Source organism: Lytechinus pictus, chromosome 8, assembly GCF_037042905.1.
Source record: "Lytechinus pictus isolate F3 Inbred chromosome 8, Lp3.0, whole genome shotgun sequence".
Taxonomy (NCBI): Eukaryota; Metazoa; Echinodermata; class Echinoidea; order Temnopleuroida; family Toxopneustidae; genus Lytechinus; species Lytechinus pictus.
This window is the reverse complement of record NC_087252.1, coordinates 18,994,026-19,278,972: the sequence shown is the minus strand read 5'-3', so window position 1 is coordinate 19,278,972 and position 284,947 is coordinate 18,994,026. Positions and strand designations below refer to the sequence as shown.

At 36.6% G+C, this 284,947-nt stretch overlaps 8 protein-coding genes and 3 long non-coding RNA genes across 11 annotated transcripts; 7 read left to right on the top strand and 4 right to left on the bottom strand.

The window, feature by feature from the left end:
* Window positions 1-8,007: 8,007 nt before the first annotated feature.
* LOC129266256 (uncharacterized) lies at window positions 8,008-28,533 on the top strand. Its single transcript, XM_064103711.1, has 4 exons — window positions 8,008-8,215; window positions 14,676-17,866; window positions 18,650-19,022; window positions 20,537-28,533. The coding sequence occupies exons 2-4, from the start codon at window positions 14,699-14,701 to the stop codon at window positions 22,435-22,437; spliced, it is 5,442 nt and encodes a 1,813-aa protein (XP_063959781.1). The 5' UTR covers window positions 8,008-8,215; window positions 14,676-14,698; the 3' UTR covers window positions 22,438-28,533.
* A 14,786-nt stretch (window positions 28,534-43,319) lies between these two features.
* LOC135154890 (uncharacterized) lies at window positions 43,320-53,436 on the top strand. Its single transcript, XR_010294302.1, has 3 exons — window positions 43,320-43,376; window positions 49,356-50,109; window positions 50,746-53,436. It is a non-coding gene; the product is annotated as an uncharacterized LOC135154890 (long non-coding RNA).
* An 18,063-nt stretch (window positions 53,437-71,499) lies between these two features.
* Window positions 71,500-101,513, top strand: LOC129267077 (proprotein convertase subtilisin/kexin type 7-like). Its single transcript, XM_064103710.1, has 12 exons — window positions 71,500-71,542; window positions 78,511-78,685; window positions 83,835-83,925; window positions 85,043-85,236; window positions 87,794-87,894; window positions 88,905-89,072; window positions 89,752-89,968; window positions 95,257-95,413; window positions 96,391-96,485; window positions 97,379-97,466; window positions 98,567-98,684; window positions 99,302-101,513. The coding sequence occupies exons 2-12, from the start codon at window positions 78,565-78,567 to the stop codon at window positions 100,559-100,561; spliced, it is 2,610 nt and encodes an 869-aa protein (XP_063959780.1). The 5' UTR covers window positions 71,500-71,542; window positions 78,511-78,564; the 3' UTR covers window positions 100,562-101,513.
* Window positions 101,514-110,234: 8,721 nt separating this feature from the next.
* Window positions 110,235-120,358, top strand: LOC135154889 (uncharacterized). Its single transcript, XR_010294301.1, has 3 exons — window positions 110,235-111,043; window positions 118,352-118,595; window positions 119,417-120,358. It is a non-coding gene; the product is annotated as an uncharacterized LOC135154889 (long non-coding RNA).
* A 5,123-nt stretch (window positions 120,359-125,481) lies between these two features.
* LOC129266258 (palmitoyltransferase ZDHHC7-like) lies at window positions 125,482-143,797 on the bottom strand. Its single transcript, XM_064103709.1, has 9 exons — window positions 143,561-143,797; window positions 135,699-135,787; window positions 133,768-133,847; window positions 131,765-131,880; window positions 130,477-130,538; window positions 129,408-129,501; window positions 128,816-128,888; window positions 128,220-128,334; window positions 125,482-126,509 (listed from the first exon to the last, which is right to left on the bottom strand). Exons 1-9 carry the CDS (start codon window positions 143,680-143,682, stop codon window positions 126,433-126,435), a joined length of 828 nt encoding a protein of 275 aa, XP_063959779.1. The 5' UTR covers window positions 143,683-143,797; the 3' UTR covers window positions 125,482-126,432.
* On the top strand, window positions 143,756-171,642 carry LOC129266740 (uncharacterized). The gene is made up of 12 exons (XM_064104149.1): window positions 143,756-143,774; window positions 154,190-154,267; window positions 158,144-158,355; window positions 159,065-159,334; window positions 160,156-160,386; window positions 160,787-160,941; window positions 161,843-162,078; window positions 166,890-166,951; window positions 167,667-167,873; window positions 168,793-168,937; window positions 169,599-169,741; window positions 170,198-171,642. Exons 1-12 carry the CDS (start codon window positions 143,756-143,758, stop codon window positions 170,534-170,536), a joined length of 2,097 nt encoding a protein of 698 aa, XP_063960219.1. The 3' UTR covers window positions 170,537-171,642.
* A 1,561-nt stretch (window positions 171,643-173,203) lies between these two features.
* Window positions 173,204-208,537, top strand: LOC129267080 (uncharacterized). The gene is made up of 12 exons (XM_064103708.1): window positions 173,204-173,345; window positions 181,715-181,792; window positions 186,413-186,624; window positions 189,147-189,416; window positions 192,924-193,154; window positions 196,260-196,414; window positions 197,175-197,410; window positions 198,288-198,349; window positions 200,513-200,719; window positions 201,330-201,474; window positions 203,035-203,177; window positions 204,295-208,537. The coding sequence occupies exons 1-12, from the start codon at window positions 173,279-173,281 to the stop codon at window positions 204,628-204,630; spliced, it is 2,142 nt and encodes a 713-aa protein (XP_063959778.1). The 5' UTR covers window positions 173,204-173,278; the 3' UTR covers window positions 204,631-208,537.
* A 21,830-nt stretch (window positions 208,538-230,367) lies between these two features.
* Window positions 230,368-241,783, bottom strand: LOC135154888 (uncharacterized). Its single transcript, XM_064103115.1, has 10 exons — window positions 241,396-241,783; window positions 240,707-240,760; window positions 240,026-240,046; window positions 238,981-239,235; window positions 238,137-238,418; window positions 235,633-235,953; window positions 234,664-234,891; window positions 234,050-234,337; window positions 233,015-233,680; window positions 230,368-232,548 (listed from the first exon to the last, which is right to left on the bottom strand). Exons 1-10 carry the CDS (start codon window positions 241,748-241,750, stop codon window positions 232,211-232,213), a joined length of 2,808 nt encoding a protein of 935 aa, XP_063959185.1. The 5' UTR covers window positions 241,751-241,783; the 3' UTR covers window positions 230,368-232,210.
* A 7,988-nt stretch (window positions 241,784-249,771) lies between these two features.
* On the bottom strand, window positions 249,772-250,251 carry LOC129263512 (uncharacterized). The gene has a single exon (XM_054901420.2). The coding sequence runs from the start codon at window positions 250,249-250,251 to the stop codon at window positions 249,772-249,774; it is 480 nt and encodes a 159-aa protein (XP_054757395.2).
* Window positions 250,252-260,486: 10,235 nt separating this feature from the next.
* On the bottom strand, window positions 260,487-265,233 carry LOC135154887 (leucine-rich repeats and immunoglobulin-like domains protein 2). Its single transcript, XM_064103113.1, has 3 exons — window positions 264,897-265,233; window positions 262,964-263,308; window positions 260,487-262,657 (listed from the first exon to the last, which is right to left on the bottom strand). Exons 1-3 carry the CDS (start codon window positions 264,955-264,957, stop codon window positions 262,287-262,289), a joined length of 777 nt encoding a protein of 258 aa, XP_063959183.1. The 5' UTR covers window positions 264,958-265,233; the 3' UTR covers window positions 260,487-262,286.
* A 3,838-nt stretch (window positions 265,234-269,071) lies between these two features.
* On the top strand, window positions 269,072-273,081 carry LOC135154886 (uncharacterized). Its single transcript, XR_010294300.1, has 3 exons — window positions 269,072-269,522; window positions 271,103-271,227; window positions 271,765-273,081. It is a non-coding gene; the product is annotated as an uncharacterized LOC135154886 (long non-coding RNA).
* The last annotated feature ends 11,866 nt before the right edge of the window (window positions 273,082-284,947 follow it).

The window sequence follows — 284,947 nt, the reverse complement described above, 5'->3', positions numbered from 1 at the left end:
GCATAATACGCCAAAATTCAGATTTAATTTTTTATCTCTTCATCCTTCGCTATATCTCAGAGAAGAATAATGCTTATTTTAACAATAGGCCCTTGATGAACTATTTCTTCTTCAATGGAAAAACTAAATATTTATTTACGAAGAAGGAACAAAGAAAAAAAGTATTTAACTTCATAACCAATATTGTAGTTCATTAATTTTGTTCTTAACTCTGGAAACTTGTTTGGTATTGCGCCCGATCAGGGATTCTGCAAGTATAATTATACATGTGTTTTAAATTAATTTTTCGATTGATGTAATTGTGTTAGATATCGAATCATATATGAAATAAAAGGAAAATAAAAATATCTACTCACTTTTTTGGGGGTTTCTTGAGAAATACATATATGTGGTCGATGAAAAATCTCATAATTTCAAAACACCACCACCACCATCACCATCGTCATTGCGATCATCATCATCTTCGTCGTCATCATCATAATCATAAACATAGGCCTCATCAGGTTTTTTTTTTTTTTTTTACCTAGAGGGTAAAAATACCCAAAATTGTCAGTGACACAGTATTAGCCAGTGCCCGTGTCTCCCCCTTTTGAGAGCCATACTCAAAATGTGTAATGTACCGTTTTACTCAAGTGTGCCCCCCCCCCCTTAAAAGTGAGGACCTTTTTTTTTTTGCTTATCAAATTTCATCGGGAAAATGTGCCCCCCTTTGGAAAATGCTGGATCCGCCCCTGGTATTAGCAATAGATCGACAATTTGCGTGCAGATGGGCGGCTTTGGGCCGTGGAGCCCGAACATTTTCACGACCACTAAGAGGGCGGTGGGGGGGGGGGGCGACAGAAAAAAAAGGGGGTGAAGTATGATATTATTTTCTGAATAATCATGTAAAATCAATCACAATTATAATAAGGTCAAAATTTTTGTTCCTTTGCTTCGCTCGCTCGAAGCTTTATATAATAGAAATTTTGCCCAATATGCCATGTCTGGCCCTTTGTTTTTGGTAATTGTAATTACGCTACTGACATCACCAAAACATCTGGGAAATAATAAGCATTGAACTTTCGGCACCAGCAAACAATATTCTTGTGATATATTAGGCTGAACAATTTTATCATCATTCTCTACAGAAGAAAGTGAAATATTTTGTGACTTTTTAATTGATTTTTTTTGTTATGTGGATGTTAAACAAGATATTTTACCCTTAATGAATCATGATTATTATAAGTAATATGGAAACTTGCATTTTCTTCTTAGAATCCGTTGTAAAATACAAAATGAAAATTTAAATTCTTAGAGAAGAAAACAACCCTGAAGTAATTAGGGTAGACTTCTACTCTGGTCAGTGATCACTGTCGATCTGCAATAATTTCAATCCTTGAAGTTTGGAGTGGATATTGTTACTTAGCTCCAAAATGTTTTAACTTTCGGAAAATAAAGGGTTGATTTTCATCAGAATGGAATTGAAAGAAAAAGAAACATGATGCATGATCTAAAAAGTTATTATTAAAAAGCTGTCTATTTCAAACTAATTTCTGCCCTTTTAAAGATAATCTTTGTGTTTTGTTTGTTCGGGTTTTTTTATGTTGTTTTCACTCATTTTGGTCATATGTATATAGTATAACGTGTTTTTATTACATAATAAAACGCATTTATATAAAACTAAAATGAAATCGGAATCGAAAATTGCTGCTTATCAGAGCAGCAATTTTATACAATAAAGACAATAACAAACAAGAAAGCTAAGTTGAATATTTTCTGCTTTTCACGCACTATAAGCCCTTTGGAGTCACAATTTTGAAAGGTTTTTCGTTTGATAGTGCATCTGAAAGTTACATTAAATGTATAGCGCATGCACTACATTACCAGTTCAATGCGCTTTACAATATATTTGCAAAAGATAAACCCTAATTCATCCATTATGATTGATATATAATATGTCTGAATGCAAATAAGGCAAAAAAAATTATTCGAGTCTTCGACAGAAACAAGACAACAACCTTATAAGCACCCCCCCCCCGAACAAAAAGATAAATAAAATAAAGTGAATGAAAATGGCTGATTATTATGCATCAAACTCGTATGGGTTGAGTATATTAGTTTTCACAATTTCCAAACATATTAGAAACATATTAGGCTTCACACAGCAGTTGCGTATGGTACCCTTGTGATAATTGTTTGAGAAAAATGAATATCTTATTACTTGTCTTTATCGCCAAGCAATTAATGATCCCTTTGATTTCCAAACATATTAGTTTAGAACTTTAAGAATTAACTTATGAGTATATCGAGTTTAAGTATATGTAAAACTCCGAACAGACCATTCAAAGAGGGCGATTATTCCGCACTGTTATCATATAAATTCTGACACGATGATAAAGAAGATGCCACTCGTTTTGAGAGTGAGTATATAACGAGAAAAATATATATATAAGAAAGGGAAAGGGGATAAAGAAATAGAGAGACAAAAAAACCCACTAAAAGTTTTTGTTTTTGAAAGGCATGCAAATCTAACGCACCCCGCCCCTGAGAACACTCCTTTTCCACATCCCTACTCCCCCACACAACATAATCACACGTCTCCCCTCCACTCCCGCCTAATTTGCATACAACCATTTTTAGGAGGAGCGTTCACACTGCGCGACGTATGATTCCCCCACACCGCACACAAATAAAGCTTCAGTCAAGGGAGGTGAATATTTCCCCTTATCTTTCCTCCCACTCCCAGATCCGGAATTTCCATATTTATTCAATTATCATAACAAATAAGCTGCAACAAATGCAATGGGACTTGATGGTTATGGAAACACACCATCAGTGTTCAAACGGATGCCAGATATTATATTCCATGTAGCCGGCACGCACGCACACGATGCGGTGTTCGTAAGCAAATGTAATGGGCAAGTCCATAGCAAATAAAAAGGGGTGAAAGAACGCGCGCGTATCCGGATATCCGACAATGTGGGAGAACACAACGCACACCCTCATCGAGAGATATCGAATTTTGGCTTTTCTTTAACTGGATTGAAACACTGGGAACATATCCGGGGCAAAACATCGTCGATAAGTACAAGGCATATTTCATCCTGAAATTTACAATAAAAATGATAATAAAGAATAATCAAAGAAGACATAAAGAAAATAAGCTGGGGAAGATTGATGGAAAATGCTGCAACTCCTAATTTCTTCGACGAGGTTCTATATGCTGGATAGTGATCCAATATCTTTATTTTTTCCATTTTTACTCGTTGTTCTTAAAAAGTTTTCTTCACCCCCTATATTGATATTGGATCAACCCCTTAGAACATTCTTTTAAAGAAAACTTTGATGAAATAATAAAGCAGCTGAGTGGGAGAAGGGAATAACATCTGAATTAAAGACACAAGACGTATATCACATCTTATTGAATATCATTCTTTCATTCAATAATCTTTCATCCTTTGTATCTGTTTGCACCTGCATGAAATTTTAAAAAAGAGAAAGATTTTGACAATTTAAAACTTTACTCTGCGATTTATCTGCAAGTCACTGTACTGAAAGGGTTCGCATTTTGTAGTACTGTTGTTTTGTTTTGGTTTGTTTTATCATATTCAGGCTTTATACATCATCATCATCGTCTTCATTATCAACTTCTTCCTCCTCCTTCTTTTATCCACTTCGTATCATCATCACAATTATCATCACTATTATTATTATTATTATTATTACTTATTATTTGTACTGCGCTTTTCCCATTAGGCCCAAAGCGCTTACAATGAATTAATTAAATGTAATATTTTAAAAACTACAAAGTACGAAAGAGATGAGTTTTTAATGACTTTTTGAAAATTGCTAATGTTGGAGACTGTCTAATTATTGGTGGCAGGTCGTTCCAGGATTTTGAAGCCGACACTGTAAAAGTTCTGTCACCAGCTAATGTACGAGTTAATGAATATGTGAGGCGAAGGTGATCACTGGCCGACCTAAGTGCTCTAGTTGGTGTATACAGATTCAAGCAGTTACTTAAATACTGTGGAGCCTGTTTATTCAGTGTTTTGTAGACAATCAAGAGTAATTTGAACGTAATTCTCTGTTTAAAAGGAAGCCAGTGAAGAGAATTAAAGAGTGGTTGGGAAGGATGATCTCGGGAAACCTGTAAAATTAATCGTGCTGCCCAATTTTGTAGTCGTTGAATACGAATTAATTGATTAGAGGGAATTGTAGAAAGGAGCCCATTGCAATAATCAATACGAGACAGAACCAATGAACGAACAGCATTGTGACAGGCAGACTGGTCAATGAACCTTCTGATTCTAGAAATGTTCCTTAAATAAAAAGTGACTGTGCTACAGATATGAGAGATATGGTACGACATTGACATGCGGGAATCAAATATGACACCAAGGTTTCTTATTTTTTCTGATGGTCTAAAAAGTGTACCATCAACATCAAGTTGAACATTTGGAAGATTGCGCAAGTTATAAGTAGAGGCCGCAACAAAAAATTCAGTTTTTTTTTGTCATTTAATTTTAGCTTATTCACTATCATCCACTGTCTTATATCTGATATACAATTCTGGAGTTTAACCAGTGCATTATTGAGAGCTCCAGGAGTCATCCTCATATTTATAATTCTTTTACCTACAGGGCAAAACTACTTAATGGTCAATGAGACAAAAGCAAATGAACGAAGTAACCTAGTTGATAAAAAGAGTGTCTTTATCCTGTATTCATTTTTAGAATTGAAAATGTAAAGATTTGCAAACTGAATTCTATAGGCGAGAGCGTCCCAGTCCCAGGGCCCTGGCAACGATTTTTTAAGTGGGGTGCTGATGTGAATTCGAAACGAAGAAAGAAAAAAGATTTTCGCTACGAATTGGAACTCAATTTGGTGCCGAGGCATTACAAAATGGGAGTCTAATTGGTCCCGTCAAATTTGAAAAGAAAAAAAAAAGGGGGGGGGGTCACAAAATCCTTTTTCAATTTTTCATTTTTTTTCACATCTTCCAGAAAACCTGAGGTGCTGTTTATGGAGAGTGATACACGCAGCACCCCCAAGAAAATATTTTGGGGTGAAGCATACGGCAATGAGAACTTTCAAACGAAACTCAAGTAAAATGAAGATGTGTTTCAGCATGTCCATGCTATATTATTGTTATTACACAACAATTTGTCTGATTTTAGTAAAGCAAATCCACACTATTAACTGGTTGAAGGGAGAAAAACGCCCTTCAATTTGCCCATTACACATTATTACATTGGACTGATTAACTCGTGTATGGAGTAAAGTTATTAACAAAGAATTTGAGCATTTTACTTATTACAAATAATCAAAGAATTAATCCTAGAAGTTAATCCCAACTTTTTTTTTTTTGGGGGGGGGGCAAGATAACTTCTAACCACCATCATGTATATCTGCCTGCTGCAAAAACCATGTATACTATCTGTTCATTCATTTCTATGTCTTATTGATTTACTTATTTTATTTGATGATTTATCAATGATTAACACATTGGGTATCTATTTATTCATCTACTTTTTATTCATCTCTTTATTAATTTGTATGAAAAATTAATGTCGACTATAGCATAACAAGCTTAAAGTTCAATGTACAAACAATTCAGCATATTCAATGAATTTACATTGCTCTTACTGCTACATAAGTTGACATTATTTTTAGAAAATTCTAAGCTTTTGAACACTCACACTAAGAGCGAGAAAGAAGAATTTAGATAAACAAACCGCTCAAAATTGCGACTTTTCTTCTCTTTATTTACTTTATTATTTTTATTCTATCTTTAAATTGGGGGGTCGCCGCCCTGACTAAATGAATAACTTACAGGGATTTTTAGTCTTCATTCATTTATGATCTATATACTGTCATCAGACTAGACGAGTGCTATATACTGTATATAATGTTTAGATGTTTGAGTTAATACCAATCGGTGAATATTGTTTTCTGAAGCATCAAAAATGGGAAAGTTTTCAAATCATATATCGTTCCTAAATATACGCCCCTGTCGAATCCATGTGTGCTGATTGACAACGAAAACTATATTAAAAACCCAATGCAAATCCATTTGAAATTAAAAAAAGGTTTTCGTATCTGGATATGATGTAGCATGAGAGAGAAAGAAAGAGAAACTTGGAGAAGGAGAGGGAGATGGTGACGATGTTGATGATGATCATGATGATGATGATGATGATGATGAGAAGAAGAAGAAGCGAAAAAGAGAATAAGGGTACGGTCCGGGGAGAAAGGAGGGAGTACTTGCATACAGTTTCAAGACCAAGACAAAAAAAAATAAAAAGAGTGGGAAGGAAACAAGTAGGGTGAATCATGATATTGACATTTTCTGAATAGAATAATGATATTGTATTAAAAAGTGAAAACGAATATTTGCTTCAGCTTTCTCACAGCTTTCACGATATTTGGTTTATTTATTAATTTATTTATCTTTTTTATTCCTTTATTTATATATTTATTCATTTATCTTTTTAATTGATTAATTAAGCAATCAATTAATTCATTTATTATTTATTTATTTTTCCTCATTACACCGCTGGAGAGGAGAGAGTGGCACGAGCGGTACCAATCCATTTTGTAGGGCGCAAAATAATTTTAATTGACGGTGGCTTTTCTTAAAAAAAAACAAAGGGTAATATGGACTTATATAGCCAATTTGGATCTTTCTTTTTCGTACATGTTTTCCTCTTTTTCTACCCCCCCCCCCCAAAAAAAAAAATGAATACAATCCCCTCTTACCCCTCCCTTTTCTCATTTTTCTCACTACCTAAAAAAAATCGAAGGGACGAGTGCCAATGCATGCTTCCTCCAGAAAGATGAAAACCCGGGGGGGGGGGGGCATAATTTTGTACACATTATCTTGATGAATAAACAGTGTTCAGAATACCCATCGTTTTATTTTGGTTTATGTCTTTTTGCAATCTCTCCAAAAAAATTGCTGGTATTAACTCCTTGGCCAAGTCAATCACGCATCTGAAATGTGCATTGCTTTAAAAGTAAAAATAATAGGAAAAAAATAAAAATAAAAACAAAGATTTGATGATGCTTTTTGGATGGTATATAGTGACTTCCTAAATTTTTCAATGGCCAAATGTGACTCAACAATATCCAATCTAACAGCTGATAGTAATAATGATAGTAGTAATATATATTTAATAACAAGCATAATTTATCATTATAGCCTTATTAGATAGCACAGTCGTAGTTTCTGCGCCCTATTGTACTTTATGCTATCACGAAACATTTTATTTCAAGAAGTTAGGATTAGCATTCTTTTCTACAATCTTCGGACTGTGTAGGCATAAATATACGTTGTAAAATGGGGTCAGAACTTCTTTAATTGTTCCTACCACATTTTTTCCCCTGTAAACTCCGGTATAAACTGTTTGCGTGTTTGTTCCGGCATTGCTCGATTCTCGTCATTATCATTATGTTTACTTATTGTTGTTTATGGAAATATTGAAAATAACCTTTGACCTTTAGAAGCAGATTGTACGTGATGAAACATTTCAATTGGCACAGGGAAAGGGCAAACTAGATTAGGTATTACTTTAAAATCATCATGAGCACCGATCTCAGCTAGGATACCATTTTCTTACAAATATGTTTTGGCCTATAAATATTGTAGTGTTAAAATCCAAACCACTCTTTGGGGGTTGACATCGGGCTTTTTGTAACTATTTTTCTCCATCAACGTTTATCCTTTCTAAGAAAATTAATGAAGTATCTCTTTTCTCATATTTTCCTCTTTAGGGAAGGGTATAGGGGCAACTAATAAAAAAAAAACCTCCAGCCTAATATGTAAAGTTATAAAAATAAAAGAAAAGTAATTGTCTACAAGGAAAATTACTTTTTATATTTTTGCATCAGCAAATTCCTATTTCTTCCAGTGAAAATTTATTTTGCCATGACAACTCTCATACTTGATGAGCATGTGTGCGCACTGTGCGAGAGGGTGTGTGTGTGTGTGTTCGAGAAACCGAATGCGATTCGGTTACTAGTAGTTAGTTTTGTTCTTCATGCGATATACGGCCATTTTGTGTTGTGAAGAGCAAGCGAGAGAGAGAGAAAAGGAGGAAAAACTGTATGCTGTTGTTGTATACCGCGCCATCCTGCGAAGGAAAGGAGTACAACCGGTCATATGTTAACTACCATTACATCGGAATAAACGTCTATTGCTGCAAATAAAATTCACGATGGTACTCGATAGAAGGTAAATATTCTCTCTGTCATCGAATATGTGTATTTATTTCTTCATACAGTGATATTTTGTCTTCATTTTGGGGGAGGTGCGTTAACACTTTTCGATGGGTCGTAGACGTAGTCTCCGTTTGTGCGCCTATTATACACGTTATACGTGGAAACGAATGGAGACTATGTTGCATGAATGAGTGTCTGTCGCCCGGCGCAATATTTGAACTTTGATACGATACTAGTTTAAATTTTGTAAAATTTGTTGAATTTCCAGTAAACAGACATATGATATATGCATTGTAGTTTGGTGATGGGATAAATTTGCACATAATCCTGCCAAAATTGGCCGTAATTTTGTGGAATAAGAGATTTAGTTTCAGTGAAGATAATTTGGACCATTCCATTGTTAAGCTGAAAATAGGGGTGAAGAGGGAAACTTTAGCTTTAAAGTTGTATTATTGTATGAATAAAATTTCGCTGTGTTATTTATAATCCATAAATTTCCTACAGATAGTCTTGCATTATTTAATTCTTCATAAAATAGAGAAATACAAATTGTGTTATGTTCTGTTCGATTTCATTTATTCACATTTTTATTCAATATTTTATTAATGAGGGGGATTCACCCCTGAAATGACAATGGTTGTGTCCAATCAATTAGATTTCCAACATGGCGTGAGGCTGAGGGGGGTACTGAGGTTCCTTTGTCCCACTTTATCCTGCTTACTTTTTCTCAAGTCAAGATTTAGATGTTCAGTTTAATTTTCAATTGTAATTTTCCAGACTAAAGTTGCAGGTAGACCCCCATACTGCCACAGATCTACATATATGAAAACCCATATGAGTTTGGTTGATTAGCGGGGATGGGGGGGGGGGGGGTGGCAGCTCTCTAGACTACATCATAGTACATGTACATGTAGTGTAGTAGTACTAGCCTCGGGCCTATTACTTTTACATAGTCATAGGAATTCAGTTGTCAATCGTATGCATGAATTACAATTATGGGTGTATTTGCACTAAATTAGTATAAAAAAAAGTTTATTGTCGTTCTTATGCATCAATTTTGATGTTGCAGTTTTTTGCTCAAGTTCAAGTTAGTTGTCGTACGTTTATGCATGAATTATATATTTGGGGATTTTTGATACCCTAAATTACTTAAATTTCAAGTGAGATTATTTTACTTTTGCACATGTGACTCAAGATATTTCTTACAGGTATGCTTGAACAATATTTGCTGTTTCAATGAATAATCAATTTTCTTTTATTTAGTTCCTCACTGTCTTGAAAAAAATCCATAGGGAATCCAAAATTCTATGTTTTCCTCTGTTCAATAAACTGACATGTTCAACGTATGTCAACCTTTTTCATTAAAGTGGATTTAATCGAGTGTTGATCATGAGTTTCAGTCCTCAAGATCCAGGCCAAAGGTTATGTAGAATCAATTAACTTTAAAGGAGAATGAAACCCTTGAAACCAGCTGAATCCGTATCAAAGAGAAAAATCAAAGAAACATATTGTTGAAAGTTTGAGGAAGATTGAATGAATAATTAGAAAGTTATGAGCATTTGAATATTGAGATCACTAATGCCATGTAGATCCTCCCATTGGCAATGTGACCAAGATCTGTGATGTCTCATTACTTTAGTACTTATTTCACTTATATTCTCACTTTTACAGAGTATATCACAAGGTGAGGTGTTCTCTTTATGAGAGGACAAGTACAGAGGTTTCACAACATTATATCATTGATGAATCGTCTGTCATGATTAGAATGAGCAAAAAGAAATGTTTTGGGGTATATTTTCAGTGTCCAAAAGGGGAGAGTTGTTCATCTGTGACATCATAGATGTTGGTCGCATTGCCAATGGGAGGATCTCCATAGCATTAGTGATCTCGACATTCAAATGCTCATAACTCTTCTATTGGTAGTCCTATTTTACTCAAACTTTTGTTGATCTTATTCTTTGATTTTTCTGCTTTCACAAAAGCTAACTTGCTCCAAGAGTTTCATTCTCCTTTAACCCTACTGAGATATAAATTACAGAGAAAGGTTTTGAATTTTCAAGAAACTGTAAGTTTCAAGTGTCAATGGGTGAATATAATTTCATGTCACTAGGCAAAACCAAGGGTCAGTTATTTTCTGTTTTTGAAAAAAAGACTTCTAATTTTAATAGTTAAAGGGGTAATCCAGGCTGAGAGTAACATGATTTGAAATTTTGAACAGATAAAGAAAAAAAAGACAAACAAAACATGAAAATTTCCAGTCTGGAGTACCACTTTAACATTAAATTTTCAAAAATCCTATTAAGCTTTGATGCACATGTATGTTGTGACATAATTATGTAAAATATTATTTTAAAAAGAGGTACCCATAATTTTGGATTTCATAGTGTATTTAAAAGAGAATGTCCCATACTTAAAGTTGAATTAAGAAGACGATTCCAAATATTGAGATATTTACATTAATAGCAACCTTACAACCCCCCAAAACACTAATAGGTGATTCGACCCCCCATTTTCTTTTTTCAAAATAGTGAATTTGAACGATTTATCCCTACCCATTTTCCCTGAGTTCGCTCCTGCAATGCCTACCGAGACGGGTGTTCTTTGAGTGTGACGTCACCGGGGGGTATTCGGTCCCGGTGTAGTAAACAAGGCAGTGCCGTTTTGTGTACTATGCACGTACTCCTTCATATGGAATAACTGCAGTTGAAGTTGTATCTGCGAGCCATAGAACTTGCAAAGAGGAAATGATTAAAATATTTGTGGCCGTACTATTATTCCAAATATGTGAATTCCCTCAGAATGATACCATAGACCCTAAAGGAATAATTTCAAGGTGAATAATATGAAATTTGATCGAGATCTTCTCACCAGTCGATAACGTAGCAGACGTGTTATTATGACATATTTATCCGCGTGTGACGCGGCTCTTGCAAAAAAACACAGTTGGTTGCGGAATTGCTTTGTGCCGACCGGCCGCCCGCTCCGGCGCAGCTAGCTGTCGAGCTACCGTACCGTTCTTGTTGTCTTCAACCATAGAGATGTATACTAATTACTATATATCTTTCTGTCTTCGACTCACTTCCGAATGCGTTTGTATGTGTGACGGTGACCCCTAGCGTAATTAAATATAGAAAACAACTCAGAAGGCCGAGAAAGAATACTATACGTTTGGTTCAAGATTGTTCTGTGGAATGAGCTATGAGTGGAAATGATCCAGAGGATATAAAAGTGGAGTCAAAGACAAAAGAAAAGAAGAAAAAACACCAGGGGATCGCTGCACGGCCATGAACTAGGTCGACATACCAGACCATAACAGTACACTCAATGCCTGGGTGTTGTGTGTACTAGTATTATGCGTTCAGCGCGCGCTGAGCTAGCCGCCGGAATTACTTTCCAGCTACTCACTTGATTGAACATCGTGATAAAATAAATGAGAAATTGTGAAAATATCATTCAATAACTCACTGTTTGCTATCTTACATCATGATTGAAGAGTTCATGGTGGTTATTCATACTGTTTTTTATACAGGGAAAGTAAAGATTTGTACATATCAGTCCTATTTGTTTGATTTGAGTTGCTTTGAAAAAAAATTGTAAAATATCTTTCTCTCTCTGCATAGCATTTCTGTATGACATTCAGGCACCTCTTATACTAAATTCCCCCCGGTGACGTCACACTCCGAGTGACTTTTCTGTACACTCGTCTCTCGGGCTCTGACAGGTGGCTAATTTCATAGACTTTCAAAGCAAAATATCGAGAAGGCAGAGGATTATTGTGACATGCTATGTGTTTGAACAACTTATATATACTATATATTGTATGTAGAACCTATATTTATGGAAACTCACCCCCTTCTTAATTCAACTTTAAAGATAAATACCAGTTGTGGTAACGATCTGGAAATGAGTTCGATCAGAATTCAATAACCACCAAAATGCTTGTACAGGTATGTGCCAAGTGGCTCTGGAAGAAAATGCATAATTGCTGAGAAATGAGCGAAATAGGCACAGAATTCCCCCAGCCCCCCCACTCAGTGTTATTTAAGGGTACGCGCGTATGCTTGATCCCTCCCTTTGAAAATGTCTGAACCCCCCTTTTGCGAGCTTTTGCTGCCTTTGAGACCCCCCTAAAACCGGAACGCTGCTCATACGTACCCCCAATCTCAGGTGAGCTCTCAGTCCAACCCCCTATCTCAGGACAGACAACCTCCCCCCCCCTCCCTTTCATCTCAGGGAAGCCTGTCATTACAATTGAGATTCCATGATGTCATGATGGAGGACAAAACAAAAGCAAAACCATGAAAACAATTACCTTTCTTTAATAGTGTGATGCACAGGCTAGGTTTTTATTGTTTGTCCTCTAATATGGCTGCTTGTGAGAACCCTCTAGATCTATACCTTAAGAAAGATTTTTTGATGTTCAAAACGAGATCTCAGGACTCAATGCAGTCATAAGAAACACAAAAAAAGTGAAAATCTCATGACATAAATCTTTGTTAATGTAAGTCCTGTGAATAGCAGTTTCAACTCTTGTCACTTTACGTGATCACTTGTAAACAGAATCCCAATTGGATCACATCAATACCCAGGGTTGTTATCTCTCTTGCAGATTTCGAGAAGTCCGTACTATCGAGTCGATCGTGGGGGACTATTTTTTTACTTTTCAAAATGAGATAATCCAGAATAAGCTTTCAAAAGTAGCAGAAATTTAAGGAATTTGATCAATTTTTCTATGATATTCAAGATATTTTATTTCATAGCCCCCTTTTTTAAATTTCTCAGGAATCCAAAGAGAGAGAAACCCCCCCCCCCCCCTTTTTTTGAAGAAATCTCCGGGTGAAAAGTCAAATACACCCCCTTTTTTTTTACAATTCACGGGCCGGACTTGTCCCGCGAAAAAGTACCCCTTTACCGGACATTTTCTTTTTGGGAACATGCATGCGGTCCCTCCCACCCCGAGTGGGGGGCCGGGAGAATTCCATAAAATGTCGCATATTTTTCCAAGCAATATTAATACACTGTCCCACATATGCTTTTCTGTGTTAGTGGTCATCAGAATTATCGGTTTTGATCTGAAATTTCACGATTTTACAAAGATCTTACATGAAAGGGATGGTTGGGCTGAAAGTATGTATAGCTTAATACTAAACAGAGTAGAATTCACTTGTTCTTTTGTATTTTATTATATATGAAATTAGGTTTATTCAAATTTTTTCCTCCAAGAACTAGAAAAATTGGATTGACAACTGATTTAGTGCATTAGATATCTATTGCTGCAACTTATTTCATTATAAGGGACACATATTATTCACACAAGTATTAAATAATGACAAAAATGTGATTTTATGTAATAACATAAGAAAACGGAATGTGGAGATGTGACATCATCAGCCCACCTAATGAATATTCATGACGACTGTTTTCACAAAATATTGCTAAACTTTAAACTTCAATAACTTTATTATTTGTTATCTGATTTTGATTAAATTTTCAGCATTTTGCTCAGTGAATTCTACTCTATGTATTAAGATATATTATAAATGTTTTCAGCCCGGACCATCCCTTTAAATGTACCAGTAGATATATATAGTATGGTGACAATTAACCTTGACTTTCTCATGAAATAATAGTTTGCTGTAACTACTATCTTTTACCTTTAAACAGGCAGGTTTGCTTTGACTTCTCCAAAAGCAGTTCTAAACAATAGAAAAATATTGAAGTTTTGATGAAAATCCATGAGAGAACGAGAATGAGAACGATTATTTTTAAAAGTTTTTTTAATTTGTGTTTTCATATGTCCTGATATGTGAGCAGCTTTCCCCATAATTATATTATTCCCAAAATTTTGGCATATAAATAATTTTTGTATGGTTCGGATTCTATACGCGTGTTTGAGGCTGATTACAGACTTGGCTGATTATGATACCCCTTTGTATTTATGAACTTCCATGTGATTTTTACTCGAAAATTGTGATCCAAATTTGAAATAGAGCCAATAAAAGATTTTGGAAAATATCCGCCTTTGCTGGAAAGCGCCCTTAAGGCGTATGCATAAACTTGCATAATTAATTCATTTTTCGAGGAATTGAACATCTATATAGATGAGGCCAAGAAAAAATTATTTGTACTTTGTTTCTGTAGGCTTCTTCAGACAATATGGTTCTTTCTTCAGCAATTACTTCCCTACCCTCATCTCTGTCCAAACAAGGCAACCCTTGTTAAAACCGAAAAAAAAATTATTATTAAGGACTGCTACACACATGTGCATAAAACTTCTTTTTTTTTGTAGCAGAATGTACAGAACTTAGACTATACAGACCTTTTCTTTTATGACCAAAAAATGCTAATAAAATTTGATAAGCAAAATTTTCCCTGAAAAAGAAAATTTAGATTAGAGCAGCAACGAAGTGCAAAAACTTGTAAGTCTTGAATACTTGTAAAACTAATTTTTGCTCTTTTATTTATCTTTTCAGGTGATAACACTAATCCAGCAAATATGAGTGAAAAAGAAGACAATGTAATGGAGGTAGACAACAAGGAAGAGGAGGAGAAAGAAAAGCCGAAAGATGAAAGTGGGGATGACGGTGAGGAGGAGGAAGAGGAGGAGGAAGAAACTCCCAAGCGACGGACACCGAAGACGTTAACGGAAAAGAGACTGAGCCGTCTGAGTTCTGGAATGGAAATGAGAGGCATGATGACAGAGTCGTACCCTTGCAAAGAGTGCAGTGCATCTTTCTCTCGTAAGAGCAAGCTCGACTATCATGTAGCCAATGTTCATCCGAAACAGCCCGTTATTCCAATCGAGGAAAAAAGTCCCGCTAGGAGAGGCCGCAAGCCCAAGACACCGAGGAAGAACGAAAAAGCAGAAAAGCCAGAAAAGGCACCAAAATCGTTGACCCCCGAAGTCAAGAAAGTTGGATCTGGACATCAGGCAGAAGTGCAGAGAGCAATACAGAAGCAGTTGCTGCAACAACAGCAGCAACATCAGCTACTGCAGCATCAGCAAATGCAACAGCTGCAGGAGCGGCAACTCCAGCAGCAGCAGCAGTCACAGGCTATTATTTTCCAGAACAAACAACAATCCAAACTGCCAAAGGTGACGAATATAAGTAATGAGAAGGTCAAGTATAATTGGGGCTACTATTGCACAGCCTGTGATATGTACTTTGCAAACATGTTTGCCCAGCAGTTCCACTGTCTCCACGGCCAGGCCAAGTTCCGTTGCGAGGCTTGCTGCATCTGCTTCAAGCTACGGAAGAACTTCATGAGCCACGTCCAGATGGTACATGGTGTTGACATTCCGGAGGAGGTTTTAGCGAGGATGAGGCCCCGCTCAGAGATTAGGGCGAAGCAGGAGGCAGATGCTGAAAAGAATGGACAAAAGAAAGAGGAATCAGAACCGGTTGACCTTACAAAAGATGGTAGTAACAGTTTAAATGAAAAGGCTGCAAAGTCAGAAGTGGAACCGGACAAAGTGAACAGTGATGAAAATGGCAGTAGTGAATCCAAACAACCATCATCTGAAAAACATGCGAAGGAAAATGGTGAAAATGAACTTGTTAAAAATGATGCAAATGAATCTGGGAAGAGTGATGCTAATGAAATCGTGAAAAGTGATGCTAATGAAACCGTGAAAAGTGATGCTAATGAAACTGCAAAAAGTGATGCTAATGAAACTGCGAAAAGTGATACTAATGAACATTCCACTGCTGAGCAGGCACAGGATGGGGAGAAAAAAGAAAAGATAGTCAAAGCAAAAGACAATACAAGTGAAGAACCAGAAATAATATGCATCTCTGATTCACCAGCCAAAAAGGGTAAGGTCCTTCAGTTGAAAGCAGTAACAGATGTTAAGCAAAGCGAAAGTGGTGGTAACAGCAGTGCCGATGAAAGTGACAAAAAGGATGAAGGGCGTGTCTATCTGACGACAGTTCGCATGGGTAATACCTATGTTACTCTGCCATCAGGAGAAAAGTGGATGATAGAATGCCTGAGATGCCACCAGGCTTTCTTTAAAATGGAAGATGCATCTGTTCATATGAAACAACGTCCCGGTTCCCATTTCAGCTGTCCACACTGTCATTACAGTTCCACTCTGTACAGCCAGTGCGATTATGAGATCCACAGGTTGCGGACGCATAGCTTCCCCTGTGCACAGTGCAGACAGTCCTTCATATTGGAGTGCCAGCGTGACATGCATGAGCAAAAGATCCACAACTACTTCCGGCAGCTGATGCGACGGAAGCATCCTCCTGGAGCATCTGGAAAGACGCCCCCATCTGGCGCCCAAGTTAAGTCGATAGCAGGAACAAACAGCGGAAACAGCACTCGCACGATTGTGGTCCAGAGTGAAGGAGGTACTTCTTCAAGTAAAGGTGTCACCAAATCTGCCCTCAGTCGTGATGGATACCCTGTTGTGAGGACACAAAGAACTCCTTATGTTTGTCTTATGTGTGATCGTGATTGCTATACAAGAGACGCCTTAGAGCATCACAAAAAGACATTTCATTCAGCAGTATACCGCCCCACCGGCAAAATCACACATCCAATCTCGAAGAGCTCCATAGCCTACAAGACAAACCGTTACCCTACCGGATCGATCAACCGGAATGCCCCTGTTAGCAAGATTTTGCAGGAGATGAGGCAAGGGTCTGACCTCAAATCTGCCAATCGCACAATAGCAGTAGCAGCCTTGCAGGACCCCTACCTTGAGCCCAATAAGATTCCCCATGCTTACATCTCAAGGATAAAGGTGGATCTACCTGATGCCAACAAACTCGTAGATACGATCAGGAATGAACTGTTGAAGGGTCCAACAAATTTTTCTATGCCTAACTATGCCAAACCGTCAAAGTTCAACAAGGACATGGTGACGAATCCAGCTGTTGTGAAGTTGTCCAGGGAAGTTGCTTACAAGCTCTATTTTGATCTCCAGGGCCCATGCAACGAGTCAGACAAGATGAACTACAAAGAACCAGAGAAGGTCCTCTATAAGATCCCGATGGGTTGTCATAGCCACAAGCTGAAAGATGTACCTCTATTCCCCACCCTTGAAGACCTCATATTCCGGACTAATAACTATACTGTCCCTCCTCTAAATACAATAGCTCCTGTAGAGTTATTTACTGGATTCCAAGGTGAATTGTCTATGAAGGATTCCGTCAGTTTCTCTCAGGAGCTGGACAACTGCATGTTTGGTTGCTTCACAAAAACGATGCGTGCCTTGACTATGATCTACAGCAGCCGAAGAGTCGCTGTCAGTGAAGGTTTTTGGCGTCTCCAGACAAAAGCCCTCATTGCCATTCTCAAGGAAGTGGAGGAACAACGCAAGAAGGAGATTGGGGAAAGGGCTAAGGCAGCATCTGTAGCTGCCAAAGCTGCTGCAGCTGCTGCGGCAAGTGCACGTCCTTTGAAGTTGAAAGACTATCCTCAGACAGTCAACCCAGGTTCACACGTGTTGCTTCCTAATGGTGGTACTCTTGAACAAACGTCAGAAGGTCAGCCCATGATTCAACTCATTGGAAACAAAGTCCCTGGGACATCAGATGAATCAGTTCCAGATGTAGTTGTTGTCTCAGCAGACTCCAAGGAGCGTTCACTCCCCTCTCCCGTTAGCACCAATGCATCAGGAATTAGTGATCAAAGCAAGGCAGAATCAAGCAAGGTGAGAACACATTACACTTCTCCTAAATATCACAGGTTGCAGTTTGAAAGGAAACAAAAATTTTATGGAATTTCTTGTTTCATGTTGGAAAGATGAAATCATTTTATTTTTCAAGATCAAGCCCATCATCATATTGTATGAAAATTTGTTAATTACATTTACAGGTGATATCATACCTGAACTTGGCAAATTTATGTTTGGAATATTTATAATTAAGAATTTTTGTATGATCTACACGTTATGTAGATCTCGTCTGATAATACTGAAATTGCATTTTATTTGAATACTTATAGTCTTAATAGGATTTGATTTGATTTTTTAATAGAGGACTGCTAATATTCTTATTATTTGAGGAATACATTAAAATCAGGAAAAATTTGGCAAGATTTGGGATGGAAAATAAAGGTGTAATTTGCTTCATCATCAGCAACCATGCTACAGAACATTCCAATACTTTTATGCAAGAACTTATAGTAGGGACTATAAACAATGTGCAATGTGAATCTCATTCCAGGAGTAAGATTGCTTGTATTTGCCTAGTTCCTTTCACAGATTCTTACAGGGATTTGATGTTTATTTATTAACATTTGAAAATAATCAAAATGCTTATTAAAACTATGCATAGTTTACATGCAATGTGCTCAACCAACTTCCACCACCAGCTGTCTTTCTGAGACTGAAGGTTTTGATGGAAAGGGCTACAATAATCGTCCATTTCTTTCCAGATTTTATCATATTTTTGTTGGTTTATTCTAAGTTTTTCATATTTTTTTCTATTCAAAGGCATCATCTACCTCAGTCGGCAAACCAGAAATACCCACTCTTCAATCTCTGGCCAAGAGGGCAGCAGACGACAAAGATGGGAAACAGGATGAAGGAGAGGAGTCGAAGGAAGAAGAGGAGGAGATGAAGGAAGAGGAGAAGGAGAAACCTACGGATGGGGAGACAAAGAAGGATGAGGGCAATGGAGAGGAGGATGATGAGCCAAAGAAGAAGAAGAGGAAGACAGAAAATGGTGACGATGATGATAAGAAAGAGGTCCTTGTCAATGGCAGCGCATCACCCCCTCCTGGTGAAGGGAATGGACCCGCCATGAATGGGATGCAGAATGGACCTACAGAGGGAGGGAATCCACCAAACAGCACATCTTCCTCTGGTAGGTTTCAATTCCCCACCAAACAGCACATCATTTTCTGGTATGTTTCGAGTCACTTTAGAGTTATATATACAACGTTTTTAATGAATTGTGAATAAGGTGAATTTGATTATGTGGGGGCGTGGTGGTCTAGTGGTTACGACTCTCGTCTTTCAATCTTAGGGACGTGGGTTCGAATCCCAGCCATGGCGTGTTTTCCTTCAGCAAGAAATTTACCCACATCGTGCAGATCTCAACCCAGGTGAGGTGAATGGGTACCCAGCAGGATTAATTCCTTGAAATGCACTGAGCGCTCGGAGGCTGTTTGAGCTAAAGCTGAGGTAATAATGATATTGTGCCTCGGAATAGATTATTTCTAGATAGATGGCGCAATATAGTTGCCTAAATATTAATGTTATTTATTTGACTTTGAATTTGGGGAGCGTTTCATGAAGATTGATGTCAGTTATAAGCTACTGAAATCCTTGCATCTGATTGGCTGAGAGCAAATAAATCAATAAATATCACTGGCAAAATTCTTCATGAAATGCTCCTCAGGATGATGTTATCGGGCTCACCAGTACACCATCACAGTCCACAGTATATTTATTATTATGTGCACAATGAAAGAATGTGGTCGATGACAGTTACAAAACATCTTATGGTACTGCCTCAAATTATGATTTTATCCATGTTCATGGTGTATTTTGAAAGTTCATGTTAATTACATGGATATAGCTGGTGCCCACTTTAGAAAGTAGCAGTATTTCCATACTTGATATTCTGTATTTCATTTCAGCTCAATGCTAAATGCACACAAAGGTGGTTTCACTTGTACCATCTAAAACCATGGACTATGCAGATTTTGTGTACGTAATTGTGCTTATTTCATCACATACACTTTTATAATCCAATAAAGAATGTGCACTTTTGGCGAAAGGCACTAAATTGTGCGCGATGTTACCAGAAATCTGCATGGTCTATAGATGGTTTTGTACCATGGTACAATTGAAACCACGTAACCTTTGTGAATATGGACCGAACTGTTTTCTTGCAAAGTTCATTTAATTCTTTTCAGTTTATTTGTGAACCCCATTTTTTAGGGGATCGGATCGAGCTTAGCTATGCTTCATCTCAAACTCTATCCCTCTTAATCATCTGTATCATTGTCATCATCATTGTCATCATCGTTATCATCATCATTATCATCATCGTCATTATCATCATCATCATCATTATTATCATCATTATCAATACCATGAACATTATCATTTTCAACATCATCATCGTTGTTGTCTTTATAATTATCATCAACATCATCATCATCGTCATCATCATAATCCATTTATTAACATAAAAGAATTCATGATTATTATCTCCACTACCACCTTCATCATTCTAATCATCATTTTGCCATCATTCGCCACCATTTGCAATGCCGGTAATTTTTTTATTTCCATCTGTGAAAGTAACCATGAATAAGCCTACAAAATAAACTATCGACTTTCAATTTTTTCATTATCTTTTTTATTTAGAATCCAAAGTGAGCCAGATATCTGTCACTGATGCTTCTCAGAAAGGTTCCAAGCTGAGCAGCACCGAGGGAACCACCACAGCACCGACTGAGCCAGCCAACAACTTGACCAATGGTACCTTGCATGCACAGCTCACTGGAGGCACCTTCCAACTACCCACCAATGGTACTACCTTTCAGGCTCACTTGAATGGAGGTTCTATTCACACTCCATTAAATGGCGGTACATTTCAGACACCACTCAATGGTGGCACCCTCAATGCTCAACTCAGTGGCGGTGCAACACCAGTTGTCGGTGGTAACAAGCTTTTTAATTTGAACCTGAGCAGCGGTCAGCTGAGTCTACTGAATGGCATACCCGTTCAGATCAAAGCTGCTGGAAATTTGGGCGGGAACACGCTTGGGAAGGGGGTCATTCGACTAGGCAGTGGCATTGGAGCGGGTGGTGCTGTAGGAACCGTTATTAGTGGTCTCAATGGCGTAGGTAATGGATTTTTAGGTGGTGGTGTGCAGGGGGGCGGTGGTGTACTACTCTCTGTTCCTCATAGCAATGTTCAATTGATGCCAGTGCCGAAGCTGGCTTATTCTGTAGGGGCTGTTTCGGCTGTGGCATCCGTTCAAAACATTCCTTCGCTGCAGGTACGTCAGAAGCCCATCACATTGGCTGTGAACAACAATTCCTATGCTTATCCTACATTGTCTAAAACAATTATCCATAATCCTACAACAACCTTCTCTCCAGTTAACAAAGCTGCTGCCACCAAACCTACTATTAAGCCAACCATTACTAAGCTGGGCAATGGATTTGTCCCTGAGAAGATCGCCCAGTTTATCAGTCAGAACTTCATCAGCATCAAACCCAAGCAACCTGGAGCAAACAATGTCCCCACGAAAGGAGAACCTCTGCCTACATTGCTCAAGGTCAATAATCTAGCAGCAAGTGTTAAAACCGATCCGAAGGTGGACGAACTGATCAAAGTCTGTAAACTGACATCAGCGAATGGGCAGTCGACCGCTGCTGCTGGAAACTCAATGGAGGAAGAGTTTGTCTTGACAAGAATTTTGGAGTCTATAGCCATCCTCAAGCAGCTGCAGACCAGCAAGTTCCTACCGGAAGCGCTTTGCAAGAAGATCACCCCACTGTGTGAGAAGATTGTTCAGGCATCAACGACCATGGAGGACAAGGAGGATCTGTCGAGGGAGGTAGATTCCATCCTAAAGACAGAGGCCAAGGAAGCTATGAAGCTTTTCAACCAGGAAACAGACCTCAATGACAACAAGAGTCAACAGGCCAGTGCTGCAGATGGAGCGAGTCAAGATGCCAGAGCGATCGACCAGTTCTTGCAGAGCCTTGCCAAGCGCATCAAATACATCCAGTTCCGGCTGACCGCGAGGAGCATCGACCCCATCAGCATGACTGAGATTGTTCCTTTGTGCCAAGACATCTGTGATCCTAAGCTCACCCTAACCAAGAAGGTCCATGTTATCAAGGAGATTGAAGACAAGATCAAGGCGTACGAGACAGAGGCTCGTAGCCAAGCAGCAACTCCTGTGGACATCGCTGCAGTGCCTGAGGAGATCGAGGTGGACGAGGATGCTTGCGTTTACTTCAAGCTACAGCTGGACGATGGAAGCAGTGCAATGGTCGGCATGAACGACCTGGAGGATGCCTACCAAGCTATATCACACCTTGCCCGACTAGAGGTCAGGGTCAAGCGTATGAACCAGAATGATGTCAACAGAGAGAAGAGGAAACTCAAACGAAAGAAGGTAGAGGTCGATGAGGACAAAGCTGGAAAAGGAGAAGCAGCATCAAGTGCAACACCAAAATCAAGCTCATCTGGTTCCAAGAAGAGGAAGTCTTTGAGTGGAGATGCACCCAGCAGCAAGAAAAAGAAATAGATATCCAATGGCAGGGATATTTTCTTCTAGCACCGTCAAGAGAGTGAACGGACATTCAGGAACTTGTGAAGGATGTATTGCAATGTACTTGGTGATGGTTGATTTAAGGGTTCGCCAACCAGTGTTGTGTTGATATTCGTGACGTCATAGATTTCATATATGGAGTCATGGTTCTTATGAAATTGTTTCATGGTTTGAGAGATTCATCCTGCAGTAATGACAGCATAATGCCCCTAAGTTGTTAATATTTGATGTGGACCCTGTGTAAAAAATAATTGTTATTGATCTGATCAATCTCAAATGCAGAAATCCATTAATGTTAATTCTTTATATAGGAAATATACACTCTTTGGAAAGTCAAGGTGCTCATTAAAGAGTTCCATGGTTTGTAAAATTCATCCTGCAGTAATGAGTGCATTATGCCCCTAAGTTGTTGATTTTTGATCTGGCCATGTCTTATGCAAAGAGTGGTTATTGATCTGAGCAATTGCAAATGTAGAAATCCATCAATGTCATAGTTCTTCATATAGGAAATTCACACATCACTTCTTTGAAAACAAAGAGGTGCATACTGATTTGAATATAAATCCTTTTGAGAGAGCACTATGAACAACCATGCATCCTAGATGTTGGTATTGCTGGCTTTCCATAGTTGCGAGGGATCGGATCAATTATAACAAGCCCTGGAAAAAATCTAGTCAAGCTTTGAATGAAGAGTTTAAACCAACTCAGAGAAGATACATTGTATGGAGTAGAGAAGGTTGGCCATATTTTAAATGGTATTTTTTAAATATATTATACACAGGATATACTTCAGGAGGGTGTTTCACAAAGAGCTAACTATGACTTAAGTCATGCTTAGTGCTGACGTGCGCATGATTATTTTACGTGCACTCATATTGATTAATACGCAGTTACTCGTGTACTCTTAGTATGATTTTTGACCAAAGCAGTGATGCCTTTTATTCAGCATGCAACTGGACATTTAAGTGTGACTCTAAGTCATACTTAAATCTTTGTGAAACACCCCCCAGGGGCTCCGTAACCCAAAGATTAGCGATCAATCGCTAAATCTACTGACCAATCAAGATCAATGTTACACGCGCATTTGGTTCAAAATATTGACCAGGAACCAATCAGAAGTGTTCTTCTTTCATATTTGCAATTCACCGCTAAGCTTTGTGTTACGAGCTCCTGTTCTTATTAGGATAGTCAGGAGGCATTTATTGATGGGAGCATAGGATTGTATCGGGAATACCCTTTACTCAGAAATTAGTAACCATTTCACACTGCATCTTTGTCTCCATGTATTACAATGCTTTGTGTGAAAGCGCTCTGGGTAAACTCTACATAAAGAAAACTGAAACTGGTACTTATGATGTCTGAGAACATTGCTTTTTAATTTGTGATGAAATGAGATGTGGTTCTATTTGTTTAATTTTCAAAGGAAAAGGGATGTATTAAAGACTAAAAGGTGCAAGTAAGTGACATAACTCTGGATTTTTTTTATCTTAAAGTTGAAATAATGTCAACTAAGTCAACTCTTAGCCAGTCATTTCAGGTTTTGACATTAAGTTGTTTGATGCTTACGTAAAACTTCTTTAAGATCTGTAAGTCGGTGATATCCTCTTGCTTTGCCCGGTCTGAAATCGCTAAAATCGGTGTTAAGAGATAAAAATCAGTTTGATTTGATTTGATTGGTCAAGAGCATCTTGGGATTGATTTTAGCTGCTTGTGAAACTCCCCTTGTGCTTGCATTCTGGTGCTTGATGATGTGAAGTGTTCTAATGGAAAGATATGTTTTTGTCACATAAGAGAGATTGTGGTTAATTTTTGTTTAGATCTTTGAGATAGAAATCCAGAATTGATGGCAAAGAATGCATGAGATTAATGGAAATGGATTGTAATTGTCTTTATGGAAGAGGATAATGTAAGATATTAACCAACTCGATACCTCTAATTTATACAAATTGATTTGATTGTCTCTGAAACGGCGTATCAATGAATTAATCATTGGCATTTATTATCTTATAATTAATTGTTATTGTAAGTTATTGCTGTACAAATGTTTAGTAATTATTGGACAACCGTTTTCTTCTCTATACCAGAGGCCAAGTGAGTGTTCCAAGTGTATAAAAATACTAGTATGTTAGTTAGACAAACATTGTATTTTAAGTTTGTGATATTTTGTGTACCTTACAAGGCCATTATTAAGACACACATTACAGATATAATGCACATTCATTTCTATCTATATACCTGTTGTCACTTATACTTGTACATCACATAACACCTAACGCATATCATTACGGGATGTGCGTGTGTGTTAGAATTTACATGAAACAATTTCTTTTTATATACATCTACATGTACACATTGATATTTCATGGCATAGGTTTGTAAATTATGTATATATACATCATCCATTTTCTCTCATATTCTAACAGTAGAATACTATTCATTTTTTTGTAGTTGACAATGCATACTCTTCATTGTAATTTTGATGTATAAGGAAATTTAAGTTATTGAAATTTTGTACATGTATCTAATATGTATGGAATCAGATGCTAGATTGCAATTACTTGTGCACATACGTGATTGTGTAAAATTTATGATATTGTGTAGCAAAGTTTGGACATTTTCTTGATGATTTTGATACAAAGCATTTTAATGAAGTAACGGAGAATGGCCTTGTCCAATTCTTGAATTTATAACTTTGCCAGCTCTGCAAGTATTTTGATATGGCTATTGGTTTTGGGTTCCCGGCTGTACTGCAATTGTGGGTTTTATTCAGCGGTATTTATTTTTCAATTTTCTTTTGAAAGGAGATGGGATGAAGACAAGAATATTTGGTTGTATGGATTGTTATTTCTTCATGGCCACATTGCATGAAGTTAAATACATGTTTTCCATTGTAAGTTATAAAAGCTTCTGAAATCCTTCAATTTGATTGGTCTATAGCAAATTCTGGGTTGAAACTAAGCTTTACGAATGCTTCATAAAGCATGTTTTCAATTGTAAGTTTTGAGAGCTACTGATATACTGCATTTCAATTGGTCTTTAGCAAATTTGGGTTGAAACTAAGCTTTGCGAATGCTTCATAAAACATGTTTTCATTTGTAAGTTTTGAGAGCTACTGATATACTGCATTTCAATTGGTCTTTAGCAAATTTGGGTTGAAACTAATCTTTATGATTGCTTCCTAAAGCATGTTTTCAATTGTAAGTTTTAAGAGCTACTGATGTACTGCATTTCAATTGGTCTATAGCAAATATGGGTTGAAACTAATCTTTATGGATTGCTTCATAAAGTATGTTTTCAATTGTAAGTTTTAAAAGCTATTGGTATCCTGCAACTCGATTGGTCTATAGCAAATTTGGGTTGAAACTAATCTTTATGTAGTACGAAACTAGTTCTGGTGTTCATCTTCTCAATACAAGTGATCATGGGAAGATATGCCCTTAGTGAAACAACACAGAAGTCAGGACAGGGAAGAGTGTTATTAAATCAAGAAAATTATATAAAATTATCCCTTCCGTGAGTTAGTTTTAGTTTTGTGGCAATGCAAATAAATAAAATGGTGATCCGCTACAAAATGTGTAAACAAAAAAATGCCATAATTGCGGCGGGAACCCTGATTTCTGCAGAAGAGCTGCAGAAGTAGATTAGAGATTGTTAAAAGTAACATACCACAATTGCTTACTTATAATTTGCTCTTCCATATTTTCTTTTTTCTTAAATTTATGTGAATCAATCTGGTTGTCATGGTATCTGCATTATTTAGTCGAATTTGTGAAGTACCAGAATACTTAGAAGCCTGTCGCAAGATTTATGTGTATTTCAAACAACTCTCATTGATTGGATGTGGTAGAAAGATGACCAGGGACCTGTAACATAAAAGGTTTGAATAAATTGCAAGTATGAAAGAACCCCTCTCATTGGGTCCTTGTCAGTGTTTTGAACAAAGGGCACATGTAACGATGATCTTGATTGGTCATTTACATTTGCTTGATTGTGAACCTTTGTTACTGGTCCCAGGGCCTGATTTCATAAAAGTTGTTATCATGGACAAGTTGATATTCAGTGGCAAATACATCGAATCCTTTATTTTTATTGGCCAAGAACAAGAATTAAGAAGTATTGTTAGTATGGCAACCGTCATTGTATGACAGAATGGAATGAAAATTGGGGATATCCAAATTATTGTGAGAACTTTACTATGTCTCATTCCTTCAGATTAGAGTACCACCTTTGAGGGGTGCAAGAAAATGTTTGCAATCAATTGCGAATTTCTGTTGTAAGAAGTAGTTCAGGGTCCCGTCTTAAAAGAGTTGCGATTGATCCGATCTTTCACAACTATGGAAAGCCAGCAAGATCATACATCTAAAAATGCATGTCCATTCAAAATATTTTCTAGATATGATGTATATTCATTCATTCATTTGAAAATTCTGTATGCTTCTCTTTGTTAACAAAGTACATTGTGCAAATTTACTGTAGAAAATATTATGACACTGATGGATTTCCATAGAGTTATGATTGATCCGATCAACCTCAATTCTATGGAAATCCATCATTGTCATAATATATTCTACAAGAAATTTGAACAATGTCCTTTAAGAACAAAGAGAAGCACACTGAATTTTCAAGAAAACAATGAATGTATGAATATACATCGTAGTTAGAAAATATTTGGAACAAACATGCATAATAGATGTTGATGTTGCTGGATTTACATAGTTGTGATTGATCGGATCAATCACAACTCTTTGTGAGACAGGGCCCAGCAATAAATCACAAATTTGAAATTAATGGCACGGTATGATTTTGGAACCCCAAATAGATTTTCAGTTGGTCAGATGTTCATGCAATGCCCCTTAACAGTTTATTGGTCCCCTGGTTGCTTGTTCACAGGCATTCGTGCTTTCTTAGCAGTCAGGTAAAAAACCTCGGTATAACTTTAGTTTCCTTGCAATTTCATTTTAATTGAACCAGTAGTACACATAGTGTATCACATATTGAATCTCATTTCCAGTTTTGGTAGCAGAAATCACTTTTTTTTCTAAACTCATTCATTTTATTCTCATTTTGCCTACCTTATAATGTAAATATACAGCCCTGTGATATCTGATGGGCCATACACGATTGTCTGTTAATTGTTGGTATTTTTATGGCAGATTTATACAGAGTCACTTATGATCTTCTCTTTGGCAATTGATCTGATGTTTTGTCATATGTGATAACTGCAGTTCATATACTAAAATAAAAACAATATTAGTAATGATAATGATATCTCATATTTACCCAAGTTAGTCACTTCAGGTATTTGCTCGTCATCCAGCGGGCCCTGCATACCACAATATGTTATTATTACTCTTCTCCATTTTTATATACCGAGCACCCCGCTAGATGGCAAAAGGTACCATTATTTTAAAAGAAAAGTCTTTGATATGACTCAGCCAGGGATTGAACCCATGGCCTGCTTAGGCATGGTCATGTGGTAGGCACTCCTCTACCACTGAGCCACTGTGCCTGGTTTCTTCAGGCTAACAAACTCCCTTTGGTTTTGTATGTGGAAGTTTAAATATTGTTTGAGACCACATCAAGGGTTAATGGTTTATGTCCCTTCACCAATGGACACAATCTATATTTTACCTCTTTGATGATAAATGTTTAACATGAGAGCAGAAACAATTCACAGCATCTTGATTTTGCTGATGTCATATTTGACTAACCATCTAAAAATGAATAATACTCTAACCACTTTTCATAGCACACCAAAACTGGAAATTGGGTCTATCATATAAGATTTTTCATTTTTAAAAGATCGCTATTGTTATCCTAATATTCTATTCTCATAAAGCCAAGCAAAGTTTGCATGCGTTTTGTATTTAGTTTGTAGACTTTTTTTTGTATTGTGTTTTATAAAACATTCATGTACCCTAAGCTTTTACACTTATGTGTCAGTTATCCCTGAAAGAAAAGGAATATTCTCTTTTAACTCACTTGTAAATATTTCACTAGATGTAGCTTAAGTGGTGGAGCAGATAACTTGTAGCAAGTACCATGTATAATAAATGATGATAGCGATTGAAATACTTTGTGATTTTTTTATTTTGGGTGATGTGATGTATGGTAGCAAAGCCTTATGTTTCCTTGTTTTGCCTTTGCTGATCGCAATGGTTGTAAATACAAGGCCTTGCAAGGCAGGCGTCGAAGGATGATATAATTGGTGGTGGTGATGATGATGATGACGACGACGATGTTGATGATTAAGATGATGATGATAAAGGTGGTGGTGATGGTGGTGGTGGTGATGATGATGAAGATGTTGATGGTGATGATGAAGATGTTGATGGTGATGGTGGTGATGATGATGATAAAAATTATGAAGATGGTGGTGGTGATGATGATGATGATGGTGATGATAATGTTGTTTATTATTATGATGACGGTGTTGAATGGTGATGATGTTGATGAAGATGAAGAGGTCGATGGTGATGACATCGATGATGGTAATGATGGCGGTGGTGATGCTGGTGAAGAACAGGAGGGTGATGATTCTGGTGGTGTGGTATTGATGATGATGATTGTGATGAGCAATGATAACTGATGGTAATCATGGCGAAAGAGGATGAAAGGAAGAGAGTGGGGAGTGCGAAGAACTGCAGGGATAAAACATGGTTCTGGGAAGCGGGGTTGCTGAATCTTTTTTTGGGGGGGTAAATTAACCAGCAACCCACTCCCTCTTTCGTCCTCGCGGGGGCCCCTTTAATCATGTTAATCATGGTAATAAGTTACATGTACTCGGAATGAAGTGCATGGGGTTGCGGATCACATCTTTCCCTGTATTTACCCTTGAAATATAATCGGCCTGGATTCAGAGAGCGCTGCCCCCATCCCCTTCCTACTTTACAGCCGTAGACCACTTTTACCCTTTTTACACAGGATTTTCTTAGCCCCGGACTATCGCTAACCCCGTACTATCCTTAACCCCGTACTATTTTTTTTCCTTTTTACACATGCCAAATTGTTATTGCTAACCCCGGATAAGGAATGCTTGCTTTTCACACACGAAACTCGCTAACCCCGGACTAGTGGTTTTTGTCGATCATTCGTAGTACAAGTACTTCACTCGTACCTTTTTACACACGCTACAATTTCCTTAACCCCGTACTATAGGTGGGGCCAAATTGCCATTTAGCCCCACCTATAGTACGGGGTTAAGCTTAGCCCACTTTCGTTTTACACTAGCGATCTTAACCCCGTACTATCGCTCTTAGCACCGCAATTGCTGGGATAACCCTGCTTTTTTGCAGGGCCAAATAATCCCGTACTAAAGGTGGGGTTAGCCCACTTTGCAAAAATGCTGTGTAAAAAGAAAGTGGGCTAAGCTTAACCCCGTACTATAGGTGGGGCTAAATGGCAATTTAGCCCCACCTATAGTACGGGGTTAAGGAAAATTTAGCGTGTGTAAAAAGGGTATTAAACATTTCTAGACTAAGGCCAACTAAATTCATTCTTATTCCGGTATTCGTGAGAACCATTAAAAAAAACCTTTTGTATAATCCTATAGCTAATCATTTCCAATTTTTTTTTATTAGATCGAAATAGAATTGGTAAGAAGACATTTTCTATACAAAGTTCATTTAGCATGGATCAGAAAAAGGCCACATTTATATCTCAAAACGTGAAATTAAAATGCCGAACTATTTGCTATTTAGTATTGCACTTCTCAACTTCCTTAAAGATATTCTATTCACATCGGGTACCTATAGTGCTTTATTTGTCTGCATTGATGAAGAAAAGTAATCGTTTCTCTAATATTTATTTCTCAGCACACTTACCTTAATAATGGAATAATGGTTTAATTTTTTTTTTAATATGGCTAATTAAATAGGGCCTAATACTATGCCTGCATCTTTGATGATCTGGTCGCATGCATCCCCGTTTGAGTATATGCAATAATCACTCTTCCCTATTTTTTTTTCTCCAGTCAGTTTTAGGCCTCCTATGTATAAAAGAAAAAGATCCTATATGATTACACAACCCCGAGCAGCGCCTTCAGCCCGCCCGCTAAAACTAAAAGAAAATTAGTATTAGACAAAGCAATAATGCCTCTTTGATCTGTCATTTTTTATTTTTTTGGACCGATGTTGACAAAAATCACCATGTACATACAAACATGATCTGGGAAGCGGGGGTGCTGAAGACCCCCTAAGACGTATGCGTATAGGCAACACTCCCTGGAAATCATGTTGGTATGCTAAGGAGTAGAAGTTTGACCAATGTCACCTCCATTTTGGGGCGAGAACCCCCTTTTTCTTGTCATGTACAGTATTTTCTGACCAAATTCGCTTTCATTTTGGAGCGTGCCCGCTTTTTTTTGTCATTTTCCCTAAACCAGCACCCCTCTCAGAAAATTGTTCCCAGGGCCATGCCTTTTGTATAAATGACTCTTATAGTAGCTATATATAATTATAGGACACAAAACATAGGCAAACGAGCCCGTTTATTGTCCATGGGATCATTGTGGAAAAAAGCGGGGTCGGCCTCACACGGGGTCTCGAAAGATCTCCTTTTACGCGCGCCGATCTCTTTTTTTTCAATGAGGGTTATTAACGGGACATCCTGGCCAATTCTGAACGATCACAAAGCAATGACCATGTGGGCTATCATAATGAAATATCCAAACAAAGCAAATGAATGGCCACTCAAGTGCTGACCATCATTCGATGGGGATTTCTTTATAAACTTGCCACATTAGCACCGACCGTTTCAATAACCACAAAGCATTTACAGCAGTACTATAGCTGGTACTTCTTTTGAATGTTGCTTATATTATGATTAAGTCGCGTGAGAACTTTTTCGTTCATATATAGTTTTGGAAACAAATTTGTAATTTCGTTACTGTCAGTTTGATACCCATTCGGACTATCATTTACTGGACTTTAAAGCACAGAGGCAACATCACCAGGTCCTATCGAGCAACAGAAATAGTAAGTTAGTTAAAACTTTGATTTCTTCTTAATCATGATTCCAGGCCAGTTATAGATTCTTCTGATCTTTTATTATTAATTTTTATTTGCACATCCACATGCACACTTTTCAGTGAAGAGCAGATCGGCAGGGCCACAATCGTAAATATCGCTTTGCCCTGAAACTTATTGGCTATCCAACAAGTTTAGCATTCACATAAATTAGTTGTCTTCCTTATTTTTTTATATCTCTATAAGTTCTGGCATTTTTCACGATATATATATTTTTTTAATGTTCATTTAGCGTACAAAAAGCTAAGCCCCCCATAAAAACAGAAATGGGCACCAACTTTAACAGCTACACTCCGTCATGATTTTTCATGTCTCAGTTTGATAAGTTTGAATTCGTTAGACAAAAAAAAAAACACGCACAAAAAGAAAAAGGCAATATTAAAATGTAACAGCTAACGCGCGTTGAGAATAGGATAATAAGACAAAATCCAACGAATAATATAATAAATAAGGAATATATAGCAATTTAGAATTGCCCACTTTTCTTTTTTTTTGCCTAGGGTTTGGGTTTTTGTTTCCATCATTATCTATTTCATGGCTGAAAATTGATGGTCTTAGTTTTACCGAATACGTCATACTTTTACATCGTGAGCTTCTCAAAACTTTTGATCAATCCGCATCCGACCCACTCAGAAGAGATCAGTGCATCCGACCCAATGAACTGATCCGACCGCCCCCAAATCATGTAAATCCCTTGTCGTAGAGGGCCACCTATCAATTATTGATTTGGTTTCTGAATTCTAGTTGGATCACGAGATTGGGAAAGATAAGGTAAAAATGTCCTTAATTATCATCGTTTTGTTGGTCCTTTGGGACTCTCGACACTAGATTATCAAGAAACAAAGGTAACTGAGTTATAATTTTAGTAGTTTTACTGTAGATTCACATATTTACTTGTGTTTTTTTAAACTTTTGAGTGAGTGATTGTAGTGGCAGTGCCTAGACTAGTGGAGATTGTTTTGTTTACAAACGCATGCATGCAAGCCAATGGACATGAATGAACGGTGCAGCTCATAGTCATACTCATAAACTGTATATAAGTTTTAACAACACACAGTGGAACGGGAGTAGAGTAGAGTTTTGGCCTGGCCAGAGTAGAGGCAGAGCGCTAGCGCCAGCCGCACCTGAGACTGGTGAACTGTGTTTGTATACAAAGGTTGATTATAAAATCCTGTAACTGTGTTCTGTGTAAGTACAAAGTCGAATCCAAAATATCACCTGAGCTAAGATGATTTTCATGAATTATTTTGATCTGTAACTTTAAATGTAATAATGTTATTGATCTTGGCCTTGCATGGATGGTGTGGTCATAATTTATAAATACTAAATAGACAATTCTTCCAAAGTTCCATTGTCCAGTCCTAACGTTTCATGTAGTAACAATTAAAATTTAAGTTAGATCTTGACTTAATAGAGTTGGTATCGTCTAACTTACTCCCTCTAACTTATTTTGTTCTTTACTTCCCACAACTGCAACCATCGTAACATTGAGTTGAGAAATGAAATTAGGCCCTATATTGAAACTTGAACTTGATTCACCCCAAAAAAAGAAAAAATTAGTGAGCGATTAATTCTTGTTTACAATGCACTATTTAACATGCTTATGTATAATCAAGATTCAAGGTCTTTTGATTGTTTTCCCTGTAGTCTGTACCCCTTTTTTTCTTGATCACCCTTTTGCTTGATTTTTTATTTTTTTTTTCTAAAAGTTTTCATTTAGAATAGACTACAGGAAAAGTTGCATCACATTTTACAAATTTTATTGTGTTTTTACAAGACCTACTAGCATTAGCTTTTGAAAAGAGAACTTGATATTTTGTTATTTATCAAAGGTGTCGATTAGAACTTGTGAAAAGTTGTCATTCATGTAACATTCTCTATCTTTTAGTTTAGATGTGCTTCTGTTTTGGTTGCTCTTGTTGTATTTGTATTTATCTTTCAACTATTGTTTTTTGTGTAGTAGATCTTGCTGGAATACATTGTATATATGAAATAACATGAGATTGTCATGATGATAGTTAAAAAAACAAAAAACAAGGCTGTGTCACAAAAGAGACTTAAAAATATACAAAACAGAACACTTTTGAAAAATGATGTATGAACTCTTATTATGTTATTGCTCAAAATGTACCTTCTACATCCATTTCTTCCTGTTCCAGGATTGTTTAAAATGTTTTTATTTTTGTACAGAACCCGGGTTATCATGTTTAATATTGGATTGAACTGCGCAGACTCATTTTGAAATAATTGCTAGCATACATGTACATGTTTATCTTCAAACAACTTTTTAACTTAAATTCTTCACACATATTTTTCAATCCTTTTGTTTAAAGCGAGATTTGAAAAAAAATAGTGCAAAATCCAATTCAATACAAATCTAATATTAATACCCTCTCTTTCCAATTTAAATCACAAGACCTTTTCTTTTAATAGTTCCTTTCACACCATCTCCTCATCCATATCCTGTTTTTCCCTAGTCTTTGGCTGCAGACCTTGGTTTTCGCAATTTGCATAGTGCATAATGCAGAGTCTGAAGCAATGAGACTACATTCAATTCAATTTTAATTCAATTTATTTCACATTTGCATAAAAAGACAATATGTCAGTGATAAAAGGCACATATACGTACATGAGATCACACCACATACAGAGAATACAAATGTGTGGAATTTAACAAAGGCCAACGGCCTATCAAAGGCATTAGATGCACTATGTACTGTGGCTGGCTTTGATGTGGATCCTACTAGGATACATGCTCCGATAAAGCCTTTGGCTTCTAGTCTTCACTCTAGACATGTATACATGTAGGGCTAATTTGTTAGTGTCAAATGAGTCTGCATGCAGACTAGTGTATCTCAATATATATGGGGCATGTATTTCCTTCTCAAATATCAATCACATCTTTTCAATTTCATTATCCCCAGCATCTTGACACCTTTTTGCTCTTCCCTGTTGATCTCCTTCATTTCCTGGGAATTGTTTCACGAAGTGTGATTGCAGTAATAAAGTTTTCAAGACTGTTATAAGCTGCTGAAATCCTATCGTCTGATTGGATGAGTACAAATTTGTGATTAAAGGTAGACTAGTGTATATCTCCATATGGGACAGTATGTATTTCCTTCCCAACATCAATCATATCTTTTCAATTTCATTATCACCTGCATCATCTTAACACCTTTTTGCTCATTGTTGATCTCCTTCACTTTCTGGGAATTGTTTCACGAAGTGCGATAGCAGCAAGATTAGTTTTCAGGACTGTTATAAGCTACTGAAATCCTATTGTCTGATTGGATGAGTACAAATTTGTCCAGTCCTAACGTTTCATGTAGTAACAATTAAAATTTAAGTTAGATCTTGACTTAATAGAGTTGGTATCGTCTAACTTACTCCCTCTAACTTATTTTGTTCTTTACTTCCCACAACTGCAACCATCGTAACATTGAGTTGAGAAATGAAATTAGGCCCTATATTGAAACTTGAACTTGATTCACCCCAAAAAAAGAAAAAATTAGTGAGCGATTAATTCTTGTTTACAATGCACTATTTAACATGCTTATGTATAATCAAGATTCAAGGTCTTTTGATTGTTTTCCCTGTAGTCTGTACCCCTTTTTTTCTTGATCACCCTTTTGCTTGATTTTTTATTTTTTTTTTCTAAAAGTTTTCATTTAGAATAGACTACAGGAAAAGTTGCATCACATTTTACAAATTTTATTGTGTTTTTACAAGACCTACTAGCATTAGCTTTTGAAAAGAGAACTTGATATTTTGTTATTTATCAAAGGTGTCGATTAGAACTTGTGAAAAGTTGTCATTCATGTAACATTCTCTATCTTTTAGTTTAGATGTGCTTCTGTTTTGGTTGCTCTTGTTGTATTTGTATTTATCTTTCAACTATTGTTTTTTGTGTAGTAGATCTTGCTGGAATACATTGTATATATGAAATAACATGAGATTGTCATGATGATAGTTAAAAAAACAAAAAACAAGGCTGTGTCACAAAAGAGACTTAAAAATATACAAAACAGAACACTTTTGAAAAATGATGTATGAACTCTTATTATGTTATTGCTCAAAATGTACCTTCTACATCCATTTCTTCCTGTTCCAGGATTGTTTAAAATGTTTTTATTTTTGTACAGAACCCGGGTTATCATGTTTAATATTGGATTGAACTGCGCAGACTCATTTTGAAATAATTGCTAGCATACATGTACATGTTTATCTTCAAACAACTTTTTAACTTAAATTCTTCACACATATTTTTCAATCCTTTTGTTTAAAGCGAGATTTGAAAAAAAATAGTGCAAAATCCAATTCAATACAAATCTAATATTAATACCCTCTCTTTCCAATTTAAATCACAAGACCTTTTCTTTTAATAGTTCCTTTCACACCATCTCCTCATCCATATCCTGTTTTTCCCTAGTCTTTGGCTGCAGACCTTGGTTTTCGCAATTTGCATAGTGCATAATGCAGAGTCTGAAGCAATGAGACTACATTCAATTCAATTTTAATTCAATTTATTTCACATTTGCATAAAAAGACAATATGTCAGTGATAAAAGGCACATATACGTACATGAGATCACACCACATACAGAGAATACAAATGTGTGGAATTTAACAAAGGCCAACGGCCTATCAAAGGCATTAGATGCACTATGTACTGTGGCTGGCTTTGATGTGGATCCTACTAGGATACATGCTCCGATAAAGCCTTTGGCTTCTAGTCTTCACTCTAGACATGTATACATGTAGGGCTAATTTGTTAGTGTCAAATGAGTCTGCATGCAGACTAGTGTATCTCAATATATATGGGGCATGTATTTCCTTCTCAAATATCAATCACATCTTTTCAATTTCATTATCCCCAGCATCTTGACACCTTTTTGCTCTTCCCTGTTGATCTCCTTCATTTCCTGGGAATTGTTTCACGAAGTGTGATTGCAGTAATAAAGTTTTCAAGACTGTTATAAGCTGCTGAAATCCTATCGTCTGATTGGATGAGTACAAATTTGTGATTAAAGGTAGACTAGTGTATATCTCCATATGGGACAGTATGTATTTCCTTCCCAACATCAATCATATCTTTTCAATTTCATTATCACCTGCATCATCTTAACACCTTTTTGCTCATTGTTGATCTCCTTCACTTTCTGGGAATTGTTTCACGAAGTGCGATAGCAGCAAGATTAGTTTTCAGGACTGTTATAAGCTACTGAAATCCTATTGTCTGATTGGATGAGTACAAATTTGTCCAGTCCTAACGTTTCATGTAGTAACAATTAAAATTTAAGTTAGATCTTGACTTAATAGAGTTGGTATCGTCTAACTTACTCCCTCTAACTTATTTTGTTCTTTACTTCCCACAACTGCAACCATCGTAACATTGAGTTGAGAAATGAAATTAGGCCCTATATTGAAACTTGAACTTGATTCACCCCCAAAAAAGAAAAAATTAGTGAGCGATTAATTCTTGTTTACAATGCACTATTTAACATGCTTATGTATAATCAAGATTCAAGGTCTTTTGATTGTTTTCCCTGTAGTCTGTACCCCTTTTTTTCTTGATCACCCTTTTGCTTGATTTTTTATTTTTTTTTTCTAAAAGTTTTCATTTAGAATAGACTACAGGAAAAGTTGCATCACATTTTACAAATTTTATTGTGTTTTTACAAGACCTACTAGCATTAGCTTTTGAAAAGAGAACTTGATATTTTGTTATTTATCAAAGGTGTCGATTAGAACTTGTGAAAAGTTGTCATTCATGTAACATTCTCTATCTTTTAGTTTAGATGTGCTTCTGTTTTGGTTGCTCTTGTTGTATTTGTATTTATCTTTCAACTATTGTTTTTTGTGTAGTAGATCTTGCTGGAATACATTGTATATATGAAATAACATGAGATTGTCATGATGATAGTTAAAAAAACAAAAAACAAGGCTGTGTCACAAAAGAGACTTAAAAATATACAAAACAGAACACTTTTGAAAAATGATGTATGAACTCTTATTATGTTATTGCTCAAAATGTACCTTCTACATCCATTTCTTCCTGTTCCAGGATTGTTTAAAATGTTTTTATTTTTGTACAGAACCCGGGTTATCATGTTTAATATTGGATTGAACTGCGCAGACTCATTTTGAAATAATTGCTAGCATACATGTACATGTTTATCTTCAAACAACTTTTTAACTTAAATTCTTCACACATATTTTTCAATCCTTTTGTTTAAAGCGAGATTTGAAAAAAAATAGTGCAAAATCCAATTCAATACAAATCTAATATTAATACCCTCTCTTTCCAATTTAAATCACAAGACCTTTTCTTTTAATAGTTCCTTTCACACCATCTCCTCATCCATATCCTGTTTTTCCCTAGTCTTTGGCTGCAGACCTTGGTTTTCGCAATTTGCATAGTGCATAATGCAGAGTCTGAAGCAATGAGACTACATTCAATTCAATTTTAATTCAATTTATTTCACATTTGCATAAAAAGACAATATGTCAGTGATAAAAGGCACATATACGTACATGAGATCACACCACATACAGAGAATACAAATGTGTGGAATTTAACAAAGGCCAACGGCCTATCAAAGGCATTAGATGCACTATGTACTGTGGCTGGCTTTGATGTGGATCCTACTAGGATACATGCTCCGATAAAGCCTTTGGCTTCTAGTCTTCACTCTAGACATGTATACATGTAGGGCTAATTTGTTAGTGTCAAATGAGTCTGCATGCAGACTAGTGTATCTCAATATATATGGGGCATGTATTTCCTTCTCAAATATCAATCACATCTTTTCAATTTCATTATCCCCAGCATCTTGACACCTTTTTGCTCTTCCCTGTTGATCTCCTTCATTTCCTGGGAATTGTTTCACGAAGTGTGATTGCAGTAATAAAGTTTTCAAGACTGTTATAAGCTGCTGAAATCCTATCGTCTGATTGGATGAGTACAAATTTGTGATTAAAGGTAGACTAGTGTATATCTCCATATGGGACAGTATGTATTTCCTTCCCAACATCAATCATATCTTTTTAATTTCATTATCACCTGCATCATCTTAACACCTTTTTGCTCATTGTTGATCTCCTTCACTTTCTGGGAATTGTTTCACGAAGTGCGATAGCAGCAAGATTAGTTTTCAGGACTGTTATAAGCTACTGAAATCCTATTGTCTGATTGGATGAGTACAAATTTGTGATTGAAGATAGACTAGTGTATCTCCATATGGGACAGTATGTATTTCCTTCCCAACATCAATCATATCTTTTCAATTTCATTATCACCATCATTTAACACCTTTTTGCTCTTCCCTGTTGATCTCCTTCACTTCCTGGACATTGTTTCATGAAGCGTGATAGCAGCAATAAAGTTTTCAGGACTGTTATAAGCTACTGAAAACCTATTGTCTGATTGGATGAGCACAAATTTGTGATAGAAGGTACCCGACATGGCACTGCATGAAATGCTTCCTGGATCCTGTGTTCTTTATAAAAGCTACATGTACTGTACTACAGACTACAGAAGGTTCATAGATACTTCCTCCAATTCATTTACCTGTGCACCCTTTCATGAATCTCATTTTCCTCACTTCACCTGTTCAAAATGTCATAACAAACAAATCTTTAATAAAATGCATAAACATTAGAAGAAAAAAATTCATTGTATCATATTTCATGAGTTCATATAGAGTATTCCACCATAATTTGCTTAAATTTTCTGATTTGCATGATTTCAGTGAGACAATTGATTTTTTTATAGTAAACTTATGATTAAAAAGATAGCTTTTTGACTGTGATTGTAACATCTTTCTTGAGTTTAATTATTTTCTGTAATTTTGCACCCTTTGGCATGAATTGAGCAGGTACCTATTTGCCTATTACTGTTGTCCCAATAATTGTTGCATTTTGGACTATGAGTTTAATCACACCATAATTTGTTTTTTTTTGTACTGATTGGCATGGTTTGAGCAGGGCAATTTTTCCCTCTATAGTACAGTACATACTACATGTACAAACTAATTAATTGCACAATAAAAATAGCATTGGACTATTATTATGTATCATCTTTGTTGAGTCTTGCTTCAAATTCTGATTGGCATGATTTGAGCAGGGTTTATAGTAGGCCTATAGTACTATAGCTATGTATAGCTCCACTGTACATGTATAACATACTAGTAGTATGTAGTTATTTCATAGAATGGAGATTGACTCAAAATGATCCAGACGACTGAGTAACAGAGTGTATTCTATATGATATCAACTTTACCAATACAAAACCTTGCCCCAATCTCTGGCCAAGGCTGAATGCTGAGCTGATACACTTTTGTTGCAGGTACAATGGCCTATTTCCAATATCCAGTGCTTTCCGGTCCACCTGATCGCAGAAAACAGAATACCTGGGTATTTGTTTACATTCTACAAAGTATTTAGATAAAACAATGTAAGTGATTTGGCTATTCAAAGTTAAAGGTCAAGTCCAGCCCAGGCAAATGCTGACTTGAATAAATAGAGAAAAATCAAACTAGCATAGTGCTGAAAATTCCATCAAAATCGGATGTAAAATAAGAAAGTTATGACATTTTAAAGTTTCGCTTATTTTTCACAAAACAGTGATATGCACAACTAGGTGAGTCACTATTTCTTTAGTTTTTTATTGTTTGAATTATACAATATTTCATTTTTTATAGATTGGACAATAAGGACCAACTTGACTGAACCATATAGTATTAAACAATGCTAATTCCACTTGTTTAAGGAGGAATTAATCGTTGTATCACTTGACAATGAGGAGAAAATGAGAATATTTCATGTAATAAAATACAAAAGAAATAGTGAGTGGATGACGTCATAGTCTCCTCATTTGCATACCAGCCAGGATGTGCATATTAAGGACGTTCCACAGTTAAAGTGAAATCCATGTCATTTTCACCAAACTTTGCACATAGATACTTTAGAACCTTAATATTCGAAATATGCAAGTATTAACATAGGTCCATGTGCTTGATTTTTTGCTATAGAGCTTCAAAGTTCACCCAAATTGATGTTCTTAAGAATTGCGCATTCAAAAGAATTTGGCATTTTTAGACCTCGCAAGAATACTACAATGAGTTTAAACCTCTATTACTCAGTCAAAATACATGAAAAAGTCTTCAAATATCGCAAGAGAGTTAATAATTGTATCGTTAGAATAGAGAATCTAATTATTGTGCTATTTGTTTGCAACTTTAAGTCTAACAGCACAGTCAGTTCTTAAAAATGGCGTAAAAGATAACAAAAACCCAATCTCAAAAATGTGAAATTTCAATAACAGACTACAAAAGTACAATAAATGCTGCACTTTATTCAAAATCCATGTCATTTTCACCAAAATTTGCAAAGTTGTAGAGGAAGCTATACTTAAGAGGTACAAACATTAAAAAATAGGGGTTCATGTGTTTGTTTTAAAACTATCAGCATTTTTATTAGAGCAAACGTGCTTTTTAAAACACCAAAAATGCGCCAAATGCTTTGTATCTATGTGAAGAAAAATTAAAAACCACGACTACCATTTATTCAAACTCGGGGTCATATTCGTGATTCTTGGCAGTACTGCAGAGTAAAGTATTTTGAAATTGTAGAGATATTTTTTTTAATGGTCCATGGAATAATTCCATTCTTTTAGCTTCATAAAATAACGCATCGGACCTGCAGTTAGGATGCAGAGGATGAGAAAAATCAGCTCATACCCACAGCTAATTAATCACCTGTTCATCCATTGTGACGTCAGCGCGCGGAGTGTTAAATATGCGCAGATCATAATGCGCACAAACATAACTGTGGAACGTCCTTAAGCGAAACTTTAAAATGTCATAACTTTCTTATTTTACATCCGATTTTGATGAAATTTTCAGTGTTATGCTTGTTGGATTTTTCTCTTTTTATTCAGATAAACTTTTTGTTGGGGTGGACTTGTCCATTAAGTACTCACAAGAAAATGTCTGCAAGATACTTCAAGTAGTTAGGCCTACATGAATTTATAATGATTTTTTTTAAAGGAGTTACATGCATGTACATGATGTACATGAAGTGGGATTCACCCCATACAAGCATATTTCATGAACTTCAGGTGTTGAGCAAGAAGAGTGCACCTGTATGATGTACGAGAATATAAGAGCCTTAATTGTTGTAGGCTCAAGAAAGTTGGAAGTGTGAATTCTGTGGGAGTTTATTAATTGGAACCAATAACCTTGTTCATGTCTGCCCCTTTTCAGATTAATGTAGATCAATTTCTTGAACTACATGTACATACAACCTACATGTATGTGTCCATGATCGACTTTACTAGGCCTTCATCTGTTTTAATGATGTGTAAATAGCCGACATGGTACACATAGACTTTTAGCCTCCATGTTATTTTGCATGCATGCATGTACTGGACATGTATGTACATGTATGTATCATGTTCAATGCGTGAATGATTTGTCAGCATGAGTCAATCTGGATACAATATAAATTTTCATTCTTTATCTTTTGCAATCACTCTTTTGTGTTTAATTGCACAGAAAGCTATTTAAAAGCAAATCTGATATATTTGCCTAATTCATTACTCACGTAGTGAGGATCAGGTTAATCGTGATCTCCATTGATCTACATGTATATGATTCAAGGAGTAGAAGTACAATTGTACAGACATTTGTATACATTTAGACTCTACATTACATGTACATGTATGTGCACCTACAGTATAGGGTATGCAAAAAGCATACAGGCCTATTCACGTACTGTATGGACTATGGAGAGTACACGTGTAGGTCTCTCCATGTACATGTACTTTATATATTAAAGGACAAGTCCACCCCAACAAAAAGCTGATTTGAATAGAAAGAGAGAAATCAAACAAGCATAACACTGAAAATTTCATCAAAATCGGATGTAAAATAAGAAAGTTATGACATTTTAAAGTTTCGCTTAATTTCACAAAACAGTTATATGCACACCCTGTTCGGTATGCAAATGAGAGAACCGATGACATCACCCACTCACTATTTCTTTTGTATTTTATTATATGAAATATTTTGATTTTCTTGTCACTGTCATGTGAAACAAAGTTTAATTCCTCCCTGAACACATGGAATTCCATTGTTTTAACATTTTGTGGTTCAAGCAAGGGGGTCCTAATTGTCAAATTCGTAAAAATTGAAATATTGTATAATTCAAACAATAAAAAACAAAAGAAATAGTGAGTGAGTGACATCATCGACTCTCTCATTTGGATGTAACTGGCTCGTTCATATAACTATTTTGTTAAAAATAAGCGAAACTTTAAAATGTCATAACTTTATTATTTTACATCCGATTTTGATGAAGTTTTCAGCATTATTCATGTTTGATTTTTCTCTTTCTATTCAAATCAGCTTTTTGTTGGGGTGGACTTGTCCTTTAATGTATGCTTTGAATGTACATTACATTACAGGGCATGCATTAGGCTGTTGTGATACTCACTTTGAGTCAAACTTTAGGGCCTACATGTACATAGTATTGTGTTATTGTGAAAAAAAAAATCAACAATCGTGTTTACTTTTACTGTGCCCTTGGCTTTATTGTGTTTGTGTTCCAAATTACAGCATTGTTTGGTACACATTGTCCTTTGAGTCTTCAGATCATATTGACAATGCACGCACACTGAGCCAGGAAATGCCAATAATGACAAACGACAAAAGCCCATCCCCTTCTCAAGTTCTTTGTCTAAAAATGGCAACTTTGGACCTTAAAAGGTGATCAATTATTCTCTAAACCTTAACCCTGTGTACATGTACATATTTTTTGTTCTTTGATTGCTTTAGATGTCCAGGAATACTCTGTATTATAACACGGGGCACCTTTGTGGACATGACATGTATGTAATCTGTAGTTTGTATGTTCTTGGAGGTGACATGCTCTTGAATTTAACCTCAAGTGTGCACTAATCTTCTGTTCAAACCCTTCACTCGTGTTCAAGTGTTACTACCTGTTCAATGACTATTGTACTGAAGGCCCTCTCACCTGAAATTGAAACAGCATATAATAATATGTTCTACTACATGTAGTCTTGTGTGAAGACCCACTTGTTGGTCAAAGTTTCAAGAAACAGCCAGTTTTATGTGAGCCCTAGTCTTGTGGGAAGACCCACTTGTTGATCATAGTTTCAAGAAACAGCCAGTTTTATGTGAGCCCTAGTCTTGTGGGAAGAACCACTTGTTGATCAAAGGTTCAAGGAGCAGCACGTTTTATGTGCTGGTCTTGTGTGAAGACTCACTTGTTGATCATAGTTTCAAGAAACAGCAATTTTTATGTGAGCACTAGTCTTGTGTGAAGACCCACCTGTTGATGTTTCAAGAAACAGCCAGTTTGAAATGAGCACTAGTCTTGTGTGGAGACCCACTTGTTGATTACCATAGTTTCAAGAAACAGCCAGTTTGAAATGAGCACTAGTCTTGTGTGGAGACCCACTTGTTGATTACCATAGTTTCAAGAAACGGCCAGTTTGAAATGAGCACTAGTCTTGTGTGGAGACCCACTTGTTGATTACCATAGTTTCAAGAAACAGCAAATTCTGTATGTTCTAGTCTTGTGTGAAGACCGACTTTTTGATCAAAGTTTCAAGTAGGGACTGTGCCTGTGCACAAAGTGGGTATGCAGGCTTGTACAATATAATGTACATAGATGTACACTTCCATGCAGTGTACATAAAATATTGGAGCGTGGGTAAGGGCCAGGTTATGAATTATCATTTTTTTCTTCCTCAATATAATTTGCAACTGTGCATTTTTGGCTATCTTTGTTTAATATTGTATGTGGATCCAATTTTTAGACAGTAAAATCAGTGGATTTTATTTATTTGTTTTTATTTATTTATTTATTTATTAATATATATATATATTTTTTTTTTTTGGGGGGGGTACATGTATGTAGTTTGCAGATTGTACAAAGGGAATTGGGTGTGTTGGATGAAACTAGGGAGTTGAAACTGTCAAATCACATTTGTTTTTAATACTTGTTCTAATATCATTTCAGGGTGCCTTTATTTTGCATGGTTTTGCAAGCTTTATTGTCCTTGGATACCCCCAATAAAATGGATTCAGTGTGGATATATCCAGTTATAATGCAAACTAGTATTACTACCCTCTTTCTTGTAGCCAGACACAGGATTCTGTTACATGTAACAAAAAAAAAACCCAAAACAACAAAAACTATTAACAAAGCAGGTCCTAAAGGACTAACACTCAGAAATAATTTTTAAAAACTTGAATAGAAAACACCGTGGAATAATGTAGTCTGCTGTGCAAACCCTTCACTCAAGTTAAGGGTCTGAATGTGCAGCCTATACCCTGGCCATGTGTACTGATAGTCCTCTCACTCAGGCAGTTTAATATGTGATAGTCTTTGCGTGGAGACCCACTTGTTGATCAAAGTTTCAATCAGGGTCTATATAATCATACTTTAAATACCCTTTTTGATATACATGTACATACATATGTACATTGTACTCCATTTTCTGATTTTTATGCCCCTTCCTGTTGCCTCTTTAATACCAGTGCCTGCTTGTAATAAACACAATTCATCTGTGTGATCACTATACACGCATTATATTGTAACCTTTCCGTTCCCATCTACTCAGTTTATCAAGATTGATCCTGGCACTCTGTTGATTAAAATGCGTTTGGTGGCATCAGGCATGAATAGAAATTGATTAATAATTTGCCATTGATGCTGTGGAGTAAAGAGCACAGTCAGACTTCATCTGGACTTTGTTTCCAATAAAGGATGAGCTCTGATGCATTTCCCTATCTGAATAGTTGTCTAGTGTTCCAATTGAAAGATGTCTACTCGATTGTCATTCAATCATGTCCAGGTCCTGTATCTATAAATCGGTTCCATGCCGTTTGCTCCGGCGACAATTGCTCTGCTGTAAATTCCACTCACTAATGGAATGGCCAACTTCAACACTGGATTTAACACTATGCCCTATCCTGAAAACCTAATCCTAAATAAAACCTAAGATAAAACCCTATTGCAACCAGGGCTAACCTATCTTATACAAAATAAAGCCTGGAGCAATTGTCGCCGGAGCAAATGTCGTGTGACCCCATAAATCAACCAAATCAGAATAATATCATCAAAATGAGCATGTTCTTTGTTTGTTCCGCTTGTAGATAGCAGTCACTTTTAATGTACATATCTACAGGTCATACATCATATTTAGGATGTTTGAATAGGTTTTTAATTATCTGAATAGTGTTGACCTGGATGTGCGTGAATAGGCTGATTTCAATTACACTCTAGCCTTTTGTGCACAATACCAATGCCATTCCATTATTAACAACTGTCATTTCAAAAGAATTCCTGCCTTTCTATTCTTGGCAGTTTTATTAAGCAGAAAAGAAAAAAACAATAGAAAGGTTGTTTGCTATATAAACCTGACCGACCCGAGTCAAACTTGCCGACTTTACATTTTTTACTCCAATTTGATATTGTAAAAATGTGCCGACTGACCCTTATATAGTCTTTTTCGCCTGCATCTTTTTTATGTTGAAGACATCGTGATCAGGGGACACAAGTGTATTGCCAGAAAACCCTTGATTTCCATTTGAAGTGTGTCATGTATCATTCAAGCGCGTACACGGCTGCGTACACAAATCATGCAATCCATCCCCGCCGCATGCACAACTATGTAAAAAAAAAGAGGGACTGACCCCGGGGGGGCCACTTACATTGACGAGTGGATACCATGCGCGACCAAAAAAACACGTAAAAAGGATGTCTTTTTCAAGATAGGGCACGTTACGTACGTAACGTGATAAGGGTGTCAAAAACACAAAAATATTGAAAAAAGGGTATCTATTTCGCTCAGAAAAATATACGTGTTTAGGGTCAAATATGCGGGGATGATAAAACAAAATCAAAATGTTTTATAAAGGATGTCCTTTTTGCCCCAACACTACGTGTTCAGAGTCCGATTTGCGCGAGGTGTGATAGGTGGGGCCGTACTAAACCAAAATAATGGTGTACATGTAAAGGTAAAACCGACGACCGACGGACCCGTGACATAACAATAAAATATCGCTGTACTTGTTTAGGGGTTCATTTCAGGAAATACTTGCCAAGAGTATCGCTTTGTTTCTAATACTTGTTAAGGGGTGCATTTTCAGAATATGGAAAATACATCGCTGTACTTGTTTAGGGGCTCAATTCTGGGAATACTTGCCAATAGTATTTGTTTCCAATACTTGTTAAGGGTAGGGTTTCGCACGCCAATACTTGTTAAGGGGTACATTTTCAGATTTTGGAAAATACGTGTTTAGGGTGCTTTTCAAGACCCCGTGGTCGCGCATGGTATCCACTCGTCAATGGAAGTGGCCCCCCCGGGGGACTGACCCATTTCCTCCCCCTTGTTTATAGCAAACAAATAAAAGGCCTTTTTTAATTTATGCAGTACACGGGCTGGTTTCATAAATGATCTGGAACTATATATAGGCCCTATATTCTTTTGGTAAATCCATGTCCTAATTTTTGTGTGTATGTTTTGAGAAATTGAATCAAATTTCTTTGAAACCCTTGATCGATTTTGATAAAGTTTGCATGGAAAAAAGCTTGTAAACAACATAAAAATGCAATACAAAACTTAAGTGCAAAGATCATCGTCTTTCTGTGATACAATATAATTGATTGAGAATCTGAACATAGCACGAGAACATGTTCCACTTCCAGTCATGTGCGTAAAGATATGATCTGCTTCGTGTATCTGGCCCCTCTGGATCCTTGTAGTACATTTTAATACCAGATCAATCTGATATCACATTTCAATTGATTAAAACATGTTTAATATTAAAAATAAGTTTTAAGTAATCTCACACTTGGCCGACAGCACCGATTTCAGCACTGTTACATGTACAATGCATCAGCTTTCTGTCAATAAAAGAAAATGAAACCAGTATTTATTTTGAAGTACCTGTACATACATAGATCTAATAAAACAACATTTAGCGCTTAATGTTTCTAGCACTGCATTTTATATTACCCCGGCTTTAGCACGGCTATCTTGATCAGATGCTCAAGCATTCAAGGAATTCCTTCCTACCGGGTACCGATATACATGTACTACACCTGGGTGGAGAATGGCAAATTTAGATAAATGCCTTGCCAAAGGATGCGAGTGCTGCGGTGGGATTTGAACCGCGGACCTTGTGGTTCAAAGTCCGGAGACTTATCCACTGAGCTACATGTACAACACATCTAGTAGATAGTTTGCTGGGCAAAACCCTTCACTCAAGTTAAGGGTATGAATGTGCAGCCTACTCATGCCTTGTGTACTGAAGGCTCTCTCGCTCAGGACAGCAAGTTTTGTATGTGCTAGTCTTTGCGTGGAGGCACACTTGTTGATCAAAGTTCCAATCAGGGTCTGTGCCAGCAGACTATCTAGTAGACCTATTTTGCAACAATGTCAACACTGAAACAGATTACTGGAGGAAGGAATGATGATGCAGCTTTACAGTTGTGTGTGGAAGTAAAATGTTCAGAGTGAAAGCAAGAATTCAGGGAAGAGGAAGAACAAAATAGAGAAAGGAGAGGGATTGGAAGTGTGAAAGGGAGATGGGTGAATGAGGAAGAATGAATATGGGAGTTCCAAAAGTGAAGAAAGGTTTTGGGAAGGGGAGGGGGGGAGTTATTTGAAGGCCTACATGTACATCCTATCCAGTACAATCACAGCTATTTATTTGAAGTTGATGCATGACCTCTTGACCATTTTTTGTGTAAAATTATGTTTGGATGGATAGGTTGAATGAGATTCCTAATTCATGGTGGCGTCATGGTCTAGTGGTTATACGGCTCTCGTCTTTTAATCAGAGGGATATAGGTTTGAATCCCAGCCGTTTCCTTCAGCAAGAACTTTACCCACATTGTACTGCACTCGATCAACCCAGGTGAGGTGAATGGGTACGCAGGATTAATTCCTTGAATACACCAACCACCAAGCGCCTTTAGCAGCTGGAGCTACATTAATAGCTGGGGTGATGGGTTGCCATTGAATAGACAACGACATTGTAGATAATCAATGCCTCATTATAATGCTATATTATTATTAAAGGACAAGTCCACCCCAGAAAAATGTTGATTTGAATAAATAGAGAAAAATCAAGCTAGCATAACACTGAAAATTTCATCGAAATCGGATGTAAAATGAGAAAGTTATGGTATTTTAAAGTTTTGCTATTTTTCACAAAACAGTGATATGCACAACTCAGTGATGATGTCCATCACTCACTATTTCTTTTGTCTTTTATTGTTTGAATTATACAATATTTCATTTTTTACAGATTTGACAATGAGGACAAACTTGACTAAACCATATAGTATTAAACAATGCTAATTCCACATGTTCAGGGAGGAATTAATCATTGTTTCATTTGACAATGAGGAGAAAATTAGAATATTTCATATATCACATAATAAAATACAAAAGGAATAGTGAGTGGATGACGTCATCAGTCTCCTCATTTGCATACCGACCACGATGTGCATATAACTGTTTTGTGACATTAAGTAAACTTTAAAATGTCATAACTTTCTTATTTTACATCCGATTTTGATGAAATTTTCAGTGTTATGCTTGTTGGATTTTTCTCTTTTTATTCAAACCAACTTTTTGTTGGGGTGGACTTGTCCTTTAATGTACATGCAAAATGTAAACATACATATACGAAGAAGCGTTGTTTATAATCAAGTGTCATGTCTATTTTTATCATCCTGGCATTCGTGCCGAAACAGTGTTTACGTTAATAAAAAGTTTTTATATTAAACCTTTTTTTTCTTGTCTACTTCCTCCTATTTTCTGCAGGATCTAAGAATTTGTTTTATCAAAACGCCATCTTATCTGGACTGCTCTATGTCATTGCCAAACATTGTGTGCCCACCCATAAACTTTTGTGCTGCTTGGTGCATTGAGGGGGCTGACTCCCCCATTCTGCCCTGGTCCATAGGAGCGGCAGCACCAACCCTTTCCAGTGCTCCAAACAACGGGGGTTCTTGACACCCTCAGGGACTTGAGACATTCCGTCATGGAGTCGACACAAACGCGCGAGCATGGTAGGTGCTCTTGCGTTCTCGTCCAGCTTCAAGTCCAACTCACCGTTTTTATATTCTGGATTATGTTGGCGCACCCGTCTGGCGCTATCTATCTGGACTTCCATTCTAGTGACCACGTGGAGCAGGGCACTTCGAACGCTCCTAAGGATGGGCTGGGAGACGAAACGCTATCTTGGGCGGTTAAAATACAGCATCAGACACACAGAAAAAGTGTGAACAGGACTCATGTCGATCTTCTAGCCGATGAAATCGCGGAGGATCTGGGTTTAAAAAGCTACGGACAGGTCGGCGAGCTGATGGGACATTATCTATTTGCCGCAGAAAGCTACCACGAAGCGTTGAATGGTAGCATGGAAAGAGACTTGGTGGGGAAGATTCGTAGTAAAGCGGAGAGCGCCCTCGCGAGGCATCCAAAGATTGAGTGGTTCAATCAACAAACTATACGAAGGAGATTCAAGAGGTCGCTAGTATTTACGGATCCATCCTATTCAAATCAATGGCATTTAGTAAGTATTGATTGCAATGATTTGCCAGATTTTACACAACCAACTTGTTATTTTTTTGTTGTTTCACATTACACACAAGCATGACTGGTGATGGGGGCGGGGGTTTCACAAAGAGTTCAGAGTAACTAAGAGTTGTCTTAAAAATGCAGATGCGCACTTGATATGTGACACGCAATCTTATTGATTGAAACGCAGCAGCACGCATCCTCTTAACCTAATTCAAACAATGCGATGGTGCCTTTAAAACCGCACGCAGCTTGGAATTTAAGTGTGACTTCAATCTTTGTGAAACAGCCCCCTGTTTTTTTATGCTAAATCATATTCTCAATCTTTTCTTATTCCCATCAGCTGAAATTAAAATATTATCTTTAAAACCGTTGTTGTTAGAAACGATTTGCATAGGGTTTATAGAAATTCGCTTCCCCTATTAAGAAAAACATAAAAATTGGGGGTATGCTTTGTTCTTGCTTGAGGACAAGTTACATGTACTGGAAGACGCTTTTTTCTTTCTTTCAAATGTTAAATATTCCCTTTCATTGTAGACTTTAGTATGACACACACCTCACAAAAATGTGCCTTTGAATTGTTTATTCTTGAATAATTATTCTCTTTATCTGTTTTCAATCTTTATTCCAGCACAACTCAAAGAATATAGGAATGGATATCAATGTAACAGGAATCTGGAAGCATAATATAACTGGAGAAGGAGTCACTGTAGCTGTCATTGATGATGGTATGTTCATAAAGTTGTTTTGTTTCATTATCTTTATAGTTTTCTGTTGATTTGTCTTTCCGTTAATGCCCACAATCATTATATTGATTATTATTGCATACGAATGTCAAGATTGACTTGACCTGAATTTTGCCGGGACCGGCAGGTGCAATACACCAGGTGAACACCCTACTCGTTGACGAATGGTTTTAACATGCATAGGTTGTGACTCTCCTATACACGGGACCAACATTTGCGTCCTTTCCGATGGACGGAGTGTTATCCAACTGCATTCACACCTGCACTGAATACAGTGGTGAGACACCCTAACACACTACGCTATAGCATCAGATTTTTTGGTTAGATGCGTTTCGGCATGAGCGGGACTCGAACCCCTCACGTTGAGATCTACGATCTCATCCGAAACATGCGCTCTAACCGACTGAGCTATGCTGCCTCCCAATTTTTACACTTAACATGCCAAAATTACGAATTGGAACCCTACAGTACTGCTGTATGACTAAAACAGTATTATCCCAAGAAGCACATTTTTCAAAGATGTTAATTCAAACCATGATTGCGTTCAATCTAATTTTTGTTGATCATAGAAATAAACGTCTTTCAAACGCAAGCATACGTGTAATAAAAAACTCAACAAGAGATTTTGACAGGCAATTTTGCAGAACAAGGGAGTGGATTTGTCGTCATACTTGCATAATTTATGAATTTTCTCACTGCAATATTTTAAGCCACTAATTTTATAGGTATTTGTACTATTTTTGAAAATAAAATGCAACATTGCCAATCACCTCTTGTATTGCTTGTTTTTCTCATGTTTTAAAATTTCTTCTACACATGAGCTAATGCTGATCTCAGAATTTCTGTTTTCAAGGCTGAATTGCGGGAATTGTTGTCATTTGGGCTAGTATAGTGGTCAAATGTGGTTTAATACTGATATTTTTGTTTACCAGTTGGCCTGGATTTGAGTCAATTCAATGAATGTCACAGGCCAGGGTCACCCTTTCTTTCATCAATGATAACGTGTCAAATTTGTCCCATATTTTCCTTAATATGAAGTGTAAAACAATACAAAACAAAAACAACAATAAACACCTAGCTCTGTGTTTATTATTAAATAACCTTGCAGTGTTTTTCTTTTTTTGTTGTGTATTAATACACTTGGCAGAGGTACAGGTAAAATGTTTTCTGTCATCAGATTTGTTTCAAGGTCTCTTTTGTTTTCCAGATGAATATCACAGAAATTTTAGAATAAGACCAGACAAATAAAACTTGTTTATTTTGACTGATTTGCATTGAGAAATAAGACTAGTTATTAAGAGTGAAACTTTTCATGACACTTGTAAAGCTGATATTGCTCTGCAAGTGTGATATTATTGGGGTATTAGTTTTCACACATGAGTCATTCATTAGCTGTAAATGTGCTTAGAATGCATTACGATTCGCATGATTGTACGGGCCAATGTACAATTTTGGAACACATGAAAAGTGCTTGTTCTAGTACAGTACATGTAGTAAAAAAGAGAAATAGTATTAAAGGAGGAGGGGGAGGGGTAAATAAGGGAGTAGGGATTAAGGTGAAGGGTAAGGGGAAGGCAGGGATGGGATGGAGGGGGATGGGGATGGGGGAGACAATGTAAAATACATTCACATACAAATTAACTTTCCTGACGGGTATGGTGTGAACCTTCCCATACATCCACATACAAATTAACTTTGCTGACGGGTATGGTGTGAACCTTCCCATACATCCACATACAAATTAACTTTGCTGACGGGTATGGTGTGAACCTTCCCATACATTCACATACAAATTAACTTTGCTGACGGGTATGGTGTGAACCTTCCCATACATCCACATACAAATTAACTTTGCTGACGGGTATGGTGTGAACCTTCCCATACATTCACATACAAATTAACTTTGCTGACGGGTATGGTGTGAATCATTCTACCAATTTGTGCCATTTTGCACATTTGTAGGCATTTACATACATGTAGAAATTATTGAACTCCTTTAGAACAGTACATTACATGTTCAGGCACATCTACATGTATTTTGCTTTTGGGGTACTCACTTTCATTGTCCTTTAATATCCCCAAATGGATTTAATGTGAATAAGTCTTGCGCTGACACTACCCCATTTCTTCTAGCCAGACGGTATGCCTACATAATGTACATACCTGCTTGTTCAACATGCAATGTGACTCACAGGATTCTGTTTACTGTATTATGCATGTAAACACATTGAGGTACAAAGAGAAAAGAATATGCCCTACAAGACTAAAATGCATCTCCACAAAAGGGTGCAGAAAAGCTAAATATACATGTATACATGTACTCTAAGAACTTGACAGACAATGACTCATGGATGGGGGGGGGGGGGGGGGAGCAGAAACTTACAAAGAAAATGCAAAGGACATCAGCTGCACAAGTAATTAGCTCAATATTATCATTGTCCCTATAAATAGTAGTGCATTCACAGGACATTTTTTTCTCAGTGACTGAAATTGAAAACAATACTTTATTTAATTTTAAAGGACAAAGAATTGTATTTTTTATGGCAGTATACAGTTCTACATTGTAGAAATACAGTAAAAAAAAGAAAAGAAAGATAAAAGATAATAATGCTGCATAGGATGAGCTTTAACATGGCAGTGAATGGGGAATTTGGGGGGCCATTAAAAAAATTTCCTTCGCTCGATCTTTTGAGCATTTGTGGGGGGGGGGGGGGGGGGGAGGAACCGTTCCAAGCCCCCTGCTATAGGTTTATCCCCTGATAATACAGATGCATTGCATTGTATTGTTCAGATCATGTAGTTGTAGGATACGTTACTGTAGAACCACAAATTTTGAAATGTACTTCCGCATAGATATGAACATGTACGTACACACATATACATGTATGTAGCGTATAATACTGTAAAAAGGCCATAGATACATGTAGACCTACAGTATGTATACAGAACGACCTGTTGCTCCAAGGGTCAGGGGTGTGTTTACACATGCCTGGGCCTATATTTGTGTGTGTGTGGGGGGGGGGGGGGGAGGGTACAGGCAGCTTGAAACACAAGTAGAACATACAGATCCATGTACATGTACATACACTGTTGCCCTACCTTTTATCAGGCCAATGCTGTGCCGTGTACATGTGTATGTACAGTAGTTTCACCAATGACACTGATTCCGAAGGGATTGGTCATACATGTATGTCATTGGTAATATTGAGCACTTTTAGATATGTATGTCGTCATAGATGACTGGTACGAGATGACATCATTTTTTGGCCTGCCATATGCCTCGGGTCCTCACTCACGTCAACTATCAGAATCGAGAACCTCACCACATCCATTCTGCGGTTCTCCTAAATCATAATGTAGTCGACGTGCACATGAGTGACGTCATTTTAACCGCCCAAGCTCAGCATGAAGATCAAGCTTTCCCTTTTAAAACAGTTCTCAGTGACTTTTCACAACTGTATGTTGTACGATGCATTATGTTTATCATATTTGAAAGTGCTTTCTGATCTCCAAAATATATATCAATGTATATATCCTAACTCGCGTAAAAAGGAATCAAAGCAAGTGAAAGGGCAAGTGTGCACAAGTTGCACCTTCGCATCACCCGACCGGGTCACCTGTTGATGGTACACCTGGGCCCCGTTGTACAAAGAGTTCAGATTGCTCCGATCAATCGTAACTCTATGGAAATCCATCAGTGTCATATTTTTTTCTACAGAAAATTTGCAAAATGTCCTTTGTAAACAAAGGAGAACACACCAAATTGTCAAGAAATCAATAAATTTATGGATATATACATTCATATCTAGAATTTTTTTTAGCAAACATGCATTTAATATGTTGACTTTCCTGGCTTTCCATAGTTGCGATTGATTGGATCAATCGCAACTCTTTGTAAGACGGGTCCCAGATCTTCAGGGTCGGGCAGCGCGTCATGACCCGCTGCTTATCATGCTGTTTCACGTGTTTTTAGTGAAATCTAAAATATTCGCATCTGTAGTGAATAAAGGCAGACGACGACGTTGACTCGAACGCTCAGACGACTGCGACGCCTTTCTCGTTCACTGCTCCTAAATCTCTCTATTATCATCAGACTGGGGCTGGTTTTGCCATGCAGTACTACATGTATGACTGTAACATAATGGAGGGGGCCATGTTTGTATCTGTACGATAATAACCCTGAATAGACGGTGTGTTAGATGAACAAAGACAGGTAAACACCTTGGAATAGAATAGAACTTTAATAGAAGAAGCTCTCTAGGGCCATGTAGGGGGCTGTTGACTAGTGGCTTGTGTACATACTACATGGTCCTTATATTCTCCTCAGGCTCTGTTGATTTCACGTGATACAGTAAACATTACACCAAGCACTGTTTCTACATGTGCATATGTATAAAACTTTTTTTTTGGGGGGGGGGAGGAGGTGAAAACTCGGCAAACTACTATAGGTGGTTTCAAACCGCCTTGATCACAAGAATCCCCGTTAAATTACAAGAACATTTTTAGGCTAAAAAATACCCATTAATTATTCCTGCATTCACACCGCCCCGAAACATATCCTTCGGGATAAATTCCTGAAGTTAGGAGCATGCGCAGTATGGTCTAATAAGAAGGCAAGGCGCGAGATTCAAAACCACTAGCCCAGCAGCCACCCACGGCGCCCGCGCCCAACGACACGCTGGGCTAATAGTTCCCGTAAATTGCTTTCACATTGCCAAAATACCTGCCACCTTGGAAAAATCCCCGCGAAAGTTCTCGTAATTTCGCCAAGTACCTACTATTTAGCGGGTATTTTCTTTCGGGGAAAATACGCGTAGTTTGCTTTCACATTACCAAAATACCTGGTATTTTCTGATCGGGGTAAATTTCCCGATCAGAGAATACCTGGAACTGACGAAATTCGAGGCGGTCTGAAACCACCTTATGTGACATATTTTATCATTTATAGAAGATGTGAAAACTGTGGTCCGCAACAAAGAATTACTGCAAGATTATATACCATTGGTCAGAGAATGCTTGTACAGCAGGCCTGGGGAAAAAAACGGGGGGGGGGTGTTGCACCCACTAATGTAATAACGCCCACAAATGTAATAACGCCCACAAATGTAATAACACTTTACCCACAAATGTAATAACGCCCACAAATGTAATAACACTTTACCCACAAATGTAATAATTTCACCCACAAATGTAATAATGCACTTTACCCACAAATGTAATAATTTTGGATCGCCCACAAATGTAATAATGACTTTACCCACAAATGTAATAAATTTGAAGGGATTTCTGGCGAATCCGTTCTAAACTAAGATCCTATGGTAATGCGTTTATATAGCCATGGACCTATTGTAATAGGTCCATGATATAGCACAAAAGTGCAAAGTCTTTTTTCCAGACCCGTTTAATTTGAAAATTATAATATAAGTCCAAAGTCTTTTTTCCAGACCCGGTTGTTAAAAAAATATGAAATACGTCCAAAGTCTTTTTTTCCAGACCCGGTTATTTCAAAAATTATAATATAATTCCAAAGTCTTTTTTTCCAGACCCGGTTATTAAAAAAATTATAATATAAGTCCAAACTAAGATACGATAATGATATTCCAGTGGAATAAAAATGAGAATCAAGCTTAGTCTTTGCTCCAGACCCAGTTGATTAAAACTTGTGGAATTAATGTCTTGTTGTTGTTTTAACTTATACGGCACGTATTGTGCATATATGCGCCAAGAGTAAATTGAGAATCAAGCGTAGTCTTTTCTCCAGACCCAGTTGCTTAAAATTAAAAACTAAAACCCTGTAGTAATGCGTTCATTTAGCACAAAAGTGCAGTCTTTTTTCCAGACCCGGTTATTTGAAAAATTATAACATAAGTCCAAAGTCTTTTTTCCAGACCCAATTGTTTCAAAAATTATAATATAAGTCCATAGTTTTTTTCCAGACACGGTTATTTCAAAAAACATAATATAAGTCCAAACCCAAACTAAGATACGATAATGATATTCCAGTGGAATGAAAATGAGAATCGAGCTTAGTCTTTTTTCCAGACCCACTTAATTAAAGCTGGTGGACTAAATGTCTTTGTTGTTGTTTCAAGTCATATGGCGCGTATTGTGAATATATGCGCTAAGAGTAAATTCAGAACCAAGCGTAGTCTCCTCCAGACCCGGTTACTTAAAACTAAAAACTAAAACCCTATAGTAATGCATTCATATAGCACAAAAGTGCAAAGTCTTTTTTCCAGACCTGGTTAATTCAAAAATCATAATATAAGTCAGTCTTTTTTCCAGACCCGGTTGATTAAAAAAAAAAATATAAGTCCAAGGCCTTTTTTCCAGACCCGGTTGTTTCAAAAATTATAATATAAGTCCAAAGTCTTTTTCCAGACCCGGTTGTTTCAAAAATTATAATATAAGTTCAAAGTCTTTTTTCCAGACCCGGTTATTTAAAAAATAAAATATAAGTCCAAACTAAGATACCATAATGATATTCCAGTGGAATAAAAATGAAAATCGAGCTTAGTCTCTTCTCCAAACCCTGTTATTCCAAAATTATAAATAACAATACAACAACAAAAACAGTATAAAGACCCCATTATCTTATTAATGCTGGATAACACGGACATAAAGCGTAGTCTTTCAGCCAGACCCAGTTATTTTTTCCAAATAACGCAAATAGTAATAATAAAAAACTAAAAATCTAAGACCAAGCAATCCTTCAACCTCAGGGGCCGCGGAACCGGGGGGGGGGGGGGGGCTGGGGGGGCTTCAGCCCCCCCCCCCCACTTTTTTCCAAAACTGTGTACAAAAACGTAAAAATGACCATAAGATTGTGATTTTTAGCATGGTCAGCCCCCCCCCCCACTTTTGGCTCAGCCCCCCCCCCCACTTTGAAAACCGTTCCACGGCCCCTGAACCTAAGAACCTGTTTTAAAGAGCGTTTAAGAGCGTTGTCTTTATTCCAGACCTAATCAGTAAAAAATCACCCAAAAAATATTTCTAACGTAAGACCCTATCATATTCTCATTCTTGTGGAATAACACGAGTTTTAAAACGTACTCTTTCCACTAGACCCGGTTATTTAAAAAATGAATTTAAAAAAACTTCAAATCTAAGACCAATCTTCAAAAGTTACACCCAGTAAAAAAATATGTCTTTACCCCACACCCAGTTTTTTTTTTTTTTAAATACTAAGACCCCTACAAAACATTGTAATAATGCATGGGTAAATCAAACATCTTTTCTCCAGACTTGGTTATTATTTGAAAAAAATAAAATAGTTTTTACAAATTTTCCAAAACGAATACCCAATAATCTAATTACTGTGGGTAACACGAAGATCGATTGTAGACTTTCCTCCAGACACAGTTATTTCAAGAATAAAAAAAGCAATAAACCCAAGCCCCAACAACGAATCTTAGAACCAACAATCCTCCAAATTGAGACCATGTAGAAATGCACATGTTTAGATCGTTGTCTTTATTTCAAACACAGTCATTTAAAAAAATAATTTCAACAATCTTAAAAACATAAAACTTTGTCATATTCTTATTCCTGTGGAATAACACGAGTATTATGCTTAGTCTTTCATCTAGACCCGGTTATTTAAAAGATAAACAAATATTGAAAAAAAATCAAGGCTAAGACCAATCTTCAAAATTAAACCCAGTTAAAATGCTTGGGTTTTGAGTGTTGTCTATACCCCACACCCAGTTCTCTTAAAATACAAATTAAGGGAAACATTAATCTTAAAACTTAGACCCCAACATCTTCCAAACTATAAAAACCATGTGATAACGCATACCACAAAGACAACAAATTAATCATAGGCGTAAATATTCATATGATACGCGCCTTATAATCCAAGATAACAACAACAACAACAACGTTATTCTACATCAGTGATATTGTGGGGTCTTTGCTGATACTGTTTGTTTTTATTGTTTCTTATATTTTCCTATTTTGAAATAACTGGGTCTGGAGCAAATACTACACCATATTTCCATGCTATTCAATGTTGATAAGATTGCAGGGCCTTTGTTTTGTTGTTGCTGTGTTTTTTATAATTGGGTCTGGAGAAAAGACCACGCTATATTTCCATGTTATTCAACATGAATAGGATCGTGGGTTTTTGTTCTTTTAATTATTATTATTAATTTATTATCATTATTCATCATTTGTTATTTGAAAGATCTGGGTCTGGATGAAAGACTACACTATATTTCCATGTTATTTTTTTACATTAATAAGATAGTGGGGGTCTTTGTTTCTTGTTGACTCTTTAAAAAATGATATGTAATTTTGAAATAAGTGGGTCTGGAGGAAAGACTACGCTATATTTCCTTGTTAGGATTTAAAGGCGTCTTGTCTCCGGGAAAGGTCGAGACTTCACTGACGTTGATGTTCACATCAACGGGACAGACGTATCCCCATACGTACGGGTGTAGGATTGGAGCTGTGATTTTCCTAATTTCTTTCTCGGTCATCTCCATCCTAGGTTTTACTTGCATACTTAGTAGGTCCATATAACATATATTCAGTAAAAGCCCTGATTTTAAATTGAGAGACACACCTACTCGACTTTAAATCCTAGTAGATATCCTATAAAAAAAGACATAGAAAAAAAAGGAAAATAAATAAATATTTGAATTTTACTTTACTCATGTATTTTTTATTTCTTCAAAGAAAACAAACGTTAATAATATAATATTTATGATGGCAAAAATTGTCAAATTTGACTGGTTGCCAAATAAAAATAAGAACCCCCCCCCCCCGTTATTCAACATGAATAAGACTGTGGGGCCTTTGTTTTATTATTTTTATATATCTTTTCTATGATTTGTTATTTTAAAATAACTGGGTCTTGAAGAAAGACTACGCTATATTTTCAGGTTATTCAGCATCAATGAGATAGTTGGGTCTTTGTTAATATTGTTCTTTATGATATGCTATTTTGAAATAACCGCGGCTGGAACAAAGACTTCACCATATTTCGATGCTAACTGGGCGTTGTGGCATGCGCCAGTAATCCAAGCTATGTGGGGAAGATACAAATTGATGCAGAGGTTCGAGGTTCGAGGTTCGAGCCTTGGTCACGTCTTTCGGATGGTGACGTTAAAGGTTGGTCCCAGACATGAATAATCATATCTGATTGATACTCGTCTGACAAAACTCAAATACACACACACATACGCTATTCATTGTTGAAAAGATTGCGGGTCTGTTTTTGGTTGTTGTTGTTTTATTTTTGAATGATTTTTTTTATAACTGTGTCTGGAGGAAAGACTTTGTTATATTTACATCTTGTTAAACATTGATAACATCGTGGGGTCTTTGTTTTTGTTTTTTTATTATTTATTATTTTTTATTTGCTATTTGAAATATTTGGGTCTGAAGGAAAGACTACGCTAAACTTCTATGTTATTAAACATTAAGAAGAATTAATTTTGGGATCTTTATATGGAAGATTGTTTAAATGTTTTATATAACAGGGTCTGGAGAAAAAAGACTGAGACTTTGCGCTATATGAACGCATTACTATAGGGTTTTAGTTTAGAACAGAATCGCCAAAAATCTCTTCAAATTTATAACATTTGTGAACAAAGTCATTATTACATTTGTGGGCGATCAAAAATTATTACATATGTGGGTAAAGTGCATTATTACATTCATGGGTGAAATTATTGCATTTGTGGGTAAAGGGTTTTAGTTTTTAGTTTTTAGTAACCGGGTCTGGAGAAAAGACTACGCTTGATTCTCAATTTACTCTTAGCGCATATATTCGCAATAGGTGCCGTATAAGTTAAAACAACAACAAAGACATTTATTCCACCAGTTTTAATTAACTGGGTCTGGAGAAAAGACTTAGCTCGATTCTTATTTTTATTTGCGCAAATATTCACCGCTGAATGATACGTGCCGTATAAGCTAAAACAACAACATTTTATTCCCCTGGAATATCATTATCGTATCTTCGTTTGGACTTATATTATAATTTTTGAAACAACCGGGTCTGGAAAAAAGACTTTGACTTATATTATCATTTTTGAATTAACCGGGTCTGGAAAAAAAACTTTGCACTTTGTGCTATATGAACGCATTACTATATGGTTTTAGTTTTTAGTTAACGGGTCTGGAAAAAAGACTATGCTTGATTCTCAATTTACTCTTAGCATATATATTCACAATATGTGCCGTATAAGTTAACACAACAACAAACACATTAATTCCACCAGTTTTAATTAACTGGGTCTGGAGAAAAGACTAAGCTCGAATCTCATTTCCATTCTACTACTAGTTTGGACTTAGATTATAATTATTAAAACGACCGGGTCTGGAAAAAATACTTTGGACTTATATTATAATTTTTGAAACAACTGGGTCTGGATAAAAGACTTTGGACTTTTATAATAATTTTCGAATTAACCGGGTCTGGAAAAAAGACATTGCACTTTTGTGCTATATCATGGACCTATTACAATAGGTCCATGGGTATATGAACGCATTACTATAGGATTTTAGTTGAGAACGGATTCGCCAAAAATCCCTTCAAATTTATTACATTTGTGGGTAAAGTCATTATTACATTTGTGGGCGATCCAAAATTATTACATTTGTGGGTAAAGTGCATTATTACATTTGTGGGTGAAATTATTACATTTGTGGGTAAAGTGTTATTACATTTGTGGGCGTTATTACATTTGTGGGTAAAGTGTTATTACATTTGTGGGCGTTATTACATTTGTGGGCGATTATTACATTTGTGGGTGTAACAGGGGGGGCGCAGAGTATTTTTGCCTGTGAAATGAAATGCTCAAAAGATCGAGCCATGGAAAATTGAAAAAGAGCCCCGAAAAATTAGTACTGCAGCGCTATTTTCATTTTTTTTTGCCAGATGAAAGCCTACACTGTATAGCCTGGAATATGAAATGAATAAAAGTAGAAGAAATAAAACTGCAAAGTCTCTTTATCAAGATGAATCGGTGAGGTACATGAACATGTACCCTTTCTGAATGAATCAGCTTGGGACTGATTATTACCTTTAATGTACATCTCACATGAACCCTGCATGAAAATGGTATTCGTTTAGGGACCGTATTTTTATTATCGATGGCGTTCTCCTCCATCCGCCTGCAGGATCCTGCGTCGGAACGGTGGACGATTTTAGCCCCACCTCCTTGGCAGAGTCGAAAAGTGGGAGGAGCCAAAAATCGGCGGAACGATGGAGAACTAATTTTGTCCGCTTCGTTCCGCAGATCTGCACGCACAGCATGCACTGAGCAGGTATCAGCGGGAGGCCAGCCCTGCTGCACTAGCGCCGCAGTAGCGATGGATTCCACGCTAGCTAGCTAGCTCGTAGTACGCTACTGCACTAATTTTTTTCCGCTTCGTTCCGGATCCGCCGATCTGCTCTGCATGCACTGCACTGAGCAGATATCAGCGGGAGGCCAGGCCTGCTGCACTAGCTAGCGCTGCAGTACCGATGGATTCGACGCTAGCTAGTTCGTAGTACTGCACTGTTATGTAGTCGCTCCCCAATCCATATCAATTCAAAGGCGATGACAATCGCTTGGCTCGAATACCAATAATAAAGCAATTGTAAGAAACTTGCCTACCATTCCCTGACTTTGTTAGCTCAGGCCAAGATGCAATCACTCCTCTATTAATTTCCGACTCTAAAATACCGGTATATCCTCGTTGGAATTTGGCATTTTATCTTTGAATTTTGAATATTACTCTTTTGCAGTCTACGTATCGTAATCACTAGCGTACCTACGGGGGTGGGGGGGGGGGGCAGGGGGGCACTCTGACGAGCCACAAGTTTCGGCCTGGGACGAATGTCAATTTTACTATTCGATTTATAGTTCCTGAAAAAACAATCGAACCATTCGATTGTTCGTCGGAAATCACGTCTTCTAAGCCAATAGTTAGTTGACCTACTTGTGAAGACCTCCCGAATAGGTTTTTTCAATTATTGAACATCTGATGTAGGGTAGAGTACATCTGTTCCTTATAAATTAAAGTAAGCCAAGTATTCCCCCTTCTCTTTGATTTCTATTTCAAAAGAAACTATATGGAATTAGATTAAAACTTTCACTTTATTGTTCCAATGAAAATCTATCCCAAATCAATCCTTGTATTATGCATCCCTCCAAGTGCAACACCCCTGCATATGAATGAATCAGCCTATAGTCTTGGGTCCAATTTACATCTCTGTAAACAACTCATTCATGAAGTATTCTTTGAGACAGACACGCATGTGGTGCTTTTTACTTATTGTAAAATTTCATTCATTGCCCATACCTCGCCCCAACCCTCACATGTGGTACTCTGCCCATGATGTTCAAAATATTTTGCAAAATATTTTTCAATTGAAATACCTCTCAGAATTACAATTTCTGATCATTTAAACCTATAACTGGGTCTGTTTTGGGAAACTAGTCGACATCTAGAATTAGGTGATGGCGCGTGTTGGAATGTTATTTTGATTGTGTGAGGGAGAGGCTAAAAGAGATTGCATTGTTTTGAAACGTGAAAGAATTCCCACCGCTATCCTTTCTCTCTCTCACTCACACCATGCTCACCCATACACAGAGATGGGGAGGGGTCAATTTTTTCTGGAGTCACGACCTCGATCCCAGAAGTTTCATTGGCCATTGAATGTCCAATCACATATTGGCTCAAGTCAGCTCCTTGTGTGTGTGTACTTTCTGTTTTAAGCACATAGACATGCAACCATAGAGTTATTATACACCTATGCATACAACATACATTGTGTATCGAGGGCATGGAAGGCCAGGTGGGATTAAATTCGATTACATTCGATTCGTGTAAATTTTGCTAATCGATTAGCGATTGGCGGCAAGCCATTCGAACCATTCGATCAATCGATGTTTACTCCCAGGCCTATCACTAGTACCTCACATTTTTTTGCCATTATTACGATTAATATCTCGGTCACATTTTTTTGGAATAGCTACATATGTGGTATGAATAAAAATGCCGTTCTCGACGGCCGCCGTGGAGCAAATGTGACCGAGGTATAAGATAGAATAAACTAAATGCCACGCTTCCATCAATTTTGCAAATGACGTCCTCTATTTACAATTTAGGCCTTCGTGATTGAAGGGATGCTCCAGGCTGGACATATTTCACTAAAAAGAATAAAATTCAAATGGCAAAATGCTGAAAATTTGATCAAAATCAGATAACAATTAAAGATTTGCATTATTCTGGTGAAACAGCTCTAGGCTCGTCTTCATGAATATTCATTAGCCTTGGGCTGATGATGCCATATCCCCACTGTCTTGTTCTTTTGTATTTTATTATATGAAAATTAGGTGTACTATAAATTCAAAAGTTTCCTACCAAGGACTTAAACAATTGGACTGATAACTGATTACGTGCATTATGTATTTCTTACTGCAACGTATTTCATAATAATTGAGACACATCATTTACATAATGAAAAATGAAACAATTATGATTTCATGTAATGACATAAGAAAAAGGAAAGTATGTGACATAATCAGCCCACCGAATGAATATTCATGAAGACATGCCAAGAATTGTTTCACCAGAGTACCCGGGGGATGCAAATCGTTGAAGTTCAATAACTTATCCGATTCTAATGAACTTTTCAGCATTTGGCCCTGAATTTTATTCTATTCATCTAGATCTAAATATTTTCAGCCCGGGGCTGTTTTCTCGTTCTTTGTGTTTTGGCTGAATTCGTGCACCCGCCTAACAACGATAAACAGCTATAAGCCTTGTTCATGATTTTTTTTTTCTCGCGGATGTTGTCCACTATCCAATTCTATCCTATCTACTTGGCTTGAACTCAGGCCCTACGATGGATCATTAATTTACATGTAACCGGGGACATGAAACCAGGGACTAACAGACGTCCCTGGTTCGACGACGGGGAAGGAACAGATTCCACTGGACATTCTAAGGTAAGAAACAACATGAAACAACATGAAGGCTTGTCATTTTCCTGTTCGGAATCATCAGCTGACAGGAACACTTTTTATTATTTCAACATCTTTTTGCCCTAGATGACAAATTCCATTGCAGGCACGGATCAAAGGAGGGGGAGGGGGGAGGCACACCCCGTAAATTTGAAGGAAAAAAATATACACCCATTCCCGGGCCCCCATTCGAGTGCAAAACTGCGATCACTTGGGACGGAAGACGTTGCCCCTCCCTTCTCTCTCTGATGAGCTTGACATTTTTAAAGGGAATTTTTCGGGAGACGAAATTAATAATGATCTTTATTCAAAGGAGAAGTCCACCACAACAAAAGTTGGTTTGAATAAAAAGAGAAAATTCAAACAAGCATAGCACTGAAAATTTCCTCGAAATCGGATGTAAAAAAAAAGTTGTGGCATTTTATAGTTACACTTAATTTTACGAAAAAAATATCCTGGTCGATATGCAAATGAGAAGACTGATGACGTCATCCACTCACTATTTTGTATTTCATTATATGAACTATTTTCCTCATTGTCAACTGAAACAGCAATCAATTCCTCTCTGAACATGTGGAGTTAGCATTGATTAATACTATATGGTTGGTCCTTATTGCCAAATCTGTTTAAAAAATAAATATTGTATAATTCAAACAATAAAAAAACAGTGATGGACACCATCGTCTGTCTCATTTGCATGTCACTTAATTGTGCATATCACTATATTTTGTGAAAATAAGCGAAACCTTAATATGTCATTACTTTCTTATTTAACATCTGATTTTGATGAAATTTCAGCGTTGTGCTCGTTCGATTTTTCTCTATTTATTCAAATCAACATTTTCTGGGGTGGACTTGACCTTTAATAATAATCAATGAAGAGGGTCACTGCTCATTATACTAAGAGGGGCGCTAAGTAGCTTTAGTCAAAAAAAAATTTCATTAAGTCAAATACTAGTTCGTCAAATTACCAACTCGTATAATAGAAGTTTGTCTACCATCAGTTGTCAAAATATACGCATGGTATAATTGCCATTTCGTCTAATAACCAGTTGGTCCAAAAGTCATTTCTTTATACAATTGGTCTAAAATGTTTATTCGGCAAAACAAATGGAAATCAACGAGTATTAATCCAACTGGTTAGACGAAATGGTCATAGACTAACTGGTGATTAGACTAAATGTTGATAGCACATTATGGTCATTGACCTATAATGATTGTTAGACGTAATGTTGATGGACGTGAGAAGATGTGTTGGCAATGGACGAATCGGCAATTTACCTTTTTTTTTACCTCCTTTGAAAACTCGATTTCATGACCGGACATTCTAAACACTTAGTTTTGTAACCATGATCTAATATGAGCGGAAAGTGTGTGCTATTTTTTAAGGTTTAGACCCCCAAACAGGACATTCTATGTACTTTTTGTAATGAAAAGGATTGATATCTTGATGCAAGTGATGGGAAGCCTATAAGACGATTTTTATGTGATATGAAAATTTGAGATTTTAAGCGCCTTTACATAAGGAACACACTGAGTAACCCCCTCCCCCCCCCCCCCGAAATACTAGGCTCAAATAAATGAATAATGCGAGCGCGAAGCACGAGCAGTTTTTGCCCCTTTCATATGATTTATCAGTGGACCAATTTTTTTTTTACTCTGATGGCGAGTCAAGATTTTTTTGCTCATTTAACAAGTTTTGTTTTTTAACTTCCAGCCCCCCTGGATATCTAATGGTGCATCCCTAATTATTCTTAATGCTCATATCAATGGCCAAGTTATTCTCTTCATAATGTCTTTAAGTCTATGAATAAGAATTTACGGCCAATTGCGTTGTTTCAAATTTTCAGGTCTGAATAAATGAAGTATCCAAAAAGAGCTCGCGCTTTGACCTTGCATTTGTAATTAACTTAGACCTTTTGAGATGTCTTATTGGGGAAAATATAGTTTAAGTCACCCCCATAAATATTGTGACTGGTGACCTCTGGCATTACTAATACTATTAATGACCTGCGATCCCCTTCTGCTTTAATGACTTGCGACCCTCTTCTGTTATGACTATATATTACGAGTCTATCGTGTCTATGTTTTACTACTGGCGACCCTTATGAATATTAAACCTAGCTAAGCTTTTCCATGTTATAACTGTATGCTAGCGATCCTCTTCTTTGATTATGAATAGCGACCCCCTTTAACATGATGATGACTATGTAACAGTCTTCTCGTACTTTATAGCGACACTCTTATGACCGGCGACCCTCTACTATTTGTTTAGCGACACTCCTTTCCTTATAATTGAAGGTGAAGTCCACCCCAGCAAAATGTTGATTTTAATAAATAGAGAAAAATCAAACTAGCCTAACACTGAAAATTTCATCAAAATTGGATGTAAAATAAGAAAGTTGTGGTATTTTAAAATTTCGCTTATTTTTCACAAAACGGTGATGTGCACAACTCGGTGACATGCAAATGGGTCAGTCCATGATGTCCATCACTCACTAAATGGTTTGAATAATTATACAATAATTTTTTTTTTTTTTACAGATTTGACCGACTTGACCGAACCATATTGTAATAAACAATGCAAATTCCACATGGGAGGAATTGATCACTGTTTCACTTGACAATGAGGAGAAATTTAGAATATTTCATATTTCGTATAATAAAATACAAAAGAAATAGTGAGTGGATGACGTCATCAGTCTCGTCGTTTGCATACCGACCAGGATGTGCATACAAGTGTTATGTGAAATTAAGCGAAACTTTGAAATTTCATAACTATTTTATATCCGATTTTGATGTCATTTTCAATGTTATGCTTTTAGATTTTTCTCTTTTTTCAAATATTTTTTTTAGTTGGGGTAGGCTTGTCCTTAAACGAACGATACGACCCTCTACTTTTACGACTAACGACCCTCCGATCTTATAGGGGCCGGGGAAAGGCCTGCGCTATCATACCCCCCCCCCCCCCCGGCCCCCCAATTATAATTTACTGTCGATCGTGAATCTCCATTTTGATGATGTTCATGAATTCTTATTACACAAATGTCACCCCCAGCCCCCCACCCTTTGGTACATGTACTTACTTTATCAATGGCAATCTGATCCTTCGTCAGGCCTTATAAAAGACCAATGATCCTTCGTCGGGCCTTTAGTTCATGATCCATCGACGGGCCTTAGTTAAGACCAATGATCCATCGTGTAATAATGGCAACAATGATAATGGTATGAAATGAGATCTCACAAGAATCGAAAATGAATTAAATCAATAAGAACAAGTATGCAAATAAAGATAGGGCCTAAGGCCCTGGGTTGTCCTTAATTTTAGTTTTACATCTTTTAAAATGACAACTGAACCATTTGACATATTTTCCAATTATACAGGAGTGACGATGAATGAAGGTTGAAATGTAGATGGACTGTTCGTGCAACATTCCTGATTAATGAAATATAAATTCTAAATCATTTTTATTCACATGCATTGAAAAACGGTAAACATGAATACGTTTGTGCATACAGTGCATTAATTAAAGAAAGTCTAAGAAAGTAAATTAATGATCAAGTGGGAAACTATAAGGCTTTTTGTTATGTCTTATGAAAATTTGAGATTTGAACTGCCCTCCCAAAAAATATAGCCTCAAATAAATAATGCGAGAGCGAAGCAAGAGCAGAATGCATAAATTAATGATCATGTTACAGGAACATTATTTAGTGTCAGTTTGTAGGGGTAATAAAACTTGCATTAAGCTAATTAATTCAATGAATGAATAAAGGGAAAATATACAAAGGTCTTATTTAGTGAAATGGCACGTCTTGGTTATTGCAAAACTAGGAAATGTAGTGTATGAGGGTAACACAAAATATAATAGATGATTAAATTTAGGGCGAATACATGCAGGCCATGCCCATATATACATGGGCACTAAAATCAAACCCCTGGCCCTAGCTAGCTCCATATAGAATATCTACGTGTATGCAATTATGTATGCAATCATAGCATGCACGTATACGGTGTACGCGCATACGATTTCACCTAATTAGTATTCATATTTTCTATTTATAGATAGAGCGCGTATACACAGCTTTGCATGCTGTATGCACACACACACGATACGTGTAATGCATACTATTAGTAATGCATGTGGAGCACACTCGCAGGGGTTAATTTCTCGTTGATACTCGATCTCACGTACCCCCCCCCCCACCTCTTCACCTCTCATTGTGATCACTCGGGTTTTGTCGCGTTTTGAATATATTATCTCGAAGTTTTAGATTCATTTGACAGAATATGATCAATTCTATAACTGACTTTTCGACGAATTTCGGACACAGCAGAATGGGTACCCCCCCGGCTGCTGCTGTCATAATAATTGAGTGACGCTTTGTCAATTTTTTTTTCATTTGCATGCATTTCTTGAATATGATTTAGTATTGTTAAATGTATGTTGCTATGCTTATCTATGGTCTGACCGATCGGCCGAATAATGTTTATTTTTGTTTTGTTCATTCGACACAAACCTGTATCATTGATTCTCTTTTTCATGACGGAGTGTGGAAGAGTTTTTGCGTCAATACACACCCCCAGCCGTACTCCAAGGGGCGAGCTGAAGATGTATTAAAGAGAGGGAGAGAGAGGGGGCCGGGGTGGAAATTCCCACTCGAGATGTCTTCATAAAACTACTTTTACTCCATGGTTATGCTGGAACTACTAGAAACGTTAAATTTGCTATCAAGGAATAAATAATTTTGTTTAATATCACGAAGGAATCTTTTCTTAAAGCTCCGTTCCCCTATTCTCGTTGGATTACATTCTGGCGATGTAAATTGATTTCTACATGTAAGACAAAATAAGCCTATGAACCCCAGCCCCCCCCCCCCCCCCCAGGTTGACAAAATTCTAGTCAACCTCCGATATCCCAGAGTAGTCTTTTGTGCAAATTCTAAGTCCCACTGGAGCGTAAGTTAGTAATGCAAAGGTGATTACAAGAGCCTCTCGATCTCCAAACCATGGAGGGATGGGAGAGAGAAAGAGAGTGGGGATGAGCAGATTATACTGGAAAATGGCTTGATATATGATATGCCGTCTTCATGCCTCGTTCATGGGTTGTGAGCGACATGTTCAACAGTTGAAAAAAATAAACACATTGTCATTTGATGGGATAATGTACGCTATCAGGAAATTAATAAATCTGTCAAATTGCCATTAAACCTTCTGTGAAATTACTTATTCTTTGGTGTTTTTTTCATTGTCGAGTTATACGTAGATAGCCTTTTTTTGCCTGCAGTTGTGTTGGACTACGTTTTAACGAAAATAGTACAAGGGTCTAATACTCGTTGGTCAACCTCAGTCACCCCCCCCCCCCAACACACACACACACAAAATATAATAAATCAGAAAAGTTCACTTTTTAATCAATAAATCACACCACTTCTAGTCGATTCCACCCGTCTCCCTCTTCTAATCTCTCTCCCTCCGTCAGGTCGCCCTGCATGACCTTGCCTCCTGCCGAACGGTTTGTTTGTTTTGGGTTTTTTTTTAATTAAAGGCTATTCTATTATGAGGTTGCTTAAAACATATAGGTGGACTTCAAAATAATTAACACCTTATGAAAATGACTTTATGACAGTTTACCAACTGGCACTCATTTGGAAGACGCGTGATGTGGCCCATTTCTAGGCATTGGAAGCCAGATATTCTTAGTACCGGTATGTTGGGTCAAATCTTTATGGAATTTCGCTATATTCCAATTCGTATTTTCATCTTACGGTAATTAATTCAATTCATACCCGTTGGAGTACAGTAAATCTAGAATTCATGAATTCATGTCAAAATAATAATTGAAGAAAGGCATACAATGATTCATCAAATGCAGAAAATAATTGTAACAAAATCATTTCATATCACAATGCAGGCAATGGGAGAAAAAAAATTAATGACCCCCCCCCCCCCCCCCCTCTGCAAAAAATAATATCAATCAACCAACCAAAATCACGTCCGACGCGACACAACTACCGGTAGTTACTTTGAACCATGGAGGTTGGATGTTCGAACACACTTCGCCTCCATACTAGTACTCGAATCCAAAACAAAATACGGGCCTCAGTCAAGTGTCACACATATCACATGCACGAGAAAGGGAATAAGGGAAGAAAGGATATTGATAATGGTGGTAAAGCATCAACTGATAATTTACTTCTAGATTAAATTAAAGCAAGCGCACTTGTACTCATGCCGCTGTTTTCTTGAGAGCTAAGCTGAGCGAGCATTCTATACCGGCCGGCGCCGAGATCCTCGGCGCACCAGTTTTGCTCGTGCGCTGTGACTAGGTCCTATTCCGCTTCGTTCCGCGATTCTCACATCTCTGACGCCAGGATGTGACTGGGTACCATTCTCCTGCATTCCGCCGATCACCATTCCGCTTCGTTCCGCCTGATAAGTTCATTGCCACACCCACAAGTTCATTGCCACGCCCACAAATCGTCGGAACCCGTTCTTGAAACTGTCCAGCGTTCTCCTGCATGCGAACGGACCTCAATAATAAAAATACGGTCCCTTAGATTTCAGAAGTATTACGGTGATTTGGATGAAGTTATGGCATTTCATGAGATTGAAGTTTATAATGTATTAAGTTACTGAATCACATAATTGAATTTTGATCGGTTTTCTTTTCTTGTATCAGGTCTGGAGTGGACAAACGAGGATATAGCTGAAAATTATGTAAGTATTCATGCATATTTTACTATGTTTTACAAATTATTATTATTATTAAATAACTCCTGAATAATAATGTAAGGGAGAGTAGGCCTATAACCAGGGAAGTGGGAGTTCCCTGGTATAACAATTTGGCCGGAATGTTTCCCCAGATGCCCACACTTGTTGACCAAATTCTATTTGAAAACATTGTCACTGTGAGCTTTCAAAACTAATTTCAAAACCCATCATTATCTCTCTTGCATTAACATTAACTTTGCAATCGCACAGGTTCCCTCATGTACATGTACATGTAGTTATATTACAAGTACAGTACATTACGGTTCAATGTTCATAATGGTTTATGCTGATTGAATATCTACATGTACTGTACCAGTACATGTATTAAGTAATTGAAATGCAGAAAGGGAGATACAGTGTATTAACAATTGAAATGCAGAAAGGGAGATACATGTATTAACAATTGAAATGCAGAAAGGGAGATACATGTATTAACAATTGAAATGCAGAAAGGGAGATACATGTATTAACAATTGAAATGCAGAAAGGGAGATACATGTATTAACAATTGAAATGCAGAAAGGGAGATACATGTATTAACAATTGAAATGCAGAAAGGGAGATACATGTATTAACAATTGAAATGCAGAAAGGGAGATACATGTATTAACAATTGAAATGCAGAAAGGGAGATACATGTATTAACAATTGAAATGCAGAAAGGGAGATACATGTATTAACAATTGAAATGCAGAAAGGGAGATACATGTATTAACAATTGAAATGCAGAAAGGGAGATATGTGCATGTTCCCAGTGCCTGAACTTATGTTCAAATCAGGTTCAGTCAATCACTGATACATGTAGTATGACGTACATTACGTCAATCTGTTGTTGGCAAAAGTTTTAATAATAATATGCTATATTTTTAATTATACATAGATAATTTAATAGTGCTTTTGCAAAAAATGAAGGGCTGCACACATACCCTGGCCTTAGCAAGGCATGTATGCACGCGGTATTAGAGCTATATTACCGCGTACATACATGGGTGGAGAGTGGTATGTAGATAATGATCCCTTGCAAAAGAACGCGAGTGGTGCGGTTGGATTTGCGACCTTTCAGTATTAACAAGGGGAATGATGCTCGTCAGACAGATTTAATTGTCCCTGTAAAGATATTAATAAGACTACATGTAGGCTGTGGTAAAGCAAAAATTCAATCGAGAGAAATGACTTCTCAAGTTCACACATAGTTGCATTATCTTCAATGCCTTGAAATGGCACCTACTTTGGCAGGAAAAGAAAAATCAGATGTCATGCCATATTATCAGACAAGATTAGGTGTAAAAAAATGTATATGCATTACAAATATGTAAATGTACCATTAGGGCCGTCTGCACCATCCCGAAGTTTCAAATTAGCGCGCTATTTCTGATCCGGCAAATTATCCCGATCTGAAAAATCTCGAGATAGTTGGCGGTGCAGACGCAATTATCGCGCTAGTTCGTAGGATTAATCTCGAGATTGCAATCCCAAGTCAACTCGGGTTTATTTGCAAAATAGCGCGCTATTTTACGAATTATCCCGCTAATTCGTCGGTGCAGACGCACTCGAGATTGGACTCGGGGTAATTTATTCATGACGTCAGTCCATAATGCAATTCGCGTTCCACTTCCGCCTTGGTCAAAACATAAACACGTGCGAAAGTCAACTTTATACATGCGAATAGCGTTCATAAGCAACGATGGTGTCCCCACCAGTGAATGGATTTTGGGAGAGACCCCGGGAGAGACCAGACCGAAGGGGGAGGCGCTCATCGCATCGACGATGGTCATATTCAATAACAACACTGCTGTCAGTGTTGTCTTATTCCTTCGCAAAATGTGAGCAAATAGCATTTCTTTCCTCCTTCTCCCTCTCTCTCTCTCTCTCTCTGTCGTTGCCTCCTACTCCGCCATCATATTTCACGAAGAATACATCACTTCTTCACTCGCTGAGCTGAAAGGATTGTTGCATAACACCGGTTGAATTCGGCGAAAGTACTAATGAAAGGAGTTCATTGCTTGCATATCGCGGGAAGTTATTCAAAAGCGCGGGCCGTTGAAACCCCAAGATCCGAAAGTGCGCATGCCCGGAATATCGGGCTTGTTGCCTCGCTCGAGCAGATATAGCTCCTCGTGGGATGGTGCAGACGGGGTTTCATGAATCTCGAGATTAATCGCGAAGAGGGCTGATCGGGCTAAAATCTCGAGATTGAGCAAACTCGGGATGGTGCAGCACCGCCTATTGAGTTGAAATGACCTTTGAGTTCACTCAACCAAGCCCACAATTGCACTTGAGTCTCTTTGGTTTGTTATTGATAGCCTGGGAAAGTGGGAGGTCTAAAAGTTTTTGTTATTTTTTGTCATTTTGTCTAAGGACCTAGTCTACATTTAGAAGTGTTTAGATAAGAAGGATCTTTGCATTTTCCATTTTACATGTAGTTTTTACTTTTAGATCAAATTTTATGGAGAAAGTTCTTTTGCCTGTGCTGTCCCTTTACTCTGGAATACAGTACTTAGGCATGTCACCCCATTGTACTCTTCTGTACACCCAAAGTTTATTAAAACTCCATATACCGGTATATTATTAAACATAGTCCTATTTCAAGTTTCACAAGCATTATTTTTAAGAAGAATGAGTTAGCATTAAAATTGCCAGTGACTTTCAGTCTATATGCTCAATAAAACATTTCTTTAAAAGAGCACAGTAGGGATACAGTATCATACAATATAATAGCATTATAATGCCCTTTAAAAGGCACATTGTGTATCATTACCTTGATCATTTACCGTCACACCCTGAACAATTCTCGTTGCCATTGTGTGCTATTGTACATGAGGGCAGTTTCGACCCAATCTCTCGTCTAGATACATTTTCCTTGGCAATGGAAATTACGATGAGCTGTTGTAAAAGCAGTTGTTCAGGATTTAGTAAAGCCAGAAGTGGATTATCTCTCAATAGGTGGTTTCAGACCGCCTCGAAGTTCGCCAGTTCCAGGTATTCTCTGATCGGGAAATTTACCCCGATCAGAGAATACCAGGTATTTTGGCGGTGTGAAAGCAAACTACATGTACGCGTAATATCCCCGAAAGAAAATACCCGATAAATAGTAGGTACTTGGCGAAATTACGAGAACCTTCGCGGGGATTTTTCCAAGGTCGTGGGTATTTTGGCGGTCTGAAAGCAAATTACGGGAACTTTTAGCCCAGCGTGTCGTTGGGTGCGGCGCCGTGCATGGGTTGCTGCTAGTGATTTTGAATTTCGCGCCTTGCTGCTTATCAGACCATACTGCGCATGCTCGTAACTTCAGGAACTTAACCCGAAGGGTATGTTTCAGGGCGGTGTGAATGCAGGAATAATTAATGGGTATTTTTCAGCCTAAAGAAGTTCTCGTAATTTAACGGGGATTCTTGTGATCGAGGCGGTTTGAAACCACCTAATGAGAGGCATTATCAGTTTCCTTGTGCATTATCAATTTGAAATAAAAACAATTCTGCTGCTGTTTAGCAATTGATGCCAAATTGGCAATGGTAGTCTTTTTTCCTCAAATTGGGACAGCTGGCTAATTGTATTAGCTTACATGTTTAATAAACCTGTCAGTAATTTAATACCATAGATAAAAAAAAAAGAAATGGGGATAGGAATAATCTTTATCTACTTGCCACTTTTTTGCAGTCTCTGAAAATTTCCTGAGCTACATGTACACATACATGTATGTACATTACAAGGAGGGGGGGGGGGGACATTTTGTTTAAAAAAATATAAATAATTCAGTAGGTAAAAACATATAATATTTTTTCATAGTCATTAGAAATGTAGTTTATAATTTTTGGCCATTTACATGTACATCATCTCCATATACAGTATGTATAACATGTAGGTCACAGGTATTTTGATAAAGATCTCTCTAATAATGCCTATTTTAGTATTTCCTATGTTTTTTATTGGTTTTAGCATATGACACAAACTATCATACCGGTATGTGCCGATACAGTTATTTAGACCTCTATCCATGTAGGCCTTCAAAGGCTACACGTTGATATTACACTTTTCAGTCAGTGTAATGCACAATAGTTGATTGAAGGTAAAAAATTCATAGATGTTAAGCCACACGTCTTGGAAAAAAAATTGTGGTGTTGTTAACTTGTTATGCTAATAATTTCAAATTTCATTCGGTTTAACATACTATATCTCTGCTGAAATGAGAGATATTGTGATAAAATTGGTGTCATTTTAAAGCGGAATACGTACATGTATACTCTCTCATGTCTGAAAAAATGAGCACATGAAATCGTGACACCGCAATTGATAAAACGGAAAATGAAGCGGGTAGTGGAGGGGGGGGGGGGGAGGGAAGCGGTACACACAAGTCTATGGGAAAGTCACGTTTCATATTTCAAACGTGGATAACTTTGGTATACAGGGGGCTACCCTGGTACGAACAGTATTTGTCTTGAACAGTAAATTCACATCAGACTGCGAAAGGGATTTTGGCCCCTATTTGGCAAAGGCCCCTTTCTGTAATTTTCTGCTCTGTGCCTTTTCCAAGCCTTAAACCCGCCTGGAGCTTTGAAAGTAGCATTGAAAAAGTGTGGATATTTTTTTGCCTTGACCAGGCTATCAGTAATAATTTTTTAATTGCAACTTTCACGCAGACTATGCATGGGCTAGTATAGTCTATTCACTAGTTTCACTGAGGTCATGAATTTCTCACCCTAAAGAAACTCATCCCACTGAATGCCACTGGGATTAATTTCCTAATTTGTCAAGTAAATATTCAGTCCTTCCTACTTTCTTATTTACCCAAGCTGCTCCATGTATCTACAGTGTTTGTTTACGAATGCATCTGTTTTGATTCACTCCTCATGTACTTGCCAAGTTCTAAAAATAAAAAAAGAACAAACAGATTCACTTTCTCAAATATTGACTTTCACAATAAGCCCTCAAGGCATATGTGCGAGAACATCTACTGTGTACAGTACATTATATGGTTTGTAAGTACATGTATGTGCATTTGTCTCAGATACCTTTCTTTAAAATATTTTATTCTCTCATTCTTTCGTTGTCTTTTCCCCTTTGTTTGGTTGTTTCTCTTTCTGTATTTCTCTCCATCTTTCTTTGTATTCCCTTTTCTTTCTTTCTTTCTTTCTTTCTTTCTTTCTTTCTTTCTTTCTTTCTTTCTTTCTTTCTTTCTTTCTTTCTTTCTTTCTTTCTTTCTTTCTTTCTTTCTTTCTTTCTTTCTTTCTTTCTTTCTTTCTTTCTTTCTTTCTTTCTTTCTTTCTTTCTTTCTTTCTTTCTTTCTTTCTTTCTTTCTGTCTGTCTGTCTGTCTGTCTGTCTTCCCTTTCTTTGATTTTGATATATATATTTCTCCCTCTTTTTTCCCTACTCAGTCTCCTTTATCTAATTTCTTTGAATATTCATTCATGTTTAATGCAGAATCTATTATACATTGTACACACATCTACATTTAGCTAATCTCGTTGGGTCACATAATATTTGATAATGATAAGGTATTGACAATGAAGCCCTTTAAAAACATCAATATAGAAATTAGAAAGTTAGAAAATAAAAAATAAATGGAATAAAAATTGATTAATCATGAAAACATGAATCTTAATTATATGAAGGAATATAAAAAGAATGCAAAGATGAAAAATGAACAAATTGTTTGACAATGAAAGCCCTACATGAGCATCCCTGAGGACTGTACTGTACCTCATCAATTCTGGAACTTTTCTTTTGGTCTGTATTTTTGTTTCTTTAAATAATTGAAAGAATTCTTTGTATATTTCAAAATATACAGTCTTTATTTTTTTCAAATTGCTCTTATACTCTAATCTTTATAATGAGCTCAAACCTGATGAGCTTGTTGCATATATATATGTTTATATTTGACCTTGTCAAATTAATTGCTGTGAACTCAATATAAAGCCAGCCTTAGGAGAATGGAATTAAAAACACATTTCTAGTGAGAGGGGCACTAATTCTTTAGGAGTCAGGAACATGCAGAGAAGCTGATGTTACCATGGTAACTGGCAAGTGTGGAAATACACTCGATTAACTAGAGATGAGAGGATTTGCTAGGATGCAAGTTGTATGCACATGTACATCTAAAACAATGCAAAGTTCTACATCTAAAATGAAACAGCAGAATCACTATATTAGAAAATGCTATTAAACTGGCATGATTCATTTTGTTTTATAATAAAAGATGTTCATTTTGACTTGAATGTTTCATCTAAAATACTAAATTTTTATGAAGTATAAAATTGAATAGAAAATTATCAATGCATTACCAATTTGAGTATGTTTGAATTTGCCAGCGCCATTATGAGGCTGCGATGAATGCAAGGAATGCTCCCCAGGGAGTGGAAATTGTGCACTTTTCGTGCGGGATTGTAATGAATCCAATGACTGGGGTAATAATATGCTGTAGTTAACGCAATGTGAGCCGTTATGGGAAAGCGCTATAAAATTGAGCTAAATTATTATTATTAATCTTGACGTGTAAATATATAAACTTGTTTTTGCAGTGCGTTGAAGGTACAAATGGGTTAGATTTGAATTCAAATCAAATCACTGTTTAAAGTGCAAATTGGCCACATTCCATTGAAAAGTTTACTTTTATCATTGATTTTAATTATTATAACTTACACAAATAGATAGAAAATGACAAATGGGTGCCAATTTAGTAATGGGCAATTTAACCTGATTAATATTGTTATGCAGTGCCCTGAAGGTACATTTCCTGGGATTCAAATTCACATGTCAGCCCAGCCCCAAAATCAGTGTTTGAAAAGCAAATTGGCATCTCTTCATTAAACATTTACCTTTTCATTCCTTTTTTTAAATTATGAGAACGAATTAGGAAATGATAAATAATTGCCAATTTGAGGAGCAAGGCAGATTAAAATATAACTTGTTTTTGCAGTGCCCCGAAGGCAGTTGGGATCTGAACTCAAATGATGACAACCCCGCTCCCGAGATGAAGATCAAAGACGGCAAACAGACGCAGAATCGCCACGGAACGAGATGTGCCGGCGAGATTGCTGCTGTTCGTAACAACGTCTGCGGGGTCGGCGTTGCATTCAACTCAAAAGTTTCAGGTAAAAAAAAAACTTAAGTCTAATCCATAAAAGATGAATACGTGAGTATACTGCACATCACTATTGATCAGGGGGCCGTTTCATAAAGCTGTCTGTAAGGGCGACTTTAAGAACGACTGGTGATCTGTTCTTGTGACCAAAATGATATTCACCATTAAATGAACATTGGTGATTATTTAGCATGTGTGAAAGGTTCACCAGTCGTTCTTTACATGTAAGTCGCTCTTAACTTAATACGTGTACAAACAGCCAATATGAAACACCCACTAGATCGTCCACACACTAATTCATCATTGATGAGATAACATGGCTAACATGGTTAAAGCATGACTTCTAATCACTCTAACGTACATGTATCTCTTTGTGACCCCACTCCACCCCCCCCCACACACACACCCCCACCACTTCCCAAGACTTGATGGCCTGCCAAGAACATTGTCTGGGAGACTGCCATACTTTACTATACAGGTACATACATGTACATGTAACATTGTGGATAAATATTGTTATGTATTTTGATTGAATGACATGAAGAGGTGTAAAATTTGGGGGAAAAGGTTCAAAATGCACAAAATTTGTGCATTTTTAATAGTGAGTGCACATGTGTGCTGAATGAGTACACTGCGATACCCTTTTTGTCTCGCCTGCATAGCAGAGCGAGACTATAGGCGCCGCTTTTCCGACGGCGACGGCGGCGGCGTCAACATCAAATCTTAACCTAAGGTTAAGTTTTTGAATTACATCATAACTTAGAAAGCATATGGACCTAGTTCATGAAACTTGGACATAAGCTTAATCAAGTATTACTGAATATCCTGCCTGAGTTTCAGGTCACATGACCAAGGTCAAAGGTCATTTAGGGTCAATGAACTTAGACCATGTTGGGAGAATTATTTTCAAAATCTTAACCGAAGGTTAAGTTTTTGAAATGACATCATAACTTAGAAAGTATATGGACCTAGTTCATGAAACTTGGGCATAAGGTTAATCAAGTATTACTGAACATCCTGCTTGAGTTTCAGGTCACGTGACCAAGGTCAAAGGTAATTTAGGGTCAATGAACTTTGGTCAAGTTGGGGGTATTTGTTGAATTACTATCATAACTTTAAAAATTTATGGATCTATTTCATGAAACTTGGACATAAGGTTAATCAAGTATTAGTAAACATCCTGCTCGAGTTTCAGGTCACATGACCAAGGTCAAAGGTTATTTAGGGTCAATGAACTTTGGCCAAGTTGGGGGTATTTGTTGAATTACCATCATAACTTTGAAAATTTATGGATCTAGTTCATGAAACTTGGACATTAGGTTAATCAAGTACCACTGAATATCCTGTGCGAGTTTCAGGTCACATGACCATGGACAATGGTCATTTAAGGTCAATGAACTTTGGCCGTGTTGGGGATATTTGTTAAATTACCATCCTAACTCTGAAAGTTTATGGATCTAGTTCATAAAACTTGGACATAAGAGTAATCAAGTATCACTGAGCATCCTGTACGAGTTTCAGGTCACATGACCATGGTCAAAGGTCATTAAAGGTCAATGAACTTTGGCCGTGTTAGGGGTATTTGTTGAATTACCATCCTAACTCTGAAAGTTTATGGATCTAGTTCATACAACTTAAGATATAAGAGTAATCAAGTATCACTGAACATCCCCTGTGAGTTTCAGGTCACAAAACCAAGGTCAAAGGTCAGTTAAGGTCAATAAACTTAGGCCATGTTGGGGTAATTGTTGAATTGCCATCATAACTTTGAAAGTTTATGGATAGAGTGAATGAAATGTGGACATGGGTGTAGTTGACAAGTCTTAAGTCACCGTTCAAATGTCATTTATGGTCAATGAACGTGGTATTATGTCATTATATGAATGGTGTTTTTGTGAATGATTATTTAATAGTAGTTTTCAAAGTTAGCACTGCTGCTATATTAAATCGCGTAATGCAGGCGAGACTGCCAGAGGCGTTCCACTTGTTTACTCATTGATCGTTTAATTTGAAAACGTCAGTGGACAATTTTCTTATTTTCTGCATACAATTTTTCAGAGATGGGATGTTTGCTGTTTCAATGATTCACAATGGAGTGAATTCAATATTAGGGTAGTAATTGAGTATGCTGCAAAGTGACCCTACATCTGTTAAAATCACTTTTAATGTGTCCTTCCTGAGGTTCATTTTCGGAGCTCTCCAAGTAGTATCTAGATTGTATATGCCTATAATGAAGGAGAAAATGAGCCAGACACAGTGGCGCGAATTCACAAAGGTGGTTTTGAAAACCCACGGTTGAGTCCATGGTTTATGCAGATTTCTTGTATAAATTACGCTTATTTTACTGTGCATATATTAAAAAATGTCCAATGCTGATGCGCGCTTTTGTCACAGTGCGCCAAATTGACCCCTGTTTCCATGGTTAGATGCGCTATTTTATTCATGAGTCCACTGTTTGAAGAGCGGACTCACTAATTCAAAACAGTGGACTCATGAATAAAATAGCGTGGATAACCATGGCGACAGGCGTCAATTTGGCGCACTGTGATAAAATCGCGCATCAGCATTGGACATTTTATACACGCGCCCGATACGCGCTAAATTAAGCGTAATTTGTACAGGAAATCTGCATAAACCATGGATTCAACCGTGTGTTTTAAAAACCACCTTTGTGAATTCGGGCCACAATGTATGATATTGTGACACTGACACATACTGTACATGTACACTCTACCCCATACATGTACATGCATGTTACAACATCTACATGTACATGAACATGATCATGTACGTTGTAGATAGCATTGTAAATTGACCTCTCAAAAATGTCTCTTCAAATCACTTGTACACATATTTCCTTCCTGGGATAGATTTCCAGAGCGCTATTGCAAAATTGTATGTAGAGTACTTGTATTTTGAAATGGAAACTAAAAGAAGTGGAAATTGAACTCAAATTATATGATATTGTGACACATACATGTACATGTACAGTGTACCCTTACATCTAGTACATTGAATGCTCCTATTACAAGATGAACTCTGATAGTACATGTACATGTACATGTACCGCCCCTTTTTATTGCCTGTGACCGGATGTTCCATGAACATGTAGAAATTAATAATATCTGTTTGATAGGCAATTAGGCCTTGATCATTCAAGATAAATGTAGCGTGTGTTAATCATTATTCAATAGTGCAGTCAATCAATTGAGTATTCAGTATTAAACTTCTTTGTTTCGGCCCGGGTCAATCAATTTCCAAGCACCAATAAAAACTATTTTGTTAGCCTCAGAATGATGGTATGTAGGCCTCGGTGCCTTTGACCATTTTTTTTTGTTATGTCTTTTTTTTTCACTGATAAAAAATATATTCTGTGAATTTTACAACATGTGGTCTTTATCATAATTTTGAATTGAAATGTTTGTTTTCCTTCAAATTTCATTTTACTTTACATTATCATTTCATTTATAAATATCAATATCAGCAACTACAGTACTGTAAATCAGGGATGCCACTTTTCCGTATTTATACGGAATTCCGTCTTTTTCCCTGTTGTCCGTCGTATTTCCGTATTTCCGACTTTTCCTGTTTTCTGTGTACAAAAAAAAAGTCGGAAAATCCTCCCTTTTCCTCCCCCCTAGCTCTCTCTCGATTGCGATGTATGACGATCGACCGAGTGAAAGATATTTCTCCGAGATATTTGCTTTTATACAGTACACAATTTATAAACGCGCGCACTGCCCACTACGTTCATTGAGTTATGCTTTTATCAAGGCTTTCCGATTGGAATCCTTGATATCCTGCCCAATCAATGTGAGCGAACGCACGCACATAGACAAGCGCAAAGCAGCGGCATGAATCGCGATATAATAGCGACTGGTAAATACGTCTGTAAAGATGATGACGTCATCCAAGATGGCAACTTACGATGACCAACGAAAGGATCAAGGATGACTAAGTTTTGATCATAATTTGAAAGGAATTATCGGTAACTGCGGTCTAAGGTACGATGTTTCTGAATTTTATGTATCTTCTCGTGAATTTGGATGTGATTATTTTTTCATAATGTGACATTTTATGTACCAAAAACGATCCGAAAATCGGGTTTCCGCTGAATGTTCGATCTAACCTTACTGCTGCAGCTGATACGGTACGTAACCCAGGGAGCTCCGGCCCGCTTCCCGGGCCGGAGCTCCCTGGGACTGGGTTAGCTGATTGTCTCTATGCACGGGCCAACAACTCTTCAGTCTATGTATTGGTGAGTGGAGCCAACGCGGTTCAGCGGAACAACCAAAATACAGAGACTGAAGCTTTTAGTCTTGCGTTCTGTTACTTTAGAAACTCACACTACCATCAGTTTTTTTTTCAAATCTTGACTCCAAAGTCATCGATCACAACAAGATAAGAAGCCTCTTGCCCCCCCCCCCTAAATTTGAGGTGGGGGATCCCCCCCCCCCAAAAAAAAAAAAATGCTTGCTTGCTTGTCCAATTTTTTACCTGTGTCCATCCCAAAATTTAAGGTGGTCCCCCCCCTAAATTTTGGGGCTTCCGCCGCCAATGCCCCAATTCACTGATCTTGGACACTCCCTGCCCGCAATAAGTTTCAGTATTTTTGGAGGACACCTAGTGGCATCCCTGTGTAAATGAAGTCTGATTATTTATTGCAATTGTGTAATAAGTTCAGTGCAAAAATTTGGGGAATATAATAATGAGAGTAAGCAAGTACTGCATTGTGGATGAATCCTTTTAATAAGTCATTGCTTGTCCCCCCCCCCCCCCCGCAAATGAAACAAACTGTACATGTATCTCAATTTAAAATTTTAACACTCTATTCACCAATCTTCACTTGTGTATGTAGGCTATTATTAATGCTGACTGTTCAGATACATGTAGTATGAATTTCTTTGAATCAGGCAACAAATATATTTTTTTTTTCGGGGGGGGGGAAACTTTTCAAAACTTACCGCCTAAATTTGCAACATCGGATATTAAAGCTTTCCTTGGATTTTCCATGGCTCCCTTTTGAGTTCCCAGGGATGAAATCGCTCTGAGCCCTTGTGTCATATTTCCCCTGCTTTGAATAACCAGGAAATTTTGCACTATTTTAGGAAATCAATCAGTTTGTTAGGAATAATTTTCTTCTTATGATTCTTTACCAGGTATTCGACTACTAGACGGTCCAATGACTGATAGCCTAGAAGCCACTGCTTTCAACAAATTTATGTACATTAATGATATCTATAGTTGCAGGTAAGTGTCTTGTTTTTAAATTTCCTTGCCCCTCTTCCTGCTTTTATTACATGATTTCATTATCAGCTGTTTTCTGCTTTCCTGATCTATTCCCAGATCATTTTAAAAGCCACTGTTCTCTTTGATTCTCTTCCTTTTTAAATCTTCATCTGCTCTCCCCCTTTACTTTCTCTGTAATTGCCTCTTTTTCTTCATCTATCCATCCGTCTGTCTGTCCGTCAGTCTGTCCGTCCGTCCATCCATCCATCCTCCCTTCCTTTCTTCCACATGTATGTACATGTATGCAACAAATTTTCAAATATTAAATCTTTATCTATATATTGATCAATCTTTTTATCTATCCCCAGATTTATACATGTACATGTTTATGGTCCATCTACATGTACCCATCTATTAATTGATCTATATCTTGTATATTGATTCAACTCTCTCACTTTCCTTCTACAGCAAGGATTCCCCTGGTATAGCCTCACAATTCGCTCCACATTTTATTTTTTATGATTGCTATGTACATGTACATAAAATTTATTTTGTGTACATAACAATTTTATTGTTTTTTATAGGACTATATAGAACATAGTTGAAAGCTGTTCACTTACAACCAGAAATGCTAATCAAATTTGATTTATGTTAAATTTGTCCCTGTCCTATAAATTTACCGTTAAAAAATAAATCAATTTGTTCCTCCCTGTACTCCTCCATCATACCTTTCCTTCTTCTTTCTCTCTCTCACTCTCTTCCCATATTATTCTTATCAAAACATATTTAAAAGGTCCAGTGGTTAGAGCATTGAACTCATAATCGCAAGGTTGTGAGTTCAAATCCCTACTCTGCCATTGTCTCCACTTTGATAAAAAGGCCCAAGAGTGATATCTGTCGTCTATAAGGTCAGCCACTATGACTGATTATTAAACCTAGACGTAAAATGTTTCCTATGTAATTGGTTATATACCAGCTTGGCCTTTACCAGCAAAACGCTGTCCTGCCGAGTTCCTACGGGAGTTACCATATAAAGCAGAAACAGAAACAGAAAAGAATCTGTCAGCTCAAAAGGATTATTTCTATTTCACTACATCGATCATTTATCTAATATAAATATTATCTCTTGTTTCCATAGTTGGGGTCCAGATGATGATGGAAAGACGGTCGATGGCCCACACACCCTGGCCAAGGCGGCTCTTCAACATGGCGTCACCTACGGGAGGAGAGGGCGGGGCAGTATATTTGTGGTTGCTAGCGGCAACGGGGGCAAGAACGGGGACAACTGCAACTATGATGGCTATGCAAATTCAATGTATACTGTTACAATAGGTAAGGTGGCAGATAAATGCAAATCTTAATAAAATTCAATACAGTAAATGCAGTTGGGTCCTCCTTACAATAAATTAATTTCATTTCCCCATTGGATTTCCATAGTCTTTATCCTGGGCTCTGTTTTGACATAAAATATGCAATTGATTTTATGATTAAAGGTAAAATAAAGTAGTTGCAGCAAATAACTATTTCCTGAGATTGTCTATAAAATCAAGGTTAAATGCCACAATATTATCATAGACTATAGATCTGGTATATTGAAATCAACTTTTGTGAAATTATGAACTCTTAACTGAAAACTGATAATTCCAATGATCACTATAAACACAAAAAGGCATATGTGGGACAGTGTATCAATATTGTTTGGAAAAATAACCGACATTTTGTAGAATTCCGTGCTTATTTTGCTTATTTCTCAGCAATTACACATTTTTCTATAGCAATTTGGTACATATTTTTTAAATCTAATATACAGACACTTGGGTGGTCATTTTATTGGATTCTGTTCAAACTCATTTTGAGATTTTTACCACAACTGGTATTCATCTTTAAAAGGATAGTCCGAGCTGAAAATATAAAGAGTAAAATTCACAGAGCAAAATGCTGAAAATTTCATCAAAATCGGATAACAAATAACAAAGTTATTGAATTTTAAAGTTTATAAATATTTTGTATAAAACAGTTATATGCACATTGTCATGAATATTCATTGGGTGGGCTGATGATGTCATATCCCCACTTTCCTTTGTCTTATGTTATTACATAAATGTTTCATTTTTTTCATACATGTGTCAATGATGTGTCTCCATTATGGTGAAATAGGTTGCAGCAATAAATGCACTTGATCAGTTGTCAATCCAATTGTTTTAGTTCTTGGTAGAAAATTTTTGAATAAACCCACTGTATATGACAGGGTATTTCATGAAACAAGACCCAAGTAAATTTACGATCGATATACTACATATGATGGTATCTTTGATACGTCAATTACCATACACGTACATCTTTGAATATCACACATGAACCTTATAAGGGTATTTGATATGCAGTATGTATTTAGATTACAATGCAAATATCGAGATAGGATCCAAATTTGTTTGATATCTTGTCAGGCTACATGTTGACCTGGATAAGAATATGGGAGGTGATATGGGTCCCGTATCACAAACATTAGCGATTAACCGTACATGTGATTTTTACGATTAATTGTACATTGTAGTCAATGCAATCAGTTGTAAAATCAATATTCTATTATGATTACTAAGCTTTGTGTTACAAGCCAGTTGTCTGTTTTGTATCATCTGCCTCCTCCTAGCCAAAGAAGAGGATCCTAACAGAATAAAGTAAAAGGGGGAATAAGTGCAGAAAGTACATACTTTTTATCTGAAAGCAAAGGTCTTTGCATGTAATGATATACTGCTGTGTAATACTGTGTTGACAAGGATATGGTATCTTTAAAGTTTAATAAAGGGGTGTTTGATTATACAAACAATTACAAGCATTTAATTGCATTTCAACTGTACTAAAGTAGCTGCAGTGTAAAAGTGTAGTGGTTTCACGGTACACCATGTATTCTTTCATGGGCATTGCACTTTGTATGAAATGATACTTGGAGATAGTTTCACAAGTAATTGGCCTGTGATTTGCGTTGAAAACTGTTATAAGCAACTGAAATCCTTGCATTTGATTGGTTGTCAACAAATTTTCCAGTGAACATGACTGACAAAGCATTTCCTGAAATGCTATTCTGTTACATTTGAAACAAATTGTGCTATTAAAAACTTGATATTGTTTGAACTTTAAGGATTTAACTTATGTGATGTCATTGTATGCAAATTGATTTGATTTGATTTATTTATTTCCGTTTCACAATTGTACATAATATGATAAACATAACATAACAAGGTCGAAAATACTACAAGACAAAATATAATATATATTACATAATCATAGATTTAAGGAACACAATTCATTAAATAAAGATATCTCAAATGACATTTGTATTTAAAAGTAAAACGGAGGGACTTACCGAAAAAAAAGCAAAGCTTGTACAAGAGACAAGCCCCTATCTTAGTTACATTACAAAATTAAACAAATAAATATTGGGTCTTAATAATAATTTTGTTTAAAAATAAATACAAACAATTTTTGTGCACTTGACAAAAACGTAACTGATGGATCGTGTGAGAAAAAAATTACGTTTTACAATATTATAAGATGATCATGATTAGCATTGGATTGATAAAAAATGACCCAACCCTAACACCAAAAGGTTAACACCAACACTAGCACTGCAATCGAAATCATCCAGTGTTACTTTGTCTCTAATGCAGGTGCTGTAGATGGTAAGGGCTAGATGCCTTTCGGATACATATAAATTGTTTTTGTTCAGTGACCCTTCACTAACACCACAAGGTCGCCCCAAGCTTTGAATGTCATAACACCAACACCAAAATGTCAACACTGAACTATAAATCAGACAATGTGATAACACCAACACTAAAGGTCAACACCGAACTTGAATTCATCCAGTGTTACTTTGTCTCCAATACAGGTGCTGTAGATGAGAAGGGTCAGATGCCTTTCTACGCTGAGGAATGCGCTTCTCTCTTTGCCGTCACCTTCAGCAGCGGGTCACGTCCGCAAAGAAACATTGTAAGTTTGCATCAACCCGTTCTTCACTCCTCTCATTTGTGGAAGGAAGTCATGCCACCCCCTTCATTTGTAAGCGTCATGTTGTGGCCATGTAATGTAGCTGAAATTATTTGAAAAAAAAAACAACGTTTGAAGGGGATCTTTTTACCAAAAACATTTGGCTGAATAAAATTAAAAAGCATTTGAAAACTTAACATTGTTTCTTGTTTTTGCTTTTCCTGCAATATGACCTTTCTGGTTGTGGAACACACAACACACCCCTATTATGGAACGAACTCTCCCAATTGCTCACATCTGACTGGCTATCAGGCCCCGGAATGAACTGTACAAACAGTCTATGGATGATGCTGTATTTTCAAATATCCTATCATAGGCTGTATAAAATACCCCTAATGTTGAATGAACCATCCCACCACGGATTGGAAATATTGTATGGGATCATATTGTATTTTCAATTGTACTGTATTAAATATAATGGAACTCTCCCATTTGCTCATGTCTGATGAGCTATCACTGAGCGCTTGAAGGCTGATTGAGCTACAGCTGGGGTAATAATGTCCAAGTCCTTTGGAAGCGTATAGAGACATTATTCATAATGTGTATGTAACTATTATCATTATTATTATTAAGCCCAGGAATCAGCCATACCAATGTTCTATGGATGATACTGTATTTTTCAATTATACTGTCATATTTTGTACAAAACATGCACCCCTAATACAGAATGAACTCTCTGACCAGGGGCCCGTTGCAGAAAGAGTTGCAATCAATCGCTACTCTAAAAATAATGCGCAACTTGATTTTCAACCAATCAACAGCACGCATTTGGGACTTGCGATTGATTTTTTGACTTGCGTTTAAACAGAACTCTTTCTGCAATGGGCCCCTGTTCATCACTGATTGTACACTAGGCACAGGGATGGGCTGTACCAATACTGCGTAGGATCATATGGTACTTAGAAAATATCTTGTATAAAACACCCCTAATACTGAATGAACTCTCCCACCAGGTCACCACCGATTGGACACTAGGCCCAGGGACGGGCTGTACCAATACTCATACGGGTACATCAGCTGCTGCTCCACTAGCTGCAGGGATGATAAGCCTAATGTTAGAAGCTAAACCTTGTCTTTCATGGAGGGATGTCCAGCATATCATAGTCTACTCTGCCTCGAAGGTGAGTCTGCGGAATTTTACGAACTAATCACAAAACTTATGCTAAAGATCAAAGCTTCATTTTTTCTAAAATTTTAATTCTTTGTTTTTAAGAGTTTAATAAAAAATAAAATTATGTGTTCTTTGGTGACTGACATGTCCAAAACATACATGTATGATAAAGCAACTGTAAATCTTAAAAAATTGAAGAAAAACATGAGAGCAATTATGTATAAGTCACAGCATGGCTATGGTTGTTGTCTTCTCCTACTCCTCCCTCTTTTTCTCCTTCTCCTTCCTCCTCTTCTTCTTCCTCCTTCTCTTCCTCCTTTTCCTCTTCCTCGTCTTCCTTATTCCTCTTCTCGCTTCTTCCTCTTCTGCTCCTTCTTTCTCCTCTTCCTTATCATATTCATCATTTTAATATTCTTTTTATGATTCAGATTGATGAAAAGAAAGGGAGAAAAAAAAGGGGAGAAAAGAAAAGGGCCGGTTTCCACCAAAGCCAAAACATGGCTTTGTTGTTTTCCTCATCCCCTTCCTCCTCCCTTTCCCTCCCTCCTTCCGTCCCTCCTCATCTTCACTATCATGAATATTATTATAATTATCATCATCATCATCATCAATTTTATTATTTTCATTATCATTATTGTTGTTGTAGATGTGTAGTTACATGTATGATTATTATTGTTTTTTTCCTTCAGATTGATGAAAAGAAAGGAGAGTGGACCGTCAACGCCGCCGGTTTCCACCACAGCCACAAACACGGCTTTGGCGTCCTCAAAGCATGGCGTCTGGTCAACGCTGCCAAGGTCTGGCCCTCTGTTCCCTGGCTGACCTCTGTTGTCTCCCCCACCCTGAAGGTTCATAGGGTCATCCCCACCGTCCAGGCAGGTAGCCAGCTCACGGTCCAGTATGAAGGTGAGTGGATTGTAGAGATTATTCCTTCCTTCTTGAAATAAAAATAAATATATGTATAACAAAAGACTTAATAACACCCCCTATTACTATGAAAAAAAATAGTTCCACATTAGATAACACGAAAGGCTCACAACATTACATGAAATAAAGTTAACATGAAATGTACACTGTATATAAAAAAAACTTAACAACACCCCCATAATACTATTAAAGAAAACAGTTCAACATTACATAACATCAAATGCCTACAGCATGATATGATGCAGCATGACTTAATACAACACTCTACAATACAAGACTACTTAGCACTAAAACTCACTCCAACACAACATATTACATTGCAGTGCACTGCAATACAACACACTACAATACACCACAACATACTGCAATACAAGACCACACATACAGCTGCAACACATCATAACATACTACAGGGCATTGTAGCACAAGAGACCACTGGAAACAATCAGAGTTGAACTATAAAACAATTTTAAAAAAATGAAAAAAGAAGAAGAAACAAAGAAAGTGCCACCCTGGGTACAGGCAGTTCACACAAGACTAACCCAATCTGGACATAGAGGTCACTGTGCACTAAAGTGATTGGCATGTACTCGGTAAAATGGCCCTATTGGCTGACTAGCCAACAATGTGATTTGAAGCAGGAATTATCCTCCCCTCTTTTGCAATATAAGACATATTGTACATTGCTTAAAATCTCTGCTTACTACATGAACATATATGTATAATAGATGACTCTCTCCATCTTTTCCTCTCCCCCCACCCCACCCTACTCCTCATAGTCCCGACCCTCATTCATGGATCAATGACAATACGCTTCTGGTTGATATGCTTACTATGTGTGCTATCTAAAGTGTTTCTGGCACCCAGTCATAATACATGTACATGTAACTGGATTTGATCCAAAACCGGATAATAGAGCTTTCATAGTCTGCTATAAAGCGTGCCGTGCCAACTCATTTCACACACACACAAGGGATCATCCAGTTGGCTTGGATTCCACCCAAGTTAATGTGATCGGTATTTATACATTTGGCAATAAATCAAGGTTAATGAACAATGCAGGTGTGTATTGTATTAATTGGAAGATATCAAAATCATTTTTCTTTCAATACCTCTCAATATGTTTGCTGTATTTGTATCACTGTAATGTTTTTGTCTTGGATCCCCCTGCTTTTCAAGCCTGTGGCTTTCCTACATGTAGGGTGTTTGTTTCTAACATTTTACTATGTATATATCTACTCATGTGATTTTTTACCTAATAAATAAATTGAATTGAATTGAATATTATAAACCAGATAGCATTAATGTAATTAATTTTTTGCCATAGTGTTACCTATTTGTACACTTTAATATTTTTTCTTTCACTCTCGATGTACAGGTATGAGATAAATATTACGGCGTCATATGTTTAATATGTTTGCTTCAAGACAGCATCACTTTCTATGTGCGGGCTGTACTGTGTACATGCTTTGGTTTATTTTCAATTGGTCTAATCCCAATTCATCCAATTACCAACTCGTCTACTGTCATTTGGTCTACCATCATTTCGTCCACTCCCACATGGTCTAACTTCCTTTTTGTCCGCTCATCATTATGTCTAATAATCAGTTGGTCCGATAGCCATTTAGTCCATATACCATTTGGTCTAATTGGACTGTGTTAATTGGGCAAAGTGAATGAAAATAAAATGGGTATTAGATCAACTGGTTACGAGACGAAATGGTCATAGATGAAATGACGATTAAACAAAGTAATGATTGGACCAAATGTTTACTGGACTAAATGGTTGTTAGCCGAAATGTTGATGGAAGAAATGGCATTAGACTAAATGAAGGTAGACCATGTGATGAGTAGACGAGTTGGCAATAGATGAATTGGCAATTCACCCATGCTTGCATCAGACACACATGTTGTATTGTAATTGCATTTTCTCTTTAATACGATTGATTTTCACAAAATATGACATGGAGTTGATTTCAAATGCTGCAATTCGCTTCATTGTGCCAATAGTAGTGCTGTAGCCGAACCGCCGAACCGAACGGTAGTTCGCCGAACATGGCACTTCCGAACCAAACACTAAGACTTGGTTCGGAAGTTCGGCAAAAAAAAAAAAAACGGCTTTCAGCTAATAAATTTATAAGTTTACACCCTTTCTAATCATTATATTTGCGCATTCTCTATTTAATCTTCTTTGCAATTGTAGTATGCGCTTATTTTGCGGTTACTAGATTTTGTTTTCATTTTCATGTTGACATTGTGGTTTTTACGGCCCTGATTAAGAAAGGAGATCCGATGAATGATGTTGCGCGAGCTTGCGCTATAATCATTTTACTGGCTTTCATCATCTCTTGCTCTGTGGCCGAATCGCCGAAGCATGGTAAAGAAAACCAAAACTGTATGAGTGTTCATTGGTTAAATCTAATTATCTAAAATATTGTTGTTTTTAGGTGGTGAACAAGATTCTTGTTTGAAAGTATTTTGAATGAACGAGCTCAATAAACTGAAAGTGAAAGATGAAGTACCATTAATATTACGAATTACGATACGATGTGATTAAGATCGTAACTCGTGTATTGTTGCGGCGGAGAATAAAGATCTGATTGAGGTGATTGACATTATTATTGAGGTGTCGGCTCGCTACTGTCTAGTTTTCATGATTTTAGAGAGAAGTAAAGAGTTTTGAAAACGAGAGATCCAGTGAAAGTGGGAAATAAAGTGAGTGACTGTTAGAGATGGAAAGGAGAGACGCAAAACAAATAATATAGACATGAGATGAGGTGAAGTTATCTTTTTTTATTATTAACAATCAGATGAAAATAAAAATCAAACACTCATGAATGATTACGGTATAGCATATAGCAAGATCCCCTTCCCCTCGTTGACAAGTTGAATGAAGATAAAGCCATGCGGAAACATTCATCTCTTGGGGGAAAATGACCCCCAATCTTTACTTTTTTTTTCCTTTCTTATCAACTTCTCAAATTAACCATAAATAATTCGATGATCACTCTACTCCCCCTGTCCCATTACAGTCGTAAAACTTTGCATCCCACTTGGTCTGTATGTTCATGGTCGAATGAAATCTGACCAATGAAATCATAGAAATCTCGGAAATTGCTCTTCAATCAGTGAGCTGAGTTTCGCGAGCAGACAAAGCACGTGGCTGTATGTACCGATGCGACAATTAGCGACATGCGATTGGTGGTTTAGTTCACCCATCGAGCCAATTAGCGAAAGGCGCATTACATAAGCACGCTTTCTTCGACACGCCCCTGGCCCTACTATGCCTACAGTTCAGTGCACTGGCGCTGGCCGACGTAATTGCCAATCACGTTTGGCCGGACTGTATATATAAATATTCATGAGCTCAGAGTCCCGCTACAAGGGGACTGCATGCGCTGGCCTAGCTGGTACGAGTGCGAGCGCGAGCGTAGTTAATTTGGCAAGTATCCAAAGCTAAGTGTGGTCCAGGTATGGACGACTAGGAAGAGTCGCCATTTTAGAACTGTGAGTTACCCAATAAATCTGTCATCAGATAATCAAATTCGAGATAAAAGTTGATTCGTTGAGCGAGCTATAACTTTCATAGTTTCATGTCAAGATAGAGATAAAATGGTTTGATGTGACAGAGGTACACGCGAGCACATGCAGTCAATCAAGTACAAATTGTCTACCGGTACGCTATGTATATACCTGAATGAACTATAGCTTTATCAGTCTATCATTACCGAACCCCGAACCGAACCAATGTTCGGCAAATTTCTGCCGAACCTTGCCGAACCGAACCGAACCCGAACATGGCGCCTGACTTGCAGCACTAGCCAATAGGGTGAATCATCTGCACAAATTCATGAATCATAACAATACTTGAATGAATTAGCTTGATCAGTGTGAACTGTCATACTCACATTTCACTTTGAAAAGGGCAATTGCATGAACGCTAAACCGGAAAAGGCGTTATCTCATATTTGTGATCCATGCCAGATAATATAGCCTGCTGGCAAATATAGCAAATTGCATAAATTGAACTCATTTGTTATAACTGATAATGGTTCCATTCACATTTGTTCATTATTGAGTACCGCACTTTACTTTATAGAGCAGATTAGGGGTCCGCTTCATAAAACTGAAACAAACTTGCAATAAAAGTTTAACCCTAAATCTCCCGGGGTATTTTGATTCTTGTCATTCCGGGGGGGGGGGGGGGGGGGGGGGGGCATTATGGCCCCCCCCTTAAGATCTCAGCCGCGGATTGCGCGATCACAACAAAAATTTGCATGATGATAGAGAATGACGTAATCTACGCAGTTGCATTGGTAAATTTCACTGAATTCATATATTTTTATTTTACATGTACATGTATATGAATTAATTATGCTAATTTATTCATGAAATCATACTTTTTGCTCTGATTCACTAAATAAAGCCCCTAGAATGCTATTTTTAGGTGAAAATATTCTTTATAGCATTCCTAACAATTGTGAATGGAAAAAATTCCGGTACCAAGACCGATTTCTTATGTATTTATTGTTTTTTTTATTTCTTATGTATTTCTCTGTTTTTTTACTTTTTGTTTTTTATTGTTTTTTCGATGGAAATCGTTCCAGACTTCATTCTGATCATAAACAAGGCAAAATTAATTAAGTTTAATCAGTAAAAGTAGAAATAATGATACATTTATGAATTTTGGCTAAATACAAAATTTGCATTGGATTTGTACATGAAATCACGTTTATGAGCAATTTTGGGTCTGACATGCACTTACATAATGTTGCGTAATGTCGTAACCGCGTACCCGGGCTTCACAAATTTGGTCTCAAAATTTGCGCTTGACTTGAAAGTAAAAAGTCAGTGAGCGGCGAGGTCAAAAAAATTTGCGCAGCAGATATATCGCGAAAATTGTCGAGGGGGGGCCATTATGGCCGCCCCCCAAGAGAATTAGGGTTAAAGCTACTGAAATCCTTCAATCTGATTGGCTGATAGTAATGTTGTGCATATTAAAACAAGTCTTTATGAAATTGGGCCCTGTAGATAAGTTTAAATATCTAATGTTACAACAATGGTTAAAATACTGATGACATTTTGTTTTGAACAAAATATTCCTTTTAATCAATTATCAATAGTGTACTGAAAAAAAATTGAATTAAATAAAATCATACTTGACAATTAGTTATAGGTCTATGTGCATATTTGGACTTGGGAATGCTTATTTATCTTTTTAAATTGATAATAATTTCAGTTTTTAATCTCTTCTCTCTTAATAACAGTGACCAATGCAACAGCCTTAGAAAACGAGCTTTCAACGTTGGAACATGTGTTAATTACTGTCTCTCTCTCACACACCATGAGGGGCAAGCTAAAGATAGAACTGATCTGCCCTTCTGGGACCAGGTCTGTCATTGGGGCTAGGAGAAAGAAAGACAAGTAAGTCCAGAACTCTCTTTATTTGCCCAATGGCTTCATACTCTAAGCTACAGATATTAAAACTAGTGTATCTAAGCTAAAGATAGAAATAGTCTTTCCTTTTGGGACCAGGTCTATTATTGGGGGTAGGAGAAAGAAAGGCAAGTAAGTCCCTGGGGCCCGTTGCAGAAAGAGTCATGCGCAACTTGATTTTCAACCAATCAACAGCGCATTTGGAACTTGCGATTGATTTTTTGACTTGCATTTAAACGCAACTCTTTCTGCAACGGACCCCAGAGCTCTCTTTCATTGGCCCATTTGGTCTGTATTTTTTTCTTTGTATTATAAAAGTAATGATAACAAATATTTAGTTCTTGTACAGCATATATGTTATCACCTTATGTATCTATGTGCCTTTAAAGGGGGGGGGGGGAATCACACCAGGTACTAATTTATCTCACCTAGGTTGAGTGCAGCAGTAGCACAATGTGGATCAGTTTCTTGCCAAAGGGAATCACGCCATAGCTGGGATTAATTTGGCATCTTAAGATTTGTGACTCCTTGCCGTCATTAAATGTGGGCAAATCGATTAATTTTTAAACATGAATGTGCTGGTATATTTTTTGTTGCAAATGGTGTATACTTGAAAAATTAATGATTTTCTATTGTTTTTTTCATCTTCTGTTAAATTCCATTTATACTCTGGTCAGTATACCTCTCTGATGGGTTTTCCTTTATGCAAATCCAGTTACTTCTTTGTTTTGTTTTTCTGATTAGTCAAGTGTTACATTAATCTATACCTACCACCTGTCAGTATAAATGATGTCATGTTTATATATTTTTTCTGTTTCCTTCAACTCTTCAATGTGTAAAGTTGGCATACAAAGAAACTTTTCCATAAATGTATAAACCACTGTAGACTAGAAAACACACTATTCTCCCTTCAGATGTCTCTATGTACAGATTTCATTGCATTTTGATATTTTCCCCCCTTACAGCTCTCGAGACGGTCTTCATGGCTGGACCTTCTCAACCGTCCGTTGCTGGGGTGAGGATCCCGTAGGCGACTGGCAACTTATCATTACAGATTTCAGTAAGTACCCGACCACAGATCACTGACCATTCCCCCCCCCCCTCTCACTCCACCCATACACCTACCCCATCTGCTGTCAGGAGATGATCCTGTAGGCAACTTGCAACTTATTATTACCAATTTCAGTAAGTTCCTCACCTTTCATTAATCACTGACCACTCCACCAATACCCCTACCCCATCCGTTGTTGGGTTGTCGGGAGATGTTCTTGTTGGCACTGACCATTCCACCAATACACGTACCCGTTCTGTTATTGGGTTGACAAGAGATGTATTGTTGACACTGACCGTTCCATTGGGTTGACAAGAGATGTTATTGGGTTGACAAGAGATGTATTGTTGACACTGACCGTTCCACCAATACCCCTACCCCATCTGTTGCCGGGTTGTCGGGAGATATTCTTGTCGGCATCTGGCAACTCACTGATATTTTAACCATCCCCTTAACTCCATAATATTATTGAACACATTCATGAAGAATATTTGAATGTCTGATAGTTGTTACATGAAAAGTCCCATCATCAGCACAGTGTTTGTAGTACGCCCATCATACATGCACATCCTTATTGAATTAAATTAAAATTTGTTTATTTGTATTTATACTGCAATTATATGAATTTTCAATTTGTAAATCGTTTTGAAAAACAACAGCATCACCTCTAGTAAGTGAAGTTACAGGTGACTTGTTAATTGCACATTATTTCACATTGGTAGGACTGTCATATGCCAGTGGCTCTGTGTATCAATTCTGGTCTTACTGTGGTGAAATTCTGTGTATTCAATTCAATACTTCTTAGACAATGTTTTCATATTTCAGTTAATCCAAGAATTAAATTGCATATTTGGTAGCACTGTCTGAATAATGCTTATTGTGTTTTTCCCTCTTCTCCTTAGGTACTGTTGGTGGGGGTGTTTTAGAAGAGTGGACGCTGGCTCTCTATGGGTCTAATATGAAACCAGCGGATGTAGCAGAGAGAAAAATGTAATTATTACTTTTTTTGAAAAGTATTTCTCAATTTATGATGGGGGGGGGGGGGGTTCAAGAAGTTATCAGCTGAGATAATGAACTTCGATTCCTGATGCCGCTGTTACAGTTGTGTGCTATTGACATGGAAATAACCGGGGGGGGGGGGTAGTAAAATATTTCCATATATTTTCTGTTTTGTTATATTGATGATGATGATGGTGGTGATGGTGGTGATGGTGATGATGATGATGGTGATGGTGGTGATGGTGATCGTGATGATGATGGTGGTGATGGTGATCGTGATGATGATGATGATGGTGGTGATGGTGATCGTGATGATGGTGGTGATGGTGGTGATGGTGATGATGATGATGATGGTGATCGTGATGATGGTGATGATGATGAAGATGGTGATTATCATGATGATGGTTATGATGATGATGGTGATGATGACGATGATGATTATTATTATGATGATGATGATGATGGTGGTGGTTGTAATTGAGATGACATGATGATGCTGATGAATTTTCTTATGATATTGGTGGTATGTTGCTAATGATGGTGATAATGATGAAGATGCTGATGATGAAGTTTTTACTTCTGAAGAGTGGAGTCACAGTTATGTCGATTCTGATATTCATTCTGTTGATTACAATGCAGTTGATGCTGTTTCTTGCAATGATACCCATTAAATAGGAAGCATAACAGAGTCATGAGATTTTAAAGATTTGAAATTGTGACATATGTAAGCAGCTACCCCCTGCATCATATAATATAAATTCCTTGAATTCCAATTTTTCAATAGAAGGTGATGAATCTATTTTTCTTCTGTGAAATGTGTCTAATGATATATCCCCCTACAAATAGAAAAAAAAATCACTTTCATTTAAAAAAAAAAAGAAATGGCATTTTAAAAATTAACCACACAACGTGTGAGGAGCTGCTTGTCTATGACCTTACAAAATACACTTTATTATTTAACAGATTTTCATCAAAACTGTGCCAATGTGTTTTTCTTAATTAAAAAAACAACAAAAAACTTAAGGGTGAACTTCTCTTTCAATTAAAAACTATGTCACCGAGACCAACATCTCTTGTTTTCTCCCCAACAGTATGGTAGCAGAGTCTTACGGTGGGGAGTTCTTAGATACCAACCTGACAGAGCCTTGTTCCTTCTACTGGGCTACACCCATAGAGGAAGAATCGTTCCTTTCTATGAAAACCATCAAGGTGAGTACTGTTCTCTCAATGATTGGGTAGTATCTTGAGGGACTCTTATGATCAGAAAGCCAGTCAGTCAGAAGACCAAAGTTTCAAATCCAGTATTGTCGCCATCGTGCAGGAGTGGCTGGAGTCAGTCCTAATGCTTTGTCTGATTTCAGGCCCTGGCAACTTCCCATTTCAGGCTTTATTTTGTACATCACATTGAATTTTGACATGTTCCCTCTTCTTTCCAAGCACAGTTTATAAAACTTGCTTGCAACACTACCCTCACATCCTTCCCCCATCCATCCCATTCTCCCCAACTTGATTCTTCACTGTTTCAGGTTTCAAGCTTCATTTGTTTCTCTTCAAGAGATCAACAGATCAAAATGACATTAAGACAAACACCGTGTAACAGAGTACATAAAATGAATTTTTAAAAGGTGAGGAAGATATTGGCCAAACAGGAAGAACACTGTCCAATGTTCTTGAAGGTCTTTGGCTGCCTCCTTCTTATGCCTACATGGCAGTCTTTCCCCATGTATACATCACAGAGCACCTGACAATAGCATGTACAGTCATACAATCTCCTGCATTCCTAGTCCTCAAATCTATGTCTCATTTCCTCCCATTCCCTCCTACAGTTCTTGCTGTTGATCAGTGCCTTTGCCACTGTGCTGGCCCTCTACTACTCCTTCGAGCAAGCCTTCTGCACGGACGACGAGAAGCGGAAGCACGCCACCGAGATGGGGCTGGACAAACCTTCGGGAGACCGCTGCGGGGAGAACGAGGAACTCTTGGATGACCAGAACATTCCCATGGATGACCTGACCTGTGACCTGACCTCGGTCGACCTGCAGGAAGTGACCTCTGACCCAGGTCAAGGAGCAGGGGAGAGTGATATGTACGCGTGTAGAGTTCCTGTGGTGTGTCTCGAAGTCGGTGGAGATGATGGGTCAGCGGATATAGGAAGGTCAGAGGTCATAGGGAGGTCAGGGGTCGATGGGGAGGGGTTCGTAACCAACGTGCAATCTAGAGTGTCTTCAGACAGTCGACATTTAACTCACCCCGCGGGAAATGGATGCATTAGCGTCCAGCCGGCAGGGGATCATAGACAAAGGACAGGGGTAGATTCTTTACCTTGCGTTCGGCATCATGCGGGTATGGAGCTTTCAAACTCTGTGCGTCGTTCCGCTGCTACAAGGACAGTTTCACCTGAAATACAAGCTGCTGCATCTCAGTTAGCTAGGCTGGATGGAGGCTCTGTTAATCGGCCAATAGCATCGTGTGATACAGACAGACAACCTCTTGTGCTAACCACTCCCATGAAACCATTACCTCCATTGGTCAATGCCACGGAAGGCTCCTTTCATCAGCCAATAGCATTCAGCGATATAGACAGCGAACCCCTTGTGCTAACCACAGGAATGAAACAAACAACCTCATTGGTTGGTGCCGTCGAAGGATCTTCCATTCAGCCAACAATATTGCCTGAAACATTACATTCAAACTGTGACTTAGAATCAAGTAGTACAGCGCCCTCTGTGTTACCCGATGATTCAAGAAACTCCATACAATTCCAAACACGATCATGTGACAAATTTGTAGATGTTCCAAGTGAAGTTCCCCTCGTTCTGTCAGCCAACAGCCATGAAGACCAAACAGTAACAAAAGATACCCTAAGTCAGTGTGCAATTGTGTTAGAAAATAAGCCGCAGGGACATCCTTTAGAATGGGAAACTGGTGTTCTTTCAAAATCCTCTGAGGAGGATTGGACCACGCCCACTTTTGATGCATTCCAATCTGTTTCCATGGATACACCGTCAAGCGAAAGTGCTGACAAGGAAATGGGTATTGCCAAAGTTGAACTCCGAAGCCAAACTCCTCCGTTTTTATCTCGATGAGGTTTAATGCATCGAGGGGCATGAGTGTAGTCAGTATGTGTTTTTGAGAGGTCAAAAAAATCACTATCAGACATGATTTTTTTTCTGTTGGAATATAATTAGTTTGCATCACTATGGGAACAAAATATATTTGTTCATTTCTTGTGCTAAAATATCGATGCCCTGTTTAATACATAAAGAGATGTGATCAATCATGCAAGAAATATCGATTATAGGTCTGTGACACAGTGTATTAAAAAGAATAGAAGAGATTTCCTCATAATTTAATCAATTTTACTGTATTTACCTGTCGTGAGGCTTGTGTAGTCTCTTTGGGCATTCTTGTGCTGAAATCTCATCTCAACTGAAACAAGGAAGTTGTATGAAGAGGCATCCAGCAATCAGGTACATTTCATGGGTTCGAATTCAAGCCATGGTGTATTTCCTTCAGCAAGAAATTGATCCACCATGAGCTGCTCTGAACCCAGGTGAGGTAAATGGGTACCTAGCACTATTTCATTCCTTGAAACGCAATGCGCATACATGTAAATGCTGCTCTGCTAAAGCCAGGGTAATTATGCTGCATTACTGTATATGTATATATACAAGGCTCGACACTAACTTTTCTTGGTGGCCCGTTTAGTCCACCAAAATTATTAATTTCATATTTTTGGTGGCCCGTAAAGCAAATTTGGTGGCCCTGAAATAAATTATTAATAATAATAGGCATTTATATAGCGCCATCTATCTAGAAATATTCTATTCCGAGGCGCACAAGAAAAGAAAGAAAGAAAGTTTGGATGAGTGTCAAAGTGCCGATAACTAATACTGTTAGAAAAGATAAGACTTCAGTTTAGATTTGAAGGTCTCCAGTGATGGTATCATTCTTAAATATATGGGCAAATTATTCCAGAGAGAAGGTGCTGAGGCCGAGAAAGCTCGCGCACCATATGCTACACAAAAGAAAATACAATTTATCAAAAATTTGGTAGCCCAACCGGGCCACCAAGTATGGGCTTTTACAGCAATTTGGTGGCCTCACCCTCATTTTTGGTTGCTCTGGGCCACCGGGCCACTGCTAATGTCGAGCCCTGATATATATATATATATATATTACTGCATAGAGTCTTCTGAAAAAGTAGGAGTTACGCGCTATATATGCATGTATAAATATTACTGTTAGGAGAATGTCTCACAATAGGTTTCAGCATTGATATGAAGAAACCTAGCCTCGGTCATCTTCCCCACTTGAAAAATACAAAAATGTGTTAAAGACTTATGATTGATTGTATTTAGATTAATTTACACATGTATCTCTACATATTACAGTGCAAAGACGTCTTGGATACCTAAATATCCATTTTTGTTTTCATCGCATCGTCAGGGTCCCCGTAACACAAAGGTTAGCGATTAGTCATACGCTTGATTTTTACGATTGATTGTACATTGTAGTCAATGGAATCAATCGTAAAAAAGGTATGATGATAGCTATAAAGCTTTGTGTAACAGGTCCCTGATATGGAGTGTGGGGTTTACGGGTATTAGTTGGTTATAAGAGGGGGCTAGGAAATATTCCCCTCTTTTAGATGGTCTTCTTGTGCAGGGGCTGCATCAATATTTTTTATGACTTTGTCCCTTTTTGTCAAATTGTTGCATTGTTAGCCTGAAATTCTCTTGCCTTATCGTTGATCAGTAGGTTAAAATGCGTTTTAGATTTAAATTATTGCGATGATTTCAGCATTTTTTTATCATGGACAGATGTAAAGTGTTTTTTTCTTCAAATCATTGTTGCTTCTTGCGTACAGGTATGTATCTATGAGGACGATTTCATAGAGCAACGTTACTTTGCTTGGGCATTTGGAATAGAGAAAAAAATGAAACCTTAACTTTGCCAACATTATTACATTGTTTTTGTAAGAAAGAGCGGCTTCCAACCCCTGACCTCTTTCCAGAATATTCTCTTTATTTGGCGCATAATTTTATCATATAGGATTGGATCATTGTTCTATACATATAGGTGTATACTTTTAATTCCTATTGTGGTAGCATTGGTATAAGGTCCGATGCAATAGTACTTAAATCATTTTCCTTTGCAATTTAATGCAAAGACATTTTTTTTAGTTTTATAGGTTTTTAGGGATTTCTCATGAATATTTAGTTTTTGGTTGACATTTTAAAATCACAGTGGAAGTAATTTATGAACAATTTATTTATGATTAAAGCAGTATTTGATTGAATGTAATCAGGTTCTTAAAGAAATAATCTGTCCGGATATTTAGGAGCGAGGCTGGCCAGGTTTCAATTTTGTAGAGCTGCTTGCAGTACCATCTGTAGAAGCATATGTCATTTCAAGTTTGCAATTTTGGTCTTGGGTATGGTTCAGTACAAAGCAATGAAAATGATAGCGTATAGTGTGAAAAAAATCATGATGAAATTATTTCAATCTTTGAACTTGACTGGGCTAAAATAAGTTTTTTTCTTTCATTCCTATTAAAGAGACTTGCCACAGTAAACTCCTCCCCCTCCTCCATCCCTTCATCTTTTTGTATGTTTTCCTCCTCTTCCTTCGATTCCTCCTCAACTTAATTTCTTCTTTTTCTTTCTTTTCCTTTTTCCATCTCCCTGTTTTTATTCTTCATTTGCTTCTTCCCTTTCTGCTGCTTTTGCTTCTCCTAATTCTCAATCCCCTTCTCTTCTTTTCCCACTTCTTCCCTTTCTCCTCTCCCATTTTCTCATCTATATTCTCCTCTCTTTTACCACTTCTTCCCTTTCTCCTTTTTCATTTCCTCTTATTCTCCGTCTCCTAATTCTGCTTCTCCTCTCTTTACTACTTCTACCCTTTCTCCCTCTCCCATTTCCCCCTCTTTATTCTCCTGCTCATCTCTTTCTCCCTCTCTCATCCTGTTCTTTCTACTCTTCATTTGCCCAGACCCCGCCCCCATGAAAATATAATATTGTCAGTAATAAAATCATCAATACATTTACATGTAATCTTGCCATTGCTTCCTATTACTAAAAATACTCATATCATTTTATACTAGAAGGTAAATTCATTTATTTGCCTCCCCTTGTAATTTGAAATATATTATGAAGTCATCCGAAATGATTTTTATATGTCTTGTAAGATACTGAATGATTTTTTCATTTTTGTTGATCATTTTTATCCAGCTGCAGCAAACGTAATGTTTAATAATATGCACGCTTTTGAATATTAGTAATTTGAGTTTGACAATGCTATGAATAGCTAAGTATTATGTGGTAATGATTTCAATTACTCGGTATATAATCATTACAAACACTCAGTATTATGTTATAACTGCTTATGCATATTTAGATAAGAAATACATTGGAAGTGTTGAAAATTAGCTCTCAGTTGTGAAATAACATTAAGCCATGTTTTCTTTTCTCAGAATTAACTATTGAAAGATGTCTAGATATTGTAAAATAGATATTTTGGGATCCCAACCTTACTCACTATCATGCGTAAAAGTATAGCACCAAAAGTTAGCTCTTATATGATGTCATTGCCTTGATTTGAAAGCTCTTGGGGCCCTTTTCATAAAACTTTTTTTAATAATAAATTTGCAATAACAGTTTAAAGCTACTGAAATCAATCAGTTTCATTGGCTGATCGTAAACTTGTTCTAGCAAAAGTACATTTGTTAAAGGATAATGAAACCTTTGGAACAGGATAGCTTGTGCGAAAACAGAAAAATCAAAGAAACAGATCAACGAAAGTTTGCGAAAAATTAAATGAATGATAAGAAAGTTATTCAATTCAATTCAATTCGTTTATGAGCATTTGAAGTTTAGATCATTATTGTAATGTAGACCCCCCCCCATTGGCAATGGGACAAAGATGTGTGATATCACAACAACTTTCCCATTACTTTTGTAAATATTTCATTTAAAATGCCTCTTTTATCACGTCTGTCAGTAGATCATGTATTCTTTGACTTTCTATAGGGGAGCATGTAATATAAATTTTCTAAGAATACATTATGGATGAAGATTTTGTATCACCAGAAGAGAAAAAGAGACATTTTTGGGGTAGTCTAAAGTCGATCAATGGGAAAGTTGTTCACATGTGACGTCACACATCTTTGTCGTGTTGCCAATGGGAGGATCTCTATAGCATTAGTGATCGCAATATTCAAATGTTCATAACTTTCTCATTATTAGTCTGATCTTTATCAAACTTTCATTGATCTTATTCTTTGATTTTTGTTTCTGCTACCACACAAGCCAACTTGTTCCAAAGGTTTCATTCCCCTTTAATATTACTTAATATGATAAGACTTGAGGAAATGGACCCCTATACTGTTTGTGCCATTAGACAATCAAAATGATACCAAAACGTCACTTGTGCCTCTAACTGCTTGTATAAAGCGAATCATGCTTGATTTCTGCTGCTTTTTCACATTGCTGCCTGTAGAACTCTACCTTAGTTTTGAAAGCATATGACTCTTACAGTTGTACATGATGAGATGTGTATTTCTATGGTCTTACCTGCGTACACTGCAAAAACTCTGGTGTTGATTTAAAACCAGCCCGGAATCTATATATATCCACGCCAGAGAAGTGTTAAACAACACCAGTTTTGTTTTGGTCTAACACCAGATTGGTGTTTATATAACACCAATTAGTATTAAAACAGCATAGGTTTTGATTCCAAACTGGTGTTGTTTCAATACTTCTCTGGTGTGGACATATATAGATTCCTGGCTGGTGTTAAATCAACACCGGAGTTTTTGCAGTGTAGTGCTTTATTGAAATCATGTCAGAAGACACAGTATTGTCAAAGAATTTTCAATGAAAACATAACTTTATAATCAATTTAGAGATGAGTGAGTGTAGGATACAAAGACTTGTATTAAAATTTCAACCAGTTTTCTAGGTTTAGGGTTGCAGATAACTAAGTGAAGACCATCCTGGTCCCGTCCTACAAAGAGTTATGATTGATTCGATCAACCTCAATTATATGGAAATCCGTCAATGTCATAACCTCAATTCTATATTTATGTAATAAATTGATAAAATAATAATATATTATATTTTTCCTACAGGAAATTTGCACAATGTCATTTGTAAACAAAGGAAACACACTTAATTGTCAAGACAACGATGAATGTATGAATATACATTATACCTAGAAAACATTTTAAACTAACATGCATTTTAGATGTTGGCTTTGCTGACTTGCCTTTGTTGTCGTTGATCGGATCTATCGCAACTCTTTGTAAGACAGGGCTCATATCTTACTATTCCTTGATTTTTAGGCCAAAGGGTTAGAATATTTCACAATAAGGGTGAAAACATTTAGGTACTTGGAGTCGTGTGATGGAAGAGCAATTTTTTTGTTGCAGTGGACCTTTTAGAATATTCTTCCTGAAAATTGAAATAATCATGAAGCTTGTAACGATTGTCTTTTTTCGGAACTATGAATATCACTTTTGATTATCTATGTACCTTATGCCTCAGTGATCATGTTACCCATGGGTTCTTGGCTTGTTTTGAGATAAGTGTTTTCAAAGGTCCTTTTTTTTTCTTTGTTGTTTATTCCATGTTATGTTTTATTTAGAGACGCACAGTAGTAGTTTGACTTCTTTTGACTCTTTCCAAAGCATAGAACAGTCTAGTAGTTCCTGCGACATTAAGACATTTTCTTAATTTTTATCGTGTAAAAGTAGCACAAAAGTGAGAAGCTGCTTGACATTAATTCAAGCAATATTTTTTACAACCTACAATAGAAATAACCCATTGTAATTCAATTTTTCTGTTCAAAGTTTTTTCCTATGACAATTTTGAAGCTAGTCAGTTGACCTTGATTTTACCCACTCAAATTTTTCTTGTACTTTTCTTTAGAAACTGCAAAGAAGGATTGATAATGTTACTCTTTGGGTGATTGGTATCTTTAATACCTCAGTCACATTACCTCTACGGTGGCCATATTGCGAGTCAAAAACAGCCATTTTATTCATGTTCATTCAAACCACCTATATGTAACTGGTTAAAAAAAAAGTTAAAACGGCTGCTTTCCACTCGCCGTACGGCCATCTTAGATCCAATTTGACTGAATTATTTGTAGTAATATCTGGCGTCCATGTGTTTTGCATATAAGCAAGCAGACTGCTTTGAATTACATCTACACGCAATTTATTGCACCCCCTCCCCCCTCCTCCTGTCCTGACTTTTAATCAAATATCAATATTGCATGACTAGTCCAGTACTGGGCTTGACCATTTTAGATTAGAATGCTTATCCATGGTAGTCGGTTTGTATAATTTTTAACCCTCCCATGGTTATGAGTTAGATTTTAACTCAATTTTATTCCAGGGTTTATTGTAGATAATGCCTCTATTTATATGGTTGGTACCCTATCATGGGTATTGCTGTTGTAATGTTGTAATATGTCCTGATTTTGTGTACACAGTTCCTATGTATTTTACATTGAAATATGAAATAAAAATATTTAAAAATTGAAAATTCACTTTTTCTCTCTCCTTGGATTTTTTTTTGTTTTGTTTGTTTATTTATTTACCTTTTTATTAATTAATTGATCAATTAATTTATTTATGTATTTATTTATTCATTCATTCATTTATTTATTTATTAATTTATGTATGTATGTATTTTTTTATTTATCATTATTATCATTGTGGGTGGGGTTACTTGTAATATAGATAAGGAGTGAGTAAGATCGAGAATCATCTTGATAGTATAGCGATACAGACAAACAATGCGAGAGAAAGATGGGGAGAGAGAGAGATGTGGGGTGGACGAGGATGACTGGTGCATCAGAAAGCGAAATTGATACTGCACCTGATATGATAAATTGCTGGAGCCTGCATTCCTCATGAACAAGAAAAAAAAAATATTATTCCAACTAAACATTACGTTGGTTTTGGGAACTTCCTCAAAATCCACACCTCTACAATGGACACCCCACCCACGTTTCACCAATTACCAATCGTATATCACCCCCCTCCTTCCGCCCCCCCCTGCCACTGCACAGATATTGGGGTAGTGTTGGTATAGGAGGTCGGTTCGAATTCTCTCCTTGTTACTGTAGGGTGCCCAATTATTGGGAAATTACTTGACCGCATTTTTAGCGAAAATGGGTTAAGATATGCCCGCTTGGAGTTCGACGCACTCTGAGCTCACGTCTCGGGTGAGATCGGGTTTAGACGTACTACACCGCCAGCATAAGGACTTTTTTAAATTAAAGCGGAGGTAATTGCAATTGTTTGTTGAATTGGAAAGAGATAAGAGCTTGTGATAATAATGATAGTGATAATAATAATAATATTAATAATACCAATGCCTAATAATGATAATAATAAGAAGAAGAAGAAGAGAAAGAAGGAGAAGAACCTCCAGACTACACTATGCATATAGTTTTAGCCTTGCTTTATCATCTTTGGTTCTTTGTACTATATAATCTAAACTATGATTTTGTATATTATGTGAAATCTGGTCTTGCTATTTATGATATAAAAATATGTGTTGGACATAATTATGTGTTTGTGTATATTAATATTGTTATTTTGTATATTTACAAAGGGGCTTATGAAAACCCGTGTCTCTAGCTGCTGATTTGGGTACCCTTTTTGAATATGTGCAATAAATAAATAAATGAATAAATAAATAAATAAGAAGGAGAAGAAGAAGAAGAGTTAAGAAGAAGAAGAAGAAGGAAAAAAAAAGAAAAAAAGAGAAGAAGAAGGAGGAGGTAGATAAGAAGGAGAATGAGGAGAAGAAGAAGAAGAAGAAATAGAAGAAGAAGTAGAAGAAGGAGTAGTAGAAGAAGGAGAAGGAGAAGAAGAAGAAGAAGACGAAGAAGAAGGAGTAGTAGAAGAAGAAGAAGAACAACAACAAGAATGCATGAACTTCAAAAAATGAAAAGAAATGAATTATGAAAGTGACAAAGAGATGATCCACATTGTGAAATACAACAAGCAGCTGGCTACTGCCTGTATGATTTTATGTATCACAATATGTTCAATAAAACAATATACAAACAATGGTATTATATTCAGCCGAAGGCAAGTGTTAAAGCAGTTAACCTGGAAGTGAACGTTTGAAACGGGTCCCTCGGGCCAGCTATGCAGGGCCAATCGACAGCCCGGCCCGTTTTCACATAACCACCTTTGACATTACACGTATTAAATAGGCATGCGTATCCTTTTGGGCAATTGGGCTATTCCATGTTTTTTTTTAATTATCTTTGTTTTTTTCTATTATACATTTGTTTCCCGTACAACAGCTACGGGAACTTCAAGTTTAGTTGTAAATGATATTGTATGTATTATAATCGAGTCAAGTTAAGTCTCAAGTTGGTGATGGTGACCTTCTGGGATAACTTGAGGGTCAGTTAACCCGAGTCAATCAAGAAAATATAAATTTATTTGTATGCCAAAAAGATGTAAGATTTGTGAAAATGTCTCGTATGACACGGCATGAGATGATCACAGAGTGATATTATGAGTTCGAAAGTTATCCTTTTTTAAATTTTCATTTTACACGTAATAAAAAGTCATGATGCACAGTTATGTAGAGGCATGGAGATAGCTCGATGGTAGAGGGGAGGTGCAGATATCCCTTCCCCAATCTCTCTATCCCTATCTATATTTTCTCTTTCTTTCTTTCTTTCTTTCTTTCTTTCTTTCTTTCTTTCTTTCTTTCTTTCTTTCTTTCTTTCTTTCTTTCTTTCTTTCTTTCTTTCTTTCTTTCTTTCTTTCTTTCTTTCTTTCTTTCTTTCTTTCTTTCTTTCTTTCTTTCTTTCTTTCTTTCTTTCTTTCTTTCTTCCTTCCTTCATTTCTCTCTCTCTCTCTCTCTCTCTCTTTCTTTCTTTCTTTCTTTCTTTCTTTTTTTCCTTCTTTCTTTCTTTCTTTCTTTCTTTCTTTCTTTCTTTCTTTCTTTCTTTCTTTCTTTCTTTCTTTCTTTCTTTCTTTCTTTCCTTCCTTCTTTCTTACTTTATATCCATCCATCTATCTATCTATCTATCTATCTATCTATCTATCTATCTATCTATCTATCTATCTATCTATCTATCTATATATCTATCTATCTATCTATCTATCTATCTATCTATCTATCTATCTATCTATCTATCTATCTATCTATCTATCTATCTAAGTATCTATCTATTTATCTATCTATCTATCTATCTATCTATCTATCTATCTATCTATCTATCTATCTATCTATCTATCTATCTATCTATCTATCTATCTATCTATTTATCTATCTATCTATCTATCTATCTATCTATCTATATATCTAACTACCTACCTACCTACCTATATCTACCTATTATTTCTGTTTTTAGTAATATTTATCTGCTTTAATATGATTAACATTAATAATTTTAGAATTGACTATAGATACATTCACTTGTCCCATCTCTTTCTTTCTCAATCTGTCTCTCTCCCCCCCCCCTTGCGCTCTCTCCCCTAACCCCTCTCACCGGGCTCACCGATTTACGACAGTATTCCAATAATGCTCGCACCCCCCAAAAAAAGAAGATGATAAAAAAATGTATGTCTATTGTGAACACATAAAAAGTTCGTTCACCTTGTCAAGCATAATCACTATCGCTCATGACCGCGTCGTTTCCAAATTACGTCAATTTTCACACCAGTAATTCCCGCCCTTTTTCCCAATCGCGAGAAAAAAAATCCCGGGAAAGTGTACATAGGTCTTGACTATCATGTCTATGCATAGTGATTTTAATAACTTTTTCCCACCCACTAACGTACTGAAGTCATGCAAATCATGACAAACTGTCAATTTTAAAAAGGGCATCGATCAGCTTATAAGTCCCAACAAAGCATGAAATAGACTCTCTAAAGACTGAGTTAGCTAGTTTGCCTGCATAATCAAGAAATGTACTGTGAGATTGGCAATGGGGGAGGTGGATAAGAAGCATATTATTTTCTCTTCTCTTATGAACTCGTTGGTGTGAAGAACTGGATGCCTACATGATATTCTGGAAGTTCATTAATTTAGTCCACTTTTGCGTCGCAACAATCTTCATTGATAGCTGGGATTGGTGAAGAATGAGAGCTAAGGGTTTCCAGACGACATCATCGATCGAGACCCTCAGATCCGCTGGAGCGACAAACTTCCTTTACCGTTGTCCAGCTTCATCGTCTTTATCATCGTTGCATCGCATCATTTCCGATCATCGTTGTCAACTTCAACATCCCTAGCTCTCAATCATTGTCCTTGTCCCTCTCGCCGTAATTGTCGCTAGCCTATAGCAAGGACCCCAATTGCATCATTTCGTCATCGTCGTCGTCGTCATCATCATCATCATCGCCGTCGAGAACATTTTCATTATAATCGTCATTGTGATTTTCCCAAATACCAAGAAGCATATATACGATAACATTATCTAGTAATTATCGTCGTCGTCGTCATCGTCGTCGACGAGATTTTTAGAAATACCATAAAAGAAAGGAACTGGAATATATCGAGGCTGTCCGTATTTCGACCTCGGTGAGTAAAGTAATCTTAAATTTGATTTTCTATGGCTGTTTTCTGTGTGTATTAATATTTCATGTTGGAAAAAACTTTTACAACCAAAACATTCAAACCATTTTTTCATTAGACATTGAAAACAGGCATTGTCTTTTCTTTTCTATGCCCCAATAAATTTCCAATATACCATTTCCTTGTATTTTATTTGTGCTCGATAATATTCATATCTATTCACAAACAGCCGCTTATGATTTTATCAACATAATCAAAATAGAATAATGGGGGGGGGGGGGGTGGAAGGTAGATTTAAGAGAATTGGGTTCTTTTTCACCAAAAAAAAAATCAATCCAATTAAAAGTCAACTTAATTGGCTTAATTAAATGTAGGCCTAATAGAAGTTTCAGATACGCTCGCTTTAAATTTGATAAAACTGTTTAATTAACCCATCGGTTAAAGGCGTATCATTTGAATCGAAAAAAAATGACAAGAAAATGCGGCGACATGTAGCATAGTTTTATATTGACGTCCATACATGGATGATATCTTGACAATTCAATCGTTAAAAGAAATCTATGATATATTTCAAGAAGGGCCTTGAGATGAAAGGCACTCAGAAGAAAAAATATCAATATAATCTATCGACATGGCCTATTATTGGGTACAAAACGGGATACAGGAAAGAGATGAATACGTCACAAACCATTGATCGAATCGAAGTGAATTGAAAATTTATACTGGTTATATTTAGAGAGATACGTTATATTCAGAAATACGGTATCACTATTTGTCTCTTCTTCATGGTCATGCTTCCATTTATTCAGTAGTGTCATGAGATAGACATTTTGAGGGGCCAGACATGGTTACGTGACGAAATTGATAAACTTCTGCGAGCGAGCAAATATTTCGAGCTTTTTAATACGAAACGTCTAATTTTGTGATAGACTTTGACATAATATTCAAGAAATTATACCACATTTCACAATTGTGGGGGTTGGGGTGTCGTGGTTTAGTGGTTACGTCTTTCAATCTTAAGGACGTGGCTTCGATTCTTAGTCGTGGTGTGTTTTCCTTCAGCAAGAAATTAACCCACATTGTGCTGCGCGCAACCCAGGTGAGGTGAATGGATAGAGGCAGGAAGTAATTTCTTAAAAATAACTCTGAACACCATAATCGGTGTAGATTCTAGGAGCACCATGAGCACCTAACGCGTGCGCTTCACAAATACCTTATATCATTATTATTCCCCCCCCTTTCTTTCCTTTCATTAACCTTTTTTTCATAGTCGTGAAACTTTTCGTAGGTTTATGGCCCCAAGGCGATATACGCCAGTGCTTTTATACACACCCACACAGCGTACAAGTACATGGTATTGACATTCATGTTTCACGATCGAACCACTCTATCACATTATTAACAACTAACATGAGAAGATTGTATGAATGATGAAGTCAAAGTGGGCCGAGGATCTCTGACAATACTAATGGAGAAGATTGTGGAGGAAGGAGGGGGCAACCACCACTGTGACATTTAAAGCGATGCGTAGAAAGAGAAGGAAAGATAATGTATTGCTGTTATGACATAGGCCTACATTAGGAATGTGCTTTGTACAGAATTGTGTGTTATTTCCCAGGCCATCGGATTCAATCAGCAATGCCCGCACACACCGTATGCCTCATCATCCACTCCCTGGGGAGTATTCCAGCCAGTCGCCAATGAGGCGCAAACAATGCTGGACAAGCTCCATTGTCTTCTATCCTACCGGTACCCATTTAGCACCGGGGTGGAATATGGCAAAGTGTGGATTATCAAACGCCTCGCCACAAAGGGCGCTAGGCCGCGGTGGGTCTCGAACACTAGCGTACCTACGGGGGGGGGGGGGGGGGGCAGGGGGGGCACTCTGCCCCCCCTGACGAGCCACACTCCATACAAAATACATATCACTGCCCCCCCTGACGAGCTCGAAAGACCTTTTATGCCCCCCCTGACGAGCTTGAAGACCTTTATTGCCCCCCCCCCTGACGAGCTTGAAGACCTTTTTTTTTGCTTGTCAATTTTTTTTCTGGTACAATAACCTTTATTTCGGATTGAAGACTTTTTTATTTTATTTATTTTTTTTTTTTGGCTTGTCAATTTTTTTTCTGGTACAATAACCTTTATTTCGGATCGAAGACCTTTTTTTTTTTTTTTTTTTTTTTTTTTTGCTTGTCAATTTTTTTGGCGGCCGATTTTGCCCCCCCTGTGGAAAATCCTAGGTACGCCACTGGTCTCGAACACACGACCCTCTGATTACAAGGCGAGATTCAGAACCGCTATACCGCGGTTCTTCCAAAAAGATATATATGGAAAAAATAGAAGATCTAGTACTTCAAAACTCTTGTTCGCTTATAAATGATGCCACCCTTCCCCGCTATTTTTTTGTACACTTTTTTTATCTGTTATTTCACAGTTCTACTATCGAATGTAATTACATGAATTGCTAATTTGTATTGTTTTATGTCAATTCGGAAAATTGAATTTATTTTTTACCCATCCATCCTGTCGGTGACCGGTTGAAGAATGTGTTTAGACGCTTCCTTCCTTTTCCTCCTTTTCTCTCCCCCCCTCCTTAAAAAAAAAAACTACTTTGGAAATCCTACCGGGCGGGGCGGGGGTACCGCCCCCACTCATTATTCTTTAAAGAACCAATAGAGAAAAGTGCAAGAACATCCTCCCCCTTCAATAATTTTATGTCCTGTCTTCAAGTCTCATTTTATGGGAATGACGCATGTTTTTCCGAGGGAAAAAAATCCCTTGTAACTTTTACACAACCCATTAATGCCACTCAGCGCGTGAGTATAGGGCCACAGTTACACAAATTGAATCGGACTCCAATCCGACAGATGATACGCCATTCGAATTATCGCGATAGGTTTGATCGGCATCGTTGGTATGGCTGTGTCAAGAGAATGGAAACTAGGATTTTCGCTGTAAAAATAGATCTCCATCATCCTTTATCATTTATTATTTACCCTATTCCAATGCGGGATCATTAGCTTTGCTTCTGCAATCCGTTACATTTATCAAAACACAAACTGTTAATCCATCCACAGGGATATATCATTTACAATCCATGTCTAATGTCATCGCTGTTGCGGATTTTCAATTTCTATTAAGTTTGGAGTAAACATCAATAATGGTATCCTTTAGAGACTTCAAAGATAGTTGCAATAATTGTTGGCAGATTCAAAATTTTGCATTGTCCTTACTGTATATCAGAACCAAAATCATGTTTTTCAAGGAAAAATAAATAATTGTACCACGCGTAATACCAAATATTCAAAATCACGAGAAATATAAACAACCTGAATGAAACAAATACGTGCGATTCTGTAACCCATTTTAGATTAAAACCAATTGTCATCTTGATTTTGACTTAGTTCGAACGCATAGAGGTCTCTCAAACTTGCGAGCGAGCAAAGCAAGTGAGCATTTTTAAAAACCCAAATCAATGCTATTGTTGAAAAATTAAATAATTACATGTTTCTCATGTTTATTATGCAAAACATGTGAGAACTGCCCCTCTTTTCGAATTATTATTTTACATCGCACAAATAGGATCATCGAAGACCTGGGGCCCGTTGCATAAACATTTCTACCTGAGAAAACTCAGGTTGTTTTTACCGGAATTTTTGCCCTGTGTTAAAGTCAATGGCAGAAATCAGACTAACCTTAGTTTTCAGTTTTTACCAGAGTTTTCCCAGGTGAAAAGTGTTATGCAACAGGCCCCTGGCAACGAGTTATCTGACTCTACACTTCATATTCAGGCCTCTTCTCTCGGTCTCTTCTAAAATCATCATGATCATAATTTCAATACCAACTCTTCCATATTATATTGGTAATACAAATACGATATGGAAGAGATTGTATTGATTGTATGATAAGTAGGTCATGTAACTGTATCACACGCAATCATGTTCTTTCGGTTTAATTCCTCCTTTTCATCACCTCCCTAGCAACGGTTGCTCAACATCATAGCAACGAGATGAGCTACAGGCACTCAACACTAAGCGTAGTTTTTTATACATACGAAAAGAAAACACACAACATTCTAAATCTAACCTATTAAAATGCCAATGGGATCTGCTTATTTGCATTCGGCCTTTCTCTTCTACCTCTCCTGTCTTCGCCCTTTTATAATTAGTAGGTTTTCTTTTCTGACCAATTTTATCTCACTCTCCAAGTCTAAACAACACCCGTTATGAATAAACAAGCAACAATATTCGATTTTTTTTGTAATAAAAAAAAGCTTTACAAGTAGATTAGCTATCAAATAATAATCGTTTTTTTATATTTCAATTGGGCTGCCGTCAATTTCAAGCTTATCCCAAAACCGCTTACTATGGCGGTCTCTTGCGTGCATTAATTGCCTGACTGTTCTTCGTTGTAAAGCAGTTTTATAACTGAATCGAACTACCCTCCACCTTATTTTATAATTTGTTATAAATAAAACATGAATAAATAAATAAATAAATAAATAATTTTGTTATGAAATATAATGTAAAAGTGATAGGCTCACATTTTCATTTTGTATCCATATATGTAATATGACTATTTTGCATTATGGAATATTTTGTACATTACTATGCAAAAACATTTTATATCAGTCATTGTATTGTTCTGAACGCCGAAATAAAAGCGAGCAAGCAAGCAAGCAAGCAAACAAACAAACAAACAAACAATACTTGCGTCTGCATGGAATAATCATATGTTCAAGTCAATATTTTTGTATTTCAAATCTAATGATGCCAAGTAGGCCTATATGCGTGGAAATTTCGTAAGATTTCTTGAAATTTTAGAGGGACTGGGGCAAGATGGCGAGGCTCTCGTATATATAGGCCCTTATAAATTCGAGGGGCATCCCCCCTCGTCCCTAGGGATCGCCCTCGGAACCTAAGTATAAGATATGCAAATCGCAGATTTTATATAAAATATGTATGTATTCAGTTGAGCTGGTTCACAGCTCCTTTGGTATTTATCCGCTAGTGGGTTTGCAGTTTACGATCCCCTTTAAAATAGAAATGGAAACGAATACGAGATATATATAGTACACTGTTCTTTCGTCACATAATATCCGTAAAATTGTTTCATTCATTCGTATTCAATTTCCCGATTTTAACGGGTAAATGTACTTAGAATCTGTAAGAAAAACATTGGGAACCTTTAGCTAGGCATGTAGTGGAAAGATGAATGATATCTGGCATTTGGTGTTAGGACATTTAAACGCAGTGACAGAGCCGGGACAGAAAGAGGAAGAGAGAGAGGGATGTGATAGGGAATATAAGTGGGTTTAGGTGGTAGAGAGAGGGAGAGGGATAGGGAGGGAGAGGCCTGGGGGAGGGAGGGAACGGAAGGGAGTGGGATCGAGAGGGGGATATCACTGTCTTATCATATATGGTGTACATGTATCAAGGCTTTATAAAGAACTTAGTGACATAATGGCAAAGTAGTTTAGGCTATTGCAAATCTTTGTAATCGTTTTGGAAATTCGGATCAATAATCCTCCAATGTAACATTACTCCAAAATGCATGTTTAAGGACTGCTCTCCAAAGGAGTCGTAAAAGGAGTTGTTATGACGCATGTTTCTTAAATGGCTCATCTACAAACATCGAGAAAAAAAGGTGCGTATGAGATTTTGAAAGGGATATATGATGATGATGATGATGATGATAATAATAATAATGATAATAATAATAATAATAATAATAAATAATAATAATAACAATAATAAAACAATTATAATAATAACGATACTACTACTATACTACTACTACTACTACTACTACTACTACTACTACTACTACTACTACTACTACTACTACTACTACTACTACTACTACTACTACTACTACTACTACTACTACTACTACTACTACTACTACTAATTCTACTACTACTACTACTACTACTACTACTACTTCTACTACTGATAGACATTTATATGGGCGCGCGCCGTGGTCTAAGGGTTCTGACTCTCACCTTTCAAACAGAGGGTCGTGGGTTCGAATCCTAGCCATGGTGTGTTTTCGTTCAGCAGAAAAATTATCCACAATGTGCTGCACTCGACCCAGGTGAGGTGAATACCCAGCAGGATTATTTCCTTGAATGCACTGAGCGCCGGTGATGGTAGCTTGAGCTAAAGCCGAGGTGATAATAGCAGCACTTTGTATCCTCAGGCAAAAAGAGCTTTATAAATCCAGCTATTATTATTATTATTATTACTGTGGGGAACTAGTTTGTACATTATTCAAGTTTATCGCAATTTTGTTTGTTCATTTCAGTTTTGGTTACAAGTTGAGCACAGACCTTCAAACCAGCAACATCTACCTCTTCATCTGTCCTTGTTCTGTGTTGGAAGAACCCGCGTATACTAGAGCTGATAAAATACAAAATATAGCTCCTACATTATTATTATTATATATCACCATCTGTCTAGAAATGAGCTGCTACGAGGGGCACTATTTTGAAAAGGCATACCTCAGCTTTAGCTCGAGCTGCCTTCCAGCGCTTAGTGCGTTATAAATCTATTCATTTATTCATGAATTTATTTCATCTTGGTTCATATCGTTATTTATCTATCTGTATATAATGAAAGTCTGTAATTTATTCTTCAATTTTGATATCCTTTATTCAATTATTCCTTGATTATCAATGATTAATTCATTTTTTGTGTTTGTTCATTCCTTCAACCATCTACCCATCCATTCACCCATCTATTTCCATCCTTCTTTTGATTTACCAATTGGTTTATTTATGTTAAAATCATCTAGCAATTTGTTTGTCGTTCGATTTATTGATTTATTTGTTCACTTATTTATTTATCTATTTATTCACTTTTCTATCTATTTATTTATTCATTCATATATTTATTTGTTTATTTAGTTATTTATTCGTCTATTAATTCTTTTATTGATTTGTTTATTCTTATTCATTCATTTATTTGTTGACTTTCCAAATTATCTATGTATCATCAATAATTGTATATTTACATAGTTATTTGTTATTTCATACATTTATCAATTCATTTACTTATGTATTATTCAAAAATAGGACCTATTCATTTAACTATCAATTTCCTGAATCTACTTGTATATTTACTAACTTTTAGCGGACAGAAAGTTTGGCCAAATGACGAGACAAAGCGAAATAGAATCATCTACTCTAAAACCCCCAACCCCAGAATAGCTGTCTGCATTGTTCCAAATGAATAAAACAATATACACTATTTATATTTATTTTCTTAGAGGAAACACATTGCTAGCGTGTCATGTACACTTTGTTTAAAACAGGATTAGACAAAAACAGGACCTGCAAAAGTTGGATTATCCACGTTAATCCCCGTATATACATCATTGCTCAGCATGATCTCTTCAACGTACAAAGGTCAAGTGGTCCTGTGCCTCGTCTTCATCGTCTACGTCATGATGTTGATCAGGACGACGACATCGACCGAGTTGATCGAAGACCACGGACGAGATACCATGAAAGTGAAGAGAGTGAAGCCTTATCAGAAGAAACACCCGACCTACCAAGGTATAGATGTTTCTGATCAGGGTGCCAGCATGCTTGGAGGGGAGGGGGAGGGGGCGGGGGCTTGGGCAAGATGACATTGAAGGTGACGCCGTAGCTTTTTTTTCCAAATAGATTTATAGGGGTATATGAAGTGATACGGCTCCGTATTCATTTTCCTTCTGTCCATCCTTCCCCAAATATCCCCGCACCTCCCTGGCGTCTTGACTCACATTCTTACTTTCGCGGCTCTTGGATTTTCTCATCTGCCCACTTTTACATTGACTCTCTCTCCCCCTCCCTCCCTCCCCCTCTCTCTCTGTCTCTCTCTATGTGTGTCGTTGAGTCTGAGTTGAGAGGAAGGGAATTTGTATTATTTACTACTAAACAGAAAGAAAAATAAAGGGGCTAATTAGAGCAGAATTAAATTCTCATCAAACTTGACTGGTAATTCTAATCAATTTATGGGCAATTTATCCAGCGGGATGAAAGTGGCAATTCACGACAATCAAATGTAAAGAGCGCCATCCTTTGGCTTCAGACAGAAAAGTGACAATCCCTTGATTATTTGGCTAAACTCTGTTTTACGTATTAATAGATCAAATGTGGAGTTAACATTTTTTTCAATTGTTATGTTTAATCAAATTACCCATAGATAGCAGCTAGTAAGTTTATGTATTTTTTTTTATCACGTACTTTGTGTATTTCATCTATACCCCTTTGGACTTTTTAAGGGTGATATATTCTATTTGTAAAGCTTACAGCCATATTATGTGGCTAAAGTAACACAAAATACACATGTAATTGTTATATTTTTTGGCCTGTTTCTCTTTGTTTTATTTCAGCCTGTTTTGACGCCGTTCGAGGAAAGCGATGTCTATGTGATTCTCGAGTCAACAAGAATAGCCCAGATTACTTTGTATGCTAAAAAAATATTACCAATATGAAAATCATAAGCAGCAGCAGTAACAACAACAACATCAATATCATCAAAAGAAAATCCCGAATGATGTTTCGAACTAAATTTCAACATCATGCTTTGCACAACTCTGTTTTGGTCAAAATGCCCTTTGTCAAAGCGAAATGATTTTAGACTTTTTGAGAGGCAAAACATATCACATATTGTGGAAATAAATGAGTTGAATAATAAACTCCAAATACATATATATATTTAGTTATGTATTGTATACGCATCGATTATCATATAAAAAAAAATCCTCTCCAACATTGATAAAACAAAGTTGTGCTGCTTCAAACGTCCACGACATACTTACAAAAATGCTGCAACGTCGGCCCTATATATATATCTCTAATACATTGTTTACTGGTTATTTGAAGATTCACCGGCTATAATGGTTTTATTAAAATATCCACATATCACAGTCAATTAGGCTTAATTGTATTGGGTTTTAAAAATATAACAATTCAATAATAGTGGTATTTTTTATTTAATTTTCTATTCGCATCCTACTCGTCTATTTTTAGTGTACACATTTTTTCGAGAGAATATTTCATCAAATATTCTTGTAGATTTATCATAATTAAGGGATCAAACGTAGATAAAAAAATATGTAAATCATTGTCCAATGGTGTATGGAGAATGTCATATTGTAAACTGAAAGGAACTTTATTATCTTATTGTTATTACATTATTATTACTGAGGTAATATCTTCATGTCAGATGTGCTTCTATTAATTTTCACTGAGATAAGTACCTCATTTGCTCATATTTGTTAATCATGATAATTGCAAATGAAACTTCTGTAATAAATTGTGTTCTCTTTCAGAATATCATCTTTTATCATTTGTTTTACTTTGAAGTTAATCGTAGCTGAATGATAATGCTGATGACAATACTACTACTGCTTAAATGATAACATTAATGACAGAAAAGTACATCAGATAGGATGAAAATGATGACGGTGGTGGTGGTGATGATGGTGATAGTGGTGGTGATGATGATTGGTGATGGTGGTGATGATGATGATTGGTGATGGTGGTGATAATGATGGTACTGATGATGGTGATGAAACAATTCTTATACAACTATTAATGTCAAGTCATATTCCCTCTACTCTCTCTCTTGTATCTCAACCCTCCCTATCTCCCTCCTCTGCTCTCCCCCTCTCTATCTCTCTCTCTCCCCCATTTCTATTTATGTCTCTCTCTCTCCCTTCTCTTTCTCTCTCCCTCTCCCCCTTCCTCTTTTCTCTCTCTTTTCAATCTTTAAACATTATCAATCTCATATACTGTATATATATCATACAAATATCACACAAGAAAAATGACAGATAGAAATTATTCTCTGTGAAATTTCATATTTTTTCTTTAAATTCCCAATGACATGTGACAAATATAATAATCTCATATAAACAACAATATTTGCTTGATAAAGCATAATTTTTCTACCACTGGCTAATAAAACAAATCTAGATGTCCAACATAAATGGAGAAGGATCTCTATTAAACAAAAGATTTTCATGTCTATAAAAAAAAAGGTTGCCTTGCAACAATTTTTACACGATGAACATCTTGCAAACTTTAAACATAATGACACTACTAATCTGCACGGGTCGTGGATTGTATTAAATATCAAAACCATTCTTCACATTAGGTTAAAATATGAATACTTGAGCCTATTCCCTGTTTGAGTCTTGGATACATGTAATGAAGCCCTGGGGTATGAAATACACATTTTATTGAAAAATCAAGTCTAGAACTTATGTGTCAAATGAGCACCATTTTATTTAAATATATATACCAGTCGGGGTAACAATATCAAAATGAATTCATACAGAATACAATGGATTTACTACCAAAGTGTCTGTATGCATGAATAATAAATATGTGCTGAAGGAACTTGGAAGAATGTGGTTCTTTGCTGAGAAATTAGCAAAAATAGTAATATGCTACATTTAAATAGTGCATACTATAACCCCAACTTTAGCACAGCTACCCTGATCGGGCACTCAAGCATTCAAGGAGTTATTTGCTACTGGGTACCCATTTACTAAACCTGGGTGGAGAGTGGCAAAGTTAGATAGACATCTTGTCATAGGATGCAAATGGAGCCTTGTTTACCAGCATGAATAAAAAATGACATAAAAAAAACAAAACCCAAAACCAAGTTCGTGAAGCCTGTCAATAGAGATACATAATAAAATAAATGTAAAAAAAATTTCTCGCATATTTTGCATAGAGTTAGAACTTAATGCTCGCAATGATATTAAAGGCTTTACAATTGCAAACAAAGTACAAAATTACATTACACACGATCACACATGTACATCCCACCTAATTGTAGTTCATTATTACATTCAGATAAAACACAACTTGCAAAATAATATTTTAATATGCAATTTGATATTTATAAATTATAATCCTAACACATTCATTATAAATGAAGTTATACAAATAGTATTAAATTATTTATGCAATTATCATTAAATTCATTCTACTTCCCCCATTTCCTTTTTCCTCTTTTTTCTTTCCCTCTATAATCTATTATTTTCTCCTGAACCATCGTTCTGTCAGTCTGATATCTTTATTTTCCATCACTCACAGTATTCCCTCTCTCTCTTGCTATAAACACGGCAATACAAAATAAGTTTTTGCTATTAAAGACTATCCTGCCTACCCCTTCCCCCAACTAAAATCAAGACTGCCACTACAGAACACTAGTCCCCATGCTTCAAAAAATTTGCAATTGTGGTAACTCTACTAAGTAATGGTAACTTCGAGCAAATCCTTGACTCCTTGGTAGTTACCATTGGATGGCAAAGTTAATACTATATGCAACCTTTTATGCAATGAGACCCTCATCTGCTGGCTGCTGCTACCGAAGTGCTACCCATAAAACCATAACATATTAATAATTAATATTCCACACTATACCCCTATATCCATTGCGACTTTATATCAAAAGACACCACAACATCCAGAGAAAGAGAAGAGAAGGAAGAGTTGCATTGACGGAAGAAAAATATAAATATATAAAGATTAAATAATACATCATGAATGGTTCGTTCACATACATGCTTGGTTTATCACCTCAAATATTGCTATACACAAATGAAACTGCCATGTAAGTTTTGCATCCCACATCATGGGTGAGCTGAGTTAGAAAATAATAAAGATGATGGTGATGGTGGCGGTAGTCATGATGATGGTGGTGATGATGATGGTGATGAATGATGATGATGATGGTAAAGGTGATGATGATGTTAATGATGACGACGATGGCATTATAATGATTATGTTGATGATGATGGTGGTGATTATGATAATGACGATGATCTTGCAGGGAATAATTTTCCTGGTATCGCATCACAATTTGCTCCACAATTTTGAAAGACTGCTATGCATAAAGTCTTTTGTATAGCATATTTTTACATAGGACTGTACATTACTTAGTTGAGAGCTTTTCTGTTATGACCAAAAATGCTATTCAAATTTGTGAAGCAAAAAATTCCGTGTTGATATGGGCGATGGTGTTGGTTATGACAATGATGATGACATTGATAATCTTAGTAATGATTCAAAACATACAAAGTTACTGCTCGATGCCACATATCTTCTTAACAAAATTATCATATGCAACTCTAGCAAATACAACAAAACACATTTTTAAAGCTATGTTGAAATAGTTTCAAGGTGGTCTACATGTCAGTAAATCTGTGGATGAGACTAGAACGCATGGATGTCATAAGTTTGGTCAAAGCAATCATGATCATATGCATGTAAAAAGATTTTTCAACTGTGCAACATGATTTTTAATGATGCAATGTGGCCAAAAAAAGCCATGCATCTGCAAGTATATTGAAACAAAAAAAGCATATTTTCTTAAAAATTTATGATATTTTTTAATGAAATCCACAAATTGCACCATACATACTCTACCCAATGCTAAGTTTGGAGAGAGTACTCATTGCATAATCCAAGAAAACTTGTCTTAGTAGTTTAATGCTTATGAAATATAAGAACAGTTGATGCATGTAATTAAGGCCTAAAAAAATGTTATGATGCCCTCATAACCCCCAAATTTGACGATCGTTTTTTTTTGTCTTTATTAATACCTTCGCTGCTGCGCTGCTCAAAGAAAATCATGCATGAAACAATCTATTTACATGTATGCAGTCAAAACTCATTACAGTGTATTTTTAAGCCACTGAACACAAACTTTGAACAATTTTCTGGCCAAATCTGACATTTTCTCACAAAAACATTGCATTTGTATAAGGTCTGAAAACTGAAAAAAAAGCAACCTTGTTTTTGCATATTTTTATATCCAACATGACAATTTTTTTAGGCTTAATAATAAAAGCTAAATTTATATAGTGCATTTTAACAGAGCATACAGAGTGCAATATATTTTTTACCCTCGCATCTTAAGCTCAAGCTCCCACTTTATTAGCAGAACTCAGTGCATTCACAGAATTAATCCTGCCAGGAACCCACCTGGGTTGAGTGCAGCTCAATTTCTTGAAGGAAATTACATCATGGCTGGGATTCGAACCCACAACCTTCTGTTTGAAAGACAAGAGTCAAAACCACTAGACTACGATGTGCCTAATTCAAATAGGGCTGCAAACTATTAAAACAAAGTTCCTTTCCTGTTTTATTACAACAGGTTATATTTTTACTTTGAGAAATGTATCCAACTTGAGTTTTAAAGGATGTGGTGCAATACAATATACTGCAAAATAATATAGGCCTATAATCAATTCATTGACATTCCACTGTCACAATAATTTAATATGACTGTGGCATCACACATCCCGACACTGGACTATGAATTTCTCGATTATGCAACAATTTTGTTATTCTACAATTATTATACTTACATCTTTTTATAAAATATATATATCTATATAAATGTTTCAAATTAACGATTCTGTAATACATTTTGTGATTGTCATGACTTGTAAAGTTTTGACACTAAATGGACAAGGAAAAGCTCACTACAGATGACACCAGAATACATAGAGGTCTATCCAATACACTTTCTCTCCCACCACTCAAGATATTAAATCCCCTTAAATCATCAAATCTTTTATAGAAAAATTGGCTAAAAAGTGCCAAATCAAATTTCTCATCATAACACCCTAAACACAAATACCAATTAGCAGGGATAGTGGCATCCACCAATTTCATGCAGGGTTTGTGGGCAGGAAATTCTTGCATTTCATAATACAGGTTCCGCCAATGCTTATTATGGGAGTCTTGATGGTTGACTACTTTTAGACTACATAATAGACAGCATGGGCAGCCCCCCCCCAAAAAAAAAAAAAAAAATGAAGTAATATTTCACTGAATAGTAAAATCATGGAAATATTAGGATTAAGCAAGAGAACTAGAAGTGAAAACTGAAGTGATTAAATGCTACAGTCACATTTAAAAAAAAACGACGGCCGCACGGGGAGTTGAAAACAGCCGTTTTATCCATTTTTATTCAAACCACCCATATGTAGCTAATACAGAATTTTTTTAAATAGCTGTTTTTGACTTGCCATAGAGCAAATGTGACTGAGGTATAAGTTTTATGTTACGAGGCCCTGATGGACAATCTCTTTTGGCCTTGATTGGATAATGGAGTAATCAAAGAGGATTAGATACCTTGTCAAAGTCAGAGCCACATCTTCCATGCAGGAATCCTGGGCTCCATAACACAAAGGTTTGCAATGGATTGCAAATATGAAAGAACCGCACTGACGCATGTAACATTGATATTGATTGGTCAGTTTGAGCGATTGATCGCTAATCTTTGTGTTACAGCGCCCAGGAAATAGCTCATCATGACCAATCCTCAAACCACACCACAGACAAAACAATGGGGGATGCGGAAACGCTTTCATTGAAAGACTCATACTGTCCCCCCATGACAAACGGAAGCAACTCTTGATTTTTTTTTATTGACTTTTTTCTTGATTTGGGCCATTTCTGTATGCTTTACATAGGAACTGGAGTCACACAACCCCCAATTTCTGAAATATAGATGTTTCAAAAGCAGGTAAGTCTATATATGTCCACTTAAAATAACTGCACATTTACTAAGAAACTCATTAAACAAGAGTTGCTTCCTTCTGTCAGTGAGAAGGCACCATAGTGCCCTTATGGCAGGAATCCTGCTAAAAGACCCAAGCGGTCCTTTGACAAGTTGCCCTACGGATGACTCTTCCATCCCAGCCAAACTTCAAAGAAACCATTTCTCATAACTCAAGATTCATTCATTCAAGATAGTACTTATCACAAAGTGTGAGTGTGACTCAACGTGCTTCCAATGAGTTCCCAAATTACATCTTTCTTGAGAATCTAAAATGTTAGTAATTGGGATTGAAGCTTAATGAAAGTCGTTAAATCTTGTGCAAACATGGTAGGACTATGAAGAACAACCCTCAACTTATGAAGATAATAAAGCACAACTCTCAGTTATGAAGATTAAGAACAACCCTTAACCTTTGATAACATCATAAATACCACCAACTTGTATGGAATTCGACTGGTCAACAACTGTTTAAGCTCCAAGTGGACAAAAAGTGCTCCATGTGACCGCTCCCTCTTTAGTCCGATCATATCCCATTGGCATTGCACACAAAATATATCCATCTCACTGACCCCTGTCACACCGGATCTGAAGCAGCACAAGTACTGAGACGAATCATGTATTGTGAAGAAGGAGAGCAGTTCATGAAACAAATAATCAGTGGTTTTCACCAACAACTGTTATAAGCTACTGAAATCCTTGCATCTGATTGGCTGAGAGCAAGCTAGTCAGTGAAAGTGGCTCATAAGGTGTTTCATGAATGACGCCTCAGGCGTTGATGAAAGAAGTGATGATGATGATGATGATAGGACGGTGATGTTACACGTTAAAGCTTGGTGGAATGAATCGTCTGTACTGAGTAGAACGGCAAGGGATGATCCAGTACCATATGGGACCTGTAAAGAAACAAAAAAAATATTATATTAAATTGTTTTTATATGAAGAGCTCACTTGCAAAAGGGGTTAGGTCCATTTTTCATCGAATTTGATTTTTATGTCTCAATGTATAGATTTTAGTAGCTCTATAAGATACCAAAGAAAAGTTGAAATTCCTATTTAAAAGTGATCTAAAATGGCAAAGAAAAATCACCTTTTTTCAAAAGGGGTTAGGTCTATTTCAGTTTAGTTGCAAAAGGGGTTTGGTCCACACAGAATTTTTTAGGAATATAATATCATAAAAAATATGAAGACAGGTAGATTTCTTTTTATACCCAATTTTATGTTCTCATGGTAGGGTATTAAAAAAAATTCAGTTTCGCATAAGAATATTGCAATATGGGAGAATTAAAATAATGATTTTCTTGGAGTGGACCTAACCCCTTTTGCAACCAAACTCTTCTGAAGAACTCATTTGTCAAAAGGGGTTAGGTCATTTTTTCATAAATTTTATTGTTTTCTGTCTCTAAACCTCTAAATTTTTAGTCACTCTGATGATACCAAAGAAAATTTGAAATTCAAATGAAAACGTGAATGAAAATGGCAAAGAAAAAACACCTTTTTAATCAAAAGAGATTGGATTCATTCAGTTTACTTGCAAAAGGGGTTAGGTCCACAATGATAATTTTTCAAAAAATATATAGAAAAAAAATTGAAGATAGGTAGATTTCTTTTATACCCAATTTTATGTTCACATGATAGGGTAGTACATCATGACAATTTATTTTCTCATAAGAATATTGCAATAAGTGAGAATAAAAAACATGGCTTTTCTCGGAATGGTCCAACGTGGACCTAACCCCTTTTGCAACTAAACTCTTCATATATATTAAATATTACTGCATATTATTTTTTCGCTGACTCCTGGTAAAATGGTTCATTTTCCCCCGATCCTACCCATTCTGAAGGTTTGTCAAATCGTAGCAACATAAAATTGACAAGCCCCCAAACCCCCCCAAATCACCAATCATGAGAAATGCATTTTTTTTGTTCAAGATTTGTTAAGAAGCTAACACCCCCCAAAAAATAGAAAAAAAAAAAAACCAAGCAAACAAATAGACCCTTAAAAAGGAATGGCATCTGCACTATTTCCCCTTCCCCTCCCAGACATAATGACAGTATAAAAGTATTGCAGTACTGAAACTTCAGTGAATACACATCACCTTTCATGGACCCCAAAGTAATCAATTTGATTATGTTTCAGAAAAAAGTTGTCTTTTGAACCGCTATAAACAGATGAAACCAATACTTATACGCATATTGCCAAGATAAGAAGTACTATAATGCAACAATATGAGATTCATGCATATCAAAAGCTTCAAATACCCATCTTGTTGTATCAAAACCCCATCTCTTTGTAGGTTTTAGCTTTAAGATTACATAATTGCACAAAATTCAATTTAATGTAATTGCCAACTATTTGGTTCGAACAAGAAAAACGCAGTACAACTTCTGATCACAAAAACAATGCATTTTCATTCCTCACCAGCTGAGTAATTTGATTTAACAACACATACGTTTTTTTGCAAGTATAAAATATTGCTGAGTTTAAATGAAGTCCTCATGCATTTGACTGTGTTTGTCTATCTTCAGGCAATACACAGCTGAATTTTCACAAGCTAAAAACACAGAGATGTGAGCCAGATTTATAGGATGATATCAAAACCTACCTTTACCAAAGACTTCCCTGAGTAAATCCATCTTGGTCCGTTGAGTTGCGGTTCTCTGCTGCCCTCTATTCTTAACCTGCTCCACTAACGTCTCATCCTCAAATATTGCGCTTATCTGTAATTATCAATGCAATTAAAGGGATTATTCAAAGATAAATACCAGTTGTGGTAACAATTCGAACAGAATCCAATGAAATTACCACCAAAGTGTTTGTATGTATGTATAAATCAAAAATATGTGCCAAATAGCTCTGGAAGAAAATGCGTAATTGCTGAGAAATGCTGCTCGCATATGACATCACAAATCAAAAACTTAAAATTCTAATAACTTTCTTAATCTTTAACGGATTTTCCTCATACCTTTACAATATTTTTAATTATTTTTTCGCTATTTTTACAACAAAGTTTTCTGCAGGGTAAACTTCCCCTATAATATCCTATCAGAGGGAAAGATTGTTTCCAACCATAACATAAAAGGGAGGGTACATTAACACACAGCGTAGGCTACAGTTACGGTGGTAGCGATGATAGCGGTAATGATAAAAAAAAGAGAAACTTATGAAAAAGAAAAGCAAAGAAAGAAGAAATATCCTCACCTGATCACAGCCGATGGCAGCAACAAACAAACCAAATAGAAGTGATATAACAACCAGGACTATTGAATGAGCTCTGGTCAAATAAAAAGAATAGGACATTCAAAAAAATAATCCAAGATAATCTCTTAAGTACTTGAATCAAAGCTTTTAGGTATATTACAATGTTTAATGACATTCTTTTAAAACCTTAATAGCTTTTCTTCTAATGAACTTCAATTAAATATTATTTCAATGATATAAACCCTATCCAGCCCGGCTGTATTTGCCCCCCCCCTTGACATTTTCACAATAAATCTATTACGAGAAAAAGATTGTGCCGCGATGTTTCATAACATTAATACTTCCTTCAAGTCTCGCGCAACGCAAATTTGCAACAAGGGGGTTCACAGGTCCGAAGTGACGTTTTGTAAATGCATGTCAGACCCAAAATTGCTTAAAAAACGTGATTTCATGTACAAAATCCAATGCAAATTCTGTATGTAGCCATAACATTATGTTAAGCCCTGCTATATATATATAGACACGTATCTTATGGAAATAGACTGGTGTACTTAAAATCACAATATGGCAAAGGAAATAAATTGATACTTACATTCTTGCATTCTTTTCATCCATATTTGAACATGAAGGGCATTCCCCCGTCCATGCAATGATGAGTAAAATAATGGAATATAATGATGCCATACCTAGAGATTTTACAAAGAAAGAAAATAAACCACATGGTTTATAACTACATTGATTTATACTAGTACACATTTGCATATGGGAGTACATTATGCAAAAGTGATGTGATTATGAAAATTCTGATTATTAAAGTAGAATTTATTATTCAAAATTGAATTTAAGGAATAACAAAACAAATGTACTGAATCTATCTCTCAATGGGCCAATGACTGGATAAAACAGTCCAAATAAAATAAGAAAAAATAGAAAATAAAAGGAAATACACTTTTGATAAATTCCCCCACCCTATCATAGCAGCCTTCTGAGGAAACACATGAAAATTGCATTATCCTTGATTTTATAGCAATAATGTGCTGTAACAACAGTAAAAAAATGTGCCTTACATGTCTTCATTCAAGATCATTTTGTGTGTAAAATTGGGTACAAAATGAAAAGGCAGTTATCTCTGCAATACAGACTGACCACCAGACTACCTGATGTCCAACTGTACGCCAAGTCCTATATGTACACGTATATACCCATTTCAAACTTTTATTAGCAGAGGTATAACTAATGTAGACAAAGAGTACGATGAAATAAGGGGGATGAGAAATGGAGAAGTCCGCAAGAATATTCAGCAATGTTGGATCGGGGGGGGGGGGGGGGGGGCATTTACAGCCAATGTCCCTCCTTTTTAGTAAGAGTCATAGTTTTGAATGGGAATATGTCGTTCATACACAAGAGAAGAAGTGGGACAAAATTACTTTCATTTTTTATTGACACCCTTTTTTTTTTGCTTGGAAAAATATGCCCCCACCTTTTTGGAAAATCCTAGATTTGCCCCTGGTTGGAGGCAGGAAAAAAGGAGAGAATAACAGTAATTGAAGAATAGAATACTTACATGCAGGAGCAAGAACATATTTATTTACAAACAGGGGAAAGGGCATGAAAGTAAAGGATGAGGAGGAGAATAACGGTAAAAATAGGATGAAACTCACCAACATAAAACAGGAATTGAATGAAGTACTTTTGATTGAATTCTCCAACACAGTTGTTGATCCTGTGAAATAAACAAGATTTAGATGCAAAATCAAATGTAAACGTTAAATACACTTTTTTTTTATTCTAAGAAAAAAAAAGAAACAAAGAAAAAGCAAACTGGGAGGGAGTTCCAGGAAGGCACATTCAAACATGGCGTGCATGTGACCAAAGCTGATGATAAACAAATACCAAAATGTGCCCATTTTTTTTAATGTATTTTGCAGAGTCTTGGATGTACATTCTGTCATGTTTGGGATCGGTAAATATATATAGGGAAGCTTAAATGAATATAAATGATGAACTCTGAAGAAAGTTATTTGCAGTTCAAAATCACAGGGTATTTAATAATCAATAATCAGCTACAGTTTACAATTTGAAGTACATGAAGATATCAACGAAGGTTCAGATAAAACAGGAGACGATGGATATGATAATTTCAAAGTATAAGATTAAGATTCTGAAGTTAAAATAATATTGGATGGACGTCTAAGTCTTGAAATCTGTCAGTCTATATGAATGAGTGTGGGTCTAATATTCTCTCTCTTTCTAATTTAACCAAGAAGTCTTAACTATATCATTAGTTTGGGGTGTAACAATTTAAGGTGGGAGGGATCTAAACTTGCTCTGATTGGTCTACAGGTAACTGTGTATCAAACTTTCTCTCGTAAAAGGGGTGTGGTGATGCTCTGTGCAAGTGACTGGGGCTGGAAGTGTGAGTCATACTTCTTAGAAATTTTGTTCCTTGAAGTTAGCTGACATCACTGAGGGTTGGTCATTAATGGTCAGGGTTTAGGAGTTAAATGGTATTGGGGATTTTGGAATTCTTAGATGACATTGGGGGAGTTTGTAAAAAAGTGAAGGTGAATGACTGAAAGGATAACAGGAAGTTAAATACATACTACATAACAATTCAATTCACATTTTATTTTTACCATTATCTTATTCTTGTCCTAAAAAGGTTTATGATACAAAATAATGAGCAAATTAGTGAAATAAACAAGATAATTTGTTTTACAAATCAAACCAGTTGAGGAGGAAATACAGAATGAGGAAAATTAAAAGAGTAACAAGTTTATGTTTTCCTAGAAGCACTACAAGACTCTACGAAGCCTTGAGATTGACTTTTGGACAACAATGATCTTAACCTGTTGCCCACAGGAACTGGATGATCCCTGTACAAAGCCTATTGGAATCACGGAATTCAGTTTTCAACGGGTTAAACAATCTTTTTAAAAAGCTATTTACCATGGACAATGGTGATCCATCTTGCGAATGCATCGTCTACAGATCCGACAGTGGTGCGCCCTCGGGGGTCGATATGCCTCACACTTTTGACAGACAGTCCAATTCTGACCAGATACCTACATCGTAGAGATTATAAAAAAAGATGAAATGAAAAGATGAAAATCCATATTTTACTGTTCAAAATAGACATGAAATGAAATACTCTAAAAATTGCTTTGCCCAATTGATCGTGGGCCCGGCAGCCGCTGTGCAGCGCCATACCAACGAGGCTCTATCCTTTTAATCGTTGAATGCCAAAGAGGGAAGCAGCAACTCCCAGCATTTAAGGTTAACGTCTTTTGGTCTGACGCAGCCATGGTTTGAACTCCCGACCTCCCGGTTGTGAGACGGACGCTCTACCACCTGAGCCAGCACACGGGTTAACAAGGCAAAGCAAACATATCATGCTTTGAAGTGTGACTTTTTATCAATTAATATGGGGGCTAATTCAAAACAGAGTTGAAGTGTGACTGAATGCTGTGCATCAGTTTTAATGCGCACATTGTTTTTAACACACAACTTCATCAATGGCTTTGCTGTAATGTGCCTTACTTGAGCACGGTTGGTAATTTGTTATCACAAAGTCTGCTTGGAACACAATGTTCTTTCATACATCATAATGTAGTATAAAAAGTTTAATTTACATTCTTTACCTTTCTCCAGTATTATCTCACTTGATAAGTAATAAACTAACAATAATGAAGTGCAAAGCAAATAAGTACTTGTCTATGTGCTTTACATACAATTCTGGAAGAATAATTCAAAAGAAATTATTCAAATTTTGCTAAAGGTTTCTGTATATGAACAAAAATAGATGTGCTGGCAAACTATTTCATGTTTTGGGGCAGCAAAACTTAATACTGGCTTTACCCTTTCTTAAAATAGACTCAAGAAAATTAAAAATACAAGTGGAATGCCTCTGGCAGTCTTGCCTGCATTACGCGATTTAATATAGCAGCAGTGCTAACTTTGAAAACTACTATAAAATAATCATTCACAAAAACTCCATTCATATAATGACATAATACCACGTTCATTGACCATAAATGACATTTGAACGGTGACTTAAGACTTGTCAACTACATCCATGTCCACATTTCATTCACTCTATCTATAAACTTTCAAAGTTATGATGGCAATTCAACAATTACCCCAACATGGCCTAAGTTTATTGACCTTAACTGACCTTTGACCTTGGTTTTGTGACCTGAAACTCACAGGGGATGTTCAGTGATACTTGATTACTCTTATATCCCAAGTTTTATGAACTAGATCCATAAACTTTCAGAGTTAGGATGGTAATTTAACAAATACCCCCAACACGGCCAAAGTTCATTGACCTTTAATGACCTTTGACCATGGTCATGTGACCTGAAACTCGTACAGGATGTTCAGTGATACTTGATTACTCTTATGTCCAAGTTTTATGAACTAAATCCGTAAACTTTCAGAGTTAGGATGGTAATTTAAGAAATACCCCCAACACGGCCAAAGTTCATTGACCTTAAATGACCATTGACCATGGTCATGTGACCTGAAACTCACACATGATGTTTGCTAATACTTGATTAACCTTATGTCCAAGTTTCATGAACTAGATCCATACATTTTCAAAGTTATGATAGTAATTCAACAAATACCCCCAACTTGACCAAAGTTCATTGACCCTAAATGACCTTTGACCTTGGTCAGGTGACCTGAAACTCGAGCAGGATGTTCACTAATACTTGATTAACCTTATGCCTAAGTTACATGAACTAGGTCCATATACCTTCTAAGTTATGATGTCATTTAAAAAATGATTTGATGTTGATGCCGCCGCCGCCGCCGCCGTCGGAAAAGCGGCGCCTATAGTCTCGCTCTGCTATGCAGGCGAGACAAAAACCGCTACGCCCTCACTTGACCGAAGTCTGCCAGTGTGGTGTGGAAAGTAGGGTATTTTGGTGTCACTTTTTGCCACTCACCCTGTCAACTCTTGACTTTGGAGCTTGACCTGTTCTTACGTCTGAGAAATCTATGGCAGTGGTGGGTAACGGCACAATTCCTGTTGAGAAGAAAACAACAGAAATGCTGATAAAAATGAGAGACGGAGATTTTAAGTTCTTAGAACTAGATTTGTAAGTGGTTTAAAGCGGCCTGTCATTGACAAATTATGGGGAAATTGAATCAATACGAAATTTGCAAAAGGCCAATTGACTTGCATAAAATAATCCGTCCGTCATGAGCGCCCGTCGGACTAATGCGATAAAAGTTCGGACAGCACAAATTTGACCGAACTCGTGATCGTTATTTACTTCGGGTCGTCGCGCAGTTCTCGTTTCCAACAATCCCAATTCCTAGACTCTTAGCAGGTCTCTTGATTGCTAAACCAAAATAATAACTTCTGTGGAGTTACACGTTTCAAAGTGAAAACATGCAGTTTACTTCTGGTTGGTTAGTCTTCTAACTATTGCTATCCTCCCAGACATGCCGGCATCTATTACATAACATCCCCAGGCATTGAGCAGAGTAAAAGACTGAATCCCTTCTCTGTTCTGAGATTAGCCTTGATTCCCCCATGATTTTTCAATGAAAGGTCGCTTTAACTGGTGCAATAGATAATTCACTACTTTGTCAGAAAGAATAACTTGAAGGGTTAACTAAAGATAAAATGATTCAAAACAACTCTTTCAGTAGCAAACTCTCTGGTTTGCTAGTGGTTCCACAAGTTTCAAAAACATGAAGGGAAAGATCATTTGCTCATGCATGCCCCATACTTTGGAATAGAATTTCTGAAAACATCAAAATTTGTACAGTATCTCTGTTGAGTCCTACACAAAAAAAGACTCTTAAATTCACTTTCTAATTTCTTTACGATCCTTGAGCAATCTACATGTACAGAGAGGACGTGTCACTTTATAAGTCACAGTATTGCTATTATCATTATTATGTGAAATTTACTGTATTCATTAAAAAAAAAAATTTTAATACCAGTCATGGAAAGGAATTCGTGTCAAATGTTCATAATTGAAATAGAAACAGGGTCGATACTGAATTCTTAATGCTTAAAGGGGAATCCAACCAAAATAAAAACTTGTTTTTATAAGAAAGAGATAAATCAGACAAGTTGATATGTGAAAGTTTGAACAATATTGGACAATCAACAAGAAAGTTATGAATTTTTAAAAGTTGTAAATATTGGTAATCACTATACTCATGGAGACTTCAAATTGGCCACATTGGGATGTCATAGTGATGTAAGGCAAGGACTACTCTTTCATGTACTCCACTACATATCATGGCTAAAATGTCATTTTTCCGAAAAGTTTTATTTCAAATTACATTTTTCTTTCATGAGGACATTAAACAATATACTACCTGGGTTATATTTAGATTACTGCCCCAGGGGAATGGGTACTTAAGAGAAAACCACAAAACCCTGATAATAAAGTACATGGCCTATGGGAAAGTTGTCCTTGCCCCTTGTCATAATTTACTAACCCATTTGCCAATTTGAAATCTACATACTATTAGTGATCCCAATTTTAAAGCAGCCATAACTTTCTTATTACTTGTCCGATTTCTTTCAAACTTTCACCATTCTGATTAATTTATTTTTCTGCTTCCCAACACAACATTTTATGGCCAAGGCTGGATTCCCCTTTAATTCTAACTTAATCTTTAAACTTGGAATAATGCAGCTATGGACATGAATAATACCTTGGTCACATTTGCTCCACGTCGACTCGAAAACAGCCGTTTTCACATTTTTTGTACCAGTTACATAATAGGCTGTTTGAATAAAAATGAATGGCTGTTTTTGACTTGCCATACGGCTGCCATAGAGCAAATGTGACCGAGTTATTAGTGTCAATTTTTCATAATTCAAATTCTAAAGAATTCTTCATGTACTTACCAGGGTCTGAAAGTACTGCTCTGAGATGTGCAACAGTCAAACATAGAACAATGCAGTTGAAGATTAGGGCATGGACGGCTCCCCACAGGCTATTAAAAAGACAAAAAACAAAACAAAGATAACAGGAAAATGAATTTTAAAATTAGAAAAAAAGAACAATGAAGGAAAGTGATTGGTAGGAAGAAAGAAAAAGGAATAATTTAGAGTGAAAAAGGAGATTGAAAGAAAGGGGAAATTTTATTTTAAAGGTAAAAAATAAGAGTTTTTTTACTTGGAATTTTATTTCTTGTGTACGATACGTGACTTCCCTTAAATAGAACGCCGTGTACGTCCTGGCTTACGCTCATCTGGTACTGGTGTCACTCTTCATGTACCCATCACACACTTAAGGGGATTTGGAGACCGTGCTTTTTCATCTATTGCTCCATGCCTTTGGAACTCCCTCCCTTTTTCACTTCGTGAAAATGACAGCATAGAACTCTTTAAATCGTCTCTCGAAACTCACTTATTTCGGCAGATGTGTAGTGATTAACTTATTGGATGAGCCTGCACCTATGAATGTTTTTTAACAGATATATGGCGCAATATAAATGCTGTGGATCATCATCATCATCGTCTTCATGTAGGAAGAAAGATCAGAGAAAGATATTTAAACAGGAAGAAAGAAAAAAGGGCAGAGTTGAAGAAGATGTAGAATTACTTTTGAGAATGCGAAACAAGCAATTTGCATAGTTTCTAATTTTGGGGGTCAACAACTTGAATTCAAGGAATTTTTTGTACCGGCCAAGAAAGAGAAAGACAGACAGGGAGCTGAATGAAGTTCAGAGAAGAAATAATAGAATCATCGGGATTGAAAGAGACAGACTGCATCACTGAAAAGGTTCATCTGATTGGTGTGTAGACATGTGAAAAACATTTTTTATTATATAATCACAGACTACATCTGCATGATCGAAGCAGAAGAATTCTTTTAGATTTAGAGCTAACACAGTATTCAGTTACAGTAACATGATCCTCGGAACAAAACTAAGGTCTATAAACCAGTCATCCACTACAACTTTGAAGGTTAAGTATGGATTTGAATATCAATGGACAGGATATTAATAGCAGATAGTACTATTAGTAGTAAATATTCAAAGAAATTATCACTGATCTCAATACATGCTTGACATTTTAAAAAAATCTGAAATTCATATGTTAATTATTATAAGTAGAATCTTGTAAATAGTTCTACACTACCATCATTGAAAAAGTTCTTTAAGTCTTTTTGAGATCACCTGAACATATCAAATTATAGCACATGATGTATATTATATTCTGCAATAGTTACATAAAAAAAAAACCTGGCTAGATCTATATCATTTGTTGGTGATATCTGTGTTTAATTTGAATGGTTAAAATAAATGAACAGTAGAGGTGCTGGTCCAACAATTGGTATTGTCCCAGAAAACAAGGATATCCTCATAAACCAAGACAAATCATGTCTTGATAAATTGAGACTGTCCTTGTTCATGGGGAGTTTTTTTTTTCACTTACCCCTACGGGACCTAGATGACAATTACGCCTTAGGGGGATTTAGAGTGCTAAAAATAGATTCAGTGACCTCAATTCCCCCTAGTTCACCGTCTATCATTCACGAATTGCCGTCTTCCAATCATCTTGTTATGAAACCTTATAGATATGTTTACACTGACTAGCGCACTTGATAGGTGAATGAACTTTCCTAGATTTCTTAAGTGGAGAAATATTTGAAAACTGACAGTCCCTGTAAACTGGGATGATCCAAATTTTCTGACCAGCACCTCTACTGATTAAAGGGAAATTATTTTAAAGTAATTTTCCAATAGCCTGACTAAATAATGTAAAAAAAAAAATTGATTTATAAATTTAATTGACGCCATGTTTATGGCGTTACTTTACGATGGAGCCAACTTGTCGACCCAAAATGTCGACTGAGTTGGGAAAACAAAGATTGCTTCTCAGTCTGAGACTGATCCGAGCCCAAGTAATCGTTAATGTTAACCAACGGAGCTCCGGTACGCTTCACGGGCTGGAGCTCCCTGGGTTACATTAACGTTAGAGTGCGACACTTGCTCACTGCAACCATCCTGCCTGTGGAGAATCTACAGGTAGGACTATGGTATGCCAACGCTGAACAGAGCACACGCTTTTAAAAATCATTAAAATATCACTTTTGTGACCGAAATTACTAATTTCCATACAGTTGCAATTTATTTTTCATTAGTAACTTGGGAATAATTTTTGTACTCCCCAGATCACTCAAACACTTGAATTTTTGTGTACGCCCTCTATTGGTGGAAAGTAATATGGCAAAAAAAAATTAATTTTTCAATCTCTATTTTGGCTTAACTGCAGAATACCCCGACACTGCTCACTACCCAATCGTTGGTCAGCCAACACAACGATGTCAAGACCTATAGCTATATACTAATTCAATGGTATATAGCCTAGATATATCCATACTATTATATACGTACATGCATTACTGGTACTACTACTATACTACGTACGTACGTACGTATGACGGTACGTACGAGCAATGCATCCAGGCCATACGTAATGACCTTTGCCCTTTGACTACTACTAGAGCTATAATTAAACATCGTTGGGTGCGCTGCTAGCCAACGACCCACGTTGTGACGGTACGGACGGTGCAATATAATATTCAAAACATCGTTGGCTAACCAACGACCCACGATGTGAAACTGTTATATTATAAAATAAGATTAATACACTCTTTTAAATTACCTACTAGAGCTATATACATCGTTGGGTGCGCCGCTAGCCAACGACCAACGATGTGACGGTGCCATGTAACATTTAAAACATCGTTGGCTAACCAACGACCCACGATGTGAAGGTGCAATAGTACAAGATTAATACACTCTTTTAAATTACCTACTACTACTAGCTATTGCTATACATCGTTGGGTGCGCCGCTAGCCAACGACCAACGATGTGACCGTGCAATGCAACATTCAAAACATCGTTGGCTAACCAACGACCCACGATGTGACGGTGCAATAATACAAGATTAATAAACTTCTTTTAAATGACCTACTAGAGCTATACATCGTTGGGTGCGCCGCTAGCCAACGACCAACGATGTGACTGTGCAATGTAACATTCAAAACATCGTTGGCTAACCAACGACCCACGATGTGACGGTGCAATAGTACAAGATTAATAAACTTCTTTTAAAGGTAGTATGTCCCATTTGCAGGTCAAAAAAAAATGAAAAGGTTAAATTCCAATGGCATTTGAAAGACAATACTAATTTAGAACTTCCCTTAAAAAGGGGGGCTTGACTCATGACTTTAAGTGGGAAGATAACGACTATACGGTTGTCGAATCGACTTAGGAGCTATATAGAGCTACTAAGTAATAGTCTGATTTTTCAGACCATTGTACCAAATGGTCGTACGTTTTATGCTGCCCAAAGATTCAATTAGTTTAATTTTGGCCATTACAAGAAGTGGGTTATTGATCGATGCCTAGACAAATGCTCATGTACCCTTTACAGCTCATTTTTATGTATATGTTATTACCAAAGATGAAAAAAGCCAGTCAGTCACTCATTTTTTTCTTTTTGTCTTCTTCTTTGGGCTGATATTTTTCAGTTTTGAATGTATTCTAAAAAACGGTAAACAGATTTTTTTTAAATGACGGTAGATTTCGATTTTTGGATGCGGTCGCAACTAGAGCAATACAATAATCATTTTTTCAAAGCATAAATGCAAATTGTGAATATAGCTATATAAAATTATAGAAAATGAGTGAGAGAGGGAGATAAAAATAAAAGAAACATAAAAAGAAGAGGAAAACAACAGACGGAAATATAGGGAATATGCATATGGAAAGAGTCAAATATAGGAACAATAGGGGAGAGCTCACAAAGCTCATACACAATAAAGCGGGAGCTTTAGAGATAATCGGAAACTCTTGCCCAAAGGACTTGGATGAGCTTTTGAATATTAAGGTCATGATTTGATCATCATCTTATTTGTTATCATTAAAATTTATGCCACCAGTACCTCATCATATTTTGGATTATTTCTAAACACAAATACTCTTTCTTCGAGTACAAACCACTCACATGTTTTGCCGATCGGGGCACAAAAGTGTCCCACACGTACAATACCCCCTCCTTATTCCATACCATTTGAAGTTTATATTGTCAAGTTCCTTTTTATTTTTTACTTTTTTCTTCTCCTTTCCTTTTTTTCTCTTTCTTTCTTCTCTTCTCTTTTCTTTCTTTCTTTACTTTACCTTCTTTTTTTTTTCTTTCGCCCTCTTTTTTTACCTCCCCCTCATCTCATTTTCCCGACGGCAGCGCAATTTTACCTTCAATATCCTAATAGGTGGGGGTGTCGCATAGGGTTAGGGTTAGGGTTAGGTTTAGGGTTAGGGTTAGGGTATCGTTGGCACTGTTGGCATCTACTACAGGCACCAACACATCGTTGGCATCGCGGGCGCTGTTGGTATATACATACTAAACATACGTTCACATCGTTGGCATCGCCGGCAAAGTTGGCCTATACTTACTAAAGATACATTCACATCGTTGGCATCGATGGCAAGGTTGGCCTGTACTACAGACACTAACACATCGTTGGCATCCTGGCCGGCGCTGCTGGCCTATACGTACTAAAGATACATTTACATTGTTGGCATCGTTGGCACTGTTGGCATCTACTACAGGCACCAACACATCGTTGGCATCGCGGGCGCTGTTGGCCTATACATACAAAAGATACATTCACATCGTTGGCATCGCGGGCAAGGTTGGCCTATACTACAGACACCAACACATCGTTGGCATCCTGTCCGGCGCTGTTGGCCTATACGTACTAAAGATACATTTACATTGTTGGCATCGTTGGCACTGTTGGCATCTACTACAGGCACCAACACATCGTTGGCATCGCGGGCGCTGTTGGCCTATACCTACTAAAGATACATTCACATCGTTGGCATCGAGGGCAATGTTGGCCTGTACTCTACAGTACAGACACCAACACATCGTTGGCATCGCGGGCAATGTTGGTCTACATAGGAAACTACAGATATGATCGCATCGTTGGCATCGCGGGCACTGTTGGCATGTACTACAGACACCAACACATCGTTGCCATGGCGGGCAATGTTGGTTTACATAGGCAACTACAGATATGATCGCATCGTTGGCATCGAGGGCAATGTTGGCCTGTACTACAGACACCAACACATCGTTGGCATCGCGGGCAATGTTGGTCTACACATACTACGGAAATATACACATCGTTGGCATCGCGGACACTGTTGGTCTACATACTACAGAACACAGATATAGATCGTTGGCATCGAGGGCAGTGTTGGCCTGTACCGACTACAGACACCAACACACCGCTACCATCGCGGACTGTGTTGGCCTACACGTACTACGAAAATATACACATCGTTGGCATCGCGGGCAATGTCGGCCTACATACTACAGATGCACACAGATATATATATAGATCGTTGGCATCGCGGGCAGTGTTGGCCTGTACTACGGACACCAACGCACCGCTAGCATCGCGGACTGTGTTGGCCTACACGTACTACGAAAATATACACATCGTTGGCATCGCGGACACTGTTGGTCTACATACTAATCGCGCGCGCTCGCATCGTTAGCATTACAGCGCAGTCTGAACACTTAGAATCTATTCAAAAAATACTTGTAAGTTGTAAATCATTCAATTATTTATTATAGCTGATTTTCTGATTTGATAGCTTAAGTACATCGTTGTGCGTTGGCTCTCCAACGATAAGGTAACGCAGTGTCCGGGTATTCTGCAGTTGTTCCTCTATTTTTAATTAAGAAAAAAGAATTCAAAGAATAAAATTTACTTAAGTTAAGAGCCAATTTATATGATGAATAGCTGTAATGGCAACTGACAATGTAAAAAAAATCCAGCATTTGTCTCAAAGAAAAAATAAGCCAAACATTGGCACCCTTATTTATTTTGCCACACATGGAGATGTAACAGAGAACAAGGTTATATCATATTTCATAACCTTTTTCATTGAATGAGTGGAGTGCGAGACTCATCAATCGTTTTTGCAATTTTTTTGGTTTAGCTTTGCACTTGATAATTGCAGCTCTCCCTCATTCAGCCACTTTGTGCTTAGTAAAGTGATCTTTAGTTTGTACCAGAATAATTAAGAATGCCTGAATTAACCTTGTTAATGTGGCACAGGATGTGAGAATGAGAAGCGAACGAAGATCAAAACAAGTGGCCAAGTGAAGTGGATATGGATACACAGTGAGCCAGACCAGTTTGGGTGATTCGCCGTTTTTTTGCCCTTTTTTCTCCCTTTTTTCTCCGTTTTTGAGCACATGAAAGGGCTAAAAAACGGCTAAAAAACGGCGACAAAAATATGGTGCTGACTATGGAAAGCCAAGTGTGTATAACAATGATTTGCATCAAATTGAAAGGAGACCCAAACTTAAAACGGCGAATAAAGGGCGAATACCTCCCTTGGCAAAACGGCTATAAAAAGGCGAATATCTCCCTTAGCAAAACGGCTACAAAAGGGAGAAATGGGGCAAATGCTTCCCTTGGCAATGCGACAACTAATAAGCCTTACAATTTATTTAAAAACATACGAAAAGTACAAAAAAGGTTAGGTTAACTTAGGTATTGCACTTGGTTTTAAAAGCCATACTATAAATTTCATGATCAATTCTCAAAATTTATTTTATATCCTATTTTGGAGTTGTGTTCGGACATGAAGCATTACCATTGTGTTTGAAAATGTATATATCATTGCAAGGATGGTATTGCAATCAATTTAAATACATGTATGATCAAATCAATTTTGTGATCAATCTTAAATCGACCGTATGCCTCTGGGCCTATAGGCCTACAATATATTTGGACATACGGAGATGAAGCCTTAAAATTGATTTTAAAAACGTACAAAGTGTAAAATATTGGAAGTATGGTATTGCAATTGATTATAAATGTGACAAAATCAATTTTATGATCAATTTTGAAATAGATTTTAAGTTCTAATTTTCGGGAGTTACAATGTGTTCGGACATATGGTTATGAAGCCTTTATAATTGAGTTTGAAAATTTAGTGTTTAACATCATATGGTACTGCTTACAATCGATTTTGAATATGCTCAAATTAATTGATGTGATCAATGTTAAATCGACCATATGTCTCTGTTTCTCCGTTTAATGCAACGCTTATCCCATTATCGATTCTCCGTTTTTTTCTCCGTTTTTTAGCCCTTTTCTCTCCGTTTAACGCAACGCTTACCCCTTAATGAATTCTCAATTTTTTCTCCGTTTTTTAGCCCTTTTCTCTCCGTTCTTATCCCATTATCGATTCTCCGTTTTTTAGCCCTTTTGTCTCCGTTTTTTAGCCCTTTTCTCTCCGTTCTTATCCCATTATCGATTCTCCCTTTTTTCTCCGTTTTTTAGCCCTTTTGTCTCCGTTTTTTAGCCGTTTTATTTTCGGTTCTCTTCCCGGATCCTTGTCTCTTTCATTCGCCGTTTTCATGAAGAAATCAATATCCTGCTTCTCTCATAATGGCTTTAGACAACGATGGCACTCCATAGAATATCAAGTAATACGTAAAAAGTGAATGTAGCCGTTTTTCTGCCCTTTTTTCTCCGAAAATTCGCCCTTTGTTCGCCGTTTTCAAAACGGCGAAAAAACTGCAAGTTTTAATTTCCCATAGGTTATAACACGCAAAACGGCTAAAAAAGGGCGAAAAAACTGCAGTGGTTCACTGTGATAAAGGAATACACTTCGTCACGGTCAACTAACATAATTTACAAGGCATGGGGCTACACACATACCTTGACGACATACTCGATGGTATTATCAACCAATTTACGACGACATAGTCGGCATATATTACTGCACAGTATGTAATAATGATACATACGAATCCACAGGGGTCATCTCGACAAGTCACCATTGTTAATGAATTATTATACAACCAAATCAGCAATCACAATATCAACTTATCTTCGTCATTTCTTCATGGCGAAATGGATGAGAAGTTAGCAAGTAATTTTCCGCATATCGGAAATGAAATTGGCACACAGAAAACACGCCCAATATTAAGGTATCGTCAAAAATGCAAACAACATTGACACAACCACAAATAAGTCGATACTGGAAATTAGAAATGAATATAAATGCATATGAGAGTGGTGGGTGGGGGACTTCTTCTTCTTCTTTTCCTTCTTCTACTTCTTCTTCTACTTCTTCTTCTCCTTCTTCTTTCTTTTCTTGTTCTTGTTTTTCTTTAATTTTGTTGTTCTTCTTCTTCTTCTCCTCCTTTTTCTTCTTCCTCTTCGGCATCTTTCTCTTCTTTCTTCTGCTTTTAAATCACCACATCTTGGAACGATATGCCACACGTACATATATACCGAGATTCGAGAACAGCGAGTAATTGCTTCAAAAGTGGTTGCGTTTGTTTTCCTGGGGGTGAAGATGCGATGCCGGGTTCTGTCTTCATCATCCTTAATTTTCCATGAAAATTTATTTGAAGCAACGTAATAATTGAATTGATTATTCCTTCTTTGTATTCAGGTTCATGCTCCATGCAGTTATAATCAAACTCCGTTTTGTGCGACCCATTCCAATCTCTGTCTCCCTCATTCCTCTCTCTCTATTCCCTTTTGAGAATAATGCCACGAAGTATTTCGCAAACATAGAAATCCACTTATTATAGCACCCAAAATGTATGCAATCTATATAGAATGGACAAGACAAAAATGTTTGACTAGAAAATGTATGTACTTCTCTTGTTTAACTTTGTTATTGCTTCCGTGCTAGATTTCATTTCTTTTTTAAAATAGACATTGTTTTTTGTTTAATAAACATGCAGTTTACAGAGGTTTAATTGCTTTCGAACTAAGATAACATTTTGAAATTACATCGAATTATATTCTTTCTCCTGTATTTATATTTCGTTTTGTTTGACTCCTCACCGATCAGTACGGAGGAGGGGGGCATGCTGGTAGGGATGGTACTTTGCCCCCTTGCTAAACCAGTTCATGTAATGCTAAACAACAAAATATCAGAATTTAAACAATGAATCCCATTTTCATTCAGAGAAAATCGTGCGTGGTGAAACTGTTTAGCTTAACGATCCGCTGTTCCTTTATGTCCCCGGTCAACAATCCACTTCTCACCGCCAAAATTCCACTGTGCCCCGACGATTCTATTCTTTATTCAGTTTACCAGGAATATTATGAATATGACATACAGATCACACCCTCTATTTTTGCCTTGTTTCATTCTCTCTTTCTCACCCACCCTTTCTCTCCCCCTCTCTCCTTATCTCTGTCTATTTCGCTCTCTGACTACCTGCATGCTGATGTCACAAAGGATCTTTCTACCCAGAAATTCACCAGACCCATCCTCTTTCGCACATTATTTTGTTTGGTAATGCATGGAATGGAACAGATGAATTCTGAAAACAATCTAGTTCAGAGTCATCATCGACGCAATCCTTTCGTGCTTGATTGTGATCATATATTTGTTTAAAAATGACCAACAAAATCAAGAACCATATCAATGTATTCTATTTTTCATAGGGGCCCGGTAAAAGGGGGTTTGGAGGCTTTGTGCGAGAAGATTGCACTCAAACTTCATCCACTAAGCCCAGTGTCAGAGTCTGTGGATATTAATTGGAAGTGACTTTGTTTTTGACTGAGAGGGAAATTGCCGATATGGCTAAATTCCCCGCGATAATGCACTCTTAGGAAAAAATAGGTGCAAACTCGAAACATACAGACAGATAGGTAAAGATCCACGAGACAGACAATACACAATTAACGTTGACCCACAAAGACATAGACCCAATACGTGACAGAAACTCAAGCAACGAGAACGATAATACGGAAAGTTAAACCCATGAGAGACCAAAAAAGCGCGTAACATTAAAGAAAAGTTCACCATGACAAAAGGTTTATGGTAAAAATAGCAGAAAAAATAAATGTATTCGTGAATGTTCGAGGAACATCCATCAAATAAAAAAAAAAGTAATTAGAATTTTGATTTCCTCATTTTCGACCCAAAGCTTCCCGTATACTTTGTATAGCAAAGGAAAGAAAATCAATGAAAATGTCATTTTCTTAAAAAAAACATACTGAAAATAATTTTAATTGAACCTTTAGTGTATAAATCAACAGACATTTCACAGCCGCTCCTGAAAAAAAATGTTTTAGTCACAGTGAACGACTAAAACTATTTTTATGCATTTCATATTCAATAACATTAAGGGCAGCTATTTGTTTATGGCAGCTCGAATCACAAATAAAAAAAAATCGAATAACTTCCTAATCTTTGATGGATTTCTGTAAAGTCTCTACAATAATATTTTGGAGGTATTTTTTTACAACAAACTTTCCCTCAAGGTGACCTTCCCTTTTAATCAGTGTGAAACTATTTTCTGGATCACAACCAATTCCATGAGCTTCTGTGAAGTTTGAAACGCCTTCCATTCTATTTTATTATACAGCTCACAAGAATGTTCTTGTATCTGATTGGTCCAAATCGATTCTAATGATATTCAGTGAATTGTACTATGGCATCCAAAATGCACTATCCTGTACTCTGACGTTATACCAAATGTACTATCCTGCACTCTAACTGTCTAACGTCATACCAAATGCACTATCCTGCACTCTGACGTCAGAGTGCAGGATAGTGCGAGGTCTGGAATTCATCTAGAATTATCTAGAATTTAGATCAAATATAGCTTTCGGGGCAACTTAGTAACATGGGGGAGGGGGGGGGGGGGGTGGTTGTATAAAACAAACAATGAATGCACGCATTCTTGTGCATAGAGGATCTAAATAATGAACTATGTGCTCGACTCGCCAAATGTTTCACGAAATCGAAAATGTGGAGGAAAAAAAATCTAGGGGGTGTTGTAAGAATATTTGCGATCGATTGCAAATATTCTGTTGCAATTTTACAACTGAATACAAGACATGTGATTGATTTAGGGACCAAAAATAGACTTGCAATTGATCGCAAGTTTCTTGCAACACCACACTAGACTGTTTAAAATATCACCCCTTTCATACGGTAGAAAAAATCGTAATTTGAATGATGATTCCAATGAAAATAAGGCTAATGACGAATATTTAACAATTTTGTTTAAATCAGGGAAAATATCTGTGTCGAATCTTGTAAACTTTGTCGTCCTTAAATCTCTCTTTGTTTTCTCGGTCAAAAATCTCATTCTAACCCCAAGTGAGTCTGTTTACTCGTTTTTTTTTCTTTCGGGAAACGTATTGTGTCCTTACGTTTATATATATACTTTGTTTATCGGGAATGGTATGACTACACAGATCTTAGCAATAGATCATCGATCGTTATCAAATATTTTGTTATTATACGCAGACGAGAAGTGCAAGGACCATGACCGTTTATTTGATTTTTTTTTTGTGGGTATTATTGTGTTTTAATTCATACAACTTTCTATTTGATTTGAGAGCTATTTTCTTGAGGCCGGGGGGGGGGGGGGATGGGTAAGGGGGCGGAGGCTTAGTTTCTGTGGGTTCTCATGAGGCCCTATTGGTAACAATAATATAGACAACATGGTTTTATACAGTAACTGGAAGTATGTAGTAGAATGTTCTGCACTGCCTGCATTACAGAACTTAGCCTCAAATTATAACAATGTAATGATGATGATGAATCAGATAAATAGATAAATATATATATATATATAGAGAGAGAGAGAGAGAGAGGGGGGGGGGGAGGGGCACTTAATGCTTATATAAACAATATCAAATCAATACAAACAAACAAACAAAACACAACACAATAGACTAAAACAAAATAGCGGAAACATAAAGAGCAATCACATTAAAGCAAAGGCAATTATGTTATTATAGGCTTGTCAAACAGAAATTAGTGCATGTATAATGTATAATAAACGGTTGAAGAGTGCCGGAGAAATGATTAAAATATCTGCCATCAAGGCCCAATCATACATTTAAAAAAAATAAAAGAAACAGAGAAACAATTTTTGTAACCACATAAATATGAACTATACATGTCAGTTTGTGATTGTGTGCTGTGTATTGGAAGAGAGGGGGCGTACAAATTTTCGTAGAAAACTCCACTCAATTATTGAACTTCATTACAGAAGACCCACCCCCGTTACGCTTGGTAAACTTTTTTTTCAACGGGTTCTGACATGCGCACTCGAGACAGACTGCAAGAAGAGTCTTTTCTCAGTGTTTTTATTTCATTTTGGGGAATATTCCCTCGTCAATGGATCATTTCGATTGAAGTCTTGATAGTATTTGATCGGACAAAATGGCGAGAGTTTTAATTGCCCTATTTCTTTGTCATGTTTTACTGCTCGCCTCAGCACAAGGTAAGTTATAATATTGCGTCTGTCAGAACAAATTAAACCAAAAATCCAGCATCAATGTCAATTTTATTTGAAATATATTCCGGTTCACAATGTTCATAATTGAACTTTCGCCGGATTTCTTTTTAGAAAAAGAAAACTATAATTGTTTGGAAAGGTTATTGTATTATTGTATATGAATCCGAATAGCAATGTTTCCATTTACACCAAGACCTGAATAACTTATTGAAAGTCCAATATAAAAATACCCCTCGTTGTTTAAGATATGAAAAAAATTGTGTAAACTTTCAAACCAGAATTTGCATATATGTCTGATTTGTGAAATCAAGTAAAACTTTAAAACAGTACAATTTCTTGTTTTACATCTAACTTTGATGTAATCGTCAGTGTTATTATTCTTAGATTTTCTCTATTTATTCAAATGAACTTTTTTTACTGGAATAGACTTGACCTTTAGTCATTATATCTTATGTGTAAAAGGGAGAGCCTTTATTTTTATTTATTGGGATCCATTGCGATCTTTTTCTTGGAGGGGATGATATTTTTCATTTTGCGTTGGGATTGACAAGTTTTGACGTGAGAACCTTTTCTTATTACTCGTCATTAAATCTTGAAGTCAATTGACACACTCTCTTGTGCCCCCTCGATTATTTCTTTTTATTTTTGTTAGTTGTTATTTAGTCATATATTTTTACATGTGCATCCCGACACAAGCCCTTACTTTTCGGTTTTACGCCTTCTTCCACATCACATGTATAGTTTAAACATTCATATTCATTGTTTTGTACTCTATGGATTTGTTTACTGAATATAAAAAATGGATAAAATGTCAATGGCAAGAAAAATAAATGTTTACTTGAACTGAACTGAATTTGAGGTTTTTGACCCGCCTATGAACTGGATTATGTGTTTTTCGAGGTCTGATCTAATTGTCTTTTACGTGACTATTATGGGTTTGGTGGTATCACGGCGCCAATGTAAGAAATGTTCAGTCAACTATTCAAGAAATAATTGATGAATTCATTCATTTGACTATTTGCAATGTTACTGAACCAGTGTCGCGTAACACAAATGTTGGCTATTAATCGTATGCTTGATTTTCATGATGAATTGTACATTGTAGTCTATGATAACAAAATGTTCTACGGTGATTGCTAAGGTTGTATTACCGAACTTGGAAGTTGTTTCGTCACTGACTACTGATCATAGCCTTGGAACATTATACCCGATGGCTGATGCAGTCGCACCAACAAAACCGATTAAAGATCGTTATAAGCTTTCACGTGATGTCAAATGACAAACCCGATTGGTCGATTTAGAGTCGGCTTCGTTCCTTGGTGGTGGTCTAATACTCACTTGATCTAACTGTCTAAAACCCAGATTGACCAATTTCGACTTCGTTTTCTTCTTATGTGCACTTCTTCAAATGAAATTTTGGTTCGTTTATTGTTCATTTAGACATAAAGCCTAAGCGGTGTTAGACCAAGTGGAGAGGGAATCAAGGAACTAATACTTTAGTAATAGAGAAAGAATGAGATACAGGCAGATAAAGAGAAAGAAAGAGAGGGAGAGAGAGACCAATGGTGACATTGATATGAAGGGCTCACTTGCAAAAGGGGTTAGGTCCGTTTTTCATCAAATTTGATTTTTGGTCTCAATGTATAGATTTTTAGTAGCTCTATAAGTTGATACCAAAGAAAAGTTGAAATTCCTATTTAAAAGTGATAAAAATGGCAAAGAAATTTTTTTTCAAAAGGGGTTAGGTCCATTTCAGTTTAGTTGCAAAAGGGATTAGGTCCACACCGAATTTTTTTGGAAAAGAATATTAAAAAAAATATTAATAAAGGTAGATTTCTTTTATACCCAATTTTATGTCGTCATGGTAGGGAATCTTGAAAATTTAGTTTCGCATAAGAATATGCAATATAGGAGAATAAAAAAAAATGATTTTCTTGGAGTGGACCTAACTCCTTTTGCAAACAAACTCTTCTGAAGAGCTCATTTGTCAAAAGGGGTTAGGTCCATTGTTCATAAATTTTATTGTTTTCTGTCTCAAACCCTCTAAATATTTTGTCGCTTTGATGAAACCAAAGACAATTTGAAATTTACATGAAAACGTGAATAAAAGTGGCAAAGAAAAACCACTTTCTTCAATAAAAATAGATTGGATTCATTTCAGTTTACTTGCAAAAGGGGTTAGGTCCACAATGATAATTTTTAAAAGAATTTATAGAAAAAAATTGAAGACAGGTTAGATTTCTTTTATACCCAATTTTATGTTCACATGATAGGGTAGTACATCATGACAATTTAGTTTCTCATAAGAATATTGCAGTAAGTGAGAATAAAAAACATGGTTTTTCTCAGAATGGTCCAAAGTGGACCTAAGCCCTTTTGCAACTAAACTCTTCATATCATGGAGCATAAAACAAAAATAACTTTTTTGTTGTCACTACAATGTAACAGTAACTCTATCAATGTACACATAATGATTAGACCATTGTTCAGTTAATAGAGTTTTGACGGAGAGAAATAGAATACGATAGTTCTACGCGATTACATGTCGCATTACGTCACTCGATGTGAACGGCAAGTGCTAAGCGATTCCTAAAAATATTTAATTTAATTTCATTTTATTTCATTTCGTTTATTTCCATTTTCAACAACTACAGTTTGTTTTGTACATTTTGACATACAAATAACAAAACACATTTCAAGTATCCCTGTACAAAAATTATATTCAAGATTATTACATATCAGGTTGGAAATGGAAGAGGCTGCTAAAAAGCGGAGCTTGTAGAGTGCAGCCTCCTAATAAATATTCTTGTAGTTACATAGCATATACAAATAAAAATAACAACTTGAGCATTAACCAGTTAAATTAAAAAAGAAATATTTCAACAACAAACTAAGCAAATTGATATCAAAATATATATAAAAAATACATCCTGAGTGTAATCAATCTTCAATATCAACATGATATAATATAATATAATTTGTTTTTGTAATGTGGGCAATCAGACATTCGTTAGTTTGCTTAAAAATAAGTGAAACTAAATGCTCAATTAATGATCTATATTGGCATAGTACCGTGTGACATTTGACGATGCATTTTTCAATTGGATTGTATTTTGCAGTATTTTGTGAACGGTAATTAATAAAATCTCAACTCCCATATCTCAAACACGTGAAATATGGAAATTGATTAAATAACACCCAACATTATTTGCATTTTTAAAATATTGGCGATGGGAAATATGACGAAAAACCGTCCGTCCGTCCGTTAACTTTTCCTTGTAAACGCGATAACTTCAGTTGAACTTAACCCAGGCTCATATAATTTGGTATGTATGATACTAGCATGAATTCCAGGAAGCCTATTGATTTTGAGGTCAAAATGTCAAAGGTCAAGGTCACAGTGACGTATTTTCATCGTACCCTTCTGCAGTCCTTGTACACGCGATAACTTCAGTTGAACTTAATTTAGGATCATATAATTTGGTGTGTATAATACTAGCATAAATCCCAGGAAGCCTATTGATTTTCAGGTCAAAATGTCAAAGGTCAAGGTCACAGTGACCTATTTTCATCGTACCCTTCTGCAATCCTTGTAAACACGATAACTTCAGTTGAACGTATCCTAGGCTCATATAATTTGATTTCTATGATACTAGCATAGATCCCAGGAAGCCTATTGATTTTGAGGTCAAAAGGTCAAAGGTCAAGGTCACATTGACGTATTTACATCTTACCCTTCTACAGTCATTGTAAACGCGATAACTTCAGTTGAACGTATCCTAGGCTCATATAATTTGGTGTGTATGATATTAGCATGGATCCCAGAAAGCCTATAGATTTTGGGGTCAAAAGGTCAAAAGTCAAGGTCACAGTGACGTATTTTCATCGTAACCTTCTGCAATCCTTGTAAACGCGATAACTTCAGTTGAACTTAACCTAGGCTCATATAATTTGGTGTGTATGATACTAGCATAGATCCTAGGAAGCCTATAGATTTTGGGGTCAAAAGGTCAAGGTCACAGTGACGTATTTTCATCGTAACCTTCTGCAATCCTTGTAAACGCCATAACTTCAGTTGAACTTAACCTAGGCTCATATAATTTGGTGTGTATGATACTAGCATAGATCCTAGGAAGCCTTTTTGATTTTGAGGTCAAAAAGTCGAGGTCACAGTGACATGTTTCCACCTTACCCTGCTGCAGTCCTTGTAAACGCGATAACTTCAGTTTAACTTAACCTTTAGGCTCATATAATTTGGTTTCTATGATACTAGCGTAGATCTCAGGAATTCTATTGATATTGAGGTCAGACAGTCAAAGGTGAAGTCGCCACCTTCCACTTTTCTTGCTTGAACGATATCTCCATTTTCCGCTTTACAGGCGGGCATATTATGTGCTCGCCTTAGCGACACTCTTGTTCACCTTCGGATTGAGGGAGATGCAGGAGATCCCCTCATCTTCTGTATAGGGAAATACTCAATGGCGTTTTTAATATAAAAATTGCATTTTGTGATATCAAGAAGTAGGGATAAATGTTAAAAGTCATGTGCGCCTCAAAAAAGTGTTGATTTGAATCAACACAGAAAAATCAGACGAGCATAATGCTGAAAATTTCATCAAAATCAGATGTAAAATAAGAAAGTTGTCACATTTTAAAGTTTCGCCTATTTTTCACAAAATAGTTATATTCACAATTTAGTCACATGCGAATAAGAAAATCGATGATGTCCCTCACTCACTATTTCTTATGTTTTTTTATTGTTTGAAATATACAATATTTACAGATTTGACAATAAGGACCAACTTGACTGAACCATGTAATGTTAAAGGTAAATTCCAGTTTTGGTAACGATCTCAAAATGACTTTTTACAGAATCCAATATAATGACCACCCAAGTGTCTGTTTGTATGAATAAAAAATATGTGCCAAAGGATTCTGGAAGAAATTGTGTAATTGCTGAGAAATAAGCAAAATAAGCGCGGATTCGGGCACTTCCGTCGGGTCTTTATTCCAGCAATAATAATATACTGTCCCACGTGTGCCTATCTGTGTTGGCGATCTTCAGTGTGATCGTTTTTCAGCTTAGATTTTATGATTTCACAGAGTTCAGTTTATGTAACTGTACCAGATCTAGATCCACGATGATATAGTAATATTTAAACTTGGTTTTACAGACTTTCTCACTAAATCAGTGTTTACTGCAACTACTATCATTTAGCTTTAAACAACGTTTAATTCCACATGTTCAGGGAGAAATAGAGCTTTGTTTCACAGGATAATGAGGAGAAAATGAGAACATTTTGATATTTCATATAATAAAATACAAAAGAAAAGGTGAGTGAGTGAAGTCATCGGTTCCCTCATTTGTGTACCAACCGAGATGTGCATATAACAATTATGTGAAATTAAGCAAAACTTGAAAATGTCATGTTTTTTAAATTTTACATCCGATTTCGATGAAATTTACAATGTTATGCTCGTTGGATTTTTCTCCTTTTATGCAAATCAACTTTTTGTTGGGGGTGGACTTGTCCTTTAAAAGGGCTTGACGTCGCTAATCAAAAACCCGCCAATTACAGTATATGAACAAAAAAACATGAGCAGAAATATATCATGTAGACAATCCTAAAGTAGCCCTATCTACTTTCAAGCTCCGAACCCCTGTATGTGGGGGCCATCTTAAAATGATTTTTTTCTAAATTTTTAATTAACTTACTCATGTAAAGGCCGTCCATTCCATTTTGGCAGTGTGCCGAAGTGGATGGAGAATGGGCCTATACGCCCAAAATGCTAAATGCTCTCAAATTGTCATGACTGAAGCAGTCCGCAAAGCGACTAGAAATGTTGAGAAAAAATGGGGGAGGAAGGAGGGGAGGCTAGGGGGGGGGGGGGGGGTGATGATGTACAAAAAACTTGATTATTTATTGAAATGCCCTATTGTATGTTTTGAGGAATACGTCTTTTCTGGGACAGGATCTTACAAAGTTAATAATATTTTAACATGTTTATCGGCATTGATGACTTAATAAACAATTATCTCGCTTCTCTTGTTTTTGTTTAGAGAACTGTGTACGGAACGCCACTTTGGATTCTGCAGAAGGATCCTTCGACCAACTGACCTTGGTTCCTCCTGTCAATGGTAGGTTACATCCTGAAAAATGTCTGGGTCAGTTTGACCAGTAAAAGATTGACCTGAAAACCAGTCAGTCTGACAACCCTTCGCTCGGGATAAAGACGTTTATCAGAATGTTCTCCATATGCATCCACTTATAATAGTAATAATAATAATAATAGTAATAGTAATAATAATAATAATAATAGTAATAATAATACTAATGATAATAATAATAACAATAATAATAACAAGAATGATTATAATAATTATCATTTTTATTAATATTATCATTATTATTATGGTGTATATTTTATGGTGTATTATTTGGTGTATATTTTGACTTTACATAGAAAACTACACACAGAAACCTCACGCACATCTGCACCCACCACGCAAAAAGTATTATCAACACTTACACACACGAACACTTCTAAAAAAAACTTGCAAGGGAGCGATAATTTTGGTCTTTCATGATGAAAATATAATTTTGAAAAAGATTTTGACAAATTATTTACGTGAATGTAATCTTTTCCCTTTTACAGAAGCCCCCATGCACTCACGCACCCCATCTTCACACACATACACACACACACACACACACACACACCCACACCCACACCAACTCTCTCTAATTCAACCTGCACATAGGCACAAACATAATCTCACGCCAACCCACCGACACCAAATTGCACCCTCACATAAAATTTAATCTAGATAAAATTAACATAAATGTAAATACCACCAAATAAAACATTACTCTTTTCAACACCTCATCTACTTATAGTAGAGCGGATTAGCCGAACAATTGTGCAAATTATGACTAAAGCATGAAACTTTCACAAGTATTAGTATATGCAGTAAGATTTATTTTAAAGATGGGAGGTAAATTTATAAATGCCATTTTCGGCCGTTGCCATGGCAACGGATTAATTTCTCAAAAATAACATACATTCCCATGTAAATGGTAAATAAACATGATATAGATGACCAAAATGATAATTTTCAGGCTTTCAATTGAATACATATGAAATTTAGAAATATTCAAGATCACCAAGATAGTTCCAATTGGTCCGTTGCCATGGCAACGGCTTGTTTTTCCCCAGGAAAATGAAATTTTTGATTAAAAAAACGTTGTAGAATATGATTTATCTCTAATTTTCCCTAATTTTATAGTGTTAAACAAAGATATTTTGGTTGCTAAATATATCAATTACATCTCAAGCCATTGCCATGGCAACCCAATAACATCTAATTTACAAAAATAACATGGTTGACAAGACAATGGAAAGGTGGAAAATACAATAAGAATTGACTTGATCTGTATGCTTAAGTTTTGACCCCCTCATTTGAACAAAAAATACAGAAAGTGTTCTGCAGGAGTTCTTAAAAAGATAAAAAATTATGTTGCCTTGGTAATGCTTGAATCAAACTAAAAAAAACAAACCATGGCAACAGCTTATTTCCCTCTAGAAAGGTAAAAATATTGATAAAATGTAGAATACATGTATGATCATCATTCCACTTTCAATAATTTTAAGGTATTCATATCATTAAATTCAAGCATTACCAAGGCAACATCAGTTTTTATCATGCTAATGAACTCATGCAGAACACTTACTGTAATTTTTGTTCAAAACTTAATGACTGGTAAAACATTATGTAGATTAAGTAATTTTTACATTCCACTTGTTCATTATCATTTAAACCGTATTATTTTTTTGGTTTTATAAATTATATCTTAATTGGTTGCCATGGCAATGGCTAAAGATGTTATCTATGTATTAACAACAAGCATATATATGCTTAGCACCCTAAAATTAGGGGAAATGAAAGAAAAATCAGACTTTACAATGTTTTTGTTTGTCAAAGCTGCTGATACTTTTCTGGGGAAAATGAGCTGTTGCCATGGCAACGGGACATTTGAAACACTAATATTTATTAATAAATTCAAGTATTACCAAGGCAACATCAATCTATTATTCTAATGAACTCATCCAGAATACTTAGTGATTTTTTTGTTCAAAATTAGATGACTGGCCAAACCTTTCGCACATTGAGATATTTGTAATTGTATTTTCCACCTGTCCATAATCTTGTCATCCAAATTATTATTTTTTGTAAATTAGATATTATTTGGTTGCCATGGCAATAGCTTCAGATGTTATTTTTACATTTTGCATCAAACATTTCTATGTTCAGCACACTAAGATTAGGGGAAATGCAAGAAAAATCAGATTCTACAGTCCTTTTTCTAATAAAATCTGGTACTTTCTTGGGTAAATGAGCCGTTGCTATGGCAACCGGTCATTTGCAACATTGATATTTATCGTTGAATTGAAGTATTACCAAGGCAACATAAACGTTTATCATTCTAATTAGTTCATGCAGATCACTCACTGTATTATTTCCCCTAAATTGATTGAGTAGGTCAAACCTTATGCATGTACATTAAGTGAATTTTCATTGTATTTTTCACCTGTCCATAACCTTGTCATCCATGGTTTTTTTAAATTAGATGTTATCTGGTTGCCATGGCAATGGCTTAAGATGTTATATTTATAAATTTAGTCACAAACATATCTCGATTAGTACCTTAAAATTATTGAAAGTGGAATGATGATCATACATGTATTCTACATTTTATCAGTATTTTTACCTTTCTAGAGGGAAATAAGCTGTTGCCATGGCAACGGGCACTTTGCAATATTGTTTTTTTTAAGTTTAATTCAAGCATTACCAAGGCAACATAATTTTTTTATCTTTTTAAAAACTCCTGCAGAACACTTTCTGTATTTTTTGTTCAAATGAGGGGGTAAAACTTAAGCATACAGATCAAGTCAATTTTTATTGTATTTTCCACCTGTCCATTGTCTTGTCAACCATGTTATTTTTGTAAATTAGATGTTATTGGGTTGCCATGGCAATGGCTTGAGATGTAATTGATATATTTAGCAACCAAAATATCTTTGTTTAACACTATAAAATTAGAGATAAATCATATTCTACAACGTTTTTTTAATCAAAAATTTCATTTTCCTGGGGAAAAACAAGCCGTTGCCATGGCAACGGACCAATTGGAACTATCTTGGTGATCTTGAATATTTCTAAATTTCATATGTATTCAATTGAAAGCCTGAAAATTATAATTTTGGTCATCTATATCATGTTTATTTACCATTTACATGGGAATGTATGTTATTTTTGAGAAATTAATCCGTTGCCATGGCAACGGCCGAAAATGGCATTTATAAATTTACCTCCCATCTTTAAAATAAATCTTACGGCATATACTAATACTTGTGAAAGTTTCATGCTTTAGTCAAAATTTGCACAATTGTTGTGATTTTTGGAGCTAATCCGCTCTACTATTAGGAAAACATGAACAATTATCATCATCACATTTATCAATTATTTCATCACGTCTAAGCTAGGTTTATCATTTTTTCAATGAGGAATGAGGGATTCTGAAAAAGAGTGAAAAATTACATCATATACCAATGCCTATACGATATAGGAATGACATGATGTGCTCGTGTTTGAACCCTCCAAACGAGCAATGTAAAAACGATAAAGAGAACCGATTACATGATAACAGAAACAAATGCGGCTAGCAGTTTTGGTCAAAATAATACATTGCAAAATCATGAAGTTCCATAATGCCAAATAGTCTAGTCGGAAATGGGGGTTTCCGTGCACTATCATGATATACTTTTAACAATTTTTTTTTATTGCCTGAAGTGTCTAATTAATGAATCTTGATGTTCCCTTTGCCAAATCGTGTCCCATGAAGTCATGAAGTTCCATAATGCCAAATGGAAATAGACAATTTCATTTCAAAATGAAACAATTTTAACGAATACGTTCTTTCTCGTATTGCTTCATCCTTTCTTCCATCATCAGAACCCCATGAATGCTTCCGAGAATGCGTCGTGTCGGAACCGATGACATGCCGATATACTTTCGACATCGAATGGTATTCAACGATGTCGAGAGCTTGTTTTAACTGCCCCTGCAATCAGAGTGACTGCGAACGCGAACGGTGCGTGGCGGCCGATGGATTTCGTCGTCCAATAGTTGTGGCCAATCGCCAGCTTCCTGGTCCAGCAATCGAGGTGAGACATAAAGAGAGAGAGAGAGAGAGAGAGAGAGAGAGAGAGAGAGGGGGGGGGGGAGAGGTTGAGACAAGGGAAGGGAGTTGGAGAAAGACGGAAAGAGTAGTAGTAGACTTTCATGAGGTAGTAATGGTATTTGGACTTCCACGTTACCTTCCGGCCTGACCATCTTGTGTGTAAATCAAGGATCGTCGAAGCTGATTTGAAGACAAGACAAAAATTTCAAATGCAGATAGGGAAAAAGGAAGGAAAAGAAGAGGGAGAGAGAGGGAGATAGAGAAGGGATATAAAGAACGAGGAAGAGTGGGAGGGCAGTCGCATGGAAATAAGTATTTTCCCGTGGAACGACCTACTTTATGGAGAGATTGTGATAATCTTGGGAACCTTTCATGAATCAAATAGTTATTGTAGATTTTCGATGATTTTTTGTTATAAGCAACTGAAATCATTGCATCTGATTGGCTAAGAACAAGTTTATAGGCTAGAGTGGAAACATGTCTTTGACGGCCATCGAATTGTCTGCGATTGATTATAAAAGGTCACTTTCGCTTTGATGGTCTTCACAGACAGGTTTGAGTCTATTAAGAAAGAAGATCGAGTTTAAATTATAGTTGTGATTCGAATTGCGTACTTCGTCAGAGGTAGCAGACATCGAAGTACAAACGAATACTCAATTGGTTACATGTACATGATTTATGTCATACGTCAGGTTTGCAAAGGAGATCGTATCATCGTCGAAGTCAACAACGAGCTCGACGATGGTGAAGGTGTATCAATCCACTGGCACGGCCTTCTCCAACGGAAAACACCATACATGGACGGCGCCTCCCTGATCACCCAATGTCCTATTACACCTTTCTCATCCTTCACCTATGACTTCACCGCCGATCGGACCGGCACCCACTGGTGGCACTCTCATGTAGGTTTTCAGCGGTCCGATGGACTCTTCGGTCCACTCGTTGTCAGGGAACCGGAAGAGGTAAGCTTGATGATACGAGGATGATGGTGATAATAATGAGGATGATGAAGATGATGATAATGATGATAGTTATGATGATGGTGATGATGATGTTGGTGCTGTAATTGTGATGGTGGTGTGATGGTGATTATGTTGATGATGATGATGATGGCGACGATGAGGGTGTTGGTGCTGTGATGGGGATGAGGGTGATGATATGCTGATGGCGTGATGGTGATGATGGTAATACTGATGATGACGGTGATGATGATAACGACACTCGTGGGTTCGATCCCGGGCCGAGTTATACTAAAGACAGGATATGGGACCTTCGACCTTCTTGTCAGGCGTTGAAGCTCTAGATGCTGTTGTAGGAGAAAGATAATAATATTATTAAGAAACGCAGGCCCTCTGGGAGGACAGTCCATTGGAGCTTAGGTGGCTATCCGTGGTAAATAAGAAATATTATCTCTACATGTATTATTATTATCATAATGAGCATGATGGTGATAATGATGGTCATGATGATGAGTTATTATGATGACATACTGTTTATTGGGCTATTATCATGAACATGAAGACCAGAAACTCAGTTGGAAGTTCCGAAAATATTTTCCCTTACATATTGTGCCTATTGTTTACAAACTGACATAATTATTGTAAGACGTACGTTGATTGCAATTTTCGGTTGAATCAGGTTGAACTTTGTAATACGCTATCAAATGATAATGTAATGCAACATCTCGAAGCTAGTGGTTTTATCTGTGCTTTTTACTGTCGACGATTTCTAAAATAATGTTTATATGAAAAAAGGGAATATTCTACTCCTTTTGTAACATTAGGACAACCCACACAGCGCCCTCTACGACTATGACCTATCAGAACACACTGTCATGATAAGCGACTGGTCTCATGAAGCTGCCGTCGAGTTGTTCGTACTAGAACACCACGTGGATGAAATGGTCTCTCCACCTTCTGTTCTCATCAATGGGAAGGCTCAGCTTGTCGGGTACACTGCAGAGAGCGACGGCAGCTCCCATGCCACACCTAGGGAAGTCTTTGAAGTAGAAGAAGTAAGTAGACTGGTCATGCTGGTGGTCTTTGGGACATTGTTCTGACAAGCCCCGCATCTCTATGGTCTTCCTCCGGAAGGTCTCTTTTATGTAGCCTTTACTGAATCAAACTCCTAATATAATGTAAATATTATGCCATGAGCTAAGTACTAGACTTATCTATCTTTACAATCATTTCTTTCGTCGAATATGCGTACACTAATACATATTTTGAAATACTATGTCAAACATATTTGTGTTATGAACGATTTCCATTTTTTATGGCTATACAATTTCGTACAGTATACATTATACCCATTCTGGTTCTAGTTGAATATCATTTACTACTATAAATCTGTTGATGTTTAGTTTGAACAGTTACTTTTTGGACACTGAAGTTTGACCTTTCATTATGATCCAGGGCAAGAGCTATCGTTTCCGGTTGATCAGCACGGCAACCAGTGGTGAAGCCTTCACCGTTTCTGTAGACAACCATACCCTCACAATTATTGCCAGTGATGGGGCATATGTTCAACCTCAAGAGGTCGACGCCCTGGTTATTTACGGAGGAGAAAGGTAAGCCATAGCTACAGTACGTAAGCAATACTCCATTATTGCCATATATCATTGAATAAAATGACAGGACGAAAACTGCGAGTAGAGCCATAATTCGCGAGTTCGACCTTTTATTTCAGATTATCATCAGGATCGAACTGACATTAACAGAAAAACGTCTTGTATTCATATGGAACTAAAGCAATACTAAACATTATTTTACAAGATAGAAAGGAAGATTTGGCAATGACGGTTCTATTTGAACATGATTAACGGGAAGGATTAAATTCAATCATACTAAAAGGAAATTGATGCTTCTTAAAAAATAAAAAAATATTAACCGCCTAGACAAAAGGCCTTTTCACACTTGAATCTTGAATCATCAATGATGATTGCAACTCGTCTTTAGAATCATCAGAATTTTCAAACGCTCACTCGAAAACTGTGATTTGAATTCGAATTCCCGAGCGAAGGCGGAATGTGTCCTTGTGACTTGTTAATCAAAGCACTGCATCGCTAATCAAAACTACGATGAGTGCTTGCCAGGTCATGTACGCTCCGCACCCAAAAGATGATTGGAGGTCAAGCCTTTCACACGCAAAATTCATACCGTAATTTGAGTGAAACTTAACTGGAATTCACCTACGGGGTAGAATTTAAATTCGTTATTGTGATCAGCGTTCGTGATTCTAATCATGTAGTACTTTGGTTTCACACGTGCTAAAAATTCGTCATTATCCTTATTTTTCACCGTTAGTGTTTTTTTTTTGTTAGGAATGACTTGATGACTAGAACAAGAGCTTTAATAAGTTAAAGATATTCCACCGAATCAATTCTGTCGGAGCAAATGTCATATCCCCTGGACGCCAGCACAGCTATATTTCTATTTCTATTTTATGTTTTATCTGCCTTTTTCAAAAAGATACGATGTCATACTCAACGCAGCACAAACGAACGGATGTAACTACTGGATGAAGTTTCAAGAGTTGGGTCGAGGTAGAGTCGACAACCAGGGATTGGCAATCGTAAGGTACCGCGGTGCCCCCGAAGAGAACCCCTCATTGAACCCCTCTTCAAATCGAGAGGGAGTGATATACCAGAAATTCAACACGCCTGCTTCTGAAGACGTCATTACGGTCAATGAATTAGTTGCCGTCGGTAAGGTATTCTGTATAGAGTATGGTGGTGACATTTATCTTTCTTTGCACGAGTTGAGAGGATTTCTCTCGTCTTGAGTTATAGTCCAGTCAATATAGGGTTTGACCCACCACTAATTGCAACACGAGATATTCCACTGCAATGCTTTCAAGGAAGGTCCCCTAAACAACATACTAAAAGTCCCAAGAAATCCAAGCAGTGGAAATTTATGAAATTTGCATATTATGCAAATTAGCCATAAAAATTTAGAAAAATAAGGAAAATAGCCCAAAGATTACAAAGTGAGTGTCCAAAACAATTCAATTTGAGCGAAAATTCATGATAAATAACTGTATTCAATGTTTTTTGTCAAAAGTGCAAAAAAATCTACCTCATTTGCATAATATGCAAATAAGCATCCTTATATGGAAAAATGTCAAGGTATTATGATTTTTCTCTCATTAACTGCTTGAAAATTTCATTAATGTTGGAATTTACATGCTGCTATCACCATCACTAAGGACGTTGAATACATTTGTATTCAGCTTAGTGTCTGTAGTGTAATTTGCATTTTATGCAAATAAAAGTATCTAACATGTAATAAATATTCAAGAAAACACCCTGGTGATACATCCCTCAAAAATTGCAAGTAGATTATCTATTGGAATTGGAATATGGCAATACCTTACAGGAAGGTTTCCTAAACACCATATTAAAAGTCCTTAAATATACAAGCAAATCACAAAATTTGCATTTTATGCAAATTAACCATAATAAATTACAAATAAGGAAAATAATTCAAATATTGGAAATGAAGTGCAGAAATCAATACGAATTGAACTGAAGCCCATGATAAGTTTTACAAATTTATTTATTTTTTGAATAAAAAATCGTAAATAAATCTACCTCATTTGCATATATATGAGCATCTTTATATGGAAAAAATCCAGAAATTTTGATTTTTCTCACAAAAACAGTTATGAAAACATTTCAGTCTAGATCAATATGATGTGATCATCAAGAATGGCAAATACATTAATAATCAGCTTAATATCTGAAGTGTAATTTACATATTATGCAAATAAGCATCTGACATGTTATAAATATTCAAGGAAACACATAAGTGATACTTTCCTCTAAAATTCCATGTAGATTATGTGTATTTAACCATGATGACCTTCCCTACACTTCTTGCTTGGTTGATATTGACTTTTGTCACGAGCAGTTACCCCACTCATATTGTACAATGATGAGTCCATTCTACATGGATCCCACTGCTTGAATGCTTCATTATTTCCATCCAAGTCTTGCTCTCTTCTTGACTTTGTAGAGACTTTGCGTTTCTTGCGAGTATAGTCCACGCTACCAACTCCTGGATTGCCAAGTGATCAGCACAAGATGTCACACCCGTACAAATAAAAGCCCATTAGCTTCGAATGTTTGGTCCTTGTAGCACACCATTAGCTTATAAACTTGGGGTCCTTGTATTTTAAGCGTTTAACGATAAATCTCCACCCTACATCTCAGAGCTCTTATCTCAGCATAGACCAACACGCAGTCTCAGATCAGCAGCTCAAGCATTGCTAAGGGAATCTCTCAGCCACACAACCTAGGGTGACAGAGCCTTCTACATCTCTGGACCAAAGCTGTGGAATAGCCTTCCCCAATTTATCAGGAGAGCAGAGACCCAATCAACTTTTGAGTCTTACCTGAAGACCTTTCTGTTCCCCACTCCAACATTATCCCGAGACAAGAATAACTCAATTGTAGCATTACTAGGACAATACTTGGACTGAATGATGATCCTAAGCACTGTTTGAAGACATTGAAATTTGTGAGATATTTCCTATTTTTGAGCAAGCGCCATGAGCGCCCAGCTGAGGCGGATACATGCGCTTTACAAGAACCCATCATCATCATCATCATCATCATCATCATCATCATCATCACTTGTCTTGGTGGTGAATATGAGTACTTGCTTAGATCACAAGATCTCTGGGCATGCTTAATAAGAGTAACAATGGGCATTTGCCTATACGAGCGACATGAAAGCCATTCATAAATTCATGATGAAGGCTTAAAGTGCACTATAGGCATCTTTCTCAGATACAGGAATCGTGATTAGACGTTCTTGCTGAATCCAGTTGCTGCTTCATGATGAAGCATCCATTTTCTGTTCTTTCCTCTTTGATAAACCTCCTATGGCAACCATCTCCAAATATTAAAGCTATAGTTTCTAAGTAAGTCGTATGAAAATAATAATATTAATTTCCTGATATTTATGGTAAACAGAAATTCCTCAGTGAGACAATAAACAATCTAGATGGAGGATTAAGCCAGATTATTGCCTTTCCAACAAGAGGACACAACATAATGGAACACCCTTAACATCACCATCAAATACCATCCGACATTGAATAGACAGTGTGTACCACTTCCAGGATTTATTTGCCACAATGTGCTACTCATGGGTATACTGTGAGGTTTTACAGAGGAATTAACATTTTATGGTACGACTATAAGGACGTTCTTCTGGAGGAATGCTGGCTTTAATAGTGTCATGCAGATGTACTTTGGACAATCATACAACTCTCTGTACTGAAATCCGACAAGTCGAGCATAGGAGACTGAATGCCAATCAAGAGGACTTTAACAAGAACTCACCGTTAACCATGTCTTCTTCCGACACAAGTTGCCTCAATGAGACAATGGACATAAGTTGTGTCGGAAGAGTTTTAGAGAAAAGCTAGGAAGGCTTGCATATTTTAGAGCTCCAAAAGCATCAGTAAGGTAAAGCTCAGAATTGCTACAATGCATTTAAAGAGGACCATAAGAGGGTTTGTAGACAAGCCTATATAACATAATTTGTTGACCGGAGTGACAATGATCCAGGCTGTAACAATTAGCATGTTGGGAGCCCTTAATATCATTAGCTATGACTACATTGGAATATCATTATTAAAGGAAGGCAAAGATTTTTAGTCTTAGTATTCACCACTGATCATGATGATGATGACGCTGAAGTCCTAGGACCCAGTCCTGACCCAGATATGGCCAGATAACATATTGTTTAGTCAAGCAGGTGTAGCCAGACCACTAAAGAAATTGTTAAAGAAAACAACCTGCATGAAGCTACAAGGCCAGACGGAATCTCTGCTGCACTTCTTAATGAGACTACTCATCAGATCTTACCTGACATAAGTTTGCTTTTCCTGGCCTCCCTTTGTCATGATTATGCGGTGAAATTTCAAGAAAGTCTAAGTCGTTCCCATCCATATAAGAAAGGGTTGTCAACTCTAACAAACTACACACCAATTCAAATACTGTGCTTTGTTCTTGCCAATCCCATCATCTTGTCAGACTAACGCTTAGGAAGCGAAGAACATATTTCCAGTATTTTTCCTTGAATATAAATCATATCAGGATAGATTTGAATGCTTAGTGATAGCAGCATATTAATTTGAAAAACTGAAATGTTTTCACTTTAGTCAATGTGATAAAAATCAAAATTTCTTGACATTTTCCATATAAGGATACTTATTTGCATAATATGCAAATGAGGCAGATTTGCTAGCTTTTTTGAATAAAGACATTGAACTTATTTATTCATCATGAACTTTTGTTAAAAATTTACTTGCTGTGGACATTTAATTTGTAATCTTTGGATTAATTTCCTCATTTTCTATTTTTTTAAATGGATAATTTGCATAATATGCAAATTGATTTTCAGGCATTGGGATGAATTATCATGCTTAGTGATATAGTAGCATATTAATGTCAACATTAATAAAATGTTTTCAAGCAGTCTATATGAGAAAAATCACAATATCTTGACATTTTTTCCATATAAGGATGCTTATTTGCATAATATGCAAATGAGGTAGAATTTTTTGCACTTTTGATTAAAAACATTGAGTTCAATTATTTATCATGAATTTCCATTCAAATTAAATTGTTTTGGACATTTAATTTGTAATCTTTGGATGATTTCCCTTCTTTTTCTAATTTTTCATGGCTAATTTGCATAATATGCAAATTTCATAAATTTCCACTGCTTGGATTTCTTGGGACTTTTAGTATGTTGTTTAGGGGACCTTCCTGGAAAGCATTTCAGTGGAATATCTCGTGTTGTAATTAGTGGTGGGTTACCCCCCTATTCTGGCTAGATTGTCTGGACTATTATTGGACAATTGTAAAGAGCGAAACGTGCGGGAAGGGGGTAGGGATGTGTATAGGGACGGGGAAAATCTCAATCGAATTCTGTACACACGGGTCGTGTGGTCCAATGGTTAGAGCATTGGACTCATAATCGCAAGGTTGTGAGTTCGAATCCCCACTCTGCCATTGCCTCCACTTTGATAAAAAGACACGAGAATAATATCTGTCGTCTATAACGTCAGCCTCCATAACTGATTAACCTAGGCGCAATTAGTTATATACCAGCTTGGCGTTTACCAGCAAAAAGCTGTACTGCCGAGTTTCTACGGGAGTTACCATTAACAGAAACAGATATGACGGAGGATCGTCTTCCCCTCTAAAGATACAAGAAATCTCAGAAAATCACACGGCGGATGAAGAGAAAATTGTTAAAATTCAATAATTAACTCACATTTTATGTAGAGAGACTATGGCGACAGATAGAAAGAGAACCGTCAAATAAATCTGTATTTAAAGAAAGTACTATCTTGCACATGCATCGATGTACGATGCCCTCCCGATGCATCACTATCTGGTATATGTTGTTGGTTTCCTACATTCCTTCAAATAAGTTATACTGTACGGATGATGGTCGAACGTACATTATCTATTTAACGTTTAATTTTCTATTACAGAAAATGCGACACTACCACAAGAGAATAAACGTACATTCTACATGACTACAGACTTTAATGATGTAAGTAGAGTATGAATGAATTAATGTATATCAGTACTGGTGGTACAGATAATTAAACGTATCTTATGGTCCCTCTCTCATGAAATTTTCCTCTTGTATTTTCACATTTTTATTCTTCATATTTTCTTCTTTTTCTTACTGTTCATTCCATCTGCCTAAAGAATACTAATATATATATGCTTCTTCCTCTTTTTCTTTTTCTTCTCCGTATTATTATTGTCATTGTTATTATTCTTTTTGTTCAACTTTCAATTTTATGAATTTTTTTATCACGTTGATTTTTACGTGCGACGGTATATTATTCTTGCGCTGAGTGAAAACACCCTATTAATATCTGTGTCGCTGAATTTTGTGCATGTCTCTAAAGCGTATACACTCTATAATCATTATTAAATGTTCGCACCTCGTCACAGAACGTTGTAAAATGCCTTTCGTGACAAAGAGAATCCAGGCAATCTTAGTCGAAAATTGGTGATTCTAGTCGGATGTTTCGTCCTGGACTCTGGACCAATGATATGGTTGTTGAAATTTTCGTCAGTTCCGAAAATTACGGCAAAAGTGTTGTTCTGGATCAATACATTTCGACAAATACGAGCTGTTCATTGTCATTTGACGGACATTTTCAAAACATTCACTGTGTTCTTAAATTCGATCTAAGTCGCGACGCGAAAAATTCCTATTGTAAGCCACTCGGATGTCTAAATCTTTCTTACAGTTTGCTGATGAACGTTACTGGGACGACGAATACAACCCATTACTCAACGACCGAGCGTTCAAACCGCCCAGTTACTCCCTTCTTTCTGAGTACCGTGACGAGACTGACGGCGAGGATATCTGCCTTTTTGATGACGAGGAGATGAATGAGAGATGCAAGACCGAGTTCTGTCGCTGCACCCAAGTTGTTCAAGTGGAAATGAATGAGGTTTGTATGGGTTAATATTATGATGATAACTGTGACGATGGCGGTGATGATAAAAGGGATGACGATGATTATAATGTAGATGATAATCTTAATACTGTTGATAGCTTCAACCAGGATCATGATAATTGATAGTAATAGGTCTAATGATATTGATAATGATATTAACAATAATTGTAAAAAAAATTATAAGTTTGATAACAATAACATCAACAGTGGTAAAATTCATATTATCAATACTATTATCCTTAAAATTATCTTAATCACTGTCATAACTATTAAAATTATCTTAATCACTGTCATAACTATTAAAATTATCTTCATCACTGTCATAAATATTATCCATGTATTTTGAAATACATTTATTTAACCGGATGGCCCGTTGAGTTAAAAATGTTGAAATAAAGTGTATTCTTTTCATGATGAAAACTAATAATTTTTTGTTAATGATTATTGGTCTTCCACAGGCCTTGAGAAAAAACTGATTATTATTGGGAATGATTGCTTCTTGGAAAAAAACCCCGAAAACCCCACATGAGACTTTATAGTAGAAAGTGATCAGGTTTCTTTAGAGTTACACATCTTGAGTTAGTATAAGTCCATTCAAATACTCACAGCATTTATGTGGTATATATTTACGCCAAGGAAGTGCTGAAATGAAACATTGTAATACGAAAGAGTGCCACGGTAGTCTGAAAATAGGCCCAGCGACAATCAATCAAACCTTTCAACCTTTACCACTATCATGAAAATCACATGACATTTTTAAAAGATTATATGACAAGTTTCGATGTGAAAATCCTTACCCTTCAACCAATCTCAACCAAAATTTAACCCCAAACCTTCCTATAATTTAAGACAAGACTGCCTCATCGTAACTTTCTAATATTCATTCCTCCATCATCACCATGTCCCTTTGCAGACTATTGAGATCGTTTTGGTTGACGAGGGAAACCTGTATTTAGCTGTTCATCCATTTCATCTGCATGGTTTCACGTTCAGAGTTCTGGCCCAAGGGTTCGGCGGTGATCGCCTTGGAGTAGACGAAGTAATCGCCATGGACCGTAGTAAGTATCAGAATACGTACTTCTAACCATAAGCGGCTGAAGTATGTCGGTCCCCCCTAACCTAAAATTTTGGTTGCTATATAACCTTTTTTTTTTGGTTGTCAAAAAATGTTGGTGGTCCCCCCCTAAAATTTTTGGCTTCCGCCGCCAATGCTTCTAACCCGTAGAAACCAAGAAAAGTTCTCAGATCTGTCATTTTTTCCAATGGATTTTTAATGAAACACTCTGGTGTATCAAATTTGAACCGAAGAACATGACACCATGATGCATTCGCGAAAGACTTTCACCAAGTCGCATACTGAGCCAAAAAATTTGAGGTGGTTAAACATAACATATGGGGCAAATTTTCATAAACTCTGCGAACCAGCAAACATATTTGACAATTTGAATATGAAAATCGAATTTCGTGATAGATTTTGGCATAGTATTCAGAAGAAAATATAACATTTCACCTCCTGTCTTTCACTTTCTTTCCTTTTCTCCTCCTTTTTTGGGTCTTGTTTTATTTTCTTCTTTTTTGGGGGTGGGGCAATGGTCCCAAGCCCGCCTATCAGTGTGACAGTGGTCTCATCCATGTAACGCTTTGTCTTTGGGTTAAGAATGAATCAATCAAGTTTTGCATGCCTCATTTTGATTCGGTCAAGTATCATTGTATTACTAGATGGAACAATCAAAAGAAATTTCAACAACCCACCCGAGAAGGATACCGTCATCACGACCAACGCTGGTTACACTGTCATCCAATTTATTGCTGATAATCCTGGATGGTGGTTCTTTCATTGCCACAACGAGTTCCATCTTCATGTAAGCCTGTCTTTGATTTTTTTTTTCAATATACCCTATGTTCACTCTGAATTTTCTCTTTAAAGATACTAAAGTTTGACTTTCATTTATAAATTTCCAACAGCAATTTGTAGAAATCAAGTCAGTAAAAGTAAGATAATCAATACAATACAATATCAATAAAATATCAATTTAATACGATCAATATTATGAATACGATACAATACAATACCTATGAGCAGCCTAGAAATATACATAAACGTCATTTTTCTTCAATCTTTAACAATGGCAATTAGATTATTAGCCATGTGTTAACGGCTGTCATCAATTTGATTACTGGTCATAAATAAAAAATTGACGGAAAAAAATCAAATTAAATATGAAGTTTTTCTAATGCTATCTTTAAATGCCTTCTACAAAAGAAAAAAATATATTTAGATAATGTGCTCAAGTTGTGTTTGTTATGCCCTTTCACAGACCGGCCTGGCTATTGTTGTCCGTGCTGGCTACCAGTCTGACCTACCACCATTACCCGATAACTTTCCAAGGTGTGGCAACTTCCAACCCCCTGAAAGGCCATCACCACCAACAACCAGACCAACACGACCACCACAGTCACCATCACCACATGCAAACACGTTTCCTCTTTCTACCGTTATCGGTCTATCCGTGGTCGTCGGCATCCTCGGTCTCCTCGTTATTGTCCTCATCATCGATGCAATCCGTCGTCGTCAGGAGCCAAGTGCCCCGTCATCGTCGACCGCGAATGGAGGGAAAAAGGGCCAAGATGCACCATGGAAAGATACAACTGAATAATCATATCAAAATAAAAATTCGGTTTGATACATCCGCTTTGTTTATTAAATGGCATCCGGGAAATAAACATCTCAGTTAGAAATAATCTCTAAATTTAAAAGGAGCCATTCTGATCCCCAATCACACTTCTATTAGAGTGAGACGATCTCACACTTTTTGGAGTAAGATCTGCATCTTTTGTGGATGATGTTTATTATGGTGGCCCTGAAGGGACATTGCAAATAGACCAAATCGCGAATATTCACGACGAAATTTGCGACGAAATTCACGACGTCGCCAATTTCGTCGTGAATATTCGCGATTTGGTCTATTTGCGATGTCCCATCAGGGCCACCATAGTTTATAACCTCCTTTGGTGAGGAAATGTCTTAAAAGATGCACAGCTCATCTTACTCTATTAGGAGTAAGATTTGCGTATTTTGACAGTGGATTTTTTAAAAATCCTTTGGAGAAAAAATGTCCAAAAAGATGTTCAGTTTACTATAATGCACTATATTGTACCGGTTACTCCAATGGATTGGTTCCAAGTATCACGCTGGGAGGAATGTAGTTAGAGACGAGATTAGCCTTTTTGCATTAAAGAGAATTAGAAACGAAGAGGTACTAGTACTTTCATTTTAAACAAAATACGTTGGGAGGTATATCGGAATGTTTTTTTAGGAAACAATGTTGTTCAACAATGCACTGACAGATAGCGACCTACAAACACCATAAAATCCATCATTATCACCGACTTATGATCTACTGAAGTATCATTGTTTTGACATTTTGGCAATGCAGTATTCAAATACAAAACGTGTACCGTGTACATCTGTTTTACGTTGCATAGTTCTTTTTTTAACAGATGTATATATAATTGTCGCCCTATTCTTGATATCTTGTTCGTCACCCTCCGATCTCTTGTTTCATCACCCTGCGTTTTACTGTCTTTTTCGTCCGTCGACACATTTCTTCTTGTTTCATCACCGGCTTACCTTCAATCATCTTCTTCATCATCTTATTTTTTGTCATTTCAATTAATTCAATTCTTTTATTTTCATTTCCGATAATAGAGAAATGTACAGAGAAATAGATAAATTATGGGCATGATAACAGATTGCCAATTGAAAACACAAACATTTATATGAAGATGTACATGTACACGTGCATACAGTACATAAAAGGACAGAAGTTTTAAGGAGAGGATGAATTTGAGTAATAATGCAAAAAAAAAAAGACGTTAAGCTTTTGTGGGGGCAGTAATCGTATAAGAGAATGTCAAAGAGTTTGAACAGATCAGAAGAGAGAGAGAAAGAGGGGAGGGGGGGGGGGGGGAGTGCATGAGAGAGCTACGTAAGCGGGAAGAACAATGACGAGCGAATAAATCAAATCTGGATGAAAAATCTGCTAATTCACTTGTTTAATATGTGGGAAGGATGATGTTGATAAATTTGACATTGCGTCGCAGTGATAGGCCGTTTTAGGAACGATTCTTTCACCAATTGGCGCCATTTTTGGGACGCATGAAGTAAAGAAGGGATCCTTTGGCAAAGTAGTTATGTTGAATTCAGTTATGTTGGAGGCTATTATCGTCATGTAACCCTGGTCGATTCGGGGCTGAAAAAGGCCAACAGTTGCCCAGCCGGTATGTGTTTTAGCCACTGTCGTCACGAGTTAGAAGTTGACCTTGGAAATAAACTTTATTTGCAACATTATTTACTTTTCGTCTGAAGTCATAATTTACGTGTGTGTGTGTGTCGTTTCTTATATCGTGGGCAGGCGAGGTGATTAGGCGGCCACCGGCAATTTCGCTCGAGTCTTCCGTTACATGTTCTCTTGTTATGTCACTCTACCTTTTGTTGTCCTTTTCGTCACCACATTTTCTCTTGTTTCGTCACTGTACATTCTGTTGTCTTGTTCGTCATCCAATTTTCTTATAGTTTCATCACCCTATCTTCTGCTGTCTTCTTTATAACCGTAAATTCCGTTTTTGTTAACCTTACTTTCAATGTCTTATTTGTCACCCATATCTTCTCTGGTTTAACCACCCTTCCTTTTACTGTTTTCGCATTATCCTATTTGCTCTGATTTCGTCTTCCTTCTTTCGACTGTCTTGTTATAATATAGTCATAATATTTTCTCTTGTTCCACCACCCTACGTTCATTTTCGTCACTCTCTTTTCTCTGGCTTCGTCACCCTATCTCCTCCGATCTTCTTCGTCATCCTATTTTCTCTGGTTTCGTCGTTCTTGTTCGTCATTGGCCTTCTTTTGGTTTATCACCCTTCCTTTCTGGATTTTGATTGCTACTTTATACAACATACAGAAAAATCATTACAATCAACAAAATGAATAAAAAAATAACACAAAAAGGATCAAGCAAAAAAAAAGCGGAAGCACATTGGGAATAGGCCTGTGAATAAGAAATCTATAAAGTAAGCATTAAAACATGTAGGAAAAGACAACCCAGCGTACAAGCCTTGGAAAATACAAAGACGAAAGAGAATAACCCAAATGTTGTGTGAACTGTAATATTCGAACTTCGTTCATGTGTGATAACGTATTCTTCGTTTCTAAAGATCCACCCCGTTTCGCTCGGTTAACCTCTTTTTCAGCAGGCTCTGACATGCGCTCTTGAGGCACATTGCAAGTCTTTACTCAATGTTTATTGACATATGAAAACGAACGATTTCATTTTTGCTGAACATTATCCCCGTTAATGGATCAACTCAATTGAAGTTTAGACGGGATTTGATGAAAAGAAATGGCCAGACTTTCATTTATCGGGATTGTTTGTCATATTCTATTGCTCCCATATGCATTTGCAGAAGGTAAGTTATATAATGTTGCTTCTGTCAGAACGAATATAAAAAAAAATCCAGCAACAATATCTCTTTAACATTTGTGTCTTTGAATCACGTTATATCTTATTTATACTTAATCTACACAGCGTAAATACTTATAGATAAAAATTGCATTGCCATGAGTGTGCTATTGATAGTTTCCAAAATTTTGTTCTCATATTCAGATACTCATTTTGATAATCCCTTCTTACTTTTTTAATTGACTAAAATGGTTTTGGTGATATCACGGCGCAAATGTTTGTAATGTACAGTCAACTATTGAAATAATTATTGAATGAGTTATTCGTTTTGGCTATTTGCAATGTTACCGAATCAGGAAGTGGTTTCGTCAAGAGAGAGCTTGCGACAGATAAAAAAAAATATAGTAAATGCATTAAAAATGCCCGTCAAATAACAAAGAACAGCTCGAAAGTGACTTTCGATGATATTGGTGAACAGAAACCACAACTTCGTCCTAAGTTTTGGAGCTGACGAAAAATTGAAAATATGTCGTTTGCCCAGATTCCAGGACGAAACTGATGCTTTGATTGACTAATTTTCGACAGACCTTTTGATTTTTCCTTGTCGTGAAGGGCATTTGAAGATATATTTTCTATGTTCTTGAATTCGCCTTTCATCGTGGAAGGAATACACCCTTATGTCTGATGATCAAGGAACTCAAAACATAATAATAGTGGCAAGAGGACTTTTTAATACATCGGGACCACGGAGTGGAATAATCTAGAGGTCTGGTCCCACTGGCCGACGGACACAAAACGTATTCTTAACGGATACAGCGGACAAGCAAAATTTCGGGGTGGCTCCATCCGTTTTCATCCGCCCCAGACAATGGACAAAATGGGCGAACAATGAAATCGCAGTGGACGGATACTCGATGGACATAAGTACACAACGGACGCATACACTTGTAATTCCGACGTTTCGTTATTCCGAAGGTTCGAATATTCCGAAGGTTCGTTATTCCGAAGATTCGTTATTCCGAAAGTTCGTAATTATGAAGGTTCGTTAGTCCGAAAACGAAATAAAGTCCGTAATTCCGAAGGTTCGTCAGTCCGAAAACGAAAAAAGGTTCGTAATTCCAAAGGTTCGTTAGTCCGAAAACGAACAGAGCTTCGTAATTCCGAAGGTTCGTTAGTCCGGAAACGAATGGAGGTTCGTAATTCCGAAGGTTCGTTAGTCCGGGAACGAAATGAGGCTCGTAAGTCCGAAAACGAAATAAGGTTCGTTAATCCGAAAATAAAAGCCGATCGGGGAAAATGTGAATGAATTCCCCCCCTATTGGCGAAAGCTCGATCCACATCTGTATATATACACATATAAATTTAATGTGAAATAAGTGTGTGCCCCCCCCCTCATTCCGAAAAGCTGGCTACGATGGCTGCGGATGGCTTTTTTGCCCCGCCCCGGCTAAAAAAGGGGTCTTTATCACCCCTATTCTGGTCCAAACAATCAACCCCCCACGCAGAGATTTTTTTTTTAGGTTTATAAGTGGTAAACATTTAATGAAGAATGGATCTTTTAGTAGACATTTTGAACTTTGACTAAATGATTTCAAAATGCATCAACACGCCCGTATCGATATTTGATTTGATAACTTTAATATACGATGATAATTCTGCTCTTATACTGGTTTTCGTTAATAGGTTAATCATAGTTTTCTCGTTTAATGCATTTATATTTTATTTGTTTCATATTCATAAGTCTGTTTTTTTTAATTGTACTTATCATAAACATGTTCAGTTTTGTACTTGTACCTTTGTATTGTGTACATTTATTTATGTTTAAACCGGATAAATATAATCAATAATAAAATACATATTTGCAGGTCTAGCAATAAGAGATAAACATGAACCAGCCTCATAAGCCTATAATCATCCCTTCGAGAGAATTCCGCATACGGAAACGCCCCTGGTAATGATAGATGAACCCTTCCCACAGGGGCAGTGAAAGCGGGGGGGGGGGGGGGGGCGGGGTTAGGGGGCACTTGCACCCCCACACACAAAAATTCACCGGTATTTCGAAATGATTAAAGTATACATGTTAGATTTGAATATCCCATTTTTTGGTTATAGTTATCAGTTATTGTTTAGTAAGGTACTGACCGTATATGGTCATAAAACGGCTTAGAATGTCCAGTTTTCAGGCTGGAATATCTTTTTAGCTCGCGCTTTGCACTCGCATTATTTAATGTATCCTATTCACGAGTCATTAAAAGCAGTCCTTAACAGGTTTCTTTTCTGGTCAGTATATTTCAGCTCGTACTTCGCGCTCTTATTAATTCTTCAGTTAGATGCACATCTTTTTAATGATTGCAAAAACTGCTCAGAAAGTTTTACTTTCATGTCTTATTCATATGTCCAAACGTTGGAGCTTGCGATTCACGCTCGCAACACCTCCCAAGGATGTCCTTTTAACAGAAATTGACCAAAAAAGGGTTTTACAACATCAGCTTTTATTTTTTTCCAAACCGCTCGCTCGTTACACTCCCTCGCGAAAAATAATGCCTAAATATATTATCTTACCATAATCAGAAATCACTTCAAAAAGGCTTTGCTCTTCTTTACTCTACTTTGCTCCGCTGCCCTTCTTTTATATGCCCTCACCCTCATACAATTGAACAGCAATGGTTTTTCTCTACCACGCTTACCCTTCCGGTTTCCCCGGCGCTTCGCCACCGATTATTTCATTTTTGGATTAACTAACCTTCGGAATAAATAACCTTATGTTGTTTTCGGATTAACGAACCTTCGGAACAACGAACCTTATTTCGTTTTCGGATTAACGAACCTTTGGAACAACGATCCTTATTTCGTTTGCGGATTATCGAACCTTCGGAATAACGAACCTCATTTCGTTTTTCGGACTAACGAACCTTCGGAAAAACGAACCTTATTTCGTTTTCGGACTGACGAACCTTCGGACTTAAGAGCCCTCGGAATAACGCCACAAAAGTTCGGTTTACAGAATTCTTTTTCGTTTTCGGATTAACGAACATCGAGGTATAGGCAATTAAGGTATTTCGGAATAACGAATCTTCGGAATTACAAAGTGTAACCCACAACGGATACATAATGTTTTCCAACGGATGGCAAGATTCTCTTCCGTTTTACATCCTCTATGCATCCGTAAGTGCAGTGGGACCAATCCTTTAAGAAAGATCAACGCCAGACAATGTCCCTTAACTCATTCCATGTCTTATTTAATGAATAAAAAATCATAAGCCTTGCCATGCAAGAGATGCATGCAACATTGAGTAGTTGATGTATATTATAATTTTCAACATAATTTTATCTCCACTCAAACTATTTCTTAATCACTTGAACATCCCTCCTTTTCATGTTAAATCGAATTTAGCGGTTTCCAATTGCCTTAACTTTTTCCTTTTGTCTTAGCTTCACAGTAACCCTTTTTTGCAATCTAATTTTGATTTTTATTTGATCGTATTTTAACGTTTATTACATCAATATGTTTCTTTAGTAATAGTACAAGCATATGCCATTTTGATTGATGTATTCTTTGTAAATATTGTACATTTTGATTTTTTTTCTATCTCAGGGCCCTCAAGGACAACAGTTTGTGTAACCGATAAGGCCACACTGATTGAATAAAATTGAATATAAAATAAAATACAAATATGAATAAATGATCCTACACACAGGTGAAACCGATTCCAGCTCGACAAAATCTTTCACGCTATCTGTCGGTTTTGATTGGATAAATAGTCACAGCAAGAAAACTCACTCCTAACCCATTAAAGCCATTATATAATAATGAAAAAAAAAATCGATATTTTATTGTTCAAAATACAAATCTGAAATGGAACTACTCCGATTTTTTTCGCCAATGTTTGGATTATATGTTATAATTATAACGTAAAACTATGTTCATATATTCCTCAGCGCTGTAAGATCTCCTGAAATGCTTGGAAAAGAAAGTTAAAAGAAGGAAACATCTTTTTTTGGAAATTAACGACAAAGAGACGTCCAACCTCGCTCATAAAATGTTGTGTTGGAAAGGAGAAAATATAAATATAACAGAATGGTGAAAGTCTGAAAGAAATCGGACAAGCAATAAGAAAGTATTATGGCTGCTTTAAAATTGAGATCATGAAATAAAAATATAATTTGAAGTAAAACCTTTTGAAAAAAAAGACATGTTTTCTAATTTTTGTATTGGTGTACATGGAAGAGTAGTTCTTGCCTTACATCACTATGACATCACGTATGCGGCCAATTTGAAGTCTCCGTGGGTATAAAGATTATTTTCTTATTTTTTCCCGATGTTTTCAGACTTTCACCATCAACTTGTATGAGTTTTCTTTTTCCTCTAAGATCAAGTTTTAAATTGGGTTAGATTTCCCTTTAAAAGTTTCTATTGAGCGAAAAGACCTGATTTCATAACTATAATTTTGTCACTCCGCAGACGAACGCACGATCTCCTAAAGTAATCTTTGCTTTACAAGTGGGTGTGTTGAGAAGCAAAGTATTACTAGAACTGCGAGGTTGTGGGTGTGCTTGTGGACTTTGCTTTGCAATAGCTCAGAAATATAACGGGGGACTCGGCAAATTAGTTCTTTGTATAAAGTTAACCCATCTTGAAAGATATTCGTTGGCGAACCGTCCTTTGATTTTTGTATGTGTTTAAAAGTAACAGGGCCCTCGGGAGAAAAGTGTTAGACAATGAAGAGGCTACCCTGTAAAAACAAAACTTTATAATAACAAAAATAACGATAGCCAGTGCAAATCTCTTAAGGGGTGATCCTTTAGAATATAGGTCGACTACAAACATGACAAATCGGCACATCTGCACATGTGTTTTTTATTCTCTGTAGAGGCCTAGTTCGAGACGAGGGGGGCCCCATGCAGCAGATAATGGCAGTAATCTAGCTTACTGATAATACATGCATGGACAATTATTTCAAGTCACATACATACCATCACGATGTGCTTGGCTTTGATTTGGTTTTGTTAATGTGACTTCTACCGTGACAAGATCATCCACTATCATCACTGTTACACCCACTTGGTCTAAGAGCAGATGGTCTAATTCTCACATCATCTACCATCATCATGGCTAAACCCACTTGGCCTACTGGCAGATGATCTCATTCTCAGATCATCTGCTGTCATCATTGCTAAACCCACTTGGTCTTCTAGCAGATGGTCTAATTCTCAGATCATCTACTATCATCATGGCTAAACCCACTTGGCCTACTAGCAGATGGTCTAATTATCAGATCATCTAACATCATCATGGCTAAACCCACTTGGCCTACTGGCAGATGATCTCATTCTCAGATCATCTGCTGTCATCATTGCTAAACCCACTTGGTCTTCTAGCAGATGGTCTAATTCTCAGATCATCTACTATCATCATAGCTAAACTCACACAATGTACTATAAAGTAGTTATTGTTACCTTTCGGTTCGATCATTACTTGGTCCTACCCTCACTTGGGCTATTTGTCTAAAGCCCAGATAGTCTAATTTCCACTTTGTCTATCTATTATTTAGCACTTTGTCAAATGAAAATTTGGTTCGTAAACAGATCATTTAAAGGACAATGAAACACTGGGAACAGGTAAGCCTGTTTGAGAACATAGAAAATCAAAGAAACAAATCAATGCAAGTTTGAAAAAACCCAAATAATAAGAAAGCGATGAGCATTTGAATGTTAATATCGCTAATGATGTGGGCATGCTCCCGTTAAACACGTGTTGTGCTCAACATGTGTGATTTCAAAGCTGTACAACTCCCAAATTACCAGTACTTTACAACATATCTTAATTGAATTCTCGGTTTGAACAAGAATATCCAGGGACCAGGTGTTTTTTTTTTTCAATGGATGGTTCCATCGTTGACAAATAGTTTGTATTATCATATGAATGGTAAAACCATTTTTTCAGGGTATATTTTCAGTGAGTACAAAGGCATGGGAAGTCTGTTATTCTGTTGAATCACACATATTTACAGCAAAAATAATGCAAACTCCTCCACAATGAAGGTGATGTGGGTCACCCTACCCCTGGCCCCAAATCAAAACATTTTCATTCCAAGAATGAATAAATGGAATGCTCATTTCATCCCTGTTTAAATTGTATTTGTCATTCTGAATAAAGGAGTATCTCATCCTTAACAGTCCTTATCAATACCAGCAACGGCGCGATAGGTGAATTTACTCTGAATAAACAAAAATGAACTTTGTGTGAAACCGAAAAACATTGTGTATTCTTGTTTGTAATTGATTTGAAGAGAGACCAGTTAGTCGAAAAGAAAATCCGCAAGGGAAATTGGTGTGGAATCATTATATTATATTTTATCACCTTTGGAATGAGCACAGGCCTGGGAACGATTTTTACAGAGGTGGTGCTGATTGCTAACAAGCAATCACCCAACCCCCCAAAAACCAACTAAAAGTTTTTCATTCCACAATGGAAATGATTTAAGTGAGAAAAAAAGTTGACATGTAAAAAAAGAAAGAAAGAAAAAAAAGGTTTTCTCTACAAAATAGAGTTGATTTTGTTAAAAAAAAAAACTTTTACAACCCCCAAACAGGCTTTCGCTCCCGAATGAAGGTTATTTGGGCCAATTATCTGTATTTCAGCATACCAAACTGATTTCCAAGGGGTGCTGATAATAGTGTAACACCATAAACAGTTCCCCGGCCATAGGAGAGAAATTATTCCTCTCTCAACCGTGGGTAAATAGCAGCAAGAGAGATAGACACACTTAATCAGCTCCAACATGTATATGAACAATCCATTACTGGTCAAACGCAAGGTTAGATAAAAGCTTTCCTATCGGGCAGATCTCAGTCAGTTCATAATGATGGAAAATCCTCACCGCGAGCCAGTGTTCTCTCAGGCGTGCCGCAAGGCTCAGTACTTGCGCCGGTATTATTCCTGATGTACATCAATAACATCTGTGAATTCATCTCATCACCAATCAGACTCTTTGCTGATAACTGTGTGTTGTATCGCAAGGTAGAGACAAGAGGTGGCCACGCAATTCTCAGATCTTTAAACATTATCGGATTGGGCAAAACTGTGGGATATGTCCTTTAATGTCAAGAAGTGTGCCCACATGTGATCTCTTTGATACGACAATCCTTGGCTTGCAACTTAACTATCAGTGACCAACCTGTTCAAACGGCACCCTCCTGTAAATACCTCGTTGTGACCATCACAGACAACCTGAGTCGGAACTCCAATGCACAGAAGATATCCTCCAAAGCTGCTCGTACTCTTGGAATCGTTCGTCGTGCCTTGGGTAAATGTGACCTGAAAGTGAGAGACATTGCGTAAAAGCAACTTGTCAGATCTAAGCTTGAGTATGCGTCATGTGCACGGAGTCCTCACATACAGAAAGATGAAAACATTATTGAGAACATTCAGCGTCAGGGTGCTAAGGTTTGTCCTTCATGAGCAGAGAATCCAGCGTAACACGATATTGTCAACTCTTCACTGGGATACTCTCCAAGACAGACACCTTCTTAGCCAATGTGAGATGTTCTGCAAAAGTCATCACAAATTTTGTTAACATCAGCATGCCACATCAGATTAAGCTAAGCAGCAATTCTCGTCCACAACATTCACAACACACTGGACACCACCTCAAGTACACCCAGCCTTTTTGTAGAGTGAATTTCTACATGTACAGTATGTTCCCAAGAGCCTTCCGTATTTGGTATACTCTAGCTCCAAAACGCGGCTGTAACTTCAACCTCTCACCTTCCGGGGCAACATTGCCTATCATTAAAAAATGTTGCCCCCCCTTCCCGTTAAGAAGCTGGAAGAGGGACACACACGCACCACCCGTACACTGCACCTATAACACTGTATATAGTGCACCAAGAATACCACCACAGGATCACCACATCACCTGAAGCACTGGCAGCACATAACACAGCACATCCCTCTCCAGAACAGCATGTACGCTTTTTCGGAGAGTACTTCTTCAAGGTTCAAGGTTATACTTCCGACGCCCCATATGTGGGACCATTTTGAAATTAATTTTTCCTGTTTTAATGAACTTAATGACTTTAGGGCCGCAAGTTCATATGCGAGCAGTGTTCCTGAGTGGATGGTAGTATGGCAATGGGGGGAGGGGTCTATTAGCCATTAGTAACCCACGGTTTTCTCGTTCCTATAAATTTTTGAATGCTCTGAATTCGCCATGACTTGAGCAGTTCACAAAGTGAACAGAAATATTTAGGAAACTGGGGGCGAAGGGGGATCCAGAACATATTACTTTAATATTGAAATGACATGTTTTGACGAGTGTGACTTTTCTGAGCATGACAAAATTCACATTAAAACTTTGTTTTTTTTTTCGCCAGAGAACTGTGTACGAAACTTCACGTTAGATTCTACAGATCGGAACTTCATCCAATCGACTTTGGCTTCACCTATGAAAGGTAGGTTACATTCTGAAAGAGAGCATCTGTTTAGTATTAAAAGATGGACCTGATCTGTACAGTATGTTTTATTGCTTATATCTAGATGGACCGGGGGGGGGGGGGGGGGGGGTACTCGACCAATGGTGGGTATGTGCCGCGGGCGAGACAAAAAACGGGGGCTCTGGAGCGGGCTTATTGTAAAAAGGAGGGTCCTCGGAACGGGCTTCGGAACTACAAATGTTTGTGAAAACGGGGGTCCTTGGAACGGGTCGCCTGCATGTGAGTGCGTATGCATCCCTATGGAACGGGCATACGTGCATGCAGATAGCACGGGCGCCGGGTGCGCTCGCGCAGAGGCGATGGTCGGACAGCGCTCTGCGGCCGCTTTTCACCAAAAATGCAGCTAATTTTAGCAGATCATTGCGGCAGGATAAAAATGCTATGCCTTGGAACGGAAATTTGAGTGTAAAAATGGGGGTCCTCTCCGCGGCACATACCCACTATACATTATATACTGAGTGCCCCCCCCGGATGGACCAAACCATCTTATTTTTTATTCATAAAATTTACTTATAAAAGGGGGCCTTCACCCTACAAGCTCTGCTTTTTAGTTGGTCTCCTTCCCTTTCGATTTCATGGTATTATTGTATTATAAAAAATGATTTAAATGTTATATTTTGTAAATATGTATATTGAACTATCATTGTAAATGTAAAAAGATTGAAAGAGAAAATAAATGAATTGAATTGAAAAAAATGAATTGAAACCAAACATTACATTGTAAAGTAAAACGTTAAAATGAAAATAAACGAAATGAAATGAAATGTACATATTTGTTTGCTACATTATCATTATCTTAAACTTGAACAAAGTCACGATTAAGCATATCATTGTACATACTGCATAATGACTTATCTCGCGAACCCACTCCTTCCACGCCAAAAGGCCATTGACGTGGAACACGGATTCTATACAACATTTCAAACCCCCAGGAGAATGGATTGTTCCTCGAAATTCGGTATCATTCGTAATAACGTACTTGTTATTTCATTTTTGTTGTTTAATTTCTTGCGGTTTCTGACTTTTCTTTCTCTGTTCAGCCAACTGTTTACTTGATCTTCCTAGTTGTTCGATACGTAGGCAGATCACACTATTCTTAGATCCAATGATTATTGCTTACATTGAATTATTTCATGTAATTTCTTACAATATGTGCTGCTAGATGTTTTTTGTGTGCAATGTCTATGCGAATGATTTCAATTATAAAATTATATTTAAATTGAGACCTTGTGAAGCATGTGCAATTCTGTTTTTGCTGCAGGACATGTCCTTTTTAATAAACTATGAATAGAAATTGAATTAAAGTATTCTTCCTAATTCTCGGAATAATTTAGTCCATCTTCATATTCTTAGCCCTTCCCTCAGGCAATCGCACCCCTGCTCAAAAGGGTATACTTCTCAACCTGGAAAGGTGAAAAGGGTACACATGTGACCATATTATGCAGATAAAATATTTGAGGCATCATTCAGGGTAGGGGGGGGACCTGTTTAGGGTACTAAAGGCCCTCTTAGCGGAACTCTGAGATAGAAGCATGAGAACTTGTGTGTCAGGTCCATTTTGAAAGTTCGTGAAGAAGCTTGGTCTCAACTTCTAATGGCGGTGCCCCCTGTTTCTGCATCCAACTGATAACAATCTTCTTATGATACAGACAATATGTTCCCCAAAAGAATCACTTATAAAAAAAAGATTGTAAAAAACCTTTTATATCTGTGTATACTGTTGATAGTACCGATTTTTGTGCATTTCTTACAGGATCAGATCTAAATGACATTGAGAGCATTCTAAGGATTTGTTGTGAGCGACATTTATGTATCAATGTGTGTGTGTGTGGGGGGGGGGGGGGGTGGACGGGGTAATCACAGCAAGCAATAATTATTAGGCTTAGTGGAATAACAAACTAAAAATATAATACAGATGAAAGCATGAAGATGCTGTCACCCTGGCCTAGCTGAGGGGAATTTGCCAAAACTGTCAAATGCATTGGCTAACATTGATTTGACTTATAAAACTCTTACCCGTGCCTGTGATATGCTGTAGATATGAAGCCCCTGTGAAAAGTGTGGACCCCCCAAAAATCATAATTTAGTGTTTCAAAAAGTGAAAAGGTGACGTAAAACACCATCTCTAATTGATACATGATATATAATCAGTGAGAGCTATTAAAAGTGTTTGCATGAATTTTTTTTATTAAATGCAACGTAAATCATATGTCGGATTTTTGTGTGTGTAAATAATTTGTAATGCTAACCTATATCTTTAAAAGGACAAATAGTTAATAAAATGTCTGTTCAAGGTTCCAAACATATTTCCCTCTGCTCCTATACATGAGTGCCGATGAAAACGTTTTGGAATGTGTGAAGCTTTTGTTATTGCAAGGAATACACAATATGCAGAACATGAACAATCATCTTCGTTTGACCTTGTATTATAATTGAAATATCACTTGCTGTAAATTTGACTTCCATAACTTCACACTAAAATATACACACGCACGCACATATGCATATGGTTTCTCAATTACACACACACGCACTTAAAATAATGCTCCGGGCTGAGAATAATATGATTTAAACAGATAAAGAAAAATCAGACAAACAAAACACTGAAAATTTGATCAAAATCGGACTAGGAATAACAAAGTTATGGCATTTTAAAGATTTGCATTATTCCGGTGAAAAAGTTCTAGGCGTGTTTTCATGAATACTCAGTGAGCAACTTGATGATGTCATATCCCCACTTTTTCTTTTGTATTTTATTATATGAAATTAGGTTTATTCAAAGTTTTTCTACCAAGAACTGAAAAGAATTGGATTGACGACTGATTAAGTACATCCATTGCTGCAAGTTATTGCATTACAAAGGAGACACATTATTTAATCATGTATGAAAAAATGAAACAATTATGATTTCATGTAATAACATAGGAAAAAGGAAAGTGGGCATGTGACATCATCAGCCCACCTACTGAATATTTATGATGACGTGCATATACCTATTTTTACAAAATATTGCTAAACTTTAAATTCAATAACTTCGTTATTTTTCCGATTTTGATGAAATTTTCAGCATTTAGCTCTGGGAATTTTACTCTATTTATTTATATATAAATATTTTCAGCCCGGAGTACCGCTTTAAAAACACGCACGCAAACGCATACGCAAACCCATGCACCTGCACATAACCCCATAAACATTTTAACGCAAAACCACTCACATACTTTTTTAGGTACACGCACACACACCCATCCAACACGCAAAATGATTAAAAAAACTTCATAAACATGAATTCAATACGGCTGAAATAATATACTTTTCTAAATGTTTGTTTACTTTGGAATAATAATGACGCAATAATCTCATATTGCCATTGCTCAGAGGATAGAGGATATAAGAATACGCGTAAACGATGCTGTCAGAGATGCGCCAGCTGCAGATCACCATACATACAAATATCATACAAAGCAATGAATTCAGCCTCTAAGATGGCGGAACGATGACGTGAATACGTAAGGTCTATAGAAAAGGAAAGGGTCAGTTATCCCATAAAATGTACATGTGAATAGTCTTGATGTTTATCAAAGTGAGGAATGAGGATATGAACATATGAGACGGAAAATTACATCTCATATGGATACGATGTAGGGGCTCTTTTAAAAAAGTTTTGCCCAAATGAAAAGGGAACATGCATGTTTATTGGGTGAAATGATACCAAATACTGTGTAAAAATATTACCAAAATTAGCGTTGAATTCTATCAAAACAACATGCGTTTCGTCTTATATGTAACTTTTTTTTTACCCAACAAGGATGCATTTTTCTTTTTACCATTTGGGTAGATTTACTCAACTTTTAAGGCGAATAAAATTATATTCTTGTTTGTCAACTCTCCTTATGACACACATGAAATCGATTAAGATAAATGATAGCAAGACAATGGAAACAAATTTTGGCTAGTAGTTTTTTTTTAAAGAAATCAACTAAACTCTGTTTCAGTGGTGTCATGAACAAACAAATCGATGGAACCGGGCACAGAATATGGGGCAAACGTTCTATAAGGCCGCGAAAAATTGAAGAGTGACAGATCTAATTTTTTGATTGATTTAGACACCAAATTTTCAGAAAATAATGCAATTTGTCTCCTTTTTCCTTTCCTTTAATGTTTTTTTCTATTCTTTTCTTCGTCGTGAAACATTTTTTTTACGTTGGGGGGGGGGGGGGGATGGTCCCTATTCCTCTATCTGGACGCCAGTGCCTCTATCAAATCAAGAAACCACATCACAGAGATTTTTTGTTTTCTTCTGTTTATTTATTTTCCGATCATTAAAAACACAATACATAAATATATATAGCATAAATAAATAACATAGATGGCATCAATTGAAATAAACAAAATTAATTGCAAATATGTTGAATAGATAAAATAATCGAAAGGATTGCCCATTTCAGAGTCATTATCACAATTACTCTGTTCTTCCATGGGCTCTTGGATCGGCTCTTAGAAGATAATATAGTGTCCATAAAAGTCCCTTGACTCTATATTTTCTTTCCTATGTTTCACTCTAATTCTCTTCACCTTCAGAACATCACGAATGTTTCCGAGAATGCGTCGCGTCGGAACCGATGACTTGTCGATATACCTTCGACATCGAATGGTATTCAACGATGTCGAGAGCTTGTTTCAACTGCCCCTGCAATCAGAGTGACTGCGAACGCGAACGGTGCGTGGCGGCCGATGGATTCCGTCGCCCAATCGTTGTGGCCAATCGCCAGCTTCCTGGTCCAGCAATTGAGGTGAGAGAGTGTGAGAGAGAGAGAGAGATAGATAGATAGAGAGAGAGAGAGAGAGAGAGAGAGGAGAGAGAGGGAGAGAGAGAGAAAGAAACAAAAAGAAAAGGAGGAGGGGGGGGGGGGGAAGAGGCAGATAGAGATCGTGGAATTTCCTTTTCTCATATCACCACGATCCCAATCATACCAATGGAACCGAATCCATACCGGTCAAAGCTATTAAGTTCTACTGATGGCCAACCATCGTTCGCATCACATTTGGTTTTGTTAGTGCGACTGCGAAAATAAAAACCTTTTTTGCTCTGCGACTAAAGGAGGCTTCAAGAACATAGAAATTGTTTTGTCAAATACACTTCAATTTATGACAAAGACCAACCTCAGGCACTAGTCGGTGGTAATTTCTTCTTCTTGTACTTATTCTTGTTGTCTTTTGCCTGGAAATGAATAAATAAATAAATAAATAAATAAATAAATAAATAAATAAATAAATAAATAAATAAATAAATAATTAAATAAATAAAAGCCTTAATCGAAATGGATGAACCAAAACAGCAGCTTTTCCCTCGACTCTGGACCAACCAAATATTTAATTTTTTTCGTCAGCTCCGAAACTGCAGTTCGGGTTAACCAATTTTCGACAAAGACTTTTTTCTGATCCTTGTTACTTGACAGGCATTTTTATTACATTTGCTGTGTTCTTGAACCCTTCGTACATTGAGAGCAAAAACCCTCTCTAAAATTGATTCCATTCAGGAAAGATTAAAGCATAAGCCGCTGTAACAGAATGAATTTTCAATAAGAAAAAAAAGCAATTATGAAAAAAATATGTCATAATTTCCATGGACATTCCTTTCCGAATCAAATTAGTCGTCAAAACAGATGAAAATCATATTAATATACATTCACTTAATTGAATTTGAAAACCAAACACTATTCATTCATTTCCAACACAAAGAACACTACAAAATAGCAAGAAGTTTCTCGTCTAAACTAAATAATCTATGATAACAAAAAAATCATAAAATATCGTGGTGAAGTATTGGGGCAAAAGGCGGTCTGCTTATTTGAATTTTATAACCTTTCAGCTCGAACCTGAAATACTAATAGTACATTAAATTGCTGACATGTAAACAAAAATTAACTTGGAAATTATTGGTGGCACATTAAATATCATTTTTTTCTCAATTAGATAAATTAGCTTGACAAGACATGACAACATAGGTTGTTCAGGTAATGATAGACAATAAATTTTAGTTCAAATGTTTACGGGTAAAGGAGCACAATATGGAATTATTAAATATACCTGGGGGTGTTTCACAAAGATTTAAGTATGACCTACAGTTGCACTTATATGCGGACGCTTACATGATATGCAACGCGCAATCTTAATGATCAATACGCAGTAGTGAGCGTCCTATTTGCATGATCTGACCAATGTGGTCATGTCTGTTATACCGCACGTAGATAGGCATTTAAGTGTGACTCTACGTCATACTCAAATCTTTGTGAAACACCCCCATGGTCTCCTAAAGTACGAATTAAATTCTTAAGTTTGTTAAACATTTCCTATGAAACACACTCCTTTTATGGAGAGATTGAAATAAACTTGAAAGCATTTCATGAAACAAAGAGTCAGTAAAATTCATTGACTATTTGTTATAAGCTACTGAAATCATTGCATCTGATTGGCTAAGTACAAGTTAGCCAATGGCAATCGCTGACAAGATGATTCACGAGTCTTGTAGAATAAGTAAAAGATCTGAGCCCAGAAGGCCTGTGCTAACAAAGACCCTTTGTGACTAAACCCAAACTCAACAATAACTCGCCTGGACAGGTTCTCTATAATAGCCAAAATATGCATTTTATTTCAAAAAGTGAAAATTTAAAAATAGGTTATCGAAATGATAATTTTTGTTCTTGACATAGACAAAATTTAAAGATGTAAAATGCGATAAAAGACGAGATACAGAATTTACACCATTCCCCCCGACTTCTTGGAAGCTCCTCTGAGATCGTACACTGTGCACATCTCGTGATTATTTTTTCCTTATTCTTTGAAGGTCTCACCAACTTTCTTCAACATTTGATTACGTAGTTGTGTGGGTTATTATTGATCACTTTTGACAAGTTAGATATCATTTTAAAGATTAGGAATGGTTAAATATCTTTTTAAATTTATTTTCTGAAGCGTGTCGATGGTTTTGGAGTCACTGTGGCTTGTCTCATACATGTCATAGGCTACGACTTTTACTACTTCTACAGTCAAATCTGTCTAAGTGGTCACCTACCTTTAGTAAAAGCACGTCTCTGGTGGCAATCAAAGCTCTTTCCGATTAAACTATTATTAAAGGCCATCTGTCTACGGTAGCCACTTTTTCGGTTTCCCTTGGGTATCCTTTATAGAAAAGTTTGACTGTTTTAGGAAGCCAGAGTGTGAATAATCGCCTGATTCGAATGACACACTTCGTAAGATAAGGCAGACAGAAACATTAAAACGTGTGCTTGATTACATGTATGTCATACGCCAGGTTTGCAAGGGTGATCGCATCATCGTAGAAGTCCACAACAAACTCAACGATGGCGAAGGCGTTTCGATCCACTGGCACGGCCTTCTCCAACGAAACACTCCGTACATGGATGGCGCCACCCTGATCACACAATGCCCAATTACGCCATTCTCCTCGTTCACTTATGACTTCGTTGCCGATCGGACGGGCACCCACTGGTGGCACTCTCATACAGGTTTTCAGCGGTCTGATGGTCTCTTTGGTCCCCTCATTGTTCGGGAACCAGACGGGGTAAGCTTGGTAAAATGAGGATCATTATGATGATAATGATGGTGGTGGTGGAGATGCTACCGGTGCTATCATGATGGTGAATGTGTGATGGTTGAGGTGATGATGGTGGTGAAGGTGATCATCATGCTGATAATGTTGATGATAGTGATGGTGCTGTGACGGTGATGTTTGTGATGAAGATGGTGATTTAGTCATTCGTCCCCCTTTCCAGGGTAGTTTCATTCAAGCTTGAGACCTGCTTTAAAGGGAGCCCTGCAATCATTAACATTTCGAACATAATACAGTCCACTAATAATGCAATGGATTTTAATAAGGGGGGGGGGGGGGAATATGGCCTACATATATATATACACTACTCAAAAAAAGTTAAGGACCACTTTTTAAAACGTACATAAAGATTTTATACAAGGTGTTTTATTTCTGGAAATACCTCAGTACAACTGTCCTAAATGTCCTTAAACACGCTGTAATCAATTTCACGCATGGGTGGTTTCAGTTGTTGCACAATGTCTCTCGCATCACTACACATCCTGAAAAGTGGGCCCCGAGGGGTATCAGCTACCGACATGAAGTGGTAAAAACGAATGTCTGAGTGTCTTTCAGGCAGTTCAGTAACGAGTGTGACCACCTCCTGCAGCAATAACGGCTTCACAGCGCTGTCTCATGGAGCTGATGAGGCGATTGATGTCTCTGACGTCCAGTGCATCCCATGCAGCCTCCAGAGCCACACCCAGCTGCTGCAGTCCAAGTGGATGGGCTTCGAGCTGCTCGAGACTCCTCCCCATCATGTCCCAGACGTGCTCTATCGGGTTTAAGTCCGGGGACCTCGCTGGCCACTCCATACGCTCAATCCCCTGGCCCTCAAGGAACTCGGTCACCACCCTAGCTCGGTGGGCACGGGCATTGTCATCCATGAAAATGATGTTTTGTCCCACATTTTCTGCAAATGGCACCACTATAGGTTCAAGGACCTCATCCCTGTACCTCACTCCTGTCATTGCTCCCCCTGGGACCACGTAGAGACGAGTACGGTTGGCGTAGGTGATGCCTCCCCACACCATGACGCTGCCTCCCCCATAACGGTCATGTTCTGCAATACAGGGGTCTGCAAATCTCTCTCCTGGTCGCCTCCAGACTCTCGAACGTCCATCATTGTGGTCAAGGGAAAATCTGCTCTCATCTGTGAACAGAACTCTACGCCATTGCTGTCTGGTCCATCTGACATGCTCCCGGGCCCAGTTGAGACGAATTCTTCTGTGAGCAGGGGTGAGTGGGACACACTGAGCTGGCCGTCTGGCATGCATATTGGCTCTGTGAAGTCGGTTACGGATTGTTTGAGTGGAAACAATCACTCCAGTTGCTGCAGCGAAGTCATTGTTGAGGCGGCGTGCACTGTGAAAGCGGTTGCGGAGGCTGAGATTCGTCAAGTAGCGATCATCTCTAGGGGTTGTCGAAACTGGTCGGCCACTGCGGGGTCTCTCGGAGTATAGCCCTGTCTCTCGGTGTCTTTGATTTGCTCTGCTAATGACACTGTGTGACACGCCCATCATTCTGGCTACTCTTCGCTGACTGAGGCCAGCTTCCAGCATCCCTAGGGCTCTGGCTACATCTGTTTCACTTAGGTGGTGTCTTGGCATTGCTGTTGTAGGCAAGTTGTTGATTGTACAGACTAAAGACGGAAAATTCTTTGGAAGACACTTGTCTTATGGCCCACTGCAATGATGCCAGAGACATCATGAAAGAACTGCATGTGTGAAATTGATGTCATTGTGTTTGATGGCATTCTGGACAGCTGTATCTTGGCATTGCTATTGTCAGCAAGTTGTTGATTGTAGAGACTAAAGACAGAAAATGCTTTGGAAGCCACTTTTGTACGGGCACATTGCAATGATGCAAGAGACATGAAAGAACTGCATGTGTGAAATTGATTTCATTGTGTTTGATGGCATCCTGGACAGCTGTATCTTGGCATTGCTGTTGTCAGCAATTTGTTGATTGTAGAGACTAAAGACAGAAAATGCATTTGAATCCACATTTGTACCACTTCACAATGGGCCCACTTTTCAGGATATGCAATAATGCGAGAGACATCATGCAACAACTGAAACCACCCATGTGTGAAATTGTTACAGGGTGTTTGAGGAGATTCAAGACAGCCATATTCGGGTATTTCTAGAAATACAACACCCGGTTTGAAAATTGTATACACACATTAAAAAGTGGTCCTTAACTTTTTTTGAGTAGTTCGGTTGCGACATTTTGTACCAAAATATACATTAGTATTATTATACAAGGCATTCATAGAGCCACACATAACTTATGGAATCGATGTGTGGGGAGTACTTACAAGAGTAGCTTAAATTGTATATTTTACACCCAAAAAATGGCAGTACGTGCCATCACTTTCAGTGAGTGGCGAGCTCATACATGTGTATTATTTCAGAATTTAAAGATCCTATATGTATTTGAAATGCACAATTTATCTATATGTACCTTCATGTATGACCTGGGTAATAATAACTTACCTCACTCTTTAGTAGATTATTGCGATGTAATAGAGCATAGATACCCAACAAGACAAAAAGAAGGTCGACAAGTACATTTACCAAAATTACGGACTACTCAAGGACAATTCTCTCTATCTTTCTTAGGAAGTGATTACTGGAATAATGTACCATTAGCCATCAAACTAAACGTATCCAGAAACGATTTCAGGAATTCATTACAAAATCATTTATTAAATCAATAACTTATCATATTGCTCTGTATATAACATAAAATGTTACACTCATAATTTTATTTTGTTTTTTTGTAGTTGTTGTTTTTGTTGTGTTTAAAAAAAAAAATACTTTAAAGTTCAATATTCGCCTATATTACTAATATGTGTAGGGGCCAGTCTCGACTAGCACTTGTGCTATTTTCTGGTCCCTTTTATCAGCTCTTAACATATACATGTATGTTTCATTTCTGTAATATTTATATGCATGACATAATAATGTAATATGTAAACATCTGTAAATATGTTGTTATCGTTGGTGAATAAAAATCAAATCAAATCAAATCAAAATATATATATATATATACAGTGCGTCTAAAAAACAACAACTATACACTTATGAAATGGCTGCCGACTATTAAGATATCACTCTTGTGACATAGGCTCACACACACACACACACACACACACCCCACATACACACACACATATATATGTATATATATATATATATATATATATGCGCGTGTGTGTGTAGTGTATTCATGTATTCATACATTCCCGTTTTCAGGGTAGAAAATAAATTGACTTTAGTTTTATCTGTATTAAAACTAACGTCTTGCTGCTTTTCTGCTTCCTCTGTTTTTCGAACTTTTTTGGCCTTCAGTACATCATAATGTAAGAGAGGTAGGCGAGCATAGAAATCTATTTTTTTTTCAAGTTGTAGGCCTACATTGTCATAGTTTAAAAAAAATGTTTTACATTAATGAATGATTTATTTGTAACCTCAGGACAACCCGCACAGTGCCCTCTACGACTATGACCTATCAGAACATACTATCATGATAAGCGACTGGTCGCACGAAACTGCGGTGGAGTTGTTCGTATTGTCACGCCATGCGGGGGAATGGATCTTTCCACCTCATATTCTTATCAATGGGAAGGCACAACTTGTCGGGTACACTGCAGAGAGTGACGGTACCTCACATGCCACTCCTAGAGAAGTCTTTGAAGTAGAAGAAGTAAGTTATCTGGATCCTTTTGGGACATTATTCTGACAAGACCCGCTTTTGTAAGGGGGTACTCCAGGATTGAAATAATATGGTTCGGACAGATAAGGTAAAGCCAGACAAAAACAAAACACTGACACTTTCATATCTTCACACAAGGAAAATTAAGGTTATGACATTTCAAAGCTTTGCATTATTTAAGTGATACAGTCTCAGCATGTCTTCATGAATATGCAACGTGCAAGCTGATAATGTCATACACCCACGTATTCCTTTTCTTTTATTATATGAAATATATATTTAGTCCTATTTTGCCTATTAAGAATAAATAAAATTCGATCTAATACGTAACATAATCATTGCTGCAACTTATAATACAAGGGAGACGTTCAAGCCCAAAATATTGCTAAAGTTTAAAATTCAATAACTTTGTTATTTGTTATCGGATTTCGATGATATTTCAGCATTTTGCTCAGGGGATTATACCCAATTTAGGAAGATATAAATATTTTAAGGCCCTTTAAAATCTCCTCTTTCTCTCAGAAGACGTGCATTTGGTAGGCCCAACTATCTATGCAACCACTTCTTTCTGAGTTCTAAGTTTATAATGATTATCTACTTGCCATGTTATTATACATAAATGTGTGTAAATGAAACATGAATGTACTATGAAAAACGACAATATTCATTTATTTGACGGCGATATTTTATCTCTTTTGATTTCTCTGCATTCGTTTTTAATCAATTTTCGATCTATTAATTTATAGAATTTGAAAAAAAAAAAAAAAGATGTTTTATTGTTTTTCTCTCAAATCAAATTTCATATACAATGCAGTTTACAAAGTAATAATTGTAAATAATAATTCGAACAAAATAATCTCTTAAACTCGTATACATTATGCACATCATGAAATAATATTCTAAGACACTGCATCGTACCACTACCAGATGAGTTTAACAAACAAATATCAGAGAAAAAACTTTTAAAAGTATATGCGTTGTACCTGCCCCCTCCTTACCCACCCCCCATCCCCCCCGCCTTCCCTCCGCAAACCCCCACACTTCACACCCTCAAACACTCACACACATCATACGCCCTTGCATACGGTGCCCGCGTCCCGTTTGAAACAAGAAAAACACCATAATGAACGAACATAATCTCGTGAGCTCTGTCGCCTCTATACTCTTGTAGGTGTTGTAAGGAAATGTTCCCATTTCCTTATATGGGTTGATAATTTACCCCGCGTTACTGCTAAAATTTTCTCTTCACGTTCATTTTCTAATATCTTCTCTCTAATTTCGTTGGGACTTGGTGGTCTTTTTTTAGTCCTGCTGTAAACAAAGATCATATATTTTATTAAAAGAATAATGTGATTAATTATCTGTTCCTTCCCTATATTAGCATGCTTAACACCAATGTGTATATCCACCCACCTGGCATTTTTTATTTCATACATATTGAATAAGATACCACAATCTATCCATACGTCTCTCGTCTTTTCACATGAAAAAAACAGATGCTCGTAAGTTTCTTCAGTATTCCCACAAAATGAACATTCACTATCTGAGAAAATTTTGAATAAATGTAAATATTTCTTCGTGTATATTAATTCATAAAGCATTTTAAATTGAAACTCTCTAAGCCTACTGCTTAGAGTACATTTTCTGGGTCTTGAAAATATAGCACAGATATCTTTTTCGGAGAAATTATATGTCTTCTCTATATTATTAAACGCATACGATTTTTCCAATTTAATACTTAAAAGTGCCTTGTATATTTTCTTGGATGTCACGTTTGGTAAACTGTTAATCTTACCATTAAATATAAACTCTAGATTTAGACCAGTGTCTTCACAGTTGTCTTCTTTCTTTAAAAGGTGTTTCCATGTTGCTGGAATATTTTCAAAAACTTTATAAACTTTATCTATTTCATTTCCATCTAAACCCATTCTCAGAAAGTCTCTAGGAGATTTGATGTTACCTTCCTTGTCAACAATATGATGCAATTTATATATGTTTTTAAGAAATAAGTTTTCATCAAATAGCATTTGCCCGTTTAGTCGAATAAGTTTATTGTTAAAAAATATCTCATTTCTTTTAGATGTTTCTTTTTTAAGAAGGACTTCTTTGGTAGCGGCCCAAATTTGCAACATATCCATATAAAATTTTGGTAATGATATTTTACAAATATTCAGTGAAGTATTAGTGAATAATAACAAAAGTCCTCCTACATCACGGGTTCCAAATATAAAAAACCGTTTCCATCCTATTCTGAAATCTCCTGTCAAAAGCCTTTTCAGCCACATGACTCTTTGTGCATATACAAATAAATGAAAATCAATCATTTTAAGTCCTCCCCTTTCGTACTCCATAGACATCACGTTTCTTTTGACCTTATCTTTACCATTCCACTAGAATGCTAGTATATTTCGGTTGCAATGTTATATGATTATTATCCATTGTAGTTGGTTATCTATAGATGTATTAAAAAAAATAGTTAAACATAAGAAACATAAAAGTAAACAAATTATACAATGATATACACTATACATGTACATCTAAGTGGAAGGACATAACTGCCCCCTAAAAAAGTTGTTCATACAAGTCCTGAACAATTTTTCTTAATTCGACTACCCGGACGAAATATGAATGCATAAATATATACTTAAATAAATGAATAAATAAATGGACGTTAACCGTTTATTTGCTTTATTATAATTATTTATTACGCAGCTCTTGTATAGCGCATATTACATTATATCATAATTTCTCTATGCGCTTCCAAAGGACTTGGATATTGTTACCATGGCCACTTAAGCCCCGCAACCTTTTACAGCGCAGTGGCATTTCAAGGAATATACCTCTGCCAGGTACCAATTTACCACACATAGTTTGAGTTAAGCAAAATGTTGATCGATTTCTTGCGGAAGGAACTTACGCATGGCTTAGATTCGAACCAATAATTCTCTGTTTCGAAGTCAGCAGTTTAATCCACTGCGCCACAACGCTCCAAATAATTATAATACATACCATTTTACGACCAAAAATCTGGTGATGTTTATAGTTCTAATGGCTCGTTTTTAAAACATTGAACTTTGACCTTTCGTTCTGATCCAGGGCAAGAGGTATCGCTTCCGGTTGATAAGTACGGCAAGCAGTAGTGAAGCTTTCACGGTGTCAGTAGAAAACCACACCCTAACTATCATTGCCAGCGATGGGGCATATGTACAACCTCTAGAGGTCGACGCCCTAGTCATTTACGGAGGAGAAAGGTAAGCCAATGTTACAACATGAGAGCAAAACTAATATACTTTTTTTTACAAGGGAGAAGGAAGATATGACATTGACGTTTCTACTATTCATTTTATAGAAACGAGTATATTCTACCATTTAAAAAATGATATTATTGCTTCATTGAAAAAAATTCGGAGGAATGGAAACAAAATATTTTCATCCATGTTTTTTCCAATGGGCCGGTAAAAGTTGATGAAAAAAATAGGGGGTAGTCCCCAATAAAGTCTGACGTCTTAAATACATCTAGTGTTTATTCTTACAAACAAGATAAGCTATGAGGTCGAAATTATAAATGCGAGCCAGAAGTGCGAGGTCAAATTTTTGGATAGCCTATGCTTTGAGAACCTGAAAATTCGAACATTCTGAGCATTTGTGGTAACTTGATATTTCTGGATAATAAATGAGTGTCTTGGTCAGAGGAAGATGTCATGGTAAGCTCCCCCGACCGGAGCTTGTCAGGACCTTGTTCCGACGGGCACTATTCCGACCCTTCCCCCGAACAAGGCCAATTTCCCTTCTTTCTTCAGGAAGCATGCTGTTTATGACAGGGGTCCATCGAGAGATTTGTTTAAGAAAAACATGATGATTAAAATATGAGTAGTTAATTAATCAAAGGTATTCGATTGAATCGAAGCAGATTTCGCAGAATCCAAAGTTGCAACTCCTGTATTTCAACGTTTAACTCTCTTCAATTATTTCTTCAATTCATTTATGTTTTATCGAACCTTTTCTAAAAAGATACGATGTCGTCCTCAATGCCTCAGAGAAGAATGGATTTAATTACTGGATGAAGTTTCAAGAATTGTACGGACAACCAGTCGGAAATCATGGTCTGGCAATCATCAGGTACAGCGGCGCTCGCACGGAGAACCCTTCATCGAGCCCCTCTCCAACCCCAGAAGGCATTATCTACCAGAAATTCAACAGTCCTGCTTCTGCACACGTCATTACTGTCAATGAATTGGTTGCCATCGGTAAGGGAATCCCTATATCGTGGAAACAAACATGTTTCTTTACATGGGTTTCTCATTTTCTTTTACGACAGATTCACGAAAGCAGTAAACGTTTTAAAAATGCCCATCAAACGAGTCTGACAAAAACAGCTGGGAAGTCGAACGTTAATGTACCGAAACAGCATTTTAGTCCCAACTTTCGGAGCTGACAAAAATTGCAAATATATCGTTTTTCTGGAGTTAAAGCTCAAGTTTATTTAAACCAATCAAACAAGAGACATATTTTCACAGTTTGAAAAAAAAAATGATAAGACATGATAGGTTTAGGACCCCACAGAAGCAGAGCTTGTGAAAAGGGGTCCCTAATACATGTATTGAATATTAGAACAAGAATATTGATGAAAAATATTTGCAATGATAATCTAGAGAGTGAATAAGAAATGTACATAAAGAAATCCACACACACATACACACCCGCACCCACACGCACATCCGTAACACATCCAAACACACACACTCACACACACATGGTTGATCAAGATTCAGTTTTAAGATATTTCGTAATCCTCAAATAAATATTTTCGACAAGAAAATTTTTTAAATATAGTCAATGTTGGACTGGATCTGATGCTTTGTGGTAACCTATTCCAATTCTTTGATACAAACTATCACAAAATAATTCAAAACAGTTTTTGTTTTTGCAAATTGTTGGTGGATAAGATTTCTCTGACGCGCATTGTACATATGGACCTCTGAGCTATCCTTTGATTAAGTCACACAGTACAATTGATGGTCTAGCTTCCTAATCCATGCCAAAAGTGAACTAAAAATGTAATGTAGCCTACGTCTTTCCGTTTTAGCTGAGTGTCACGTCCTATCATGTTTCACTTTTATTTAGAAAATGCAATCCTACCGCAAGAGAATAGACGAACTTTCTACATGAAACGAGACTTTAATGAAGTAAGTAAAGTTAAATCAGTACAGGTGATAGGGTAAGTGAAATTTATTCAGAGGTTTCCCACTTACTCATACTTTAATTTGACTAAAGAATGCTACAATTTTCAATGCCATTTATTCACTTTGATTTTTATGCATGTGCTCAGATACTTTGACTGTAGACGCAACTATAATAATCAATACTATTATAATGAACTATTACCATTCGGTTGAGATGCCCTCAGCTTTATCGCAATCATTGCAACATTTTCTTTCCTTAACCATCTTTCATATTTGTTATATGTATGTTCTTGCAAGCTCTCAATCATATTTTTCGTCATTCCCTTTTTAAGAGCTGTATTTTCTTTAGTTGTTTCTCTCGAGTGCCTTCTTTCACGCATAGATACAGTTTGCTCTCAATTTGTTCGCTATCCCTCCCACTCCATTTCCTCCATGCCATCTCTTTCTGTTCTTCGTCCATCTCTTTTTAATTACATATACATATTTTTTACTTTTAACTTTGCAATCGTTGACTTTGTCTATTTCGCCTCACTTTTCACTGCGGCTCCACCATCCTTTTCACTGCGACTCCACCACCCTTATCACTGCGGCTCCACCACCCTTATCCACTGCGACATCATCACCCTTCTGTTCGCCATCCTTTCCTCCTCTTTGTGACCTTTGACACCCTCTTCTGCTGCTTCGTCGTTTTCTTTTCTCTTCACGACCTTTATCGCTCTTTTTTCCAGCTTCGTCAGCCCTCTCCAGTTTTGTCATCCATCTCATCTCCAGCCTAGTAGGAATTCCCCCGATTTCGCAACCATTATCTTTTCTGGCGTCGCAACCGTTCCCCTCTTTGTCTTCAACAGCCCCACCAGGCGCGAATCCAAGGGGGGGGGGGGGGGGCGAGCCGGCCCCCCTATTTTTTGGCAACCCCCCTAAAATGTCCTTATAACTTGAGAGAAACGCTGAAAAACAGAAAGAAAAGTACGAAGGAGGTATTATACCCATGGTTAATTTACAGCCTCATAACGGCCGGTCCAATCCCAGGCCTACTTGCGGTGGCACCGAATTCTGTTAGTTCACATGTAGGTAAACCACGCTACCGCAGCTGCGCGTATCAAAACAATCTCCTGCATATGGGTCTCCTGCACTCCATAAACGACCGATGGAGTAGGCCGTAAAAGATTGGTCAGTCTCCTGACTGACAATATTTTGTGAGAATAAAGCTAAGAAGCGACTTTGAGCGGCCGATCAGGGAAAATATGGATATTTTTTTTCGGCCCCCTATTGGCAAAAGCTGGATCCGCCCCTGCCTGCTTACTCCTTTTCCAGTTTATCACTCACCTCTCACGCTTGTTTCGCTTCCTCTCTGGCCTCAAATTTCGGTTCGTCCAATATATCTTCACCCCTTTCTCCTGCTTTCTCACCATTCTACAGCCCGGTTTTGTCAAACTTTTTGTCCCGCTCGTCACCCTTCTTCTATCATTTCCCCCATTTCTTATCAGGCCATCACTTCCATTCCCTGCTCCGTTTCCCGTCTTCCTTGATCGCCACCCTTCTATCACTTTCGTGAGATGATTGAATGTCTTAAAATAATCCTTCACAAGGATGTTTTTGCTCAGCGATGAACAAAGGGTTCAAGGACAGAATAATGTATTGCAAAATGGCAAATGATGCCTGGGAAATCTTTGTCGGAAATTGCAGGTTTCTTCTCCAATCAAAACTTTGGACAAAATGTCGATTCTCCAACTTTCGACAGACTGTAGGTCTTGATAGACGCTCTCTGTCGTGTGACAATCTATTAATCTTGCGCTCGGAGAATACTCCGTATCCACCTCAGGGCCCTATCTTACAAAGAATTGCGATTGATCGGATCAACGCAGCCATGGACGGCCAGCAACATCTAAAATGCAAATTTGTAAAAAATATTGTCTAGATATTATGTATATCATACATTCATAATTTTCCTGAGGATTCAGTGTGATTCTCTTTGTTTATTAAGAACATTTCCTGTAGAAAAAATGGTATGGATGGATTTCCATACAGCTGAGATTGATTGGATCAATTGTAACTCTTTGTAAGACGGGGCCCTGGTCGTTGCAGACACTGTACGTCTCTGAGCAAAGACGCCCTATTATCTTAATAATATCAGTCAGTAATCGGACGTCTGAATCTTCCCTATAGTTCTCTGATGAACGTTACTGGGACGATGTTTACAGCCCAATGCTCAACGACCGTTCGTTTAAACTGCCAAGTTACTCGCTTCTCTCTGAATACCATGACGAGACCGACGGCGATGATATCTGCCTTTTTGAAGATGAGGAGATGAATGAGAGGTGCAAGACCGAGTTCTGTCACTGTACCCAAGTTCTTCAAGTTGAAATTAATCAGGTTGGCATGGGTTTATATTATAATGATTACTGAGACGATGGCAGTTATGACGACGATGATGATGATTATAATAATGATAACAACAGCAGCAGCAACAACAACAGAATAATAATGATGATAACAAGAATGTATACTATTACTTTTATTACTGTTACTACTACTACTACTACTACTACTACTACTACTACTACTATACTACTACTTCTGTTACTCCTTGTACTTCTACTACTCTACTACTGCTGCTGCTGCTGCTACTACTACTACTACTACTACTACTACTACTACTACTACTATTACTACTACTACTACTACCACTATTACTACTACTACTACTACTACTACTACTACTACTGCTACTACTACTACTTCTTCTTGTACTACTACTACTACTACTACCACCACCACCATTGCTAATGGTGCCCTTTGGTGAGGATTTGTCTTTATTACGAAATCCCTCGGAGAGGACTTAAAGCTACTAGTTCTCCGGTTGCTTGATTAAAAGCATTCAGGCTTCCTTAGCAATCAGGTAAAATATCACCACATTTACCATTTAAGTGTCTTGTCGCCATTTTTGTACAATCTTTCTTCTTTCTCTCCATGTCCACTGCAGACGATTGAGATTGTGCTAGTTGACGAGGGTAAGCGGGTTTTAGTTCTCCACCCATTTCATCTTCACGGTTATTCGTTCAGAGTCCTTGCTCAGGGTTTTGGTGGAGATCACCTTAGCATTGAGGAAGTAATCGAGATGGATCGTAGTAAGTATATGAATAGGCTTATGACAAATTACGGTAAAGACAAACGCCAGTTGTGGTAAAGATGCCAAAATGAGTTCCAACAGAATTAAATAAAAATCTGACCACCCAGGTATTTGAATTTATAAATTAAAAAATATATGTACCGAATGGCTTTGGAAAATAATGTGTAATTGCTGAGAAATTAGCAAAATAAGCACCGAATCCCACTGAATGTCGGATATTTTTCCAAGCAATATTAATACACTGACCCACATATGCTTTTCTGTGTTAGTGGTCATCGTAATGTTTGGTTTTCAGAATAAGTTTTCATGATTTCATACCGATAGGTGTATCAGATCTAGTTCTATGATAATGTGAGAATTAATCTTGATTTTGAAGACTTTCTCATGACATAATTGCCGTTAAGACATTGTTTAACGTTACAATGGCCTTACTAGAAATTCCTGAAATTCGAAGTGTGCTTTGTCAGTAAAAGGATACAATATAAATCCAGAAAAAAAAAAAATTCCAGCCGACATTTAAAAAAATATAATTTTGATTACTTTTCAAAATGGTCATTTTATTTATTGGCTGGATATTATAATTTCATTAAACTACAGCTCAGAAAACAACAATAACAGATCGATGGTATTTGTGCATCCCATTCTACCTGCGTGATACCCTAGAGAATTGCACTTGCTAGAAAACATGTACAGGCGTCTAAGAAAACGTAATACTAGAAAAATTTGATATTAATGATTCCTTTCAGCTTTCAGATCAACATTATTTTTTTCTTTAAAGATATCAAACACATTTGAAATTGCTTTTTTTGGTTTCAAACTATGATACAAAGAAAATGAGCAGTGGATGATTCGTAACATATTAAAGAAAAAAAATTGAACTTAATGATGATAATATGATATGAAAGGCTTATTACAAATACATAGCGGCTGTAATAATCAAGGAATAGGAATAAACTTACTATATTACATGAAAGTAGAAGGAAATTATTTCAAATATGATGATTCAAATCTTTAATGAGTAAATACCTGCAAGGCCACTAACGACCCGGAACCGGTTTCTAACCAACGGTCAGCTAATTGAAAGATAAAACTTGGAACATCTACACAACTACGCATCCATACAAAAATCATGACCCATGAAATATGAAGTCTTTGGTTGGTGAATAAATTAATTTTCGCATTTTTTATGCTAATGGTTACGACTCTCGTCTTTCAATCTGATGGACGTAGGTTCGATTCCCAACCTTGGCGTGTTTTTATTCAGCAAGAAATTTACCCACATTGTGCTGCACTCAACCCAGGTGAAGTGAAGAGTACCTGGTAAGAAGAAATTCCTCGAATGCTTGGGTGCCTACATGGAGGCTCTGCTACAGCTGGGGTAATAATGAGCATGATACCAAATGCTGAGCGCAGTAGAGTATATTAATAAAGTAGTTGCGCTATATGAATGGTTCATATAATCATTATTATTACTAACTTACTCTATACAATAATATTGATTCACCCGGTGAGTTTCTTTTACTTTCAAATTGATTGATAAGCATCACTTTATCACTAGATGGGACAATCAAGAGAAACTTCGACCACCCACCTGAAAAGGATACTGTCATTACGACCAATGCTGGTTATACTGTCATCCAGTTTATTGCTGATAATCCTGGCTGGTGGTTTTTCCATTGTCACACCGTATTCCATCGCCATGTAAGTCTTTCCTGGAATGCATTCCCCTAAAATTTTCATGATTATAATAGTGATGATAATGATAAAAACAACAATACTAATATTACTTCTACTACTACTTCTACTACTACTACTAATAATAATAAAGATAATATAATAACAACTGTAACAGCAACAACAATAATAATGATAATGATAATAAAGACAATAGTTTTGAAAATCGCCATCTATTTAGAATATTAAAGGCCTATTACGAGGATAATATAAGTCGGCGTGATGACGTGCGCCGATCCAAGATGTATGGGGGAAGTTACAAATTGACGCAGAGGCTCGGGGTTCGAGCCCTGGTCACGTCTTTCGGATGGTGATGCTAGATGTCGGTCGAAGACATAATATCTGATTGATAACCTCTGTAAATACTCGACCACACACACGCATCAACATACACTCTCACATACATCATACATGCACTTTGTATTTTCTCCTTTAAGACGAATCTAGTCCTAGTTTTACTTCATTAATTTCCTATAACAAATTATGACATTAGCACAACGCAGTAATAATAAAGTAAATATTGAACATACATGTAGCTCAAAATAACCCAAACACAGGTGTTACATAATTTCAATAACGTTTCTGCTTTTAGAGAATGAATGAGGCAATGGGACACTCATCCAGGAAAACGATGCCTGTCGAATGTAGATCCGATAAATGACGAACGCCGATTTTTTGTTTTTTAGCTGAAAAACAGGCTCAGGGAAAAAGTAAAAACAAATATTTTCTACTATGATAAATGAATAACTTTGCAAAGAGGAAGGCCTGTAAAAAACAACAACAAAGGATCGGTATCATTGAAGAAGGCTGCTAGGATAAGTGGGTGTTTCGATGGCCTCCGGTAAAAATAAAGTTATTACATTAAAACAGTCTATTATACACGAGGCATGTTTCGCTTCAAACTTATACCAATTGCAATTAGATTATTCCACCTTCGAACGTTTTTTTTTGTAAGATTTCCTTTGATGAATAAATAAACTCTGTTGACACCAATAACAATTATTTTAATTACTATAGATTGATACTTTACCAAATTAAAAGGGAGAAGGAAATCAATTTCATTTTATCGTTAAAAAATCCACAGACTGGTATGGCTATTGTTGTCCGTGCTGGCGACCAGTCTGACCTTCCTCCATTACCAGATAACTTCCCACGGTGTGGTAACTTCGAACCCCCTGAAAGACCACCACCACCAACCAGATCAACACAAAGACCATCGTCACCATCACCAACTGCAAACGTGTTCCCTCTGTCTACCGTTATCGGTCTATCCGTGGTCGTCGGCATCCTCGGTCTCCTCGTCATTGTCCTCATCATCGATGCCATATGTCGCCGTCAGGAACCAGGTGCCCCGTCATCGGCGACCGCGAATGGAGGAAAAAAGGGCCAAGATGCACCATGGAGAGATACAATTGATTAATTATATCAAAGATAAAACTTGTTCCGAGACGTTCCTTCCATTTGATAAATAACATTAAACAATAATGTTCTTAATACTAAATAGGTTCATTATTGCGGAATGAAATAATCGCTAGAGGGTAATGTTCTTTCAAGTAAAAAAAAACCCATGCTTTTAACAAAAGAGCTACTCGGTCCCTTGTCACTTCCTCCTCAGAGTGGAACTATCCCACTCTTTTGAGGGCGAGATTTTCATCCTCCGGAGGGAGAATGCGCGGAACTCGCATTCTTAACAGAATTAGTCGAGAGCTATTTTGGGATGTTGTGAAAGCGACAATGATTTTTTTTAATATGAACTAATGAGGACTGAACCAAAACCAAGAAGGAAGCACTATTTTCACCGATGACAATGATATCCTACAGTGTCATTGAGTTCCAATGGAAAGGTATGCAATTGTTATACGATTGTCTACGTTTAACCAATGCAAATATACGTACATATACAGTGCGTCTCACAAAAAACGAAACCGAGATGTATCGATGATTTATCGTAACTTAATCACAAATACAATAGACAAATAACCTACCATTGTAAAGCTTAGAATCTCCTCTTCCATCTGAAATGCATGAATGGGGAATAATCTAAGTAATATCAGATGAAAAAAGAGATTCTAAGCTTTACATTGGTAGGTCATTTGTCTATTGTATTTGTGATTAAGTTATGATAAATCATCGCTTAATCTCGGTTTCGTTTTTTTCTGGGACGCACTGTATAAGAAGTCGTATTGCTTAAAAGAATGATACGATATAGAGTTATAAATACAAATATTTGTGCTGTATTCCATTAGTTACTATAATATTATATTGTTTTTATATTTGCTCATCATGTCGCAGATAAGTTTTATGGATTACTTTAGCATTGACTAGTACTCTGGTTAAATATGGGTCGTTTCATACTTTCATGCCACAGGTATTACCTAGTAGAGTGATACATGTATTTTTTATTTTTGTTTTTATTTTTTTATTTTGAGAGTAACATAGCCTATTGTATTTTTAGGGATGAGATGATTTGTATAGCCGTCAACATTTACTTTTCTATTTGAATTTCATTCATGAAAATATTTATATAATGTCATATTCATATCCGCTATTATCTTGTAATGTTGGGTCGTATTTGCTTAACATATATTATGAATGTGATTATAAATACCTTTTGTGACGATATTCATATTCGTTTATCAAAATTGAATTTGAATTTTAAAAATTTGTCTGGGCTTTATTCGTAGTTGTTCTTATTCCTCACATTTAAGACTAATTGAAGTAAATTAGAAAGTAAAAAAGGGGCCTAAGCTTTCGATCCTAGCAGAATCTTCGTCGGAGGCAAAATGACAAACATATAAAGTGGAACAACCATAATATAGACCACAAACAAGCTACAGCAACACTAGAAACAATGAGACAAAAGGGGCATTAGTGAGTAGAGAAGACCAATCAGGTTAGTGAAGGGGATGAAAGAAAAGGAGTAGGCAGACACAAAGGGAAGTTAGTGTAAGTAAGGCCAGTAAAAGACCTCAAGCCAAGAGGGATTAAAATAATGAGGCAGGCAACATCAAACAGGATCTGGAACAAAACAGTGATAATGGGATGAAAAACAAGAGAATAAGTGAGAGGTGGGTCAAACAGGTTACAAAGAAAGGCTTAATAAACTGGTGCATAAGAGTGGGGGAAAAAAGGAAAAGAATGGGGAACAACTGATAATGTGCAAAAGACATATAAGTATATATGATAAAGCATTAAATAAACTATTTCATTTCATTTCATTTCATTTCGTTTATTTCCATTTTCAACAATTACAGTTTATTTTGTACATTTTAACATATAAATAACAAAACATATTTCAAGTATTCCTGTACAAAAATTATATTCAAGATTATTACATATCAGGTTGGAAATGGAGGAGGCTGCTAAAAAGCGGAGCTTGTAGAGTGCAGCCTCCTAATAAATATTCTTGTAGTTGCATAACATATAAAAATCAAAATAACAACTAGAGCATGAACCAGTTAAATTAAAAGGAAATAGGGGAAATTAGAATAGAAAAGGAAATAAGAAAAAGAGAGATTAAAGGTCTCCAGAATCCAGCCCCAGCACTCATAGACGGACCTCGTTGATCGACAGGAAAACGAAAGAGATGTAAAAGCGTACATGACATGATAATCATGTTTGATTTATAAAAAAAATACAAGAGTTTGAGTGAGGAAGAGTTAAATTCAATAGTTATCTTGGGGAATTTTTTTGAACTTATATTTGAAAGAATTAAGGCTTGGTGATTCTTTGATGTTTTTATTAATAGTTCCCCAGAGTCTAGGGCCTTCAAAAGTAAAAATAGATTTTGCAAGGATGGTCCGGGGTAGTGGTAAATGGAATTCATCTGATTGACGTGTGGGATATTTGTGAAGAGTTTTGTTTTTGTTAAATGAAGAATTAAATATGAATGGTAACATATTATTGTTTAACTGATACATGAATTGACCTAAGTTATATTGGTACAGTGTTTTTATTTTTAGAATGTTGTTGTTAAAAAACAACTCATCTGTGTGAGATCTCCAGGACAAGTTGAAAATAACACGCAATGCCTTCTTTTGTAAAAGTAATATTCTATCAAGGTAGGTTGAGTGTGTATTTCCCCAAACAATTGCTCCATAATTTAAATATGGTAAAATTAATGTTGAATAAAGCATTTTTAGGGAGGAAGTTGGAAGAAAAAATTTGACTTTGTTAATAACACCAATATTGCGTGAAATTGTACGACATATAAAGTCAATGTGTGTTTTCCAAGATAATTTGTTGTCTATTATGAGACCTAAAAATTTTGTTGTAGTAACAACTTCAATGTCTTTATTGTCCAATTTGATATTAGATGGCAATTGTTCTAAAGAATTGCTAAAAAGCATGCATTTCGTTTTTTTGTACATTAATTGACAATTTGTTAGCCCTAATCCATTTTACCAATTTATCCAGTTCAGTGTTAAGTACATTTATTAAAATATCGGGGTTAGGATGAGAGTATAGTACATTTGAATCATCTGCAAAAAGGACATAAGATAATATTTCAGAGGAGTTCTGAATGTCATTTATATAGATTATAAATAAAAGAGGGCCCAGGAGGCTGCCTTGGGGAACACCCCGGTTAAATTTTGTAGAGAAGAATTTTGTTCATTTATGCTTACGAATTGTTTACGATTTACGAGGTAGTTTCTGAACCACTCCAAGGCCTTCCCACGAACTCCGTAATTTTCAAGTTTGTAGAGCAGTATTTCATGATTTATAGTGTCAAAGGCCTTGGAGAGGTCCAGAAAAACACCTATTGTATGTTCAAAGTTGTCAATAGCTTTTGTGATTTTGTCAATAAATGAGAGAGTGGCATGAGATGTACTATGTTTTTGGCGAAATCCAAATTGAAAATCAGAGATTATATTATATTTATTCAAAAAATTTAATAATCTTGTGTAGATCACCCTTTCCATAACTTTAGACAAAGTAGGTAATAAAGCTATCGGTCTATAGTTACATACATTAATCTTTTCTCCTTTTTTGTGCACTGGTATTATCTTTGATATTTTCATATTGTCAGGCACGACGCCATTACTTAAAGAAAGGTTGAATATGTATACTAATGGATCAACAATATATTCTATAACATTCTTTAATAAAATATTGTCAATACCATCGTGACCACAGCTTTTTTTGTTTTTTAAGTTGTTCACTATATCTATTATTTCATTTCTATGTACTGGTACTAAAAATAAAGAATTAGGGTTTGGTTGGTGAATGAAATCTGTAATTTTTTTTGTGTTAATGGTATATTGTCTGCAAGACTTTTTCCAATTTGTGTAAAGTATTGATTAAATATATCAGCTATACGAAAAGAATCATGAATTTCAACATTATTGTGCTTTATTGTTTTTATGCGTGCTTTTGTGCTTTGTTTATTTATGGCAGTGTTTATTGTTTTCCATGTTTTATTGATGTCGTGTTTGAAACGAATTAATTGATTTGTGAAATATTTTCGTTTTTCACTCCGCAATAATTTAGTGAGGGTATTTTTATATGTAGTATATTTACGATGTGACTTTTCTGAGCGATTAATTTTATCGGCATAGTATAAGTTATTTTTGCGATTTATTGATCGTAATATTGATTTCGATATCCAAGGAAGTCTTGGGCTCTTTTTATAATTATTACATTTACTGACCAATGGTACATGTCTATCTAAATTTAAAGTAAACATTTTCATAAATATATTATATGCTGTATTTGTATCTATCTTGAGAACTGAATGCCTCAGACCAATCCGCGTCTTCAAGACCATCTTTTAAGCTCTGTAAATTATTTGGTGTTAGTCGTCGGAATTTATGTTGCGGGGTATCTTTTTTTGCTAACCTAAACGGAGTTCTTGAAAATATCGGGAAATGGTCAGAAATATCAGATAAAATTATTCCAGACTCGGGTAGAGGAGAAACATTACAAAAAATATTATCAATAAGGGTTGCAGATTGGTTAGTAACCCTAGTGGGTTTTGTTATCAATGGTAAAAAGGATGATGAAAGCATGATATCCAAAAATTCATGTGACCTATTGTGATTAGATTTAGATATGTCTATATTAAAGTCACCTACCACATAACAATCTTTATTATAAAAAACCGGATTTTGTAGAAAGTCTTGCAAGTATTCAAAAAAATTATTTGTGTTGGAGTTAGGAGGTCTATAAAATACTGCGATCATTATGTTTCTAGAGTTTGGTACCCGAAGTTCAATGATAAGAGATTCAGCAATTTCATTCATACAATTAAGATCATTGTGAGTAAAATATTCTAGTTGTTCATTGATATAGATACCTACCCCTCCTCCCCGTCTATTACCCCTATGGTTTTCTACAAATGTGTAATCAGGAAGTGAGTATAAACCATCAGATTCCTGTGATAACCATGTCTCAGTTAGCGCGATTATGGACATTTTGGTTTGTGAAGATGAATCGGATAAAAGGCGTAAATTGTCGAAATTAGAGTTCAAGCTCCTTATATTCATGTGCATTATTGAAAGTGTATTTGTAGATTTATCAAGAGAATTAAATTGATTTATTGTAAAGTAATTCGAACTTGGATAATTATAGTCGTTATTTTCATTTAAATCTGCAGCTAAATTCATTTCCATTGATACGAGATTTTCAAAAGAAGAATTGTTGTTAGTATTTTGGGTTTCGTTGTTCGGCCTAAACAAATTGTAAAACTCATCATCATTCAACACTGAAAAGGGGAAGTTTTCAATCACTGGGAATAGAAAGAGAAAAACACGAAATGCAAAAGAGTCGCTTCCTGAAGAGACCGACGAGACCGCGTGCTCTGAGTGTCAGCGAGGCAAGGACCTGGAGAGAATAATAATTGGACAAAGAAAAACTGGTTACCGGTATACACATTCCTATGAAGAAAAGGAGCACAAACACATGAAAAGTCATCAGGTAAACATTGGCAATTATATACGATGTCAATTGCATCGTAAAATTTTTGTACTAAATAAGCATAAAAGAGTTGGGTGAGCTCCCGTGAATAAAACAAGCTGGGAAGCCTCCCATATATAGAATAGAATAAGGAATGACACAAATTCAAATTATTCAGGGCATGCTTCCCAGAAAACTGAAAGAAGGTGAAAAGGCATTCGAATGTAGTTATGGTGTTCGTACATTTAAATAAAACTTCTACTCTTACACCTGGTATACAATTTGTTTGGCTTGATCAAAATACCGCTGAATTGATGAATAAAAAGAATGATCGTCTGAGATCCAGATCATGTTACACTGTACATTAATCATAGTTGATTTGTCAAAAACAAATCAACTAAAGCTATCTTTTTCTTATGTAGAATGGTTACTGCTTTTACAAATAATCATGTCCTATATACGTCCTCAGTGAACAGAGTAAACCTACATGACAAAACTTCAAAGTTCTTTCCTCTTTTGACCTTAAAACAGCAATGTACACTTATGATTGTGATCAGTAAAGATTTGTTTTTATTCTTCAAAAATAAAACTCAAAGATTAAAAAAAAAAAATCCAGAGTTTAATACAATCTATATTTCTGTTTGAACTCTAAAAAAAGATATATTTATAAATATATAACACGAAGTTAGGAACCAATTTCAAAATTTGACCGACACCTATAAAACACATCGTTTATCATGTTTCATTTACCGGATAAATTATTTAGACAAAAAGAATGCTCTACTGGCTGCAGGTCATTTTCATACAGTAGATTTAGTAAATAAATCTAACTCAATTTATCATTGAACTAGCTTACATCTTCTGTCCAATACAGTTAGCAACAAAAAGAATGGTTATTACTTTAACATCCTTCGTATTTGTAAACAGAAAAGTTAAAAATGCAAAGAAAAAAAAATCATCTGAAATGACCAGGTTCTTTCCCCCATTGGTCTAAAATAAATGTACCATGATTAACATGATTATAATTTATATTTTTATCAAAAGAGCTTGTGTTAATCATGTGAATGACTACGTCAATAAAACTAAGCAATTGTAATACAAAAGGTCAAACATTTCTATGCACATGATGATATAAATGAATCAAGATTCAAAATCGAAGAGAAGAAGGTAAGTGTAAATATGTATCTATAAGTGATATGTATATAAATATATCCAAAAAAGAAATGTATATGAAAAAATATATAAATACACATATGGTGTAACTGATATTGTAATCCGCTAGGTGTGACGGGAAAAAAACATAAGACTATATAGTAGGAAAAAAAAAGGAGAGAGAGAAAAAAAAAAACCACCTGTATATGTGAAAAAGAGGAAGCAAATTGCCTAAACAGGTAAAAGCAAATATAGAAGAGAGGTGGTGTATTATGAAGAAACCATAGTATACACGTAAATAAGCAAATGTGGTAAATCTAAAAGAGGTGAGTGGAGAAAAAACAAATATATATATATATATATATATAATAATTATTATATCGCCTGAATAAGGAAGGAAAAATTGGAGCTGAGCTTGTATGAGATATGGGAGGAAAGTAGAGTAAGAAACTATAATGTAACTATTCAAAAGAGCTGAGGGGAAAAATTATATGTATATATAAATTGAAAGTGGATAGCAAAGAAAAATCAGTCGTTCCCCTCTTGGATGTTCAGGCCATGAGGTTGGGTGGTGCGAAGTCGTCTCATCCAGAGCTTCTCCCTGCTAGTACGGACTGAGCCAGGACGGGTACCTAAAGATTCGATGCCCTGTAGCATCATGTCAGTGATGGAGTGGTTGGGGAGGTTAAAATGGCGGCCAACTGGAGTGTCCAGCTTTGCTGTGTTGACGGTGGATCTGTGATTGAAGTAGTAAGTATCGATTTTTATTCCTTGTAGGCCTTATCTGTTTGAACCGCAATTTGGATCCTAAAGAGATAGTTTAGTCATCCCACCTTTTGTTATCTTGTTCGTTACCCTCTTTTGCCTCATGACGTCACCAGACCTTACTGTCTTTACTCTCTCTATTCATCAGCCTACCGCCCGCTGTCTCGTTTGTCACTCTCTTTTATCTGGTTTCACCAATCTACCATCTTTTTCATCTGGTTTCGTCACCCTACCTTCTACTATTTTCTTTGTCACTCTCTTACTCTGGTTTTGCCCCCTACCTTCTAGAGTCTTGTTCGTTACTCTCATTTCTCTGGTTTCGTCACCCTACCTTCTACTGTCTTGTTCGTTACTCTCTTTTATCTGGTTTCATCACCCTAACTTCTACTGTCTTATTCTTCACTCTCTTTTCTCTGGTTTTGTCACCCTACCTTCTACTGTCTTATTTGTTACTCTCTTTTCTCTGGTTTCATCACCCTACCTTCTACTGTCTTGTTTGTCACTCTCTTTTATCTGTTCTCGTCACCCTACCTTGTACTGTCCCGTTAGTCACTCTCTTTCTCTGGTTTCATCACCCTACCTTCTACTGTCTTGTTCGTTACTCTCTTTTTCTCTGGTTTCATCACCTTACCTTCTACTGTTTTTTTTGTTACCCTCTTTTCTCTGGTTTCATCACCCTACCTTGTACTGTCCTGTTCGTCACCCTCTTTTCTCTGGTTTCGTCCTCCTCCTTTCTACTGTCTTGCTCGTTACTCTCTTTTCTCTGGTTTCATCACCCTACCTTCTACTGTCTTGTTCGTCACTCTCTTTCTCTGGTTTCATTACCTTACCTTCTACTGTCTTGTTCGTTACTCTATTTTCTCGGGTTTCATCACCCTACCTTCTACTGTCTTGTTCGTTACTCTCTTTTCTCTGGTTTCGTCACCCTACTTTCTACTGTCCTGTTCGTTACTGTCTTTTCTCTGGTTTCGTCATCCTACCTTCTACCTTCTTGTTCTGCACTGTATTTTTTCTGGTTTCGTCACCCTACCTTCTACTGTCTTGTTTATCACTCTCTTTTTCCTGGTTTCGTCATCCTACCTTCTACTGTCTTGTTCGTCACTCTCTTTTCTCTGGTTTCATCACCTTACCTTCTACTGTTTTTTTTTTTACCCTCTTTTCTCTGGTTTCGTCACCCTACTTTCTACTGTCTTGTTCGTTACACTCTTTTTTACCTGATTTCGTCACCCTACCTTGTACTGTCCTGTTCGTCACCCTCTTTTCTCTCGTTTCATCACCCTACCTTTTACTGTCTTGTTCGTTACTCTCTTTTCTCTGGTTTTGTCACCCTACCTTTTACTGTCTTGTTCGTCACTATCTTTTCTAAAGTTTCGTCACCCTACCTTGTACTGTCCTGTTCGTCACCCTAATTTAAACTGTCTTGTTCGTCACCCTCTTTTCTCTGGTTTCGTCACCCTACCTTCTACTGTCTTGTTCGTTACTCTCTTTTCTCTGGTTTCGTCACCCTACCTTACATGTATACTGTTTCGTTTGTCACTCTCTTTTCTCTGATTTCGTCGAAATCACCTTTTTTTCATTCCGAAACCCAATATTCTTTTACCTTATTCGGCACCCTCTATTCTTTTCTTCGCTTTATTTTTTTTTTTTACCTTACCGGACCCCGCTTTGTCAATATATTGGTAGTGAATGTAACGACATCACTCTATTTCAAACAAAGCCTTGTAAAAGTGTACCTGTTTAGCAAGCAAGGTAATCGAACATTGGGATTAAATGTGCTATGAGAAACCTAGCTGAATATTAAGCAATGTCAGTCAATTCGCATTCGTGAAGTGATACAAGTTCTTTGACTGGTGCACATTGCAAATAAGATCAGTAGTTACAATTGATTTACTTCATGAAAGTCCGCCCTTTTCCTACAGTACCCGTCCCGGTATATATAAGAGCGCCACCAGTAAGAAAATATGAGTGAATAAAGGCAAATCAAATTCTTATGACATCTTTATGAAATTGAAGATTAGAGCGTGTACATAAAACATGATCATGTTTCGGAAGATTACAAAAGATAACGCATATGCCCTACACAAAGAAGTGTTGCGACGGGTGGACCGGGGGGGGGGGGGGTGACCATCCCTATGATTTTATTTTTTAATAGTGAAAAACAGTAATTAAAATGAACAAAACGGGAGAAAGGGATAGAATGAGGAATAAGAAAAAAAAATAAATGAGACGTATATAGTAAGTCGTGTAAATCTATATTATTCCTATTATTCAATGAATAAAAAAATATGACGTCATGTAGGTCATTTCGCCCCCACTAACAAAACATTATGGCGCCGCCTCTTCTATTGTACATAGTGTGTGTGCAGTAAAATTTCAACACTGTTTGATAACAATAAAAATCGCATCACCAACTAAAAAACAAGGCAATTTACCTTATCAATAAACTGATATCATAATGCCGCTATTGATAGTTTTCGAAATGATATTTATACGAGTCATATAGGAACACTGTAAACACAGTTTCATTGCTTTATTATCAGCGGGTTCATGGTCTTTGTTTACATTTTATAAAGATAAAAATGCAAGACTGCATTTGAATATCTACAACTTTATTTGATTAAGTGCAGGTGGGAGTCGGCGGTTTGAAATTGAAACTTGATACGAATTTCCGTTGACGATAATATATTACACTGAAACAAAGTTTAGTTTATATTACAATCTCCTCAAGAATTGGAATAAATATCTTTGAGAATATAGACAGCATGTGGTACTGGATTCTAGTAAATTTCCTACAGATATACACACATCCAAATACTACATATTAATGTCCGGATACTGTTTTTTATGTTTTTATATATGTGCATGGTAAACTAAACGTCCAAAACAAACAGGTGTTTACCTATATGATAATAAATAGCTGATTAAGACTAACCTAGCCATGTAAGACATGCAGAAGTTAACTGTTTCAAAGACCTACAAATGTCCAGAGATATATATCGCTCCAGTCTCTATCAGGTCACTTTCAGGCAATTGCTGCACCTGATTGGTCTAGGCGACATATAACATTATTAAATAAGTAATACTAGTTGTGTTGATTGGGTAGTTTTAAAAAGGTCACTTGCACTCAGAAAACGGTTGGTGCAAAAGGTGAATAATAATAAAAAATGGTTGCATAGGAAAAGATTTGGAGCACCCTGTATAAAGTTATCGATTAGGCAAAATTAGCCGAGAGTCCATAGTTTGCCGTAGGGGTGTATATTTGATTTTATGAAAGAGCGCCATCAGTTGATAAGAAGCCAGCCAGGATTTATGATATCAATGTGATTTCTATGCCACAGAAACACAGGCGAAACGATTTCAAGACCCCGAAATGTATTACGTTATTTCCAGTGACATACAATCGATCGGTTTTGAACGATTTCGTTGGTGTGACTGTATCAAATAGTCTGCAGTCACCAATACCAATAACATGTCCAGAGTCAAGACTAGACTCCAAAGACTCTGTCTGTAGAGCCAGCTAGAGTACATATTGAATCTAGTCTCACTACTTCAGACTGCATTATGCACTATGCGAATTGCAAATTAAGGGTCTGTGCCTGCAGACTAGTATCATGTTGAGAAGGGTGAACTCTCTAAACTCTTTAGACTGAATTAGGTTGCGAGCTGGGCCCAATCAAAAATTTGATTGAATTTTTCAGTTTGATAGACTTAGAATTAATTTTTTTTTCGATCAAATATTTCCATCCAATTTGGGATTGGTCCCTGACCACAGTCTTTTGGATTGACTTTCAAATCTACAGAATTTAGAGAGAATATATCACAAATCTGTTAATAAACTTTTTTTTAACATAGACGAAACGCTCTCGTAAGAATCTATAACATGTATAAGGAAAAGAATGGCAAGGAGAGCTGGCTTCGGGATCAAGAGTAAACTGGTTTGTCGCAGGAAAAGAATTGATTAACTGACTAAAACAACCAGATTGTTGATAGGTGTTGTGTGACGAAATGCATTCTGTTGCTGTATTGTTGGCATAAGGCGTAATACTGTGTGATTGCGAATAACTGTTGCGTTTGAATTCTTATTAACACCTGTATTCAAATACCTCCACACTTCTTTTGATTATATGGTGTATTTTGAATTGCATTTATTATTTGCGGGCTAGAGGGAGAGGCTGTAAATCAATTGAGTTAATGATTGAAAGACCATTTCCTTAACCAAACATGGGAAAATGCATGTAATTATCACACAATAAATGCATGATAATTTGAAAAAAAAATTGATCAAACTTTACCTGCAATAAATGTTCTCATCCTGTAATGTTTGCTCTATGGAATATTTTACGTTATCGCACTAAAATTATAACGATTTAACAACTCGTGATGAAATCTAAGATCATCTGATATCAGATTAGTTTTGGGTAAAAATGTCTAAATTCCTTAGGATCGGACTACCTCACCTCATCGCATAAAAGTATGTTTAAAATTTCAAAATTTAGCAGATAGGGTCATTCTTTTTATCACTTATTTCTCTTTCAACCAAAAACAACCGCCCCGGAAATAATATTCAAATGTAGCTTTCTGATCTAACGCAATATGTACGACACCTAATATTGATGTTTACATAAATTAATAGAAATGACTGTTGCTCATTTAACATAAAAAAATGTAGTTATGAGAAGTATATTGCTGCAGTTCAAAGTAACAGTCACAGATAACAACGTTAAATTTGTGAACTAAATACCCATCTCCTATTTGAAATATGAATGTTTGCTATGCCTTCTTCATGGTAATCTATTATAAACATACTATGGGAAATTCATATCAAATGAATATATATATATATATATATAATAATCACAAAAGGTTTAGTAAATGCCGTGGAAATAAAATCGTAGATTTTAAAAGGAGCATAGCTCTCAAAAATGAAAGGTAAAGTCACACTCTTCGTCAGTGCCCATGATGTGACAAAAAAGGAGAATTAAAAATCCGTTGATATGTATATCAAACGAAAATGAATATAATCAGAAGTGAGGCGCTGTTTCCAGCGCTTGAGAGGGTGTGTATGTGTGTGTGGAGGGGAGTGGTTGTTTGAATGTGTGTGTATTGGGGTGTATTATTTGTATTTTGAGTTGTATGAAACATGCTATTTTGCAAATGCAAGGCTAAGGGTTCAGGACAACAACATTATGGATTTGATAATACATTTTGCATTTTAACGCACACTTTAGTGTTTCAGCTCGACCCATCTAATTCCCCCTCAAAAGAAATAAAAAGAAGAACAAATGTAATTTTAGTATTAAAAAAAATGTCTTTTTTATTGACCATGATGCTACTGAAACTAGATGTATATAATATTTACATGGTGTATGAAAAAACAAAGGGGAAATACAAATCCGAATTAAAACACCAAAAATCACAGGCTTTATTACGGTGATTACATAAAAATGTTTTAATTTGTAATACATCAAATAACAAATTAATTAGTGGAGCTTTGTGGCCCAATTTAATCACCCTCAATTCAGCTGTCTTGTTCGTCACTCTCTTTTCTCTGGTTTCGTCACCCTACCTTCTTCTACTGTCTTGTTCGTCGCTCTCTTTCTCTGGTTTAGTCACTCTACCTTCTACTCTCTTGCTCGTTACTCTCTTTTCTCTTGTTTCGTTATCCTACCTACTACTGTCTTGTTCTTCACTCTCTTTTTTCTGGTCTCGTCACCCTGCCTTCTTCTCCCCTGTTCGTCACTCTCTTTTTTCGTCACCCTACCTTCTACTGTCTTGTTCGTCACCCTCATTTCTCTGGTTTTGTCACCCTAGTTTCTACTGTCTTGTTCGTTACTCTCTTTTCTCTGGTTTCGTCACCCTATTTTCTACTGTCTTGTTCGTTACTCTCTTTTCTCTGATTTCGTCACCATACCTTGTACTGTCTTGTTCGTCTTCCTCTTTTCCATGGTTTCGTCAACTTACTTTCTACTGTCTTGTTCGTCAACCTCTTTTATCTGGTTTTGTCACCCTACCTTGTACTGTCATGATCTTCACTCTCTTTTCTCTGGTTTCGTCACCCTGCCTTCTACTGACTTGTTCGTCACTCTCTTTTCTTTGGTTTCGTTATTCTACCTCCTACTGCCTTCTTCGTCACTCCATTTCCTCTGGCTTCATCACCCTACCTTCTACTGTCTTGTTCGTTACTCTCTTTTCTCTGGTTTCGTTACCCTACCTTCTACTGTCTTGTTCGTCACTCTCTATTCTCTGGTTTCGTTACCCCTACTTGAGTGTCTTATTCGTCACTCTTATTTTTCTGGTTTCGTCACCCTGCCTTCTACTGTATTGTTCGTCATTCTCTATTCTCTGGTTTCGTTACCCCTACTTTAGTGTCTTAATCGTCACTCTTATTTATCTGAATTCGTCACCCTACCTTACATGTATACTGTTTCGTTTGTCCCTCTCTTTTCTCTGATTTCGTCGAAATCACCTTTTTTTCATTCCGAAACCAAATATTCTTTTACCTTATTCGCCACCCTCTTTTTTTTCTTCGCTTTAATTTTTTTTATCTTACCGGACCCCGCTTTGTCGATATATTGGTAGTGAATGTAACGACACCACTCTAATTCAAACAAAGCCTTGTAAAAGTGTACCTGTTTAGCAAGCAAGCTAATCGAAGATTGGGATTAAATGAGCTATGAGAAACCTAGTTGAATATTAAGCAATGTTAGTCAATTCGCATTCGTGAAGTGATACAAGTTCTTGGACTGGTGCACATTGCAAATAAGATCAGTAGTTAAAATTGATTTACTTCATGAAACTCCGCCCTTTTCCTATAGTATCCGTCCCGGTATATATAAGAGCGCCACCAGTATGAAAATATGAGTAAATAAAGGCAAATCAAATGTTTATGACATCTTTATGAAGTTGAGGATTAGAGCGTGTACATAAAACATTATGATCATGTTTCGGAAGATTACACAAGATAACGCATATGCCCTACACAAAGAAGTGCTGCGACGGGCGTCCGGGGGGGGGGGGGGGCGACCATCCCTATGATTTTATTTTTAAAAGTGAAAACAGTAATTAAAATGAACTAAACGGGAGAAAGGGATAAAATGAGGAATAAGACTGTAAAAATGAGACGTATACAGTAAGTCGTGTAAATCTATATTATTCCTGTTATTCAATGAATACAAAATATCACGTCATGTAGATCATTTCGCCCTCACTAACAAAACATTATAGCGCCGCCTCTTCTATTGTACATCATGTACATAGCGTGTGTGCAGTACAATTTTAACACTGTTTGATAACAATAAAAATCGCATCACCAACTAAAAAACAAGGCAATTTACCTTATCAATAAACTGATATCGTAATGCCGCTATTGATAGTTTTCTAAATGATATTTATACGAGTCATATAGGAACACTGTAAACACAGTTTTATTGATTTATTATCAGCGGGTTCATGGTCTTTGTTTACATTTCATAAAGATAAAAATGCAAGACTGCATTTGAATATCTACAACTTTATTTGATTAAGTGCAGGTGCTAGTTGGCGGTTTGAAATTGAAACTTGATACGAATTTCCGTTGACGATAATATATTACACTGAAACAAAGCTTAGTTCATATTACAATTTCCTTAAAAAATTGGAATAAACATCTTTGTGAATATAGACAGCATGTGGTACTGGATTCTAGTTAATTTCCTACAAAAATACACACATCCAAATACTACATATAAATGTCCGGATACTGTTTTTATGTTTTTGTATATGTGCATGGTAAACTAAACGTCCAAAACAAACATGTGTTTACCTTTAATATAATAAATAGCTGATTAAGACTAACCTAGCCATGTTAGACATGCAGAAGTTAACTGTTTCAAAGACCTAAATAATGTCCAGAGATATATATCGCTCCAGTCTCTATCATGTCACTTTCAGGCAATTGCTGCACCTGATTGGTCTAGGCGACATATAACATGATTAAATAAGTAATACTAGTTGTGTTGATTGGGTAGTTTTAAAAAGGTCACTTGCACTCAGAAAATGGTTGGTGCAAAAGGTGAACAATAATAAAAATGGTTGCATAGGAAAATGTTTTGATCACCCTGTATAAAGTTATCGATTAGGCAAAATTAGCCGAGAGTCCATAGTTTGCCGTAGGGGTGTATATTTGATTTTATGAAAGAGCGCCATCAGTTGATAAGAAGCCAGCCAGGATTTATGATATCAATGTGATTTCTATGCCACAGAAACACAGGCGAAACGATTTCAAGACCCCCGAAATGTATTACGTTATTTCCAGTGACATACATTCGGTCGATTTTGAACGATTTCGTTGGTGTGACTGTATCAAATAGTCTGCAGTCACATACTCATATTTGACACTTCAACCAATAACAGGTCTAGAGTGAAGACTAGACTCCAAAGACTCTGTAGAGCCAGCTAGAGTACATATTGAATCTAGTCTCACTACTTCAGACTGCATTATGCACTATGCGAATTGCAAAATTAAGGGTCTGTGCCTGCAGACTAGTATCATGTTGAGAAGGGTGTACTCTCTAAACTCTTTAGACTGAATTAGGTTGCGAGCTGGGCCCAATCAAAAATTAGATTGAATTTTTCAGTTTGATAGACTTAGAATTCAATCTTATTCGATCGAATCTTTCCATCCAATTTGAGATTGGTCCCTGACCACAGTCCTTTGGATTGACTTTTAAATCTACAGAATTTAGAGAGAATATATCACAAATCTGTTAATAAACTTTTTTTTAACATAGACGAAACGCTCTTGTAAGAATCTATAACATGTATAAGGAGAAGAATGGCAAGGAGAGCTGGCTTCGGGATCAAAAGTAAACTGGTTTGTCGCAGGAAAAAAATGATTAACTGACTGAAACAACCAGATTGTTGATAGGTGTTGTGTGACGGATTGCATTTTGTTGCTGTATTGTTGACATAACCTGTAATACAATGTAGTGGCGAATAACTGTTGCATTTGAATTCTTATTAGCACCTGTATTATAATACTTCCACACTTCTTTTGATTATACAGTGTAATTTGAATTGCATTTATTATTTGAGGGCTAGTAGGAAAGGCTATAAATCAGTTGGGTTAATGATTGATAGACCGTTTCCTTAACCAAACATGGGAAAATGCATGTCTACTTATTGAAAGATGAATGCATCATAATTTGAAAAAAAATGATCGAACTTTACCTGCAATAAATGGTCTCATCCTGTAATGTTTGCTCTATGGAATATTTTACGTTATCGCACTAAAATTATAACGATTGAACAACTCGTGATGAAATCTTAGATCATCTGATATCAGATGAGTTTTGGGTAAAAATGTCTAAATTCCTCAGGATCGGACTACCTCACCTCATCGCATAAAAGTATGTTTAAAATTTCAAAATTTAGCAGATAGGGTCATTCTTTTTATCACTTATTTCTCTTTCAACCAAAAACAACCGCCCCGGAAATAATATTCAAATGTAGCTTTCTGATCTAACGCAATATATACGACACCTAATATTGATGTTTACATAAATTAATAGAAATGACTGTTGCTCATTTAACATAACAAAATGTAGTTATGAGAAGTTTATTGCTGCAGTTCAAAGTAACAGTCACAGATAACAACGTTAAATTTGTGAACTAAATACCCATCTCCTATTTGAAATATGAATGTTTGCTATGCCTTCTTCATGGTAATCTATTATAAACATACTATGGGAAATTCATATCAAATGAATATATATATATCTATATAATAATCACAAAAGGTTTAGTAAATGCCGTGGAAATAAAATCGTAGATTCCTTGGTTTTTTCCTTGGTTTCGTCAACTTACTTTCTACTTTCTTGTTCGTTACTCTCTTTTCTCTGGTTTCGTTACCCTACCTTCTACCGTCCTGTTCGTCACTCTCTTTTCTCTGGTTTCGTCACCCTACCTTGTACTGTCTTGTTCGTCTTCCTCTTTTCCATGGTTTCGTCAACTTACTTTCTACTGTCTTGTTCGTCAACCTCTTTTATCTGGTTTTGTCACCCTACCTTGTACTGTCATGATCTTCACTCTCTTTTCTCTGGTTTCGTCACCCTGCCTTCTACTGACTTGTTCGTCACTCTCTTTTCTTTGGTTTCGTTATTCTACCTCCTACTGCCTTCTTCGTCACTCCATTTCCTCTGGCTTCATCACCCTACCTTCTACTGTCTTGTTCGTTACTCTCTTTTCTCTGGTTTCGTTACCCTACCTTCTACTGTCTTGTTCGTCACTCTCTATTCTCTGGTTTCGTTACCCCTACTTGAGTGTCTTATTCGTCACTCTTATTTATCTGGTTTCGTCACCCTGCCTTCTACTGTATTGTTCGTCATTCTCTATTCTCTGGTTTCGTTACCCCTACTTTAGTGTCTTAATCGTCACTCTTATTTATCTGAATTCGTCACCCTACCTTACATGTATACTGTTTCGTTTGTCCCTCTCTTTTCTCTGATTTCGTCGAAATCACCTTTTTTTCATTCCGAAACCAAATATTCTTTTACCTTATTCGCCACCATCTTTTTTTTCTTCGCTTTAATTTCTTTTCTTACCTTACTGGACCCCGCTTTGTCGATATATTGGGAGTGACATTACTCCATTTCAAACAAAGCCTTGTAGAAGTGTACCCGTTTAGCGAGTAAGCTGATCGAAGATTGGGATTAAATGAGCTATGAGAAAACTAGTTGAATATTAAGCAATGTTAAATTGTCAATTCGCATTCGTGAAGTAATACAAGTTCTTGAACTGGTGCATATTGCAAATAAGATGAGTAGTTACAATTGATTTTCTTTATGAAAGTCCGCCCTTTTCCTATAGTACCCGTCCCGGTATATAGTGCGTATAAAAAAACGGGACAGTTTTGAAAAGTCTATAAAAGATTTGTTTCAAATTATGATATCTATATTTTGATGTTAATAGATGCTCTGAAATCTTATCTTTGAAATGCCATTTAAGAAAATAAATTTTGTTCATGCTTGGGTGAACACGGGACGTTTTTGTCGAGGATTCAAAATGAGGCTTGCGCCAAAATGGCAGAAATGAGAAATTTGATGATCAGAATTCTTGCTAAACAGCAGACCTCCTTTAAACCTTTTCATTGTCTGTGCCATAATTTTCGAATTATGCTGTCAAATATAATTTACAAATTCAATGATTTACTTGAATTATTTTGTTTTTAATTCATAACTTCTTTTACCTTTGAATTTTCTTTCATAAGTAAGAAAAGAAGACTTTTTGTCAACCCAAGCAAGAAGATTTGCACTACTAATTGGGAAAACTGTAATTATTTAAATCCTTTTATTATGTGGAACGAATTATGGTACCTTTTAAAAACATGAATCCTATTTTCAGGGGGTTATTGATTCCTTGACAAAGGAATTATGTGCTTGACAGGACAAACAGGAAAGATTCATGTCTTTCAATGGCAATGGTGTATTGAGTCAATTTTGAAGGAGCTAGATATGGGAAATCGGATAAATGTATCAAAAAGTTGTGAGCGAGCGAAGCGAGCGAGCAAAATTTCCACATTTTTAAATTAAAATATCAAATTTTGTGATATATTTTGACATGATGTTCAGAAAATAAATCATGTTTAACTTTCTATTTTTCCTTTTATTTCCTTTCCACTTTTTTCCTTTTTTTATTGGGGGAGCACCCTAGCCCCCGCCCATCTGTATGCCACTGTTCAAAGGCACCATAGCCTTTGTAGCACACAATAAAAAGGATTTGAAACAAAAATACACGCTCTCCCATACTTCGATTGAAAAATATTTGTTTTTGCTTAAAGAAGGAATATTCAAAGCTAAAAGAACATATTAAAAAAAAAAAAAAAGAACGATTCAAGAAAATAAACAGATTTAAAAATTAACTTTGACTGCATAATTTGAAAATTATGGCAAAGATAATGAAAAGGTTAAGAGGGGTCTGCTGATTAGCAAGAAGTCCGATCGTCATATTTATAACTTTATGCTATTTTGGCGCAAGCCTCCTTTTCAAACTTAGACAAAAACATTCCGTGTTCACTCAAGCATGAGCGAAACGAAATATTTTTAATGGCATTCGAAAGATATGACTTCAGAGCACCTATTAAAACCAAAATATAGACATCGTAATTTGAAACAAAAAATTATAGACTTTTCAAATCTGTCCCGTTTTTTTATACGCACTGTATATAAGAGCGCCACCAGTAAAAATAGTTAGAGTGAATAAAGGGAAATCAAACATTAATGACAGCTTTATTAAATTGAAGATTAGAGCGTGACATGAAATATGATTATGAATATGTTTCGGAAGATACAAAACGCTTATGCCCTACACGAAGAAGTGTTGCGACGGACGGACGGGGGGAGGGGGCGATCATCCCTATGATTCTATTTTTTAATAGTGGAAATAAGTAATTAAAATGAACAAAACGGAAGAAAGGGACAGAATAAGGAATAAGACTGGAAAAATGAGACGTATATAGTAAGTCGTGTAAATATATATATATTATTCCTGTTATTCAATAAATAAAAAAATATGACGTCATAAAGATCATCTTGCCCTCATTGACAAACATCATGGCGCCGCCTTTTCTCTTGTACATCATGTACATAGCGTGTGTGCTGTAAGATTTTAACACTGTTTGATAACAATAAAAATCGTATCACCAAATAAAAAACAAGGCAATTTACCTTATCAATAAACTGATATCATAATGCCTGCTAATGATAGTTTTCTAAATGATATTTAAGCGAGTCATATAGGAACACTGTAAACACAGTTTTATTGCTTTATTATCAGCGGGTTCATGGTCTTTGTAATACATTTCATGAAGATAAAATCCAAGACTGCATTTGAATATCTATAACTATATTTGATTAAGTGCAGGTGGGAGTCTGCGGTTTGAAATTAAAACCTGATACGAATTTTTCGTTGACAATGATATATAATACTGAAACAAAGCTTAGTCCATATCACAATTTCCTAAATATTTTTAATAAATATTTTTTCAGAATATAGACAGCATGTGGTATTGGATTCTAGTAAAGAATGCAAGAATTCACGCATCCAAGTAGTATATATAAATGTCCCGATACCGATCCAGATATGTTTATAGATATATGCGAGGTAGACTAAACATAACAAAAACCAGAGTGTTTACTTTCATGATAAAATATATCTGCTTAAGACCAACCTAATCATGTTAGACATGCAGAAGTTAAATGTGCTATAATACATCAAATCGAATCTTTAATTGTAACTGTTTCAAAGACCTACATAATGTCCAGAGATATTTATTGCTCCAGTCTCTATCAGGTCACTTTCAGTCAAGTACTGCACCTGACTGTTCTAGGCGACATACAACAGGATTAAATAAGTAATACTAGTTGTGTTGATTGGGGAGTTTTAAAAAGGCCACACGCACTCAGAAAATGATCGGTGCAAAAGGTAAATAAAAATAAAATGGTTGCATAGGCAAATTCTTTGATCGCTCTTTAAAAGTTATCCATTAGGCAAAATGAGCCACGAGTCCACAGTTTGCCGCATGGGTATACATTTGATCTTATGAAAGAGCGCCATCAGATAATAAAAGGCCAGCCAGGATTTATGAAACCACTGTGATTTCTATGCCATAGAAACACAAGCGAAACGATTTCAAGACCCCCCGAAACGTATTACGTTATTTCCAGTGACATACCATCGGTCGATTTTGAACGATTTCGTTGGTGTGACTGTATCAAATAGTCTGCAGTCACAGACTCATATTTGACACCAATAACAGGTCTACAGTGAAGACTAGAATCCAAAGACTCTGTCTGTAGAGCCAGCCAGACTACATATTGTATCTAGTCTCATTACTTCAGACTGAATTATGCACTATGCGAATTGTGAAATTAAGGCTCTGTGCCTGCAGACTAGTATCATGTTGAGAAGGGTGAACTCTCTTAATTGTTTAGATTGAAATGGGTTCCGAGCAGGGGCCAATAACAACATTGGATTGAATTTTTCAGTCTGGTAGATTTAGAATTCAATCTTATTCAATCGAAAGTTTCCATCCAATCAGTCCAATTTTGAATTGGTCCATGACCACAATATTTTGGATTGACTTTCCATCTACATAATTTTAATTTAGACAGAATATAAGAGGTAATAATCAACAATTTGTTTAATAAACTTTTTTTTGAACATAGATGAAACGTTCTTGTAAGAATCTATAAAGAGGAGAATGGCAATGAGTGATAACTTAGGGATCAAGAGTAAATGGGTTTATCGCAGGAAAAAAATGACTAACTGACTAAACCAACCAGATTTTTGACAGGTGTTGTGTGACGAAATTTTTCATAGGTAATTGGTTTTATACCAGCTTGGCGTTCACCAGCAAAATGCTGTCCTGCCGAGTTCCTACGGGAGTTACCACAAACAGAAACAGAAACAAACAGAAATCTGTTGCTGTATTGTTGGCATAACGCGTAATACTATGTACAGGCGAATAATTATTGGATATGGATTCTTATTAACACCTGTATTCAAATACCTCCACACTTCTTTTGATTATACAGTGTATTTTGAATTGCATTTATTATTGGCAGGCTAGAGGGAGAGGCTGTAAATCAATTGAGTTAATGATTGAAAGACCGTTTCCTTAACCAAACATGGGAAAATGCATGTCTACTTATTAAAACATAAATGAGTCATAATTTGAAGAAAAAAAAAACAAACTTAAAATAATTTTACTTGCAATAAATGTTCCCATCATGTAATGTTTGCTCTAGGGGACAACTCACGTTATTGCACTGAAATCATAACAATGTAACAACCCGTAAAATCAACTTGTCCAAATTAAAAGTTTAGAGTTACTTTTAGTAAATTACCATGAAATATATACACCCACCCTAAGTTATATGAACTGAGTGTCGCAAATAATAGGCGATTTTTTTATATCTTTGACCTGTGTCAGTTAGAGATTTCCTAGTTTACTTTATTCCAATTTAGTCCGTGTTATCATGAATACCTATATATGAAGAATATTCATTCATTCTATGTTTAAATTTTTTTTAGATCAATTTATCATACTTTTACCAAAACGCGTATTGTGATTAAAACAATGAAATTTAAGAAATCTAATATCACATGAATTTTGGGTAGAAATGTCTAAATTCCTCAGGATTGGTCTTTATCCTCACCTTACCGCTTAAAAATATATTAGAAATGTCAAAATTTAGCAGATAGGGTCATTCTTATCATCACTTATTTATATTTCAACCAACAACTACCCCAAAAATAATATTCAAATCTAGCTTTCTGATCTAACGCAATATATAAGATACCTAATATTGATGCTTACCTAAATTAATAAAAATGACTGCCGCTCATTTCACATAACAAAATGTAGCTATGAAAAGTATATTTTCTTTAATTAAAAGTAACAATTACCGGTTTCAACGTTAGATATGGGAACTAATTGCCACCATAATCTTCATCTATATAAATGTTTGCTAAGCATTCATCACGGTAATCTATTCTAAACATACAATGGGAAACTCATATCAAATGAATATATATATATATATATATATATATATATATATATAAATGTGTGAAATTATACATCTACAACAGCTTTGGCAACTCTTTTATTTAAATATTTTGTGAAAGAAATGGATGAAGAGAACAATGGTAGGCGTAGCTTAAATCAAGGTTCCCCAAAGCTATCTACCCTTTGGAAAAATTGGTGATGCCGAAAAAATGTCTCTGCCGGGAACGAACCCGGGCCCCCAGCTTTGAACGCCGGTGCCTTAACCACACAGACGGGTTAGTGGCTAGGGCGACCCCGATCCGGTTGACCGTCAGATAGACAGATTTTCGACACTATACCAATTATAATTTCCTTTGTCAGGTGTAGGTTGGTTTTGAACAATGACAAGCCGCCATGCCTCAGCTGGATCAAAGCTATTGCTTTGATACAGAACACGTATGGGGGAAAGTATACAAATGTGTGAAATTATACATGTACAACAGCTTTGGCAACTCTTTTATTTAAATATTTTGTGAAAGAAATGGATGAATAGAACAATGGTAGGCGTAGCTTAAATCAAGGTTCCCCAGAGCTATCTACCCTTTGGAAAAATTGGTGATGCCGAAAAAATGTCTCTGCCGGGAATCGAACCCGGGCCTCCAGCTTTGAACGCCGGTGCCTTAACCACTAGACCACAGAGACGGGTTAGTGGCTAGGGCGACCCCGATCCGGTTGACCGTCAGATAGACAGATTTTCGACACGATACGAATTATAATTTCCTCTGTCGGGTGTAGGTGGGTTTTGAACAATGACAAGCCGCCATGCCTCAGCTGGATCAAAGCTATTGCTTTGATTCAGTACACGTATGGGAGAAAGTATACAAATGTGTGAAATTATACATGTACATTAGCTTTGGCAACTCTTTTATTTAAAGCTGGGGGCTCGGGTTCGATTCCCGGCAGAGACATTTTTTCGGCATCACCAATTTTTTTTAAAAGGGTAGATAGCTCTGGGGAACCTTAATTTAAGCTACGCCTATCATTGTTCTCTTCATCCATTTCTTTCACAAAATATTTAAATAAAAGAGTTGCCAAAGCTGTTGTACATGTATAATTTCACACATTTGTATACTTTCCCCCATACGTGTACTGTAATAGCTTTGATCCAGCTGAGGCATGGCGGCTTGTCATTGTCACCTACACCCGACAAAGGAAATTATAATTGGTATAGTGCCGAAAATCTGTCTATCTGACGGTCAACCGGATCGGGGTCGCCCTAGCCATTAACCCGTCTCTGTGGTCTAGTGGTTAAGGCACTGGCGTTCAAAGCTGGGACCCGGGTTCGATTCCCGGCAGAGACATGTTTTCGGTATCACCAATTTTTCCAAAGGATAGATAGCTCTGGGGAACCTTGATTTAAGCTACGACTACCATTGTTCTCTTCATATATATATATATATAATATATATATATATATATACACTCAGCAAAAAAAGTTCTTGGACACTTAGAAAACTTAAAATATTTCATATAGATATTTGATTAAAGGCAAATTATTGTATGTCAACATGACCAGACAATATTCCTTCCTCTTCCAGTATGACATGACATTTTCATGTTAACAGCCATGCATGGGCGGTTAAATGCTTTAAACAATAGCAATGTCAGTAAAAGAAAATTGCAATAAAACGATCAGTCATTCTTTCAGTTGTGAAAGTTTATGTGGCATGAATATCCATTAAATGATAAAAGCAAACTTAAAGTCAAATACCACTCTAAATGAGAAGAGAAAGTTATCCACCTTGGATGCATTGCTATTCCACTGGAATTTTAAGTCAAAGTTAGTCGATGAAAAAAATGTCAAATTTCAGTATCTTGGCATAAGCAAAAGAAAATTCAATATCTAGTTTGTCCACCCTTGCTCTGAATGAGTGCAGCACATCGACGTCGCATGCTTGTCACAAGTCGACGAATTTGCTCTGGGGTGATTTTGTCCCATTCTTCCAGGAGATAAAGCCGGACATCTTGAAGAGTGTCTCCTGGTTGAATTCTTTGATTGACCGATTTTCCTAGCTGATCCCACAAGTGTTCAATCGGGTTCATGTCTGGTGAACAAGCGGGCCATGTATCCAAGCGCTGAACATTGTGGTCATCCAGAAATATTTGGACAATGTTCGCTCGATGGGAACAACCCCCTGTTGAAATTGTTGAATGTATGCCTACAGGATGGCCATGATCATTAGCTTTTGAATTGTCCATTTCTTGCAATTTTCTTTTACTGACATTTATATTGTTTAAAGCATTTAACCGCCCATGCATGGCTGTTAACATGAAAATGTCATGTCATACTGGAAGAGGAAGGAATATTGTCTGGTCATGTTGACATACACTAATTTGCCTTTAATCAAATATCTATATGAAATATTTAAAGTTTTCTAAGTGTCCAAGAACTTTTTTTGCCGAGTGTATATATATTTATATATTGTATATATCATGCATATATGTGTATATATATATCAAACGAAAATGAATATAGTCAGAAGTGAGGCGGCGTTTCCAGTGCTTGAGAGGGTGTGTGTGTGTGTGAGTGAGGGTGTGTATGTGGAGGGGGTGGTTGTATGATTGTGTGTGGATTGGGATGTGTTATTAGTATTTGTGTTGTATAAAACATGCTATTTTGCAAATGCAAGGTTAAGGGTTCAGGACAACAACATTATGGATTTGATAACACATTTTGAACTTTATCGCACATTTAAGTGTTTGAGCTCGACCCATCTCATTCCCCCTCAAAAGAAAAAAAAAGTAATTTATTTATTATTTAAAACAAATCTTTTTTATTGACCATGATACTACAAAACTAGATGTATAATATTTACATGATGTATGAAAAACAAAGGGGAAATACAATTGCTTGATTACTGTGATTACATAAAAAGTTTAAATTGGTAATACATCAAATTACAGACTAATTAATAATGATAATAATGATAACGATATATTTACCCAGAGTAGTCACATCAGTTCCGAAAACTGTCCTCTTTGTGGGCCCTGCTATTTATATTACTTTGAGATATCTTTTAGTAACGTTTGAAGGAAAGCATCCGAACCAAATAACATCTTTCAGTTTGAAATATATGACGATAGCAAATAGCATTATACTTCAAAAAAGGGGAAAATTAATAGGGATATACACATATTAATAAAATATTATAATAAATGGGAAATATTTATCTTCCTTTAAGAAATCCCTCTCTGAAAATATGAAGTTTGAAATTACTCTTGATAACAAGTCAATAAACATGAAATATACCCATTGGAATATCTTTTTCCTCACTTATTATGATACCCGTAAATCTTTCTTACGTGAATTTCAATCTTTTTACTCAATTATCTTAAAACATACAAAGAAGTTTACATTATTTCAGATAATTATACTATTCACTTGAAGATTTCAGATTTTATTATTTCATATTTCCGGTAAAGAATATACAAGACTGACTGCGATATGAAAATAACATTTTTTCATAAGAATAAGATGTGTAAGAGATCAAAGTGTATATGACATTATTCGTACAATGTTCTATTTATATTAAATAAATCCATTGCCAATTTCACATCATTACAAGCATTATGGGAACTGTAAACAAATAATTACAACTGAACGTCTTCAAATATCATGAATCAAAATCCAAGTGCAATGGCAAACTACTAGGTTCTATTTGCATTCAATAAATCCATTGCCAATTTCACATCATTACAAGCATTATGGGAACTGTAAACAAATGATTACAACAGTACGTCTTCAAATATCATGAATCAAAATCCAAGTGCAATGGCAAACTACATACGTAGCGTCAACACTTTATGCTAATATTTGTTGCAAATATCCATTAATATATATTTATACTTGTCTTTGTACAGGCTCATTTTTAATGGTATAATGAATACTTACTTAAACTGCACTAAAATACAAACCACAAAGAGAGCCCTTGTTTATTTTTTTTTACGAAGAGATACAGAAATATCAAATGATTAAACAATCCAGACCATTGAATCATAAAAATAAAATGAAACATAAAGGAAAATTCCCCATTACTATGAATGCCATCAATGTCAGACTATAGCAATTCTAAAATGAGTAACCATATGTGTAATGAATCTTTTTTTTAAACCAATTTAAAGTGAGTTGCCTACTATGCGTATAATCAATCGTTTCCATTGAATAGTCCCCTTTTTCAGAAAAATAACTTAATACCTTTATATTGCTCTATCAGGAGCCCTTTGGATAAAACTTTTGCTATAAAAAAAAACTCTGGCAAAAAAAAAAAAAATTATGTCAAAAGTTTTATGCAACGGGCCCCAGGTGATGTAAATCAAAGATCCATTACTAATTTTGCGTTCAATTCTGTCCTTTTTATACGAAACCGTATGTTAAACATCTTTATGTTATGCATATATTTTGTGTAGGCCTACATGTGTAAGGCGTGCATTTTGTTTCTAAACAATTGTAAAAGTCGGGGGAACACCACCGTCTACATTGTTCTTTCCAGAATTCAAAACTTTTCCCGATGACAAGGCTTATCAAGTACTTTAATTGTCCTTGTCGTCTCTGGTGGCCACAGCGGCCATTCTGGATTTAGGACTGATGAATAAATAAAGAATCTCATTTTGCATTAATTTTTTTTTTATGCTGGTATATGATTAGAAGTTCCCGAGCAAAGTCCAGAAATCCATATTCTACAAGTTCGTCGGCTTGATTGACAATAAGAGCTTGGCTTTGTACCATCTGACTTTTACCATCTTTTACCACTTTCCACATTTTGGTGGATCGAAGTCTGTTCCAAATGGTCTCACTAATAGCATCATCCGAACCTTGACTTTCTTCAAAGCCTTTCTCAATACCAAACGCCTCAGCTATCTCTTTCAACTGGTTGTTGGCTTTCGCCTTCTTGGCAATGTGTTTGACGAATGAGAGGTTGACCTCTTCTGGTACGAATTTGCCTACAAATAAGAAATATATTGTCGGATGATAGCAGTTAGTGTCACTAATACTGATAAAAACAAAATATAACTAATGATTAAATAAAGAGTTCAACTATTTCTTTTCAAACAACAAGGAAACGTAAGTTCAAAATGGTTTATTGGGGTAAATTAGAATCACCGTGGCATGAAGCCCCGATGAAGAAAAAATAGAGAGAAAAAGGGAATGGATAAAGAAGGGTAAATAGTGGTCTGGGCCTTGTAGTTATACAACACCAGGTTTGGGTTGTCCTGCCCCTTTGAAAAATCTTTATGCGCAGTCCTGATAAATTTCCCCATTTCCAACTTCATCATTACATAAAATGGACTATAATTTATATCAAATGTGGTAAATTACAACAGCTAAAAGATAAGGAGCATTCAAACTGTAAAGTCTGTTTTCAATAAATCTCTATGTATTTGTTGTCTCTCTGTGCTGAATAATTACCTTCGATTACTGATCTCGCCAGTTCACATTTCCCCGAGTCCTGCAGACATTTTATAACTGATGCTCGTTCACTGACGGCAGAAAAACGTGTTTTATCTTTCCACATCTTGAACAGTGTGAACTCATCCGGATTGTTGTCCACTGAGGAGCTAACATCTTCAACTGACAAGTTTAGTGTCTTCATGATCTCGCTGAGATGCCGACTAGCTTCAAATGTTCCGACACAAGGTTCAATAGGAAATGTTGTGTCATTTAGGGTGGTTGCTCTTTCTTTGGCGACTGGCAAAGCTTCTGCGACTTTTACGACAAACGATTCCATCGCTATGGCTGTATCCAACGAGGTTTTTGTTGTTGATTCACCTAGGGAAGTGCCTCCTTCCTTTGATTTCTTCTCTTGTTGTGTGGTATCGGGGCTCTGTTTTGACGAGTTGCTGCGTAGAATGTTCTTGATACGGCTGAAACCTTTCGTGGACTCTGCGGCCTTCGTAACTTTAGGCTTCACAGGTGTAGTGGTCGTGTCAGGGGCTTGGATTTCTTCTTGAGCCAGCAAGGAATCTCCTTCTTGAGGTTCATGTTGTGTGGCTTCTGTCTTTTCATCAGCACTCGTCTTACATCTTGTCGGTGATGTGAACATTGCCGAAAGTTCTCCGTAAGACATTTGATGGGCTTGGGAATGAAAATAGATAGTAAAATGAAAATAACAGACATTATTTTGTGCAATTAATTTGAAAAAACCTCAACGTATTGAATGTTTTCAAATCGAATTAAAGTGAAACGAACCCCCCCAAAAAAAAATGTAATCGCACCACAGGACGCTAGAGCAGAGTGTGCGCTGTTTATCTGTGGTACTTTGATTTTATCAAACACTTGATAAAGGTGTATGGGCGAACATTTGTGTAATTTCGTTTTCATTCGATTTTTAGTTTTGATTTCATCGGCTGCCACCAGAACACTCTCTATGTTGTTTGAATTTAAGGTAAAATTATTTATGGCTTTTACCAAGTAGAACTTTAATTCAAGATCAAATGAACGTACCAATTATATTCAGTTGAATGCTGGAAGGGAATCCCCCCTCTTTGAGCTTTCTGCACAAGTCCTCTCTCTGTTTATTCTTATCCAAAAACGTTATTAAGGTTGAAACGAGCCCAATTGTCCCTTCCTGGAGATGAGACGGCTCGAATGCTGGTCTGTATGACGACAACTTCGTTTCATTGATTCCAAGATGGCTGACTACTGGAAGGATATCAGTCATGAGTAGATTGAATGCTATCTCTACGTACTCAGCCCTTTGAATGTCATCCATCTTCAGGGGTGAAAGTAAGCCTGAAAAGAAAAGTGAACTCAGTTGATCGTATTTCACGAAATTTGAAGAACGTAAAACGGTTCATGCATGTCATCGAAGCTATTTTTTTTGTAATTTTCATCTGGGAAACTTTACATAGCCTTTCAACGATGAGAAATGATGTCTTATTATGAGGATATCATTAAAATGAAAATGTACACGATCCTTTATTTTGTCTGTTCAGCCAACGATTATGCATACTCCATGCATTCGGGATATCGAATGCCGATGAATGGAAACCGTGTTTTTGATAATACATTTTAAAATTATATTTATGAATAATTAAAAAGGTCTTAGTTATTCTCACCAGAAACATTCGTGTCCTTTAGAGCAGATAGCAGCATCCTATACATCGTCGGAAAGTCCTCTTTCATTGATTGTCTCCAAGCGCATAAAGCGTCAAATACATCGTTTCTATTTGAATTCTGAGATAGATTGGTCAGTTCAAGACGTTCCCGAATATGTTTGGTATATTTGTTATCAATGTGATCAGCAATGAGCTTCAATTCGTCGTTGGATGGCCACTGATCAGTTACTGCATTATGAGATGAGATATTAAGTAACACATAATCATTACGAGTTGAATATTAAGCTCCACTACAAACAATGAGATAGTAAGTTATTTCAATGATAGTGCATGTATTATGATTGAATACTCGAACATGATCTTGGCGACGAAAATACATGAAAGGTTAATGTTTTTTTTTTTTTTTTTAATCCAGTAAATTTGCCGTATCGAAATACTGAATAGTTCAAAGTAAAATGTCCATACTGGTAAAGATGTGTATATACATTGTATTTATTTATATTTCTTATAGTGATGAACTTTCAATTACATAACTGAACCAATATCATTGCCATTCAATATCCCTTTTCACTCTCCTTACATTCCTTACATTCCAAAGGTAATATTTTAATACTGTTAAACATATACATTTATGTATACGGTATATTCAGTGGAGTTTGTCTTAATTGCAAAGAAGGGTTGCCTCCTAAAGGAGCTATTGGAAAGCGTTAAAAGTAACAAACATAAAATAATATGTTTGTAATAACTATTCACGCAATAATTGATAGTATTCATTGTATATAAGTCGACGTAATGATACCAAAAGGTGAGAAAAAACAATTAAAGTGGTCAAAGGTAATCATCTCAAACAGTCAAAAGCACGTAACCAAAAAATGAATAGAGCAAACAATTTAATAGTAGTCACAATAGAAGCAAACGATAAAAGAGGGTATAGGGGAAAACTCTGAAGTCTGCAAATTTTAAACTCACCTAGGCATGCTTCGGAGATTTTAAGTTTAATATCTTCCGTCGCATTTGTTTGTACACTATGTACGGTGACTGCACCATCTAGTATACATCTCCTTCTGTAATAGCTGTACTGCTGTTTATTCCACCAATCACGAAGCATTATCTCGGTGTTAAAAAGGACTTCAGGGTTGTCTCTTAAGACTTTCATGTTGTGTAGTGGCTTGTTATCACCTCTGACATTTTTTATAATGGTGGAAAGCATGTCAACATGCTTTTTTGAGAAATCTCTGCTATATTTTGTCCTCTCGCTGTCTTCTAAAACTTGTTTCTTGTCACGAGGTACTAGGGGAAATTACACAAAGATAAAAACAAATAACAAAAAACCCACAGATTAAACGTTTTTATGAAAGTATTCTTTTCATTTCAGTTGTTATATCCCCAACCGTGTCGACTACTAAGAATGGGTTCCTCTTATGACGGGGACGATATAAACTTGAAACCTTTTAAATGATAATAATAATAGTAAATGTATATAACTTCTTTTACATTTAAATCAATTTCTGAAGCATAGAATAGGATGGAAACTCGGCAATGTAATCCCTTTATAGCCAATCGATATACCACTATGTTTAATAGATTAGCTTTGATTTTTTCGGGTTAGGGTGACAAATAATCTTTAAGGCAATATTCAAGTTTTCACAAAACATCATCTACACGGTGGCATGCTATTGGGCAGTGAAACAATGTCTATATTTTTTCACTGCTTTTTAAAACTATCACCACAGAGTACACTGTCCAAACACGTTCTCTCCTAACTTTGATTTTTTATACATAGTCAGGCACTCCTTGATCATATTGATGATTAATTATGTTTTGTTCTTATGAAGACTTGCATACTTGCAACAATTCAGAACTTTATATATATATATATATATATATATATATAAAAAACATTTTTTTATTTATTTTTTACAATTCTCACAAATAGTTTAAGGAAACAAATAAACCCTTCCTTTTAGACAGATGGGTAAACTGTGAAATGCACGCTGATAACAAAACGTAATTCACATAATGAAGTCTTTGATGCTACAAGTGGCACTTGATTGACAAATTAATGGCGTGGAGTAAGCACATTTCGTAACCTTCTCGGCCTGGGTTCTATACAAGAGTATGCTATGGGGCAAAATCCATTGCCAATCTTTTAAGGTGGATGTAGGCAGTTTGAAGACTTAAGTGGGTCATGTTGAATACTTTTTATCGCATTAAAGCTTATGCGATGAGGAACCAATAGAGCAGCCAATATCATAATATGTTATATCACCACATGTGACTGGGAGAGGTAAGTAAACGAAGTTTAAGATAGACTGATGAACGATAAGTTATAATTATTCATGATGTAGGGTCACCAGAGTGATAGCTTTGGTATAAGAAACATGAGGCCTGGTGTAGTAGAGGTCTAGGTCTCAGGGTTTATTGAAAACTGGAGTAAATGATAAGCTTCAAATGCTGTTTGGAAGCTCAAGGAAAGAGTTTCACTTTCGATTCTGATTTATCATCATGATGTCAAGCTTTTTCTGAAGTTTGCATTAACGGGTGACCAAAATTTATCTTAAAAAGGGAAATTTACTGTTACACACCGTAGTTCCAAAGGATCGTTACTCCGAAACACGTAAATTCCCTATAACTCGATGTTCGTTTTTCCGAATACGAAAAAAAAGTTCGTTCATCCAAACAAATGCGGCTTTATTCTGAAGGTTCTTTATTCCAGAGGTTTGCTTATAAAAAAGTAGGGTTTGTTACTCTCTGAAGGGCGATAGGTAGTCCGAAAACGAAATAAGGTTCGTTTTTTCGAATGTTCGTTAATCCGAAAAAATATAATAATCTATAGCCATGGTTGCGAAGCCTTGAAAACCGGAAGGGCAAACGTGGTGATGGTGAGGGGGGGGGGGGGGGGCACCGTTGCCGTTCAAATGATTGGTATGAGGATGGGGAGGCAGGGTCGGCAGAACGTATTTTCGCATGGGGCTGGGCAAAGCTAAAAAGGGCAATTACATGTCAAAATTGGAAATTTGGTGCAAACGGATATTTTCACCATGAGATTGTCATCTGCGTGATTTCGTTGAAAATACGCTTCGCCGCCCCTCCCTATCCACCCTCGTAAGTCGTAACAATAATTAGAACAGCTGGTGTTCCCATCCCTCTCAATCACGCTTACCCTTCCTGTTTTTCCGTCTTCGACACAGATTATTTTATTTTCGGATTGACGAACCTTCGGAATAACGAACCTTATTTCTTTTTTTATTAGCGAACCTTCGGAAGATCGAACCTTAATTCGTTTTCTGACAAACGAACCATTTGAATAACGAACCTTATTTCGTTTTCGGATTAAGAAACATTTAAATTCGAAATTCAGAACCTTCGGAATATTCGAAGCTTCGCAATAACGAACCATTCAATAACGAACATACCCCTATTTTACGACGTAATGGCGACTGACGATAGAACATTTGGACATTTGGACCTACCAATGAAAAATTTATTCGCAGAATCATGATTCAATTTCTCCAATATAGAACTCAAGATGATGACAGGATTGATGCTGTGAAAGTCGGTGTTCCATGCCTGTAGTAAACCCACTGCCTGTTGAATAAATGTCTTCGGTGATGTTTCTGCCGTTCCTCTTATGTTTGAATGATCTATCCCAAGGGATTCGAGGAACTTAGTGATTTTCTCACGTTCACCGATTTCATTCAATACGTGTTTTAAGTCAAACCATTCAATTACTGCCGACTTCATTTTTCGATAATCTGATGAAACATAAACACAGTGGAAAACTGATTGTGTAATTTTACATGATTAGACAACAAGATTATATCCCACACAGTTGTTATTACGATCCATGAACATCATCGTGTGAATTAATTGATTCTATGAAAACAAAAGTGTGGAGTGACTCGGAACGCTAGCCTGTAAAACCTCTTCATGACCTCTTCATTTGATGAAATTATTGAAATTCAAGCTTTATTTCAAATACGCAGAACTTTGTTATTTCTTGACCATTTTCTGTCATTGAGGTATCAAATTAGAGAGCAGATACTGAACTTAAAAAAAAAAGGTTTTCTTTTTAAACCCAGATACAGCCCGTCAAGTGACTTTTTGGTATCCCCTCTTCAAATTGCCTTTGCTCACTCATACATGAATGAGAAATAATTTAAGTAATTTCAGATGAAAGAGGAAATTCTAAACTTTACAATTTATTGTAGGTATCTTGTCTATCGTTTTTGTGATTAAGTTATGTTATCTCATCGATAAATCTCAGTTTCGTTTTTCCTGGGACGCAATGTATATGTTTTTTTTTGGCTGCCATACCTCGTAAACCCCACAAAGTCTTCTCTGCGTTCTTGCTGTGGAGTTTTTCTTTTAATACTTTTCTCTGCCGTTTCTTCGTAGTTGTTTCTTTCCATGTACAGAGATGGGTGTAGTAATAATGTGCATCCTTGACTACCCCTAGACTTTCTCGTTCATTATTGCACAGAGCTGTTACAACCTTGTCTAGTTGGTCAGTTTCTTTATACATGAATGCAAGTTCGACAAGCTTCCACAGTTCCACATAAGAAACAAGATCTGAAGGAAACAAAATGTATTTTTCAGTACGTGGTTCCTTTTGAAAATCCTATGATAGTATGGTAACGATAACCCCCCCCGTCAGATCAGAGATAGTGTTCTTGATAACTATAATATTTGATAAAAATAAAGCATATGCTGTACATGTGGCTGATATGAAAGGAAACAGTCTTGTAATATCTTTTTTGATCGTTTATTTATTTTATTTATTTATTTCATTTCGAGGCAAGAAAACATGACAGCAATAGAGATATTACAAAAGAAATGTAAAATTGAGCACTAGCCAATGCCTGGGGATCACCTAACAAATGAAAATTCTGTCGAGAGGTTCTCCAAAATTGGCTGGTGCCTACCTGGAACACACAAAATAGCAATAAATTCAAACATATAATTACAATACTTCTATATAAATTAACCTTCATCATTGAAAGAAATCGGTTGCCATTTAAAAGGTCTTATAAGAAAACTGTGATATGTGATGTATAAAACATCCAGGAAGACTTGCAAGGTATCTGTGATTAAAAATCGTCATCTAATTTTATCTCAAAGGCCGTACAACTATGATTTTCTTCTGCATGTTTTAAGGGTTGCTCTGAACAACATTTCACTGGTGACTAATGAGACCATGCAGCTTACGATAGATTTGAGTCAATTCGATGAAAAAAAGATAAATGCCACAGAGAAAATTAAGGAAAATTGTGTTTCCCTCTCCCCTGGCAAAGTTTAAGAAGGCTTGATGGTGTGATTAAAAATCTTATACTAATTTACCTTTCTAAATAATTTGCATTACCTTTTACGTTGGGAGTTTTACCTAGATGAAAAAAGATAAAATGATATAGGAAAACGAATTTATATCACAGCTAACGTAACACTTACTACAATGCACATTACACATTTGCCTGATGACACTATTCAGTTATTTTAATTTTTTCTCATATTGACAATTTTTTGAAACTCTACGATATAAAACAACCATTGCCCTTGCCCCTCACCATCAATTCCTCAATCTATCAAATTTGCTCAGATACCTCATGGCGCTGTCACATTTCCTTACAGCGGCCGTACAGCGAGTCGAAAACATCGGTTTTACCTTTTTTGTACCAGCTACGTAAAGGTGGTTTGAATAAAAAGGAATTTAAAGGCTGTTTTCGATTCGGCGTACTGGAAATATGACTGCAGCATAAAGCAACGTTCTTAGCTATGAAGTATTGTAACATAGACCAATTAAGTGATAAGACACCTTTTCACCATTCAGTAGATTCATAACGCAATACTAATGTTACCAAGTAGAGCAAAACCCGTACTTTTCCCCTCAAACAGTTATGTTTCTTGAGACAACATGATACGGTAATTTATTTTATGAACTATTGATAATTAGGTTAATATATTGATAGGTATATCTTAAGACTGGCCGTTTAGCAAATAGACAGCACACACTCAAGAAAAAAAAGGTAAATTCTATTAAACTTACGGCGCCTATAGAAGACAGTCATTGTGAGCATTCCTGTTGTAATAAAAAGGGTCACTGCAGGGAGAAAATACGGAATCGTTAAAGAGATGATATATTTATATACAGAGTGCTCGCATAATGGACATGGTCATAGCATGGACAAGTTGTAAATTAATTAAATGGAAAACAATCTGCGTATCAGCAGAGAATCAGTAGAGGTTAAAATCCCCCTTGATTTTTTTTTGTTGTGAAAGGCAAATCTCCCTTGATAAATCAACCCCCTTAAAAAAATTCGACCATCTTTTAATTTTTTTTTTTTTTGTCACATTAATTTTAGGTACAAAACGACCTGCAAATTAAGGAAAGCCTTTTTTTGCTTGTCATTTTTGGGGCATACGAAACCTTTCCAAATTTTGGGTGAATACCTTTTTTTGGCTTGTCAACTATTTATTTAGCTGGACCCCCCCCCCTTGATAAAAAATCCATAGATACAGAGGTAGTCTAACAGAGAGAGAGAGGGAGAGAGAGAGAGAGAGAGACAGACAGACAGACAGAGGGTGTGGACGCGAGTAGATGCAAACACACACCCACGTCTCCACACAGGAATGATAATGTAGTATTTTTTTCAGCTCAAAATAATAACACTCGGTATCTTTCATACAGGTAAATGTATACATGATTTTGTTTTGTGTTTCTATCTGCATACTTACAGACAATAGGGACAATGAATGCCGCTGGATTAAGTGATGCATTTTGTCCAATCAATCGGACTGATGTTGATCTGTTACCATTCACTCCAGGAATCTCAGTAGCGACGCAGATATAAACTTCATTACTTATATGTCCGACGATTGTCACACTTTTGTTTCTCGTACCGTCGGTATTGTTCCAGATATGTGTGACGGGGATTGCGACGTTCTCTGATCCCAGCTGGAAGTACAGATCGATGTCTGGATAATATCTATTTGCATTGCATGTTATTTCTTCTGTTGAATCTACAGTTAAGATACAGTTGCCGTGATCCGTGGTTGCGGAACATCCCTGAATAGCTGGAAATGGTGTCATTGGCTGTGCTGTTTTAAGAAATTGAGAATATGTATCTATACATAATTGGGATTTGATTTCACAGATTTTGCAAAAGCCAAGGTACAGCCAAAACGAGATAATAACGAGTGGAATGTACATTGAAAAGACCACAAGCCTGTCGATAGAAAAACATCTGAACAATGATCAAAAGAAAATGTCCCCTAAATTGATTACTAAAACATAAATGCAACATACAGTATTTCTCCAGTAATTTTGCATTAGACAGTCGACAAGGGGTCGGAGCACTATCTAGACGGACGTCAAGATGCTCCGGCTATCACCCCACCCCCCCCAAAAAAAAAAAAAAAAATGGAATTCTACGGCCAACGTTTAACGGTCCTAATGCACTACTTTGAGTTTCCAAAATAAAGATGATGTTAAACCGAAAGGGTCATGAATGATAAATATTTGGTCTCTGGAACTGGGAAAGGTTGGACTCTAGGATGGTTTATCATGCTATCTAGGATCGGTTTAGCCAAAATAGGATAATAAAATGAGCGGAATTCACATTAAAATGACCGAAGCCTATCGATCGATGGCAAAAATAAATATTCTCAACCGAAGACAGGAATGTCCCCGAAATTGCCCTGCTGAAAAGAACATAGTGTCTCACAGTGTGATTACAGTGTGTTCACATAATGTACTATGTGAAAAATATTATTCATTCTATCAAAATGTTCAAATTTTAACAGTGTGAAGGTGATGTCACATTGTTGCACCTCGACATTGTGGATATCCACAGTGTACCCACACTGTGTGAAAATGGATTCACACTGTTGAAATTCTCAAACATAACAGTAGAGTGAATTGTATTTCATATATGCCACATATAATAATTTCCCTTTAATGTTGTATCAGATAGTCGGGAGGGGGGGGGGGGGTCAGGGGACGCAACTAGCTGTCAATTTACTCCCCCAATTTGAATTGAAACGCCATTGTTTTTTTTATGATCATAATGCGGTACTTTTAGTTTCCGAAATAAAGATCTATGCTAATAACCACATAGGTCAAGATCAACATTTGCTCTTGATAACTGGAGGAGTTATTGAAAGCTCTCGGATTGTTTTTTATCTTTCTGACTGAGATGTGATCTAATGCAAGAGAGGACATGCATATTTCACTGAAGAGAAACAGAATTGTATTCGAAAATCCGAGGTTCTAGGGAAATTTTAAGTTATAATTAACTGTTAAGATTATACATACACTTAGTACGACGATAAGGCAGGCAATGAACTCTACATCCTAGTAAATCTATCGAAAATGCCGTCAAATCTCAAATAAACAGCTTACATGTCTTTGTCCAAAACTGATGAACCGGGACAGTAGGTAGTAGTTATGGGAGAAACCTCATCCTATTTGACCTTTGACCCATGCCCTTTGACCCATGCCCTTTGACCGCATGACCTTTGACCCATGCCCTTTGACCACATGACCTTTAGTCGGTCAGCCTTTGACCTTTAGCCCGGTCAGCCTTTGACCTTTAGCCCGGTCAGCCATGACCTTTAGTCCGGTCAGCCTTTGACCTTTACCCCGGTCAGCCTTTGACCACACGACCCGATGGGTTGACCCAGACTTCCGGCCAGCCATGAAATGGTATGACGACACAGTTATGCAACCACCGTGATGTCATAGAATTACCCTTATTGCACCATCGATATTGCACCACCGTTGCGTCATCGCCACGTATTGGTGACTTTCGGTCGACCTTATCACACGAGGCAGCGACGTTGCACGGGTATTTTTAGCATATGATACGATGCACAAAAATACATCTTTGCAGTTTCCTATTTAAAAAGTTATCTTTTTCCGCCTACCGGTAGATATGTCAAGTGCCTCGCATGACGTCACCATGAAATGGTGTTAGCGACGCAACCACCGTGATGTCATCCCAGGGAATTACCCTTATCGCACCGTATCGGTATTGCACCACCGTGGCGCAATCGCCACGTATAGGATACGATGCACAAAAAAGACGTACGATTTCTGCACAGTTTCCTATTGGAAAAGTTATCTTTCTCTGCCTACCAGCAGATATGTCAAGTGCCTAGCGGTTTACGAATCGATCACCCCATGCACGGCCAACGCGCGTCATTGAACTTGGGATATCCTATTCAAGGTGAAAGCCGACTCTCTCTGCCTCTTATTACAACAATTATTGGTAATCCAACGTGTGATTATAATCATGATATCTCAGGCTCTACTAATTCCAGACTTTTCCCCATCAAAACTCTCTGACTTTTTCATACTGTTTTGTTCATACTTTTCATTTAACTCACATGGCCTGCCCGGCTCTCTGACTCGCAAAAAGTATACTATATTGAAACCGGTAGATGACTCCTTTAAATCAACTTCATTCATCCGCAGTACAGATGGTGATAACATGAAACACTATATAGTCAAGGATGATTCTTTATTATTATCATCATTTATTCTATTCCATTTCAATGTAGATAGGTTCAGATATTGTATAAACAGCAGATTTTGATACAAATGTAAATAATGTAAGTTATGTTCTCAAATAATGTTGTAATAACAAACTAATTGTTAACTGTTCATTGTTAATATTAAAGCGAAGTTCTCGTTTTTCTATTTCTTCGCTTAACTTAATGGATTGTAACACATGTATGTGGATGGCATTCAGAAAATATGAACACAATGAAGTTCAAACTGTCATTTATGTTGACGGCGTTTTCTTGGATGATTATCATTTGACAAGCATGATGTGTGTGCCTTTAGTTGTAGGCTCCATCTTCGACCTCCGTTTCTTCTCCACCATCATCATTATCGTCATCGTCACCTTGATACTGGAATAAACCATCGAATCGTGAACCATGCCTTGCTAACACCCTCTGTACGGCTTTCCGGAATTCCATGCCATTCTCTAATCTTTCCGTGAGATCGGACACGATTTCGTGATTGATGTCAGCGTCTTCGAGGTACACGTTCTGCTGCAAGAACTGAGAGTAAAGATCGAAAAAGATGTGTTTGACTGCCCACAGTAGTTTCACGTGAGCCTTTGCTTTAGCGTCTTCTTCTTCCATTCCTTCTGAGATGTATTTCTGATATTTTTCGTCTCTCAAGTCCTCGGTGGCCGTCATGGCTTGGTCTAACCATCCTCGATAAGCGAGGTTGTCTTCAGTTTCTTCCATGTTTGCTGTCATTGACGATTCGTGTCCATCGCTTTCTGATACGCTCGTTCCGGAATCATCGTTGGATTCTTCAACTCTTTGCATTTGAGAGGATGGGTCGGAGTCTTCATCTTCACTCGTTTCTTCTCCAGTATCATGCTCGTTTTGTTCATGCCTCTGCATATCATACTTCCTACTAAAGGTTTTATCGCATCGTGAACAAGCGTAGCGGTTGGACATATCCAACGTATTCATGTTGACTCGATGATTATTTGTTGGGAAATGAAGAAAATTAACGTTCAACCTTGTAATAATACGTAATCATGAAACGCGCGCGAAGGTACTTCGATTACTCACAATTCTTACGGATTTTTACGGATTCTTACGGATCCTTACGGATTTTTGCGGATTCTTATGGATTTTTACGGATTATAGCTTACGGATTTTTACGGATTCTTACGGATTTTTACGGATTTTTACGGATTTTTACGGATTCTTACGGATTTTTACGGATTTTTACGGATTTTCGCGGATTCTTACGGATTCTTACGGATTTTTACGGATTCTTACGGATTTTTGCGGATTCTTACGGATTTTTACGGATTCTTACGGATTTTTACGGATTCTTACGGATTCTTACGGATTTCTGCGGATTCTTACGGATTCTTACGGATTCTTACGGATTTTCACGGATTCTTACGGATTTTTACGGATTCTTACGGATTTTTACGGATTCTTACGGATTCTTACGGATTTTTGCGGATTCATACGGATTTTTACGGATTCTTACGGATTTTTACGGATTCTTACGGATTATAGCTTACGGATTTTTATGGATTAATTAATGCTTTCATAAAAATTTTCATATAATCTCAAGGAAAATATGTTCATCCACGTTGGAATGACCAATGCAGCATGGGAATCCGCAAGAATCCGTAAGAATCCGCAAAAATCCGTAAGAATCCGTAAGAATCCGTAAAAATCCGTAAGAATCCGTAAAAATCCGTAAGAATCCGTAAAAATCCGTAAGAATCCGTAAAAATCCGTAAGAATCCGCAAAAATCCGTAAGAATCAGTAAAAATCCGTAAGAATCCGTAAGAATCCGTAAAAATCCGTAAGAATCCGCAAAAATCCGTAAGAATCCGTAAAAATCCGTAAGAATCCGTAAGAATCCGTAAAATTCCGTAAAAATCCGTAAGAATCCGTAAGCTATAATCTGTAAAAATCCGTAAGAATCCGCAAAAATCTGTAAGAATCCGTAAAAATCCGTAAGAATTGTGAGTAATCGAAGTACCTTCGCGCGCGTTTCATGATTACGTATTATTACAAGGTTGAACGTTAATTTTCTTCATTTCCCAACAAATAATCATCGAGTCAACATGAATACGTTGGATATGTCCAACCGCTACGCTTGTTCACGATGCGATAAAACCTTTAGTAGGAAGTATGATATGCAGAGGCATGAACAAAACGAGCATGATACTGGAGAAGAAACGAGTGAAGATGAAGACTCCGACCCATCCTCTCAAATGCAAAGAGTTGAAGAATCCAACGATGATTCCGGAACGAGCGTATCAGAAAGCGATGGACACGAATCGTCAATGACAGCAAACATGGAAGAAACTGAAGACAACCTCGCTTATCGAGGATGGTTAGACCAAGCCATGACGGCCACCGAGGACTTGAGAGACGAAAAATATCAGAAATACATCTCAGAAGGAATGGAAGAAGAAGACGCTAAAGCAAAGGCTCACGTGAAACTACTGTGGGCAGTCAAACGCATCTTTTTCGATCTTTACTCTCAGTTCTTGCAGCAGAAAATGTACCTCGAAGACGCTGACATCAATCACGAAATCGTGTCCGATCTCACGGAAAGATTAGAGAATGGCATGGAATTCCGGAAAGCCGTACAGAGGGTGTTAGCCAGGCATGGTTCACGATTCGATGGTTTATTCCAGTATCAAGGTGACGATGACGATAATGATGATGGTGGAGAAGAAACGGAGGTCGAAGATGGAGCCTACAACTAAAGGCACAAACATCATGCTTGTCAAATGATAATCATCCAAGAAAACGCCGTCAACATAAATGACAGTTTGAACTTCATTGTGTTAATATTATCTGAATGCCATCCATATACATGTGTTACAATCCATTAAGTTAAGCGAAGAAGTAGAAAAACGAGAACTTCGCTTTAATATTAACAATGAACAGTTAACAATTAGTTTGTTATTACAACATAATTTGAGAACATAACTTACATTATTTACATTTGTATCAAAATCTGCTGTTTATACAATATCTGAACCTATCTACATTGAAATGGAATAGAATAAATGATGATAATAATAAAGAATCATCCTTGACTATATAGTGTTTCATGTTATCACCATCTGTACTGCGGATGAATGAAGTTGATTTAAAGGAGTCATCTACCGGTTTCAATATAGTATACTTTTTGCGAGTCAGAGAGCCGGGCAGGCCATGTGAGTTAAATGAAAAGTATGAACAAAACAGTATGAAAAAGTCAGAGAGTTTTGATGGGGAAAAGTCTGGAATTAGTAGAGCCTGAGATATCATGATTATAATCACACGTTGGATTACCAATAATTGTTGTAATAAGAGGCAGAGAGAGTCGGCTTTCACCTTGAATAGGATATCCCAAGTTCAATGACGCGCGTTGGCCGTGCATGGGGTGATCGATTCGTAAACCGCTAGGCACTTGACATATCTGCTGGTAGGCAGAGAAAGATAACTTTTCCAATAGGAAACTGTGCAGAAATCATACGTCTTTTTTGTGCATCGTATCCTATACGTGGCGATTGCGCCACGGTGGTGCAATACCGATACGGTGCGATAAGGGTAATTCCCTGGGATGACATCACGGTGGTTGCGTCGCTAACACCATTTCATGGTGACGTCATGCGAGGCACTTGACATATCTACCGGTAGGCGGAAAAAGATAACTTTTTAAATAGGAAACTGCAAAGATGTATTTTTGTGCATCGTATCATATGCTAAAAATACCCGTGCAACGTCGCTGCCTCGTGTGATAAGGTCGACCGAAAGTCACCAATACGTGGCGATGACGCAACGGTGGTGCAATATCGATGGTGCAATAAGGGTAATTCTATGACATCACGGTGGTTGCATAACTGTGTCGTCATACCATTTCATGGCTGGCCGGAAGTCTGGGTCAACCCATCGGGTCGTGTGGTCAAAGGCTGACCGGGGTAAAGGTCAAAGGCTGACCGGACTAAAGGTCATGGCTGACCGACTAAAGGTCATTTGGTCAAAGGTCATGTGTCAAAGGTCATGCGGTCAAAGGGCATGGGTCAAAGGGCATGGGTCAAAGGGCATGGGTCAAAGGTCAAATAGGATGAGGTCTCTCCCATAACCATGGGCGGAAATCTCTCCTCGAAGGTAGGGGGGACACACACACACACACACCCTCACACACACACACACATATATATATATATATATATATATATATATATATATAAATCAAAGAGTTCTGCGTCGGCGTCATAATGTAGAAACAAAAAAAAACTTAATAGAAACGCCGTGAGGAGACATAATCTTCCAAATTTTCGGTCATAGACCTTCTTCAGCGATGAATTTATTAAATCCAAAACAGGTTGCATCATTTGGTGATGATACCAACGCGCAATAAAATTAATGTGCAACAACATAACTAACGCGACAGGTGCATTGTTAGATGATATTGTGACGTAATGAGTAAAGTCAAGGCAACTATTATGACATAGAGTAAAAACGGCAAAAGAGTCTATCCATCCATCGGTAAAGAAAGAAAAGTTCACTTGGTCTCAGGCATTGGGAAGGCGCGGAAAGACACATTCATTCCGTGGGGTGCGAGGGTCCCGAGACTGTAGATCAGCTTCTCTTCTTTGAGTTTGCGATCCGTCTCACGGTCGCAAGGGATGGCAACGCATACCTGTAGATCGTTGATGAAATGTCCAGGTTGGTTGAAATGCGTTGCAACTGGAAGGCCAGGGGCCCGTTGCAGAAAGAGTTGCGTTTAAACGTAAGTCAAAAAATCAATCGCAAGTCCAAAATGCGCGCTGTCGATTGGTTAAAAATGAAGTTGCGCATGATTTTTAGAGTTGCGTTTGATTGCAACTCTTTCTGCAACGGGCCCCTGGTGTGTTAAGTCGGATCGAACGCAGGTGCTCTGTTACTCTGTCTGCTAGACGTCGTTTGGTCTCTCCAATATAAAGCTTGGAGCAGCGTGAGCATCGTATAGCATATACGACGTTTCTGGTGGTGCACTTGAAGGAGGCCTTGACGCGCCAAGTTCTTCTGGGTCCTTGGATGACACCTCCCCTCATGACGTAGGGACAGGTATTGCATCTCGGCCTGCCGCATTGAGATGTGCCAGTTGCATCTGCCGGTTGATTAGGCGGCAATTTGGAGCGAACGAGATGGTCACGCAGAGAACGGTCTTTCCGATATGCCAGAAGTACGGGGTTGTCTCCAAAGATCTCCTTGCAAGAAGGAGATGACAGGAACAGCTTGGCGTTGTTTTTGATAGATATTGTAATGAGTGCAGACGTGGGATGATAAGTCATCACTAGTGGAACTCGACGACTCTTGTTGTTGTTTATCTTCCCAGTCAAAGCTTCGTCCTGCGAGATCACATTAGATCTTTGAATGGAGTGCTGAATGAGTTCCTGAGGGTAGCCTCTCTTCACGAAGAAATCACCCATCTCGGCAGCCCGTTGTTTAAAACGAGCATCATCGCTGCAGATTCTACGTAGCCTGGTCATCTGGGAGTAGGGGATCGCCTTCTTACAAGCCGCTGGATGGGAGGAGTCATATTTCAAGTAGGAGTGAGAAGAAGTAGGTTTTTAGAATACATCAGTTGAAAGACCTAAATCTTTGATAGAGATGGAGATGTCCAGGAAGTCCACACTGGTGCTAGAGATACAATGTGTGAACTTAAGAGATGGATGGTAGTTATTAGCATATGCGATGAAATCTTGAAGATCCTCCTCTGAGCCGGTGCTTATTCCAAGATAGTCGTCTATGTATCGCTTAAACAAGACATGTTTAGGCCCATGATATGATTGCAGCATCTGTTCCCCCACGAACCCAACAAAGAGACAAGCATAAGAAGGGCCCATTTTTGTTCCCATAGCCACACCTTTATGTTGCTTGTAGTAGCGTCCATCAAATTCGAAAGCTGACAAACGGAGAACTAGTTCAGCCAACCTTAGAAGGGTTTCCACACTCGGGGAATCATCGGGGGCATTGCGTTCCAAGAAGTAGCGGAGAGCCCTCAAACCGTCGTCTATGGGTATGTTAGTATAGAGAGATGAAATATCCATCGTGAAGAGGAGATGCTTACTTCTTTCATCTAGAGTAACATCCCTTATGAGGCGAACAGCATCAGAGGAGTCTTTCACGTAGTACGTAGGAAGCTGAGTGACAAGAGGGGCTAGGATACAGTGGGGCAATTACACGTTGATACAATCGGTCTTCCAGGTGTGTTAGCTTTATGGATCTTAGGTAGTAAGTAGAAAGTAGAGCACCGAGGATTATCTTGAATGAGATTAGACGCATTCTTGGGCAGGTCGTCATTTTGTATCAACTCTTGTACTGTATCCTTGACCATGGTATGGTGCTCAGGAGTGGGATCAGTTTCGACTGGTTCGTAGAATTCAGGATCAGACAATTGGCGTTCGCCCTCATGAATGTAGAGGTCACGTCTCCATACCACAATGGCTCCACCCTTATCAGCTGGTTTGATGATATAATCCTTGTTATTACGTAAGGACTTGATGGTCTCACGATCAGATCGGGTAATGTTATGACTAACTCTTTTGTCAGCGTTGAGAATGTCATTCATGTCAGATCTGCACTTCGAGATGAAACTGTCAAGAGCTGGCAATTCTCCATCGGGTGGCATCCAGGTAGACCGCCGTGGTTTTAGAGCAGCAAAATGATCCGAATGACTATCATGGTCAGGTGTGGGAGTAGCTTCATTCTCAGGTCGATAGTAATGGGCTGATAGCTTCATACGTCTGGCAAACCTTTCGAAATCCTCTCGAGTCTGGAATTCATCAACACGTTCGGTAGTGGGGATAAAAGTTAGACCTTTCTTTAAGACAGACTTCTCATCATCAGATAATGGGAGATCAGGTGGAATAGTGACAACCAGTCTATCATCATCAGCAACCATACGTCTAAAGCTGTTCCTGTCATCTCCTTCTTGCAAGGAGATCTTTGGAGACAACCCCGTACTTCTGGCATATCGGAAAGACCGTTCTCTGCGTGACCATCTCGTTCGCGCCAAAAGAATGCTATTCATCATATATATATATATATATATATGTATATATGTATATATATATACAGTACATATTTCGAAGAGGGGAGGTATTCCTAACTAAAGATGAAAGGCCTCAATACATAATGCGAGCGCGAAGCGCGAGCTGAAAGTTTTTGATTTTCCAACCTAAAAGCTAGACATTCGTGAAACTTTTTCAAATCATGAGCAGGATAGGAATTACCTAAAGACTGGGATATTCGTAATACTTTTTCGAATCATGAACAGAATAGGAATTCAACTAATTAAAATAATAGCTGACAGCTCTAGGTAAATATGGCCAGTCTTAAACCCCCATGCAATGAATTGTCAAAAAGCCCCCGCATGTACATAGATTAAATTAGAAGTGCATGTCACGGTTAGACATTTCATCATATCATTATGTCTTCATCGGCCTAAGAATGCTATTTACGAATTCGTTGGAGGTGTACCGTGAACGCTTTTTAAAAAGAAATCAAACGATAGATATTTTTTCATTCAATTTATCAGGAGCAAAATGAAACTGCACTATTCTCATTCATCATTTTATAACATTCCTTTTTGTCTGGCTGGTTTATTTTATATCTAAAGTTTTGCCAGGTTTACCGATGCAAAAAGGAGGAGGAGTAGACATAAGAGAGGTGGAGAGACAGAGAGGGTTAGGGGCGGGGAAAAACATAGAGAACATAGCGAGGAAAGCTTAGACGTTGAAATTGTCACGAAAGATTGTGGTTAAATATTATTTCGTTATTTGTAATGTCGTCTGTACTATTCTTTTTGAATATTTGAATGACAATATTAAGCATGCGTTCCCAGGCTTGGAACTGAATATGTAACTGATTATGAAAATCAATAATAATCTTGTTTTGACTGGTAAATCAATTTGGGGTCGATCGAGGGGGACTGTCTGGTTCAGATTCTTTGCATAAAAGAAGACCCTGAACCTTTACCACTGCATCCAATATGATATAAACGGCTTGATGGTCATAACCCTTGGAAGCGGAAGTGCTGTTGGGTATTTTGTACACCATAAGCAGCACCCTCTTGGTAATTAGCTTGGTATGCTAAAATGTAGAGATTTGATACAAATCTCTCTTATTTTTCAAACAGAAGAAAAAACATTGTTTATTATCTAATTGTTATTATTTTTGTTGTAATTCTTTTTCTGACCTAAAAGAAATTCATTTAGTTAAAATAATTTTTTGTGTCATTTTCCCCCTTAAACAAATCCCCTTTCATTTTGGAGTGAAAAATTATGTTTTCGGCTTTTTAACAAACCAGCACCCAATATCTCTTTCATTTTTGCCTCTGCCATCTTTACCTGTTAGAAATTTTATACTTAAAAATAAAAAATTCCTGCAACAGAGTCTGGAGAACACCTGTAATCTTACTGCACTGTGTATATTCTTACATGCATTTGTGTAAAATTACAGAAAATTGGTATTTTGTGCCCGTACCCTTACAAATTTATTGTAATAAAACTGTTTTCCCCTTTTTAAAACATCTGTTTTGTAAAATTGTAGAAATTTATTGTGTTTTTTTTTCTGTAAAACCTGTTTTTTAATTTTTCTGTAGAATCTACTGTTTTGTCTAATAGTGTACCTCGGCCACTTTTACCCCTGCCATTATCACATCTTCCATTTTTACCTCTTGTCATTTATGCCTCTGCTCTTTTTACCTCTGCCGTTTTTACCTCTGCCATTTTTACCTCTGCCATTATTACCTCTGCCATTTTTACCTCTGCCATTATTTCCTCTGCCATTTTTACCTCTGCCATTTTTACCTCTGCCATTATTACCTCCGCCATTTTTACCTGACACCTAAAAAACGAACAGGATAGGAATCTAAACAATTAATGATGGCGATAAGCGCGAGCTGAAAGTTTGTATTTCCAACCTAAAAACTGGACAATCGTAACACTTTTTGAAATCATGAACAGAATATAAATTTTACTAAACAATATTAGATTCGAACGCGAAGTGTGTGCTGAAGATATGTCATTTCCGGCCTAAAAATTTGTATTATTAACATATTTTAAAAACAAGGACATGGTAGCTATCTCACTAAATTTTGATTAATGTAAGCGCAAAGCGTATCCTGATTCTTTTTATTTTCCGACCAAAAAGTCATCTTCTTTTCACCTTATAGCAATAAACAGAATAGTATCTGACTCAACCAAAATTACTGATGCGAGCGTGAAGCGCGAAATGAATATTTTTTAATATTCAGATCTGAAAAATTGATCTTTCAAGCACTTTTGAAATAAAGAACAAGGAGTTTATTTCAATAAGCACTGCGAGCGCAAAGCGCGAGCTATTCTTTTTTGTTTTAGATTTAAACCTACATATAAGGAAAAGGATGGATATATTCCTAAATGAATGATTTGATTTTATATATTTCGATCTAAAAAGTGAAAAAATAAGCACGTTTTGAAATAAAGAGATGGCTGTGTATTAATGCAAAGCGCGAGCGGTTTTTTAATTTTTATATCATGACCTGATAGTTTTCTCTTTTTTTCCAATTATTACCCTCCCCTTCCATCATTCAATTTTTTTCCTCGTCCTATCTTTCATCTTAATTTTCTCCTTACCTTCCTATTTTGTGCCGCCAATAGGGGGCTGGCCACCGCTTCGCCCCCTTGATCTACTTATGATCCGGGGGCGGATCCACGATTTTCCAAAAGGTGGGGGGCAAATTTTTCTGAGGAAAATTTTGACAAGCCCCAAAAATCACAAATTAAGGATATTTCATACCCGAAAAAAATTTGACAAGCAAAAAAAAATAAAAAGGTCTGTTTTAAAGGCATTTTTACATTACAAATTTTGCTTCTCAAGGGGGGGGGGGGGGGACACGTGCCTCCAGTGCCCCCCCCCCGCATCCGCGCCTGCCTATGATGACCCATCCCACGGCAGGAATTTCGTGTATAAATGGAATATAAAATTCTCGTTAATAGAGTATTTAAAAACAAATTTGGGGGATTAAATATAGTTCAAACTCATAGCGAAGGATTCATCATAACTCATGAAAACTATTCTTTTTACTGAGTACGCGAACAATGAAAGTATTCTTATATTCCAAGTAAATGTGGAATAAAGGGAAAATTAATTTATTTAACAAAGGTATGTTCTTACGGGATATGGAACATTCTCGTCTACTATCTATGCACTAAATTTACTTATAAGTATCCAGAGGTGATTTTCTTTTTTCTTTTTACAATGGCCATCAATGTCATCACTCTTTGGCTGGCATATAGGGCTAGATGCGAGTTCGAGAATAGTCGGGCCGGTATGACTTTTTTCCTATCCAAGTTCTTAACAAAAGCTATCTGTTTATATATATTTCGAAATATGGTTTGCCTAAAAGCAAAACTCCCATCATTTGTTGTTTTAGAGATAATCATACACACAATGAAAAGTGTGTAAAATTGTGCCTTGTAATGTCAGTTACCGTGAAAATGCCCATGTGTATAATTTCGATTTTGAATTATTAGTCCAGTCAATCTAGCCAGAATAGGGGGGTAACCCACCACTAATTGCAACACGAAATATTCCACTGAAATGCTTTCCAGGAAGGTCCCCTAAACAACATACTAAAAGTCCCAAGAAATCCAAGCAGTGGAAATTTATGAAATTTGCATATTATGCAAATTAGCCATGAAAAATTAGAAAAAGAAGGGAAAATATCAAAAGATTACAAATTAAATGTCCAAAATAATTTGATTTGAATGGAAATTCATGATAAATAACTGAATTCAATGTTTCCAATCAAAAGTGCAAAAATTTCTACCTCATTTGCATATTACGCAAATAAGCATCCTTATATGGAAAAAATGTCAAGATATTGTGATTTTTCTCATATAGACTGCTTGAAAACATTTCATTAATGTTGACATTAATATGCTACTATATCACTAAGCATGATAATTCATCCCAATGCCTGAAAATTAATTTGCATATTATGCAAATTAGCCATTAAAAAAAAAATGAAAATTAGGAAATTAATCCAAAGATTACAAATTAAATGTCCACAGCAAGTAATTTTGAACATGATGAATAAATAAGTTCAAGGTCTTTATTTAAAAAAGCTAGCAAATCTGCCTCATTTGCATATTATGCAAATAAGTATCCTTATATGGAAAATGTCAAGAAATTTGGATTTTTATCACATTGACTGCAGTGAAAACATTTAAGTTTTTCAAATTAATATGCTGCTATCACTAAGCTTTTAAATCTATCCTAATATGATTTATATTCAAGGAAAAATACTGGAAATATGTTCTTCGCTTCCTAAGCGTTAGTCTGACAAGATGATGAGATAAGCAAGAACAAAGCACAGTATTTGAATTGGTGTGTAGTTTGTTAGAGTTGACAACCCTTTCTTATATGGATGGGAAAGACTTAGACTTTCTTGGAATTTCACCGCATAAACATGATAAAGGGAGGCCAGGAAAAGCAAACTTATGGCAGGTAAGATCTGATGAGTAGTCTCATTAAGAAGTGCAGCAGAGATTCCGTCTGGCCTAGTAGCTTCACGCAGGTTGTTTTCTTTAACAATTTCTTCAGTAGTCTGGCTACACCTGCTTGACTAAACAATATGTCATCTGGCCATATCTGGGTCATGACTGGGTCCCAGGACTTCAGCGTCATCGTCATCATGATCATGCAGTGGTGAATACTAAGACTAAAAATCTTTGCCTTCCTTTAATAATGATATTCCAATGTAGTCATAGCTATTGATATTAAGGGCTCCCAACATGCTAATTGTTACAGCCTGGATCATTGTCAATCCGGTCAACAAATTATGTATTATAGGCTTGTCTACAAACCCTCTTATGGTCCTCTTTAATGCATTGTAGCAATTCTGAGCTTTACCTTACTGATGCTTTTGGAGCTCTAAAATGTGCAAGCCTTCCTAGACTTTCTCTAAAACTCTTGACATTTTCCGACACAACTTATGTCCATTCTCTCATTGAAGCAACTTGTGTCGGAAGAAGACATGGTTAACGGTGTGTTCTTGTTAAAGTCCTCTTGATTGGCATTCAGTCTGCTATGCTCGACTTGTCGGATTTCAGTACAGAGAGTTGTATGATTGTCCAAAGTACATCTGCATGACACTATTAAAGTCAGCATTCCTCCAGAAGAACATCCATAGTCGTACCATAAAATGTTTATTCCTCTGGATAACCTCGCAGTATACCCATAAGTAGCACATTGTGGCAAATAAATCTTGGAAGTGGTACACACTATCTAATCAATGTTGGATGGTATTTGATGGTGATGTTAAGGGTGTTCCATTATGTTGTGTCCTCTTGGACCAAATCAATAATCTGGCTTAGTTCTCCATTTGGTTTGTTCATTGTTTCACTGAGGAATTTCTGTTTACCATAAATATCAGGAAATTAATATTATTATTTGCATACGACTTACTTAGAAACTATAGCTTTAATATTTGGAGATGGTTGCCATAGGAGATTTATCAAAGAGAGAACAGAAAATGGATGCTTCATCATGAAGCAGCAACTGGATTCAGCAAGAAGGAAAAAAGGTTGTCAAGAATTCCCATTTGCTGAAAGAGGTCTAACATGGAGAGATAATTCTTTCAAAACATTGGGTATTCAATTCTCGTTGAATTTTAATTCACTGTATAGTCTTAACTATGTTCCTAAACTGAGGCAGATAGAGAATATATTGAATTGTTGGCGCTCAGAAATTTGTCTTTTGTTGGAAAAATCTGTGTTATTAAAACTTTATTAATGCCTCCGTTGCTGTATTTACTATCTGTTTTGTGTATTAAAATTCCAAGCAAATTTTTTAAAGATCTAAATACTTTATTTTACAGATTTATTTGGAATGGAGGCAAGGACAGAGTAAAGAGAAAATATTTTTGTAATGACTTTTCTGCCTGTGGGCTCAAGATGGTTGATCCCTATACATTTTCATTGGCTCAGAAAATGATTTGGGTAAAATTTTTGTTAAATGATAATTACAATAGTGGATGGAAATTAATTGAAGTTTCCTTTTTAGACAAATTTAATGCAATGAGGGACATTTTGTGGAAGGCCCATGCACCTGAACAAATTTTGAATAATTTAAATTGTTCCCTACTTGCAGACTCAATCCGGACCTGGTACTTGTTTAGAGATAAAGCTTCCAGAAAAGAGTTTGGTTATGATTATTTGTATTTGGGTTATTCACATTGTTTTTGGTTTAATAGAAATGTCAGATCCAAATCTAAACAATTTTTATTTTATGAAAATTGGTTTAATAAGGGCATAGTTTTTATAAGTGATCTCTTTAATCCACCCCATCCAGGTTACAAGTTATTTGAAGAGTTAGTTCTCGACTTTGAAACTTCAGCAAAAGATAGAAGAAAATATAATTTTCTATTACAAAATATTCCTGGTCCATGGTTAGATTGGCATAATAATCCAGATTTAGATATCCATTCCGAAGTTGTAGATAAATTATTAGAGAAAAGGAAAGTTAGCAGTTATGCATATTTGATATTTTTCAATCAATGTCTCCCATATAATTGTATTTCCTTTTGGGAAGAGTCGTGCCCTTCTAACGACATAGTACACTGGGAGAAAATACATATGCTGAATTTTAAGAGTACTATTGATAGCCGCCTCAGATCATTTTATTTCAAGACAATTGCCCTTAATGCATTTTTATTTAAAATCAAGAGAAAAGATTCCCCAAACTGTTCATTCTGTAAAAGAGACCCTGAAACAATTGTACATATATTTTGTGATTGTCCGGTGGTTGACATTGTATGGGATAATCTTTTATCTATAATAAACCAAAAACAACATTCGAATATTATCCTTTCCCCCTTTGTAAAGGTTTTTGGTATTCAAGGTGATAATTTTCTAACATTCATTTTCCTTGCTTTCAAATAATATGTTCACTTTTGTAAATTTAATAACAAAAACCCTAATATTGTGGAATTCAAAGCTCGTATCAAAGGTATTAAGGATATTGAATATGTTTTGGCGAAGAAAAATGGTAAATTACCTGTACATTTTAAAAAGTGGAGATTTGATATCTAATTTGTTTTATGTATCTGTCTTGACAAGTATATACCTACATGTACGTAAGTGCTGCTCTGTTTAATCATGTAAATAGCTTGTTCATTTGTACTGTGATTTATTTTTTGATCAATAAAGATTGAAAGAAAAAAAAACAAAAAAAACGTCTAATTACGATTCCTGTATCTGAGAAAGATGCCTATAATGCACTTTAAGCCTTCATCATGAATTTATGAATGGCTTTCATGTCGCTCGTATAGGCAAATGCCCATTGTTACTCTTATTAAGCATGCCCAGAGATCTTGTGATCCAAGCAAGTACTCATATTCACCACCAAGACAAGTGATGATGATGATGATGATGATGGGTTCTTGTAAAGCGTCGGTATCCGCCTCAGCTGGGCAGTGGCGTAGCTACGGGGGAGCCTGGGGGGGCACGTGCCCCCCCTGAGATTTGGTGTGCCCCCCCAGGTGCCCCCCCCTGAAAAAAATTGGCAGAGCAAAAAAAAAGAAAAAAGGGAGAAAGAAGAAAAGAAAGGAATAAGAAAGACAGAAGAAAAAAAAGAAGAGGAAAATAAGAGGAAGACGAGTGAATGAAATAATGTAAGGGGAAGACTTGCAAAAAAAAAACCCAAATCTTTCATGTTACTATATAAAATTTTTTGCTTGCGCTTCGCGCCAGAATTGCCTGTTCAATGAGATTCATATCTTCCTCAATAGGCTGATATGGAGCAAGTTTTGAAGTCAATATACAAAACATATTTTAGCTCGGACATCGAGCTTTCATTCTTTTTTTTCATTTACAAATTTAAGTGCTCTGTAAAATGTCCGTTTTATGGTCTACATATCAGCATTTCAAGCTCATGCTGTGTGGTCACATTGTTTGATTTGCCAAGTTCCTATTGTCTACGTGTATTCCATAATGTTCCATTAAACAAATGTATTCAGAATGCCCAGATTCTAGGTCTAAATATAAATCATGCGCGATTGCCTGCATGTTCTTTATTTAAAATGTACTCAAATTATCCAGTTTCACATCAGAATATCAATAATTGTCTGCTCACGCTTCACGATCGCATTATTAATGATACCCAATTAACTATATCCTATTTATGATTTACAAAATATGAATAGAGTGTCCCGCTTTTAGGTCTAAAATCACAATTTTCTTCCTCTCGCGCTTCGCGCTCGCATCAGTTGTTTAGTTACATACCTATCCCATTTATTAATACAAAAAGTGCTTAGAATGACCATTTCTTAGGTCGGAATGTCAAAAAAAAAAATCCTCGCGCTTCGCGCTCGCATTATTGAAATATATACCGTCTTCGTGGGTAACTGTAAGCAGTCCTTAAGAGGTCCCTTTTCGATAATGCTAGAACAGTTAATAAAAATTTCTGCTCGCGCTTGGCGTTCGCAGTAACCATCTACAGTAGTTACATACGAATCTTGTTCAGGATCATATATAACATTGCCCAGAATATTAAATTTTCAGGACAAAATACATGAAAGAAAAAAAAAATCGCTCGCGCTTCGCGCTCGCACTTTTTATAAGGCTCATGAGATTACTTCATGTTTATGTTGTTTAATAAGAATAAAACTAAGAAGTGACTGATCGGGGAAAATATAGGTGAAGATAACTTCGGGCCCCCGTCCCCTATTGCCGAAAGTCGGATCCGCCCTTGTGACACATACACACACACCGGAAAAAATGGTGCCCCCCCTGAAAAAGCAAGGACCCCCCAGTGCCCCCCCAGGAAAAAAATCCTAGCTACGCCACTGCAGCTGGGCGCTCATGGCGCTTGCTCAAAAATAGGAAATATCTCACAAATTCCAATGTCTTCAAACAGTGCTTATGATCATCATTCAGTTCAAGTACTGTCCTAGTAATGCTACAATTGAGTTATTCTTGTCTTGGGGTAATGTTGGAGTGGGGAACAGAAAGGTCTTCAGGTAAGACTCAAAAGTTGATTGGGTCTTTGCTCTCCTGATAAATTGGGGAAGGCTATTCCACAGCTTTGGTCCAGAGATGTAGAAGGCTCTGTCACTCCAGGTTGTGTGGCTGAGAGATTCCCTCAGCAATGCTTGAGCTGCTGATCTGAGACTGCGTGTTGGTCTATGCTGAGATAAGAGCTCTGAGATGTAGGGTGGAGATTTATCGTTAAGCGCTTTAAATACAAGGACCCCAAGTTTATAAGCTAATTGGTGTGCTACAAGGACCAAATATTCGAAGCTAATGGGATTTTATTTGTACGGGTGTGACATCTTGTGCTGATCACTTGGCAATCCAAGAGTTGCTAGCGTGGACTATACTCGCAAGAAACGCAAAGTCTCTATACAAAGTCAAGAAGAGAGCAAGACTTGGATGGAAATAATGAAACATTCAAGCAGTGGGATCCATGTAGAATTGACTCATCATTGTACAATATGAGTGGGGTAACTGCTCGTGGCAAAACTCAATATCAACCAAGCAAGAAGTGTAGGGAAGGTCATCATGAATAATAGACATAATTTACATGGAATTTTAGAGGAAAGTATCACTTATGTGTTTCCTTGAATATTTATAACATGTCGGATGCTTATTTGCACAATATGTAAATTACACTTCAGATATTAAGCTGATTATTAATGTATTTGCCATTCTTAGTGATCAAATCATATTGATCTAGACTGAAATGTTTTCATAACTGTTTTTGTGAGAAAAATCAAAATTTCTGGATTTTTTCCATATAAAGATGCTCATATATATGCAAATGACGTAGATTTATTTACGATTTTTTATTTAAAACATAAATAAATTTGTAAAACTTGTCATGGGCTTCAGTTCAATTCGTATTGATTGCACTTGATTTCCAATATTTGGATTATTTTCCTTATTTGTGATTTTCCCATATGCTTGTATATTTAAGGACTTTTAATATGGTGTTTAGGAAACCTTCCTGTAAGGTATTGCCATATTCCAATTTCAATAGATAATCTACTTGCAATTTTTGAGGGATGTATCACCAGTGTGTTTTCTTGAATATTTATAACATGTTAGATACTTTTATTTGCATAATATGCAAATTACACTACAGACACTAAGCTGAATACAAATGTATTCAACGTCCTTAGTGATAGCAGCATGTAAATTCCAACATTAATTAAATTTTCAAGCAGATAATGAGAGAAAAATCACAATACCTACACATTTTTCCATATAAGGATGCTTATTTGCATATTTTACGAATGAGGTAGATTTTTTGCACTTTTGACAAAAAACATTGAATACAGTTATCTATCATAAATTTTCGCTCAAATTGAATTGTTTTGGACACTCAATTTGTAATATTTGGGCTATTTTCCTTATTTTTCTTACTTTTTATGGCTAATTTGCATAATATGCAAATTTCATAAATTTCCACTGCTTGGATTTCTTGGGACTTTTAGTATGTTGTTTAGGTGACCTTCCTTGAAAGCATTGCAGTGGAATATCTCGTGTTGCAATTAGTGGTGGGTCAAACCCTATATTGACTGGACTATATGTATTTTTTCCATAATAAAAGACCACAAATAGTAGGGGGGCATTTGATATTATGTCCCCCCTTTCCAAAATGGTAGGGGGGACGCGTCCCCCCTGGGATTTCCGCCCATGCCCATAACTACTGTAGTTCGTCCCCAGATTCAGAATTGAATTGAAAATTCAAATATGTCGTTTCTACAGAGCCCTGTTCGAGACTGCTGTTTTGATTCACCGATTTTCGACAAGGGCTGCTTTGTCATGAAGGGCTTTGAACAATAGATTTTCAATATTCAAGAAAGTGTCTGCTTATTATTTGCGAAAACTCCCTTACAATTGGAAAGTCCAACAATCGCATTTTATGCGACAAAAGAGTCCGAAACTTGCGCTTTCCGGGAACTTGGGGCGCTTGGAGCCCTTTTTTGTTCACGAGTACTTTCACTGAAAAAATAGTTCCGAACAGAGAGTGACTCCACATGACCCCTAAGAAAAAAGAAAAAATGGCAAGCTTCCGAACATTTAAGCGGACTTTAAAGCACTTTTGTCGCATATGGAAATGCAAATGATCTAGATAAAAATGTACCTATTACAGTGAGCAGTGAATCATCTTGATAAGTGACACCTGTGTCATAATCAGTAACCACGCAGAAATAGAGACCTTCCTGTTGGATCTTGACGTTGTAAATGACAAGAGAGTATTCGCCGGTAATGTGGAATAATCCATCTTTGTATCCTGTCCCTCCTATTACAATGGAGTCTTTAGAAAGGTCAATGAAGACCAGCATTTCGTTTCTGCTTCCGAACCAGGAAACTTTTCGTGGTCTGATATTAACTTGACAAGGCACACGCCCAGTTTGCTTCAAAGGAAGAGTTACAGAAGATTCCATCTCAAGGGCATCGTCTATACAGAATCAAACAGATTTAAAAGTATGTAGGGTCAAAATTATCCTTGTATTTACATAAGTTAATGGTATCCATCTTTCCCCTGTTTTGGATAAAATAAATCTCTCTACCTTTTAAAACGATCTATTCAAGGTATTTTCGTGGAATAATTTCGGTCGACTATAATACCTGACTTTTAAAATTTGAAGGCATGTGACTATTTAGATTCTTATTATGATATATAAACCCATCTACGCAAAAAATACCTAATATTTCCCACTGAATTGTAAGAAACATATAGAGTGGTATGAAATATATTTCTTACCGGATACTGTGACGTCTGTGTAGTCGTCGACAAGAATTCCATCCTCGTTAGAAACCAAACAAATAAAGCGCCCTCTATCTGTATGATTTACAGATTTGATGATCAGGGAGTAGTTTTCATCCATGTCACAGCTACCGTCGTCATATCTAGGACCAGTTATTTTGTCTTCAGGTGTCCATTGGATGAGGGTTGGTGAGGTCCAAATATCATGTCCTTTCTTCCAGAAGACAGCATAAGGAGAACCGGAGAAACGACATGTCAAGATTCCTAAACTACCACGGATAAGGGTTTTCTCTCGTTCTGTGTGAACTGTACCATCGTGAATATCTGGTGATTCGCCATTTCCTAGAAAGGGGTATCGTGTTTATAACATTATCAACAGGATCAAATGTGAAAAAGAGTTAATTATCATCAAAACTTTTCACTCTCACAATTTTGTGGGTTCTTTTTCAAACAGAGCCTTCTCCATGTAAGATCATTAATTTCTAACAAAGCCTTTTGTACTGGTGCCTTTTAACTTTGGTGATTATAACTTTGAAATACAAAGTGCAAATAATGATTTACAGAAATATTTAAATGTTGAGAAATGGTATTAGCCTACTCCTATCCCCAATCCGAATACAAGTGATTTTTCCTCCTCCTGATTTAGACGATGAGAGTTTTTAAAGTTTAATCCGCAAAACATTCATCAGAATTAATTCCACACACACAAGAATGACGACTAAGAAAAAACAATAGAGAAGGAAATAATAGAAGAGACAGGAGGGTGAAATATGATCTTATTTTGTTAAACATTTTTACAAAATGCATCTGAAAATTGAATTTTTCAATAAAAATGTCGAAAGTATTGCTCCTTTGCCCTTCTCTCTCTCGCAACTTTTTAATAATTTTTTTCCAATACGCTACACCTAGCCCCTCAAAATGTTGGCTTATCACTGTAAAGGTGCTGTTATTTTATATGATCCACACCATATAACCTATTTTCATACACATTCTTAAACTGTAATATCATTAACATGACAGGCAACTCTTGGGTTGTTTTTTTTATCAAAAAACATCCTTTAATAAACGTTTAGGAAATTCTAAATTTTCCAAAATGAGAGAGAAAAACAAAGAAACAATGTGTAATGACATAACTATAATGGCTCGTAGAACATATGTCTGAAATCTAGATTTGTCAAAATGAATGTTATCACCTTAACCCTAAGAAGACGGGGGGGGGGGGCCCTATTGTGACCCCCGGGTACGCGATTTTTTAATTACGCAACATTTTGTAAGAGCATGCAGACCCAAATTGCTCAAAAACATGAATTGTGTACAAATCCAATTTAAATAGTGTTCTTAGCCAAAAAATAATAAAATGTATCTTTTCCTTTAATTGCTTAAAATCAATTAATTATCTTATTTATGGTAAAAATAAAGTCCCGACAATTTCCATTGAAAAGACAATAACAACCAAAAATCTAAAAACAAAGAAATACATAAAAAATTTAGAAAACAATCAAAGACATAAAATATAAATGTGATGTTGACATTTAAAAAGAAACTAATGAGATGCCTTTAAAGACTATAAGAACAAAAATTAATTTGTCAATCAGAGCAAGCTTAAGATTTGATGCATAAGTTAACATAATTGATGAGCAATGAGATTCATTTCGCACAATTGATATGATAGTTTTGTAAATAATGCCATGGGTAACGTGCATGCAAATTGTCGTTGCGATCACGCGATCGACGGCCGAGATCATAAGGGGGGGGGGGGGCTGAATCAGCCCCCCCCCTTCTTCTTAGGCATCGAAATAGCCCAGTCTATTTAGGGTTAACAATGGGATAGCTGATAGAATTTAACTGAAATTTCACAAGAAATACAAATCTACAATAAAGTGATTTTGACTAAAAGAAATCTGAAAACAGAAAATTAAAGAAAACTTACCATTCAATACAAGCCCTGCGATGAAAATTCCCCAGATGAGTATTTTTTCCTTTGGTGCCATGATTCTGTTTTATCCCTTATTATAGGTATAGGTGGAGTGTTCTATGGTTACACCATGGACCCAACCATGGTTACATGTAGACGCGAACGAGGATGAGTTAGTACAGTTTCAGTGTGAATACATCGGGATTGACATGGTTTAATTTGAATTCTGATGTGATCTGTTTGAGAAGAGGGCAAAGAGCAGTCTACAGTCAATATAATTATCGCACTTGAACGTGTAGTTTTACAACATGTGCAGTTAATGTTATGTTTATAAAACGAATGACGCTGTGTGAATCACATTATTCTCTTTCATTTGTGGCACTCTATTCACAGACAAACAATGCAATAAGATAAGGCTGCGCTGAAGGGGGCATAGAGAAAGCCCCCCTGTGGTTTTTAATGTGAACGATAATAGGCGGGTGGCATAATCCTAATTACAGCAGTAAGGCAAAAGGTATTCATTCGATCCAACCCATTCCTATTTTTTTCATAATTTGATAAAGATGATTTTACGAAGTGTATGATTAGCCATACAAAACACTGATTTTGGGGAATTGCAAATACTGAAGTTCCCTTTCCCAAATCAGGGAAGACAATCGCTTACATTTTGGAACTATATGACTCGCGGAATGAATTCGAGATCTTTTAGCGTTATCAGGGGATAATTTGACCCTGTCAGGAGATGCCTTCATAAAAGGTAATCATTCGATCCAACCCATTCCTATTTTTTGGAATAATTTGATAAAGCTGATTTTTCAACAAGTGTGTGCGTATGATTAGCCATACAAAACAATGATTTTTAGGAATTGCAATACTGAACTTCCCCTTCCCAAATCAGGGAAGACAATCGCTTACATTTTGGAACTATATGACTCGCGGAAGAATTAGGGATCTTTTAGCGTTATCAGGGGATAATTTGACCCCGTTTTATGTATATATGATATGTATTTGCATGCCTTTTCGGCTAGTTTGTTTTTAAATATACATGTATATTATAATGCTTTGGAAAACACTGCAATATGCACAGAAAGCCCGGATGCTTTCCTCAATTAATTCTGTAAATCGGATACTGGGGCCAATGTTTTTATGTTGGTCAACGGTTGGAGTCTCCTTCTCGGCTGATGATTATTTATAGGTGACTCGATGAAAACGGCCGATGAAAGCACCATGTCGATCTAGTTCATCAGTTACCCAGCTATTCGAGGAGCAGTTAAAAAAATGAGATTTTTTGTTTAGTTTTGCCGTAACCATATGCCAAGCTTCATGGGGGATATTCAAACTCACGACCAAAAAAAAAAAAGAATTACAAGAGAGCCAATTGAGGAAGAAGAATACAGAAAAAATAGAAAACGTTTCATGTTCAAGTTGGACTGCTCTTGGTTACTTTTAATTACTTTACATTATAGCCAAATACTGTTTATTTTGCAATTACATCTTCATATGGTCATGACTAACCAAACATGTATAGCCTTCAGATAATTGCCTTACGGTTTACTTATACTGAAATGATGAATACGTATGCATATGGATATGTATGTGTGTGTATATATGTATATATATATATATATATATATATATATATATATATATATATATATATATATATATATATATATATATTTATGCATGGATTTTTTTTTTCTCCCAAACTCACCCAAAATCACATTCCATCCTACAAGGGCTTGTCTCCCAAAATAGGTAGGATTTAAAAGATTTAAAGTCTTGTCTCCGGGAAAGATCGAGACTTCACTGACGTTGATGTTCTCATCGACGGGACAGACGTATCCCCATACTCCGGTACGGGTGTAGGATTGGAGCTGTGATTTTCCTAATTTCTTTCTCTGTCATCTCCATCCTAGGTTTTATTTGCATACTTAGTAGGTCCATATAACATATTTATAGTAAAAACCCTGATTTTAAATTGAGAGACACACCTACTCGACTTTAAATCCTAGTAGATATCCTATAAAAAGACATTGAAAATAAAAAGAAAAAAAGAAAGGGAAAGAAATAAATATTTGAATTTTACTTTACTCATATATTTTTTATTTTTTTTCAAAGAAAACAAACGTTAATAATATAATATTTATGATGGCAAAAAAAGTCAAATTTGACTGGTTGCCAAATAAAAATAAGACCCCCCCATGTCAGGAGATGCCTTCATAGAAGGTAATCATTCGATCCAACCCATTCCTATTTTTTCATAATTTGATAAAGCTGATTTTTCAACAAGTGTATGCGTATGATTAGCCATACAAAACACTGATTTTTAGGAATTGCAATACTGAACTTCCCTTTCCCAAATCAGGGAAGACAATCGCTTACATTTTGGAACTATATGACTCGCGGAAGAATTAGGGATCTCTTAGCGTTATCAGGGGATATTGACTCTGTCGGGAGATGCCTTAATAAATACCAAATTAGTTTTTAAAATGAGCTGGTCGAGGTAACTTTTTCTGGTGAGATATGGAATGCAGTCTTATCCGTCGGTAGTAAATATTCGAACCATTTTATTGTTATCTTTTTTTTATTTGGCCTAATGTTATAACAGTGCCATTTTAACGCACGGGTCTATGGAAATGGCTTACTACGCTTGAAACTGGCGCTATTTGACAGTTTGTCTACTTGCCCCCATCTTCAAAACGAAGATGATCAACATCATTTGCACTCAGCTATCAATTATCAGCCAGACACACACGTGCACTCATTCACAATACACATAAGTCATGTTTCACAAACCTCTCCGGGTTGTAAGTAATTTCTACGTCGACGATTGGAAAAGCCAATCGCTCATCGTACATACACACCTACAAGCACATGCCTATACAATCACACACAAACTTCCTCTTGATATTACGTCCTCAATCGTCACCCTCCTTTTACACACACATACACACGTACATAATCCGATATATGCCACACTGACACATAAACCACATGCAATCTACACCTAGAAACAAGTTTGTCGACATGCAGGGCCGCTGAACGGTTTTTGGCAAATGTGTGTGGGGTGAGTGCGTCTGTGGGTGAGTGTGTGTTTGTGTGTGTGTGTATGTGGGGGGGGGGTGGACCATCCATCAAGAAACTACCTTGGAAATAAATTAGGGCCTAGATGGGTCACTTTTAACGTTTCGTAGAGCTGATATCCCACTCATTTACTGAACACAGATTTCTGACAAACTAATACCGCATTCAGTAACTTGTTTGTCCGGAATAGGCCCGGGCCATGGGCAGATATCCCAGGAAGGGGGGGGGGGGGGCGGAGGCAGGGGGTCTGCGTTCCCCCTACCCAAAATAGTAGAGGAGACACATCAAATGTCCCTCTACAATTTTTGGTCTTTTATCATGAAAAGAAAAACACCCTTCAAAATCGAAATAAAACATGTATTTTGGACAGAGATGACTTTACTTTCAGGGTGATTACTCTTTTTTCCCCTTGTCACGAAATGACCTGATATTTGGGGTGATAACTTTTTTTCAATAATGTCCAGACCCTGGTACCCTACTTTTGGGAGAGATTTCCGTCTTGGCCCGGGATAAGTCGTTTATGATTGGCGCGGGCTAAAGTAGGACCGGGCTTTTTGGGTGCTGCTGTTATTTGCACCAGACCAGCGCCAGGCCTGCACAAGGCGCCAACCAAAATTCCTGGCATGGACAAAGGTAACAAAATGGTGGACTTCCGCTCTCGTTATATGGCGTGTTCAGTTACCGTGACAATTATCCCTTGAAATTATGTGCCAGAGTTTCTGAAAGTGAGATCGTAAAAGAAGCACGGCTCTCTGGTATAGTTACTGAACGTTTGTGGTATGGACTATTTTAGTGCGGGCCTGATGCAGACCCCTAAAATCATGGGTTACTTAAAGCGGTCCCAAGCGGTACAATATTACCTATCATGCATGCCTACTGATAAATTTGCAGTGGACCCAAAACTTTCAAATTGGATAGGGTCTAAGTAGCAATACTGAAAACAATACGTCAAAGGAAAGAGATAACCGATACCATACTTGCATGCATCAACATACATTTAATGAATAACTTTTCCGTTTCTCACTCTTCCTTATTTGATAAATTTACGTAGACTAACACCCGACAAATTACCAGCTATGATTTCAGCCATTTGATTATCACAGAGATACGATCTTACGTATACGTAAGCTCCCGAAGGGAGCTAGAGAGGGAACTCTTTTCGCGCGTTTTTGATTTTCCATAGGTTTTGTACATAACAAACATGGCTGCCATTTGGCCAATTTGAAGGTTGATTTTGGAAGGTCAATGTTTAATTCATGAGTAATGACGTCAAAATACGCATAATGCACTTGTATGATTGGATAAAACGCTAATGTTTTATTCATGTACTCATGCATTAAACATTTTTTTCCTTCCCACAATTCCCTACGATATCTGTGCGAAGTGTCGTCCTTTTTTACTCTGCGAAATTCAACATTTGAAATACAATAGCAAGACTAATTATCTGTTTATAGAATTAGTATCCGGAATCATGATTTCTGAGTGAAATTCAGTTGAGCAGAAAATTATGAGGGAACATCTCCATCAAAGTAATGGCATTCCATACAAATAAAAGTAAGTTAAGTTCAATTTCGTGCTTTGATCTCGGTTGTAATTGTAATGTGTTTGCTGCTGGGGTTCGGCGTCGCAGTCAAGGCCGGCCTTATCGGCTTATGGTACCTTGTGTAGTTTACTACGGAAACCACAATTTCCATATTTCCATTACTGAGATCTGACTCCGGATCTGACTGACATATTTTCTCAGAAAATAATAGTTTTTCGTAGAACTAAGTTGGTTAATTAGAATGCTTCATGTCCGTCCTTATTAAATCTGTATTTCAGTACATTGTCATATATCAGGGGTAGATGTGGACTTGTTCAGTAACGGCAAAGCTGCATTAAATCTAAGCCAAATAATATAGTCAGAGCGGAAAATGGGCATTGATACCGCCGGTGCCAGCCGGCTGCGAAATTGCCGATGGCGATGTAAGCTAGGTCATTAGGTAATGGGAATTAATGTCACTGACAAGCTGCCTTGAGTTGAAGTTTAAAGTTGGGCCTGAGCCTACTGATTTTTTGACACCGCTATTCCATCTTTATATGAATCAATATAATTCTCTGCATTTAAAAAGAAATTAATTTTAAATCAATTATTTAAATGAACTAGGGCCTAACTTTAGGCCTAAATCTATTTGGAATGATATTGATATCGGTAGATTTGCTACTGCCCACTGGTGGAATGGTTTGAGACAGATTTTAACATTAGTCTTTTTTTACTAAAAAGTAAGGCCCTAGGATAGGTCTAACTTAGATCTTGATTTCTAAAAAATGAAATTCTAGATCTGTCTGGTTTGACTTTTTCTACGAAGATTTAAATTAACTTTATTCTAGTCCCTGCCTGGACCGTTGGACTAAAATTATATAACGGAGTTAAATGATTCTTATTTTTTGGGGACAACATTTCTTTGTCAGGTTTCAAACTGCTCAGTTATCGTATACCATGTGTGCAATTTTCTTATGGGAAGGGGTGACAAAATTTAAAGTGCCCCATTCTGAATTTTATAAGTATAAGTAGAGAGAGGGCTGATCCAATTGATTTATCTTTATTGTCCTCCTCACTTGACCATATTTATGGTGAAAGGCAAAGGGTCATTTAAACTTGCGAGCAAGCTAACTTTTTTTAAAAATCAAAATCAAACTTAAAGAGGAACTCACTTAGATGTAGAGATTCACATGTTTATAGATCTAGACGATTAAAAAAAAACCCAATTGTCTTACACTGGTGAATGAGCGAGAGCCAAATTATCACACAAATAATAATTATCCTACATCTGTCAAAGCTGGCTTGGTGTATAAGATTGACAAAAGGCCTCGCTATAGTAGGCCACGTATATGCTTGAACCATTTACTGACTCTTATTGACAATGAAGATGGTCAAGTGGAAACAGAGCCAGGTAGGCCTATGCCTATTTCGTCAGTGGAACATAATACATAGAGAAGGAAGTTTTCGGTCAAGACCAGCTTTTTTCTAGTTGGGAATATTCATAGGCTTAGGATAGGACTAGCTGGAAATTTTGAAAATATTGTTTTAAAAGAGGAATTTTGTTTATCACCTCTAAAATTCTAAACTGTATTGTGTGTATTTTGAATTGCAGATCCAATGGGATCAAGTTCTTAGCAGTCCCAGCCCAGTCAGAAGTACAAAGTCAACTACCATTTACACATCACCAAGAGTAACAATCTGATGAGGAACAGGATATTTGAACTGAAAACTTGTAAGGTATGCTTGTTTTTGTTAAAAAAAGGCCTCCTATTTCTTTTTTATTGGGGGGGGGGGGGGGGGGGGGCTATAGCAGCTTTTTCTGAATCATGCTATCCCATATAGTAAAGCTCCGTTGTGAGTAAATATTTATTTGGATTCAGATTCACCAGTATTTCCATTCTCATCAATGCATACTTATTGTCCATGTCTCTTATCTTATCTACATGAGTCATATGTGATATCATTTTAAAACTCAGTTACTTTGTAGACAGAAATAAAAAAGGACAAAATATTGAGAGTAATTTTATGATATATATTTGAATGAGTTTACACACTTAATCAAAAAAGTTCTATGAATAATGCTTTATAAATAGTGATCTATGATTTTTATCTGGCTATATAGATTACTACATGTGCATTATCTAAACAATATTGCAAGGAAGATAAGGGCCTAATTAAAAGTTTAAAACTTCTTAATAAACTGAACTAGATGAGTAAGAATAATTTATATCAGCAGCTCATTTTGTTCTTTTCTTTTTTGTGTTTACCATGCAGGTTCCGCAGGCAGTTTGAGTATCACCAGGGCAGATTATAAGAAGAAATATGGAGGCCAAGTTCATAACAAGTAGCTACTTCATCACAATTACACATTTTAAAAATTGAATGAATTTGAATAAACATGTCAATACATATTGAATGTTGCTTGAACTACACATCTGTAGAAAAAAAATTGGAGTATTGATATTTAGGTCCATAGGTTTCACACAAGATTGAAATATTTTCCCAAAGGGCACACCTACCCACCCTTTATTAATGTTCTAATCATCTACATGTAGTAGTAGTGAAAGAACTGTTAATGATATAAGTAGTTTGAAAGGGATAAGTTGTATTCTGGTAATATAATCAATTCAGAATGGGTCTTTACTGAGTTCCGGGCTATGTACATGCCTACAGACATACATAAGACAATAAGAAATAATGGATTTTCATTGAAAATGTGCATACTAAAAAAAACAAGGTGACAGAACAAAGGATTAAGAAATCACTCTCACTCCTGGACCCCATTTCATTAAGTCTAACCACTACTCTAACTCTTTGCCATTCTGGTAATTACCATGGAAACATTAAAGTAACAGATTAACATTGAGGTTCCCATGCTAGTTGCTAGTAACAATTGGGGCAAATTTACCATAATTGACGTCTTTATGAAACAAGGATCTGTAGTGCTGGACATTAAGCTGTTGAATTTATTTTTTGGGGAAGTGAAAAGTTGCACTGTTTTGTTCGTTTTTAATCTCTTTTTGTTCTTGTAGCACTGTATTGTTCATGTCCCGTATTATGAACTAAATTAGCTCTTCAAATGAAAAAAAAAATTGTTGGAAATAGAACACAGCTTTAGCAGCACTTCACAACAATAGACAATAAGCAATTTTGTTACTAATGTGCAGATTTGGGAAGGCACTCTTTAGAGAAATGTGGCAATGTGCTCCCTTTTTGTGAAGTGCCCTCCGTTAGATTAGCATGCTATTTCTTGTCAGCAAATGCTGAAAAAAAATTACTTGATATTTGAGTAACCGACTTTGAGAGAGAGGTATATCATTAATTTTTTTAATGACATCCTTGATGTCCCCTTATATTGACTATATAAGGCTTATCGATACCTATGAAAGTAATTTTTTTTAATTTGTTTTCTCTAGATTTTACCAAAAAAATTACATCCCCTCCCTTGTAACAGCCTTGCAATTTCTGTTGCATTCATTATATGCATTTTGCTGATGTAAGGTGATGCTTTGGCGAGAAAAAGAGGATAGGAATATTTTGATCACATATTCAGAAATTGATTTCTTAATAAATATTTTAATTTGAAATATACTTTCTAATCTTGATATTCGTGATTTATTTATTCACATTGCGTGAAAGATATGTGATAATGATGTTATTGCTACCAAACTGTGTTGTGATGTAGGTAATGATGATAATGAAGAATACTTCTATATGACTGGAATATGATGGTGCTACTGATTGATTGATTTTGTTTGTCAGGTATCTATGGGTATAATACTAGTACAACAGGTAAGAGTATAACATAAAGTATCAAAATACCATGCATGCATGGCAAGATAGCCCATAAAAATATGGCATACTGTGACATTTTAAGATCAGGTGCAGCCAAATTAGATATTCTTCCTAAAGAGATAAATGAGTTTGATGTAAGAGAGGGATAAAAATGATATGAGAATAATTGTTTGCTCGCATGATTATGTGGTAGGGCCTACATGTATGTGTGTGTGTGTGTGTGGAAGAGAGAGGGGGAAGGGTGGGATCGATGGATAGATTTTGGGGCGGGCAGGGACAAATAAAATTTCATCTTGTTTGGAAGTGACCTTTTTAAGATAGCCTTGATGAGAGTGAATTCATGCGGGGGGAGGGGGGGGGGGGGTACTGGGCTGTCTTAATTTTGCTCCCATCCCAAACTCAGAAAATGTTTTTTTTTTAATCTTAATAAGATTTGCACCAGATTGTTCATTTCAATTTCAAAATAAAGACAAAATGGCCTTCTAAATTGCTTTGCTCTCTTGCTCAGATTTCTCTGATAATTTTAAGTATTTACCCCCCCCCTAAAAAAACCCAAACATATAAATAATTATGGCTATTAATTATGTGTATAATGAAAATAATATGCAGTGATGACTGCATGAATAGATCGAGCAAGCAGATCCCTAAGTTCAATCCTATTAATGAATTCCTTGTAAGCTTCCACATTTCTTCAAGGGAAATAGCTATAGCAAATAAATAATTTTATTAATTGATGTAGTAATAATCGCGACAGGAAAATATGTAAACAAGGAAAGATTAATTACCAACTGAATACCGGGGGGTGAACGGGGAATGAATGACATAATCTACCTTATTAATATTATTTACCAAAGACGCAACTCTATAATCAATCACGTCGCGCATTATGCTAATTAGTAACAATATACTTATTTGCATATCTTTACGCTGTGCGCGCAGGCCAATTATGACCACGCCTCCGTTTCGCTGGTGTGCCATGAAGTTGTGGTGTCCATAGGCTTGTACGCGAAAAATGGGAGCAGTGTGCACTTTTGACCTTCCAAAATTTCCCCATGTCTAACCGGATGCAGAAGCGGAGTTTCACCCCCCTGTTGATTATTTGAAAGAGCGCCATCAAATTCAATAAGGGAGTGAAAAAAGGCAAATCGAAATGTTGTAATTTCAATAATATTTTACTCTATAATTACCCTACCGAGTCAATGATTAATATGTTGTTTGCTTAACCATATCATATGAAACGACGATTATTGACAGGATGATAAGTGAATCGAACTTTGCTTGAAATATCTGTCACATTTCGTTGTTTACGCGAGGGATATTTATACACATGAATACAATCACAATTAAGAACAAACTTGTTCAACATTCAAAATTAAAGATTTATTAAATAGTTGATCGCAGATTGAAATCTACATGAGATTTTTTTTTACAAAACAGAGTAAAACGCTAGCAGCATAGCAAAATAATTAAGAAATCACAAAAATATATATATTGATTCATTTATATAAAATATTTTGGTATGATCATGATACTAATGCAAATTTGAAATACTTTTGGATAGCTATGGGAAGATGTACATGTATAGGTTTTGGAAGAAAGCAATTCACCGCTAAATTTGACAGGCTATTAAACTGTGAAATAATCTTGATATCATATAGAAGAATTTTAAGACAAATTGAATAAAATGAAACTTGTTGTAACTATTCTACGTAGATTTGGTAATGACAATTGAAAAAAAAATCAGCTTTAACTGGCTAGTGTGCGAGTAAAGAGGATAAATGAGAAGGAATCATATGCAAATGCTCAATAATGATGATAAATTAATGGTACTATCAACTAAAGGCATGACTGCAGTGAATTAATTCAGATGTTAATGATGATAAAATCCTACACGATTTGCATCAAATTCCATTTAATAACACCTTTTCAGTAATTTACATTATGATTGTTCAATAAACATTTTGTTTGATCAACTCCCAAGTTAATGTCATTGAAAGGGGATTTGCTATCAAGTTTACTAACTCATGTAGGATTATGACACAATTGGCATTTGTGGTTCATTCATATTACGCACTACATTGGCGCAAATCAAAATTTACATCACTGAAAAGAATATCTTCTGATCATCCGAACGTGAGGGCATACAAAATAAATATGGTATCAAATTATTTGGGAGATCTTCTTTTTCCAGCCAAATGATTATACGTTCGTGACATATTTTCTTTTTTTATTATATTGGGGATTTTTGAGGTGTCAACTTTTTTACGCTCAGGGTAGTTTCGACATTGAACGTAACAACAAGAAAGGCTTTACAACGGATAAATTCGCGGCCTTGTGAAACCCCTTTTCAGTTTCATTTAATTTCTTGTTTTTATAGATAATGCATTTCTAGTACATTGTACGGGACAACCCCCCCCCCAAAAAAAAAAGGCACACGATATCCTAATGACGAAATCTAAATGTACAATACATGCCTACGTGTACGGAGCGCTTAGGACTATGGTCACATATTGACAAAAAAATTAACATATAAACAGGTTTCTTACTTAATTTGTATGTGAAGATATAGACAAAGATACCACGATAATTATGTTTGTTCAAGTTCAAAGTATAATACGCAATTATTAATAGCAAATCTAATCGGTCATCTTGCATATTAAATATTTGCCATTCTGTGAGCCCTGCTATCGATTTGCAATTTTATTGAGGATTTATCTCAGTCGCATATCATTAGTCACACTTTTCGCCAAATTGAAAGTAGAATTCAAGGTACTGTCTAGGTATGAATGTGTGTTTGGGGTTTGTATAGAGTGTATCGACGGTATATTCTATGCTTTGAGTTTTGGAAAAAAATAACTTTCCAGATGTTAGAATAAGAGGGGTGAGGGAGAAAAAATGAAACTTCCACGAAAGTAATACTTTCGATCTTTTGTCAAGGTTTGTTTAAGGTCGAATTACTGACAGGATGATATTTTACAACTCATGTCATGTACTGTGCGTGTACAAACAGCAGGTAGCCTCCACAGAGAGAAAGAGCATCAAGGCTCATTGTTCTTTCATTAAAAAGGGTTGGAATTGAAGAGAGATGTTCATGAAAATCCGTTTCAAAATCGATAGACATAATTTATTTCCATATACAAGACGCAGAGTGAATTTTCGATTACTCCCTGTTTTTAGCAATAAATTACAATACCACATTAGGGATTTGGAGCATGTGTTAAAACAAAAACAACAAAAATAGACTCTTTAATCTGTTCCATCATTGGTGGTTTTCATCCTTGTTTTATTTTGTATACGTTGACAATGAAAGGCCATCAATACCTGATATTTGAAAATAGTTGTTCAAGTAGAATATAATGTAGGCATTTACGAATTGATGCCTAAAAAGAGATTCAGCAAACGTTATAGCAAACGTGATAGTTTTGTCTGAAAATTATATCCTTTTGCCGCTACATGGTTTTGGAACACTCAAGTCGATGAACCAAAGCATCGTTTATAAAAAAAGGAAATGCTGATAGTGATTAAATTCGCAAAAAAAAATGCCTACCAACAGGATGGTAACTCACAAAGCCGGCGAGCAGCCCCCCACCCACCCTCCCACCATTATGTGTTTTTGGAACAATTAATTGATAATCCATTGCACGGCTTATAGTAATAAATGAACTTGCTGATAGTAGCTGGATGCGAAAACGTTAGCCTACCCGTAACATGGTAACTTGAGAGGCCAGCGAGCAGCCCCTTCCTACCGAACCTCCCACCATTATGTAACTTCGAACAACTAATTGATAAACCATTCCATTGGCTCATAGAAATAGAAAACGCTTGCCTACACATAAGACGGTAGCTCGAGTGACAAGTAAGCATCCCGCTCCAACCCAACCTTCAACAAGTATGTGATTTCGAGAACTCAGTTAATGAACCAAGGTATTGGTCAAAAATTAAATAAACGAACCGGCTGACATTAGCTTAATGTTTGCCAACCCAAAAGATGATGAATCGAGACGGGAGGCTACCACTGCCCGACCCAACCTCCCTTCTCTATGTGATTTGGACATTCTCAATGAGTGATCATAGAGCTCTACATAATTTATTTTCAACATCTTGCTTTAACAGCATTCTATTGATACATTATAATTTGGGTTGGGTAGGAAGAATTGGAATTTGCTGTCACACCCTGGGCAGAATCATTTTCAAGTAGTGAGGGGTTTTATTCCTGAAATTGCTATTGCAACCTCTGATGACCTCACGTGGCTTTGTTCATTGTCTTTATGTTGATGTGTAATCCGGGTGTGAAATATGACATGTTTCCAATTTATCATAGTCCACCAAAGCTTAAACAAATTCATGATCACCTCATTGTGTTATTTTCTTTCAGATGATATGTTTGAAATATAAATTAAGTGTTGACATTTCTAATTGACGCATTATATAATACCTTTGATATTTTCTGGACGCGATACCCATAAGAGAGTCTCATCTTCCAAATATCTCACATGTGTGTGTATAAAAGTGGGCCAGGGTTGGTCTCTCGCTAGCACTAAGAGTTGAAAACAATGAGTAAGTTTGATTTGTACACCTGTTGAAATGATTGGCTAGTTATTTCAATCGTATCTACATTTCATACAAGGCAATACATGACAGTACATGAACTATAAAACAGGATATAGGATACATAAGTTTCAATATTCTAACACAAAAAAAGGAATAGATTGTTCTCCCTAATTGCAGAAACATTTACAGAGCAATCGATTATTGATCTAATTAAAGCTGAGTAATCCAAATTGCATCTAAATCTCATATATACAGCACCCGAACATTGAGATTTAAGCAGATAATTGTTCTGCCTAAATACAATTATAAAGTCAAAAAGGGGCCTAAGCTTTCGATCCTAGCAGAATCTTCGTCGGAGGCAAAATACAATTATGATATGTTTATTACTTAGCAAAAACCTAAAAATCTAATTTTTCTTTTTAAAGGAAAACGATTAATAAAAAGCTTTAACTATTGAAAAAAAGGAACGAAATGCTAGTGAGATGTATTACATTATTATTATGTATTAGAGTAAACTGATAGGAAATATTCGCAACGTGTAGTAAAAAAAAAAAAAAAAAGATCGTAAAATCTCAGTTCCAGATTGAGGAATGAGACAAAGCGTGAAAAAGAATCTGTGTGCACAGAGTATGATACCTACCCATTATTCTGCTCACACACATCCACACTCAAGCTTTTACCCCTCTTCACACATAGTATATCGACTCTCTTCTACAAACACACCCATGCACCCTTCCCTCAATCCATTCACATTTCTTAAACATTTCATAATACAAGATAATGTAATGTTTACATTTCTCTTTCTTATTGGTTATGTTTTTTGTTGATAAACAATAAACAATTGTGAAACTTTCGAAATAACTTGCCTGATTTGGAAGAAATTATGCTAAGCTTTTTGCAAGTGTATGTGGTTGAGGGTGGGGTGTGTATGTGGGAAAGGTTATGTGATATGTGTGTGTGTGTGATTGTGCCTCTCTATGTAGAAAGAAGGGTTGGCATCTTTTTGTCTGTACACACATTTTTCTTACTTCGTTTTATTCTTCACCCATAAACCTGCCGCAACTGGGACTTTGCGACATTCTGTCTCGTCGTCAGAAAATGCATGCAAAGATTTGTAAAAATGGGATATTTTTTCTCACTCACTCTGTGTAAGTGTATATATGTACATGTATGCACATGTATATATATTAAGAGAGACAAAGAGTGTATCATTGCGAGGTAATGCATTTAGGTCAAACAAAAAGTTTATTTCCAATCCTTATCCAAAATATTGACGAAAATCAAGGGTTTTTGTTAGGGATACGAAACTCACAGTAACAAGATATTGAAATAATAGATGCATTTATGATTATGGTAGTCATGGAAACACGTAGATTATCAAGCATGATAATAATAATAATAATAATAGAGACGCATAATATTAAGCGTAAGTGGAGAAATTGTTATTCTTAATCAGTTGATAATGACACAACCACAATCATGAATATGCATGAACAAATTAGAATAACAATAATAATAATAATAAGAAGAAGAAGAAGAAGAAGAAGAAGAAGAAGAAGAAGAAGAAGAAGAAGAAGAAGAAGAAGAAGAAGAAGAAGAAGAAGAAGAAGAAGAAGAAGAAGAAGAAGAAGGAGAATATAGGATATGTATAGCTTAGGTATCCACCTTGCTAAGTACTCAAGGCGTGCCTATATTACCCCAGCTAAGCTAGTCTACCGATCCTGGTGCGCACAGCAAGGCCTACTATGAAAGACACACCCACAGACACCCACACACACACAAATATACGCACAATGCATCACAAAAAAGAATCCCGTCTTTAGAGTTAGATTTCGAAATAATGAGAAGTGTTTCGATCATAAAATTAATCGTAAAAATGAAATCGCTTCTTTGATTCGAGACCAAATACTGAATTGTACACACATTGCAGAGTAAAATCAATCAATTTTAAGATTAAAAAAAAAAACGATTTGCGTATGTAAATCTGCACCCCCTCTTATTAAGAGCTAAGTGAATGAACAGGTGAAATACTCTTTATACAAATGAGAAGCCAATGATGTACGCAAGGTCAGATAGTCGCGAACAAATCTCGATTAAATTTCCTGTTCAACTTGGTGTTGAAATTTACTCTTCCTATTCTTCTTGCTCATCTTTACGTAAACAATTCATATCATATTTCGTGTCAAAATGAAGAGGACAAGTTCGAATTTATTGGAAGGTCTCTTTCCGACAATTCCTGTTGATTAATAATTAAGATCGGAAAAACAGTATTAAACTATCTGGCCCGTATTCTGATAGCGTGGTTTAACTTAACCCTAGTCTAAGTGTGGTAATAAACTGCCATATTTAAACCTAGGTTTGAGTTTCGTATTCCGATAGCAAGGTTTAAGTTAACCCTTGGTCTAAGTGTGGTAATAAATCCTTAAAAAGTTAAACTCGCGCAGGGGGTAGTTTAAGCCTGGTTTAAATCCAACAAATCATGGCCAACATTTTTTTAGAATGTATGCCTATATTGCATTACAAGCTACTTCCTCAGTTTTTAACCGATTCTCATGAAATTTGGAACACACATTGGTCTCAGGGTAAGGAGGTATAATAATATTTTTTTTCTTTTTTGGAAATTGTGTTGCCTTGGTAACAGTATATTATGGCCAAAATTGTGCCGTTTAAAATACTTTCATCAGTTTTCTACCAGTTCTCAAGAAAGTTGGCTCACACATTGGTTTTGAGGTAAAGATGTGCAAGACAAATTTGTTCATGTGTCGGAAATTGTGTTGCCATGGTAACGGTATATTATGGCAAAAACTATGTATAAATCTTGCTGTTCCAACTACTTCCTCAGTTTTTAACCAATTCTCATGAAATTTGGCACATAAATTAGTCTTATTGTGAAGATGTGCAAAACATATTCTATGCCTTAAGTATAACATTGCGTTGCCATGGTAACAACATATTAAATATCGAAAAATTAGGTGAAAAACTTGTGGTTTTAATGACTTTATTGTTTTTAAACCATTTCTCATGATATTTGGCACATACATAAGTCTTGAGGTGAAGATTTGCAAGACACATTTTTGCATGTGTCGGAAATTGTGTTGCCATGGTAACGGTATATTATGGCAAAAACTATTAAAATTTTTTTCAATTCCAACTTTTTTCTCAGTTTTAACCAATTCTCATGAAATGTGGCACAAACATTAGTCTTGATGTGAAGATGTGCAAAATATATTTTAAGACTTAATAAAAAAAATCATGTTGCCATGGTAACAAATCAAACATCAAAGTTAGATGAAAATCTAGTGATTTAAACTACTTTATCAGTTTCCAACTGGTCGATTCTCTTAAAAAATTGGCACATACATTAATGTTGAGGTGAAGATGTCTAAGACATATTTTTGCCTGTATCAGAAATTGTGTTGCCATGGTAACAACATATCACATAAAGAAATTAGGTGAAAATCTGAATTCCTTCATTAGTTTTCAACCAATTCTTATAAAAGTTGTCTCACACATTGGTTTTGAGGTATAGATCTGCAAGACATATATTTGTGCGTGTTGGAAACTGTGTTGCAAACTGTTGGAAACTGTGTCTCGAACTACAGTCCCTAGCTTTAGATCTAGGCCTAGATCTAGATCCTTTAGATCTAGCAATATAAATAATCCAACGTTAGATCTCTAGCCTCACGTTACTTCCTTTAAAGGCCTCACGTTAGATGAGTAACGTTAGATCTACTGTAGACTAGCCTACATTTACTATTTTTTTGATTTAGGAATCTACATTGAGCATGTTGAGAGTCTACAAATCTCTAGATCTAGACCTATTATATGTAGACCGAGATTGTTATAGATCCAGTTCTAGGTCTAGATAGGGTCTAACTTTTAGTCTAAATTATTTAGTCTAGATCTAGCCTAGGCCAGCGTTAGAGATTCTAGATCATACAGTAGACTAGATCAACCAGTACTAACATTAGGGCTACCGGCTAGGCTAGAAATAGAATCTAAAATGAATATATAGCACAGACTAACATTAGGCCTAGATCTAAATTCTTACATAAATCTAGGTCAGGCCTAGTCTAGTCAAGACTGAGCCGTTGGTCTAGGTTTAGGCCTGTTTTCTAGTCAAGACTAAGCCGTTGGTCTAGGTTAAGGCCTGTTTTCTAGTCCTGGACCTGGAAACCTAAACGAGTCCCCAAAAATGTTTAAATAAAAAAACTTCAAGGAAACAGATATGGACCTAAAACAGGAGTAGATAGATGTCTAGGACTAATTCTAAATTTTGCCAGGCCTAAGTTAGTTACTTGGCAAGCAATGCAGCGATAGTCAGATCTAACGAGATTTATTTTAAAAATTCTGACATTTTACTGTCATATCACATTGCCTTGGTGAGAAAGGCCGACGTAGACTGTTATAGTTCAGCGGAACAACCAATGCAGAGACTGTTCAAAGCTTTTTGTCTATGTAAGATAAATCAGATCTATTCCACTAGATCTAAGGTTAGAAAAGCAATCTATATCCATCCCTGTCCCAAGGCTAAGCCAGCCTAAGTCCTGAATGTTGTTCTTAGCCTAGACCAATATGTAGCTTCAGTCTCGGTTGCTCCACTAAATAGACTACGGTACGTTTGGCTTCAGGAAAGTAAAAAAGTCAAAACAATGACTGAGTAATTCTGCTCCAAACAATTGTTGGCCTAGGCTAGATCTAACTATAGGCCTAATGTTAGACCCAAGACTACTCTCAAAAGTTAAAAAAAGTTTCCCTTACTTAAAGTTAGAATAAAGATGTCGACCATTTAACTTATTGTTTTAGATCTAGGACTAGAGTCTAGACTCTACTCTAGTCTAGAGTGGGTGAGGGGAATCTAGTTAATTTAGATTTTGACAAACATGAAAAGCAATTAATGGGACTGATACACAAAAAACTGTGCAGGTCACTCGGTTTGGGGTTGAAAATTAAGATAATGTGAATGGAAATTTCTTACCATATATGGATGATGAATGCTTTTCTTTCACTACAATAGTTGTAATTAGTTTCCATAAAATCCAAATTCTTAAGAAAAAACTACTTTAGTGACATTTTTTCAACTCTGTTGCAGTCATCCCTGCAGCAGTAATTTACCAAAAAAGTGCTAGTCTTGGTTAAAAGAGGGTTATTATTTACAAAAAGAATTTTAAACTCGGGTTTAACCCAGGTTTAGTTAAACCTGGCTATCAGAATACCAAACTAATTAAACTACACTTAGACCAGAGGTGAGGTTTAGAGGAGGTTTAGTTAAACCAGGGTTAACTTTAGACTAGGGTTAGATTAAACCTGCTATCAGAATACGGGCCTCTGTGTTTCAGACTTGCAATAGTCATTATGGTGGTAATATTTAAAGTATATTCAGATGCTAAATTGACTTTCATCACTACGAAAACAAGGCCAGTTGTTATAAAATATACCGGTCTTTACTGTTGGTAAATAATCAAAATTTCGCGAGCCAAGTCCAAGAAACCGCTATATACAAGATTGTCAGCTTGCTCGGCAAGCTTATGAAGATGATTTTGTTCCAACCGACTTTGTTTGACCACTTGTGACTTTTTGCTGGCTTTGGAACCACTTTCTGAAATATTTTCGGATCCTCTCCTACTGATTACAAGTCTGTTCCAAATAGCCTCACTAATGGCATCAACCGACTGTTCCTTTTGCTGAACCTCCTTCTGAAGACCCAGCGCTGCAGCCAACTTTTTCAACTGCATGTTAGTTGTCGCCTTCTTTACAAAGTGTTTAATGAAGGAGAGGCTTATCTCATCTGGTATGAACTTGCCTACAAAGAAAGAAAAAACAAAATGTAGGACGACCAAAAATGAGTCTCACTAATATAATTTCTCTTTTTTGCCAATTCATGAGAAAATTCAGATTTTAATTATTTCAAATCAAATGCGCATTATGAATAAATCATTCAATAATGAATTTTGTACTATTCAGCTGAATTAAATATACAACTTAGCGTAAGCATTTCCTTTATTTTAACTTCCCTAATTAGCAACGAGATTGCAACTTTCAAATGAAAAAAACATCGTATGCAGATAGTTTCCGACTGTCTACGTAAGTACATGTATATATTTTGTCTGTGCTTATGGATTACCTTCTATAACTGATCTCGCTAGTCTTGTTTTCCCAGAATCTTGCAGACATTTTATCACTGCCGCTCTTTCAGTAAACGCAGAGAAATGCATCTTTTCTTTCCAGATACGGAACCATGTAAACTCATCCAAATTGTCACCTCCCAAGGAAATCACAACTTCATTCGTCAAGCCTAGTATCTCCTTAGGGAGCTTGTCAAAAGTCCATGCACCGTTCTATACCGTCTTTACTGCATCCGGGTTTTCGCTTCGGCTTTCCTGCCCAACGTTCCCTTCTCTTCAAAGGAACGGCCGCCATCAAAGGCCCATTGATGCCACCGTTCTTTTGTTCGTCTTTCCTGCAAGTCTTAATTTCTGTCGAAATACCGAAGAATCTATTCTAAATAGCTCCCTCTACGACCAAAACAAATGCGTGCCTTCATATTGACTGTCGGATCGGAGAGTTCGGGTCACTGTTCTGAACTGTGGTTCGCATCTATCATGTCTGTAATGGAAGTTCGGGTGCATTCATAAAGCCACGGTAGCTTAATAAAAAATCACGCACGTTTCATAAATCGTTACGGATCTTTCGAATTTGCTGCAATAACCATGAAAACCTCTTTTTTTTTGCAATTGGAAGAGAGTCAATTCATGATGTTTTAGGTGGGAAAATAAGATTCCGCACATTTTCGTTCCGTAGGCCCAAGCCATTCGTAGAATTCACGTCAATTTGTAATGTTCATTATAACTCGCATCTGAAACAAATGTCGGGAGCCCCCCCCCCAAAAAAAAAAAAAAAAAGACAGAAGGAAATAGAATGATAAAATAAATATGACCGGAACAGCTTGACACTATTACGCATAGATATATCAAAGATTTATTAGAAACTGTTTTTAATAGTTTGTTCAATTTTTTCAATTTGTTCAATAATTTCTTTATCTCCTTTTTTTAAAGAAGCGGGACCAAAAGGGAAGGTGAAAAGAGGAAGAAGAAAACTAACAAGTCATAGG

Excerpts from the sequence above, each read along its gene's own strand:
- LOC129266256 (XM_064103711.1), top strand. The coding sequence starts at position 14,699 with ATGAGTGAAAAAGAAGACAATGTAATGGAGGTAGACAACAAGGAAGAG. Across the intron at positions 17,867-18,649 it reads GCAAGGCAGAATCAAGCAAG|GCATCATCTACCTCAGTCGG; the intron begins GTGAGAACACAT and ends TTCTATTCAAAG. Across the intron at positions 19,023-20,536 it reads AAACAGCACATCTTCCTCTG|AATCCAAAGTGAGCCAGATA; the intron begins GTAGGTTTCAAT and ends TTTTTTATTTAG.
- LOC129267077 (XM_064103710.1), top strand. The coding sequence starts at position 78,565 with ATGAAGATCAAAGACGGCAAACAGACGCAGAATCGCCACGGAACGAGA. Across the intron at positions 89,969-95,256 it reads GCTCACGGTCCAGTATGAAG|TGACCAATGCAACAGCCTTA; the intron begins GTGAGTGGATTG and ends TCTTAATAACAG. Across the intron at positions 95,414-96,390 it reads GCTAGGAGAAAGAAAGACAA|CTCTCGAGACGGTCTTCATG; the intron begins GTAAGTCCAGAA and ends CCCCCCTTACAG.
- LOC129266258 (XM_064103709.1), bottom strand. The coding sequence starts at position 143,682 with ATGGTGACTTGTCGAGATGACCCCTGTGGATTCGTATGTATCATTATT. Across the intron at positions 133,848-135,698 it reads AGCAGTACTTTCAGACCCTG|GAATTGTGCCGTTACCCACC; the intron begins GTAAGTACATGA and ends TCTTCTCAACAG. Across the intron at positions 129,502-130,476 it reads TCAATTCCTGTTTTATGTTG|GTATGGCATCATTATATTCC; the intron begins GTGAGTTTCATC and ends TAAAATCTCTAG.
- LOC129266740 (XM_064104149.1), top strand. Across the intron at positions 158,356-159,064 it reads TTCCTGGTCCAGCAATCGAG|GTTTGCAAAGGAGATCGTAT; the intron begins GTGAGACATAAA and ends GTCATACGTCAG. Across the intron at positions 160,387-160,786 it reads AAGTCTTTGAAGTAGAAGAA|GGCAAGAGCTATCGTTTCCG; the intron begins GTAAGTAGACTG and ends ATTATGATCCAG.
- LOC129267080 (XM_064103708.1), top strand. The coding sequence starts at position 173,279 with ATGGCCAGACTTTCATTTATCGGGATTGTTTGTCATATTCTATTGCTC. Across the intron at positions 193,155-196,259 it reads AAGTCTTTGAAGTAGAAGAA|GGCAAGAGGTATCGCTTCCG; the intron begins GTAAGTTATCTG and ends GTTCTGATCCAG. Across the intron at positions 203,178-204,294 it reads ACACCGTATTCCATCGCCAT|ACTGGTATGGCTATTGTTGT; the intron begins GTAAGTCTTTCC and ends AAAAATCCACAG.
- LOC135154888 (XM_064103115.1), bottom strand. The coding sequence starts at position 241,750 with ATGACACCATTTCCAGCTATTCAGGGATGTTCCGCAACCACGGATCAC. Across the intron at positions 235,954-238,136 it reads TGCGAATAAATTTTTCATTG|TACCTCGTGACAAGAAACAA; the intron begins GTAGGTCCAAAT and ends AATTTCCCCTAG. Across the intron at positions 232,549-233,014 it reads GGCGAGATCAGTAATCGAAG|GCAAATTCGTACCAGAAGAG; the intron begins GTAATTATTCAG and ends TCTTATTTGTAG.
- LOC129263512 (XM_054901420.2), bottom strand. The coding sequence starts at position 250,251 with ATGGATATTTCATCTCTCTATACTAACATACCCATAGACGACGGTTTG.
- LOC135154887 (XM_064103113.1), bottom strand. The coding sequence starts at position 264,957 with ATGGCACCAAAGGAAAAAATACTCATCTGGGGAATTTTCATCGCAGGG. Across the intron at positions 263,309-264,896 it reads CGCAGGGCTTGTATTGAATG|GAAATGGCGAATCACCAGAT; the intron begins GTAAGTTTTCTT and ends ACCCCTTTCTAG. Across the intron at positions 262,658-262,963 it reads CACAGACGTCACAGTATCCG|ACGATGCCCTTGAGATGGAA; the intron begins GTAAGAAATATA and ends GATTCTGTATAG.